The 270,622-nt window shown below is 45.5% G+C and overlaps 2 protein-coding genes across 3 annotated transcripts; both read left to right on the forward strand.

Annotated features, from left to right (window-relative positions):
* The first annotated feature begins 21,702 nt into the window (after nucleotides 1–21,702).
* On the forward strand, nucleotides 21,703–150,165 carry MOGAT1 (monoacylglycerol O-acyltransferase 1). The gene is made up of 7 exons (XM_069727666.1): nucleotides 21,703–21,799; nucleotides 47,707–47,822; nucleotides 77,012–77,190; nucleotides 79,453–79,657; nucleotides 126,536–126,710; nucleotides 135,809–136,008; nucleotides 147,585–150,165. Exons 2-7 carry the CDS (start codon nucleotides 47,729–47,731, stop codon nucleotides 147,737–147,739), a joined length of 1,008 nt encoding a protein of 335 aa, XP_069583767.1. The 5' UTR covers nucleotides 21,703–21,799; nucleotides 47,707–47,728; the 3' UTR covers nucleotides 147,740–150,165.
* Nucleotides 150,166–153,094: 2,929 nt separating this feature from the next.
* Nucleotides 153,095–191,159, forward strand: LOC138638410 (diacylglycerol O-acyltransferase 2-like). Of its 2 annotated transcripts, none has more exons than XM_069727668.1 (9): nucleotides 153,095–153,170; nucleotides 161,364–161,476; nucleotides 166,695–166,785; nucleotides 170,214–170,321; nucleotides 171,335–171,405; nucleotides 174,564–174,768; nucleotides 175,888–176,062; nucleotides 176,900–177,102; nucleotides 190,640–191,159. In XM_069727668.1, the coding sequence occupies exons 2-9, from the start codon at nucleotides 161,459–161,461 to the stop codon at nucleotides 190,792–190,794; spliced, it is 1,026 nt and encodes a 341-aa protein (XP_069583769.1). In that variant the 5' UTR covers nucleotides 153,095–153,170; nucleotides 161,364–161,458; the 3' UTR covers nucleotides 190,795–191,159. The 2 variants fall into 2 exon arrangements, with proteins under 2 accessions (XP_069583769.1, XP_069583768.1); XM_069727667.1 differs by lacking the exon at nucleotides 153,095–153,170 and adding an exon at nucleotides 159,834–160,073.
* The last annotated feature ends 79,463 nt before the right edge of the window (nucleotides 191,160–270,622 follow it).

A 270,622-nucleotide genomic window follows, 5' to 3' on the forward strand; every position in this document is an offset into this window, starting at 1 on the left:
TTTTTGCGCTTTGCGTCCCCTCCCGCCTCCAATCCCCTGTGCGTCCCCCCCCCCCTCCCCCGCTTGGCAGGAAATACTCACCGACACCCAGCTCCAGCGATGTTTCCTCTCAGCGGCTGCAGCAGGTCCTGTGTGAGCGGTCACCTCACGTACCGGAGCCACTGACGTGTGAAACCGGCCTTAAGTTGGAATTGGGCTCTGTCTCTTTATGTGAGGCCGGATTCACACGTCAGTGGCTCCGCTACGTGAGGTGATAGTTTCCTCACGTACCGGAGACACTGACTCACCTAGACACATTAAAATCAATCTGCACATGTCAGCGTGTTTTCACGGCCCGTTTCCATTTGGAAAACACGGAGACATGTCAGTGTTCGTGGAAGCGCACGGATCACACGGACCCATTAAAGTCAATGGGTCCGTGTAAAACACGTACCGCACACGGATGCTGTCCGTGTGCAGTCCGTGTGCCGTGCAGGAGACAGCGCTACTGTAAGCGCTGTCCCCCCCGCGTGTGGAGCTGAAGCCGGTATTCATCCCTTCTTCCCAGCAGCGTTCGCTGGAAAGAAGGAATGAATAGTCTTTTTTTTCTTTCCCCTTAAAAATAAAGTTTTTGCGTCCCATCCCCTGTGCGCCAACCCCCCCCCCCACCCCACCCCCCGCTTGGCAGGAAATACCGACACCCAGCTCCAGCGATGTCTCCTCTCAGCGGCTGCAGCCTGTGCTGTGTGAGCGGTCACGTGGTCCCGCTCATTACAGTGAGAAATATGCGCATAAACTTTATTTTTAAGGGAAAAAAAAAAAAAAAGATTATTCATTCCTTCTTTCCAGCAAAGGCTGCTGGGAAGAAGGGATGAATACCGTCTTCAGCACCGCAGGCAGGGGACAGCGCTTAACTGTAGCGCTGTCTCCTGCACGGTCCGTGTGGTCCTCAGTCGCCACACAGGCGGCACACGGCTGCCGCACGTGTGCCACACTGATGTGCTACATAAGCACACGGACACACGGACACGGATAATTCCGGTACCGATTTTTCTGGTACCGGAATTATCTGGACGTGTGGAACAGGCCTAAGGGAGGCCTCTGAGAACTAGGCAAGTGAGACAGTGGGACAGTATATATGTGATGCGGTTGGTCAGGGCACGAAAAAGCAGACACCTATGTGGTCCATGACCACAGTCCTGGCTGCCGCTCACAATACAGCGCTTATTCATATCCGTGGATTATCAGTTACTGCAAGGTATAACAGCTGTCCGGAGGCAAGAGCAAGACATGTTCTCTGTAATCACACTGACCACAAGGATCACGGACTATATTCCTTAGTATTCTTCAAGATACAATATCAAAATGTTTTGTTTTGGGAGTTTTGGTGCACTTTTTTCTTAGCTGGACAATCTCATAATTTAGACCACAAATTCTCTCCCATTGGCAGCAGACTTGTCTCTCATCTCCCGTCTCACAATCAGTGAAATTAAGGCTATGTTTCTACGATGAGTATTTGGTGAGATTTTGACTCTGTAGATTTCCTGCAGAATTTCATTGCTCAACTTGCCAGATTAGGTTATTTGTGTTTCTTCGTTGCTTTTTGAGTGTATTTCACATGTTTTTATTGCAGTTTTTTCAGTTTCGATCTTGCTTCTTTTTGAATATAATTTTTAAATTAAAATTACTTTGCTTTGTAAACTTCCCGTTTGCTGTGAGCTTTGATAATGCTTTATTGATAATGTTATGTGTGCATGTAGATTACATCCATTTTTTTGCTGCTGAAATGTAATAAAAACCCATAAGAATTTTTTATATGCGAATAATCTGCATCTCATTAAAGTGTATGGGGAAATCCTGCAAATAAAACACATGTAATTCGCAAGATTTCAAAAATTCAACACACCTTAATTTTTGTAGTATTAAAAAAAAGTCCAAGAACAGTAAAGGATCCAGCTTCCAGAATATAATTTTGTAATTTAATCCATTAAAAAAGTGAAAATATATAAAAACTTTGCAAAAGGTTGAAGTGAACACTTTCTATAACAACCAACGCTTTCAAACCTCACAACGTTCTTAGTCCTGGTTCAAAATGGGTCGGTTTTTATGAAGGGTATTCAATAAGTGAAATCTCTGTTCCCCTGTACTTTACACACTCTCCAGGGCGGAATCTCCGGTGCTACCCATGGTATCTGTTATTGTCTGCAGCACTGATTTCACATCGACAGCGCTGCAGACAATTAGTGAGCTCAGCAGCTTATGATGTCAACTCAAGCAGAGTCACTGAGCTAAGTTACTGACTGCAGCGTTGTCATCGATGTAATGATGAAGTCAGTAAGGATTTACAGCACTTTTACATGGCGATATTTTGCATCAGTATTTGTTAACAGACTCCAGCAGTGGAGCCAAAACACAGAAGAGGTGAAAGTCATTCAGTTATTATTTTTCTCAGTGTTTGCTCCTGTCTGTCTTTTTTAGCTGACAAATACTGATGTAAAATACTGGCAAAAATACTCACTGTGTAAATGAGGCGAGGAATCTGCTTGTAATCCTGCTGTAATATAAGTCCTTATTTCAATGATGAGCGCACACTTGTTTGTCTTCTCTGCTCCATGATATTCAGCAGAGCAGGAGCAACACCTGGGGAAAACTGTGGCCGGCAGATGTCCGGCACTATGACACAATGACATGTGATTGACCCAGACTCCCAAACAAAATTAATCACACAGATGCACACAAAATAAATGCACGAAGCATTGTAATTAGGTGTCAAACGTTCTCAATTTTATTTACATCTGCTAGAAATAATGTAAAATAATAAACGAACATATAATCACCTGTCCGCCGTAGTCCACGTAATCCCAAGTATCCCACGGTGATCTCACGTGTAGAATACTCACATTGGGAAATATGACCGCTCTATCTGGCCGCCAGTGATACATTGCGGGAGTGATTATCTCCTGTTAGTGTATCACTTAGCTGCCGTGAAAGTTCACCGGAGTTCATCAGCTGCCATGCTCTCACTTATGGCACCGCTGCATGAGAACTTTTCCACGCAGTAGTGGTGCTGTAAGGGAGATCACTGGAGCTGATCAGCTGAGGAACTCCTGTGACCTCTCTCACGACAGCTCAGTACTATACACTGCAGGAGCGATTATCCGCTGTCAGTGTATCGCCGGCGGTCTGATGTGACTGCTCTCAAAGTGATCAGGATCGTCGTGTGACATTATGGATTATCTTCTCTGCGGACAGTTGAGGAATATTGTGGTTTATTATTTTATTTTTGTTGCAGCAGACATTGGATTAGGTGGATTAGGTGCTCGGTGAGTATGATTTATTTAAGATTATTAATGGAGTATGTGTCATTATTTCAAATAAAGAACTCTATTATGGGTGTCTGTGTTTTTATACAATATCACTATGGGGCTACTAACATGTGAGCTTGATGTCACCTAACAATACAAAGGTGACGTCAACCTCACAAATATGATCCCCGCTTGCCACTGCTACAGAGCAAGTGGAAAGAGCGAGTCTAAGCACCGGATTTGGAGCATCTTTTAGATGCACCTTTTCTGGGGTGGCTGAAAGCCGATGTTTTTAGTCTGGAAAGGGCCGATATCCATGACCCCTTCCTAGGCTATTAATATCAGCCCGCAGCTGTCTGCCTAGCCGTTGCTGGTTAGATTTTATAGGGGAACCCTATGTCAATTATTTTGTGGGGTCCCCCTGTAAACTAGCCAGTAAAGGCTAAGCAAACAGCTGTGAGCATATATTAATAGCCTGGGAACCTTTATGGCTATTGGCTCCTTCCCAGAATATTAACTTCTGCCATCGGCTTTCAACCTACTGGTTATTAAAATTATGCGGGAGCCCACACAATATTTTTTTTCATTTTTTCTTTTAAATTAACTGGTCTGGTTACAGCCTATGTACATTCGTTCTGGCAACAATGTGTGTGTGTTTACTGTTGTGAATTCTGTGGCAGAGCTCCCTCCTGTGGTCACAAGTGGTACTTCGGCTGGTTCTCTCTGTGAGCTTCCGTTGGTGGAGGAAAGTGGTACTGCGGCTTCTGAGTTTCCTTCCTCAGGTGATGTGGTGAAGTCGTTAGGTGCTGCTCTATTTAACTCCACCTAGTGCTTTGATCCTGGCCTCGAGTCAATGTTCTAGTATTGGACCTGTTTCCTCCTGGATCGTTCCTGTGGCCTGCTGCTCTGCATAGCTAAGTTCCTCTTTGCTATTTGTTTGCTGTTTTTTTCTGTCCAGCTTGTCAATTTGTTTTTTACTGCTTGCTGGAAGCTCTGGGATGCAGAGGGTGTACCTCCGTGCCGTTAGTTCGGTACGGAGGGTCTTTTTGCCCCCTTTGCGTGGTTTTTGTAGGGTTTTGTGTTGACCGCAAAGTTACCTTTCCTATCCTCGCTCTGTTCAGAAAGTTGGGCCTCACTTTGCTAAATCTATTTCATCTCTACGTTTGTCTTTTCATCTTAACTCACAGTCATTATATGTGGGGGCTGCCTTTTCCTTTGGGGTATTTCTCTGAAGCAAGGTAGGCTTATTTTCTATCTTCAGGCTAGCTAGTTTCTCAGGCCGTGCCGAGTTGCATAGGGAGCGTTAGGCGCAATCCACGGCTGCCTTTAGTGTGGTTGGAGAGGATTAGGGATTGCGGTCAACAGAGTTCCCACGTCTCAGAGCTCGTTCTTGTTTTTTGGGTTATTGCCAGGTCACTGTATGTGCTCTGACCTCTATGTCCATTGTGGTACTGAATTACCTTTCATAACAGTACTGGAGGCCAAAAGTACTAATGATTCCCAATAGAGGGAAAAAAGAAGTTCTGAGACCATTTTTTTTTCTTTGCACTGTGTTTTGCCTTTTTTTTCCCCTAGACATTTGGGTGGTTTAGGACACAGGTGTAGCAATGGACATTAAAGGTCTGTCTTCATGTGTGGATCAACTCACGGCAACAGTACAAAGTATTCAAGACTTTGTGGTTCAGAATTCTATGTTAGAACCGAGAATTCCTATTCCTGATTTGTTTTTTGGAGATAGAACTAAATTTCTGAGTTTCAAAAATAATTGTAAACTATTTCTGGCTTTGAAACCTCGCTCCTCTGGTGACCCAGTTCAACAAGTTAGGATCGTTATTTCTTTTTTGCGTGGCGACCCTCAGGACTGGGCATTTTCTCTTGCGTCAGGAGATCCTGCATTAAGTAATATCGATGCATTTTTCCTGGCGCTCGGATTGCTGTACGATGAACCTAATTCAGTGGATCAGGTAGAGAAAAATTTGCTGGCTCTGTGTCAGGGTCAGGATGAAATATAGGTATATTGTCAGAAATTTAGAAAGTGGTCCGTACTCACTCAGTGGAATGAAGGTGCGCTCGCAGCTATTTTCAGAAAAGGTCTCTCTGAAGCCCTTAAGGATGTCATGGTGGGATTTCCTATGCCTGCTGGTCTGAATGAGTCTATGTCTTTGGCCATTCAGATCGGTCGACGCTTGCGCGAGCGTAAATCTGTGCACCATTTGGCGGTATTACCTGAGCTTAAACCTGAGCCTATGCAGTGCGATAGGACTTTGACCAGAGTTGAACGGCAAGAACACAGACGTCTGAATGGGCTGTGTTTCTACTGTGATGATTCCACTCATGCTATCTCTGATTGTCCTAAGCGCACTAAGCGGTTCGCTAGGTCTGCCACCATTGGTATGGTACAGTCAAAATTTCTTCTGTCTGTTACCTTGATCTGCTCTTTGTCATCGTATTCTGTCATGGCATTTGTGGACTCAGGCGCTGCTCTGAATTTGATGGACTTGGAGTATGCTAGGCGTTGTGGGTTTTTCTTGGAGCCCTTGCAGTGTCCTATTCCATTGAGAGGAATTGATGCTACTCCTTTGGCCAAGAATAAGCCTCAGTACTGGACCCAGCTGACCATGTGCATGGCTCCTGCACATCAGGAGGTTATTCGCTTTCTGGTGTTGCATAATCTGCATGATGTGGTCGTGTTGGGGTTGTCATGGCTACAAGTCCATAATCCAGTATTAGATTGGAAATCCATGTCTGTGTCCAGCTGGGGTTGTCAGGGGGTACATGGTGATGTCCCATTTCTGACTATTTCGTCATCCACCCCTTCTGAGGTTCCTGAGTTCTTGTCTGATTACCGGGATTTATTTGATGAGCCCAAGTCCGATACCCTACCTCCGCATAGGGATTGTGATTGTGCTATCGATTTGATTCCTGGTAGTAAATTCCCAAAAGGTCGACTGTTTAATTTATCTGTGCCTGAGCACGCCACTATGCGGAGTTATGTGAAGGAGTCTTTGGAGAAGGGGCATATTCGCCCGTCATCGTCGCCATTAGGAGCAGGGTTCTTTTTTGTAGCCAAAAAGGATGGTTCACTGAGACCTTGTATAGATTACCGCCTTCTAAATAAGATCACGGTTAAATTTCAGTACCCCTTGCCATTGTTATCTGATTTGTTTGCTCGGATTAAGGGGGCTAGTTGGTTCACCAAGATAGATCTTCGTGGTGCGTATAATCTTGTGAGTATTAAGCGAGGCGATGAGTGGAAAACTGCATTTAATACGCCCGAGGGCCATTTTGAGTATCTAGTAATGCCATTCGGACTTGCCAATGCTCCATCATTATTTCAGTTCTTTATGCATGACATCTTCCGAGAGTACCTGGATAAATTCCTGATTGTGTACTTAGATGACATTTTGATCTTCTCGGATGATTGGGAGTCTCATGTGAAGCAGGTCAGAACGGTGTTTCAGGTCCTGCGTGCTAATTCTTTGTTTGTGAAGGGATCAAAGTGTCTTTTTGGTGTTCAGAAGGTTTCAGTTTTGGGGTTCATCTTTTCCCCTTCTACTATCGAGATGGACCCTGTTAAGGTCCAAGCCATCCATAATTGGACTCAGCCGACATCTCTGAAAAGTCTGCAAAAGTTCCTGGGCTTTGCTAATTTTTATCGTCGCTTCATTTGCAATTTTTCTAGTATTGCTAAACCATTGACCGATTTGACCAAGAAAGGTGCTGATTTGGTCAATTGGTCTTCTGCTGCGGTGGAAGCTTTTCAAGAGTTGAAGCATCGTTTTTCTTCTGCCCCTGTGTTGTGTCAACCAGATGTTTCGCTTCCGTTCCAGGTCGAGGTTGATGCTTCTGAGATTGGAGCAGGGGCTGTTTTGTCGCAGAGAAGTTCTGATTGCTCGGTGATGAAACCATGCACCTTCTTTTCCAGGAAGTTTTCGCCTGCTGAGCGAAATTATGATGTGGGCAATCGAGAGTTGCTGGCCATGAAGTGAGCATTCGAGGAGTGGCGTCATTGGCTTGAAGGAGCTAAGCATCGCGTGGTGGTCTTGACTGATCATAAGAACTTGACTTATCTCGAGTCCGCCAAGCGGTTGAATCCTAGACAAGCTCGTTGGTCGTTGTTTTTTGCCCGTTTTGACTTTGTGAATTCATACCTTCCGGGCTCTAAAAATGTGAAGGCGGATGCTCTGTCTAGGAGTTTTGTGCCCGACTCTCCGGGTGTATCTGAGCCGGCGGGTATCCTCAAAGAAGGAGTAATTGTGTCTGCCATCTCCACCTGATTTGCGGCGGGTGCTGCAAAAATTTCAGGCTAATAAACCTGATCGTTGCTCAGCGGAGAAACTGTTTGTCCCTGATAGGTGGACGAATAAAGTTGTCTCTGAGGTTCATTGTTCGGTGTTGGCTGGTCATCCTGGAATCTTTGGTACCAGAGAGTTAGTGGCTAGATCCTTTTGGTGGCCATCTCTGTCGCGGGATGTGCGTACTTTTGTGCAGTCCTGTGGGATTTGTGCTCGGGCTAAGCCCTACTGTTCTCGTGCCAGTGGGTTGCTTTTGCCCTTGCCGGTCCCGAAGAGGCCTTGGACACATATCTCTATGGATTTTATTTCAGATCTTCCCGTCTCTCAAAAGATGTCAGTCATTTGGGTGGTCTGTGATCGCTTCTCTAAGATGGTCCATTTGGTATCCTTGTCTAAATTGCCTTCCTCCTCTGATTTGGTGCCATTGTTTTTCCAGCATGTGGTTCGTTTACATGGCATTCCAGAGAATATAGTTTCTGACAGAGGTTCCCAGTTTGTTTCGAGGTTTTGGCGAGCCTTTTGTGGTAGGATGGGCATTGACTTGTCTTTTTCCTTGGCTTTCCATCCTCAGACTAATGGCCAGACCGAACGAACCAATCAGACCTTGGAAACATATCTGAGATGCTTTGTTTCTGCGGATCAGGATGACTGGGTGTCCTTTTTGCCTTTGGCTGAGTTCGCCCTTAATAATCGGGCCAGCTCGGCTACCTTGGTTTCACCGTTTTTCTGCAATTCTGGGTTCCATCCTCGTTTCTCTTCAGGGCAGGTTGAGTCTTCGGACTGTCCTGGTGTGGATACTGTGGTGGACAGGTTGCAGCAGATTTGGACTCATGTAGTGGACAATTTGACTTTGTCCCAGGAGAAGGCTCAACGTTTCGCTAATCGCAGACGCTGTGTGGGTCCCCGACTTCGGGTTGGGGACTTGGTTTGGTTATCTTCTCGTCATATTCCTATGAAGGTTTCCTCTCCTAAGTTTAAACCTCGTTTTATTGGTCCGTATAGGATTTCTGAGGTTCTTAATCCTGTGTCTTTTCGTCTGACCCTTCCAGATTCTTTTTCCATACATAACGTATTCCATAGGTCATTGTTGCGGAGATACGTGGCACCTATGGTTCCATCTGTTGATCCTCCTGCCCCGGTTTTGGTGGAGGGGGAGTTGGAGTATATTGTGGAGAAGATTTTGGATTCTCGTGTTTCAAGGCGGAAACTCCAGTATCTGGTTAAGTGGAAGGGTTATACTCAGGAAGATAATTCCTGGGTCTTTGCCTCTGATGTCCATGCTCCCGATCTTGTTCGTGCCTTTCATATGGCTCATCCTGGTCGTCCTGGGAGCTCTGGTGAGGGTTCGGTGACCCCTCCTCAAGGGGGGGGTACTGTTGTGAATTCTGTGGCAGAGCTCCCTCCTGTGGTCACAAGTGGTACTTCGGCTGGTTCTCTCTGTGAGCTTCCGTTGGTGGAGGAAAGTGGTACTGCGGCTTCTGAGTTTCCTTCCTCAGGTGATGTGGTGAAGTCGTTAGGTGCTGCTCTATTTAACTCCACCTAGTGCTTTGATCCTGGCCTCCAGTCAATGTTCTAGTATTGGACCTGTTTCCTCCTGGATCGTTCCTGTGGCCTGCTGCTCTGCATAGCTAAGTTCCTCTTTGCTATTTGTTTGCTGTTTTTTTCTGTCCAGCTTGTCAATTTGTTTTTTACTGCTTGCTGGAAGCTCTGGGATGCAGAGGGTGTACCTCCGTGCCGTTAGTTCGGTACGGAGGGTCTTTTTGCCCCCTTTGCGTGGTTTTTGTAGGGTTTTGTGTTGACCGCAAAGTTACCTTTCCTATCCTCGATCTGTTCAGAAAGTTGGGCCTCACTTTGCTAAATCTATTTCATCTCTACGTTTGTCTTTTCATCTTAACTCACAGTCATTATATGTGGGGGCTGCCTTTTCCTTTGGGGTATTTCTCTGAGGCAAGGTAGGCTTATTTTCTATCTTCAGGCTAGCTAGTTTCTCAGGCCGTGCCGAGTTGCATAGGGAGCGTTAGGCGCAATCCACGGCTGCCTTTAGTGTGGTTGGAGAGGATTAGGGATTGCGGTCAACAGAGTTCCCACGTCTCAGAGCTCGTTCTTGTTTTTTGGGTTATTGCCAGGTCACTGTATGTGCTCTGACCTCTATGTCCATTGTGGTACTGAATTACCTTTCATAACAGTTTACTTATCGGCTTAGTAGATTTTGATGTAATCCCTTCTCATGTACAGCACCATGGAATCAATGGTGCTATATATATATATATATATATATATATATATATATATATATATATAAATAATAATAATAATACTCATGAGGGTAATAACAAAAAAAAAAAATGACTGGCACATCCAGACTAGTGTGAATAGGTGCATACCAGGAGCAGCTACCTCCATATACAATATACAAATAAGGTTGCACTCTATCATGCTAAAGCATGTCAATGTGTTATACAGTATATGAAATATGAATAGCAATACGGCTTTTGAATATTAGGAAAAAAGAATGAGATGCTTTGCACAAAATTTGGCCAAATAATATCTGCCTGTCAACCAATGTCAAGGTGGTCCCATTAAGTCTGATGGGTCCCTATCCAATGGGAACAACTCTCTAAGGCTGGTTTCACATTTGCATTGGGCAGAACTGCAGAGGGCTGCGTATTTTCTCTGTTAAGCCCCACCCACTGCCACACCTTCCATTCAGCTCCGCCTACGTCGGCATTCCTTCCGGCATGCTTCTTTTAACATTGGATACACAGGCCATTATTATTATTATTGTTATAGCACCATTTATTCCATGGCGCTTTACATGTGAGGAGGGGTATACATAATAAAAACAAGTACAATAATTTTAAACAATACAAGTCATAACTGGTACAGGAGGAGAGAGAACCCTGCCCCCGAGGGCTCACAATCTGCAAGGGATGGGTGAGAATACAGTAGGTGAGGATAGAGCTGGTCATGCAGCAGTTTGGTCGATCGGTTGTTACTGCAGGTTGTAGGCTTGTCGGAAGAGGTGGGCCTTCAGGTTCTTTTGGAAGGTTTCGATGGTAGGCGAGAGTCTGATGTGTTGTGGTAGAGGGTTCCAGAGTAGGGGTGATACGCGAGAGAAATCTTGTATACGATTGTGGGAAGAGGAGATAAGAGGGGAGTAGAGAAGGAGATCTTGTGAGGATCGGAGGTTGCGTGTAGGTAAGTACCGGGAGACGAGGTCACAGATGTGTGGAGGTAGAGGAGCTGCGGAGACACCATCACGTGTTTCTCAACGCAGGCAGTGAATAGCCAGGCCTTTCCCCAGGAAGGAGCAACCAAGGGAAGGGCAGCATCCAATAAAGGAAAACATCCAATAAAGTAAAACCACCTATGCCAAGCATGGTATCCATCCACAGACAGCTGTTTCGAGGTTTTTGCCCCTCATCAGTGTGGAGTAGGAAACTGGCTATCAGGAGCAGTGCCTAGGAGAAAGTCTGTAAAGGCACGGATGATTGACCTTGTGGAGACCAAAACATCCAACACCGTGGAGACACCATCACGTGTTTCTCAAAGCAGTGATCCAGAACACTGCCCCCAAATATGCAAATGCATGTAGAGGAGCTGCGAAGACACCATCACGTGTTTCTCAACACAGGCAGTGAATAGCCAGGTCTTTCCCCGGGAAGGAACAACCAAGGGAAGGGCAGCATCCAATAAAGGAAAGCATGCAATAAAGGAAAACATCCAATAAAGGAAAACCACCTATGCCAAGCATGGTATCCATCCACAGACAGCTGTTTCGGGGGTTTTGCCCCTCATCAGTGTGGAGTAGGAAACTGACTATCAGGAGCAGTGCCTAGTAGAAAGTCTATAAAGGCACGGATGATTGACCTTGTGGAGGCCATAACATCCAACACCGCGGAGACACCATCACGTGTTTCTCAATGCAGTGATCCAGAACACTGCCCCCAAATATGCAAATGCATGTAGAGGAGCTGCGGAGACACCATCACGTGTTTCTCAACGCAGGCAGTGAATAGCCAGGCCTTTCCCTGGGAAGGAACAACCAAGGGAAGGGCAGCATCCAATAAAGGAAAACATCCAATAAAGGAAAACCACCTATGCCAAGCATGGTATCCATCCACAGACAGCTGTTTCGGGGTTTTTGCCCCCCGTCAGTGTGGAGTAGAAAACTGGCTATCAGGAGCAGTGCCTAGTAGAAAGTCTATAAAGGCACTGCTCCTGATAGCCAGTTTCCTACTCCACACTGATGAGGGGCAAAACCCCCGAAACAGCTGTCTGTGGATGGATACCATGCTTGGCATAGGTGGTTTTCCTTTATTGGATGTTTTCCTCTATTGGATGCTGCCCTTCCCTTGGTTGTTCCTTCCCGGGGAAAGGCCTGGCTATTCACTGCCTGCGTTGAGAAACACATGATGGTGTCTCCGCAGCTCCTCTACATGCATTTGCATATTTGTGGGCAGTGTTCTGGATCACTGCGTTGAGAAACACGTGATGGTGTCTCCGCGGTGTTGGATGTTTTGGTCTCCACGAGGTCAATCATCCGTGCCTTTATAGACTTTCTACTAGGCACTGCTCCTGATAGCCAGTTTCCTACTCCACACTGATGAGCGGCAAAAACCCCGAAATAGCTGTCTGTGGATGGATACCATGCTTGGCATAGGTGGTTTTCCGTTATTGGATGTTTTCCTTTATTGGATGCTGCCCTTCCCTTGGTTGCTCCTTCCTGGGGAAAGGCCTGGCTATTCACTGCCTGCGTTGAGAAACACGTGATGGTGTCTCCGCAGCTCCTCTACATGCATTTGCATATTTGGGGGCAGTGTTCTGGATCACTGCATTGAGAAACACGTGATGGTGTCTCCGCGGTGTTGGATGTTTAGGTCTCCACGAGGTCAATCATCCGTGCCTTTACAGATGTATGGAGGAGACAGGTTGTGGGTGGCTTTGTACGTCATGGTTAGGGTTTTGTAGTGGAGTCTCTGGGCAATGGGGAGCCAGATATTAATAGCCTGGAGAGGGTCCATGGTTATTGCCCCCTCCTGGCTAAAAACATCTGCCCCCAGCCACCCCAGAAAAGGCACATCTGATAGATGCGCCTATTCTGGCACTTGGCCACTCTCTTCCCATTCCCCTGTAGCGGTGGGATATGGGGTAATGAAGGGTTAATGCCACCTTGCTATTGTAAGGTGACATTAAGCCAGATTAATAATGGAGAGGCGTCAATTATGACACCTATCCATTATTAATGCAATTGTATTAAAGAGTTAAAAAAAACACACACACACATTATTAAAAAGTCTTTGAATGAAATAAACACACCGTTTGTTTTAATATTTTATTGTACGCTCAATCCACTGGCTGAAGACCCTCGCTCTGTGACAAAGAAAAAATAATAAACCAACAATATACATACCTTCCGAGGATCTGTAACGTCCCACGTTGTAAATCAATCTGAAGGGGTTAATTTTTTTTACAGCCAGGAGCTCTGCTATAATGCGGCTGTGTTCCTGACTGTAAAACCCCAGCGAATGAATGGAAACTAGGTCAATGACCTATAGTTACCTTCATTCGCGGTGATACGCCCTCTGCTGGTTGTCCTCATATGAACTCGAGCCTGGGAACTTTTCTGATTTTTTCCCACGCTCGAAGGTCATCCAGCAGAGGGCGCCTCACCACGAATGAAGGTAACTATAGGTCATTGACCTATTTTGCATTCATTCGCTGGGGTTTTACAGTCAGGAACATTGCTGCATTATAGCAGAGCTCCTGGCTGTAAAAAAAATTAACCCCTTCAGATGGATTTACAACGTGGGACGTTACAGATCCTCGGAAGGTATGTATATTGTTGGTTTATTATTTTTTCTTTGTCACAGAGCGAGGGTCTTCAGCCAGTGGATTGAGCGTACAATAAAATATTAAAACAAACGGTGTGTTTATTTCATTAAAAGACTTTGTAATAATGTGTGTGGTTTTTTTTAAGTCTTTCACACAATTGGATTAATAATGGATAGGTGTCATAATTGACGCCTCTCCATTATTAATCTGGCTTAATGTCACCTTACAATAGCAAGGTGGCATTAACCCTTCATTACCCCATATCCCACCGCTACACGGGAATGGGAAGAGAGTGGCCAAGTGCCAGAATAGGTGCATTTTCCAGATGTGCCTTTTCTGGGGTGGCTGGGGGCAGATGTTTTTAGCCAGGGGGGGGCCAATAACCATGGACCCTCTCCAGGCTATTAATATCTGCCCTCAGTCACTGGCTTTTTTACTCTGGCGGAGAAAATTGCACGGGAGCCCACGCCAATTTTTTCCGCCATTTAACCCTTTAATAGCTAGAACGGCCAAATTTTGCACATACACACTACTAACATTAGTAGTGTGGAATATGAAAAAAAATGGGGATATGACATGGTTTACTGTATGTAAACCATGTCTCATATCATGTCGGGTTTAGGAAGGAGATAGCAAAAGCCGGCAATTGAATTACAGGCTTTTAAGCTATCTCGCGCTGGATGAAATATTAATATATATATATATATATATATATATATATATATGTGTGTCTCACTAACATATATATCTACTACAGTTAGGTCCATATATATTTGGACAAAGATAACATTTTTCTAATTTCGGTTACAGACATTACCACAATGAATTTTAAACAAAACAATTCAGATGCAGTTGAAGTTCAGACTCTCGGCTTTCATTTGAGGGTATCCACATTAAAATTGGATGAAGGGTTTAGGATTTTCAGCTCCTTAACATGTGCCACCCTGTTTTTAAAGGGACCATAAGTAATTGGACAATTGACTCCAAGGCTATTTCATGGACAGGTGTGGGCAATCCCTTCATTATATCATTCTCAATTAAGCAGATAAAAGGCCTGGAGTTGATTTGAGGTGTGGTTCTTGCATTTGGAAGGTTTTGCTGTGAAGTAAACATGCAGTCAAAGGAGCTCTCCATACAGGTGAAACAAGCCATCTTTAAGCTGCAAAAACAGAAAAAAAAACATCCGAGAAATTGCTACAATATTAGGAGTGGCAAAATCTACAGTTTGGTACATCCTGAGAAAGAAAGAAAGCACTGGTGAACTCATTAATGCAAAAAGACCTGGGCGCCCACGGAAGACAACAGTGGTGGATGATCGCAGAATGATCTCCATAGTGAAGAGAAACCCCTTCACAACAGCCAACCAAGTGACCAACACTCTCCAGGAGGTCGGCGTATCAATATCCAAATCTACCATAAAGAGAAGACTGCATGAAAGTAAATAGAGAGGGTTCACTGCACGGTGCAAGCCACTCATAAGCATCAAGAATAAAAAGACTAGACTGGACTTTGCTAAAAAAAATCTAAAAATGCCAGCACAGTTCTGGATGAACATTCTTTGGACAGATGAAACCAAGATCAACCTCTACCAGAATGATGGAAAGAGAAAAGTATGGCGAAGGCGTGGTACAGCTCTTGATCCAAAGCATACCACTTCATCTGTAAAACACAGCGTTGGCAGTGTGATGGCTTGGGCATGCATGGCTGCCAGTGGCACTGGGTCACTAGTGATTATTGATGATGTGACACAGGACAGAAGCAGCCGAATGAATGCTGAGGTATTCAGAGCCATACTGCGTGCTCAGATCCAGCCAAATGCAGCAAAACGGATTGGTCGTCATTTCATACTACAGATGGACAATGACCCAAAACATAAAGCCAAAGCAACCCAGGAGTTTATTAAAGCAAAGAAGTGGACTATTCTTGAATGGCCAAGTCAGTCACCTGATCTCAACCCAATTGAGCATGCATTTCACTTGTTAAAGACTAAACTTCAGACAGAAAGGCCCACAAACAAACAGCAACTGAAAACCACCGCAGTGAAGGCCTGGCAGAGCATCAAAAAGGAGGAAACACAGCGTCTGGTGATGTCCATGAGTTCAAGACTTCAGGCAGTCATTGCCAACAAAGGGTTTTCAACCAAGTACTAAAAATGAACATTTTAGTTAAAATTATTGAATCTGTCCAATTACTTTTGGTCCCTTTAAAAACAGGGTGGCACATGTTAAGGAGCTGAAACTCCTAAACCCTTCATCCAATTTTAATGTGGATACCCTCAAATGAAAGCTGAAAGACTGAACTTCAACTGTATCTGAATTGTTTTGTCTAAAATTCATTGTGGTAATGTCTACAACCAAAATTAGAAAAATGTTGTCTCTGTCCAAATATATATGGACCTAACTGTATATAAAGCTGAATGTGTGTATGTGTGTGTGTGTGTATGTGTGTGTGTGTGTATGTCCGGGATTGGCATCTGCACCGTCGCAGCTACAGCCACAAAATTTTGCACAGTCACACATCTGGACCCCGAGAGCGTCATAGGCTATGTTGTGAGGCGAAATTTTAACCCCGCGCGTTCCAATTCGCCAAACAATTTTGCCCCTATCTACATAATGGGGAAAAAAGTGAAAGGAAAAGTGTTGGAAGCGTCGCAGCTACAGCAGCAAAATTTTGCACAGTCACACGTCTGGACCCTTAGAGCGTCATAGGCTACGTTGTGAGGTGAAATTTTAACCCCGCGCTTTCCAATTCACAAAACAATTTTGCCCCTATCTACATAATGGGAAAAAAGTGAAAGGAAAAGTGTTGGAGGCGTCGCAGCTACAGAAACAAAATTTTGCACAGTCACACGTCTGGACCCTGAGAGCGTCATAGGCTACGTTGTGAGGTGAAATTTTAACCCCGCGCTTTCCAATTCACCAAACAATTTTGCCCCTATCTACATAATGGGGAAAAAGTGAAATGAAAAGTGTTGGAGGCGTCGCAGCTACAGCCACAAAATTTTGCACAGTCACACGTCTGGACCCTGAGAGCGTCATAGGCTATGTTGTGAGGTGAAATTTTAACTCCGCGCTTTCCAATTCACCAAACTATTTTTCCCCTATCTACATAATGGGGAAAAGTGAAAGGAAAAGTGTTGGAGGCAAATTGACAGCTGCCAGATGTGAACAAGGAGGACTTAAAGAATGAGAGCGATGACGCAAAAGAGTATATACCGTACAGTTGCTAAGGTGGGGCCCCGACATGAGATACTCACCACACACGGGGATATGAACACACACACAAAATGCGCCACACACTACCACGTGCTTGAACACATATACCACCCTCAGCACACATTTCACCACACATACACCAACCTCGCCACATAAAAGTCGAAACACAAAAGTCGCCGCTCAAAACTCGCCACGCGCAAAACTCGCCACATGCAAAAACTAGGCTCACGCAAAACTCGCCACAAGTGCAAAACTCACCTCATGGAAAACTCGCCACACGCAAAACTTGCACACGCGGAAAAATTGCCACATGCACAAAATTTGCAACACATGCACAAGTTGCCTCACACAAAATTTGCACATACTCAAAAGGCACCACACATAAAACTCGCCACGCGCAAAACTCGCCATGCGCAAAACTTTCTGCACACAACTTGCTACACTAACCTGTCACATGCAACTCAACACACAAAAAGTTGCTACACGCATGTTGCCACACAAAACTCATCTCACAAAAGTCGCTACATGCATGTCGCCACACACAACTCAACACACACAACTTGACAAACGAAACTCGCCCTAAAACACACACAAGTCTGGTATTATCCTTCAAAAATAAAAATCTGATTAATAAGCAGACAAACTACAAGAGCAACAAATGTACCGTATAGGAAATACGGCAGCTGTCAGTCACATGACCTGTCTATTATGTGTATGTGTGAGCTAATATATACTGCCAGGGGGAGGGCTTCCTGTTGGCTGGGGATTTATCAGGCTGCCAATTTATCTTACAAATACTGAGGTAAAAATACTGAGCAAATAACGTGTGAATGAGGTCTAATACAGGAGATCACACAGGTATATACTATATACAGGGGAGATGACACACAGATATATACTATATACAGGAGAGATGACACACAGGTATATACTATATAGAGGAGGAGATGACATACAGGTACATACTATATACAGGAGGAGACGACATACAGGTATATACTATATACAGGAGGAGATGACACACAGGTATATACTATATACAGGAGCAGATTACCTACAGGTATATACTATATACAGGAGGAGATGACATACAGGTATATGCTATATATCGAAGATGACATACAGGTATATACTATATACAGGAGGAGATGACACACAGATATATACTATATACAGGGGAGATAACACACAGGTATATACTATATACAGGAGGAGATGACATACAGGTATATACTATATATAGAAGATGACATACAGGTATGTACTATATATAGGAGGAGATGACATACAGGTATATACTATATACAGGGGAGATGACACACAGCAGGTATATACTATATACAGGGGAGATGACATACAGGTATATACAGGAGATGAAATACAGGTGTATACTATATATAAGGGAGATGACAAACATGTATATACTGAGGTGAAAATGAGAGGTGTGAGGTGAAAATGAAAAGGTGTGAGTGCAAAATGAGAGGAGTGAGGGAAAATAGTGGAGTGATCGGAAAATGACAGATGTGAGGTCGAAATGACAAGTGTTAGGGGGGAATGAGAGGAGTGAGGGAGAAAATGAGAGGTGTAAGGGAGAAAATGAGAGATGTGAGGGGGAAAATTAAAGATGTGATTGGGAAAATGAGAGGCGTGATGGGGAAATAAGAGAAGTGAGGTGCTATAACTAACCACAGATATTTACTATACCCAGGCAACGCTGGGCTCTTCAGCTAGTATATATATATATATAGACAGTATATATGTTTTTATTATTTTTTGAGCACATGGATCCCTTGTATATCCGTATGTCGGTTTTGCAAGCCTGCGAGAAAATCTCGCAGTACGGATGCCATACAGATTACATACGGAGGATGCCATGCGCAAAATACGCTGACATACCCTGCCTACGGAGGAGATACGGACCACTATTTTGGGGACTTTTCAGCGTATTACGGCCGTAAATTACAGACCGTATTTTTATACGCTGAGTGTGAGGCCGGCCTAATGGGACCACCTTGACGTTAGTTGATGGGCAGACATTATTTGGCCAAATGTTGTGCAAAGCCTCTCATTCATTTTTTTCTGATATTCGAAAGCCGTATTGCTATTCATATTTCATATATTTCACATTGACATGTTTAGCATGATAGAGTGCAACCTTTTTTGTATATAAATAGTAATGAGTGTGTCGGGCTGACACTTTTTCATTACAAACCCTAGACCTAGGTGTCAGCATCAGCATGAAAAAGGTGGTGTTGGACCAAGAAATTACATCAAGTTTAAAAAAAAAAAAAAAAAAAATCTATCTTTAGCTCAAAAAAGCAATCATTGCTGTACAAAAACGCATACAGAAATGTGTCAAAAATGCACCAAAAACGTGCTTTTTTTCACAGCGTTTTTCCTACCAAAAGATGCCGAAAGCTTGTAGACATATCTGCAAGCAAATACTCAACGTGCGCACATAATAATAATAATAATAATCTTTATTTATATAGCGCCAACATATTCCGCAGCGCTTTACAGTTTAACAGTTTCAAACACAACAGTCATAGGTAACAATGTTAACAATACAGTAATAAAGCAAAATAAGACAAAATAAGATAACCCTGCTCGTGAGAGCTTACAATCTACAATGAGGTGGGGGAGATACAAAGTACAGGTGTGTATTTACAATGATGTATTTACAATGATGGTCTAGCCATCTTCATGGAGTGGGGGGTAGATGGAGATACTGAATGGGCTACACACACACACAAGCATAAAATGAGTTTGATTAGGGAACGTGATAGGCCGCTCTGAACAAATGAGTTTTGAGGGAGCGCCTAAAACTATGCAAGTTGTGGATGGTCCTAATATCTTGGGGTAGAGCATTCCAGAGGATTGGTGCAGCACGGGAGAAGTCTTGTAGTCGGGAGTGGGAGGTACGGATTAGTGCAGAGGTTAGTCAAAAGTCGTTTGCAGAGCGCAGTGGTCGGCTAGGCCGATAGACAGAAATGAGGGAGGAGATGTAAGGGGGTGCCGCACTGTGGAGAGCTTTGTGGGTGAGAACAAGTACTTTGAATTGTATCCTGTAATGAATGGGCAGCCAGTGTAACGACTGGCGAAGAGTGGACACGTCCGAGTAACGATTAGCCAGATGGACAACCCTGGCTGCCGCATTAAGGATAGACTGGAGAGGGGAAAGTCGCGTGAGGGGGAGGCCAATTAATAGAGCGTTACAGTAGTCCAGACGGGAGTGGATTAGGGCTACAGTGAGAGTTTTTGTTGTCTCCATGGTGAGAAAAGGGCGGATTCTAGAGATGTTCTTTAGGTGTAAGCGGCACGAGCGGGCAAGAGATTGTATGTGGGAGGTGAAGGAGAGATCAGAGTCAAACATAACACCCAGACAGCGTGCCTGCTGCCGGGGTGTTATTATGGTGCCACCCACGGAGAGGGAAATGTCAGATTTAGGGAGGTTAGTAGAAGGCGGGAGCAGAAGAAGTTCAGTTTTGGAGAGGTTGAGTTTCAGATAGAGAGCGGACATGATGTCAGAGACTGCGGACAGACAGTCAGTGGCGTTCTGTAGTACAGCAGGAGTAAGGTCAGGGGATGACGTGTATAGTTGTGTGTCATCAGCGTAAAGATGGTACTGAAAGCCAAATCTGCTGATGGTCTGTCCAATTGGGGCTGTGTAGAGGGAGAAGAGAAGGGGGCCAAGGACTGAGCCCTGAGGTACCCCGACAGCGAGAGGAAGAGGAGATGAAGTGGAGCCAGGGAACAGAACACTGAAGGAGCGGTCAGAAAGATAGGAGGAGAACCAGGAGAGAGCAGTGTCCTTAATGCCTAGTGACTGGAGCCTAGAGAGTAAGAGAGGGTGGTCAACAGTGTCGAAAGCTGCAGACAGATCGAGAAGAATGAGCAGAGAGTGGTCACCATTACGTTTTGCTGTCAGAAGGTCATTGGTCACCTTGATGAGTGCAGTTTCTGTCGAATGTAGGGGGCGGAACCCGGACTGTGAAGGGTCTAGGAGGGAATGAGTGGAGAGGTAACGGGTAAGGCGGGAGTAGACTAGGCGCTCCAGGAGTTTTGAGATGAAGTGGAGATTGGAGATCGGTCTGTAGTTGTTTCTGCAGGATGGGTCAAGGGTGGGTTTTTTTAGTAATGGAGTAATGATAGAGTGTTTGAAGGAGGAGGGAAAAATACCAGAGGAAAGGGAGAGATTAAAAATTGTAGTTAGGTCAGTTGTGACGGCTGGAGAGAGAGACTGGAGGAGGTGTGAGGGAATGGGGTCGGTGGTGCATGTAGTCGGGCGAGAAGAGGAGAGGAGCCTGGAGACTTCTTCTTCTGTGATGGGATCGAATGTGGAGAGTGAGCCAGGGGAGATGCAGGGAGGAATGGGAGTCATTGCACTTGGTGTCTGGGAGCGGATTTCCTGACGAATATTGTCTATTTTCTCTATAAAGTGGGAGGCCAGGTCATCAGTACAAATGTCTGTGATAGGGGTTTGAGCTTTTGGCCTGAGGAGGGAGTGAAAGGTGTTAAAAAGTTTCTTGGGGTTGTTGGCTAGTGAGGAGATCAGGGTGGTGTAGTAGGTCTGTTTGGCGAGGTGAAGGGCAGAATTAAAGGTCCTTAACATAAATTTGAAGTGTATGAAGTCTTCTGGTGTGCGAGTTTTCCTCCATAAGCGTTCAGCACACCTAGAGCATCGCTGGAGAAATCGGGTTTGCGATGTGAGCCAGGGCTGTTTCACTCTGTGTTTGGAGGTTCTGAGGGTGAGGGGAGCTACTTGGTCTAGGGTGCTTCTAAGAGTGTCATTGAAGTGATAGCACATAGCTTTAGAACTTGTTCTAGAAAATAAAGGTGACTGTATGCAGATATGGAGGTGTTTATAGAGCTGTACGTCAATGTTTTACTTTTTCATGTACAAATATTCTATTCAGAAAGAAGAAAAGGATGGGAGCTCTAGTGCCGCCTGTTGGGGGTAGTAATCACGGAGTAGCAGGACAGATGGTGCAATACCCAGAGCTGGCTCTCCTGGGGTGCGGGAGGGGTTAACATCAGCTGGGTGTCAGACTCCCAGCACCTCCCCTGGTGTCTAATGTCAGCCCCACAGAACAAGACTCACTAGTTCTAGGGAGAGGATATCCTACCCATGCTAGGAAGTGCAGTATAGGAGGACACAGCCAGTGAGGAGGTGAGTGACTGCCATGTGCTGCCATGACTCCCAGCACTCTGTACATTGCTGTATGGGACTGATTCTGGGGGTTACACTGAATTCCATCCTTCTGGGCTCTGCTCCTCTCTGACTGCACACAGAACATTTGTCAGAGCTTTCACTGATCAGATCTTCATGACTAACTGTCCAGGAATTGTCATTGGTGATGAGCGAATCTTTAAAATTCCTGTTTTCTTTCCATATTTTTTCTAAGCTGCTTATTAGGCTGCCGTCACACTAGCAGTATTTGGTCAGTATTTTACCTCAGTATTTGGAAGCCAAAACCAGGAGTGGAACAATCAGAGGAAAAGTATAATAGAAACATATGCACCACTTCTGCATTTATCACCCACTCCTGGTTTTGGCTGAGAAATACTGAGGTAAAATACCGACCAAATACTGCTAGTGTGACGGCAGCCTAACTCGCTGTGACTCTGTAGCCCGACAATCCCGTTTTCCCACCTCCACCAGTGTCCTCTGTAACCCCAAGTGCATGTACAGTCAGAGCTTTGGTTAATTGTAGTCCATTTTATATCTAGGCCAATGTGATATATAATATAGTGTGTGTTATATTTGCTTGAGCTACATTTTAGAATGTGTTCATGAATTGCAGTCAAGTCGTTTAGGCTATGTTCACATGTCCAGTAATGATTCAGTAACAATACATTGGCAGAGAAGTTGTGCCGATGACTCTTGTCTGTTTTTAAATGGTCGACTTCATCTGGATACGTTTTTTAACATTATTGGCTACGGGCTGCGCATCCATTAATTAGCCATCTGTTAGCTTTCATCTGAAATCGATCCTGTAAGCAAAAAACTGACTGCTAATTAACGGATCCTCATTTTTTACTTGCTTTTCCCCATTTGAATGTGTGAAAAAAGCGGCAAAAATAATGAAAGAATTACATATTTTTACAAAAACACTACTGCAAGGAAAAAAGCAGCTTGTGCATGAGATTTCAGAAATTTCATTCACTTTGTTGACCTTGTAGAGTGCAGTGTTTTTTTTTTGTTTTTTTAGGCTATGTGCACACGATGCGGATTTAGTGCAGATCCGCAGCGTTTTTTTCTGCAGAAACGCTGCGGATCCGCAAAGTGATTTACAGTACAACGTAAATCAATAGGAAAAAAAATGCTGTGCTTATGGTGCGGAAATTTCCGCATGAAAAACGCTGCAGATCAAAAGAAGTAGCATGTCACTTCTTTTTCGCGGATCTGCAGCGTTTCTGCACCCTTCCATTATAGAAATCCGCAGGGGTAAAAAACGCATGAAATCCGCAACAAAAACGCACAAAATCTGCATTAAAGTGTCAAATCTGCACCTGCGTTTTCTGCCAGGAGATGCGGATTTTGTGCAGAAAATTCTGCACCCCAATCCGTAACATGTGCACATAGCCTTAATCCTTGAAAAACGCAGCATGTGTCCGAGATCAGTGTGTTACATTATACCAGGATGGTACAGTGTTTCCATGTGATACGTATATTGGCCACTGATCACAAGTTCCAGGCATCTTTGCTGGGGTAGACTTCAATGTAAGTTGCATGCAGCTTGCAATTCACTTGTGCCAGGTCTGCACATTACTTAGTGTCTAATGGGTGCTGCGAATCCCTAATCTCAGGCAACTGTCAAATAAACCGTATCCTGAAATAGTTGTGCAAATAGCAGACAAATCGCACATGTTTTTTGTTCGCACAACATGAAGTTGTTACCGCCTCTGTGCCACCCGTGCCTACATGTGAATCTCTTATTCACGCAGATTGCAATGATTCAATCTCTAAGGCCTCATTCACACATCTGTGGTTAAACATGTGCGTGCAAAATAGGTGCCAGTGTCCTCAGTGATGTGAGTCAGTGTTTTTCACGGATGGATAAATTTATAAAACTCTTCCTATACCTCGCAAGACCTATAGATTTGTATTGACCCTGCTCATCTGTGCTGCTGGGAAAACATTGACAAATTTGTGTGTTTTTTGCACGGATGCACAGTTCATGAAAACAGACAAGTGAGCAGCATCATAGATTACAGGAGTATATGTTGTAGTGTGAAAAAAATGGATGCAACAGGGATGTCTGAGTGAGATCTAAGGGCATGTTTACACAGGGTGGATTGTCTGACATGATTTTTCTAAAAAGCGCAGGAAGATCTGCAGCAGAGAACTTGTGTAAAATCCTGCCAATATGGGTGCAGATTTGTCAGTAAACCAGTATAATTATGCACATTACACTCACATTATCTGGCGCATCCATGGCTCCCTGCTAAGGCTACGTTCACACTAGCGTTGCGCCGCCCTGCGTCGGCGACGCAACGCGCGACGCACGAAAAAACGCGCGCAAACGCGCGCGTTTTGCGACGCGTGCGTCGTTTTTTGACCAAAATCGGATGCACAGAAAATGCAACTTGTTGCATTTTCTTGCGTCCGACGCTAGCGTCGGAAACGACGCAAGTGTCGAAAAACGCCACCCTAAAAACGCACGGGTCCCCTATGTTAAACATAGGGGCGCGTCGCCGCTGCGTCGCCGGCGCAACAGCGACGCACATTGGCGGAACGCCATTGTGAACGTAGCCTAAGAGACTGAGCCATACAGACGCACCAGGTAAGGGGAGTGCAGTGTTGGCTTTTATTTTATGTTTTTTTTTTGTTTTGCAAATTTTTCTCAAAACTATGAAGTAATCTACAGAGAAATCACTAACAAATTCATAACTGATCCTGAGCATAATGACACAAAATCAATTTCTATGCAGATTCCATCTGGATTTTTTTCTCCAGGATATTGTTGATTTGTTAAAAAAAAAAAAAGTGAATGAAAACTCTTGCTGCAAAATTACCCTCATAACTGCCCCCTACATAGAATCTGTCACCCCCAAAATGCATATTGAACTCTATATTGATATGCGGGACTTGTCCCTTATATACTTGCACCAACACTGCATTTTCATGATATTGTGCTTGCCAAAATTAAAATGCATGTGAGGGCCTTCGGCGAACTCGTAGCACGGCCAGTGGCTTAGTACACCGATGTTCCCCCTCAAATTACATTTTGGGAGCTCTCACTGCTTGTGAATGGCAGTGCACATGTAACACCCCAGGTAACCAGTTGTTACAGTGATGTTGCCTTCCTTTCGGGGAGGGTGATGTCATGCTTGGAGGCAAGGAGGATTCCCTTTACCAGATAACGCACCTACATGCAACACATTCTGAATCCAGGCCAGAAGGGGGAGCTCTGAACCCGGATTCAGGGGTGCTTCCCCCAGATAAATGTATTCTGGTCTGGAGGAGGAGTTAGCCAGTTGATAGCAGAAGTGGAGGAGAGGAGTGAGAGCAGAGAGTGGGGCCGTGCAGCCACATGTGAGCTGCAGCTCCAAGACTGATAATAATCCTGAAGGGTTGGAATGTAGTGAGCATCTGAGGAAAGGAACAAAGGAGAAGGGCTTAGAGGGGAACTGTGACCAGGCCCCCTCTGAGTCGAAGCGCAGGAACCGGGGAATGGGAGCCCGAGGTTGTGTTGAACTCTAGGTCGCACAGCAGAACCGGAGGGCAAAAGGACTTTAAGTAATTTGCCCGCACCCACACCTGAATGTGCAGCAGTACACGAAGAGCCCGGGTCGTGATAGAGACCCTATAAAAAGGCTCGCACTGCCCACCATACGGGTAACTGTCCCAGGACAGGAGAGAGAGGACTTTGTCAGGGAGCCACAGGCAGCAAGGACCTCGCATATGAGCCTGAGCAGGAAGGCTTACGGACCTCACCTGGGAGACCTTCTGTCTCTTCCCCAGTATCCTGTAGAATGTAAGTCCGCAAGGACAGGGACCTCTCCCCTCTGTACCAGTCTGTCATCGTAAATTTGTGTACTGTAAACGATATCTATAACCCTGTATGTAACGTCTTTCTCATGTACAGCACCATGGAATTAATGGTGCTATATAAATAAATAATAATATATATCTCATAAAAGCCGGTAATTCAATTGCTGGCTTTTGCTAACTCCTTACCAAACCCGACAGCATATGAGACATGGTTTACATACAGTAAACCATTTCATATCCGTTATATTTTTATATATCCCTCACTAATAATGTTAGTAATGTTTGTGTGTGTGCAAATTTTGGGAGCTCTAGGTGTTAAATTAAAGGCTTAAATCACGGAAATAACTGGCGTGGGCTCCCGCATAATTTTCCCCGCCAGAGAGTTAAAGCCAGTGACTGAGGGCAGATATTAATAGCCTAGAGAGGGACCATGGTTATTGCGCCCCCCCCCCATCTGTAATATGCGTCTATTCTGGCACTTAGCCTCTCTCTTCCCACTCCCCTGTAGCGGTGGGATATGGGTTAATAAGGGGTTAATGTCATCTTGCTAATGTAAGGTGACATTAAGCCTGGTTAGTAATGGAGAGGAGTCAATAAGACACCTATCCATTATTAAGCTACTAGTCTGAAAGGGTTAAAAAAAACACACACATTAAGAATAAAGTATTTTAATGAAAGAAAGACACAGGGTTTTATTATTCTTTATTGTACGCTCAATCCAACTGAAGACCCTCGTTCTCCTGAAAAAAATAAAAAAGCAACAATATCCCATACCTGTCCGCCGTACAGTCATGTCCCACACTGTAAATCCATCTGAAGGGGTTAAATACAGTTACAACCAGGAGCGCTGCTAATGCTGCGGCTCCCAGCTGTAAAAGTCAGGGGAATGAATGAAATGAAGGTAACGTAGCTTTGGTGACTAGCGGTGCCGTCACCGAAGCTGCGCCCCCTGGTGGCATAAACTCATATGAACTGTAGCGTGGGAATTTTTCTGAATATTTTCTCACTGGTCAGTGCTTGGTCACATCATGTGATGGTGATGATCAATACTCACCTGTCTGCACAGTTATGGCTCGAAGTGATAACAGCTATTGACTTTTTGTTGTTGTTGTTGTTGTTGTTGTTATTGTTTTTTATATAGATGTAAATATACAATTTGTAACGCATATTGGTTTCACTTTTTTTTTTTGTCTGTCATTACTTTTAGCATATTGTCAGGTAACAAGCAGGAATATACAAATACTGTACTACTGATATTGCTGAAATACTGACCCAGGCCCTGATCATTTCCCACCCTGATTGCTAATTAGTATATTACTCATCCAACTGGCTCTGCTTCAAACCTTTGTGAGTGCAGCCGTAATACTGGGCTTACACGAGTCGACCACAACAGTTAACCACCAATCAGCTAATCTGCAGCCAACTAATGGCCCTTTTTAGACCGTCCGAGCACGATTGTGTGCACAGAGCGACGGTTCATGCTATGCACATAATATGATCATTGTATCAGCAGCACATGTCCTAGCCACATTGGGAGATTTGCTGCCAAGAATAATACTATTTAATCAAGTTTAAAAATTGTCGCACTAACAAGCAAACATTTTGCTTATCTGTCTGCTGATTGCTGTCCTGTTTGGATGGCCTCCTATTCGGAAACGAATGTTCCTAGGAAGGATTGTTCCTTATTGACCTGTCTAATAACCGCATAACGCCCCATTCAGAAGTTTGTATTTCACAGTGTATCACAGTTCTTGTCTCCATTCTAGCATACAGGGATGCCACCAAGTGGACCTCCAAAAAATCACGACAACATGTCTGTTTTTGTTTCTGGTTATAGATAAGTCGCTCATACAAGTCTGAGAAAATCATGGAAGGCGTCGGTGTACAATTGCATGCGCGCTCCATAATGAACATGTCATGTTTAGGAAAAGCTTTAAACTCATACGTAAGAACTGACGAAATGCTGATGCAAAAAAAATGATCAAGAACGGTCGTGTTTTTACGTCCCAGAAAAATCGCAGTCGTCTGAATAATGCGTTTGAATAATCTTTTAGGTGCTATACATATGAATAAACAAAATAAGTCGTGTGAATTCAACCATGATGAATCTTCAACTGTTTTGGTGATTGTTCTTTACTACAAATGAAAGAATCATTGTTGATCAAACACAGTCCGGACATGTTGGATTTTTTTTTTTTAGTTAAAAAACAAAAAACAAAACTAGATTCCAATTCCAACCCTATTAATTCTAGAATCTTATTACTCAAACAGCTTTATGCCGACTATACCGCTTTAACGGTCTACACATATGTTTATCACAGTAGTGAATGCTTTTGGCATATAATTTACCCTGGTAAATACTTTTGCAATAAAATCAACCACAAGCAGGAATACATTCAGTAATATTGGCACATTATCTGGATAATTCTGCTTGTTGGCATACCCTGAGAAGTAGCAGATTGCGATCATTTAGTCTGCCTGCCAATAGCATGCTGTGTCTTCATTGGGTATGTTTCTGCTTTTTTATCCTGAAAAACTTAATTAATTGATCTGATTTGCCTGTATAAGGCCAGGGTCACACCAATGTCATGCTGTAACACTCGCACACCAGAAAATAAAAATGCTCCAGCTACTCAGTTAGTGATTTAAAAAAAAAAAAAACAATCTTACACCTTTTTAATTTTATACACTAATAAATGAACAAAGTCCAAACATTAAAAAAAAATTTGTGGTAGATTCCCTAATGAATTTGATGCATCTCTAGTGACCATGCACCAACGCAAGAAAATGTCCTACAGTGAAGGTCTGGCATTCATTTCTGTTGTAATGTTCCCTCACTTTTGTGGTGATATATAGGGGGAATAGTCAAGCAGAACCAACAAATTCACCATATTTATCTCCCTATATCCGAGCTCTGCCCGCCTCTCAAAGTTGGCAATTGTGCAAAAAATTTTGCAAAATTTTAAGTTTACTGCTTGACAGGCCCAGATTTAGGGGTGGGCCCAAGGGGCCTGTGCCCTGGGCCACCCACCAAGCGGGGGCCTCCCACTAATATAGGGATAAATATCTCAAAACATGTAAAATACACGTCTCTTTGCTGTGATCCGTTTCTAATGATAAGGAACATTTAACAAAAGAGAAACTATTGAAAGCGTAGAGACTTGGCTACGGTCCTACATCTCAGTGGCTGGCGCAGAGCGGCAGAGTCATGGCACCTGACCTGCTTCAGCATCCACTGACCTGGCTAGCCAGACTTCCTTAGTACCCTCCCTGTACCTACTGCTTAGCTTATGGCATGCGACAGCCTTCTCCGATCCCAACAGAAGCTTCTAGGCGCTACCTATTCAGCTATATGATCGCTCCCTCAGATTAGATCAGATGAGAGTTTGTTCAGCTACCTTCGAGGAAGGAGGCGGAGCCACAATGTCGGCGCAAGAAGAGGATTCTCCACCGCAGAGCGCGGCAAGACTTCACTCTGGATCTTCAGTCCCTGAAGATCCAGAGGTGAAGAGGTTCAGCATGGCTCCCAACCGTCCCTCATTGTGCGGGACTGTCCCGGTTTTAATGCTTTGCCCCGCTGTCCAGCACGGGACGCTCTGCTTCCCGCAGACAGCAGGAGAAGCAGCCGACACGTCCCCTTGTGTTAAGTCACGCCCCTTCCCCTGCAGTCTGTTTTTCTTCCAGTGTGTGCGGTACAGCTCAAAGGGAGAGGGGACATTTTTGAGGTACGTGTCATGCCCCCTTGTTAGGCCACGCCCCTTCCGGTATGTTCCTGAGTGAGTCTCCAGTGTGCGTGTGGTACAGAACTTCAGAGAGGGAGACACTGAGAGGGGACACTTCTGTTCTTTGAGGCACATAAGTTACAACACAGTCACCACCTCCAGGGCTTATCTGCCAAACACAGCCCTGGGTGCCGCAATAAGCAGCAGACCAGTGGACTGCTGAGCTAATCATGCCTGGCTAGTAAACTAATCGTGCGTGGAATGAGTGGGGTTGAGCAGGGTGGGATGGAAACACTCACAGCCTCCTCTGTTACTGGCCTCTGCTGCTGTGATTGCAGATCAACGTATCAGGTATGGAGAAGTCTGTGCAGTTAGCCATGTGTGTATGAGGCGTATGGAGTGGAGCTGAATGTGTACGAGGTGTATGGAGCGGAGCCATGTGTACGAGGTGTATGGAGCGGAGCTGAATGTGTATGGAGCGGAGTTGTGTGTGTACGAGGTCAGGTGTATGGAGCGGAGCCTTGTGTGTATGAGGTGTATGGAGCGGAGCCGTGTGTGTACGAGGTGTATGGAGCGGAGATAAATGTGTATGAGGTGTATGGAGTGGAGCCGTGTGTACGGAGCGCAGCCGCGTGTGTAGGAGTAGCTATGTGTGGCCATTATACAGTATGGAGCATCATGTGTGGCCATTATACAGTATGGAGCATCATGTGTGGCCATTATACAGTATGGAGCATCATGTGCGGTCATACAGTATGGAGCAACATGTGTGGCCATTATACAGTATGGAGCAACATCTGTGGTCATTATACAGTATGGAGCACTGTGTGGCCATATTTTTTGGTTTACAATTATTCTTTATGAAACAGTGTGATCAGCAGTGCTAAATGGGTGTGGTTGGGATGTGGATATGGGTGTGACTAGTTATGAATGGGTGTGGTCAGAGGCGTGGCCTAAAATTTGCTGCGGCACTCGTTGCGCGCCGCAGACTTTGTCCCTCTTTCCCATCTTCAAAAGTTGGGAGGTATGGGTTCAGTCTTCAGTGTCGCGGTGGCTGAGTATGATGTCTGTCTGTGTGTATCTGTCTGTGTATCTTTCTTGCAGATCCTGTCCCTGTCCTACACAGTACCATACTGTATATAGAGGTCCACACTTTATCCTGCAATAGTGTGTCTGTGTATACTGTATGTATATAGTGTGGACCTGTTTACAGCACGATGCTGTGTATACACTTTTATACAGACCCTCAGCCTCTATTCTATACACAGCCAGCACAGCAACAGCCTCTGATATATACAGGTAAACAGCCTCTGACATATACAGCCCGGCAGCAGCCCTCAATAAATATATATATATATGTTGAGTCCTCTTCCGTCCCTGGCTTCCTGGATTGAGGAATCCAAGTAAATGACACGCAGCACAAAGGTTGTGTGTTCATAAACAGGGGTAGCCCCGGAGCACGCCTGCCTCACTGGGCGCTGCCCCTTCTTTATATAGTAAGAAGTTAGGCATTTACAGACATGCGCACAAGCGCTCATATTTCATAATCACTTACAAAGCAAATCTATACTAGTGAACAGTTACAATATCTGGTAAGTGGGTGAAAGGCTACAATATCAAGGAGAAATGCGCGCGTGATTACTTCTATAAAAGGAAATGTCAAGTTTGCTGTGCAGAAGCAGATTTCATCTGGGAGACAAAATGGATCCTTTGGTTCAGTCTGGTCTCCACAATTCCCCCCTTTGACATATTCTTTTATAATTTGTCATAAATTTTTGCATGAAGCTTGTGCATTTTCTTCTTTATGCGGCAGTATACTAAAATATAAAAGAAAATTAGTACGGCAATAATAAACTTTATACTCTTGCATCTATTACACAAAATTTATTTGTGCATACTGAGATACCCTTGAGTACAATCTTGAATAACACATATATGATTACAATAATCATAACTATATGTATTATGCTCTGCATAATCCCGGCAACCCACCCACCGATCCCTCTGAACCAGTTGGCTGGGTTAAGAAAAGAAAAGGTATCTGACCACCAGCTATCCTTATTCTGGTCATTGTCTTTGTCATACTGATCCCTGAGTCGTTGTACGTCCTTTAATTTGAATGTCATACTCATAGTACTATTCGGGTCTATATAATGACAGCAGGTGGGTCCAATGATTTGACACATACCCCCTTGTGAGGCAGTTAGGTAATCCAATACCAGGGTATGTTGGTTGACGACTATTATAAGTTGATTCTGTACAGCTACACTAGTGTTTAGTATATCTAATATATCCCAGATCTGATCATCTAGATAATCCGTGGCTCTAACTAATTTATCCCACATTTGTGTTAACATAGGATAAATAAAAATGGTACTAGCAATTTTGTTGGGAATTCCCATTTGTACTATATGTGGCCTCCCCGAGGGACATGGTGAGTTATCTGCAGCTCTTTTATATAGTGTGTGCTTGGGTACGGCTTGCATATTCACTTGTTTATTTGAAATTATGAAAGTAGCTGGGGTTAGGCGTCCTAATGTACAAGTACCCTTTATACCTACGGGAAGCCATTTATATGCTCCTTCTCCGCATATCCAAAATGTACCCTCAGGCAGATCCCACAAAGCTGAGTGCTGCAATACCAATCTGTGAGCCAAATCCACAAAACTAGATACATTTTGAAGCATACACCAAGAGGGTTTTTGTCCTAAGGGGCTACAGTACCCGGCTGCGGGATTACCACATACATGCATTCCGTTGACATACTCATCAGATTCATTACAAACCAGGTTCCCCGGCTTACTTGTACAACTGTTATCATCACCTTGGGGGAACAACTCAGAATGTTCCCATTTTCTATTATGTATGTATCTTTCCAATACTACAGGTTTGAAAGCATCAGAGGGAGGGGCGGTTGTACTGAAACTGAGCTGTAGATTTTCTGTGGGGACCTGTCCTAAATTAGTTAATCCAGTCTTATTCCTAGGGACCCAGGCTCCACCCTTATAGGCCAAATATTGTAGATGTGTACTACTCCCTGAGAGATTACCCTGCCACCAAGGAAATTCTACCCATCCCACAATCGGTATGGCGATTGTAGTATTCCATAGCCTAGTATTACCAGTTTGGTTGTTGGCCAGGTTGTCTGAACAATTAGGCCAAGCGAATATTTCTTCTGCTGATACGGGAACTGCTAGAAAAGGTATACTTGTGGCTGATACCGGCGAATGGGTACAGATCCAACAATCTGTCAGGGTTTGTGTATTGTTTAACAAGTCGTGCACTAATTTTCTATGATGTTGTACGAATCTATTGTTCAAAGGGGCTAAAGAATTTAGTCTTTATTCAGTCGCCATGACAGCACAACGAGAGAGGGGATCCGCCCTTCAGGGACAGGAAACCTCAGACATAAAAAGGGCGGCACCTCACTCCCCCGTCAGTTGGTTTCCTGTCCCTGACAGCGGAACCTCTTCAGACAGACCTCAGGAAGAAGGTTGAAGAAAAGAAGAATCCCACTCCTGACAGGCCGATACAGGTAGCGGGGGTCCCCTGCCTCGGTCTGGTCAGGAGGTTGGTAGCACCACACGGCAGGGGGACTGTTGGTGTAGGTGGCAGCAGGAGGAAGCAACCCAAGGGAGGTGGGTTAGCTTCTTAGGTGTCCGCATACCTGGTAAGTAGGCCGTGCACCATGTCTGTGGGGCCTCTGGGGTCTGTCCACCGCTGCCGCTGTGGTCCGCTTTGGCCGGGGAGCGCTGCCGTCCCTGTCGGCGTGTCTGTCCTCAGCGCCGCAGCCGTGACCGGAAGGGGCGTGTCCGGATGACGCGGCGAGCGGCGCGGGGTAGTGACGCGGCCGCGCATGCGCTGTAGCGCTTTCTTCCCTGGCTAATGGCGGCGCCCAGGGACGGAGGGAGGATTATGGCCACAGGGGGTCCGGCGGTCAGCATGGGGGCGCGGCTCACAGTGGACGGAGCCTATCGGTGTAATACCGATTAGCGGCACCTGGAGGAAGCCCTGCTGACCCCCATCCGGGGGTAGTACCTAGGGGGATGTATTTTAAGAGCTGCACAGACGCCTCTACTTGTTCCTGTCCTCGTTTCCTACATGGAGTCACCGGAGGGAACTCCGCAGCTGTGCGGTGAACAGCAGCAACCATTGGAGCAGCCACAGACAGGAAAATCTCTGAGAAGCTCCCAGCGGCGTTCTAGTGGCAGTAGTCGCGCTGGTGGAGCTAAAGCTGCTCAGAAATCTACCAAATCCTCAGGCCGTAAAGATTCTCCGGCTAGAGAGGACCCCCCGATTACGGTACCATTCGTTGCAGGGATGGGTAAGTGAGCTACGTGAAAGTACGCTTTTTTGATTGCTGTCCCTCCTTGTATTCCCTCTCTCCTTATCCAGGGGAGAAAAAGTACTTCCAAAACCAAGCATAGGGAGTGTGCCGTATGTACAGAGCCACTTCCAGATGGGCATAAAAAGAAGCTGTGCAGACCCTGTATACAGCGCTTAATCGAGGAGGAGGCCCCTGACCTGACATCTACCCTTAGGGACATGGTTAAACAGGAGGTCAGGGATTCCTTAAAATCCAGTTCTCACAGGACAAGGTCCCTAAAGAGGAAAGAGATCTCATCCCCAGGTTCAGACGTGGAGTCAGAGGGTGTGAGCTCGGATTCTCATCCTTCATCTTCATCTTCAGAGGACGTAGAATCTAGTCGAGCATGCCTGTCACTAGACAGGATTAATCACCTAGTGAAAGCTGTCAACAACACTATGGGGATTGAAGAGACCCAGTCAGAATGCTCCATCCAGGACATTATGTTTAAGGGCATAGACCGTAAGTCCCGAAGGGTTTTTCCTGTAGTGGAAAAGATCAAATCACTGATTACGAGAGAATGGAAGAAACCCGAAAGAAAGGGCTCACTGCCACCAGCATTTAAAAGAAGGTATCCGTTCGAGGAGGAGGCTTCAGCTTCTTGGGACAAGGTCCCGAAGTTAGATGCAGCGGTGGCCAAGGCGTGCAAAAAGTCTTCTCTTCCATTTGAGGATCTAGGTAGCCTAAAGGACCCGCTTGATAGAAAAGCTGATGTCTTCCTTAAAGGGGCTTGGGAGACTTCTGCGGGATCCTTGAGACCGGCAATTGCGGCCACTTGCACGGCTCGGTCCTTGATGGTGTGGCTAGGCCACCTGGAAGACCAACTCAAGGATAAAGTTCCTAGAAGTGAAATCCTATCATCTATGCCCATGATCCAAGACGCTGCAGCCTTCCTTTCAGATGCGTCAGCAGATTCAGTTAGGCTGGCCGCAAGATCCTCAGCCTTGTCCAACGCAGGCCGCAGAGCGCTTTGGATAAAATGCTGGCCAGGTGATTTACAGGCCAGGTCAAAACTATGTGGCATCCCCTGTGAAGGGGTTCATCTGTTTGGTCCGGTACTAGATGAGCTGCTTGAGAAGGCAGGTGATTCTAAGAAGCGGTTCCCTCTATTGAGAAAACCCTTTTATAGGCGTGATTACAGCAGAGGATGGTCTTATCGCCGAAGAGCTGATAGAGAACCAAATAGAGATTCGTCCAGATATTACAGCAGCAGAAGAAGAGGTAGGGGGTACATGTTTAACTCCCCTCGGGACTCTAAGAAAACTCAATGACTGGCGGTCCAGGTGGGCGGTAGGCTTTTGGCCTTCTACCCAGCCTGGCTCAGGATCACCAATAGTCCATGGATACTCAGTATCATTAAAGAGGGATTAAAGTTCCAGTTCCATCAGATCCCTCAGGACAAATTTAAACTAACTCCTATCCGTTCTTCTCCTGCAGAACAGTTGGCATTGGAGTCAGAAGTTCAAGATCTCCAACAAAAGGGAGTTCTTATTAGAGTACCCACGGAAGAGCGAGGTATGGGGTTTTATTCCCCTTTATTCCTGGTTAAGAAGCCAGATGGGTCATATCGTACCATCATCAATCTAAAAAGCTTGAATGAATTCTTGCTGATCCCATCCTTTAAAATGGAATCTGTGAAAACAGCAATAAAGCTTCTTTTTCACAATTGCTTCATGGTGGTCTTAGATCTGAAAGACGCCTATTACCATGTCCCGATACATGTAAATCATCAGCGCTTTCTCAGGGTGGCGGTTTCTCTTGCCGGCACAGTAGAGCACTTTCAATATCGGGCACTCCCCTTTGGTGTTGCGGTCGCACCACGGGTTTTCACCAAGATTATGGTAGAGGTTATGGCACACCTTCATGAGCAAAACATACTAGTAATTCCCTACCTGGATGATTTATTGATTGTTGGGCATTCAGAGTCACACTGTAAAGACCAGTTGGAGAAGGTGATGGCAGCATTACATAACTTAGGATGGATTATCAATCTTAAAAAATCGCGTCTTCAGCCCTTAACATCACAGCAGTTCTTGGGTCTTATTGTAGATTCAAGTCAGCAGGAATGTCGCCTGCCGGACTCAAAGGTTGATAGTATTCATCGTCTAGCCTCAAGAGCAATTAATAATCCCGTTATCTCCTTAAGAAGTGCAATGTCACTTTTGGGTTCCCTTACTTCTTGTTTTCCGGCGGTGCTGTGGGCACAGTTTCACTCCAGGTCTCTACAGTGGGATGTTCTGCATAATTTTCGTCGGCTGGGCGCTAACCTTGATAGAAAATTTTCTCTATCTACGGAGACCACTGATTCACTAATTTGGTGGACGCACATTCCGAATCTGCGTAGAGGGGTACCTTGGACAAATCAAATAACACGAGTAATAACTACTGATGCTAGCCCCACGGGTTGGGGGGCACACTGGGAAGATGATTGCATTCAGGGTCTGTGGTCCCAGTCTGAGCGGGACACGTCTTCCAATCTAAAGGAATTGTTGGCGGTAGAACGCGCCTTGAATGCATTCCTTGTACCTCTGCAGGGTAGACATGTTAGACTACTCTCTGACAACCAGGTGACCGTTGCTTATGTGAACCACCAAGGAGGTACACGGTCTAGGTCATTAATGAACGTTACAAATCGTATTTTTCAGATGGCCGAAAATCACCTACTCTCCCTTACGGCCCTTCATATAAAGGGAAAACTAAACACCATGGCCGATTATTTAAGCCGCAACGAGCTCAAACAAGGGGACTGGTCTCTAAAACCGGCTGTCTTCGATCAGATCATACGTCTATGGGGTTGTCCAGAGATGGATCTGTTTGCCAGTCGAGGAAACAAGAAACTTCATCAATTCTGTTCCCTAGACCCAAGAGACAACCCGTACGCGATCGACGCTCTTCTGATCTCCTGGAACTTCAGTCTCGCCTATGCGTTTCCCCCTCTGAATCTAATTCCTTTAGTGCTGAGGAAGATTCGGGAAGACAAAGCCCGAGTTATATTAATAGCTCCATTCTGGCCCAGAAGGTCTTGGTTCCCATGGTTAAGAAGCATGTCCATTTCCCAACCATGGATTCTCCCAGAAATTCCAGACCTCCTCTCCCAGGGTCCAGTTTTGCATCCACGAGTAGCCAACTTACATCTGACAGCGTGGAACTTGAGAGGTCACTTCTGAAAAAGAAGGGATTCTCTCAGAACCTTGTAAATACGCTGCTTAAAAGTAGGAAAGCCTCCACGACTAGCATTTATGTTAGGATATGGAGGAAGTTCCTATCAAGCTCAGGAGCACAGATCGATCAGAAACCTGATATTGCTCAGATCCTAGAATTTCTACAGAAGGGCCTAGATTTAGGCTTAGCCACCAGCACCCTTAGAGTTCAGGTTTCGGCTCTAGGGGCACTATATAATTCCAACATAGCTAGTAATCACTGGATAACAAGGTTTTTCAAAGCGGTCACCAGATCCAGGCCGGTTATTAAACAGAGAATAGTTCCATGGGACCTAAATCTTGTGCTCTCGGCTCTAACAAAAGCTCCGTTCGAGCCTATTGACTCTCTCCCAATCAAGATCCTGTCGGTCAAAACAGCCCTCTTAGTTGCCCTCACATCGGCTAGAAGGGTTAGTGATCTACAGGCATTGTCCAGACAACGTCCATATATGCAATTTACGGAAGATAGAGTGGTGATGAGGCCTGACCCTCTTTATCTTCCAAAGGTTGCGTCAAAATTTCATAGATCTCAGGAGGTGGTCCTGCCTTCATTTTGTCCTAATCCCTCTAACGATAAGGAACAGAGATTTCATTGTTTAGACGTACGTAGGTGCCTTCTCAAATACATTTCAGTAACAGACACCTGGAAGAAAGATCACTCCTTATTTTTATCCTACCAGGGAGTTAGGAAGGGGCTTAGAGTATCAAAGAATACGCTAGCCAGATGGATTAGGGAGGCGATATCTCTTGCTTATACCGCAGGTGGCGTGGAAGTTCCAGAAGGAATAAAGGCTCACTCCACTCGTGCGGTAGCCACATCCTGGGCTGAGAGAGCAGAAGTGTCGATTGAAGACATCTGTAAGGCGGCCACATGGTCTTCTCCATCCACCTTTCTTAGACACTATAGGTTAGATCTAGGTGGCTCCTCCGACCTCACGTTTGGGAGAAGGGTGCTGGAGGCTATTATCCCTCCCTAGTCACTTTTCACTTCTCTGAAAGTCTCTCGTTGTGCTGTCATGGCGACTGAATAAATACGTACGCTACTCACCTGGTAGCAGTGTTTTTTCAGGAGCCATGACAGCACCCTTATATTCCCTACCCTCTTTGCTTTATGGGTTCAACACTTCCTTTAGTTAATTCCTAAGTTTATTCACTGGGTGAATTGTACCATATATTAATATTGTTTATGTGCTAATAACCTAGAAGGTCCTTTCATACTCTATAAACCAACTGACGGGGGAGTGAGGTGCCGCCCTTTTTATGTCTGAGGTTTCCTGTCCCTGAAGGGCGGATCCCCTCTCTCGTTGTGCTGTCATGGCTCCTGAAAAAACACTGCTACCAGGTGAGTAGCGTACGTATTTCCCATGCCTTCGTTGTGGTTAACATTATTAACATCAATATCATGAGTTTTATACTGCTTTTATGCAATGGCTTGCATGTATCCATGATGCCTTTCCTTCAAGCTTGACTGATGTAGGTGTTGTCAACAGGACTTGGAAGGGTCCGTCAAATCTTGGTTCAAGAGCCTTTCTGGTGTGTCTTTTTATATAGACTTGATCACCTGGTTCCAACTTGTGACTTCCTTCAGTGTTGTCAGGATCTGGAAGGGAAGCAAAAACTTGTGCATGCACCTTAGTTAATTGTTTCTGAAGATTTTGCACATAGGAAGTCAGTGATTCAATATTTAACACAAGTTGCTGTGGAAAATAACATCCTAAATTGGCAGTCCTGCCAAACAAAATTTCATATGGAGACAGTTTAGTCTTACCCCTTGGGGTATTGCGTATTGAGTAAAGGGCCAGTGGAAGGCATTCTGTCCAAGGCTTTCCTGTTTCAGCCATGGCTTTCTGTATTTTTAATTTTAAAGTTCCATTCATGCGTTCCACCTTACCAGAACTTTGAGGATGATACGGAGTGTGTAACTGACTTTCAACACCCAACATTTTTAGTACATTTTGAAATATTTCTCCAGTGAAATGAGTACCCCTATCTGACTCGATCACTTCAGGGAGACCATAACGGGGCACCAGTTCGGCAACTAGCTTTACAGCAGTGTTTTTAGCTGAAGCCTTCCGAACTGGATAGGCCTCTGGCCACCCCGAGAACATGTCCACACACACCAACACATACTCATACCCATTACTCTTTGGCAGCTGGATAAAGTCTATCTGCAACCGTTGAAACGGGTAGAGAGGTCGGACGTGGTGCTTCATAGGGGTCTTTGCTGTCTGTCCGGGATTATGTGTCAGGCATATAGCGCATGCAGCACAATAGTCTCTTGCGTAGTTGCCAAAACCTGGAGCCAACCAGACTTGCTTTGCCAGTAGTGTCATTGCATTTGCAGACACATGCGTAGGGTGATGTAATCCACCAACTACTATCGGGTACCAGGCTCTAGGTAGACATATTAGTCCATTTTTCTTCCAAATTCCCTCTTGTTCTTCTGCCCCTTCCTTTTTCCACCTGTCCCTCTCCTCTTCTCCTGCATCTTCCTGTGCTTGTCTCAGTCTATCTTCAGTATTTTCTGTGAGGTTTACAGTATGGACCTGTTGTAAGGGTTTGACTGCTGCTGCTTTGGCTGCTTTATCAGCCCTATCATTTCCCCTAGATTCCCTAGTGTCGAGTCTCACATGTGCAGCTACCTTGATTACTGCTACTTCTTTTGTTTCTTGTGCAGCCTCTAAGATCTGTTTGATCAGAGAAGCATGTTTTACAGGTTGTCCTGACGCTGTCATGTAACCTCTAGCTCTCCAGATTACTCCAAAATCAAACACAATACCATGTGCATACCTAGAATCAGTGTATATATTAGCTGTCTGATTCTCAGCTATTTTTAGAGCTTCAATCAATGCTGTTAGTTCTGCTTCTTGTGCAGATTGTTTCGGTGGAAGCGGTTCTGCTTTGAGAGTTTCAGATTCTGACACAACTGCATACCCTGTATGGAAGTTACCTGTGTCATCTGCAAACCTACTACCATCTATAAACAGCTCTAAATCTGGATTTTGAAGTGGTGTTTCGGATACATTGGGTAAGCCTACCGTTTCTTGTAAAATGAGCTCTGTACAATCATGTGTGTCTGTAGGGAAAAAATTTGCGTGTGGATCAGTGTCCTTATTCCCCCCTTTAGACTCGAGAGGTAGCAGTGTAGCTAAATTGAGAGTCTGAAGCCTTGCAAATGTGATAGTAGAGGGGAGCAGCAAAGAACACTGCAGCCGCAAATGTCTGGCCATGGAAATGTGTTTTGGTTGGACCTGGTTTAATATCCCATAAACATCATGTGTAGTTTGAACTGTGAGTGGATGCTCTAGGACAATTTCTGATGCTTTGTCCAACAATAGTGAGACAGCAACAACTACACGTACACAGGTTGGCGCTGCTCTAGCTACGGGATCTAACCTTGCTGAAAGATATGCAATTGGTCTTTGTTTCCCTGCATGCTTCTGGGTAAGAACTCCTGTAGCATGGGAATCAACTTCTGCAGCCATAAGCTGAAACGGTTTGGTGTCGTCTGGTAGCCCTAACGCTGGAGCTGAAACAAGGGCATCTTTTAATTGTTGGAACGAAATCTGACCTTCTTTTGTCAACATGTAAGGTTCACTTTTTACACAGTCATACAGTGGTTGCATTAGTTGACTGGCATGTATAATCCATTGTCTACAATGAGACACTATTCCTAAAAATGCTCGTAGCTGTTTATGATTTCTAGGCTCATTCATCTGTCTTATTGCTTCAGTTCTTTGAGGTGTAAGATGCTTTTTACCTTGAGAAATGCAATGACCTAGAAAGACCACTTTGGTCTGACAAACTTGTAGCTTTTGTCTATTCACTTTACACCCTTCTTTTTCTAGAAAACATAGTAAACTCACAGTGGACCTTTCTGCAGTTTCCAGATCTGGGCAGCAAAGTAGTAGGTCATCCACATACTGCAAAATTACTACCTGTGGTTCGGGTTCAAACAGAGGCGTAGCTAGAGCTTTTGCCGCCCGGGGCTGGTCCCGAGCTTGGCGCCCCCCCCCCCCCCCAGCAGGAATAAGACCTCAGATGTAGAACTTTAATTGTTTCGCCGGTGAATGTTACCATCACATGATCGGGACTGCAAAAATAACCAAGTTCTGCTTACCTGACCGCGCTCCTGCTCTCTCCACGCAGCTGAAACGTGCACTCGCCGGCGACTGACAATGATGTCAGACGCCGGCGACATGCACACTGGGACTGACGTCAGCTGCCAGCCTCAGATTGGCTGGCGGCTGTTAACTATTGACGTGCGGGCGCGGGCCCACACGTCAATAGCGTTAAACAGCTGCAGCGCCGGCCGCAGCCCGGTGACCCACCCCCAGGGCCGGCTCCAGGTTTTTGAGGGCCCCGGGCAAAAGAGTCTCAGTGGGTCCCCCCCCCCCTTTTAACACATACCACGATTCATGATGCCCAGATACGGCAGAGAAATCTAGGTATAGTCCAATGCCAGATTTCACTTCTTACATGAGTGACAGCTATTGTAAATTCTACAGTGTATATATACAGGACAGGAGGAGTGGTACTGTGCAGTGTATATATACAGGACAGGAGGAGCGGTACTGTGCAGTGTATATATACAGGACAGGAGGAGTGGTACTGTGCAGTGTATATATACAGGACAGGAGGAGCGGTACTGTGCAGTGTATATATACAGGAGGAGCGGTACTGTGTAGTGTATATATACAGGACAGGAGGAGCGGTACTGTGCAGTGTATATATACAGGACAGGAGGAGTGGTACTGTGCAGTGTATATATACTGGACAGGAGGAGTGGTACTGTGCAGTGTGTATATACAGGAGGAGTGGTACTGTGCAGTGTATATACAGGACAGGAGGAGCGGTACTGTGCGATGTATATATACAGGGCAGTGGTACGGTGCGGTGTATATATACAGGAGGAGTGGTACTGTGCAGTGTATATATACAGGGCAGTGGTACTGTGCGGTGTATATATACAGGAGGAGTGGTACTGTGCAGTGTATATATACAGGGCAGTGGTGCTGTGCGGTGTATATATATACAGGAGGAGTGGTACTGTGCAGTGTATATATACAGGAGGAGTGGTACTGTGCAGTGTATATATACAGGAGGAGTGGTACTGTGCAGTGTATATATACAGGACAGTGGTACTGTGCAGTGTATATATACAGGAGGAGTGGTACTGTGCAGTGTATATATACAGGAGGAGTGGTACTGTGCAGTGTATATATACAGGACAGTGGTACTGTGCAGTGTATATATACAGGAGGAGTGGTACTGTGCAGTGTATATATACAGGAGGAGTGGTACTGTGCAGTGTATATATACAGGAGGAGTGGTACTGTGCAGTGTATATATACAGGAGGAGTGGTACTGTGCAGTGTATATATACAGGAGGAGTGGTACTGTGCAGTGTATATATACAGGAGGAGTGGTACTGTGCAGTGTATATATACAGGACAGTGGTACTGTGCGGTGTATATATACAGGGCAGTGGTGCTGTGCGGTGTATATATACAGGAGGAGTGGTACTGTGCGGTGTATATATACAGGAGGAGTGGTACTGTGCAGTGTATATATACAGGGGAGTGGTACTGTGCGGTGTATATATACAGGAGGAGTGGTACTGTGCAGTGTATATATACAGGGGAGTGGTACTGTGCAGTGTATATATACAGGGCAGTGGTACGGTGCAGTGTATATATACAGGGCAGTGGTACTGTGCAGTGTATATATACAGGGCAGTGGTACGGTGCATTGTATATATACAGGGCAGTGGTACGGTGCATTGTATATATACAGGGCAGTGGTACGGTGCATTGTATATATATAGGGCAGTGGTACGGTGCAGTGTATATATACAGGGCAGTGGTACTGTGCAGTGTATATATACAGGGCAGTGGTACGGTGCATTGTATATATATAGGGCAGTGGTACGGTGCAGTGTATATATACAGGGCAGTGGTACTGTGCAGTGTATATATACAGGGGAGTGATGGTACTGTGCAGTGTATATATTTCAGCAGCCGCCCAGCCCAGGCCCCCAGCACTTGTCCTGTATATATATTATATATACTGTCATGCAGGCTGTATAGATACAGTATATACATATACAGGACAGGTGCTGGGGGCCTGGGCGGCTGCTGAAGTATATAATATACAGTATATCAGCTGTGGCCGCCCCAGGTCACCCAGACTGTCAGAATACAGGGATACATCGCACTCACTCAGGGCGGCAAGGCTTGCCAAGGAGTTCCTCCAGAATCTGCCTGTCCTGATGTAAGTTCAGCAGTCAGCGAGGGGCGGGCGGAGGAGCAGAGCAGGAGAACTCTCCGCCCACAAAACAATGTCACGCTGGCTGCCTTGTTAACCCCGATGTGCCTGCACTGCCTGGCCCTGCACTGACTGAAGAGATGCTTGTGCCAGCAGGGCTAGATGCCCGCCCCCCGCATTGTGCCGCCCGGGGCGGCCCGCCCCCCCCGCTCCCCCCTTCCTACGCCACTGGGTTCAAACCTCTGAAGGACTGTTTGTAGGGCATTTGAATAAAGAGTAGGGGAGTGTATCATTCCCTGTGGAAGGCGTGTCCACGCCAACTGTTTGCCCTTAAATGTAAATGCAAACAAATGCCAACTGTCTTGGTGTAAAGGAACCGAGAAAAATGCATTTGAAAGATCTATTACAGTAAACACTTGAGAACTGGCTGGTATCTGTGATAGTAACGTATGAGGATTGGGTACAACTGGGGTGATTGGATCTAGAACTTTGTTTATTTCTCTTAGATCATGTACCATACGATATTTGGGCATAGAACCCTTATCAAGAGTTCTCTTCTTGACTGGATACAGAGGAGTGTTAGCAGGTGATTGTATCTCTACCAAAACCCCTTTCTCTCTATATCCCTCTATCTGTTTTGTAATCGCTAGTTCCTGCTGGGCACTCACAGGGTATTGTCTGAGCTGTGGGAGAACAGTTCCTGGTTGCACAGATAGTTTTACAGGAGAGATATGCAATAGTCCCACATCAGTGTCACCCTGTGCCCACAGTGTTTCTGGGACCGTTGAGAGGTCTAGATCTGTGGTGTACTCTTTTTCTTCAGTATAATCCTCAAAAGCCTGAATTCTGACATATTGTTCTAATGTTTCTGCATCATCAGGGATAGTCAGCATGACTGTGCCATCTTCCCTAAAATTGATGTTAGCTTCTAATTTCTTCAAGACATCAGTTCCCAACAAACATGTTGGGGCACCTCTGGCATACAAAAATCTGGATGCAAAACATTTAGGTCCTAATGAGACCTCTAGGGGCACAGTATATGGTAGTGTTTGAATTACCCCATCATAACCCTCAGCAAAAGTTGTTTGTTGTGAAATATCTTCCGGATTCGGAAGAAAATCTTGATTCAAAATTGAGGAAGTTGCACCTGTATCTATCAAGAATGGAATCTCTCTTCCCCCCACATTCACCTGTATTATAGGTCTTCTAGCTGGTAGGGAAGTTTGTAACACATTGAGTCAATCTGAATCTGGTATGGGACCATCCACTATGGATGTCTGTTGGATGTCTGAGGGCTTATTCTTTGGTACAAATTTTCCTGATTTTATGTCTGCCTGCTTCTTTCTACATTCTCTCTGGAAATGTCCTGGTTTCTTGCAGTAATGACAGGGAAAATTATGTCTTGCCCTTCCACCTGTTGTGTTTGCTTGCGCTATTCTGACAGGCTTATGATTTTCTCTTAAATCCAACTCTATCCCTACGGCTTTTTGCCTGGCCAAGTGTGGGTCTTCCAAGGTTCTCCAATCAGGAGTTGCAGCCTTAAGTTTTTCCTTTACTTTTGGAGACAATCCATCTATAAAGGTTTTTGTAATTAACCTCATCATTCCTGGAGCGGTTAGATCTATTCCTTCATCTCTAAAATTATTCTCTACCCCTAGATAATATTCATCTACCGATTGTCCAGGTCTCTGAGCCACCACTCCCGTTGTTCCTCTCTGCCTCTGTTTCTGCCTCATGAAAACTATTAAATGGTCCACAAATTGTGTTCCTGATTCTATCGTTTGTAAGGCACCTTGTCCCGCTTGTCCCTCTTGTAGCTCCTGTCCCACCTGTGGCCTGTGTCCCTGTAGATGTGTTGGCAGTTCCTGGAAGAGACCAGGAGTCATTTTCATTCTACATAATTCCTCTCCATCTGCCCAGACTCCTGCATGAGTCTGCATAATTTGCTGTATATACTGTGCGAATCTAACTGGGTACTGGGTAGGATCTGGTGCATTATGTAGAAGAGACATTCCTTCAGCGGGGGACCAAGGGAAGTATTGTCGGGTTTGGTGATATCTAGTTGCCATTGCTCCATCTACACCAGTTTCTCTGAAGGGTTTCGGTACTATCCTAACAGGAGCTAACAATTGATGACCTCTGGGGGCCCCACAGGCAGAACATTCAGTTCTCCAGTCTGGATTCTGCTGGCCACAATTTTTGCACACCCATCCTTCCACCCCATTTAACCCAGGATATAAATTTGGTTTGGTTTGTCCTCCTTCAGAAGGTACAAATGGTTGAACATTCGGATCTAGGTAAGGAGGAGGAACTGAATGAGTCGTGGCACAACATTTTCCCGTACCCATACTCCATTTGGAAGTGTCTGGATCATACTTCCAATTCTCCTCTTTAGCTGTTTTTGAGACCTTTATCATACAGTGTATGATTTCTTCCCACCCATTGTCTTTGATAATTCCACCTCGTTCTTTACTCAGTCTTTCCCATTCAGTGCTAAACATAAGTGCTTCTGAAATTCCCAATTTTTCTCTTACCCTTCTGATCTGCCTTCTGACTGTCTTTCCACATCTTTCCTGTATGATATCTTTTGCTTCTACTTGTCCTAAGACGGATTTTGTCTGTTTATTTCCCATTTTTCTTTTCAATAATAGCTACACTTATCCTAGGTGACGTTTGGACAATCACCTCACTAGAGTGATGTCTCGTTGTCTTCTTTCCTAGGGAGCTAAGATATTGAAGGGCTGATTTGCTCCGTTCTTTCTAATGTGCAGAATAAACTTGATTCCTACAATGCACGCAAACAGGATCAGCAACACCAAACAGATCACCAAACTCTCCGTCTCTGTTATCATACTTGTCCCAGGCTCATGGACTCGTGTCCTGGGCTCATTCTATCAAACTCTTATCCAAAAATGAAGGAACAAGTTTCTCAAAGAGAGTCAAGCATGGGCGGAGGTCTCCCCGAAAGGACGCAACCACATGACCCAGTTAGGCTGACTTCACTAATAAGACTTGTCCTAACAATTTCGGCTTATTGTTCTACGTACTTTTATCCTTCTTTCATAACATGCCACAACCTTCACACTTGTTCACACACTGCCAGGGACAGGACTCATAAATCTATACAATATGGTAACCCGAGTTTTATAGGTATCTACTCACTACTAGACTAACCCAGCGTGACACGGCTCGTAGAGATCTTTCGGATAATACAGGGCAGATAAAAGAGAACTAATAATGTCTCTTACCTGGCCAGGTTTTTCAGTTCATTTGCCGTCCATTATCCCAGATCTCCGTTGTCCGTATCCGTAGGTGAATCTCGAGTAGACACTCTCGCCTCGGGTCCCTGTTTCGGGCGCCAAGAAATGTTGAGTCCTCTTCCGTCCCTGGCTTCCTGGATTGAGGAATCCAAGTAAATGACACGCAGCACAAAGGTTGTGTGTTCATAAACAGGGGTAGCCCCGGAGCACGCCTGCCTCACTGGGCGCTGCCCCTTCTTTATATAGTAAGAAGTTAGGCATTTACAGACATGCGCACAAGCGCTCATATTTCATAATCACTTACAAAGCAAATCTATACTAGTGAAAAGTTACAATATCTGGTATGTGGGTGAAAGGCTACAATATCAAGGAGAAATGCGCGCGTGATTACTTCTATAAAAGGAAATGTCAAGTTTGCTGTGCAGAAGCAGATTTCATCTGGGAGACAAAATGGATCCTTTGGTTCAGTCTGGTCTCTATATATATATATATATATATATATATGAGACCAGACTGAACCAAAGGATCCATTTTGTCTCCCAGATGAAATCTATATATAAATATATATATATATAGCCCAGCAGCAGAAGCTTCTAGTATATGCAGCCTCTCATACATACACAGCCCAGCAGAAGCCTCTGACATATAGAGCCCAGCAGCAGTCTTTGATTTAGACAGCCCAAATTTCTACAATATACATACATACATTCTGCAGTGGTGAGCGTTCCCTCTCAAAACTCAAGTTAGTTGAAAACCAATTTAGGACATCCATGAAGCAGGAACGACTTGTAAATTTGGCTATCATGAGCATCGAGTCAGATATACTGCGTGAATTGGACTTTAGTGACATCATTAGTGATTTTGCAGCACAAAAATCAAAGAAAGTGCATGGATTTAAAAAAATGAATGATTTTACCTGAATTACTCTGCATAAATGATTTTTGTAAATAAACTTGCGTTCGTTTCATTTTGTGTTTTTACATTACATATTGCAACATCTTGAAAAATGGGCCTCCCTGCGAAATGGGCACCGGGAAACCCACCTCTTAAATCTGGCCCTGCTGCTTGACGAATTGGCCCCATTGGGTTGGACAACCCTTCGGCCATATGTACTAACCAGTCTGGATGTCAGGTTGATGGTGATACGTTTCAGGTCCATTGATGGCTGCGTTCAGACTGAGTGGGCAAGGGTAAGGTGCAAACTAACACTCCTCCTTTTAATATTCTGGTAGGCTAAACTTCTATTTTTTTTTTTTCTTTGTAGAGAAACCATTAGTCCATTCAGGATGAAAGTGGAGTTTGCACCTCTGAACATCCCATTGGCGAGGCGGATCCAGACATTAGCTGTATTACAGTGGGTCTTCTCATTTTTACTGCTTGGTAAGATCATTCACAAATTGCATTTTGCACCCACTTGCTTTCATTTTCTGTGGGATATGACACAGGATGTGTGGTAATGGTAATTGCTTTAGGTAAGGGTACAATTTCTAAATATGTGACCTTGATGGAGCAACTTGGCCAACCACACATTGTGTGTGTTCGTTTCTCAGTAACTTCTGCTTACATATTGTAATATTGTAATAGTTTAGTTAGTTACCGACCCAACCATGCCAAAAAAAGTTTTTTTTTAATTTAATTTTTTTTTTAAGTCCCACTAGAGGACTTGAACCTTTAAAACGTCTACTACTAGCACTGTAGTTATAGTCCTGCCTAATATTAAGCCACTAATAGGAGTACAAAAATGGCAGACCCAGGGGCATTTATTAGGTCTCTAGCTACCATGACGACTCATGGGCATCCTGCAATCATGGTACAGTAGGTACACTTCATCTACTAGCTATTGACCGTGTCATCTAAGAGGCTACACTGCAAGGATCTGAGCAATCTGCAATCTTGGCCTGATGGATAGACTACAGCTGATGACCAAAGAGTTTATGGAGAGAAAAAGAGGGAACAGCTGCAACATGCAAAAGATACAGATCTGCAGATTCTTTTTAGTGATTTTGTTTTTTTTCACCTCAGAGCTGGATTCACAGCTACACTGCTCTGTACTGCTGTATAATGTCCTCCATACTGCTGCTTATGAGGGTGTGCTATAGAGACGGGGAAGCAGGCTCTTTTCTTCTGTGGCATCTATAATAATTAGAGATGAAAACTGCTGAAAATTCAGGATGCAGTAATATAATGGCCAGAAAGTTATTCTTTAATATACATATTATTATTTATTATTATTATTATTATTATGAAAAGTCACCTGGAAATGACACGTGGCTTTCTAATAGCACAAGGTCACTTTCCTACCTCACCTTTCTCCCACATTCAAATCTTCGGAAGCTCAAGTTATAAATAGAGGTTACAAGTTGTTCTGTGTCTTTCTGGAATCGCTGTGTGCACATGCCCTTCACAAGCCGAACTCCGTCCAAACTCTGTATTCTATTGCATCCATATGTCTCACATCGAGCTCCCGACCTCTGAGGTTTGGCGAGTTGTCTTATGATTATTTATCTCCATTTTTTTTTTTTTTTTTTTTTTTTCTTTCCCCACGATTTTTCATTCGAAAACTCCTTTGTGAGTGAAAAGTTGGGCATAGTGGAGTTGTACAGTTGAAATAAAAAAAAAAAAAAAAACTAAAGTACTCCAGACTGACATACGAAAGTAAACAAGTTATGTCCTGCTGCTCCTGTCGAGACAGTGCCTAGTCCTCCGCCCATGTCTACTTTCAGCAATGAAATCCTAATACCGGAGCATGTGACCGCTGCAGCAGATCCACTATAATTATTGATTGGTTCTGGCTCGCACATGTCGGCGTGATGTCAGTACTGCAGCCCAGTAAACGAGGATTGACAAGGCATTAACAGATCGTACTGATTCTTTTATCATTTTATGCCATTTTTGGTGATCAATTTTAAAAGGAATGTCAACCTGATACCCCCCTTCCCCCACATGTAAAGCGTTTATTTTGTCATTTTGGTTTCTGAAAAAAATGGTGATTGATTCCTTTACCGATGCAATTTGTTGCTTCTGAATTTTTTTTTTTTTAAATGAATATGCAAATGAGACTTAAGTGCTCTGGGAATGTCAAAGCTCTTCCCGAGCTGTCAGTCAATTGGAGGAATGTGGGACTGGGCAGGGAACAGAGCGGGTGGGTGGAGCAGAGTATTTTGGAATTGTTTTGGCTGCAAGGATTGCGGGACTTAACAATGTCATGCGAGCCCAGGGAGTACCAGTACTGATTCTGCTGGAATGGCAGCGAAGCAGAGTATAGCTGTTTATTATTTTACTGGGGAGAACATAGTGATTGAGAAGGGGCTATCTGAGTAGCGGACAACCCCTTTTAATGTTTACAGCTGTTTGCCTATGTTGCTAGCAAGTGTGGCAGCCTAGCAATGGCGGCCTAACATATGCTCTTTCAAATAAAGCTTGTAAGCACTGCTGGTAGGGATCTCTGGAGCACACGATGATCCGACCTCCTTCAGCACCCTGCACTCCTCTGTAGCTGTCTCTGCTGCAAGAGCGCACACCTCGGACCAGCAGAGGCTAGAGATTGGTCTCAAAAGATCGGTGGGAAAACCTCTTTAAGTTATACATCATAGTTTTGCAGAATGATTTGAACTTGATCTCTGACCCAGAATTTGAATTCATGCTTGACCACGGGCCATCTGAACAGGGGACTCTTGAGCCATGTTCTTGTGATCTTGAGGATCGCTGTTGGCTTGTTAATTGCAACAAACCACATTATATGCAACTAAAAGGTAAAGGTTAGAATATCCTTACACAAGATATTTTTTTTTTTTTTATTTATTTTTGGTGTTTACATTCTCCACTTTTCTGCTACTGATGAAACATTTCACAAACTGCTCTTCTAATAACAATGTACAAACAAAGCTGCTTCTTAATTTTAGATGCATTCTGTCATTAAAAAAAACTGGAGAGAAGGAAAGGAAAACAATCTTTAAGGTCTTGCTCACACGAGCCCATTTCTTGGACCAATGCTATCTGATGTTTTATCATTTAGCTTTTTCTTATGTCTATTCAGAATCAGAAAAAATTGACAGCATGCTGCGAGTGGCTTCCATAAGTGAATCACGCACACCTATTCAAGTCTATGGGTGCATGTAAAACATCGGCCTGCACTCGGTTGTCATCTGACTACTTTCAATTCATTCCCCAATTTTTACAGGCAGGAGCAACAGCTGCATTAGCAGGCTCCTGCTTGTAAAATTATTTAACCCCATGAGATGGATTTAGATCGTGGGACATGACTGTATACGGCGGACAGGTATGGGATATTCAAACCATAATTTTGAAGCATATGATCACACAAAAGAAAATTACAAATAATTTTATTATATTACCATAGAAAATTACATGTAACAGTCAAGGTTCATGGGTATAGAGATGAAAGGATAGGGGTCAGGACAACAATTCTTTTAAAAGTAAAGTGCCAGTGCAGAGTATCCTCAAGAAATTGTAAACCACCTGCTAATACAACAATATAGGGAAATACTCATCCCACAATTCTGAACCGGTCAAAACCGTATAGCAAGAGACCCCCTTATATCCATAAAACCAGTGATTCCATCAACAAATCTTACCCATATCCTTCTCCATAGGTGCCCACGTGCACCTATGGAGAAGGATATGGGTAAGATTTGTTGATGGAAACACGTCCCCGGAAGAAGCTGGTTGCGAAACGTGCGTTGGGGTGAGGTGGGACGCTGGGTCTGCTGCAGGTAGATATCATTATTGTTGCTTCTGGTTACACTCGTATATGTATTACTATTGCACTTTATGCATGCTGAGGCAGCTAGTAGGTTACCAGGCTACATATATGAATATGTTTACTACTCTGCAATGTACGTTTTTTATGCTGTATTTATTCTATACATTGTTATGCAGCTTCCCAGCTTTTGTTAGGGCGCTTGTGCACTTTGTTGCACTACTATTTATTTCTATTCAATAAAGCTTTTTGTATTTTACTTAATTCTGGATCCCTTCATTTCGGCTCCTTGTTAGGGTTAGACAGAATAAGGTTATTAGGCATTGCGAAGTGCCAGGTATATCCCTTGGATATTGGTGGTATGTAGGGTTGAGTGAAACGGGTCGAACATTTTCATGAAGTTTGGCGAAGTCGAGTTTCATGAAACCCGATCCGACCCCTGTGCGTGGTCGGCCATGCGGTACGCGACTTTCGCGCCAAAGTCGCGTTTCAATGATGCGAAAAGCGCCATTTCTCAGCCAATGAAGGTAAACGCAGAGTGTGGGCAGCGTGATGACATAGGTCCTGGTCCCCACCATCTTAGAGAAGGGCATTGCAGTGATTGGCTTGCTGTCTGCGGCGTCACAGGGGCTATAAAGGGGAGTTCCCGCCGACCGCCATGTTACTGCTGCTGATCTGAGCTTAGGGAGAGGTTGCTGCCGCTTCGTCAGAAGCAGGGATAGCGTTAGGCAGGGTCCATTAACCACAAAACCGCTTGTGCTGTAGCGATTTCCACTGCCCAACACCACCTTCGGTGTGCAGGGACAGTGGAAGCTACATTTTTTTTTTTTTTTTTCCTCAGCGCTGTAGCTCATTGGGCTGCCCTAGAAGGCTCCCTGATAGCTGCATTGCTGTGTGTACGCCGCTGTGCAAACCAACTGCTTTTTTCAAAGCACAAATCCTCTTGTTCCTTCCTTTCTGCACAGCTATCTTGTTTGTTTGTCCACACTTTTTATTTAATTTGTGCATCAGTCCACTCCTTATTGCTGCCTGCCATACCTGGCTGAGATTACTGCAGGGAGATAGTAATTGAAGGACAGTTCCTTTTTTTTTTTTTTTTTTTTTTTTTTTTTGTGGGAGATTAAGATTGACATTTCTGCTAGAGTGCCATCTCTGTCTGTGTCATCTCTCACTCAGTGGGCCATAGAAAGCCTATTAATTTTTTTGCTTGATTTGGGTTCCAAAATCTACCAGAAAAAATCACAACATCAATCAGTGGGAGAAAAATATTGGCCTCAGGGCTTGTGTGCCACTCCTTACTCCTGTGTGTGCCATCTCTCACTCAGTGGGCCATAGAAAGCCTATTAATTTTTTTGCTTGATTTGGGTTCTAAATTCTACCTGAAAAAATCAATCAATCAATCAGTGGGAGATTAAAATTGGCCTTTGGGCTTGTGTGCCAGTCCTAAGCGTGCCATCTCTCTCACAAATAGTGGGCCATAGAAAGCCTATTTATTTTTTTGGTTGATTTGGGTTCATAATTCTACCTGAAAAAATCAATCAATCAGTGGGAGATTAATATTGGCCTTTGGGCTTGTGTGCCAGTCCTAAGCGTGCCATCTCTCTCTCTCAGATAGTGGGCCATAGAAAGCCTATTTATTATTATTTTTTTTATTGGGTTTATAAATTTTCCCTGGAAAAAAAAAAATGGGAGATTAATATTGGCCTTTGGGCTTGTGTGCCAGTCCTGAGCGTGCCATCTCTCTCACAAATAGTGGGCCATAGAAAGCCTATTAATTTTTTTGCTTGATTTGGGTTCCAAAATCTACCAAAAAAAAATCACTAAATCAATCAGTGGGAGATTAATATTGGCCTCTGGGCTTGTGTGCCACTCCTGACTCCTGTGTGCGTCATCTGTCACTCAGTGGGCCCTAGAAAGCCTATTTATTCTTCTGTAAAAAATAATTTTTTTTTAATTTTTTTTTTTTCTGAAGTCTCCCTTTTAAAAAAAAACAAACACAAATCAGTGGGAGATAAATATTTACATTTGCGCTTCAGTGACAGTCCTGCGTGTGTGCCATCTCATTTGTTGCCAACAACAACAGAGTGTGTAACATTGTGGCTGATTTTCGTTGTGGTCTCACCCACCTGTAAAGGGGTAGCTAAATCATACTGAAGTTATAGCTCACCGTGTAAGTTGTGTGACAGCAACAAATACCGTTCGTTTGGTAACGTTTTTAAAACAATGAGGAAGTCTGGTGGAAGAGGTCGTGGCCGGGGGCGTTCATTGTCAGCTGGTAATGAGGGTAGTGGTAGTGGTGGAGCATCAGGTGGTCGTGGGAAAAAAAATATTGCACCTAAGTCTGGAGCTGTGGAGCCAGGTTCGTCGTCTGGCTACACAAGGCCTCGAACCCTCCCTTTTCTGGGAGTAGGAAAACCGCTTTTAAAGCCGGAGCATCAAGAGCAAGTTTTGGCTTATCTTGCTGACTCAGCCTCTAGCTCTTTTGCCTCCTCTCGTGAAACTGGTAAAAGTAAAAGCAGCGCGTCGTTAGTGGATGTTCACGGTCAGGGACAAGTCGCTTCCTTGTCCTCTTCAGCAAAAACAACAACAGAGAAGAATGCAGCAGGCGACACAACGGGTTACTCCATGGAGCTCTTTACACATACCGTCCCTGGCTTAGAAAGTGAAGCAGTTAACAGTCCATGCCCATTACAAGTTGAATCTGACATGGAGTGCACTGATGCACAGCCACAGCCAGACTACTATGCTGGTCCTTTGACTCAGACCACAACATTGCCCTCGCAGGGTGCTGATCAAGAATCAGACCCTGATGAGACTATGTTGCCCCATCACGAACGCTATACCACCGATCGACACGGTGACACAGACGAAGTTGCACACGAGCTACAAGAAGAGGTAATAGATGACCCAGTTCTTGACCCCGATTGGCAGCCATTGGGGGAACAGGGTGCAGGCGGCAGCAGTTCTGAAGCGGAGGAGGAGGGGCCGCAGCAGGCATCAACATCGCAACAGGTTCCATCTGCCGGGCCCGTATCTTGGCCAAAACGCGTGGCAAAGTCAAAACCTGTTGGAGGACAGCGTGGCCATCCGGTTAAAGCTCAGTCTGCAATGCCTGAAAAGGTATCCGATGCTAGAAAGAGTGCAGTCTGGCATTTTTTTAACCCCTTTCTGCCATTGGACGTAATATTCCGTCCATGTGGGGTGGACCTTAATTCCCAAGGACGGAATATTACGTCCAGCGCGATCGGCCGCGCTCACGGGGGGAGCGCCGCCGATCGCGGCCGGGTGTCAGCTGCTTATCGCAGCTGACATCCGGCACTATGTGCCAGGAGCGGTCACGGACCGCCCCCGGCACATTAACCCCCGGCACACCGCGATCAAAGATGATCGCGATGTGCCGGCGGTGCAGGGAAGCATCGCGCAGGGAGGGGGCTCCCTGCGGGCTTCCCTGAGACCCCCGCAGCAACGCGATGTGATCGCGTTGCTCCGGGGGTCTCCTACCTCCCTCCCTGCAGTAAGTCCCGGATCCAAAATGGCCGCGGATCCGGGTCCTGCAGGGAGGGAGGTGGCTTACCAAGTGCCTGCTCAGAGCAGGCACTTGGTAACGCTGCACTGCTCTCAGACAGATCGGTGATCTGTCAGAGTGCTGTGCAAACTGGCAGATCACCGATCTGTATTGTCCCCCCCTGGGGCAAAGTAAAAAAGTAAAAAAAAAAATTTCCAAGTGTGTAAAAAAAAAAAAAAAAAAAAAATCCTAAATAATGAAAAAAAAAAAAATATTATTCCCATAAATACATTTCTTTATCTAAATAAAAAAAACAAAACAATAAAAGTATACATATTTAGTATAGCCGCGTCCGTAACGACCCCACCTATAAAACTGGCCCACTAGTTAACCCCTTCAGTAAACACCGTAAGAAAAAAAAAAAAAAAACCCAGGCAAAAAACAACGCTTTATTATCATACCACCAAACAAAAAGTGGAATAACACGCGATCAAAAAGACAGATATAAATAACCATGGTACCGCTGAAAACGTCATCTTGTCCCGCAAAAAACGAGCCGCCATACAGCATCATCAGCAAAAAAATAAAAAAGTTATAGTCCTGAGAATAAAGCGATGCCAAAATAATTATTTTTTCTATAAAATAGTTTTTATCGTATAAAAGCGCCAAAACATAAAAAAATGATATAAATGAGGTGTCGCTGTAATCGTACTGACCCGAAGAATAAAACTGCTTTATCAATTTTACCAAACGCGGAACGGTATAAACGCCTCCCCCAAAAGAAATTCATGAATAGCTGGTTTTTGGTCATTCTGCCTCACAAAAATCGGAATAAAAAGCGATCAAAAAATGTCACGTGCCCGAAAATGTTACCAATAAAAACGTCCACTCGTCCCGCAAAAAACAAGACCTCACATGACTCTGTGGACCAAAATATAGAAAAATTATAGCTCTCAAAATGTGGTAACGCAAAAAATATTTTTTGCAATAAAAAGCGTCTTTCAGTGTGTGACAGCTGCCAATCATAAAAATCCGCTAAAAAACCCGCTATAAAAGTAAATGAAAAAAATGTATTTATTTCCATTTTCCCATTAGGGTTAGGGCTAGGGCTAGGGTTAGGGTTAGGGCTAGGGCTAGGGCTAGGGCTAGGGTTGGGACTAGGGTTAGGGTTAGGGTTGGGGCTTGGGTTAGGGCTAGGGTTAGGGCTAGGGTTAGGGTTGGGGCTAGGGTTAGGGCTAGGGTTAGGGTTGGGACTAGGGTTAGGGCTAGGGTTAGGGCTTGGGTTAGGGCTAGGGTTAGGGTTGGGGCTAGGGTTAGGGCTAGGGTTAGGGTTAGGGTAAGGGCTAGGGTTAGGGTTAAGGCTACAGTTAGGGTTGGGGCTAAAGTTAGGGTTAGGGTTTGGATTACATTTGCGATTGGGATTAGGATTAGGGGTGTGTCTGGGTTAGAGGTGTGGTTAGGGTTACCGATGGGATTAGGGTTAGGGGTGTGTTTGGATTAGGGTTTCAGTTATAATTGGGGGGTTTCCACTGTTTAGGCACATCAGGGGGATCTCCAAACGCGACATGGCGACCGATCTCAATTCTATCCAATTCTGCATTGAAAAAGTAAAACAGTGCTCCTTCCCTTCCGAGCTCTCCCGTGTGCCCAAACAGGAGTTTACCCCAACATATGGGGTATCAGCGTACTCAGGACAAATTGGACAACAACTTTTGGGGTCCAATTTCTCCTGTTACCCTTGGGAAAATACAAAACTGGGGGCTAAAAAATAATTTTTGTGGGAAAAAAAGAGATTTTTTATTTTCACGGCTCTGCGTTATAAACTGTAGTGAAACACTTGGGGGCTCAAAGTTCTCACAACACATCTAGATAAGTTCGTGGGGGGGTCTAGTTTCCAACATGGGGTCACTTGTGGGGGTTTCTACTGTTTAGGTATATTAGGGGCTCCGCAAACGCAATGTGACGCCTGCAGACCATTCCATCTAAGTCTGCATTCCAAATGGCGCTCCTTCCCTTCCGAGCCCTCCCATGCGCCCAAACGCTGGTTCACCCCACATATGGGGTATCAACGCACTCAGGACAAATTGGACAACAACTTTTGGGGTCCAATTTCTCCTTTTACCCTCGAGAAAATACAAAACTGGGGGCTAAAAAATAATTTTGAGGGGAAATTTTTTATTTTATTTTCACGGCTCTGCGTTATAAACTGTAGTGAAATACTTGGGGGCTCAAAGTTCTCACAACACATCTAAATAAGTTCCTTAGGGGGTCTAGTTTCCAATATGGGGTCACTTGTGGGGGGTTTCTACTGTTTAGGTACATTAGGGGCTCTGCAAACACAATGTGACGCCTGCAGACCATTCCATCTAAGTCTGTATTCCAAATGGCGCTCCTTCCCTTCCGAGCCCTCCCATGCGCCCAAACGCTGGTTCTCCCCCACATATAGGGTATCAGCGCACTCAGGACAAATTGCACAACAACTTTTGGGGTCCAATTTCTCCTGTTACCCTCAGGAAAATACAAAACTGGGGGCTAAAAAATTATTTTTGTGGGAAAAAAATTTTGTTTTATTTTTACGGCTCTGCATTATAAACTTCTGTGAAGCTCTTATTGGGTCAAAGTGCTCACCACACATCTAGATAAGTTCCTTAGGGGGTCTACTTTCCAAAATGGTGTCACTTGTGGGGGGTTTCAATGTTTAGGCACATCAGTGGCTCTCCAAACGCAACATGGCGTCTCATCTCAATTCCTGTCAATTTTGCATTGAAAGGTCAAACGGCGCTCCTTCCCTTCCGAGCTCTCCCATGCGCCCAAACAATGGTTTACCCCCACATATGGGGTATCAGAGTACTCAGGACAAATTGTGCCACAACTTTTGTGGTCCAATTTCTTCTCTTACCATTGGGAAAATAAAAAATTGGGGGCGAAAAGATAATGTTTGTGAAAAAAAATGATTTTTTATTTTTGAGGTTCTGCATTATAAACTTCTGTGAAGCACTTGGTGGGTCAAAGTGCTCACCACACCTCTAGATAAGTTCCTTAGGGGGTCTACTTTCCAAAATGGTGTCACTTGTGGGGGGTTTCAATGTTTAGGCACATCAGTGGCTCTCCAAACGCAACATGGCGTCTCATCTCAATTCCTGTCAATTTTGCATTGAAAGGTCAAACGGCGCTCCTTCCCTTCCGAGCTCTCCCATGCGCCCAAACAATGGTTTACCCCCACATATGGGGTATCAGCGTACTCAGGACAAATTGTACAACAACTTTTGGGGTCCATTTTCTCCTGTTACCCTTGGTAAAATAAAACAAATTGGAGCTGAAGTAAATTTTTTGTGAAAAAAAGTTAAATGTTCATTTTTATTTAAACATTCCAAAAATTCCTGTGAAGCACCTGAAGGGTTAATAAACTTCTTGAATGTGGTTTTGAGAACCTTGAGGGGTGCAGTTTTTAGAATGGTGTCAAACTTGGGTATTTTCTATCATATAGACCCCTCAAAATGACTTCAAATGAGATGTGGTCCCTAAAATAAAATGGTGTTGTAAAAATGAGAAATTGCTGGTCAACTTTTAACCCTTATAACTCCCTAACAAAAAAAAATTTTGTTTCCAAAATTGTGCTGATGTAAAGTAGACATGTGGGAAATGTTACTTATTAAGTATTTTGTGTGACATATCTCTGTGATTTAATTGCATAAAAATTCAAAGTTGGAAAATTGCGAAATTTTCAAAATTTTCGCCAAATTTCCATTTTTTTCACAAATAAACGCAGGTAATATCAAAGAAATTTTACCACTATCATGAAGTACAATATGTCACGAGAAAACAATGTCAGAATCACCGGGATCCGTTGAAGCGTTCCAGAGTTATAACCTCATAAAGGGACAGTGGTCAGAATTGTAAAAATTGACCCGGTCCATAACGTGCAAACCACCCTTGGGGGTAAAGGGGTTAAACAACATCCAATTGATCAGCACAAAGTAATCTGTCAAAAATGTTCAACTACCTTAAGCAGAGGGCAGAATCTGAAAAGTCTCAATACAAGTTGCATGCATAGACATTTAACCACCATGCATTTGCAAGCTTGGACTAACTACCAAACGTCCCTTAAGGTTGTAGCACCCTCGGCCAATGAAGCTACTCATCAACGCAACATCCCTTCCGGCAGTGTAGGGCCACCATTTTCTGCACCACCTGCAGTATCTGTGCAGGTTTCTTTGCCAGGCCAAAGCAGTCAGGGTCAGGGAATCTCCAGTTTCGTAGTAGGAAACACTGCATCTAGGGCACCGGCGGCAACAATACCATCTCCCACCGTCTCTCAGTCTGCCATGTCCACCGGCACCCCCGCTAGTTCCACGATCTCCAGCTCTCCAGTCCAGCTCACCCTACATGAAACTATGGTTAGAAAAAGGAAGTACTTAGCCTCGCATCCGCGTACACAGGGTTTGAACGCCTACATAGCTAGACTAATCTCGTTAGAGATGATGCCCTACCGGTTAGTTGAAAGCGAAGCTTTCAAAGACCTGATGGACTACGCTGTACCACGCTACGAGCTACCCAGTCGACACTTTTTTTCCAGAAAAGCCATCCCAGCCCTCCACCAGCATGTTAAAGAGCGCATCGTCCATGCACTCAGGCAATCTGTGAGCACAAAGGTGCACCTGACAACAGATGCATGTGTGGCACCCCTAGGGGTATTTGCCACAAAAATAGTTACTGACAGTAAGTACAAATACTAAAATAGCAAGACTGCACTACCACCTCCGGCCAGAAGGGGGAGCTCCAGAGACTCCCCTTGATCCATTCTGGTCTGAGAGAAGAAATGGCAGTTGGGCCAAGGAGCTGATAGTGAGAGGTCATACAGTTGAATCTCTAACAGCCCTGTGACTGTTACCAGGCCTAAATCACCGGCCTGAGGAGAAGAGGGATAGAGAAAAAGGACATTGTGAGAACCGGGTAGCATTAATCACTACCCAGAACAGGCGCAAAGATGGATACCGGATCCGTGGCTGTATTCATTATATATAATACAGCAACCGGAAAAACGTGAGGTGATATCAGCTTCACTAGGGTCGGATGCAGCAACAGACACAGAGTTCAGCGGTACTCCCAGAGGGGGTAAACCGATAAAAGGACTCGGGTTGCCTGTCGAACCAGGACCCGGAGGGGACAGATTGGGCCGGCAGCCAGTTCACATACAGCAGCAGGGCCACACAGAAATTGCGCACAATAAGAGGCGAAGACCCCGGCAGGGTCAAAGTAACTCAGAGTTCCCATACAGACTCCGGTGACAGGACTGGTTGTAAATCCTTTTATGTTAAAGTAAACTGGTTAAACGTTTCAGTGCCTCAGTCTTTCATTTGGACAATAGCCATCTATCCAGGATCGAGATCGTCACCGCTGGGAGAACCTGCTGCTGATCAAGTAAGTGCCTGTCCCCTCATGATACCCCTTACACTGTGCATTGCCTGAGGCCACAGCACCGGGTCAAGCCACCCGTGACATCCCCCTCAAGAGACAGACTCCATTGGTCCGGTGCTGGGTATCCCGGTCTCCTGGGCGTCACAATTGGCGTCACGAACAGGATCTAGCCAGCCCGTATACCGGGTATTGTGTGCCGTGATTGGAGCCCAAAACTGTGAAAACTGGGATGAAAAATCTTGAAAATTGACTTTATTAAAGAAAAATCCATTCCCCATTAAAAACTATTGAAAGTGACTTTTCCCCATTGGTTATAATGGAGTAAAGATGGCCGCCATCCCCTGAGGTAATCACTTCATAACCGTTAGGCACGAGACTGTTAATTGAGCGACGCCATCACCTGAGCCCCAGTCTAACTGAAAAACTTCAGAATCCGCCATTACAGAGCGCGGTGGGTGGGAGCAGCAGGGGGCGTGTCATTGTGGGCGGCACCAAGCTGAGCGCTCTGACATCAGAGCAAGGGGAAAATCGATCCTGCTGCACAGCGGAACGAATCTACACTATCCCGACGGAAGCGGAGGACCGGAAGGGTCCGGATTAACTAAGGGGGCACAGTATGTCGCAGCACGGAGACGCCGCAGCACTCGGCAACGCTAATGCAGCTGAAAGACAGAGTGTCAATAGAGAGTCCGGCAGCGCAGCGGTGCAAGGAGTGGCGCCCATCATGCCGGTGCTGATGCCATATACCCCGGGTGGCCCATGGCTTCCAATGTATGAAGGTGAGCCTAATACCCTTGACGATTTCAGAGAAAAGATGCTGGCCCATTTTGACATGTTCCCTGTGGGTGAAGTTCAGCGTGTTAGTCTCCTGATGATGCAGTTAAGTGGCCATGCTAAGCGAGAAGTCACAGCATGGGCAGCTGATCTAAAAGGCACTGTTGAACGCATATTTGCTGGATTAAAAGCTACATTTGAAACCACGGCCAGCAGCAAAGCTAAAATACGATTCTTTAGTTGCAAACAAAAAGCTAATGAGGGCGTGAGAGACTTTGCCTTAAACCTGCAGGAAGCCCTTAAATCACTTACACTGGCTGAACCCATTTTTAACACCGGAGCGGATAAACTGCTAAGAGATCAATTTATTGAGGGACTCTACACCCCTTCTCACCGGGGGCATGTGAGCATGCTTGTTTTTAAGAACCCTGAATTGACATTTGCCCAATTAAAGGAGAGCGCTATACGTCTCCAGCTGGCAGAGGCACCTCGGGATCAGGATCCTGCGCAACCCATGGCAGAGGCACCTCAACAGGGAGTGCCAGTGACATCAGCTATGTCTGGGGCCATTGCTAAGCCCCTGGGGCCCAGTACTAATGAGGCTCTTCAACAAAAGCTTGACTCTTTAGCTGATGTTGTTGCTTCAATGGCTAAAACCATGCAGGAGATGAGAGGACACAAGATGGAGTTGGCAAACTGTAGAGAGGATGTTCCATGGATGAGACCCCGGAGATACCCGACATGGAGAGGACGACCCCGCGACCGCTACCAACCGGATGGACAGCCTATTTGCCGCCGTTGCCAGCAGCCGGGCCACTTTGCACGAGATTGTGATTTAAACGGGAATCCCCTGGGAATGCGGGCCGCTTCGCAGGAATGAACTTTCAAGGCCCAACACCCTGGCACGACAGGTACATCGGAGGACGACCCATTATCCCTATCGTGCTGGACGGAATTCCCCTCAACGCTTTGCTGGACACAGGTTCCCAGATTTCATCTATACCGTATATCCTTTATAAGAGGTACTGGGCTGATGCAGATATTGATAAAGGGCCCTCTGATGTTGAACTAGATATATGGGCCAGTAATGGTAAGTTGGTACCGAAACTAGGATTCAGGGAGATGACCCTAAAGATTGGTAAAGTAGAACTGAAGAAACAGGGTATAATTGTTGTTGATGTTGACCGGTGGAACTGTGAACCAACTGTATTGATAGGAATGAATGTGTTAGAGAACTGCTTTTCCGAAGTCATTTCTGTCTTACAGCAAATTGCTGAAACTGCCCAATCCTGCCAGCAGAGAGTTCTCCGGAGGGAACTAAAAGTATTGATGTTAAGGCAACAGGTAGAAGTTGCAGGTGGAGAAATCGGCAGTGTGAGGGTAAGTGATCCAACGTCTATTGTAATCCCACCAAAAACAGAAATGCTGGTATGGTGTAGAGCAGCCATTGGTACTAAGGGACGAGATTATCAAGCCTTAATAGAACCAGTGTACACCGACAGCAGGCCCACTATACTCACAGCACGAGGGATAGTCGAGGTACACCGGGGACGAGTGCCGGTACGACTTTTGAACTGTGGAGAGGAAGAGGTCACTTTGCCAAGGTATGCTACAATGGCAAAGCTATATACTGTTGACAACAATGCCATCACAACCATTGAGCCCTTAGAACCAACCTGTCAGGTGGAAAGCAATGGCTCAGATGGAGAAATGGAGGATTGGTGCCAACAGCTACACGTGGGCATAAATTCAACACCTACCCATCAAAAACAAGGGGTGTATAGGCTAGTGACGGAATATGAACAAGTCTTCAGTAAACACCCATTGGACTTCGGACGGATAGAAGGGGTAGAACACACAATCCCCACAGGTGACCATCCCCCAATAAAAGAAAGATATAGACCCATACCGCCCGCTCACTATCAATGTGCAAAAGATATGCTGAGGGAAATGAAACAGGCCGGGGTAATAAGAGACAGCTGTAGTCCCTGGGCGGCCCCTCTAGTGATTGTCAAAAAAAAGGACGGAACCATGAGAATGTGCGTAGACTACCGGAAGATTAATAACATCACCCATAAAGACGCCTACCCCTTGCCTAGGATAGAAGAGTCCTTAACTGCTTTGAAATCTGCTAATTATTTTTCCACCTTAGACTTAACAAGCGGGTATTGGCAAGTCCCTGTGGCTGAGAGAGATAAGGAAAAGACGGCATTCACCACACCAATGGGTCTATGTGAATTTAATCGCATGCCGTTCGGACTCTGCAACGCATCCGGTACCTTCCAGCGGCTGATGGAATGCTGCCTCGGACACAAGAACTTCGAGACCGTCCTCCTGTACCTAGATGATGTGATCGTCTACTCAAAGACTTACGAACAACACTTAATAGACCTGGCAGAAGTGTTCGAAGCCTTATCCAGGTATGGCATGAAAGTCAAGCCATCCAAATGTCACCTTCTCAAGCCAAAGGTACAGTACCTGGGACACATCGTGAGTTCGGAGGGAGTAGCACCAGATCCCGAGAAAATAAGCGCCATAAGGGATTGGCCAAGACCTACCAGCGCAAAAGAAGTGAGACAATTCCTGGGATTGGTGGGTTACTATCGCAGATTTATAAAAGGATTTACCAAGTTGGCAGCACCCTTGCAAGACACCTTGGTAGGGCAGACGAAGAAACCTTCAAACCGAAACCCTCCTTTTCAGTGGAACGACGAAAGGGAAGACTCCTTTGAACAACTAAAGAAGGCACTAACCGGAGAAGAGGTTCTGGCATACCCAGATTACCATAAACCTTTCATCCTCTACACCGATGCCAGTAATGTGGGACTAGGAGCGGTGCTGTCACAAAAGCAAGAAGGTCGGGAGAAAGTCATCGCCTTTGCAAGTAGAAAGCTCCGGCCTACTGAAAGAAATTCAGAAAATTACAGCTCCTTCAAATTGGAACTACTGGCAGTAGTTTGGGCTGTGACGGAGCGTTTCAAACACTATCTGGCCGCTGCAGAATTTATTGTCTATACTGACAACAATCCGTTGACCCACCTGGACACAGCCAAATTAGGTGCGTTAGAACAGCGATGGATAGCCCGGTTATCTAATTACAACTTCATAATCAAGTATCGAGCAGGTCGCAAGAATGGAAATGCCGATGCCCTATCCCGGATGCCACACTTGAGAGATGTAGAAGAGGAAACGGGGGAGCTTGAAGAAATTGAACTACCAGCCTTCCATCGTCCCAAGGCAAAACATCATCAGTCAAGTACCTATCAGAAACAACAAGAGGTGAATTTTAATCCGTTAGCACACCATAGATGGGCTGACACCCAAGACAGCAATCCGGCTGTGAAGTTGGTGAAGGAACTGTTGACTGAGCAAAGTGCATATCCCTATGAGGATGCCCCAGAAGAGACGCATCAACTCTGGAAAGAGAGAGGCAAAATGTTCCTGTATCAAGGGAAGCTCTGTAGAAGATACACCAATCCGAAAACACATGAATTGGTTTGGCAGATTATTGTGCCTAAACAAGATGTGAAGATGGTCCTCGAAGCTTACCATAATGGTGCTGGTCACTTCGGTTGGAAAAAGTTAGAAGTACTTCTAAGAGAAAGATTTTATTGGGTCGGGATGAGAAAATCAATCGAACAGTGGTGCAGAAATTGTGGCCCGTGTAACCTCAGAAGAAACGATCAAAAGAACCAAAGAGCACCACTGCAGCCCATAATCACCAAACAACCACTTGAACTTGTAGCCATGGACCACGTGAAGTTGACACCAAGCCGGTCCGGCTATGTCTATGCCTTGACCATCGTGGACCATTATTCACGTTTCTTGGTAGTAGTACCCGTAAAAGATCTGACAGCAAAAACAGCAGCCAAAGCGTTCCAAACGTACTTTTGTAGACCCCATGGATATCCGGAACAGGTTCTCACCGACCAAGGTACAGCCTTTGAATCAGAGATCTTCAGAGAATTCTGTAATATGTATGGTTGCAAAAAGATCCGGACGACGGCCTATCATCCACAAACAAACGGCTTATGCGAGAAGATGAACCATATTGTAATAGACCTACTAAAGACTTTACCTGAGACAGAAAGGAATCAATGGCCAGAGAAATTGCCTGACTTGGTGGATCTGTATAATCATGTCCCGGTGAGCTCCACCAACTGCACCCCAGCTTACCTTATGCGTGCAAGACCCGGCCAATTACCAATCGATCTAGAAATGGGAATTCTGAAACCAGACGCAGAAGTTCAAGACTCCAATTGGGATATCATACGGCAAAAGCAGTATCGCCAAGTGCAAGAGAGTGTGGAAAGAAGCCTTCAGCAAACTAGAGAAAGACAAGAGCGAACTTTCAACCAGAATGCTCTAGCGACCCCATTAAGACCGGGTGACCAAGTGCTCAAGAGAAATCGTCGAACCAATAAACTGGACAATCAGTGGGAAGCCGTACCCTACACAGTTTTACCAACAAGAGTGGATAATCCTAAAATGTGTCTCATTAGCAAAAACGGAGGCTTAACATCTGTACTAGTGTCAAGAGACAATCTTAAATTATGTCCGGAAGCATTGAAAGAGCCAGACGTTGTCCAGCCAGAACCAGAAGTTATTCAACCCATACAGGTTCAACCAGTAAAGGAAAAAGAGGAAGTGTATCACACCTGTATAGGAGACTTTCCCAAAACCCTACTAACATACCATGGTGCAGTAGTGGTTCCCATGGTGGCCTTTTACCCAACACCGAACCCAATACCAGAAGTCCCAAGACAGGAAGAGGCTGACCCCGTACTACAGGAGGTTCCAGGCCAGGAAGAACAGATTCCTGGTCAGAGTAATCCCATTCACGGTGGACTTGCCAACTCCATAGTCGTGGAATTATCTTTAGCAGAGCGGGCAGATACTATATCCGCAGTAGACAGTAGTACACCACATGAAGAGACACCGCTATTACGTAGATCACAGCGTAGTACCCAGGGTCAATTACCGGCCAGGTATGCAGATTACCAACTATAAAGCTCATAATGTGAATTGTATATATGTTATGCCGTATATAGTTAAACAGAAAATGTAGTATAGTCATTGCTATCAGTCTGCAACGTTTAAGCGCAGTGCCTACAGAGACTTGTCTGTATGAACTTCTTGCATATTCTTGAACTTTTTATCAGCCCGGAGGCACTAAATCAAAGCTCCGGAAAGACTGCTTTTTGAACTTTGCTTTTTGCTCTTTTTGAACTTTCTTTAGACTTTATATTGATAACTCCGTTGGAAAAATGGAACTAAATTCCTGGACACTAAGTACAGTGCCGTTCCTAATACCTTCAAGGATAGAACTGTATTAATGGACGCTATTTGAAGTGACTTTTTACAGAACTCTATTTTTGTTTCCTTGAGTGGTTTTTGTAACTTTTCATTTTTAAGACTCTGTACATATTAATTGTTATTTCAAAATGTTATTGTCCCACAGTCCCGGAGTACTGTTCTTAACTAAGGGGGAATGTGGCACCCCTAGGGGTATTTGCCACAAAAATAGTTACTGACAGTAAGTACAAATACTAAAATAGCAAGACTGCACTACCACCTCCGGCCAGAAGGGGGAGCTCCAGAGACTCCCCTTGATCCATTCTGGTCTGAGAGAAGAAATGGCAGTTGGGCCAAGGAGCTGATAGTGAGAGGTCATACAGTTGAATCTCTAACAGCCCTGTGACTGTTACCAGGCCTAAATCTCCGGCCTGAGGAGAAGAGGGATAGAGAAAAAGGACATTGTGAGAAACGGGTAGCATTAATCACTACCCAGAACAGGCGCAAAGACGGATACCGGATCCGTGGCTGTATTCATTATATATAATACAGCAACCGGAAAAACGTGAGGTGATATCCGCTTCACTAGGGTCGGATGCAGCAACAGACACAGAGTTCGGCTGTACTCCCGGAGGGGGTAAGCCGATAAAAGGACTCGGGTTGCCCGTCGAACCAGGACCCGGAGGGGACAGATTGGGCCGGCAGCCAGTTCACATACAGCAGCAGGGCCACACAGAAATTGCGCACAATAAGAGGCGAAGACCCCGGCAGGGTCAAAGTAACTCAGAGTTCCCATACAGACTCCGGTGACAGGACTGGTTGTAAATCCTTTTATGTTAAAGTAAACTGGTTAAACGTTTCAGTGCCTCAGTCTTTCATTTGGACAATAGCCATCTATCCAGGATCGAGATCGTCACCGCTGGGAGAACCTGCTGCTGATCAAGTAAGTGCCTGTCCCCTCATGATACCCCTTACACTGTGCATTGCCTGAGGCCACAGCACCGGGTCAAGCCACCCGTGACATCCCCCTCAAGAGACAGACTCCATTGGTCCGGTGCTGGGTATCCCGGTCTCCTGGGCGTCACACATGGACCAGTAGGCATGGCCAGGGATGTTACGTGTCCATCACGGCACACTGGGTAAATGTGGTGGATTCAGGGTCCACAGGGGACAGCAAGTTTGGGACAGTTCTGCCTAGCCCACGGTCTAGGAAACAGTTGGCTGTAGCCGTTCGCACCCCCTCCTCCTCCTCCTCGTCCTCCTGCAGAAGCGAGAGCTCATCCACAGACCGCAGTCGCACAACCACTCCATCCGCAGCTGCCACTGTTGCACACCAGATCTCCCATTATGGGGCAGCTACTGGCAAACGTCAGCAGGCTGTATTGGCTATGAAGTGTTTGGGCGACAACAGACACACCGCGGAAGTTCTGTCCAAGTTCTTGCAGCAAGAAACGCAGTCGTGGCTGGGCACTGTAGATCTTGAGGCAGGCAAGGTAGTGAGTGATAACGGAAGGAATTTCATGGCTGCCATCTCCCTTTCCCAACTGAAACACATTCCTTGCCTGGCTCACACCTTAAACCTGGTGGTGCAGTGCTTCCTGAAAAGTTATCCGGGGTTATCCGACCTGCTCCTCAAAGTGCGTGGACTGTGCGCACATATCCGCCGTTCGCCTGTACACTCCAGCCGTATGCAGACCTATCAGCGTTCTTTGAACCTTCCCCAGCATCGCCTAATCATAGACGTTGTTACAAGGTGGAACTCAACACTGCACATGCTTCAGAGACTGTGCGAACAGAGGCGGGCTGTTATGTTTTTGTGGGAGGATACACATACACGGGCAGGCAGTAGGATGGCAGACATGGAGTTGTCAGGTGTGCAGTGGTCGAAGATTCAAGACATGTGTCAAGTCCTTCAGTGTTTTGAGGAATGCACACGGCTGGTTAGTGCAGACAACGCCATAATAAGCATGAGCATCCCCCTAATGTGTCTGCTGATGCAAAGTTTGACGCACATAAAGGATCAGGCGTCTGCACCAGAGGAAGAGGAAAACCTTGATGACAGTCAGCCATTGTCTGGTCAGGGCAGTGTACAGGACGAGGTAGCGGGCGAAGAGGAGGTGGAGGATGAGGAGGATGATGGGGATGAGTATATTTTTAATGAGGAAGCTTTCCCGGGGTCATTGGAAATTGGTGGCGTGGCAAGGGCGGGTTCTGGTTTTTTGAGGGACACAAGTGACGTAGATTTGCCTGCAACTGCCCCTCAACCAAGCACAACCGCAGATTTGACAACTGGAACTTTGGCCCACATGGCGGATTATGCCTTGCGTATCCTCAAAAGGGACACACGCATTACAAAAATGATGAACGATGACGATTACTGGTTGGCCTGCCTCCTTGATCCTCGCTATAAAGGCAAATTGCAAAATATTATGCCACATGAGAACTTGGAACTAATATTAGCAACCAAACAATCAACTCTTATTGACCGTTTGCTTCTGGCATTCCCTGCACACAGCGCCCGTGATCGTTCTAACACGAGCTGCAGGGGCCAGCAGACCAGAGGTGTTAGAGGGGCAGAAATCAGAAGTGGCGTTGGCCAGAGGGGTTTTCTGACCAGGTTGTGGAGTGATTTTGCTATGACTGCAGACAGGACAGGTACTGCAGCATCAATTCAAAGTGACAGGAGACAACATTTGTCCAGTATGGTTACTAACTATTTTTCATCCCTTATCGACGTTCTCCCTCAACCGTCATTCCCATTTGATTACTGGGCATCAAAATTAGACACCTGGCCAGAATTGGCAGAATATGCATTGCAGGAGCTTGCTTGCCCGGCAGCTAGTGTCCTATCAGAAAGAGTATTCAGTGCTGCAGGTTCAATACTAACAGAAAAAAGGACTCGTCTGGCTACCCAAAATGTAGATGATCTAACCTTCATTAAAATTAACCACAACTGGATTTCGAAATCTTTTGCCCCACCTTGCCCGGCTGACACCTAGCTTTCCTATGTAAAGGTCTTGCCTGTGGACTATTCTGAACGACTTTTCCAATCTCGTAATTTGCAGCACCTGATTGTCCAGCATCCGACATGTTAACACCTCCCTAAATGGCCAAAGTCCCCACACGGGGCCGTGGTATCGCCACTTGGCGCCAGCACCCGTGAGAGTACTGTTTGTCTGAAGAGGTGGGTGTGCCCGCTTTTGGTCGACGGCACTGCCACTAGGTCCCTCATAGTACAATAAAGTGTCTGGCGGTGGTGGTACGCACCCAACGTCAGACACACCGTTGTAATATGAGGGGCCCTGGGCCTGTACCGCCGGCCACAAGACAGTCCCCCCCCCAGGTCAAACAGTGCTCTACGACTTGCAAAATTTTCTCTCACAGCTCCACCAATGTTTAGTCTATGCGCTGACATCCTTCAATGCCTGGCACTGTCAATACCATTGTATTGACATTTTTCTTATGTTAGGCCTTCGAAGCCTGTCTGCGGTCACTCCTTCCACTAGGCCTCCACTGACCTGTCTACTGCTGCCCGTGTTCCCCTGGAACCAATTTTAAATTGCCTACAGCCAGCCCAATTTATTATGTTAGGGCTTCGAAGCCTGTCTGCGGTCCCTCCTTCCACTAGGCCTCCACTGACCTGTCTACTGCTGCCCGTGTTCCCCTGGAACCAATTTTAAATTGCCTACAGCCAGCCCAATTTATTATGTTAGGGCTTCGAAGCCTGTCTGCGGTCCCTCCTTCCACTAGGCCTCCACTGACCTGTCTACTGCTGCCCGTGTTCCCCTGGAACCAATTTTAAATTGCCTACAGCCAGCCCAATTTATTATGTTAGGCCTTCGAAGCCTGTCTGCGGTCCCTCCTTCCACTAGGCCTCCACTTACCTGTCTACTGCTGCCCGTGTTCCCCTGGAACCAATTTTAAATTGCCTACAGCCAGCCCATTTTATTATGTTAGGCCTTCGAAGCCTGTCTGCGGTCCCTCCTTCCACTAGGCCTCCACTGACCTGTCTACTGCTGCCCGTGTTCCCCTGGAACCAATTTTAAATTGCCTACAGGCAGCCCAATTTATTATGTTAGGGCTTCGAAGCCTGTCTGCGGTCCCTCCTTCCACTAGGCCTCCACTGACCTGTCTACTGCTGCCCGTGTTCCCCTGGAACCAATTTTAACCCCTTAGCGACCGCCGATACGCCTTTTAACGGCGGCCGCTAAGGGTACTTAAACCACAGCACCGTTAATTAACGGCGCTGTGGAAAAAGTCCATAGCGCCCCCCAGAGGCCGATTTTCTCCGGGGTCTCGGCTGCCGAGGGTAGCCGAGACCCCAGAGAACATGATTCGGGGGGGTTTTAACCCACCCCGCATTTGCGATCGCCGGTAATTAACCGTTTACCGGCGATCGCAAAAAAAAAAAAAAAAAAAAGCAATCTCTTTTTAATTTCTCTGTCCTCCGATGTGATCGCACATCGGAGGACAGAGAAAAGGGGTCCCAGGTGGCCCCCCAATACTCACCTAGCTCCCCCGATGCTCCTCGTGTCTCCCGGTGGGCGCCGCCATCTTCAAAATGGCGGGCGCATGCGCAGTGCGCCCGCCGGCCGGCACCGGGAGAATCTTTGGGGTCTCGGCTGCCGGGGGTAGCCGAGACCCCAAAGAGCACGATCGGGGTCGGTATTACCGACCCCTGTTTTGCGATCGCCGGTAATTAACTGTTTACCGGCGACCGCAAAAAAAAAAAAAAAAAAAAAAAGTAAAGTGTAATTCTCTGTCCTCTGATGTGATCGCACATCAGAGGACAGAGAAATAGGGGGATTCGGGGACCCTAGCATACTCACCTAGGTCCCTGGATCCTCTTGCTGCTCCTCCTGGCCGCCGGCAGCAGAACATGGCGGACGCATGCCCAGTGCGCCCGCCATCTGTCTCCATCTGCCGGCCGGCAGGAGAACAGCAGTTGGGGCTAAAATTAGGGTTAGGGTTAGGGGTAGGGGTAGGGGTAGGGGTAGGGTTAGGTTAGGGGTAGGGTTAGGGGTAGGGTTAGGTTAGGGGTAGGGTTAGGTTAGGGGTAGGGCTAGGGTTAGGGCTAGGGTTGGGGCTAAATTTAGGGTTAGGGTTGGGGCTAAATTTAGGGTTAGGGTTGGGGCTAAACTTAGGGTTAGGCTTCTTTCACACTTACGTCGGTACGGGGCCGTCGCAATGCGTCGGCCCGACATACCGACGCACGTTGTGAAAATTGTGCACAACGTGGGCAGCAGCTGTAGTTTTTCAACACATCCGCTGCCCAATCTATGTCCTGGGGAGGAGGGGGCGGAGTTACGGCCACGCATGCGCGGTCAGAAATGGCGGATGCGACGTACAAAAAAACGTTTCATTGAACTTTTTTTGTGCCGACGCTCCGCCAAAACACAACTGATCCAGTGCACGACGGACGCGACGTGTGGCCATCCGTCACTATCCGTCGGCAATACAAGTCTATGGGCAAAAAACGCATCCTGCGGGCACATTTGCAGGATCCGTTTCTTGTCCAAAACGACGGATTGCGATGGAATGCCAAACGACGCAAGTGTGAAAGTAGCCCTAGGGCTAGGGTTAGGGTTGGGGCTAAAGTTAGGGCTAGGGTTGGGGCTAAAGTTAGGGTTAGAGCTGGGATTAGGGTTAGGGTTTGGATTAGGGTTCGTATTAGGGTTAGGGTTGGCATTAGGGTTACGCTTGGGATTAGGGTTAGGTTTGGGATTAGGGTTAAGGTTAGGGTTGTGATTAGGGGTGTATTGGGATTAGGGTTAGGTTTGAGGTTAGGGTTGAGATTAGGATTAGGGGTGTGTTGGATTTAGGGTTTTGATTAGGGTTATGGTTAGGGTTGACATTAGGGTTGTTTTGGGGTAAGGGTTGTGATTATGGTTAGGGTTAGTGATTAGGATTATGGATGAGGTTGGGATTAGGGTTAGGGGTGTGTTGGGGTTAGGGTTGGAGCTAGAATTGGGGGGTTTCCACTGTTTAGGTACATCAGGGGGTCTCCAAATACGACAGCCAATTTTGCGCTCAAAAAGTCAAATGGTGCTCCCTCCCTTCTGAGCTCTGCCGTGCGCCCAAACAGTGGGTTACCCCCACATATGGGGCATCAGCGTACTCGGGATAAATTGGACAACAACTTCTGGGGTCCAATTTCTCTTGTTACCCTTGTGAAAATAAAAACTTGGGGGCTACAAAATCTTTTTTGTGAAAAAAATAATATTTTTTATTTTCACGACTCTGCATTCTAAACTTCTGTGAAGCACTTGGGCATTCAAAGTTCTCACCACACATCTAGATAAGTTCCTTGGGGGGTCTAGTTTCTAAAATGGGGTCACTTGTGGGGGGTTACTACAGTTTAGGTACATCAGGGGCTCTGCAATCGCAACATAATGCCCACAGACCATTCTATCAAAGTCTGCATTCCAAAAAGGCGCTCCTTCCCTTCCGAGCTCTGCCGTGCGCCCAAACAGTGGTTTACCCCCACATATTGGGCATCAACGTACTCAGGAGAAATTGCACAACAACTTTAGTGGTCTAATTTCTCCTGTTACCCTTGTGAAAATAAAAATTTGTGGGCAAAAAGATCATTTTTGTAGAAAAAATTCTATTTTTTTTTTCACGGCTCTACGTTATAAACTTCTGTGACGCACATGGGGGTTCAAAGTGCTCACCACACATCTAGATAAGTTCCTTAAGGGGTCTAGTTTCCAAAATGGGGTCACTTGTGGGGGATTTCTACTGTTTAGGCACATCAGGGGCTCTCCAAACGCGACATGGCGTCCGATCTCAATTCCAGCCAATTCTACATTGAAAAAGTAAAACGGCACTCCTTCTCTTCCAAGCTCTGCGGTGCGCCCTAACAGTTGTTTACCCCCACATATTGGGTATCAGCGTACTCAGGAGAAATTGCTCAACAACTTTTGTGGTCTAATTTCTCCTGTTACCCTTGTGAAAATAAGAATTTGTGGGCGAAAAGATCATTTTTGTGTAAACAAAAGCGATTTTTTATTTTCACGGCTCTACGTTATAAACTTCTGTGAAGCACTTGGGGGTTCAAAGTGCTCACCACACATCTAGATAAGTTCCTTAAGGGGTCTAGTTTCCAAAATGGTGTCACTTGTGGGGGGTTTCCACTGTTTAGGCACATCAGGGGCTCTCTAAACGTGACATGGTGTCCGATCTCAATTCCAGCCAATTCTGCATTGAAAAAGTCAAACGGCGCTCCTTCACTTCTAAGTTCTGCGGTGCGCCCTAACAGTGGTTTACCCCCACATATGGGGTATTGGTGTATTCAGGAGAAATTGCATAACAAAATTTATGGTTACATTTCTGTTTTTACACTTGTGAAAATAAAAAAAATGGTTCTGAATTAAGATGTTTGCAAAAAAAAGTTAAATGTTCATTTTTTCCTTCCACATTGTTTCAGTTCCTGTGAAGCACGTAAAGGGTTAATAAACTTCTTGAATGTGGTTTTGAGAACCTTGAGGGGTGTAGTTTTTAGAATGGTGTCACACTTCATTATTTTCTATCATATAGACCCCTCAAAATGACTTCAAATGTGATGTGGTCCCTAAAAAAAAATGGTGTTGTAAAAATGAGAAATTGCTGGTCAACTTTTAACCCTTATAACTCCCTAACAAAAAAAAATTTTGTTTCCAAAATTGTGCTGATGTAAAGTAAACATGTGGGAAATGTTATTTATTAACTATTTTTCATGACATATCTCTCTAATTTAAGGGCATAAAAATACAAAGTTTGAAAATTGCAAAATTTTAAAAATTTTCGCCATATTTCCGTTTTTTTCATAAATAATCGCAAGTAATATCGAAGAAATGTTACCACTAACATGAAGTACAATATGTCACGAAAAAACAATCTCAGAATCAGCGGGATCCGTTGAAGCGTTCCAGAGTTATAACCTCATAAAGTGACAGTGGTCAGAATTGCAAAAATTGGCCTGGTCATTAAGTACCAAATTGGCTCTGTCACTAAGGGGTTAAACTGCCTACAGGCAGCCCAATTTATTATGTTAGGGCTTCGAAGCCTGTCTGCGGTCCCTCCTTCCACTAGGCCTCCACTGACCTGTCTACTGCTGCCCGTGTACCCCTTGAACCAACATCATAAAATAAAAATAAAAGTATTTTGCTTATAAAAAAGAAAATACTGGTGAGATATCAAATGCAGACATTTTAACATTAAAAACAAACACACAACTAAAATCTGGTACAGTACTAAAAATGGCCACCAGCTACAATTACTTTATCCTGCAAGTATTTAACTGAAAGGTTTTTTAAATTGAAAACACAGATATGGCATCCACCGAGTGTTGTCCTGTCGCGTCTTCTTTATATTATTGCCGAGAAGATGCAAAACAATGAAAATAATAAAATCATTAATTACCAAAATAATAGAGAAAGTCAACACCACATTGCAAATAAACATTCATTCCAAATAAAGAAGCAGGGCGCGTCCGAGGGTGAGTATATACCTAATAAGAATATAATCACCCTCGGACGCGCAATGCTTATTTCCAACAGCCTTCCTTCCTAAGAATCAGCCCTTCCGTGGTGTAGAGAGACGTTGTGTTACACTCCAAGGTGTTCCCCAGGTTGTCTTTCCTGAGCTTCGATCTTCCGGCTCTCGTTTAGTAGTTCTTGGAAACTACACTGCATTAGGCCTTCAAATTGGGTATGGGGTGTAGAGAGAGGGTGTGTTACACTCCAAGGTGTTCCCCAGGTTGCCTTTCCTGAGCTTCGATCTTCATGCTCTCGTTTAGTAGTTGTCGGAAACTACGCTGCATTAGGCCTACAAATTGGGTATGGGGTGTAGAGAGAGGGTTTGTTACACTCCAAGGTGTTCCCCAGGTTGCCTTTCCTGAGCTTCGATCTTCCGGCTCTCGTTTAGTAGTTGTTGGAAACTACGCTGCATTAGGCCTTCAAATTGGGTATGGGGTGTAGAGAGAGGGTGTGTTACACTCCAAGGTGTTCCCCAGGTTGCCTTTCCTGAGCTTCGATCTTCCGGCTCTCGTTTAGTAGTTCTTGGAAACTACACTGCATTAGGCCTTCAAATTGGGTATGGGGTGTAGAGAGAGGGTGTGTTACACTCCAAGGTGTTCCCCAGGTTGCCTTTCCTGAGCTTCGATCTTCCGGCTCTCGTTTAGTAGTTCTTGGAAACTACACTGCATTAGGCCTACAAATTGGGTATGGGGTGGAGAGAGATGGTGTGTTACACTCCAAGGTGTTCCCCAGGTTTCCTTGCCATTGCTTCGGTCTTCCGACTCTCGTTTAGTAGTTGTAGAAAAGTACACTGCATTAGGCCTACAAAATGGGTATGGGGTGGAGAGAGATGGTGTGTTACACTCCAAGGTGTTCCCCAGGTTGCCTTTCCTGAGCTTCTATCTTCAGGCTTTCATTAAATTGTGGTTAAATGGAACAACTGCATTTGGCGTACTAGTTGGTTTGGGGCCTACTATCGGTGTCTGCCACTCCTTGCTGTTCTCCTGGTTTCCTGTCCTGAAATTCCATTTTCAGGCTCTCGTTAAGTAGTTGTTAATGTTAGACTGCATTTGGCCTACTAGTTGGGTTGGGGCCTACTATCGGTGTCTGCCACTCCTTGCTGTTCTCCTCCACTGAACAAAGCTGTGCCGCCTGTTTACTACGGTTGCCAATTTTGAACTGCATTTCGACTACTTACTGATTTGGCCCTACTCTCTGTGTCAGCCTCTCATTCCAGTTGTCCTCCACTGCAATGCCCCCTGGTTATTCCTGTGTTACCAATTTTGAACTGCATTTAGCCCACTTTATTCTTTGGGCCTATATCTGTGTTTCCACTTCATCGTGCCCATTGCCCAGCCAGTGATAGATAAGTCTGCTGGTACATTGACCCATAACGCAACATTCCCCGTGCATGCTACACAACAACATTGTGACCCTGCTGAAAGTCAGGTTGCTCTTCCCGCATACCATACCACCTTACACGGGGACAAAGAGGAAGGTGCAGATGAAAGTGCAGGTTCCTTCATCAGGTGGGGGGAGGAATACTAGTTGGCGACGTCACTGGCACAGGGCCTCTCATAGTACGCAAAAGTGTTGCTGCTGGTGGGAGGCGCCCCCGCCGTGCAAACACACCGCTGTACTTTGAGGGGCCCTGTGCCAGTGCCAATGCCAACAAGTGGGCCCCCCCCCTGCTTGCTCAGGATCACAGCACTTGCAAAGTTGAAATACTTACCTCTCCCTGCTCCACTGCCGTGACGTGGTCCAGATTTCCTGGGCCCACTAATTACTTGAACCAGCCCTACCCCACACAACTTTAGCCAAATGACCCCCAATTTCAAATGCCTTCCAATTATTATAAGGTAAATTACGCTTGACAAGCTTCATTAAGAAGAATGGATGGTTTTGACATTAAAATGGGCACTCTAGGTGTTTTCCTGGCCCCCACTCACTGCCGACTATGCTGCCCCATTGACTTGCATTGGGTTTCGTGTTTCGGTCGATCCCGACTTTTCGCCATAATCGGCCGATTTCACTCGACCCGACTTTTGAGATAGTCGGGTTTCGCGAAACCCGGCTCGACTCTAAAAAGGTCAAGGTCGCTCAACTCTAGTGGTATGTGTTCTGAAGAATATTTCGTTGTAAAACGATGTGTAAATGAGAGAATCAGAGAACTGCTGTATGTAAAAGCTCATGTTAAAATCGCATTGCACACGGATAGCATACGGATGTTGCGATAAAAAAAATCGCATGACACTCTCAACATTAACCTCAGTTTTTTCGGTCCGTAAATCGGACCTTTTTTTTTTTTTTTTTTTCTCTCAAGTGGAAATGAGCCCTAACTGTTCTCTTCTTTCTGCAGCACAATGCTGTGTGGGATTGTTCCTACTGTTACTTCTGGCAAGATTCTGGCTCCTGGTCGCTCTCTATGTGCTTTGGTTGTACCTGGATTGGGAGACCCCACAGACTGGAGGACGCAGGTGGCAGTGGGTACGAAACTGGACTGTATGGAAGCACTTCAAGGAATATTTTCCAATAAAAGTAAGTCTGACGGCGGAAATTGCTGACCCTTTATGGATACTTCATGTTTTAGTATCTACAGTTGTGGCCAAAAGTATTGACACCCTTGCAATTCTGTCAGATAATACTCAGTTTCTTTCTGAAAATAATTGCAATCACAAATTCTTTGGTATTATTATATTCATTTAATTTGTCTTAAATGAAAAAAACATAAAAGAGAATGAAGCAAAACAGTTATCATTTCACACAAAACTCCAAAAATGGGCCAAACAAAAGTATTGGCACCCTCAGCCTAATACTTGGTTGCACAACCTTTAGCCAAAATAACTGTGACCAACCGCTTCCGGTAACCATCAATGAGTTTCTTACAATGCTCTGCTGGAATTTTAGACCATTCTTCTTTGGCAAACTGCTCCAGGTCCCTGATATTTGAAGGGTGCCTTCTCCAAACTGCCATTTTTAGATCTCTCCACAGGTGTTCTATGGGATTCAGGTCTGGACTCATTGCTGGCCACCTTAGAAGTCTCCAGTGCTTTCTCTCAAACCATTTTCTAGTGCTTTTTGAAGTGTGTTTTGGGTCATTGTCCTGCTGGAATACCCATGAACTCTGAGGGAGACCCAGCTTTCTCACACTGGGCCCTACATTATGCTGCAATTTTTGTTGATAGTCTTCAGACTTCATAATGCCATGCACACGGTCAAGCAGTCCAGTGCCAGAGGCAGCAAAGCAACCCCAAAACATCAGGGAACCTCTGCCATGTTTGACTGTAGGGACCGTGTTCTTTTCTTTGAATGCCTCTTTTTTTTTTCTCCTGTAAACTCTGTTGATGCCTTTGCCCAAAAACCTCTACTTTTGTCTCATCTGACCAGAGAACATTCTTCCAAAACGTTTTAGGCTTTCTCAGGTAAGTTTTGGAAAACTCCAGCCTGGCTTTATGTCTCGGGGTAAGAAGTGGGGTCTTCCTGGGTCTCCTACCATACAGTCCATTTTCATTCAGACGCCGACGGATAGTACGGGTTAACACTGTTGTACCCTCGGACTGCAGGGCAGCTTGAACTTGTTTGGATGTTAGTCGAGGTTCTTTATCCAACATCGGCACAATCTTGTGTTGAAATCTCTTGTCCATTTTTCTTTTCCGTCCACATCTAGGGAGGTTAGCCACAGTGCCATGGGCTTTAAACTTCTTGATGACACTGCGCACGGTAGACACAGGAACATTTAGGTCTTTGGAGATGGACTTGTAGCCTTGAGATTGCTCATGCTTCCTCACAATTTGGTTTCCCAAGTCCTTAGACAGTTCTTTGGTCTTCTTTCTTTTCTCCATGCTCAATGTGGTACACACAAGGACACAGGACAGAGTTTGAGTCAACTTTAATCCATGTCAACTGGCTGCAAGTGTGATTTAGTTATTGCCAACACCTGTTAGGTGCCACAGGTAAGTTACAGGTGCTGTTAATTACACAAATTAGAGAAGCATCACATGATTTTTCGAACAGTGCCAATACTTTTGTCCACCCCCTTTTTTATGTTTGGTGTGGAATTATATCCAATTTGGCTTTAGGACAATTCTTTTTGTGTTTTTTCATTGAAGACAAATTAAATGAAGATAATAATATTAAATGATTTGTGATTGCAATTATTTTCAGGAAGAAACTGAGTATTATCTGACAGAATTGCAGGGGTGTCGATACTTTTGGCCACAACTCTATTTCCTATAAAGGACCAATATATCCATACTACCTGTGTCACATATGATATTGTGCATGGTCACAAGTAAAGAAGCTCTTTCCATTATGGAGGTCCTGATTTATCAAGCAAAAGAAACAGCACAATCCCTTTTAGTGTCAAAATGTATTTTTGTGCACTTTCTGCTAAGGCAAATGTGAAGGTACTAAAGGCCTTGGCTGTTTAATGACAGCTGCAGCTGGGTAACTTGCTCTTTTGGTGCATTCACTATGTGCCGTCTTATAGGGGTTTATTAATTGTTACTTCAAAACCTCCCAAGAAAAATGCTGCATTTGTGGTCATTGAAGTAATAAAAGGAGTATTCACACTGGTCATATCACAGATTTTAGCGACATGAGTGGGAAACATTGGACAAGTGCTCTGCTGACGTCACATGGATGCCACCGACGCTCTACAGCAGAGGTCTTGCTGAGACTTTGCCAAGAGATGGTTGTTTTTTTTTATACATATCTGCGCTTATATCCTTCTTCTGGAACTGCCAGGGGATTTGTGTCTCTGCTGTTTAGTAAATGTTCCCTTCTGTGCTGTTTTTCCAGATAATCAAGACTGTTGATTTAGATCCCCAGCATAATTATCTCATGGGCTTCCATCCTCACGGTGTCCTTGTTGCTGGGGCTTTTGGAAACTTTTGCACGAATTACACAGAATTTAAGGATCTTTTCCCAGGCTTGACTCCTTACTTGCACATACTTCCTTTTTGGTTTAGATGCCCCTTCTTTCGGGAGTATATAATGTGTGTAGGTAAGTGTATTATCCTGGGTCCTCCACTTTTCATGTCTGGGAATTTGTTAGAACAGTGTGTCAGTAAGTATCCAAGTGCTGAGAACCCAATTAATGCTTTGACGAAGGTGTCTTCTGGTTCTCTGACCAGCTACCAAAGCTGATCAAGTTCTTGGAGTACACGGTTTCTTTAGTATTTTCATAGGATCCATCTGTATTCTTGGAGTGCAGACATTTTTTTTTGTTTGTTTTTTTGCTGCTACGATAGCTTAAAGATCAGCCAAAGGTGTGCACGCACCACTTTATTTTGAACAACATTGTGAGTTTCTAGCATTGACTCCAATGACTTTCGTATGAGTTGAAATATGAAACTGTTTAATGCAGCACTCTGGCAAAAAAAGTTACTTAAAAGGGTGGTCCTAAATACCTATGCATTTAGTGCCATAATTTAAACTATTTTCTAATCTACTATATAATTGTCTAAGAGTCACTTCCGTCTGTCTGTCTGTCTCACAGATATTCATTGTTTGCGGCCTCTGTCTGTCATGGAAATCCAAGTCGCTGATTGGTTGTGGCAAAACGCCCACGACCATTGCCACGACCAATCAGCGACGGGCACAGTCCGGCCGCAAAATGACCGCTCCTTTCTCCCCGCAGTCAGTGCCCGCTCCATACTCCCCTCCAGTCAGCCCTCACACAGGGTTAATGGTAGCGTTAACCCCTTTCTGACATCAGACGTACTATCCCGTCGAGGTGGGGTGGGCCCCCATGACCAGCGACGGGATAGTACGTCATGCCCTTTAATGCGACACTGCGACTTAAGTCGCGGTGATCGCATTAAAATTCCGACGCCATCTTACCTCAGGGAAGATGGCCTCGGCATCCTGGGGTATGGCGTCCCCTCCCCCGCCTCCCGATCGCTGTGATTGGCTGAAACAATGAGAAAGGCTGTGATTGGCTGTTCAGAATTGAACAGCCAATCAGCTTGGCTGAAACAGTGAGGTTCCAGGCTAGGATCGAGTACCGATGTACTCGATCCTGGGGCCGGTGCCTGGCAACCCAGGCACCGGCCAAAACCCCCCGGATTGGCGCGATCGACGATCACATCGATAGCGCCAATCGCAGGGCATAGCGGCGGTGTTACCGCGCTGTGCCCTGCCTGAGAGTACCTGATCCGGAGCCTTCCTCAGCTGCCCTGCGGCTCCGGATCCTGCAGCTGTGATTGGCGCGATCGATGTGATCGTCGATCGCGCCAATCAGGAACAGACCCGCCGGATCGGCGCGATCGACGATCACATCGATCGCAGGGCACAGCGGCGGTGTTACCGCGCTGTGCCCTGCTTTTGAAATCCATGTGCCGGGCCCTGCCTCATCTGCCTGCCACCTCCCCCACCACCTCCTGCAGCTCTGCCAATCAGGGCACAGCAGCGGTGTGCCCGCGCTGTGCCCTGATGGTGACCTGCCGGTCACTTGCTGGTGACCTGCCGATGACCTGCCTATGATCGGAGCTGTGAGCTCCGATCATAGGCTGGTGCCTAGCAACACCGGCGTCACCAGGGCCACCTCTGATTGGTGGGATCGATGTGATCATTCGATCCCACCAATGACAGGTCACAGCAGCGGTGTGACCGCTCTGTGACCTGTCTCACCTGTCCCTGACCTGTCTGACTGCTCTTCAGGAATTTTCACACTTGGTGAGGATTCCTGAAGAGCGGTCACGCTGACAGATCCCCTCCTGTGCTGAGACTTGTGGTGCCACAGTAGCCTGTGACACCACAATTCTTGCTAAAGAAAGAAGACAGAAGACAGAAGAGAGACTACAACCGTAAGTGTTCATCCCCGATCCCGGCCCGATCTTACTTCACCCCCCCTTACCCCTCCCCCCCCTTCCCCTTCCCCCTCCACCCCCACTTTGCGCCGCGTCCGTCCGTGCCCAAATTTAGCAGCCGCCGAGCGTTGATTGGTGACGCAGTTCACCGATCAACACTCGTGCTCGCTTTTCTTTCCCACATCCCCGTCCACGCACCCCGCCGCTGCGTCTGAACCCGTGCCTTTCATTTCTTTTTTTTTTTTTTTCCACATCCCCGTTCACACACCCAGCAGCCGCCGAACTTTGATAAGTGACGCAGTTCACTTATCAGAGCTAGGGCCTGCTGTTTTAGACTTTTCCTTTTACAGGTATTTTTTTTCCCTTTAGCTTTTTCCTTTCAGAATAGTTTGCACCAAACACTATCCCCCCCCCCACACGTACACAGTTACCAATAAATATTACACCCAAGCACCATAATTACACAAAAAATGTCCCGTTCGTCCCAGCAGCGCTATTCATTGGAGGAGGCATATGCTTTCCTTGCCTCCGACACTGATAGCGAGGGAGAGGATCCCACATTCCTTTACTCTTCAGATTCTTCATCCTCTTCCTCCTCCTCATCTTCCTCCTCGGGTCCTGCGGAACCGCCACGCAGACGCCCCAGGAGAGATCAGGCAGCGCCCACTCCTCAAAATGAACCAGCGCGACTCTCTTCGGACCCCATATGGACCTCGCCCCCCGAAAATTACGAGCCACTGATTCCTGATTTTGTGGCAGAATCAGGAATCAAGTTTGACACCACCGGCCTCACAGAAATAGACTTTTTCAAAGTATTTTTCTCTGAGGCTTTCGTTAACCTCATGGTGGAGCAAACTAATTTGTATGCTCGGCAATTTTTGGAGCAAAACCCCCGTTCATCATTTTCTAACTGGTCTCCTGTGGACGCAGTTGAAATGATGCAGTTTTGGGGCCTGGTCCTCCATATGGGGATCGTGAAGAAGCCAGAAATTCGGCAATATTGGAGTGTAGATATTTTATATAACACTCCAGTGTTCCGAATGGTCATGGTTCGGACGCGTTTTGAGGCCATCCATAAGTTTTTGCATTACAACGATAATGTACGGTGTCCCGCACGAGATGACCCCAATTTTGACCGTCTGTTCAAAGTTCGGCCGGTCATCGAACACTTCAGCAAAAAGTTTTCTGAAGTGTACGTGCCCAAAAGGGACATCTGTGTGGATGAGTCCTTGGTTCATTTTAAGGGGCGGCTCAGATTCCGTCAATACCTGCCCAGCAAAAGGGCCAGGTACGGAATCAAACTCTACAAGCTGTGTGAGAGTACCTCAGGGTACACCTACAGCTTTAGAGTGTACGAAGGGAAGGACAGCAGGATTGAACCGCCTGAGTGTCCTTCTATCCTGGGAGTGAGTGGGAAAATTGTGTGGGATTTGGTGCACCCACTGCTGGATAAAGGCTATCACCTCTACACCGATAACTTTTATTCCAGCATCCCACTCTACAAATCCCTCTCTGCGCTAGGTACCGCAGCCTGCGGTACTGTCCGCAAAAATCAGAGAGGCCTCCCGAAGACGCTACTTGGGCAGATGCTCAGAAAAGGTGAGAGCAAAGCCCAATGTAGCGACCACCTGCTGGTGGTCAAGTACAAGGACAAGAGGGATGTCCTTCTCTTGACCACCATACACGGTGATGGCAGTGCCCTCAGCAGTGTACGGGGTACCTCAACACAGGTCTGCAAACCGGACTGTGTACTGGGGTACAACAAAAACATGGGGGGCGTTGATCTCTCCGATCAACTCCTCCAACCGTACAGTGCTTTGAGGAAGGCCAAGGTGTGGTAGAAAAAGCTGTCCGTGCACATCGTACAAATGGCAATGCTCAACGCTTTCCTGCTGTCACGATGTGCACGACACACTGATACGTCGTACCTTCAGTTCCAGGAGGTAGTGGTTAAGGCCCTGATATTTGGCACGAGGGAAGGAGCGGGCCCCAGTACTTCCGGAACTGAGGGTGCTCGTATCATACCAGGTCAGCATTTTCCGGGGGTGGTCCCGCCAACTGATAGAAAAAGTAAGCCGCAAAAAAGGTGCCGAGTGTGCTACAAAAGAGGAGTACGCAAGGACACCATCTATCAATGCGACACCTGCCCCGACAAACCTGGCCTGTGTATGAAGGACTGCTTCAAATTGTACCACACCTCCATGCACTACTAATTTACTTAACAGGAACCAGTAGATTAGTTCCAAAGAGGGGGCACATCTAAGTAAATTCCTTGGGGGTCTAGGTTCCAAAATGATGTCACTTGTGGTTTTTTTTTTACTGTTTAGGCACATCGGGGGCTCTGCAAACAGAACATGACGCCCTCAGAACTAGTCCATCAAAGTCTGCATTCCAAATCGTCACTGCTTCCCTTCTGAGTCCCGAAGTGCCCAAACAGTTTTTTCCCACATATGGGGTACCAGCGTACTCGGGACAAATTCGACAACAACTTTTGGGGTCCAATTTCTCCTGTTACCCTTGGGAAAATAAAAAATTGGGGGCTGAAAGATCATTTTTGTGGGGGGAAAAAATAGAATTTTTTATTTTCACGCCGGGCATCATAGACTTTAGTGAAGCACTTGGAGGTTCAAAATTCTCACGACACACCTAGATAAGTTCCTTAGGGGGTCAAGTTTCCAAAATGGGGTCACTTGTGGGGAGTTTCTACTGTTTAGCCACATCAGGGGCTCACCAAATGGCACATGATGCCTGCAGACAATTCCATCAAAGTCTGCATTCCAAAACGTCACTACTTCCCTTCCGAGCCCCGAAGTGTGCCCAAACAGTAGTTTTCTCCCACATATGGGGTACCAGCGTATTCAGGACAAATTCGACAACAACTATTGGGGTCCAATTTCTCCTTTTACCTTTGAGAAAATAAAAAATTGTGGACTAAACCATCATGTTTGTGGAAAAAATAGGATTTTTTATTTTCACGCCCGGGCGTTATAAACTTTCGTGAAGCACTTGGGGGATAAAAGTGCTCACCACACACCTAGATAAGTTCCTTAGGGGGTCTAGTTTCCAAAATGGGGTCACTTGTGGGGGGTTTCCACTGTTTAGGCACATCAGGGGCTCTCCAAACGCGACATGGCGTCCGATCTCAATTCCAGCCAATTTTAGCTTGAAAATGTCAAACGGCGCTCCTTTCCTTCTAAGCCCTGCCATGCGCCCAAAAAGTGGTTCCCCCTCACATGTGGGGTATCAGCGTATTCAGGACAAATTGGACAACAACTTGAGGTCCATTTTCTCTTTTTACCCTTGGGAAATTAAAAAAATTATTGCTGAAAGAACATTTTTGTGACTAAAAAGTAAAATGTTAATTTTTCTCGGTCTCCCATGACAGCACTACGGAGAGAGGGGATCCGCCCTTCAGGGACAGGAAACCTACAGATAAAAAGGGCGGTACCTCTCCCTCGCATCAGTTGGTTTCCTGTCCCTGAACAGGGAACCTCTTTTCGGTGGTACCTGTTGGAAGACCGATGGACCGGGGACCGGGCGGTCGAGTTCCGGCAGCGAGGAGGCTCCTGCCGCGGCTTGTCCGGCTCCCGAAGCCGCCACCGCTGGAACTGAGGGGTTCTCCAGGGTGAGTGGAGGGAGAACGCCGCCGATTCCGAAGGATGAAGGGGCGCTGGATCACCCGGAGCTGCTGTGCCGGTAAGCGCACGCTCCGGGTGTACTAAGATGGCCGCCGCTCCGGAAATGCGGCTGGACTTCCGGGTCATCGCCGCGCGCATGCGCGGTAGCTTTTTTCTCCCGGGAGGACGTGACGCAGGACCGGAAGAACGCCGGAGATGGCGCCAAATACAAATGGGGAGATAGTGCTCACTTAGCTGTCGCACTTGTAAACCATGGAAGACAGCGATCCTCAGGAGCTGCAGCCGAGGCAGCAGCACCATAAGAAAACAGACCCAAAGAGCACCAGGAGTGGGTCTAGCAGCCGATCCACACAGCGCAGCAGATCTGCTGCGAAGACTAATTCACCTCCTCTGGAACCTTCCCTTCCAGACCCAGGGCCCCCTCCAGAACCGGTACCTGCCTACACGTCCGAATGGTGAGTGATCTTCGTGAATGTGTATATATTATAATAGAGCTCCCTCTTCTCCCTTAATAGGGAAAGAAGAGGTTGGAGAAAAGGAAAAATAAATCCTGCCCCATCTGTGACAAAGCTTTACCAGTAGCCTGGGACAAAAAGCTTTGCAAATCCTGCATCCAGCGTGTGCTATGTGAGGAAACTCCCGACTTTGCATCTGAACTGAAAAACATAATCAGATCCGAGGTTCAGAATGCCGTTTCTTCCTCCAAAAAAGGGAACGATAAAATAAAGGAAACAGTACATTCCCACTCTGTCCGATCCTCATCTGAAGACGCAGATTCGGACGATTCTGATACCTCCCTATCCTCCTCCGAGGAAGATTCGGGCCGACATTGTTTCCCACTCGAGGAAGTGGATACCTTAGTGAGAGCCGTCAGGGCTACTATGGGGGTTGAGGAGCCTAAACCTGACAAAACGGCCCAAGATGTGATGTTTGGTGGGTTGGGACAAAAAAACGGAAAACTTTTCCTTTAAATCCCAATGTACAATCTCTAATCAAAAAAGAATGGGAGAAACCAGATAGGAGAAACTCTTCGGTGCCCTCGCTTAAGAGAAAGTATCCCTTCGAAGATAACGCATCCACTTCCTGGGATAAGGCGCCAAAATTAGATGTAGCGGTGGCAAAGGCCTCGAAAAAATTTGCGCTCCCGTTCGAGGACATGGGTACCCTAAGAGACCCTTTAGACAAGAAAGCAGACACGTTTCTTAAAGGGGCATGGGAATCGGCTGGGGGTAGCTTGAGGCCTACTGTTGCGGCTACCTGCACCTCCAGATCTCTGATGGTGTGGATTGACCAATTAGAAAATCAAATTAGAGACGGGCTACCCAGAAATAAATTACTGGATTCTATCCCTGCAATTAGAGCAGCAGCAGCATTCCTGGCGGACTCCTCGGCAGACTCCGTACGGTTAACATCTAAGGCCGCTGCTCTCTCCAACGCAGCCAGAAGAACCTTATGGCTCAAGAGCTGGCCTGGAGATCTCCAGACAAAGCTAAAGCTATGTTCTATTCCGTGTGAAGGGAATTTTCTGTTTGGAGAGACCCTGGATGACATCCTCCAAAAAGCGGGAGACAAAAAGAAGGGGTTTCCAAATTTAGGTCCAGCCCCATTCAGGCAGTCCTTTCGGAACCGGAGATTTTTCCGCCGCAGACCCCCCAGGGAGCAGAATAAATGGGAAGAAGGCAGGAGAAGGGATAGAGGTTTCCTCTTTGGCAATACCTCTCGAGACAAAAAACCCTCCAAATGACATTTCGCCTACAGTGGGGGGGAAGACTCACATCATTCCTTCCCGCCTGGAAGAAAATATCCAACAACATCTGGATTCTAAACATCATACAGTAGGGTCTAAAAATAGATTTTATTTCTTTTCCTCCCCGGAATTACATAGAAACGAAAATAAGATCCTCGACAGCAGAACAAGCAACTTTAGAGAGAGAAATTATTTCCCTACTGCAAAAATCTGTGATTCAAGAAATCTCCCCTCAGGAAATAGGAGACGGTTTTTTCTCCCCTCTTTTTTTTTTAGTACCAAAACCCGACGGGTCCTTTCGGACCATTATAAATCTAAAAAACCTAAACAAATACGTAAGAAATCACAAATTCAAAATGGAAACAATAAAGTCCACCATAAAAATCCTGTTTCCGAATTGCTACATGGTCGTGATAGACCTAACCGACGCATATTATCATGTGCCCATCCACAATCAATCTCAAAAATTCCTAAGTTTGGCAGTTCCCATAAAAGGGCAATTAAGATTTTTCCAGTACAGAGCTCTTCCGTTCGGGATCTCTATAGCTCCCCGAATATTCACGAAGATAATAGCGGAAATGATGGCCCACATAAGGGAACAAAATATTTTAATAGTCCCTTACTTAGACTACTTTCTCATCGTAAGCAACTCGGCTCAAAGTTGCAGAGAACAGAGAGACCGAGTAATGACTATTCTGACGGACTTGGGGTGGCTCATAAACATAAAAAAATCAAAGTTGGAACCCTGTCAGGTACAGGAGTTCCTAGGTCTGACATTAGACTCCCGAGTCCAAGAATGTCGACTTCCAAACCCCCAAAAAGACAAAATATTAGCCATTATAGCACGAACATTTCACCATCCTTCCATGACTCTAAGGAGAGCAATGTCGCTACTAGGCTCTCTGTCCTCATGCCTACCAGCGACACCCTTCGCACAATTTCACACAAGGGAGCTTCAGTGGCACATACTAGAATGGCAGTCACTACTAAAGAACAACTTGGAAAGTCGGATTACCCTAAATTCCTCAGTTATTCATTCCCTTCGTTGGTGGGGGGAAAGCCAAAACTTATCAAGAGGAGTTCCTTGGGTGACAAAAATATCCCGGGTAATAACAACCGATGCGAGTCCCAGAGGGTGGTGGGCTCACATGGGGGACAGAGTGGCTCAGGGAACCTGGTCAGTTCAGGAACTATCAGCATCCTCAAACCAAAAAGAACTTTGGGCAGTACTTCAGGCTCTTCTTTCTTTTCTGACTTATATTCAGGGGCATCATGTCCGAATTTTTTCGGACAACAAAGTGACTGTAGCATATATAAACCACCAGGGAGGAACAAGGTCTCGGGCACTCATGAGTTCTTCCACCAAAATTTTCAACCTTGCGGAAGAAAATCTACTATCCCTCTCTGCGCTACACATTCAGGGTTCAAACAACGAGAGAGCAGATTATCTGAGTCGATCTCAGTTAAAACAAGGCGAGTGGTCCCTAAACCAATCCATCTACGATCAGATCACAGAAATGTGGGGAACACTGACAATAGATTTGTTTGCCAATTCCAAAAACAAAAAGGTGAACAAATTCTGCTCACTGAACCCGGGAGGGAATCCACAGGCTCTAGATGCCTTTATGATTCCATGGACTCAAAAATTGACTTATGCTTTTCCTCCAACTATTCTGATCCCGGCAGTCATTCGGAAAGTCAGAGAGGACAAAACGAAAATGATCCTTATAGCCCCGTTCTGGCCAAAAAGGACGTGGTTCTCCTGGCTGAGGATGCTATCGGTCTCGGACCCATGGGTCCTACCGAATATACCAGACCTTCTACATCAAGGGCCGATCTTCCACCCACAGGAATCGAACCTACATTTGACAGCCTGGTTTTTGAACGGAGACTATTAAAAGAAAGGGGTTTCTCAGACAACTTAGTCACCACGTTGTTAAAAAGTAGAAAACCCATCACTACTAGAATATATGGGAAAACATGGAAAAAATTTCTGTCCGTCTCCAAAGTAAAAGTCCAGGATGGGCCCTCAATTCCTAAAATACTTGAGTTCCTACAAAAAGGTCTGGAACAGGGGTTGGCGGTTAGTACTCTTAAGGTACAAATAGCAGCTCTAGGGGCACTCTATAATCATAATATTGCGGCCAACCCATGGATAATCAGATTTATTAAGGCAGTAACAAGATCAAAGCCCTTAGTTTCTCAAAAAAGTGCCCTCATGGGACTTAAATTTAGTCCTCTCGGCGTTAACGGGTCCTCCATTCGAACCCATAGAGACGATTCCCATTAAAACATTATCACTTAAAACTATTCTTTTGGTAGCGTTAACATCTGCACGCAGAATAAGTGACATTCAAGCCTTATCCTCCAATCCACCCTTCACTAAAATATTAGATGATAGTCACTCTTAGACCTGACACGGCCTATTTGCCAAAAGTGGCATCAAAATTCCATAGGTCACAAGAAGTATCCCTGCCATCCTTTTGTCCAAACCCAAAAAATGAGAAAGAGCAGAACTTCCATAATCTAGACGTCAGAAGATGCCTAATCCAATACTTGGATTCCACCAGAGAGTATAGGAAGGAAGGCTCTCTGTTTGTCTGTTTCCAGGGTCCCAGAAAAGGATTTCGGGCATCCAAGGGTACTTTGGCGAGGTGGATAAAGGAGGCGATAGTCTTGGCATATTCATCCTCGGGGAATGAGATCCCAGATGGTATAAGAGCACATTCCACAAGAGCGGTAGCTACCTCATGGGCTGAGAGGTCAGAGGTATCGATAGAGCAAATCTGTAAAGCGGCCACCTGGTCATCACCATCAAACTTTTTTAGACACTATAGATTAAATCTAGCCTCTGTGTCTGACTTAACCTTCGGACGAAGGGTTCTCGAGGCGGTGGTCCCTCCCTAAGCTTAGTCTCTGCAATTCTCTCCGTAGTGCTGTCATGGGAGACCGAGAAAGTCGTAGTTACTCACCGATAACGGTGTTTCTCGGAGCCCATGACAGCACTCGCTTATTCCCTCCCATCACGAGTGCGGTGAGCACCTTTAATTACATATAATTTATATAGTGTATATAGTATGAGTATAGGCACGGGGTTCCTCTATTAAGAAATGTTGTAATATGATTTTTTCTCTGTTGTAAACTAACCTGGAGGTCCTCTGATGCTCTGTAAACCAACTGATGCGAGGGAGAGGTACCGCCCTTTTTATCTGTAGGTTTCCTGTCCCTGAAGGGCGGATCCCCTCTCTCCGTAGTGCTGTCATGGGCTCCGAGAAACACCGTTATCGGTGAGTAACTACGACTTTTCCTTCCATGTTGCTTCTGCTGCTGTGAAACACCTGAAGGGTTAATAAACTTCTTGAATGTGGTTTTGAGCAGCTTGAGGGTTGCAGTTTTTAGAATGGTGTCACTTTTGGGTATTTTCTGCCATATAGACCCCTCAAAATGACTTCAAATGTGAGGTGGTCTCTAAAAAAAAATGGTTTTGTAAATTATGTTGTAAAAATGAGAAATTGCTGGTCAAATTTTAACCCTTGTAACTTCCTAGAAAAAAAAAATGTTGTTTCCAAAATTGTGCTGATGTAAAGTAGACATGTGGGTAATGTTATTTATTAACTATATTGTGTCACTTAACTCTCTGGTTTAACAGAATAAAAATTAAAAGTTGGAAAATTGCGAAATTTTCTAAATTTTCGCCAAATTTCCGTTTTTTTCACAAATAAACGCAAGTTATATCGAAGAAATTTTACCACTATCATGAAGTACAATATGTTACAAGAAAACAATCTCAGAATCGCCAAGATCCGTTGAAGCGTTCCAGAGTTATAACCTCATAAAGGGACAGTGGTCAGAATTGTAAAAATTGGCCGGGTCATTAACGTGCAAACCACCCTTGGGGGTAAAGGGGTTAATGGACCGCGTTACGCCGCGGTGTAACGCACTCCATTAACGCAGCTATTAACCCTGTGTGACCAACCTTTTACTATTGATGTTGTGTATGCAGCATCAATAGTAAAAAGATCTAATGTTACAAATAATAATAATAATTAAAAAAAAAGGTTATTCTCACCCACCGACGTGCGCGCTGTCCTCGGCAGTGCAAGCGGCAGGTTCCGGTGCCAAGGATGCTATGCGAGAAGGACCTGCCATGACGTCACGGTCATGTGACCGCGACGTCATCACAGGTCCTGCGCTCATACCAACCCTGGGACCGGAAGCTGCCGCGTGCACTGCACACAGGCGCCAGGACTACAAGGGGCCTTCGGAGGGTGAGTATATGTTTATTTTTTATTTTAAGTCTTTTTTTAACCACGAATATAGTGCCCACATTGCTATATACTACGTGGCCAGTGTTATATACTGTGTGGGCTTCGTTATATACTACATGGCTGCTATATACTACGTGGGCAGTGTTATATACTGTGTGGGCTGCGTTATATACTACATGGCTGCTATATACTACGTGGCCAGTGTTATCAACTATGTGAGCAATATTATATACTGCGTGGGCTGTGTTATATACTGTTTGGGCTGTGTTATATACTGCGTGGCCACTGTTATATACGGTGTGGCCTGTATTAACGCATCGGGTATTCAAGAATATGTCGTGGCCTGTGCTATATACTATGTGGCTGCTATATACATACATATTCTAGAACACCCGATGCGTTAGAATCGGGCCACCATCTAGTATACTATAATTAAAAATTCCCCATCCTTCCCTAACTTCACTATTTAATTGCTTTTCTTTCTTTTCACTTCCTTTTTGATTATGCTTTGTTTGAAAATCACAGTGCATGCTGGGGAACTCAAACCAAGCTTCATCAGGGTGCAGAGGCTGCGGTCACTGCCGCAGCCTCTGTCCTCACCCTGAAATGTGAGACATGGTGAGAAAAAAAAAATAATGTTCCATAAGCTTCCAGTTCTGACAACGCACTCTGTTACCGGCTTGTTACTGTTAATCTGAGCCAGCAACAGTGTGCACGGTCATTGTGCACATCGCATAGCACGCAGGGACAAGATCAGCCCCTGAAATGAACATCACTTATGATGTTTCGAGCAGGGGCTGCGGCACCGCAGCCTCTGCCCCCTGATAACACTTCGTTTTGAGTATTACAGCTTGCAATGGGATTCTCAAACAAAATATCATCAAAAAGGAAGTGGGGGGGGGGGAGGGAAAAGATGTTTGTTAGTTTGAAATTGCAATTTTTTTTAATTGCAGTATATAATAAATTAGTTTAGATTATGGCACTAAATAGATAAGGGATTTAGGATGAAATTACTTTGGAGTTCGACATTACTCTTAAATGGTCCATTTCGGATAGGCGGTCAACTTGATTTTCTTCCCCACTGATATGGGTCCCTTTTGAAGACTATATTTTCCTGTCACCCATGACCGCACCAAAGGGGGAGAGGGGATCCACCCTTCATGGACAGGAAACCGTCAACATAAAAAGGCGGCTCCTCTCTCCGTATCAGTGGTTTTGTGTCCTTGACGGAGGAGCCTTTACCAGCCTGGTGGCAGCATCGCAGAAGAAAGAAGACAAGTTCCCAGGCCTGGGTCGGGCGGTTGCGGCAGGGCACAGTCTCTGCTTTGGCTGGTGCCAAAGATACTGGAAGCGCCGCAGGGGGGACGATTGGGTCTTGGTCGTGCGGGAGCTAGCGGTGCTACCACCGCATGGTTAGCCAGCAGCCCTGCGTCCCGGCACAGAGCGCGGCCTGGAACAGGAAGTCCCACTTTGATGAGGCGGCCGGAACCTTTCACAAGTGAACACTTATGGGGCGGGTACCGGAAGCTGCAGGAGACGCCGGCCAGCAGATCCCCCTACAGGCATAGTTCTTAAGTGTGGATCACCAAACCGGTACGGGCACCGATGTAGCAATGGAGGCACAGCAGCCCTCTCCACAGCGGCAGCAGAGTCTGCAGCCAAAGCAGCAGCATTGGGAGCCAGAGCAGCCGCAGCAACCCCCGACTCCAGCCTCACCAGGATGGAGACTCTGGATGCTCCAGCGGGGCACACAGGTCCAAGAATTCCAGGACAATTCAGCGCAGCTCTAACAGGATTGAAGATTCCGCTGTCCCAAAGGGAGACCTTTTAGATGACGTCCTGCCTCCTGTTCCAGTACCCTTCAATTTCTCTGAGTGACGAGTGGGCTACGAGAATTCCATTTTAATAATGCAAATCCCTCTTCCTCTTCCTCTCCCTCTCCCACGGGGTAGGAGCCCCCTAGAAAGTGTACAGGGAAATAGAGCACAGGCTCCGTGCTTCGATTTGGACAGGATCTGGCTAGCGCATGGCCCTCAAAATTATGCCAGGCGTGTATCAATGATACGGTGGCTAATGAGTCCCCTGACTTTTCTTCCACCTTAAGAACTTTCATCAGAGCTGAGGTGCAGAACTCATTAAAGTCCCGGTCCTTTTCAGGGGAAACACCAAGAAGGGATAGGACTGAAGTGTCTCCCTCATCGTCGATGACGAGTGAGTTCTGCGAGATACTTCGGAATCCTCGTCAGAAAGCAACTCTAGCTTGGGTTATTGCTTCCCTCTGGAAGAGGTGGACAATTGAGTTAAGGCGGTAAGGTCCATAATGGCTTCATAGGAAGAGAAAAATATGAAGGCACTCACCAGTCTTCCAAAAAGATTCCTTTATTAACACCAGATAAAATTCATGTCCGGGGGAGTGAGAGCCGAAGCTCGTATGAATCTTTTTGGAAGACTGGTGAGTGCCTTCATATTTTTCTCTTCCTATGAAGTTGTTGTCAATGGACTATTTTTCTTGAAGAGCACCCGGAGTCCCATATGATTACGGATTATTGGAGAGTAACATCCATTAATAGATTGCGCTGTTTTCACCTGAAGTTGGTCCAGAGAGACCCGAGTAGTGGGGACAGTGCCGCTCATATTTTTTCTCTTTGTAGGTCCATAATGGGACTGGTCAACCAGAAGCCCAAAAAGTCTATCCAGGATGTCATGTTTGGCACCTTGGACAAGGAAAAGCATAGAGTTTTACCTATGAATGAGAAATTGCTAAATTTCATCAGTAAAGAGTAGGAGAAGCCGGATAGGGAAGGGCCCCTGCCATCCTCCTTCGAAAGGAAGTACTCCTTCGAGGATCAGGTCACCTCATCTTGGAGGAAAGCTCCTAAATTGGATATTGCCTCAAAAAGTTCATACCTCCCCTTTGAGGACTCAGGATTATTGAAAGACCCTCTCGATAGGAAGGTTGACTCCTTTCTTAAAGCAACATGGGAGTCATCGGCAGGGGCGCTGAGACCAGCCATTGCGGCAACCTGCACAAAGAGGTCTCTCATGGTTTGGCTGAGCACATTGTAAGACCAGCTAGGCAATGATTCATCCAGTGATGCCATTAGGACCTCACTCCCAGTAATCAGGGGGATGGCGGCTTCATTGGCAGATGCGCCGACTCAGCCAGACTGGCCGCAAGATCTGCTGCACTTTCTAATGCAGGCCGGAGAGGAGTCTGGTTAAAGAGTTGCCCAGGGGACTTTCAGGCAAAAGGGAAACTACACTGCTCAAAAAAAATAAAGGGAACACTCAAATAACACATCAGAGATCTGAATGAAATATTGTCATTGAATACTTTGTTCTGTACAAAGTTGAATGTGCTGACAACAAAATCCCACACAAATCATCATTGGAAATCAAATTTATTAACCAATGGAGGCCTGTATTTGGAACGATACTCAAAATCAAAGTGGAAAATTAAATTACAGGCTGATCCAACTTCAGTGGAAATGCCTCTAAAACAAGGAAATTATGCTCAGTAGTGTGTGTCTGGCCTCCATGTGCCTGTATGACCTCCATACAATGCCTGGGCATGCTCCTGATGAGGCGGCATATGGTTACCTGAGGGATCTCCTCCCAGACCTGGACTAAAGCATCCGCCAACTCCTGGACAGTCTGTGGTGCAACGTGACGTTGGTAGATGGTGCGAGACATGATGTCACAGATGTGTTCAATCGGATTCAGGTCTGGGGAATGGGCGGGCCAGTCCATAGCTTCAATGCCTTCATCTTGCAGGAACTGCTGACACACTCCATCCACATGAGGTCTGGCATTGACCTGCATTAGGAGGAACCCAGGGCCAACCGCACTAGCAAATGGCCTCACAAGGGGTCTGAGGATCTCATCTCGGTACCTAATGGCAGTCAGGCTATCTCTGTCGAGCACATGGAGGGCTGTGTGGCCCTCCAAAGACATTCCACCCCACAAAATTACTGATCCACTGCTGTTGTGAATTCTGTGGCAGAGCTCCCTCCTGTGGTCACAAGTGGTACTTCAGCTGATTCTCTCTGGGAGCTTCCGTTTGTGGAGGAAAGTGGTACTGCGGCTTCTGAGTTTCCTCCCTCAGGTGATCTGGTGAGGTCGTTAGGTGCTTCTCTACTTAACTCCACCTAATGCTTTGATCCATTCTTCCTGTCAATGTTCCAGTGTTGGACTTGTTTTTCCCTGGATCATTCCTGTGGCCTGCTGCTCTGCATAGCTAAGTTCTTCTTTGCTATTTGTTTGCTATTTTTTCTCTCCAGCTTGTCTAATTGTTTTGCTGGAAGCTCTGGGACGCAAAGGGTGTACCTCCGTGCCGTTAGTTCGGTACGGAGGGTCTTTTTGCCCCCTTTGCGTGGTTTTCTTTAGGGTTTTGTGTAGACCGCAAAGTTATCTTTCCTATCCTCGCTCTGTTAAGAAAGTCGGGCCTCACTTTGCTGAATCCATTTCATCCCTACGTTTGTCTTTTCATCTTAACTCAGTCATTATATGTGGGGGGCTGCCTTTTCCTTTGGGGTATTTCTCTGAGGCAAGGTAGGCTTATTTTCTATCTTCAGGCTAGTTAGTTTCTCAGGCTGTGCCGAGTTGCATAGGCAGAGTTAGGCGCAATCCACGGCTGCCTCTAGTGTTGTTTGGAGAGGATTAGGGATTGCGGTCTGCAGAGTTCCCACGTCTCAGAGCTCGTTCTATAATTTTGGGTTATTGTCAGATCACTGTATGTGCTCTGACCGCTATGTCCATTGTGATACTGAATTGCCTATCACAACAGTACAGGAAGCCAAAAGTGCTAATGATTCTCAATAGAGGGAAAAAAGAAGTTCTGAGACCATTTTTTTTTTCTTTGCACTGTGTTTTGCCTTTTTTTTCCCCTAGACATTTGGGTGGTTCAGGACACAGGTGTAGCAATGGACATTAAAGGTCTGTCTTCATGTGTGGATCAGCTCACGGCAAGAGTTCAAAATATTCAAGATTTTGTGGTTCAGAATTCTTTGTTAGAACCGAGAATTCCTATTCCAGATTTGTTTTTTGGAGATAGAACTAAATTTCTGAGTTTCAAAAATAATTGTAAACTATTTCTGGCTTTGAAACCTCGCTCCTCTGGTGACCCAGTTCAACAGGTTAGGATCGTCATTTCTTTTTTGCGTGGCGACCCTCAAGACTGGGCATTTTCTCTTGCGTCAGGAGATCCTGCATTAAGTAATATCTATGCGTTTTTCCTGGCGCTTGGATTGCTGTACGATGAGCCTAATTCAGTGGATCAGGCAGAAAAAAATTTGCTGGCTCTTTGTCAGGCTCAGGATGAGATAGAGGTATATTGTCAGAAATTTAGAAAGTGGTCCGTTCTCACTCAATGGAATGAATCTGCGCTGGCAGCTATATTCAGAAAGGGTCTCTCTGAAGCCCTTAAGGATGTCATGGTGGGATTTCCTATGCCTGCTGGTTTGAATGAGTCTATGTCTTTGGCCATTCAGATCGGTCGACGCTTGCGTGAGCGTAAATCTGTGCACCATTTGGCGGTATTACCTGAGATTAAACCTAAGTCTATGCAGTGCGATAGGACTATGACCAGAGTTGAACGGCAAGAACACAGACGTCTGAATGGGCTGTGTTTCTACTGTGGTGAATCCACTCATGCTATCTCTGATTGTCCTAAGCGCACTGAGCGGTTCGCTAGGTCTGCCACCATTGGTACAGTAAAGTCAAAATTTCTTCTGTCCGTTACCTTGATCTGCTCTTTGTCATCGTATTCTGTCATGGCGTTTGTGGATTCAGGCTTCCCTGAATTTGATGGACTTGGAATATGCTAAGCGTTGTGGGTTATTCTTGGAGCCCTTGCAGTGTCCTATTCCATTGAGAGGAATTGATGCTACGCCTTTGGCCAAGAATAAGCCTCAATACTGGACCCAGCTGACCATGTGCATGGCTCCTGCACATCAGGAGGTTATTCGCTTTCTGGTGTTGCATAATCTGCATGATGTGGTCGTGTTGGGGTTGCCATGGCTACAAGCCCATAATCCAGTATTGGATTGGAAATCCATGTCGGTCTCCAGCTGGGGTTGTCAGGGGGTACATGGTGATGTTCCATTTCTGTCAATTTCGTCATCCACCCCTTCTGAGGTTCCAGAGTTCTTGTCTTATTTCCGGGATGTATTTGATGAGCCCAAGTCCGATGCCCTACCTCCGCATAGGGATTGTGATTGTGCTATCGATTTGATTCCTGGTAGTAAATTCCCAAAAGGTCGACTGTTTAATTTATCCGTGCCTGAGCACACCGCTATGCGCAGTTATGTGAAGGAATCCCTGGAGAAGGGGCATATTCGCCCGTCATCGTCGCCATTAGGAGCAGGGTTCTTTTTTGTAGCCAAGAAGGATGGTTCGCTGAGACCTTGTATAGATTACCGCCTTCTTAATAAGATCACTGTTAAATTTCAGTACCCCTTGCCATTGTTATCTGATTTGTTTGCTCGGATTAAGGGGGCTAGTTGGTTCACCAAGATAGATCTTCGTGGTGCGTATAATCTGGTGAGAATCAGGCGAGGCGATGAATGGAAAACAGCATTTAATACGCCCGAGGGTCATTTTGAGTATCTTGTGATGCCATTCGGACTTGCCAATGCTCCATCAGTGTTTCAGTCCTTTATGCATGACATCTTCCGAGAGTACCTGGATAAATTCCTGATTGTGTACTTGGATGACATTTTGATCTTCTCGGATGATTGGGAGTCTCATGTGAAGCAGGTCAGAACGGTTTTTCAGGTCCTGCGTGCTAATTCTTTGTTTGTGAAGGGATCAAAGTGTCTCTTTGGTGTGCAGAAGGTTTCATTTTTGGGGTTCATCTTTTCCCCTTCTACTATCGAGATGGATCCTGTTAAGGTCCAAGCCATCCATGATTGGACTCAGCCGACATCTCTGAAAAGTCTGCAAAAGTTCCTGGGCTTTGCTAATTTTTATCGTCGCTTCATCTGCAATTTTTCTAGTATTGCCAAACCATTGACCGATTTGACCAAGAAGGGTGCTGATTTGGTCAATTGGTCTTCTGCTGCTGTGGAAGCTTTTCAAGAGTTGAAGCGTCGTTTTTCTTCTGCCCCTGTGTTGTGTCAACCAGATGTTTCTCTTCCGTTCCAGGTCGAGGTTGATGCTTCTGAGGTTGGAGCAGGGGCTGTTTTGTCGCAGAGAGGTTCTGATTGCTCAGTGATGAAACCATGCGCTTTTTTTTTCCAGGAAGTTTTCGCCTGCTGAGCGAAATTATGATGTGGGCAACCGAGAGTTGCTGGCCATGAAGTGGGCATTCGAGGAATGGCGTCATTGGCTTGAAGGAGCTAAGCATCGCGTGGTGGTCTTGACTGATCATAAGAACTTGACTTATCTCGAGTCTGCCAAGCGGTTGAATCCTAGACAGGCTCGTTGGTCGCTGTTTTTTGCCCGTTTTGACTTTGTGATTTCGTACCTTCCGGGCTCTAAAAATGTGAAGGCGGATGCTCTGTCTAGGAGTTTTGTGCCCGACTCTCCGGGTTTATCTGAGCCGGCGGGTATCCTCAAGGAAGGAGTAATTGTGTCTGCCATCTCCCCTGATTTGCGGCGGGTGCTGCAAAAATTTCAGGCTAATAAACCTGATCGTTGTCCAGCGGAGAAACTGTTTGTCCCGGATAGGTGGACGAATAAAGTTGTCTCTGAGGTTCATTGTTCGGTGTTGGCTGGTCATCCTGGAATCTTTGGTACCAGAGAGTTAGTGGCTAGATCCTTTTGGTGGCCATCTCTGTCGCGGGATGTGCGTACTTTTGTGCAGTCCTGTGGGATTTGTGCTCGGGCTAAGCCCTGCTGTTCTCATGTCAGTGGGTTGCTTTTGCCCTTGCCGGTCCCGAAGAGGCCTTGGACACATATCTCTATGGATTTTATTTCAGATCTTCCCGTTTCTCAAAAGATGTCAGTCATTTGGGTGGTCTGTGATCGCTTTTCTAAAATGGTCCATCTGGTACCCTTGTCTAAATTGCCTTCCTCCTCTGATTTGGTGCCATTGTTCTTCCAGCATGTGGTTCGTTTGCATGGCATTCCAGAGAATATCGTTTTGTGACAGAGGTTCCCAGTTTGTTTCAAGGTTTTGGCGAGCCTTTTGTGGTAGGATGGGCATTGACTTGTCTTTTTCCTCGGCTTTCCATCCTCAGACTAATGGCCAGACCGAACGAACCAATCAGACCTTGGAAACCTATCTGAGATGCTTTGTTTCTGCCGATCAGGATGACTGGGTGTCCTTTTTGCCTTTGGCTGAGTTCGCCCTTAATAATCGGGCCAGCTCGGCTACCTTGGTTTCGCCATTTTTCTGCAATTCTGGGTTCCATCCTCGTTTCTCTTCAGGACAAGTTGAGTCTTCGGACTGTCCTGGTGTGGATACTGTGGTGGACAGGTTGCAGCAGATTTGGACTCATATAGTGGACAATTTGACCTTGTCCCAGGAGAGGGCTCGGCGTTTCGCTAATCGCAGACGCCGTGTGGGTCCCCGACTTCGTGTTGGGGATCTGGTTTGGTTGTCTTCTCGTCATATTCCTATGAAGGTTTCCTCTCCTAAGTTTAAACCTCGTTTCATTGGTCCGTATAGGATTTCTGAGGTTCTTAATCCTGTGTCTTTTCGTCTGACCCTCCCAGATTCTTTTTCCATACATAACGTATTCCATAGGTCATTGTTGCGGAGATACGTGGCACCTATGGTTCCATCTGTTGACCCTCCTGCCCCGGTTTTGGTGGAGGGGGAATTGGAGTATATTGTGGAGAAGATTTTGGATTCTCGTGTTTCAAGACGGAAACTCCAGTATCTGGTTAAATGGAAGGGTTATGCTCAGGAAGATAATTCCTGGGTTTTTGCCTCTGATGTCCATGCTCCCGATCTTGTTCGTGCCTTTCATGTGGCTCATCCTGGTCGGCCTGGGGGCTCTGGTGAGGGTTCGGTGACCCCTCCTCAAGGGGGGGGTACTGTTGTGAATTCTGTGGCAGAGCTCCCTCCTGTGGTCACAAGTGGTACTTCGGCTGATTCTCTCTGGGAGCTTCCGTTTGTGGAGGAAAGTGGTACTGCGGCTTCTGAGTTTCTTCCCTCAGGTGATCTGGTGAGGTCGTTGGGTGCTTCTCTACTTAACTCCACCTAATGCTTTGATCCATGCTTCCTGTCAATGTTCCAGTGTTGGACTTGTTTTTCCCTGGATCATTCCTGTGGCCTGCTGCTCTGCATAGCTAAGTTCTTCTTTGCTATTTGTTTGCTATTTTTTCTCTCCAGCTTGTCTAATTGTTTTGCTGGAAGCTCTGGGACGCAAAGGGTGTACCTCCGTGCCGTTAGTTCGGTACGGAGGGTCTTTTTGCCCCCTTTGCGTGGTTTTCTTTAGGGTTTTGTGTAGACCGCAAAGTTATCTTTCCTATCCTCGCTCTGTTAAGAAAGTCGGGCCTCACTTTGCTGAATCTATTTCATCCCTACGTTTGTCTTTTCATCTTAACTCACAGTCATTATATGTGGGGGGCTGCCTTTTCCTTTGGGGTATTTCTCTGAGGCAAGGTAGGCTTATTTTCTATCTTCAGGCTAGTTAGTTTCTCAGGCTGTGCCGAGTTGCATAGGCAGAGTTAGGCGCAATCCACGGCTGCCTCTAGTGTTGTTTGGAGAGGATTAGGGATTGCGGTCTGCAGAGTTCCCACGTCTCAGAGCTCGTTCTATTATTTTGGGTTATTGTCAGATCACTGTATGTGCTCTGTCCGCTATGTCCATTGTGATACTGAATTGCCTATCACAACAAACTGCCAAACCGGTCATGCTGAAGGATGTTGCAGGCAGCAGATCGCTCTCCATGGCATATGCAGACTCTGTCACATGTGCTCAGTGTGAACCTGCTTTCATCTGTGAGCACAAGGCGCCAGTGGTGAATTTGCCAATCCTGGTGTTCTGTGGCAAATCCCAAGCGTCCCGCACGGTGTTGGGCTGTAAGCACAACCCCCATCTGTGGATCTCGGACACTCAGACCATCCTCATGGAGTCAATTTCTAACCATTTGTGCAGATACATGCACGTTTATGGCCTGCTGGAGGTCATTTTGCAGGGCTCTGGCGGTGCTCCTCCTGTTCCTTCTTGCACAGAGGCTGAGGTAGTGGTCCTGCTGGGTTGTTGCCCTCCTACAGCCCCCTCCATGTCTCCTGTGTACTGGCCTGTCTCCTGCTAGTGCCTCCAGCCTCTGGACGCTATGCTGACAAACAAAGCAAACCACCTTGCCACAGCTCGCTATCCTGGAAAAGCTGCACTAACTGAGCCACTTCTGTGGGTTGTAGAGTCCGTCTCAAGCTACAAGTGTGAAAGCACAACCAACATTCAAAAGTGACCAAAACATCAGCCAGAAAGCATTGGTACTGAGATGTGGTCTGGTCCCCACCTGCAGACCCACTCCTTTTATAGGGGGTGTCTTGATGATTGCCAATAATTTCCATCTGTTCCATTTGCAAAACAGCATATGAAATTTGATTGTCAAACAATGATGCTTCCTAAGTGGACAGTTTGATTTACTTGGAGTTATATTCTGTTGTTTGTATTCCCTTTATTTTTTTTTTTGAGCAGTGTATGTTCTCTCTCCTATGAAGGTCAAAATTTATTCGGTTTGGCTTTGATGACATCTTAGAAAAAGCAGCCGACAAGAAGAAAGGGTTCCCAAAACCTCCATTCTTGTCCTTTCGGGTGAAAAGATACTACCAGAGAAGAACATAGAATGCAGAATAAACCAAAAAAAGACCAAGGGGTTCCTGTTTTACTTCTTCCCGAAGTGGTTGAAAGCCTTCCAAATGACTCTCCACCCCAGGTGGGATGAAGGCTCTCTCTCTTCCTTCCAGCCTGGGAGAAAATATCCAGTCCTTGGATTCTCAACCTGATTGGGGCAGGGTTGAAACTGGAGTTCGGGAGCCATTCCCCAAACAGGTTCATCATTACAGTCCCACGGGTGTCCGACTCGGAGCAAATAGCACTGGAGTCGAAGGTACTGGGCCTCTTAAAGAAAGACGTTCTGCAGGATGTACCAGCAGGGGAAAAGGGGAAGGCTTCTATTCTCCCCTGTTTCTAATAAAGAAGCCAGATGTCTCATACAGAGTGATTTTCAACTTGAAGGGCCTGAACAGGTTCTTGAAGATTCAGAAATTCAAGATGGAATCAATAAGATCAGCAATTCAACTACTCATTCCAGGTTGCTACATGGCCATCCTAGATCTGAAGGACGCATATTACCACGTGCCAATACACATAGCGTTCCAAAAATATTGCAGTGGTGGTATCAGTAGGGGGCACCATAAGGCACCTCCAGTACAAGGTCCTTCCTTTTGGCTTGGCAGTGGCCCCTCGTGTATTCACGAAGTTAATACTGGAGGTTACGGCCCACCTCAGAGAAAAAAAACAGACTGGTCGTCCCATGCCTGGACGATTTCCTAATAGTAGGCTGTTCTTTCACTCATTACTACAGTCAAGTGAGGGACATAGCCACCATCTTAGAAAGCTTAGGGTGGTGTTTGAACCTAGAAAAATCAAGGTTGGACCCACAAAAGACACAAATCTTTCTAGGACTCTTACTCGACACTTGCCAGCGAGAGTGTTGCCTACCAGAACAAAAGAGAGAAAAATTGCTCAGTCTCCTCTCCAGATCGATACAAGATCCAGTGATGTCCTTCAGAAGTGCCATGTCTCTCCTGGGCTCCCAGACTTCATGTATCCAGGCAGTAAAGTGGGCCCAGATCCACTCAAGAAAGTTGCAGGGGTTCGTCTGGGAAAGTCAACGTTTATTGCAAGGAGATCTGGAGGGTACACTGACTCAGGAGGTTTTACATTCACTCCGCTAGTGGTTGGGGATAAAGTCCCTTCGGGAGGGGGTCCCATGGTTTCTTCACGTCACCAGGGTAGTTACCACAGATGCCAGTCCCAGGGGGCAGGGAGCACATCTGAATGACCATCTGGTTCAGGGAACATGGTCAACAGTAGAAAAGAAAGCCTCCTCAAATATGTTGGAGCTTCTGGCGGTAGAGAATACGTTACAGAGCCTCCTACCTTTCCTGCGAGGCCATCATGTGAAAATATTGTCGGACAACCAGGTCACGGTGGCATATCTAAATCATCAGTGTGGTACATGGTCCCGTTCCCTAATGTATTTTGCCAAGCGAATTTTCAGCCTCGCTGAAAGGAACATCTTGTCACTATCTGCACTTCTTCACATCAGGGGAAAGGACAATGTAACAGCAGATTTTTTGAGCCGCAGACCACTTCTGCAGGGCAAATGGTCCCTCAAGACAGCAATATTCAGATGTTTGGTGGACATGTGGGGGAAGCTGGAAATCGACTTTTTTGCCACTCGACAAAACGGCAAAGTGGAGAGGTTCTGCTCCCTGGATCCGAAAAAAAATCCCCAGGTGGTAGACACCTTTCGGATCAAATGGGACTTCACCCTGGCCTATGCCTTTCCCCCAATCTGTCTAATACCAGCAGTTCTCAGGAAGATCATTCAGGACTGGGCAAGGGTAGTACTCATAGTGCCCTTTTGGCCCAAGAGGCCCTGGTTCTTCTGGCTGAGGAGCATGTCAGTCACAGAACCATGGGTCCTTCCAGTGATCCCAGACCTTCTGGCTCAAGGGCCCGTGTTCCATCCTCAGATGACTGGGCTGCTCTTAACAGCTTAGAACTTGAGAGGTCAGTGCTAGAGGGTAAAGGGTTTTCTACCAACCTGGTCTCTACCTTTCTTGCTAGTAGAAAGCCGGTCACTACCAAAATTTAAGGTAGGACCTAGAACAAATTCTTATAGTCCACAGAGTGCTCTCTGGAAGGGTAAGTGCCCCTAAAAGAAATCCTGGAGTTCCTTTAGAAGGGGCAGGAACAGGGCCTGGCAGGTAATACCTTGAAGGTTCAGGTATCAGCCTTAGGGGCTCTATATAATTACAACCTTGTGGGTGGTCAGATTTATTCCATAGGTCACAGGAGATATCTCTACCTTCCTTCTTTCCTAACCTGAAGAATTATAGGGAAAAGAAATTCCACACCCTAGATGTCAGAAGATGCCGCCTTCACTATTTACTGGCAACAAAGCCTTGGAGGAAGGATAGGGCTCTGTTTTTATCTCCTTCCAGGGTTCTAGGAAGGGGATGTCAGCCTCGAAGCTTCCCTAACTCCTCTGGATAGGGTACTCTATCAGGTTGACCTATGTAGGCGCAGAAAGACTTCTCTCTGATGACCTGAGGGCCCACTCTACAAGAGCAATGGCAACACCTTGAGCTGAAAGAGTGGACGTTTCCATTGAACAGATCTGTAAGGCAGCTACGTGGTTGTCACCTTCCATCTTTTATAGCCACTATAGATTGGATCTTTCTGCCTCTTCTGATCTCATGTTTGGGAAAAGGGTTCTACAGGCTGTGGTCCCTCTCTACTAGAGTAATTCTCTGTAATTCTCTCGTTGGTGCTGTAATGGGTGACAGGAAAACATGTATACTACTTATCGGTAATGTGTTTTTACGGAACCCATGACAGCTCCCTTATAATCCCTCCCGTTACTAAGCCATCACCTTCTGATTAGTGGGTTATTGTATATAGTTTTTCACTTGAGGTGGGGTTAAGGATAATGGTATAGTTTGTATAAATGTATATGTGTGTGTACACTAACTTGGTGGTCCTCTCATTGTAATCCATTGATACAGAGAGAGGAGCCTCCCTTTTTATGTTGAAGATTCCCTGTCCTTGAAGGGCGGATCCCCTCTCTCCCATTGGTGCTGTCATGGGTTCCGTAAAAACACATTACCAGCAAGTAATATACGTGTTTCCCATGCCACCTTTTGAATTTGAATAGGAAGAGTAATTTCCTCACAAGTCTATTAGATATGAGCAAATTGACCTATAGGTAATATAGAGCTGTGCTCACACTGCAGTCTCTGTATATCTAATATGATGCAGCTTTACTCTCTGTAACTCCTGCTTGTGATAAGTTTCTCCTTGTCAGCAGTGTGGAGCACCATCTCTAGAAATACACTGAAGATTCTGCAAACAGTATTTATAGTTTAAGACAGGCAGTATTAGTCAGGAAAGATTTGGAACTCTGCGGCTCATAATTGTATAGACTCCCCTCTCTACCACTGCTCTCTTATATAAAGCAGAAATATTATCAGGGGACATTTTTTTGAAACTTTGTAAAAGAAAAACATTTTCTTAGTGACGGCAACAAAGCTTTGTTTTCAAAAGCAAAATAAAAAAATAAATAAAAACTTTTTCGTGATTGGTTGATATGCACAACAGTCTTTTTTTCAAAATTTAATTTCCTTGACAACTTTAGATTAATGGGAGAAGCCTATAGAGCAATAAGTAACTGGGAGCTTGAACCAACTGGAACCCTTGTGCTGGAATCACGGCGGTATTTTTTATTTTTATTTTTTCTGTTGATTGAAGATCCACTTACCCACTCCCGTCCCGGCACTGGAAGCGCAGGCAGGGCGCCTGTATGTCGGCCTTCGGGATGCTGGTAGCGCCGTCTGCAGATCCTTCGGGCTCTTGCGCACGTGCGGGCATCGGTCCAGCGCAGTCCGGAACTCTGGGGGCCATTCTGCGTCTGCCACGCCGCTCTCTCCCCCTCTGCTGGGCAACTTCCGGGCGCGCGGCTGGCGTTCAGCGCAAGGCACGCTGGGAATGGGCGTGCCTGCGTGACGTCAGAGAGGCGCGCCGGATCCAAGATGGCGGCGCCCATGGGATGAAACGCCGGTAATAGTATACGCTTCCAGGCGGTGTACTGAAGGGGGAGAGGAGCGAAATGGTTACCGGAAGAGGCGGGGAGCGCTGTGGAAGACCCCTTATTAAGGGGGTTGCTGCACGGATCGCTGCTCATCTTCATACAGATTCCAGACATGGAGGATCGTATGGAGCAGCAGCAGCAGCAGCTATTACAGCAGCAGCAGCAGCAAGAGCCCTTATCAAGTGATGCACCACCTCACCAACGTGCTAAGAAGAATAGCCGCTCAAGTGGAAGGAGCAGCAATCGTCCTAGTCGGACGTCTCGGGACTCTTCAGCATCCAGGAGGAATGTTCCCCGTGCTCCTAGTCCGCCTCGAAATCCGGTACCCTTTATGGTCAGCGGGTGGTGAGTGATCTACGTGAATGTCACCCTGGTGGTAATGGGCTACATTTTCTGTTTACTTGGCAGGCGCCGAGGAAGGCTAGCTCCAAGATAAAGAATAAGGAATGTGCCCTCTGTAGAGTTCCATTGGCAGTCCAGTGGCAGAAAAGTCTTTGTGTAGATTACATCCAAAAGACTATCTAGGAAGAGACCCCTGACTTTGCCTCTAGCCTTAGAGCAATAATCAGAGCCGAAGTACAAGACTCTGTAAAAGCAGCCCTTAAGAAAAAGGGTACTAAACACCCAGAACCAGTTTCGGCTTCTGAGGTGTCTCTGACGAGGAAGGTCAGGAGGAACCGTTATCTCCCAGCTCCTCTTCCCCTAAGTCCTCTGGCTCCTCTTCTGATAGTGATGTTGGGGGCCGTCCGTGCTTTCTTACCGAGAACACGGACAAGCTAGAAAAAGCCGTTAGAGCTTCGATGGGCCTAAAAGATGAGAAAGCGGCCAAGTCCCTGGAGGACATAATGTTTGGGGGTTTAGAGGAAAAGAGAAACCGCACCTTTCCAGTTAATACCAGAATAAAAGCCCTTATAGAAAAGGAATGGAGGAAGCCAGAAAAATCGGGTAATCTTCCCTCGGCTTCTAAAAGACGTTATCCCTTTGAGGACAAAGATTCAGAGACATGGGATAAAGTTCCGAAAATCGATGGTGCGGTTGCTAGATCGTCCAAAAAGTTATCCCTTCCCTTAGAAGACTCTGATGTGTTAAGGGATCCCTTAGGGCAGAGGTCCCCAACTCCAGTCCTCAAGGCCCACCAACAGGTCATGTTTTCAGGATTTCCTTTGCATTGCACAGGTGATGCAATTATTACCTGGGCAAGACTAAGGAAATCCTGAAAACATGACATGTTGGTGGGCCTTGAGGACTGGAGTTGGGGAACCCTGCCTTAGGGTACCGTCACACAGTGGCATTTTGATCGCTACGACGGCACGATCCGTGGCGCTCCAGCATCGTAACAATATCGCTCCAGCGTCGTAGGCTGCTGTCACACTTTGCAATGTACGACGCTGGAGCGATAATTTCATGACGTATGTGCGATGTAAAAGCTGTTGGTTACTATGCGCACATCGTATACAATATCGTGCACACCTTTGTTACACCATGCGATCATGCCGCCACAGCGGGACAATAGACGACGAAAGTAAGTTTCAAACGATCTGCTACGACGTACGATTCTCAGCGGGGTCCCTGATCGCAGGAGCGTGTCAGACACAGCGAGATCGCTGGAACGTCACGGATATATCGCTGGAACGTCACAAATCGTGCCGTCGTAGCGATCAAAATGCCACTGTGTGACGGTACCCTTAGATAAAAAAGTGGATGGGTTCCTAAGGCACACCTGGGAAGCGACCGCAGGGGGCTTAAAACCAGCAATCGCAGGGACCTGTGTCTCTCGCCCCCTTATTGTCTGGCTACAGCAGATAGAGGTGCAACTGAAGACTAAAGCCCCGAGGGATGAAATTTTAATGAATGTAACTTTGGCTAAAGGTGCAGCTGCCTTTGTAGCGGATTCTTCAGCAGACTCCGTAAGGCTGGCAGCCAGGGCCGCAAGTTTATCCAACGCGGCTAGACGTGCTCTCTGGTTGAAGGGGTGCCCGGGTGATTTACCTTAATAAAATAGACTGTTCTATACCGTGTGACGGCCATTTCCTCTTCGGTCAAAAGTTAGACATTTTAGAGAAAGCAGGAGATAGAAAAAAGGGATTTCCTCGTTTTCCTGTGGACTTTAGAAGGCCTTATTTTCGGAGGGGCAAATTTAGTAGGGGCCGCCCCCGGGAGATAGAAGGAATTCGGACTCCAGAGACAGGAAGGGATCTGGATATATGTTTAAAGGTCCCTCAACATCAGCAAAAAAGCCCTCCCAATGACGCCAGGCCGGAGGTGGGGGGAAGGCTTTCATCTTTTCTCCCAGCCTTGGTAAACATCTCCCCCAGTCATTGGACTCTAAAGGTCATCAAACACAGCCTAAAAATAGATTTTGTTTTTCCACCGCGACAAACTTTTGTTTTAACACCCCAAAGAAAAACCCCAGAGGAGCAGCTAGCCTTGGAGGCAGAGGTACTGGAGCTGGTATCAAAACGGGTTCTGGTGGAAGTCCCGGGGAAGAGCAGGGAAAAGGTTTTTACTCCACTCTTTTTTTTTTTTTTTTTTTATATGAAAACCGGACGGGTCTCTGAGAACCATTGTCAATTTAAAAAATCTAAATCGGTCAGTAGTAAACTGCTCCTTCAAAATGGAGTCGGTGAATACGGCGATAACTCTTGTTCCCAGGTTGCTTCATGGCAGCCATAGACCTAAAGGACGCGTACTACCACGTCCCAATTCATCAAGACTACCAAAAGAGTGGCGGTTTATGTCCAAGGTTGTCTCAGGCACTATCAATATGCTGCCCTACCATTCGGCCTATCAATAGCACCGAGAATTTTTACCAAGCTAATGTCAGAGGTCATGTCCTTCCTCCGCTCTCAGAACGTGGTTATAGTTCCGTATCTGGACGATTTCCTTATAATAGGGAACTCATCAGCACATTGCCTGGCGCAAATAAAACAAGTCATAACAACGCTAGAGCGGTTGGGGTGGAAAATAAATCTTGCCAAGTCGAGGTTGATGCCGGAGCTAGTTCAGTCCTTTCTGGGCTTACTTCTGGACTCCAGGCGTCAGCTTTGTCTCCTACCAGAAAACAAGCTGGTCAAAATTCAAAATCTTGTGGAGTCAGCAATTCATCACCCCGTAATGACGTTGAGAAAGGCAATGTCCCTGTTGGGTTCTCTGACGTCCTGTATACCCGCGGTAAAATGGGCACAGTTCCATCTAAGACTATTACAGTGGGAGGTCCTATCAGCACAGAAGTGGTTAAAAGGGCATTTAGAAGGGAAGCTATGCCTTTCATTAGAGGTAACGGATTCCCTAAAATGGTGGGCCGTGAGAGATCATTTGGCGTCGGGGGTCCAGTGGATAACTCCGATAGATCAGATCATCACCACAGATGCAAGCGGTTCAGGTTGGGGGGCTCATTTAGGGACTCTCTCAGTTCAGGGATCTTGGTCCCAATTAGAATCACAACAGGCGTCAAACCTAAGAGAGTTATGGGCTGTAGAGAGAGCTGTAAAACATTTCCTTCCCATCCTTCAAGGTCACCATACCAGGGTCATATCAGACAATCACGCAGTGGTTGCGTATATCAACCACCAAGGGGGGACGAGATCCCCTTCCCTGATGAAGTCAGCGTCTGTCCTCTTACAACTAGCGGAGCGCCACCTATTATCCCTCTCGGCTCTCCACATAAAGGGAGTCGAGAATACGAAAGCAGACTACCTAAGTCACAAGACACTGAAACAAGGAGAGTGGTCTTTGAATCCCCAGGTATTTCAACAGATAGTGCAGGCTTGGGGCTTACCTGTAATAGATTTATTTGCCACCCTAAACAACAGGAAAGTAGAGAGTTTCTGTTCATTAGACCCGAGAGAGAAACCCTTCGCGGTAGATGCTCTCTGTCATGATCCCAATGGCAGGGGATCACAAAAGGACAAGCACAAAAACAAAACAAGCTCTAGGGTGATGGAACCTGAGCTGACTGCGATCCTGAACCTAAATATACAACTAGCAGTAGCCGGGGAACGTGCCTACGATGATTCCTAGACGTCTCGCGCCAGCCGAAGGATTAACTTCCCCTATAAGAAGAAACAGACCTCACTTGCCTCCAGAAAAACACCCCACAGAAATAGCAGCTCCCCACATGTAATAACGGTGAAATGAGAGGAAAGAACATACGTAGTTATGAAAATAGAATCAGCAAAAATGAGGCCCGCTAAAGCTAGATAGCAGAGGATACAAAAGTGAACTGCGCGGTCAGCGAAAAACCCTTCAAAAAACCATCCTGAAATTACTTGAACTCATGTGCCAACTCATGGAACATGAGGAGTAATTTCAGCCCACTAGAGCAACCAGCAGCAAGGAATCACATATCTGCAAGCTGGACTAAGACAAAAATTAAGCAAAACGTGGAACAGAAAAATAAAAACTTAGCTTGTCCTGAAGATAACAGACGCAGGGAGCAGAGGTAAAAAGACACACTGATTACATTGATAGCCGGCGAGGAAATGACAAAAAAGCCAGGTTAAATAGGAAACTCCCATAACCTGATGGAACAGGTGGACACCAGAGACCGCAGAGAACACAAGTCACCCAGTACCATCAGTAACCACCAGAGGGAGCCCAAAAACAGAACTCACAACAGTACCCCCCCCTTGAGGAGGGGTCACCGAACCCTCACGAGAACCACCAGGGCGACCAGGATGAGCCCTATGAAAAGCACGGACCAAATCGGCAGCATGAACATCAGAGGCAATCACCCAAGAATTATCCTCCTGACCATAACCTTTCCACTTGACCAAATACTGGAGTTTCCGTCTGGAAACACGAGAATCCAAGATCTTCTCCACAACATACTCCAATTCACCCTCCACCAGCACCGGAGCAGGAGGCTCAAGCGAAGGAACGACAGGTACCTCATACTTCCGCAACAACGACCGATGGAACACATTATGAATAGCAAACGATGCCGGGAGATCCAAACGAAACGACACAGGGTTAAGAATTTCCAAGATCCTATAGGGACCGATGAACCGAGGCTTGAACTTAGGAGAAGAGACCTTCATAGGAACAAAACGAGAAGACAACCACACCAAGTCCCCAACAAGAAGTCGAGGACCCACGCGGCGACGGCGATTAGCAAACTGCTGAGCCCTCTCCTGGGACAACTTCAAATTGTCCACCACATGACTCCAAATCCGATGCAACCTATCCACCACCATGTCCACTCCAGGACAATCAGAAGGCTCCACCTGACCAGTGGAAAAACGAGGATGAAACCCCGAATTACAAAAGAAAGGAGAAACCAAGGTAGCAGAACTAGCCCGATTATTAAGGGCAAACTCGGCAAGCGGCAAAAAGGAAACCCAGTCATCTTGATCAGCAGAAGCAAAACACCTTAAATAATTTTCTAAAGTCTGATTAGTTCGTTCCGTCTGGCCATTCGTCTGGGGATGGAATGCAGACGAAAAGGACAAATCAATGCCCATCTTAGCACAGAACGTCCGCCAAAATCTAGACACAAACTGGGATCCCCTGTCAGAAACGATGTTCTCCGGAATGCCATGCAAACGGACCACGTTTTGAAAAAACAGAGGGACCAACTCAGAGGAGGAAGGTAACTTAGGCAAGGGTACTAGATGAACCATCTTAGAAAAGCGGTCACACACAACCCATATGACGGACATTTTTTGAGAGACAGGGAGATCCGAAATAAAGTCCATGGAAATGTGCGTCCAAGGCCTCTTCGGGATAGGCAAAGGTAACAACAATCCACTGGCCCGAGAACAGCAAGGCTTAGCCCGAGCGCAAACTCCACAAGACTGCACGAAAGAACGCACATCCCTCGACAAGGAAGGCCACCAAAAAGACCTGGCCACCAAGTCTCTAGTACCAAATATTCCAGGATGACCTGCCAACACAGAAGAATGGACCTCGGAGATGACTCTACTGGTCCAATTATCCGGAACAAACAGTCTTTCCGGCGGACAACGATCAGGTTTATCCGCCTGAAACTCCTGCAAAGCACGTCGCAAGTCTGGGGAGACAGCCGACAAAATCACTCCATCCCTAAGGATACCAGTGGGCTCAGAATTTCCAGGTTGAGTCAGGCACAAAACTCCTAGAAAGAGCATCCGCCTTCACATTCTTTGAACCTGGCAGGTATGAAACCACAAAATTGAAACGGGAGAAAAACAGTGACCAACGAGCCTGTCTAGGATTCAGACGCTTGGCAGACTCAAGGTACATCAGATTTTTGTGATCAGTCAAGACCACCACACGATGTCTAGCACCCTCAAGCCAATGACGCCACTCCTCAAATGCCCACTTCATGGCCAAAAGCTCCCGATTACCAACATCATAATTCCGTTCAGCGGGCGAAAATTTTCTAGAAAAGAACGCACATCGCCTCATCACTGAGCCATCGGAGCTTCTCTGTGACAAAACCGCCCCCGCTCCGATCTCGGAAGCATCGACCTCAACCTGAAAAGGAAGTGACGTATCTGGCTGACGCAACACAGGAGCAGAAGAAAACCGGCGCTTAAGTTCCTGAAAGGCCTCCACAGCCGCAGGAGACCAATCAGTAACATCAGCACCCTTTTTAGTCAAATCCGTCAAAGGCTTAACAACACTAGAAAAATTAGTTATGAAGCGACGATAAAAATTAGCAAAGCCCAAGAACTTCTGTAGACTCTTAAGAGATGTAGGCTGCGTCCAGTCACAAATAGCCTGAACCTTGACGGGATCCATCTCAATAGTAGAAGGGGAAAAAATATACCCCAAAAAAGAAATCTTCTGGACTCCAAAGAGACATTTAGAACCCTTTACAAACAAAGAATTGGCCCGCAGGACCTGAAACACCTTCCTGACCTGCTGAACATGAGACTCCCAGTCATCAGAAAAAACCAAAACCTCATCCAAATACACGATAATAAATTTATCCAGATATTCACGGAAAATATCGTGCATAAAAGACTGGAAGACAGAAGGAGCATTAGAAAGTCCAAAAGGCATCACCAAATACTCGAAATGGCCCTCAGGCGTATTAAATGCGGTTTTCCACTCATCACCCTGCCTTATCCGCACAAGATTATTCAGGCTGGAAGCCAAACTCTGGACGTCCATGATAAACAGCTGAGGTCAGAGCCATTCAAGGATTAAGAGGAGGAAAGAAGCAGTCAAGCTGCAATTAAGGCTAGGCAGCAAACACTGAGGAGGGGAAAAAAAAAAAACACTTCCTCAGACTACTTTTCCTCCTACTTCAGCCAAAACGATGACCAATTTTTTCGGGCCGGCTATACTGTCATGATCCCAATGGCAGGGGATCACAAAAGGACAAGCACAAAAACAAAACAAGCTCTAGGGTGATGGAACCTGAGCTGACCGCGATCCTGAACCTAAACACACAACTAGCAGTAGCCGGGGAACGTACCTACGATGATTCCTAGACGTCTCGCGCCAGCCGAAGGATTAACTTCCCCTATAAGAAGAAACACAGACCTCACTTGCCTCCAGAGAAACACCCCACAGAAATAGCAGCCCCCCACATGTAATAACGGTGAAATGAGAGGAAAGCACATACGTAGTTATGAAAATAGAATCAGCAAAAATGAGGCCCGCTAAAGCTAGATAGCAGAGGATACAAAAGTGAACTGCGCGGTCAGCGAAAAACCCTTCAAAAAACCATCCTGAAATTACTTGAACTCATGTGCCAACTCATGGAACATGAGGAGTAATTTCAGCCCACTAGAGCAACCAGCAGCATGGAATCACATATCTGCAAGCTGGACTAAGACAAAAATTAAGCAAAACGTGGAACAGGAAAATAAAAACTTAGCTTGTCCTGAAGATAACAGACGCAGGGAGCAGAGGTAAAAAGACACGCTGATTACATTGATAGCCGGCGAGGAAGTGACAAAAAAGCCAGGTTAAATAGGAAACTCCCATAACCTGATGGAACAGGTGGACACCAGAGACCGCAGAGAACACAAGTCACCCAGTACCATCAGTAACCACCAGAGGGAGCCCAAAAACAGAACTCACAACAGCTCTCCAAATACAATGGAATTTCAGTCTCGCGTATGTGTTTCCACCAATAGCGATGATTCCGACAGTGGTAAGGAAGATCAGAATGGAGCAGGCGAGAGTAATTTTGATTGCTCCATTTTGGCCAAAAAGACCTTGGTACTCCCTCCTGAGACAAATGTCAGTGACCGATCCATGGATTCTGCCAGAGATTCCGGACCTGCTTACTCAGGGTCCAATATGCCACTCTCAAGTGAAAGGCTTCCATCTTGCAGCCTGGAATTTGAGAGGGCATTACTGATTAGGCGGGGTTTTTCACGAGGGTTAGTCTCCACCCTGTTGAAAAGTAGAAAGCCAGTTACATCGAGGATATATGGCAGAACATGGAAAAAGTTTCTGGATTTTTCAGGACAACCTTTGGGGGACAAGGCTCCTGTAGGTACTATTTTAGAGTTTTTACAGGCAGGTTTACAACTAGGGTTGGCAACTAATACTCAAACTCAAGGTACAAGTGTCGGCATTAGGAGCCTTGTATAATTGTAATCTGGCCTCCAATAGATGGGTGTCCCGCTTTATAAAATCCTGTAGTGGATCTAGACCAGTGGTAATTCAGAGGGTTCCTCCATGGGATTTGAATGTGGTGTTAGAGGCTCTGACTAGTGATCCATTTGAACCTTTGCAGGAGTCATCAATAAAAATACTTACTCTTAAGACAGTACTTCTGGTAGCTGTTATGATACGGTGGTCTAGGAGCAACATGGAACGAGCTCTGAAGGAAGTGGTAACTGTACTGACCGCAGTCCCTAAGCTCAACACAACACTAGAAGTAGCCGTGGAATGCTCCTAACTCTCCCTAGGCATCTCGTCACAGCCTAAGAGCTAACTACCCCTAAAGAAAGAAGCAGGAAAGCTATCTTGCCTCAGAGAAAATCCCCAAAGGATAGATTAGCCCCCCACAAATAATGACTGTGAGTGGAGAGGGAAAAGACATACACAGAATGAAACCAGGATGAGCACAGGAGGCCAGTCTAGCTAAATAGATAGGACAGGATGGAATACTGTGCGGTCAGTATAAAACACTACAAAAATCCACGCAGAGTTTACAAAAAATCTCCACACCTGACTAAAGGTGTGGAGGGCAAATCTGCCTCCCAGAGCTTCCAGCAAGACAGAATTAATTCACACTGATAAGCTGGACAAACATAGAAAGCACAGAATGGATAAGTCCACAATCTATGGACAGAAAAGAGCAAGCAAAAACTTAGCTTTGCTGAACTGGTCAGGATAACAGGGAACTCCAAAGAGATGTGAATCCAACCAGGAACCATTTACAAGTGGCACTGGCTGAAGGACAGAGGCAGGCATAAATAGCCGAGCAGAAAAGACGATCAGTGGAAGCAGCTGAAGACAGCTAACTCCAAGGAGCAGCCATACCACTAGAAACCACAAGAGGGAGCCCAAGAGCAGAACTCACAAAAGTGCCACTTACAACCACCGGAGGGAGCCCAAGAGCGGAATTCACAACAGGTAGCGTTGACATCAGCCCGTAGGGTGAGTGACTTGCAAGCCTTGTCTATCTCCCCTCCTTACACGCAGATATTTGATGACAGAGTAGTGCTCAGACCAGATCCGGCATATCTGCCGAAAGTAGTACTTAAGTTCCATAGGAGTCAAGAAATTGTTACCCTCTTTTTGTGATAATCCCAAGAACCCAGGGGAAGAGAAATTTCATACACTGGATGTAAGAAGAGCTATTTTGCAGTATATATCTTTGACTAGTCAGTGGAGGAAGGATCAGTCCTTATTTGTAGCTTTCCAGGATAGTAGGAAGGGATATGGGGTATCCAAGGGTACTATTGCTAGGTGGATTAGGGAGGCCATTTCCTTGTCCTATGCTTCTCGTGGTGCCCCAATCCCTGAAGGCATCAAGGCTCACTCCACCAGAGCTGTGGCTACTTCCTGGGCAGAAAAAGCAGAGGTATCGATTGATCAGATTTGTAAGGCTGCTACCTGGTCCTCACCGTCTACTTTCTTTAACCCCTTCATGACCCAGCCTATTTTGACCTTAAAGACCTTGCCGTTTTTTGAAATTCTGACCAGTGTCCCTTTATGAGGTAATAACTCAGGAACGCTTCAACGGATCCTAGCGGTTCTGAGATTGTTTTTTCGTGACATATTGGGCTTCATGTTAGTGGTAAATTTAGGTCAATAAATTCTGCGTTTACTTGTGATAAAAACAGAAATTTGGCGAAAATTTTGAAAATTTCGCAATTTTCACATTTTGAATTTTTATTCTGTTAAACCAGAGAGTTATGTGACACAAAATAGTTAACAAATAACATTTCCCACATGTTTACTTTACATCAGCACAATTTTGGAAACAAAATTTTTTTTTGCTAGGAAGTTATAAGGGTTAAAATTTGACCAGCGATTTCTCATTTTTACAACGAAATTTACAAAACCATGTTTTTTAGGGACCACCTCACATTTGAAGTCAGTTTGAAGGGTCTATATGGCTGAAAATACCCAAAAGTGACACCATTCTAAAAACTGCACCCCTCAAGGTACTCAAAACCACATTCAAAAAGTTTATTAACCCTTCAGGTGCTTGACAGCAGCAGAAGCAACATGGAAGGAAAAAATGAACATTTAACTTTTTAGTCACAAAAATTATCTTTTAGCAACAATTTTTTTATTTTCCCAATGGTAAAAGGAGAAACTGAACCACGAAAGTTGTTGTCCAATTTGTCCTGAGTACGCTGATACCTCATATGTGGGGGTAAACCACTGTTTGGGCGCACGGCAGGGCTTGGAAGGGAAGGAGCGCCATTTGACTTTTTGAATGAAAAATTGGCTCCACTCTTTAGCGGACACCATGTCACGTTTGGAGAGCCCCCGTGTGCCTAAAAATTGGAGCTACCCCACAAGTGACCCCATTTTGGAAACTAGACGCCCCAAGGAACTAATCTAGATGCATAGTGAGCACTTTGAACCCCCAGGTGCTTCACAAATTGATCCGTAAAAATGAAAAAGTACTTTTTTTTTTCACAAAAAAATTCTTTTCGCCTCAATTTTTTCATTTTCACATGGGCAACAGGATAAAATGGATCCTAAAATTTGTTGGGCAATTTCTCCCGAGTACACCGATGCCTCATATGTGGGGGTAAACCACTGTTTGGGCACTCGGCAGGGCTCGGAAGGGAAGGCGCGCCATTTGACTTTTTGAATGGAAAATTAGCTCCAATTGTTAGCGGACACCATGTCGCGTTTGGAGAGCCCCTGTGTGCCTAAACATTGGAGCTCCCCCACAAGTGACCCCATTTTGGAAACTAGACCCCCCAAGGAACTTATCTAGATGCATATTGAGCACTTTAAACCCCCAGGTGCTTCACAGAAGTTTATAACGCAGAGCCATGAAAATAAAAAATAATTTTTCTTTCCTCAAAAATGATTTTTTAGCCTGGAATTTCCTATTTTGCCAAGGGTAATAGGAGAAATTGGACCCCAAATGTTGTTGTCCAGTTTGTCCTGAGTACGCTGATACCACATATGTGGGGGTAAACCACTGTTTGGGCGTACGACAGGGCTCGGAAGGGAAGGCATGCAATTTGGCTTTTTAAATGGAAAATTAGCTCCAATCATTAGCGGACACCATGTCACGTTTGGAGAGCCCCTGTGTGCCTAAATATTGGAGATCCCCCAGAAATGACCCCATTTTGGAAACTAGTCCACCAAAGGAACTAATCTAGATGTGTGGTGAGGACTTTGAACCCCCAAGTGCTTCACAGAAGTTTATAACGCAGAGCCATGAAAATAAAAAAATAAAAATTATTTTCTCAAAAATGATCTTTTAGCCTGCATTTTTTTATTTTCTCAAGGGTATCAGGAGAAATTTGACCCCAATATTTGTTGTCCAGTTTCTCCTGAGTACGGTGATACCCCATATGTGGGGGTAAACTACTGTTTGGGCACATGCCGGGGCTCGGAATTGAAGTAGTGACGTTTTGAAATGCAGACTTTGATGGAATGCTCTGCGGGCGTCACGTTGCGTTTGCAGAGCCCCTGATGTGGCTTAACAGTAGAAATCCCCCCACAAGTGACCCCATTTTGGAAACTAGACCCCGAAAGGAACTTATCTAGATGTGTGGTGAGCACTTTGAACCCCCAAGTGCTTCATAGAAGTTTATAATGCAGAGCCGTGAAAATAATAAATACGTTTTCTTTCCTCAAAAATAATTATTTAGCCCAGAATTTTTTATTTTCCCAAGGGTTACAGGAGAAATTGGACCCCAAAAGTTGTTGTCCAGTTTGTCCTGAGTACGCTGATACCCCATGTGTGGGGGTAAACCACTGTTTAGGCACACGTCGGGGCTCAGAAGGGAAGTAGTGACTTTTGAAATGCAGACTTTGATGGAATGGTCTGCGGGCATCACGTTGCGTTTGCAGAGCCCCTGGTGTGCCTAAACAGTAGAAATCCCCCACAAGTGACCCCATTTTAGAAACTAGACCCCCCAAGGAACTTATCTAAATATGTGGTGAGCACTTTCAACCCCCAAGTGCTTCACAGACGTTTACAACGCAGAGCTGTGAAAATAAAAAATCATTTTTCTTTCCTCAAAAATGATGTTTTAGCAAGCATTTTTTTATTTTCACAAGGGTAACAGGAGAAATTGGACCCCAGTAATTGTTGCGCAGTTTGTCCTGAGTATGCAGGTACCCCATATGTGGGGGTAAACCACTGTTTGGGCACACGTCGGGGCTCAGAAGTGAGGGAGCACCATTTGACTTTTTGAATACAAGATTGACTGGAATCAATGGTGGCGCCATGTTGCGTTTGGAGACCCCTGATGTGCCTAAACAGTGGTAACCCCTCAATTCTACCTCCAACACTAACCCCAACACACCCCTAACTCTAATTCCAACTGTAGCGATAACCCTAATCACAACCCTAACCCCAACACACCCCTAACCCTAACCACAACCCTAATTCCAACCCTAACCCTAAGGCTATGTGCCCACATTGCGGATTCGTGTGAGATTTTTCAGCATCATTTTTGAAAAATCCGCGGGTAAAAGGCGCTGCGTTTTACCTGTGGATTTTCCGCGGATTTCCAGTGTTTTTTTGTGCGGATTTCACCTGCGGATTCCTATTGAGGAATGACATGCTGCGGAAAATACAACGCAGCGTTTCCGCGCGGTATTTTCCGCACCATGGGCACAGCGGATTTGGTTTCCATATGTTTACATGGTACTGTAAACCTGATGGAACACTGCTGCGAATCCGCAGCCAAATCCGCACCGTGTGCACATAGCCTAATTCTAAAGGTATGTGCACACGCTGCGGAAAACGCTGCGGATCCGCAGCAGTTTCCCATGAGTTTACAGTTCAATGTGAACATATGGGAAACAAAAATCGCTGTACACATGTCACTTCTTTGTGCGGATTCCGCAGTGGTTTTACAACTGCTCAAATAGAAAATCGCAGTTGTAAAACCGCAGTGAAATGCGCAGAAAAAACACAGTAAATCCGCCATAAATCCGCAGCGGTTTAGCACTGCGGATTTATCAAATCCGCAGCGGAAAAATCCGCAGAGGACCAGAATACGTGTGCACATACCGAAACCCTAACCCTAGCCCTAGCCCTAACCCTAGCCCTAACCCTAGTCCTAGCCCTAGCCCTAGCCCTAACCCTAGCCCTAACCCTAGCCCTAGCCCTACCCCTAGCCCTACCCCTAGCCCTAACCCTAGCCCTAACCCTACCCCTACCCCTAACCCTATTCTAACATTAGTGGAAAAAAAAAATTCTTTATTTTTTTTATTGTCCCTACCTATGGGGGTGACAAAGGGGGGGTCATTTATTATTTTTTTTATTTTGATCACTGAGATTATATCTCAGTGATCAAAATGCACTTTGGAACGAATCTGCCGGCCGGCAGATTCGGCGGGCGCACTGTGCATGCGCCCGCCATTTTGGAAGATGGCGGCGCCCGGGGAGAAGACGGACGGACCCCGGCAGGATCGGTAAGTATGATGGGAGGGGGGATCGGAGCATGGGGGGGTGGAACGGAGCGCGGGAGGGGTGGAACGGAGCACGGGGGGGTGGAACGGAGCACGGGGGGGTGGAACGGAGCACGGGGGGGGTGGAACGGAGCACGGGGGGTGTAGCGGAGCACGGAGGGGGGTGGATCGGAGTGCAGGGGGGGTGATTGGAGCACGGGGGAGCGGACAAGAGCACGGGGGGGGGAGCGGAGCACAGGACGGAGGGGAGCCGGAGCAGTGTACCGGACAGATCGGAGGTCCGGGGGGGCGATCGGTGGGGTGGGGGCACATTAGTGTTTCCAGCCATGGCCGATGATATTGCAGCATCGGCCATGGCTGGATTGTAATATTTCACCAGTTATAATAGGTGAAATATTACAAATCGCTCTGATTGGCAGTTTCACTTTCAACAGCCAATCAGAGCGATCGTAGCCACGGGGGGGCGAAGCCACCCCCCCCTGGGCTAAACTACCACTCCCCCTGTCCCTGCAGATCGGGTGAACTGGGAGTTAACCCTTTCACCCGATCTGCAGGGACGCGATCTTTCCATAACGCCACATAGGCGTCATGGGTCGGATTGGCACCGACTTTCATGACGCCTACGTGGCGTCAAAGGTCGGGAAGGGGTTAAACACTACCGACTAGATCTATCCTCTTCAACTGACCTTACCTTTAGTAGAAGGGTGCTGCAAGCGGTGGTCCCTCCCTAAGGTGTTTCTTCTCCAAAAATCTCTCAGGTGTGCTGTCATGGGAGACGGGAAAACACCAAGGTTTCTTACTGGTAGCCGGTTTTTCCGGAGCCCATGACAGCACCTGTATATTCCCTCCCTTATTTTTTCACCCTATTGGTGCGCACTTTTTTAGTTGGGTGTTATTTGTTATTGTGATGTGGTGGTAGATTGCCATGTGTACTAACCAAGGGGGCCTCTCATGCTCTGAAAACCAACTGAAGCGAGGGAGAGGTACCGCCCTTTTTTTTCAGTAGGTTTCCTGTCCCGACTGGGCGGATCCTTCTCTCAGGTGTGCTGTCATGGGCTCCGGAAAAACCGGCTACCAGTAAATAACCTTGGTGTTTTTCTACGATGCATCAGCATTTCATGTAATATAGTTAGAAAATCCCAGTACCGCTTCAGGTGATTGATGGGTCTCTTGGAGTTAAAATAATCCTAAAACTATTAATCTTTATTAAATATATGCATACAACAATAAAAAATACATTAAAAAAGTGAACTGCACAGACAAATACTGGTGATTTTTCAAAGTAGTATATCAATGTGCGTACTAAAAATACATTCTATGACTGTAGATATCTCCAAACCATATATAAGAGAGAAAAAAAATTGAAGAATAATATAACCCACACAGAGAAATGTATAATATCTACCCTTGGTGCGGCAATTGGCGTTTGGCCCAATATACCTAAATGTTAGTACCATACATACACACAGATTATACAGATCCAAGTGCTACACATCATAAGTACATACGATACTTCTCAAATGTGTTGGCAGCATATAAGCATCATATATTAATTAAACCAAATAGAAAAGCAGCTTTTAAATAATGACAATGAGCACATATACATGTGTATGCCTATTTTTGTTTTGACATCTACAGGTATAGAATGTATTTTGTAGAAAGCACATTGATGTACTTTGAAAATCACCGGTATATTTCTCTGCAGTTCATTTTTTGTTATTTTTATTGTTGTATGCATATATTTATTATGCTTTGCTTATATAGCACTATCTTATTCCCCAGCGCTTTTCAGGCATTATCATCACTGTCCCCTTTGGGGCTCACAATCTACATTCCCTATCAGTATGTCTTTGGAGTGTGGGAGGAAACCGGATAACCCGGAGGAAACCCACGCAAACACTGGGAGAACAGACAAACTCTTTGCAGATATTGTCCTTGGTGGGATTTGAACCCAGGACCCCAGTGCTGCAAGGCTGCCATGCTAACCACTGAGCCACCATGTTGGTCTTTATATTTAACCCCTTTCTGACATGGGACGTACTATCCCGTCGAGGTGGGGTGGGCCCCCATGACCACGGACGGGATAGTACGTCCAGCGCGATCGGCGGCGCTCACGGGGGGAGCGCCGCCAATCGCGGCCGGGTGTCAGCTGTTTATCGCAGCTGACATCCGGCACTATGTGCCAGGAGCGGTCACGGACCGCCCCCGGCACATTAACCCCTGGCACACCGCGATCAAAGATGATCGCGATGTGCCGGCGGTATAGGGAAGCTTCCCGCAGGGAGGGGGCTCCCTGCGGGCTTCCCTGAGCCCCCCGCAGCAACGCGATGTGATCGCGTTGCTGCGAGGGTCTCACCTCCCTCCCTGCTTCCTCCAGCCCCGGATCCAAGATGGCCGCGGATCCGGGTCCTGCAGGGAGGGAGGTGGCTTCACAGAGCCTGCTCAGAGCAGGCACTGTGAAGCCTGCAGCGCTGCTAGTCAGATCAGTGATCTGACAGAGTGCTGTGCACACTGTCAGATCACTGATCTGTGATGTCCCCCCCTGGGACAATGTAAAAAAGTAAAAAAAAAAATTTCAAAATGTGTAAAAAAAAAAAAAAATAAAAAAAAATATTCCTAAATAATGAAAAAAAATATATATATATATATTATTCCCCTAAATACATTTCTTTATCTATATAAAAAAAAAAACAATAAAAGTACATATATTTAGTATCGCCGCGTCCGTAACGGCCCGACCTATAAAACTGGCCCACTAGTTAACCCCTTCAGTAAACACCGTAAGAAAAAAAAAAAACGAGGCAAAAAACAACGCTTTATTATCATACCGCCGAACAAAAAGTGGAATAACACGCGATCAAAAAGACAGATATAAATAACCGTGATACCGCTGAAAGCGTCATCTTGTCCCGCAAAAAACGAGCCGCCATACAGCATCATCAGCAAAAAAAAAAAAAGTTATAGTCCTGAGAATAAAGCGATGCAAAAATAATTATTTTTTCTATAAAATAGTTTTTATCGTATAAAAGCGCCAAAACATAAAAAAAATGATATAAATGAGGTATCGCTGTAATCGTACTGACCCGAAGAATAAAACTGCTTTATCAATTTTACCAAACGCGGAACGGTATAAACGCCTCCCCCAAAAGAAATTCATGAATAGCTGGTTTTTGGTCATTCTGCCTCGCAAAAATCGGAATAAAAAGCGATCAAAAAATGTAACGTGCCCGAAAATGTTATCAATAAAAACGTCAACTCTTCCCGCAAAAAACAAGACCTCACATGACTCTGTGGACCAAAATATGGAAAAATTATAGCTCTCAAAATGTGGTAACGCAAAAAATATTTTTTGCAATAAAAAGCGTCTTTCAGTGTGTGACTGCTGCCAATCATAAAAATCCGCTAAAAAACCCGCTATAAAAGTAAATCAAACCCCCCTTCATCACCCCCTTAGTTAGGGAAAAATTAAAAAAATTTATTTCCATTTTTCCATTAGGGCTAGGGCTAGGGTTAGGGCTAGGGTTAGGGCTAGGGTTAGGGCTAGGGTTAGGGCTAGGGTTAGGGCTAGGGTTAGGGTTAGGGCTATGGTTAGGGCTAGGGTTAGGGTTAGGGCTAGGGTTAGGGTTAGGGCTATGGTTAGGGCTAGGGCTAGGGTTAGGGCTAGGGTTAGGGTTAGGGCTAGGGTTAGGCCTAGGGTTAGGGCTAGTGTTAGGGCTATGGTTAGGGCTAGGGTTAAGGCTACAGTTAGGGTTGGGGCTATGGTTAGGGCTAGGGTTAGGGCTACAGTTTGGGTTGGGGCTAAAGTTACGGTTAGGGTTTAGATTACATTTACAGTTGGGAATAGGGTTGGGATTAGGGTTAGGTGTGTGTCAGGGTTAGAGGTGTGGTTAGGGTTACTGTTGGGATTAGGGTTAGGGGTGTGTTTGGATTAGGGTTTCAGTTATAATTGGGGGGTTTCCACTGTTTAGGCACATCAGGGGCTCTCCAAACGCGACATGGCGTCCGATCTCAATTCCAGCCAATTCTGCGTTGAAAAAGTTAAACAGTGCTTCTTCCCTTCCGAGCTCTCCCGTGTGCCCAAACAGGGGTTTACCCCAACATATGGGGTATCAGCGTACTCAGGACAAATAGGACAACAACTTTTGGGGTCCAATTTCTCCTGTTACCCTTGGGAAAATACAAAACTGGGGGCTAAAAAATAATTTTTGTGGGAAAAAAAGATTTTTTATTTTCACGGCTCTGCGTTATAAACTGTAGTGAAACACTTGGGGGTTCAAAGTTCTCACAACACATCTACATAAGTTCCATGGGGGTCTAGTTTCCAATATGGGGTCACTTGTGGGGGATTTCTACTGTTTAGGTACATTAGGGGTTCTGCAAACGCAATGTGACGCCTGCAGACCATTCCATCTAAGTCTGCATTCCAAATGGCACTCCTTCCCTTCCGAGCCCTCCCATGCGCCCAAACGGTGGTTCCCCCCCCCAACATATGGGGTATCAGCGTACTCAGGACAAATTGGACAACAACTTTTGGGGTCAAATTTCTCCTCTTACCCTCGGGAAAATACAAAACTGGGGGCTAAAAAATAATTTTTGGGGGAAAGATTTTTTTTTTTCAATTTTCACGGCTCTGCGTTACAAACTGTAGTGAAACACTTGGGAGTTCAAAGCTCTCGCAACACATCTAGATGAGTTCCTTAGGGGGTCTACTTTCCAAAATGGTGTCACTTGTGGGGGGTTTCAATGTTTAGGCACATCAGTGGCTCTCCAAACGCAACATGGCGTCCCATCTCAATTCCTGTCAATTTTGCATTGAAAAGTCAAACGGCGCTCCTTCCCTTCCGAGCTCTCCCATCCGCCCAAACAGTGGTTTACCCCCACATATGGGGTATCGGCATACTCAGGACAAATTGTACAACAACTTTTGGGGTCCAATTTCTTCTCTTACCCTTGGGAAAATAAAAAATTGGGGGCGGAAAGTTAATTTTTGTGAAAAAATATGATTTTTTTATTTTTACGGTTCTACATTATAAACTTCTGTGAAGCACTTGGTGGGTCAAAGTGCTCACCACACATCTAGATAAGTTCCTTAAGGGGTCTACTTTCCAAAATGGTGTCACTTGTGGGGGGTTTCAATGTTTAGGCACATCAGGGGCTCTCCAAACGAAACATGGCGTCCCATCTCAATTCCAGTCAATTTTGCATTGAAAAGTCAAATGGCGCTCCTTCGCTTCCGAGCTCTGCCATGCGCCCAAACAGTGGTTTACCCCCACATGTGGGGTATTGTCGTGCTCAGGACAAATTGTACAACAATGTTTGGAGTCTATTTTCTCCTGTTACCCTTGGTAAAATTAAACAAATTGGAGCTGAATTAAATTTTTTTGTGAAAAAAAAGTTAAATGTTCATTTTTATTTAAACATTCAAAAAATTCCTGTGAAGCACCAGAAGGGTTAATAAACTTCTTGAATAAGGTTTTGAGCACCTTGAGGGGTGTAGTTTTTAGAATGGTGTCACACTTGGGTATTTTCTATCATATAGACCCCTCAAAATGACTTCAAATGAGATGTGGTCCCTAAAATAAAATGGTGTTGTAGAAATGAGAAATTGCTGGTCAACTTTTAACCCTTATAACTCCCTAACAAAAAAAAATTTTGGTTCCAAAATTGTGCTAATGTAAAGTAGACATGTGGGAAATCTTACTTATTAAGTATTTTGTGTGACATATCTCTGTGATTTTAATTGCATAAAAATTCAAAGTTGGAAAATTGCGAAATTTTCATAATTTTCGACAAATTTCCGTTTTTTTCACAAATAAACGCAGGTACTATCAAAGAATTTTTACCATTGTCATGAAGTACAATATGTCACGAGAAAACAATGTCAGAATCACTGGGATCCGTTGAAGCGTTCCAGAGTTATAACCTCACAAAGGGACAGTGGTCAGAATTGTAAAAATTGGGCCGGTCATTAACGTGCAAACCACCCTTGGGGGTAAAGGGGTTAATAAAGATTTTATTGTTTTAGACTATTTGTACTCTGAAGTAGTTTTTTTTTTTTTTTTCAATTGTTTTTTTTCTGCTTTATTAAACTCCTAACTATGACAATTTTGAGGGGAAATTTGAGAGAGACCGGTCAATCACCTGGAGTGGTGCAATGAGAAGCTCGCCAGGGGTGGTGCTAGACTCATCCCATCTCTGCCTATGATCTCTGGCCAGATTGTCTAAGTATGTTTTCCCTGAAAATGCCACAGCAGGTCAGAGAAACTTTTATACCTGGGTGCAGTTGTGGTAGCACTGCCACTCATAACAGGCAGAATGGGATAATACCAGTCATTAACATTACTGACTTGCCATACATTGGGCATGCATTTATGTGATCATTCTAGTTTTTCCAGTTTCCTCCATCTTCTACAGATATAAATTAATTTAGTTGACTTTCCACGATCCTCATCCTGTTGGTTGTGACATAGAAACAATAGGTGGCTATTACTTACATTTATAATGTTTAAAAGGCTAAATATGATGTCTGAACAGTATTGGCAGCAACAGGTGAATAATCTATAGGCACAATACCTATATGCATACACTAAAGTGTATCATCTCTGCCTTTCCCATATACCAGGTCTGGTGTCTGCATCCAAGAAGAGTGTGACACATGTTCTGACCCGAGAGGAGGGAGGAAATGCTGCCATCATAGTAATTGGGGGTGCTGAAGAATCATTGGATGCACATCCGGGAAATTTGACCCTCCACATTTTGAAGAGGAAAGGATTCATCAAAGTTGCATTGAAGAGAGGGTGCGTTATGAGTGATAAGCTGGATTATATATCCTCCATATGCATTGGTACAAAGAAAAAGCTAGAGTAATTTGTTCTGTTGCTTCCACCTGGGAACCACAGAGGCTTGTAGCATGATTCTTTTCTGTTCATCTCCCAGCTGTGCATGTTAAAGTGGTTCTTCGACAATGTAATAAGATGGCCCCATCACGTAATTCAAAGTTCAAATGGCAGCTCATCTTAGTCTGAAGCAGTCTGAAGAAACATTGCTCCTGAGGCCTGTGTCTTAAATGACAGAGAAGCTGTATTGCATGAACCGATACTAATGAGCTGCTTGAGAAGGGCTAGTACATGAGAAGAAAATCTTCTACTCGGTTGACTAAGAACAAAGGTTTTTTTCTCAAGTTGCCCTCCATAACTGTACTACAGGAGGCTGCTCCCCACCCTAATAGGGACAGGAAATGCAGAGGATAAATGGCTCACCCCATGTCCTCTCTTCAGTGTTTTCCTGTCCCTATGAGGCATGAGGAGGTTATCCTGCGGTTCTGTGGCCAGCAGCAGACACTATCTTGCATATCTTTTAGGCCTTGCAGCTGAGGACGATCGTTCCGGCCTTCCCCTCTGATAGCTGCTCCTGTCTTCTCCAGTACACAGGACCTCACCATTCTTCCCTCGCCTCTGGGTAATGCAGAATTATGAGCTTGTGGCCTCCTTGAGCTCTTCGGCTTGCCTCCTCGCCTCTCTGTAATCTAGCATGTGCAGCGCCCCGCCAGGGCTGTGGGGTACTCGGATCCGGGCCCTTCTTCTGTACTCAGTGGGGATAGTAACATAGTAACATAGTTAGTAAGGCCGAAAAAAGACATTTGTCCATCCAGTTCAGCCTATATTCCATCATAATAAATACCCAGATCTACGTCCTTCTACAGAACCTAATAATTGTATGATACAATATTGTTCTGCTCCAGGAAGACATCCAGGCCTCTCTTGAACCCCTCGACTGAGTTCGCCATCACCACCTCCTCAGGCAAGCAATTCCAGATTCTCACTGCCCTAACAGTAAAGAATCCTCTTCTATGTTGGTGGAAAAACCTTCTCTCCTCCAGACGCAAAGAATGTCCCCTTGTGCCCGTCACCTTCCTTGGTATAAACAGATCCTCAGCGAGATATTTGTATTGTCCCCTTATATACTTATACATGGTTATTAGATCGCCCCTCAGTCGTCTTTTTTCTAGACTAAATAATCCTAATTTCGCTAATCTATCTGGGTATTGTAGTTCTCCCATCCCCTTTATTAATTTTGTTGCCCTCCTTTGTACTCTCTCTAGTTCCATTATATCCTTCCTGAGCACCGGTGCCCAAAACTGGACACAGTACTCCATGTGCGGTCTAACTAGGGATTTGTACAGAGGCAGTATAATGCTCTCATCATGTGTATCCAGACCTCTTTTAATGCACCCCATGATCCTGTTTGCCTTGGCAGCTGCTGCCTGGCACTGGCTGCTCCAGGTAAGTTTATTATTAACTAGGATCCCCAAGTCCTTCTCCCTGTCAGATTTACCCAGTGGTTTCCCGTTCAGTGTGTAATGGTGATATTGATTCCCTCTTCCCATGTGTATAACCTTACATTTATCATTGTTAAACCTCATCTGCCACCTTTCAGCCCAAGTTTCCAACTTATCCAGATCCATCTGTAGCAGAATACTGTCTTCTCTTGTATTAACTGCTTTACATAGTTTTGTATCATCTGCAAATATCGATATTTTACTGTGTAAACCTTCTACCAGATCATTAATGAATATGTTGAAGAGAACAGGTCCCAATACTGACCCCTGCGGTACCCCACTGGTCACAGCGACCCAGTTAGAGACTATACCATTTATAACCACCCTCTGCTTTCTATCACTAAGCCAGTTACTAACCCATTTACACACATTTTCCCCCAGACCAAGCATTCTCATTTTGTGTACCAACCTCTTGTGCGGCACGGTATCAAACGCTTTGGAAAAATCGAGATATACCACGTCCAATGACTCACCGTGGTCCAGTCTATAGCTTACCTCTTCATAAAAACTGATTAGATTGGTTTGACAGGAGCGATTTCTCATAAACCCATGCTGATATGGAGTTAAACAGTTATTCTCATTGAGATAATCCAGAATAACATCCCTCAGAAACCCTTCAAATATTTTACCAACAATAGAGGTTAGACTTACTGGCCTATAATTTCCAGGTTCACTTTTAGAGCCCTTTTTGAATATTGGCACCACATTTGCTATGCGCCAGTCCTGCGGAACAGACCCTGTCGCTATAGAGTCACTAAAAATAAGAAATAATGGTTTATCTATTACATTACTTAGTTCTCTTAGTACTCGTGGGTGTATGCCATCCGGACCCGGAGATTTATCTATTTTAATCTTATTTAGCCGGTTTCGCACCTCTTCTTGGGTTAGATTGGTGACCCTTAATATAGGGTTTTCATTGTTTCTTGGGATTTCACCTAGCATTTCATTTTCCACCGTGAATACCGTGGAGAAGAAGGTGTTTAATATGTTAGCTTTTTCCTCGTCATCTACAACCATTCTTTCCTCACTATTTTTTAAGGGGCCTACATTTTCAGTTTTTATTCTTTTACTATTGATATAGTTGAAGAACAGTTTGGGATTAGTTTTACTCTCCTTAGCAATGTGCTTCTCTGTTTCCTTTTTGGCAGCTTTAATTAGTTTTTTAGATAAAGTATTTTTCTCCCTATAGTTTTTTAGAGCTTCAATGGTGCCATCCTGCTTTAGTAGTGCAAATGCTTTCTTTTTACTGTTAATTGCCTGTCTTACTTCTTTGTTTAGCCACATTGGGTTTTTCCTATTTCTAGTCCTTTTATTCCCACAAGGTATAAACCGCTTACACTGCCTATTTAGGATGTTCTTAAACATTTCCCATTTATTATCTGTATTCTCATTTCTGAGGATATTGTCCCAGTCTACCAGATTAAGGGCATCTCTAAGCTGTTCAAACTTTGCCTTCCTAAAGTTCAATGTTTTTGTGACTCCCTGACAAGTCCCCCTAGTGAAAGACAGGTGAAACTGCACAATATTGTGGTCGCTATTTCCTAAATGCCCAACCACCTGCAGATTTGTTATTCTGTCAGGTCTATTAGATAGTATTAGGTCTAAAAGTGCTGCTCCTCTGGTTGGATTCTGCACCAATTGTGAAAGATAATTTTTTTGTCACGGTGGCTGACCCGGTCCGTGGCCCTAGGGGAACGTCCGCTGTAAATTGTGGGGGAAAGGTCTTTAAAGGGATAATGTTCGTGACGCCACCTGTGGTATTCGGTCAGGGTGACCAACGCTGCTTAGGGGTCCGCTGGGGTGATGTTATGGCAGCTAGATGGTATACCTTCCCACAGGCGAAGTATGTCCCCAGGGCTTCCCAGAGTGTAGCTGGTGGATGATGTAAGGCGCAGTGAATAACGAGGACACAAGGTTGCAGTCTCTTTACCGTTACTGAAGGCTTCAGCATCCACAGTCCAGGGTAGGGACCACAGGGTAGGCAGAGTCCGGCCGGTCTGAAGGCATATCCAGAGTCCCCTTATCCAGGTGGAATTCAATAGCCTTCCTCTAGCGCCTGGGCGTTGTAGTCCCTCCCTGCTGAGCAACTCGGTAAGGTCCTCACAACTATTGTAGATGTTAAGTCTCTTCTCTCTGTCCCCCTGACGGATAGGACAAACCCGTATGACTGGTGGCCTGAGGCTTTTTATAGGGACCCTAGAGACCCCCACAAGTTGCCACCCTGCCTCCTGGGTATATGGTCGGGCAGCCGACGTGGAATCCACTGTCTCTGAAGTAATGGCATAGAGATCCTTACTCCCTCGGTGTTCTGGCTACCGGTAGTGCGCTTCAGAAGGAGGCAGCCTGCTTCTAGCTGGTCTCCCTCTGATATTCCTCTCCTTTTGCTATGACTTCGTTGATCACTCACTCACCTAGAGACGCCCCGGCCCCCACAAGTTGCCACCCTGCCTCCTGGGTATATGGTCTGGCAGCTGATGTGGAATCAACTGTCCTGCCAGTCTCTGAAGTAATGGCATAGAAATCCTTACTCCCTCGGTGTTCTGGCTACCGGTAGTGCGCTTCAGAAGGAGGCAGCCTGCTTCTAGCTGGTCTCCCTCTGATATTCCCTTCCTTTTTGCTATGACTTCATTGCTCACTCACTGCAACACCATTCCTTTCGTGTCCTTTCTTAGGATGCTGCCGCATGGGATGCAGGCGCAGCTCCATGTACCTTCGTCTTCCTCAGGCCAGTCTGGAGCTGGCTGGAACCCACTCCAACCAGCCTCTGCCAAACTCGGTTGGGACTCACTGACTATCTCCTTCTCCCTCCAGTCAGCTTCTGTCTACCTGGACAGAAGATCTCCTTCATTGCCTTCAGACGTAACATCACTCCTCCCTGGTGGAAGAATAACATTACTGCAACGACCAGGACTCTGGGGCGCTGCACACCCCTCTCGTTAAATCCAGTACTCCCGGACTGGGAAAAAGAAAACAACAATACATCAGCAAAAGACATGCAAAATTTTTGAAATGCTAATAAAACAAGTTAATATATACTAAGCTTCCCTTTATGGGAGGTGAGAACACTTGAACTTTGCAAACAGTAACATATTTACATTGTGTGCACAACTTTTAATGGCAAATAGAAAACAATTACTATCTAACTATGGAACATAGTTACCCATACAGGTATTCTATCTACTAAGTGCAAGTACCCTCTAAGGGTATACTATCATTAACCCTTAAAGTGCTAATTAACATTTTCCTTAGTCCTGCATGTGTAGAAGAGAGATATGTCTACCCCCACGGGCCTACTGCATTTCCTTTCCTAAAACCTAAATTTTATTTAAAGTACATCATTCAACATTTTATTCTGAACATTATAAAACATTCCATCTAACTTTCTAGCTACATACTATCGGCTATGCAAACATTATTACTATCCTGACTTAAATTTCTAACTTTATTGCATTAACTTACTATCTATTATATTAACTATTTTTAGCACAGTGCAATACTTCAACATTACCTTTAAGAGGAAACTCAAGTCTTTCTCTGAGGTAGTGCAAAGTATCAATACATAAGCCACTTATTAACATTAAAACAATAGAAACTTTCACGACGTCATCAGGAACAGTCTCTTCGCAAAAGCTTCTTCTTGTAAAACCAGTAGAGAGCACCTTTTAAGAAGGTGCAAACTATATACAGTGGACAGTTTGATCATGCACAGTTCATGATTCTGCAGTTCTTTTAAAACAATGATAAAAGTAGAAACTTGTGCAAAAACAGGTGCAACTGAAACATAGGATCCCTTTAAACAGAGAACCCCTTTAAGGAAGAACCCTAGACTGGTTTTAAAGCAGCAAAAACAAGGAGAAGTTTTTAGGAACTATATACAATTTTCAGGACTTCGAGGTTTATTGGTTCCACGCTGGGGGTAGTACCGGCGGGGGTAGTCCTGTGGGGTATCGGCTACCACCGGGTACTACGTAGAGTGCGTCCTCACTCTGAATAGGGGTCTGTGTGCTCACAGTTCTCTGTGCCACTGAGGTCTGGGTGCACTTGGAACAAATGGTGATCGGTGCAGGGGTCACCTGTTTGGGTGGAGAGCGATAGGACGGTGATACCTTGATGTCTGGTTTATATTTGCGGACATGGAGGGCATACCACCCCTTGTCTCCCCAATGCCGCGTGTACCTAACACGGTCACCCGGGTATAGATCCCGGCCTGGGTGTCCCTCGATGTGTGCCTCCACATCGCGCCGATTGACGAACACTTCAAGATCGAGGCCGGGCTCCTTTATAAAGCCCCAGCCTCCCTGCAGGCGGAAGGTTACGATGGTCCCATAATGCTGTGGGCCCCAGTCCTCCTTGGTCATCTGCCTAGCCTTAGCTTTGGCATGCAGGTCCCTCTCGCGGTCGGCCTGACATCGGAGCTCCTTCTTCTTGGCCCACTCCTCCTCCTGCCGACGTAGCTGCTGACTGTAGTCTTGTTGGGAGACGACCTCAATACTCTTCCCCTCTGGCTGGGCCTCCCAGGGAACCCAATTAGGTTGGTGGTAGCATGGGTCCACTTAAAGGTCACCCACTCTCCTTGGATGTCCACTTTCTGCCTGATGGGCTGCAGCGGGACGTCTGAGGTCTTCAAAGTCTCCCAGGGCCTCTCCCACGTTAGATGGTTACACATCAGGCCGGGTGGTCGTGGTGGGGGTGAGTCTACATCTACCAGCAGGGATTCCTCGGCTACCGGGGCAGGGTCGGTGTCATTACCTGCCTCCGTGGCGTCTCCGGTGCTGGTCTCCTCTGTCGCAGGCTGGGGCTCTGGTGGTTGGCTGCATCATTGCTCTTCAGGGCCGGCAGTCGCATGATAGCACAAGCTCCGGAGCTGAGCTGTGTTGACTTCCGCTCCCAGAACCTCCTTGTTCATGCGTCCTGGTAGGGTTCCGCTTGGCTCCCATTGGCTCGGACAGTGACTGGTGTTCTCCCCCTCTTCAGGACAACCTCCGCTCGCCATGATGCCAACCTGGTTCTGCCGAATGGCGTCCGGCGGTTCTTGCTCCTCCTCCTTTGGAGGGCGGTTCCTTCTTCGTCCTCCACCATCCCAAACTGGGAGGCGGACCTTTTTCATTGATGGGCATATCTCCCGGACATAGTAGTATCTGTGAGGGGCTGGCTTTACCTTCGCGCCGTTCTTCCATGCTACGCCCACGATGACACGCCCCACTCCTCCAGCACGCCACATGTTGCTGCAATGGCGGTGGTTTTGGCTGGAATCTTGGTGGGAAACAGCAATACACAGTCTTTAAGCACAGACAGTTCAAATACGATTCTGACACCATTCTTAGGCGCACATGACCCGATTTTCAGGCTTAAGTAGATCCTGTTCGTGACGCCAGAATGTTTCAGCGCCCTGGCAGGACTGTGGGGTACTCGGATCTGGGCCCTTCTTCTGTACTCAGTGGGGATGTCACGGTGGCTGACCCAGTCCGTGGCCCTAGGGGAATGTCCGCTGTAAATTGTGGGGGAAAGGTCTTTAAAGGGATAATGTTCGTGACGCCACCTGTGGTATTCGGTCAGGGTGACCGACGGTGCTTAGGGGTCCGCTGGGGTGATGTTATGGAAGCTAAATGGTATACCTTCCCACAGGCGAAGTATGTCCCCAGGGCTTCCCAGAGTGCAGATGGTGGATAGTGGATGATGTAATGTGCAGTGAATAACGAGGACACAAGGTTGCAGTCTCTTTATCTTTACTGAAGACTTCAGTATCCACAGTCCAGGGTAGGGACCAAAGGGTAGACAGTCCGGCCGGTCTGAAGGCATATCCAGAGTCCCCTTATCCAGGTGGAATTCAATAGCCTTCCTCTAGCGCCTGGGCGTTGTAGTCCCTCCCTGCTGAGCAACTCGGTAAGGTCCTCACAACTATTGTAGATGTTAAGTCTCTTCTCTCTGTCCCCCTGACGGATAGGACAAACCCGTATGACTGGTGGCCTAAGGCTTTTTATAGGGACCCTAGAGGCCCCCACAAGTTGCCACCCTGCCTCCTGGGTATATGGTCGGGCAGCCGACGTGGAATCCACTGTCTCTGAAGTAATGGCATAGAGATCCTTACTCCCTCGGTGTTCTGGCTACCGGTAGTGCGCTTCAGAAGGAGGCAGCCTGCTTCTAGCTGGTCTCCCTCTGATATTCCTCTCCTTTTGCTATGACTTCGTTGATCACTCACTGCAACACCATTCCTTTCGTGTCCTTTCTTAGGATGCTGCCGCATGGGAGGCAGGCGCAGCTCCGTGTAACTTCGTCTTCCACAGGCCGCAGTCTGGAGCTGGCTGGAACCCACTCCAACCAGCGTCTGCCAAACTCGGTCGGGACTCACTGACTATCTCCTTCTCCCTCCAGTCAGCTTCTGTCTAACTTCCTAACCAACCCACCAGTTTTACCTAAGTGTTTTGTCCTATTCGACTACGGGGGACAGAGAGAGAACATCTGTGAGGACCTTATTTGAAGCTTATGCAGTAAGGGCCTACACCACTACAGCGCAAGGGAAGGCTATTGATTTCCACCCGGACAAGGGGACTCTGGACTTGCCTCCAAACCGGCCTTACTCTGCCTGCCCTGTGATCTGGTGCCCTGGAATGAGGATGCTGAAGTCTTCAGTAAACAAGGTAAAGAGACTGCAAACCTGTGTCCTCGTTCTTCACTGCACCTCTCACCATTCTACCATCTACATACTGGGAAGCCCTGGGGATAAACTTCACCTGTGGGAAGTTATACCATCTAGCTGCCATAAAATCACCCCAGCGGACCCCTTAAAGCAGCGTTGGTCACCCTGACCGAATATCACAGGTGGCGTCACGAACATAAACCTTATCCCTTTAAAGACCTTTCCCTTTTATACGGACGTCCCAGGGCCACAGACCGGGTCAGCCACCGTGACATCCCCCTGTGAACCGCAGGATCCGGTACCGAGTAACCCCCTTGCCCTGACGGGGGAAAATTATCTTGGTAACTGTCAGGAGCAAGAATAGTAAAATGGCTGTTTACAGATGAATGTCTTAGAAATTTTTATGCATGTTGCACGGCTTATCATAGGGTCAGACATTGATTTTTAGGGTTAAACAGTCACTTTCAGCGTAAATTGGCAGATTACAAAGCCTTGTGCAAATAAGTAGGGCTTGTCAGACCTATTCATTGGCCACATGACTTTACCGGTAATAGTGCCGTTTTATCCACAGGAGCCGCACGCCCATTACCATGATTCATAATGTTTACAGTGTTTTGCAGGTTAACAGTCTTTTTGAAAACCTAGCCCATTTTGTAAAGGGGCGGCTTCATCCATTTACAGCTGCCCCAATGTACTCGTATAATGTAAGGGTTAATTAAGATCTGCACAACGATATAAAGATATTACAAAAATTTAGACATGTAGAATCGTTTTGCATTACACCATGCCCTGGTTCATCTCGCCTTCACGGTCAACCCAAAAGGGGAAGATGTGTGCGGTACTACTCTATGGGTTAGACATGGAGGACATAATAACTAAAGGTCTTCTATACTCTCAAAATAACTTTGCTTTTCTTTCAGTGCACATTTGGTGCCGGTGTTCTCTTTTGGAGAGAATGAGCTGTTCCTCCAGGTATCCAACCCAAAAGGGTCTCTGCTGCGTAGTGTCCAAGAGAGGCTTCAGAAGATCATGGGCTTCGCTCTGCCCCTCTTCCATGCCCGTGGGATCTTCCAGTATAGCTTTGGACTATTGCCTTACAGGAAGCCCATTCACACAGTGGGTAGGTGGACAAGATATTCTTCCAAGCTTTCTTTTAATAACATATTTACAGCACTTTTCTTTTAAAACTTGTCTAATAACTTGCTGAATAGGTCCTAGAATTGCCAGAATTAAGAAAAATCTGCATGTATGCGATCTAATATATTAATGATTATATTTATAGATATGTGAACATATTTTAAGGTTTTTTTTCACACTGATTTTATTTTTTAAAGCTTTCTGCAGGGTTATTAAAAAATAAAATACATGATACTCCCCAGTCAGATGCTCATAGCACTTATTTTAGCACCGCTGAGGTCTCTTTCCAGTCTGTCATGTAGCTGCTGCAGTCAATTACTGGTGGCAGCGGTAACCAAAAGGGGGATGTACAGAGCCGTTATTTTCTATATCACTAGAAAAATCTGTGAGATCCAAAGGGAAATTCTGAATTCAAAGAAAAGGGTTTTCTAGTTCAACAAAGGTTGATTACGTATGACATTTATGTCTCTAGAATAACCAGAATATTGGTGTATTACATGAACAACCTGTTGATCGTGAGGCACAATGTAATGCTGTATTTGCACCCCGCAACAGATGAATGCACATTTAGGTCTCAATTCATAAACTTCAGCCTAGATAAAGATTGTGCTGGACTAAGAGTGCACCTTTTAATGAATTTGGCACATATTCTACCTGCTGTGCGCCACTCCAGGAATCAGGGACTGGAGTACATTTGTCATAATTTGTGCCAGTCTTTTGGCGTAAATTATGAATTTGTCTTATCTGCTTAACCAAGGAAAAGTGTTGTAAGGGTCGCAGCTACAGCAACAAAATTTTGCACAGTCACACGTCTGGACCCTGAGAGCGTCATAGGCTACGTTGTGAGGTGAAATATTAACCCCGCGCTTTCCAATTCACCAAACAATTTTGCTCCTATCTACATAATGGGGAAAAAAGTGAAAGGAAAAGTGTTGGAGGCGTCGCAGCTACAGAAACAAAATTTTGCACAGTCACACGTCTGGACCCCGAGAGCGTCATAGGCTATATTGTGAGGTGAAATTTTAACCCCGCGCTTTCCAATTCACCAAACAATTTTGCCCCTATCTACATAATGGGGAAAAAGTGAAAGGAAAAGTGTTGGAAGCGTCGCAGCTACAGCCACAAAATTTTGCACAGTCACACGTCTGGACCCTGAGAGCGTCATAGGCTACGTTGTGAGGTGAAATATTAACCCCGCGCTTTCCAATTCACCAAACAATTTTGCTCCTATCTACATAATGGGGAAAAAAGTGAAAGGAAAAGTGTTGGAGGCGTCGCAGCTACAGAAACAAAATTTTGCACAGTCACACGTCTGGACCCCGAGAGCGTCATAGGCTATATTGTGAGGTGAAATTTTAACCCCGCGCTTTCCAATTCACCAAACAATTTTGCCCCTATCTACATAATGGGGAAAAAGTGAAAGGAAAAGTGTTGGAAGCGTCGCAGCTACAGCCACAAAATTTTGCACAGTCACACGTCTGGACCCTGAGAGCGTCATAGGCTATATTGTGAGGTGAAATTTTAACCCCGCGCTTTCCAATTCACCAAACAATTTTGCCCCTATCTACATAATGGGAAAAAATGAAAGGAAAAGTGTAGGAGGCAAATTGACAGCTGCCAGATGTGAACAAGGGGGACTTAAAGAATGAGAGCGATGGCGCCAAAGAGTATATACCGTACAGTTGCCAATGTGGGGCCTCGACATGGGATACTCACCAAACACGGGGATATGAACACACACAAAATGCGCCACACACTACCACGTGCTTGAACACATATTACCCCCAGCACACATTTCACCACAAATACACCAACCTCGCCACATAAAAGTCAAAACACAAAAGTCGCCACTCAAAACTCGCCACGCGCAGAACTCGCCACATGCAAAAACTAGGCCCTTGCAAAACTCGCCACAAGTGCAAAATTCTCCTCATGAAAAACTCGCCACACGCAAAACTTGCACACGCGGAAAAATTGCCACATGCACAAAAGTTGCAACACATGCAAAAGTTGCCTCACACAAAACTTGCACATACTCAAAAGGCACCACACATAAAACTTACCACGCGCAAAACTTGCTGCACACAACTTGCTACACTAACCTGTCACATGCAACTTGACACACAAAAAGTTGCTACACGCATGTTGCTACACAAAACTCATCTCACAAAAGTCGCTACATGCATGTCGCCACACACAACTCAACACACACAACTTGACAAACGAAACTCGCCCTAAAACACACACAAGTCTGGTATTATCCTTCAAAAATAAAAATCTGATTAATAAGCAGACAAACTACAACAATTGCACCATATAGGAAATACGGCAGCTGTCAGTCACATGACCTGTCTATTATGTGTATGTGTGAGCTAATATATACTGCCAGGGGGAGGGCTTCCTGTTGGCTGGGGATTTATCAGGCTGCCAATTTAGCTTACAAATACTGAGGTAAAAATACTGAGCAAATAATGTGTGAACGAGGTCTAATACAGGAGGAGATGACACGCAGGTATATACTATATACAGGGGAGATGACACACAGATATATACTATATACAGGAGAGATGACACACAGGTATATACTATATAGAGGAGGAGATGACATATAGGTACATATATATACAGGAGGAGATGACATACAGGTATATACTATATACAGGAGGAGATGACATACAGGTATATGCTATATATAGAAGATGACATGCAGGTATATACTATATGCAGGAGGAGATGACACTCAGATATATACTACATACAGGGGAGATTGTAATGACCAGAGGTCCGAATAAGATCCAGTGAGTCACAAACCAAGACCAAGGCAGAAATCTCCAACGGTATTTACTCAAAGGCAAAATAATCAAGGTAATATGGAGAATATTAAGGCAGATGCACCCCAAAGATACACTAATTCAGCAGCAGCTGAAATCACTGTGCCACTCAGAGGTCTCCTGAGAACTGTGTACTACAACAGACTAGTAAGAAATTTACCTAACAGGCAACTAAAAACAGGAACAAGTGTAAATTGAATGTAGTGTTATTAAGGGAGCCCCTGGAATGGCACATTGAGTATAACTTACACAACTCTAATATAAGATACACCTCTAAAGTAACAATTTAACACTCTGAGCAGAGATACCCGGGTATCTATAACTATGGTACCGTATCCTGAGATGGATTTCCTCTCAGGCAGGAATCCGCACAGGCTGCAGCCAGTTCATATTTTCAGCGCCAATAAGTTACAGCAAGCTCCTCTTGTCTTGTCGGCCGATGCCGAGCCCAAACGCCGGGGACTTAGTTAGTGGTCTCACGATGTAGTCTCTGCTTCTGTAGCTCCTAGGAATGCTTCCACGATAACCCGTCCGTCTCTGTATCAGCCGTCTGTCCAGACTTGGTTCTCCACTCAATGCACAGGGAATCCACAAACTTCCAAATACGTACTGGGTTCTTAGTAAAGTCTCAGTCTTTTGTTAAATAAAGGGTTAACTCCTCTCCAGGAAACGTTAGCCACACAAGTCTCTCACAGAGTTAAACAAAAGGTTAATTCTTCTCCAGGGGAACGTTAGCAACAAAAAGTCTCTCAAAAGCTTCTTTTCCTCCAAAAACACTTGCAGTAAATCCACACACAGTCTCTTTTTAAGATATCACAGCAGCTTCTGCCTTTGCTTCCCGCCTTTTTCTCTCTCAGCTCTCACTTCCTAGTTTCACTTTACACCCGAGACACTAGACCCCACCCAGCAGCACACATTGTCTCTGGGAGTTTTGCACGGTCTGTTCTCTTCTGCAATAGGCAAAAACCACAGGGTCCTAGTGCCCTCTCAGTGGGACTACAGTTCACCCTCTTACATGCCACCCCACTAGAGGTTGGCGTCCTCGACATACCTTCCCACTCAAATTCATCTTGAGCATATCGCTGAGGCGGTATTCCTGCCGTAGATCGTGTAGTTCTCCTGAGTCCTACATCAACAGGTGCGACCTTAGAGGGAGCTAGAGTCTCTTCCATGGTCGTGTCAGTGGGCGTAAGTGGAGTTGTCTCCTCCTGCGGCTCGATGTCCTGTGGTACAGCGTCAGGACTAAGCAGTTGACCTGATGCACTCTCCTCAACAACATCCTCCATATCCCCAACATTCTCATCACCCGAGGCCAGATCGGTCACAGGGGGCAAATAAGCAGGCGCAGGAGTAAGCACACCATCAAACTCAAGATCATTCAGAGCTTCCGCCCCTTGAAACATGGCCTCTGGCTCTAGGGGGGTAGGCGCCGAATCTTCAAACCAGCACCGCTGTAACATGTTACGATGCAAATTACGGGTTGGCCCCCCTGTCCCCACCGGTTCGACCTCGTACACTGGAATCTCAGGGTTCACCTGTTTTTTTATCAGATACGGTATCGCCTCCCATCGGTCACTCAGCTTTCCTGACCGTCGTTTTGTCCTCACCAACACTCTGTCTCCCGGAGAGAACAGCTCTGTTTGTACAGGTCGCGTGTCCTTATGGACCACCTGGCGAAGGCGGTCACCCACCACCTGATGCACCACCCTCAACCGCCGCCGATGCTCTCGTACCCACTCGGATGCAGTCCGAAGGGGGGGCGGAGGAGGGATCTGGCATGCTCAAATCCTCAATGTCTCGGCCAGGTCTACCAAACATCAACATGTGTGGTGAGTAACCAGTAGTACTGTGCACCCTGTTATTGTAAGCCCACATCAATTCGGGGAGATACTCAGGCCAGCATGTCTGTTGCTGACTCTCTAAGGACCTCAACATTTGCAACAGGGTCCGATTAAAACGCTCACACGCCCCGTTACCCTGAGGGTGGTAAGGCGTTGTTCTCGACTGCTCGATACCATAGAGCTGGTGCAACTCTTTCATCAGCGTTCCCTGAAAGCAGGCCCCTTGATCTGAATGTATTCCCTGCGGACACCCGAACACTTGGAAGAAATGTCGGCACACTGCCTCAGCCGCCGACTTGGCCGTCTGATCTCTTGTCGGCACCGCTACAGCATACTTGGTAAAGTGATCTGTCATCACCAGGCAGTAGGAGTACCCTGATGTAGAGTACCCTATCAACACGTAGTCAATCATGAGTAGTTCCAGTGGAGCTGAAGTCTTAATAGACTGTGTGGGAGCCCGCTGCTCAGGGCTTTTGTTGAGCCCACAAATTCGGCACTGCCGACACGCGTCGGCCACCATCCCTCCCAACTCAGGGCAGTAGAGGACTCGCTGCAACCACTGAAGTGTCTTTTCACTTCCAAAATGGGCCCCCTTCTCATGCGCCTCACGAGCGACCACCGGCCCCATCCCCACAGGAATTATCAGTTGGTACCGATGCTGCAGCTCCGATGGCAGGTACACCTTACGATACAAAAGACCTTGTTCCACACACAATTTATCCCATTGTCGAAGGAGTTTCATTCCTTCCATGGACAACTGAGCCTTGTCCTCTGCACTGGGCCAGGCCTTGTTTTGTACCCAACGGCGCACAAGTGCAACGTCCGGACACTCATCCTGGACTCTTGTCCAATCTGAGGGTGTTTTACCCAGGACACAGGGCATCCCGGTGGCCACCCCACTTGAGTGTACCACACTTTGGAAGATAGGTATTTGCCCCAAAGCTGGAGTTTCAGTATCCTCAAGTTGTTCATCAACATCTTCCCCGGATGACCCAAGGGGCACTCTTGACAATGCATCTGCATTGCCGTTCTCTCGACCAGAGCGAAACTTAATGCGGTAATTGAACTTGGCCAGTCTGGCGACCCACCGCTGCTCCAACGCCCCCAGTTTTGCATTCTCTAAGTGAGCTAGCGGGTTGTTATCTGTCATGACTAGCACCTCAGCTCCTGTTAGATACTCGGCGAAGCGTTCTGTCATTGCCCACACCAGGGCCAGCAATTCCAGACGGAATGAGCTGTAGTTAGCCGGATTTCGCTCAGAGTCTCTTAAAGATCTGCTGCCATAAGAAATCACTCGTTCTCGGCCGTCCTGCACCTGTGCTAGTACTGCCCCCAACCCATGAAGACTACCATCGGTATACAACAAAAAAGGGGTGTCAAACCGGGCGTAGGCCAGCAATGGGGCACTCGTTAGGGCGGTTTTCACTCCATCAAATGCCTTTTTCTGTAGGGGCCCCCATGGAATGGGGCGATTTCGAGGACCCAGCGCTGTCCCTCTCAAAAGTTCATTCAAGGGACTCACCACTTGTGAGAATTTAGGCACAAACCGCCGATAGTATCCTGCTAGGCCCAGGAAGGCCCGCACTTCTCGCAGGTCACAAGGAGGTGGCCACTCTTGTACCGCCTTAATCTTACTGGCTAAAGGTAGTACCCCGTCTGGGGTCACCAGATGCCCCAAATATTCAATCTGGTTTCGTAACAGCTGACATTTTTTTGGCTTTATTTTCAGGCCGTAGCTCTTGAGCCGCCGGAGAACTTGACGCAGCTTCTCCAGATGATCTTCAAATGAGGTTCCGAACACCACAATGTCGTCCAAATATATCAGGACTGATTCAAAATTTAGATCACCCAAGCAATGTTCCATCAGGCGTTGGAAGGTTCCCGGGGCGGTAGCGAGGCCAAAGGGCATCCGGTTGAACTCAAAGAGCCCCATTGGCAATACAAACGCCGTCTTGGCCCGATCTTTTTCAGCCATTGGGACCTGCCAGTACCCGCTTGCCAAATCCAACGTTGAGAAATACTTGGCCCGACCCAGGGCCGACAGGGATTCTTCAATACGGGGTAAAGGATATGCGTCCCGTACGGTGTGGGCATTCAATTTCCGATAGTCCACACAAAATCGGAGTGTCCCATCCTTCTTGCGGACCAAGACTACAGGGGCCGCCCAGGGACTCCGGCTCTCTCGGATCACTTGGTTGTCCAGCATACTGGCCACCATGCTCTTCACCTCTTGATAGAGCGCCGGAGGAATTTGGCGATATCTTTCTCTAATGGGTGGAGTATCCCCCGTTGGAATCTCATGCTCAATCGTCTGGGTACACCCGAAGTCCTCTCCATGTCGGGAAAAGGTCTCTTGATGTTCCCACAAAACTCTCTCCAACTGCTCCAACTGCACGGGGGTCAGCTTCTCCCGATCCACTCCCATCTGCTCCATGATCACATGAACATTCCATTCCTCCGTAGGAGGTTCAGTCCGGCCTACCTCGACCGCGAATGTCCAGGATGACTGTTGGTCTGGTCGCAATTCGAACCCTGCATTTTCCGGCACCTTCTCTGCCGGCACGAACAGTTCAGCCAGTATGGTCCCAGCGGGAATTGCAACAGCTTCATCTAAAACATTGATGCATCGGACCGGTACTCGTCCATTCTTCACAATCGCCAAAGAACGGGCCACATGTATCTTGGCAAATGAGGAACCCTCTCGGACGGGCTCAAGTAGCACTTCAAGCCCATTCAATCTCTGTGCAGCTCCCACAGGCAGCATTAAGAGTTCCTCTTGTCTGGGTCCCAGCAGGATCGGGGCCTTCGAAGTCACTCGGACCCGGCCCACCCGGCCACCTGGGACCGCACTTTTCAGCAAGTCGCAACTCAGCACTAGACGGTGTAGAATTCTCTGTGTGGGTCGGTGTCTTGTCGCACGGGCCCAGTATCGGGGTCCTTCACTGGCATACATCTGGTGATTCAAATCTCGCAGCACGTTCATTCCGAGCGTCACTTCCATCCCTCTTCTAGGGGGGTGATCCACCAGTACTTCCCCTTTCTGCCCCAGCTCTTGACCAAACATTTTTAGTTGCATCCACACGATCCCTTTTACTGACAATTGACCATTATTTGCGGCGGTCAGTCGTATCACTCAGCCATCCTCTGGAATCACTAGTCGACTGAAGTATCTCTCATATACTTCTAGAGGCATTATAGTACATTCGGATCCCGTGTCAACCAAGCACCTCATCTTCCGCCCTTCAAACTCTGCTTCTATCACTGGACTACATGCAAACAAATCTTGTTCATTCCGTCGAGGGCTTTGTGTGGGTGGGGCCGCTGCTGCTTGCCCTCTCATGGCAGCGGCCGGAAGTTTAAAGCCGGCGACGGGGTTTCTGGGGCTGTAAGCGCCCGGCAGTAACGCGAGATGTGTCCCTGGCGGCCACACTTCCAGCAGGTGATTGTTCCTCGTGGGCGAGGGCTTGACTCATTCTGATAGGACGACCTGGCCATTTGCGGGGTCACCGTTCCAGGGGGTGAGGCAGGAGGTTCCCGCGAGGGGGTAGAGGCGGGATCAACTGTCAGTTGAGACAATTTCAGCTTCAACTCCTTCACCTCAGCACGCAGAGCTTGTACCACGCTTACCAGCCCCTCTCCCCCCGACCCTGATGACACACCTTCCTCCAGCTGGGCACTGTTCACTGACCCCTCGGGAACATAGGCCGATTTCTCTTCCCTTTCCACTGCAGCTCGGTAAATCTGCCAGAAAGATAACTCTGGTGCAACCCGGGCCATTTCCAACAGTTTGTCCCGGAGAAGTCTATTGGCTACACCGGTGATGAATTGGTCCCGGAGCAAGCGGTCTACCTCCCGGAATGCCCCCATGGCCCCCGGGTCTAGTCGCTGCATCTCATTCAACATCTCTTGCAAAATATTAGAGTACTGCATCAGGGACTCACACTCTCTCTGGGGACGATTAAAGAATAGGGACCGAAGCTGGGCCACGCGCGCTCGGCCCCCCAAACTCCCCTCTAACAGTTCCAAAATCTTTTCTAATGTATCCCTCTCTGATTCTGGGCGCACCATCACCATACGCCTAATATCACCCTCCAGTGCATTTAATGCCAGCTCAGCGCGTAACGCGGGGGTCAAATTACACATGCGCAGAATACTCCGGATTCTCTCAGCCCAATCTTGCAACGCCATATTGCGCCCATCGTATTTCGGCATGTGCTGAAGTAAAGCTCCTACAGGCACATACCCTCCCGAAGTCGCCGCGGCTGCCAGGGGAACCCCAACCCCCGAGGAGGATGCGGATACAGCGGGGTCATTTCCACCGTCGCCCTCGTCCATGACAAACACTGGATCCTGCCGACTACGCCAAAAATGTAATGACCAGAGGTCCGAATAAGATCCAGTGAGTCACAAACCAAGACCAAGGCAGAAATCTCCAACGGTATTTACTCAAAGGCAAAATAATCAAGGTAATATGGAGAATATTAAGGCAGATGCACCCCAAAGATACACTAATTCAGCAGCAGCTGAAATCACTGTGCCACTCAGAGGTCTCCTGAGAACTGTGTACTACAACAGACTAGTAAGAAATTTACCTAACAGGCAACTAAAAACAGGAACAAGTGTAAATTGAATGTAGTGTTATTAAGGGAGCCCCTGGAATGGCACATTGAGTATAACTTACACAACTCTAATATAAGATACACCTCTAAAGTAACAATTTAACACTCTGAGCAGAGATACCCGGGTATCTATAACTATGGTACCGTATCCTGAGATGGATTTCCTCTCAGGCAGGAATCCGCACAGGCTGCAGCCAGTTCATATATTCAGCGCCAATAAGTTACAGCAAGCTCCTCTTGTCTTGTCGGCCGATGCCGAGCCCAAACGCCGGGGACTTAGTTAGTGGTCTCACGATGTAGTCTCTGCTTCTGTAGCTCCTAGGAATGCTTCCACGATAACCCGTCCGTCTCTGTATCAGCCGTCTGTCCAGACTTGGTTCTCCACTCAATGCACAGGGAATCCACAGACTTCCAAATACGTACTGGGTTCTTAGTAAAGTCTCAGTCTTTTGTTAAATAAAGGGTTAACTCCTCTCCAGGAAACGTTAGCCACACAAGTCTCTCACAGAGTTAAACAAAAGGTTAATTCTTCTCCAGGGGAACGTTAGCAACAAAAAGTCTCTCAAAAGCTTCTTTTCCTCCAAAAACACTTGCAGTAAATCCACACACAGTCTCTTTTTAAGATATCACAGCAGCTTCTGCCTTTGCTTCCCGCCTTTTTCCCTCTCAGCTCTCACTTCCTAGTTTCACTTTACACCCGAGACACTAGACCCCACCCAGCAGCACACATTGTCTCTGGGAGTTTTGCACGGTCTGTTCTCTTCTGCAATAGGCAAAAACCACAGGGTCCTAGTGCCCTCTCAGTGGGACTACAGTTCACCCTCTTACAAGATGACACACAGGTATAAACTATATACAGGAGGAGATGACATACAGGTATATACTATATATAGAAGATGACATGCAGGTATATACTATATGCAGGAGGAGATGACACTCAGATATATACTATATACAGGGGAGATGACACACAGGTATATACTATATACAGGAGGAGATGACATACAGGTATATACTATATATAGAAGGAGATGACATTCAGGTATATACTATATATAGGGGAGATGACACACAGCAGGTATATACTATATACAGGGGAGATGACATACAGGTATATACTATATACAGGAGATGACATACAGATGTATACTATATATAAGGGAGATGACAAACATGTATATACTGAGGTGATGAGGTGAAAATGAGAGGTGTGAGTGCAAAATGAAAGGAGTGAGGAAAAATAGTGGAGTGATCAGAAAATGACAGATGTGAGGCTGAAATGACAAGTGTTAGGGGGGAATGAGAGGAGTGAGGGAGAAAATGAGAGATGTGAGGGGGAAAATGAAAGATGTGATTGGGAAAATGAGAGGCGTGATGGGAAAATAAGAGAAGTGAGGTGCTATAACTAACCACAGATATTTACTATGCCCAGGCAACGCCGGGCTCTTCAGCTAGTGTGTGTGTATATATATATATATATATATATATATATATATATATATATATATATATATATATAAAATTATTTTTTTATTTATTTATTTTTTTAACTCCACCATATGGCTCCAGATATTTTTTATTTAGTGCTAATTCTTAGTCTACAAAAGTTTTTCTGCTTACAGTGTGCTAATGCAAAGTAGCCTAAATACAAGCCTGCAGGGAATCCTATAAACCACGCCCCTTTGAAGAGATCATATAAATTTTGTGCAAAATAAAAAGGTTTGTATTTTTTTGAAACTGTATGGCGGATTTCAGAAAAGTGGAAAAAAAAGAAATGTTCAGGACAGCTGTAGGAATAAACAGTACAAATGTGTCCACTTTTGTCCTGGTGAGAGATCTGCTTTAAATATAATTTTACTTTTTTTATTGTCCTATTTCCGCACCTCTCTTTTGGGCCTGGAGTTTATGGACCCCTGCCATTCTGACACAGGCAGATAGCTGCCTCCCCCTCTCAGTTTTGGTAACCTGCTTGAAGGGGTGGCTGATGCTGATGTAGAGCCAGAGAAGGGGGCTGGCTTAGCTAATGAATTAATCCGTGCAGCCAACTCCATTCAAACATATCACCAGCTTCAGCTCCGCAGAAGCTCAGAACTTCCAAGTATCATGAGAAGACGATCCTTGAAGACTTAAAATATAATTGTGGCAGTAAATGTTCTGCCATTAGACTACCCTTTTAAGCTGGCACATGCCCCATCTAGCTCTCTTTGCTATTGTGTCCTTATCACCTCTCAGTATTAATATGCATTGTTCTGTATTTGTCCTGAACAGTAGGTAAACCCATCCCAGTGGTGCAGACCTCAAATCCAACGCAAGAAGAAATTGAAGAGTTGCATCAAAAGTACCTGCAGGCTCTTGGGGATCTCTTTGAGGAGAATAAGGGGAAGTACGGCATCCCCGAGCATGAGAGTCTCATCTTCACATGACCTCCATAATGCGGCTCTACTTGTGGCACTGGAACCACTGGGGTATATCGATGCTGAACCACATGGGCCTCCAGTATGGACTCATCCCTGGAGATCAGTAGGTCTGTAACACTAGTGCTCCATGCCAGCAATGCTATAGCTGTTCTCCTCCATAATGTGCACACCACTGTTTCTGAAGATACCGGATATATACAGAACTGGAAAGTGTTAGCTCTATCTACCCACAAAGTAAGAGGAGCTTGGTTTACCTGTGGCCCCCATATCATTCATTCCAAGGTACTTAAAGGTGTTGTCTGTATATTATACTGATGGCCTTTCTTCAGGACACGTCATCAGTATCAGATTAAAGGGAGTGTGAAATCAGGCACCTCCAACAGTCAGTTGTTTTCGGTGCTGGTTGCATCCAGAAATGGAGCCCAACTACACCGCTCTGACGAGTGGCCAGGACTGCGGCCTGCACACCCATTCATCATCTGGACCGCGCTGCAGCCATTGTACAGTTGACAAAGCTGTGTAGATCCGCTCCACACCTAAGCACAGCTGATCAGTGGGGGAGCCGGGGGTCCCGCCCCCAGCAATCTAATATTGATGACCTATCCTAAGGAAAGGCTATCCATATAATGGACCGGACAACACCTTTTAAAAAATAAAGTATTCAATAAATGATTTGCTGTAAGTTGTCAGGAAACCTACAGAGTGAGAGAGTTTTATATCAGGAGTGAATATTTGACACAAGTGACACCGGTGATATATACATGCACCAATGCTTCACGTTCAGTGCACTAGTACTCATCTGTTATTGATTCTGGCAAAGCTGTTATTTTGCATGAGATATTCAAGGGCTATTTTTTTTTTTTTTTTAGTAGATCCATCCAGGTCTTTCCTGCCATAGTCCTAGCAATATAAAAAACATTGTACTGTATATCTAAGGCCGGAGTCACACTACAGTGAGATACGGCCAAGTCTCGCAGGTTAAGAACAAGCTCTGGCACCGGCACTCCGGAGTGGCCGCACGCTCCGTTCTGGAGTGCTGGTGCCAGAGCTAGGTTTTAACCTGCGAGACTCGGCCGGATCTCGCTGTGTGTGATCCCGGCCTAATAGGAGCAATCAAAGAATACAATGGACTCCTAGGTATAAGATGTGTTATTGAGGGGATAATCGATGGACTAGGTATTCAGATTCTTAGAAACCAGGCCTCAATCACAGCTAAGGGGAGCGTCACATCATAAAGGCACAATTGTGTTCCCTGTATTGTTTGTGCAATCTGACTACTGATGTTTTTGTGCATGTTTGGCTAATGGCAGGACACGGCTGCCCCTGTATTAGGCTGCCCTTACATGGGGGGAGCAGTCAGATGACAGATAATAACACACTTATTAGAATGAGGAGTGAACTCTTCCATAAAGAGGCATTTCAGTATCCACGCCTCTAATGTATGCGGGTAGGATCTAGGCCACAAAATGCAGGATACGGGATGGAACGATTTGTCCGTAAGTGCCCGGGACTACGGGGACCACTGCAGTGCTGTATCTGGTGGCTAGGGACTAGTGCAGCCTTGCTCAGCGGCTCTGTATATATCCATTGAATATCAGAAATCCATTGAAATGATCTCATGTAGCTGTTACTTTTGGTTACGGATTTGTCTTCCGGCTGCCCCCTGCAGACGGCAGAATATTTCTCTACACTTTGCTGCACACATTTGTCCCTTTTTATGTTTCCAAGCATTTTGCCAGGAAATGTGTTCACAACTATTAGTTATTAATTATGTCTCAGTAGCTATTGGACTTAGCATATGTAAACTGTACAACTATATCCTGCATTCACTTTAGGTTGTTTGCACAGTTATACTTTACATGCACTTTATGAATATCAATTTATATATTATTTTGGCTATATAGGTAAGTGCTAAAAAATATTATACTATAAAAATGACCTAGTCTAGTGTGTTCCCTCCACCCTCCACTAGGTGGTGCACTTCCCCATACTATGAGTTTCTGTCTGTTACATCGCCCCATTACATTGGGTTGGGCCAATTTTACAATAATGAACAGTACATTGTATTTATGAAATAATGCGATTTTTGTATGACCTCTTGGAATAATAAAGGAATGCTCTCTTTGGAAAATCTGGAGAATTTAATTTGCCATATGCTGGAAGCATTATATCCATTTTGTTCTAGGACACCTGTGTTACCTCCGCCACGTACGCTGGGCTGTGCTCTTCCACATTACAATGTGAGTTACTGGATTTGTACAAATGATTCTATTTTTCTATTTGAGTTACTTTTCTGCCGAATATTATGACTACCTAATAGGACACTATATTGTATGACTCAATGGTTGTCACTCACATCTGCTCTATTATGTTATGTATTGAGAATTATATTGGAATAATGCAATTGTATAATAAAATCCTTTTCTGGAATACTTGGTTCTTTGCTGTGTCTCTTCTGACTGATGTAAGTGTCAGGTATATACATTACATATGTCTGAATGGTTTGCATTGTAAAACGTGTGGATCCTTGGAATACTTAGTGTTACAGTATACAGGCCTACAAGCGCTCCAGTTATATAAAGAGGTTAATGCAAATTTGCTGAACTATACTTACACTAAAATTGGTAGGTACAGGGCACCTTTTACGTATTCATCATGCGGGTGCCCAGACCTAAGAATTCCTATAAAAATGTTATTGTCGTTTTTTTTTTCCTTTTGTTTGTCTTCTCTGTGATTATTCTGGAACCAGAACGGGCAATAAAGACTGGGCCGCGCCTCGTCCAATTGTGTTCATGTTTAATGAGACAAGTCATGATGACCTCTGTGCTGCGTCCCCGTGCCTGACCTGTGATAGTACTGGGTAGCACAGTCACTCAGATTGGGGGCATGACAGGTTCCCTACTAATAACCAGTAGATAATAAGAGGTATTCTGCAGGTTAATAGCATTACAATGCTGACCACCTTTCCAAAAGCGTGGCTACCAGAATGAAAATAAATTTTAAGGGAATCTGTCAACGTTTTTTGCTGTTTAATCTGATAGCAGCATATTGGAAAGGCAGAGAGTCTGATTCCAAGGATGTGTTACATGCTCAGCAGCTTGCTGTAGTTTCAATACAATCAGTGTTTTATCAGCAGGAGATTATCATGGCAGGACTAGGTGTGACATTCCAGACAGGCCAGCTAATCTCTGTAACCCCACCCTGTCTCTGATTGGCAGCCTGCTCAGTGTACACAGAAAGCTGCCAATCAGTGGTGTGGGCGGGGTTATACAGAGCTCAGCATTCAGAGAACTGGCAGATCTGCAGCAGAAAAAAGAGATTTTATCAAAACTGCAATAAGCAGCCCAGTGATACTTCACTGGAATCCGGATCGGTGATTGTAGATGTGCCCTTACACCTGTATCTCTATGACTAAAAGCCAATGGCTACCAGGAGGAATGATGATTATTTTCTCCTGCTTTAGTGGCCGGGCAGCATGGTGACTTTATTAACCTGCAGATTAACTGATATCTGCATTTGGGAACATGAAACGTTCCCCTTTTAAAATGCATCATTTGTATCCTTGATTCTTTTTTTTCCTGTTTTTTCTCTCCAGTGTTTGCTGTACGTTATACAACTTCATCTTGTCCAGCATTTATCTTTCTATCATTTCTGTACATTAGCTATGATGCGTTAATGTGAGATTAGACTTTATGCTGCTGTATAATATTATGCCTGTTCATGTTCCTTCTACTAAAGCAACCGAAAGCATTAAACATAGCCCAAAAGTATAGGATTATTTTAGAGGGGAAAAAAAACCTCCCGGATATCGCAACCATTTCACGCCAATCTCCTTTGCCTATTAGTAGTTAATAATAAAAAATAATAATCTTTATTTTTATATAGCGCTAACATATTCTGCAGCGCTTTACAGTTTGCACACATTATCATCGCTGTCCCCGATGGGGCTCACAATCTACATTCCCAATCAGTATGTCTTTGGAATGTGGGAGGAAACCGGAGGACCCGGAGGAAACCCACGCAAACACGGAGAGAACATACAAACTCCTTGCAGATGTTGTCCTGGGTGGGATTAGAACCCAGGACTCCAGCTCTGCAAGGCTAACCACTGAGCCACCGTGCTGCCCTATACAGTGATGAGCGAGTGTACGCGTTGCTCGGGTTTTCCATGGCACGCACGGGAGGTCTCCGAGTATTTGTTAGTGTTCGGAGATTTAGTTTTCGTTGCCTCAGCTGAATGATTTACAGCTGATAGCCTGAGTACATGTAGGGATTCCCTAGCAACCAGGCAACCCACACATGTACTCCGGCTATCAGCTGTAAATCCTACATACCATGAGATACGGCCTTCCCAAAATCCTGTCTGCTGACAAATGCACACTTAAGGTACCGTCACACTAAGCGACGCTGCAGCGATATCGACAACGATCCGGATCGCTGCAGCGTCGCTGGAGAGCTGTCACACAGACAGCTCTCCAGCGACCAACGATCCCGAGGTCCCCGGTAACCAGGGTAAACATCGGGTTACTAAGCGCAGGGCCGCGCTTAGTAACCCGATGTTTACCCTGGTTACCATCGTTAAAGTAAAAAAAACAACCGCTACGTACTTACCTACCGCTGTCTGTCCCCGGCGCTCTGCTTCTCTGTACTGGCTGTGAGCGCCGGGCAGCCGGAAAGCAGAGCGGTGACCTCACCGCTCTGCTTTCCGGCCGCTGTGCTCACAGCCAGAGCAGAGAAGCAGAGCGCCGAGGACAGACAGCGGTAGGTAAGTATGTAGTGTTTGTTTTTTTACTTTTAGGATGGTAACCAGGGTAAACATCGGGTTACTAAGTGCGGCCCTGCGCTTAGTAACCCGATGTTTACCCTGGTTACCAGCGAAGACATCGCTGAATCGGTGTCACACACGCCGATTCAGCGATGTCTGCGGGGAGTCCAGCGACGAAACAAAGTTCTGGACTTTCTTCCCCGACCAGCGACAGCACAGCAGGGGCCTGATCGCTGCTGCCTGTCACACTGGACGATATCGCTAGCCAGGACGCTGCAACGTCACGGATCGCTAGCGATATCATCTAGTGTGACGGTACCTTTAGCAGGATGCAGCAGGCCTCCACTGATAAAGGCTAGGGGCGGCACAGGTGCTGCATATTATAGTGCTGGGCAGCCCGCCTGTTAATACAAGGGTTGTCATTAATAGGCTGCATACAGACACTGTGCACCACACTTATCAGTGTGACTGGCGTCTTATGTGAGTTATATCAATGTGCATTTTTTCTACTAGGCAGCCAACCCCTGCAATGTTTGGTTGGTGTGGGGGTGGCTGCTTTTATCAAGTAGTTTGCACCTGTGCCGCCCCTAGCCTTTATCAGTGGAGGCCTGCTGCATCCTGCTAAGTGTGCATTTGTCATCAGACAGGGTTTTGGGAAGGCTGGATCTCATGGTATGTATTTTTTCTGAGTTTTTTAGCTGTTCAGCTGTAAATCATGCAGCTGCGTCAACAAAAACTAAATCTCCGAGCAGTCACAAATACTCGGAGATCACCCGAGCGTGCTCTGGAAAACCCAAGCAACGAGTGCACTCGCTCATCACTAGTAATTAAGCAGGATTGCTCCATAATTGAAACAGTCAAAAGGATTTTATACTGGTATAAGGTAACGGTCCTCAATATTGTTAAGACCTGCACCTGCATAGCATACACTGCTGCTTGTGAGCCAATTTTTCTTCTTTCTGTCCAGGTGATATTCTAGTAAATGGGCAGCAGTGTTGGTTTCGGAGAGCAGTGGATTTCTACTTGCAATATAATCATGCTCTCTATTATTGTTCAGTGTCCTGATGGTGGACTCCTAAACATTAGCATTGTCTGTCTAATGTCATGGCCTTTAGTTGCTTAGAGGTTACCTTTTAGGCTTCTTTGTGACCTTACAGAATATTATACGCCTTGCTCATGGAGTAATCCAGGTACGGACTGGGGATGAAATTCAGCCCTGGCGTTTGACATCACACAGGCCCATGTTATCCCCGTCCCCAAGCACCAGATGGGATATATTACTAATATTACCCTGGATGGAGGAAAGTAAGATTTACTACAAGACCAATATACTAATGATACCCGTGACCTGCTGGGGTAAGAGATGGGGTCAGCAACTTGGTGCTCCTTCACAATTCTTAGCAGTATGGGGTCTTGAGAACACTGATTCTGTTAACAATGTAGCAGACAAGGCGACCCACAACCAGACCGGCCCTTCTGCCATTTGCCAGAATTGCCAAATGGCCAGTCCGGCCCTGGAGTAATCCTTGTGGTTTGTCCACTCCTGGGTAGGATAATAATGGTCTTGAACCTCCTTCATTTGTACATAATCTGTCTCACTGTGGATTACTTGAGTACAAACTATTTTGAGATGGTTTTGCAGCTTTTTCCAGCCTAATCATCATCATAATCAACTTCGTCCACTCATACCTGACTGCCCCACTAATTGAAAACACCAGACTAAATTTCACCATAAAATTATCTGTTCATCCTGAGGCCCCGTGCACATATTCAGTTTTTGGTCAGTATTTTGACTATTTGCAAGCCAAAACCAGGAGTGGGTGATAAATACAGAAGTGGTGAGGTGGTTTTGGCTTACAAATGCTGAGGTAAAATACTGACCGAATACTAAATGTGTGCATGAGGCCAAAAGGTTCACATACTTCTGACATTCACATATGATATTGGATTATTTTCCTCATGTAAAACAGAGCCGTGTAGAAGTATTTTGAATCCTTTGTTTTCTTTATCTACTTTTAGGACTTGTATGAAAATCTGATGTAGTTTTGTCAAATTTACACAGAAAAATGCTTGACTATTACTGGGTTGACTTTAAAGGGGTTGTCCGGTCCCGATAAGTCTGCAGTCACACTGTGATTGTTATGCTGTGATGTCTTTTATTGTTTGTACAAGTGCCCTCTAAAATGTAAAGTGCTGCGGAATATGTCGGCGCTATAGTAACAATAATTTTAATTCTATTTCCATATCCAAAGAAAATAAGGGTGGCTCTCACCGTCCCATTAAATGTCCCTCTTTATTAGAGTTGCATAAAATAACAGAGGCAGAGGGTCCTGTGTGGGGCTTGCTGGACGACGGGTATTTTGTGCTGCATGCACTTCTACGGCCTCCCTGCCTGGGAGTATGTATCTCTCATACATACCCTCAGCTTCCCTCTCAGAAACCAGTTAATCCCTGCAGCACACAGTGCGGGATTCATATGTCTGCAGTCACATAGAGTGACTGCAGTGTTATTGATTTGGACCGGACAACCCCTTTTAATCAGTTTTCTGGCACTAGTTTTATTGCTCTTACAAAGAAAAGTTTAATTACTTTCTGACTGGCTAAAACAGTACGAAAACGATCTGCCTGCAACATCCGTCAGCATGACCGGTTTGGTAGTGGGTCAGTAATGCTCGCCAGAGGTAGCCTGACTGCCATTAAGTACCGAGATGAGATCCTCAGACCCCTTGTGAGACCATATGCTGGTGCCGTTGGCCCTGGGTTCCTCCTAATGCAGGACAATGCCAGACCTCATGTAGCTGGAGTGTGTCAGCAGTTCCTGCAAGATGAAGGCATTGAAGCTATGGGCTGGCCCGCCCGTTCCCCAGACCTGAATCTGATTGAACACATCTGGGACATCATGTCTCGCACCATCCACCAACGTCACGTTGTACCAGAGACTGTCCAGGAGTTGGCAGATGCTTTATTCCAGGTCTGGGAGGAGATCCCTCAGGAGACCATCCGCCACCTCATCAGGAGCATGCCCAGGCATTGTAGGGAGGTCATAAAGGCACGTGGAGGCAACACACACACTACTGAGCATCAATTCCTTGTCTTGAGGCATTTCCACTGAAGTTGGATCAGCCTGCAATTTGATTTCCCCCTTTGATTTTAAGCATCATTCCAACTCCAGACCTCCGTGGGATATTAACAAAATAGGAGGACACGGAGTACATAAGTGCATATAAAAATTTTTGTTATTTTATTTGTATATCAAAAAATATATGTATAAAAAACATTTACAATACAAAAAAACACATTCAGGGAAACGGAGATATTGAGGTCACTGTCTATAGTTGTATAACCATGAACTCGCACATGATATCAAACAATCACATGGATTCAGTGTTATTATGTCAATGCACCAATAAGGGGTCAAAAAGGCACTAGGTCAGGCAATCGTATCTATATATGTATTTGTGTCAAAATGTGCATCAAAATTCAAAAGACCGTGCCAAAACCTGATAAGATGTATCCCACCTGGGGCATGAAGGTGCTGCAAACAGTGTCTATTACAACATTGCACATGCCCCACAATCAATCTACCAAGAAAGGCAAAGAGGGAAGAGAAAAAAAAAAGTGCTATAGTGCAGTGTGTCAGGGGAAGGTACCATACCATGGAGCAAATGTATTTAAAGTAACTATATAATATTCCTATCGCTCATCGGTCCTTACCCAGAAACAAGACAGTGATCCCGTGGTCAGGTGAAGCAGTCCCAACATACATTTAGCGGGCGTAGCGTCCCGCTTTCTCAAGGGAATGTACTGTGTTGGATGCACAGGACCTTCTTAAGCCCCAGGTGACCGATCACATGTTAGAAATTCACCAATCACAGTAGCATCAATGGCGCATGCACATTGGGCCCGAAAGGTCCCGGCATATGCTAAAAAGGCATCCAGCGTCACTGCACGTGCGCAGGGAGGTGCCCGGGCGAGTGCAGAAGGCCGGACACCTCGTGCAACACCATAGATGCGCACAGCCACGGATCACAAATATTTAAAATAATATACCCATGGTAATAACATAGTTCCTCCTATCGGAAAAAGCGTCTTCACAATCACAGATGTTCTTGGGTGATGTGAGCTGACGCATGTCTATATATCTATATGTATACCTTGTACCTCCCTTTTTTCTATTTACTTGTTATACCCTTTGATGATACCATTGTATTATGAACTTTACCTTCTGAGCTACCTAGTCAGCTATATCTGTGCATGTGTCTGCACTCCACATAGATCAGTTTACTACTTGTACTTCTAAAATTTCATGTTAAGTAGACTGTTGATCTCTATGCCAGTTTTTCATTCTGTAATGCATCTCCTTTAAATACTTTTAATCTTTTGTTCAAATACAGATGTTTATTATTCTGTTTTGTATGGGAGTAATCTTCTGTAGGTTACCTGCTACTATAAGAAGCGGCTTTTATTTTACATAAAAAACGTGGCAAAAACGCAATGTGTGAACACAGCCTAAGTCTCACTTGTTCATTGCTTTCTATTTTTTTTATCATTTATTTATTAACACATAATGCATGATCATGCTCTTTCAGCCTTTTTATTTTCTTTTTCTTGAATCATGACTAGAGATTTAGCTAAAGTAGAGTCTGGAGTGTCTCTTACTCTGGTTTGGCTGAATCCCTAATCTAAGCCCAAGATTAGATTCTTTAATGGGTCGGACATTGACTTGTAGGCGAGCGACCATAATATACAGTACAGACCAAAAGTTTGGACACACCTTCTCATTTAAAGATTTTTCTGTATTTTCATGACTATGAAAATTGTACATTCACAATTAAGGCATGAAACTATGAATTAACACATGTGGAATTATATACTTAACAAAAAAGTGTGAAACAACTGAAAATATGTCTTATATTCTAGGTTCTTCAAAGTAGCCACCTTTTGCTTTGATAACTGCTTTGCACACTCTTGGCATTCTTTTGATGAGCTTCAAGAGGTAGTCACCGGGAATGGTTTTCACTTCACAGGTGTGCCCTGTCAGGTTTAATAAGTGGGATTTCTTGCCTTATAAATGGGGTTGAGACCATCAGTTGTGTTGTGCAGAAGTCTGGTGGATACACAGCTGATGGTCCAACTGAATAGACTGTTAGAATTTTCTATTATGGCAAGAAAAAAGCAGCTAAGTAAAGAAAAATGAGTGGCCATCATTACTTTAAGAAATGAAGGTCAGTCAGTCCGAAAAATTGGGCAAACTTTGAAAGTGTCCTCAAGTGCAGTGGCAAAAACCATCAAGCGCTACAAAGAAACTGATTCACATGAGGACCGTCCCAGGAAAGGAAGACCAAGAGTCACCTCTGCTTCTGAGGATAAGTTTATACGAGTCACCAGCCACAGAAATCGCAGGTTAATAGCAGCTCAGATTAGAGACCAGGTCAATGCCACACAGAGTTCTAGCAGCAGACACATCTCTACAACAACTGTTAGGCCGGGGACACACACAACGTATAAAAAAACGGTCCGTTTTTGACGGACGAGAATTGCACAAATGTTACCAAAACAGTGATCCGTGTGCAGTGCGAGTATGCGATTTTCTCGCATCAAATGATCCGTATGACATCCCTGTGACATCCGTATGGCATCCGTATGGCTAGATTTTCTCACACACTTGCAAAATTAGCAAATAATGGCTGAGCCTTTCCTGTCACCTGCCCAATGCCTGAGAATTTCTCGCAAGTCACACTGATGGTCCGTGTGCTGTGCTATTTTTTTCTCACCCCCATAGACTTTCATTGGCTATTCTCGGCCGAGATACGCGGACAATCGCAGCATGCTGCGATTTCACTCGGATCCTGAATACGACCGAGAAAATATCGGATGATAGGAGCTGCCCCATAGATTAACATTGGGACGAGCGCTATGCGTTTTTTTATCGCATTGCACTCGTCCGTATTACGGTCCAGTGTGACCCCGGCCTTAAGAGGAGACTCTGTACAGCAGGCCTTCATGGTAAAATAGCTGCTAGGAAACCACTGCTAAGGACACAACAAGCAGAAGAGACTTGTTTGGGCTAAAGAACACAAGGAATGGACATTGGACCAGTGGAAATCTGTGCTTTGGTCTGATGAGTCCAAATTTGAGATCTTTGGTTCCAACCACCGTGTCTCTGTGCGACGCAGAAAAGGTGAACGGATGGACTCTACATGCCTGGTTCCCGCAATGAAGCATGGAGGAGGAGGTGTGATGGTGTGGGGGTGCTTTGCTGGTGACACTGCTGGGGATTTATTCAAAATTGAAGGCATACTGAACCAGCATGGCTACCACAGCATCTTGCAGTGGCATGCTATTCCATCCGATTTGCGTTTAGTTGGACCATCATTTATTTTTCAACAGGACAATGACCCCAAACACACCTCCATGCTGTGTAAGGGCTATTTGATCAAGAAGGAGAGTGATGTGGTGCTACGCCAGATGACCTGGTCTCCACAGTCACCAGACCTGAACCCAATTGAGATAGTTTGGGGGGAGCAGGACCGTAGAGTGAAGGCAAAAGGGCCAACAAGTGCTAAGCATCTCTGAAAACTCCTTCAAGATTGCTGGAAGACCACTTTCGGTGACTACCTCTTGAAGCTCATCAAGAGAATGCCAAGAGTGTGCAAAGCAGTCATCAAAGCAAAAGGTGGCTACTTTGAAGAACCTAGAATGTAAGATATATTTTCAGTTGTTTCACACATTTTTGTTAAGTATATAATTCCACACGTGTTAATTCATAGTTCTGGTGCCTTCAGTGTGAATTTACAATTGTCATAGTCATGAAAATACAGAAAAATCTTTAAATGAGAAGGTGTGTCCAAACTTTTGGTCTGTACTGTATGTCTCGGAGAGGCTGTAGCACGAGATATTGCAGACCTACCATGATAAATTATGCCCATATTCCTCTTACTAGAACACACTGTCCTCACAGGCATTGCTGTCTATGTAGCTGCAATTTCTAAGAGATTGGAGTTGGAATGATTTTTTTTGTCAGTGCATTTTAAGCAGAATCACTGTTAGTGTGCATCAATTCTGCAATGATCCTTCTGTCTTATCATAAAGGCGAATTAACGACGGGCTGGAAATTCATGTCAAGATGGCAATTGCTTTTCAATTTAAGTGCAGGTCAGCGACATAAAATATGCAAATCATGTATTTCTAAACAAGAGTAAATCCAGCGTTCAGCTAAGTTTATTCGTCAAATCAAGAAGCCCCCACTGATCTTTCATCATCGTCAGAAGATTTTCTGCCTAGTCTTTACTTCCTATCACATGCTTTGGCTGTGTAGGAGTTAATTCTTTTCCTGATCCGGCTACGGCATCTAATGATTAGAAAAAAAAAAAACACTCTGCCCAATCAAAAGCCGAAGAGAGCAGCAAATCGGGATCCTTCTTGCATCCTGTATGTGTGAGTGTGTGGGTACCAGACCTCCATCTGGCCTGGTCTATTCAGGTCAGGACCATGTGTGGGCACAGCTGTGGATGACCCCTACCAATGACAGGCTCACAGGACTACAGCCCAGTGTCTGCCCCTACTGGGGGGGAGGTAGGTCTCTATGAATGACTTCGGTAGGGTGGGGGAGCTAATCCCACTGCTGTGGCCAGTGGGGAAGTCTGTTATAAGGCTCAGCTGGACTACTTCACAATCATCCTCGATTCCAGAATAACGGCTTGCAGGCCTGGGATAGATAAATACTTGTAAGTGGGAGGAATGATCTCGTTAGCATTTTACACTTTCTCCAAAATGAACAGATCGTCTTGCTGCAGCATAGAGCGTCATACACAGGAGTATTAAAGATTACAGCTAATGAGGCGATGGTATCTAAGGGAATCTATGAGTTTGATTGTATCAGTGTAGTGATCATGTAGCTCTGCCAAAAAACATGTATAATAAGACCGGATACATACCTCAGAAAAGTTATCAGAACTGGGATATAATGAAACCTCTCCAGAGGACCACCTTGTCAAGGTAATCTAGACCAGGTTTTTCTCTGATGGGTTCCTATAATAATAATAATAATATTTCTATAGCGCCAACATATTCCACAGCACTTTACATTTTAGAGGGGACTTGTACAGACAATAAAAGACATGACCGAATAACAATAATCACATAAATCAACATATACCAAGAGGAGTGAGGGTCCTGCTCGCAGACTTACAATCTGTACCCTTCTATCCAATGTATGTTTGGCCCTCTTCTTTAGGCCAGGGTCACACGGCCGGAGATTCTTTCATTCGAGAGAATGGGGCCGATTGTGGAAATGACACTTTGTCATAGTGTGATCTGATTCTCTCGGATGAGGGGTAGACTGAGAACAAAATTTCTCCATTGTGCGGAAATGAGACTGCACTCAGATATCATGCAAGCACAGTCCAATGATTTCCATCAACTCATAGATTTGCATGGCCTAGTGCGATCCCAATATCAGATCCAAATTGGACATTCTGCGATTTTATCCTCAGACAGAATCGGAAAAAAAATCAGACATGTGCTCAGCACCATAGACTGACATTGGTTGAAGTGCAATTCAATGTTTTGTCAGACCGATAATACGGTGGTTTTTGCGAGCCCTTAGCAGGACAGCACAATTTTGGTTGTTGATCATGAAGGTAGATATTTACAGGATATTTATATTTATCTGTAAAATAAATATTTTTGAATTTTAATTTATCGTATTTATTTATCTCCTAAATATTCTGCACTGCTGTACAGACATTGTCATCACTGTCCCCGTTGGGGCTCACAATAAAAATTCCCTATCAAGTATGTCATGGATAATATTAGGGTTAGTGTTATTTTATTGCTCCTAAATGGCATCATTCTTTCTTGCAGCAATAATTATGTGATTACTGGCCTCCATACTGCTGATATCCTATGTGGATCTTTGCATCTTCACATGTGTGACCAAAGACACAGCTGCCTACCAGATGGATTCCCACCAGGAGGTGAGCGCTGCCTGATGAGAACAAGTCTCACATACTGTTTCTGCCATGTTATTGATGGGAACTTCTAACAGATCTGAACTGGTACCTTCAAAACAATAAACCTGGGTTGAAAGACCCCCTTTCTGCAATTGTTATCTGTGAGAACTATTCTATTAATTTCTATTATTTCCCCATAGTCCAATAATTGCCCTAACATTTGTATAAGGGACTTTGCCCCTATAAAAATCATAGCAGGTATATACATTTTAACTTTACATTTTCAGAAAAAATCTTTTATTTAATATGCAAAAGAAGGCATTTGGTGCCCCTTCGTGTGGCCTACGGCTTGGTGCACCATTATGCCCTCTGATTTGCATATTATTGCCAGCCTTTTGTTGTGTCAGATACAGTCAGTTAATAAGAGTGAGTGGTGTATATAATGAATCTACTGACATTGAAGGAGACCAGTGGCGCACTCAGTGTTAGGGTACCGTCACACTATACGATTTACCAACGATCACGACCAGCGATACGACCTGGCCGTGATCGTTGGTAAGTCGTAGTGTGGTCGCTGGAGAGCTGTCACACAGACAGCTCTCCAGCGACCAACGATGCCAAGGTCCCCGGGTAACCAGGGTAAACATCGGGTTACTAAGCGCAGGACCGCGCTTAGTAACCCGATGTTTACCCTGGTTACCAGCGTAAAAAAAAACAAACACTACATACTTACATTCCGGTATCTGTCCCTTGCCGTCTGCTTCCCGCACTCACTGACTGCCGGCCGTAAAGTGAAAGCACAGCGGTGACGTCACCGCTGTGCTCTGCTTTCACTTTATGGCCGGCAGTCACAGTGCGGGAAGCAGACGGCAAGGGACCTGACGGACACCGGAATGTAAGTATGTACTGTTTTTCTTTTTTTACATTTATGCTGGTAACCAGGGTAAACATCGGGTTACTAAGCGCGGTCCTGCGCTTAGTAACCCGATGTTTACCCTGGTTACAAGCGAACGCATGCCAGCGGTAGATCCAGCGACGAAAGAATGTTCCAAACGATCTGCTACAACGTACGATTCTCAGCAGGATCCCTGATCGCTGCTGCGTGTCAGACACAGCGATATCGTATGGATATCGCTGGAACGTCACGAATCGTGCCGTCGTAGCGATCAAAATGGCACTGTGTGACGGTACCCTTAGTGCAATCGTGACACAATACGCTTGCGGGCGCACTCTGATGCTTGGCTCCTTCCTGTCTGTGGCCTTAGGTCGATATACCAGAAAGTTTAGTGAGCAAGCATCTTCAAAAAGGAGGAAGGGCTTGAAGGTTTGTGGCGTGCGATTACGGACAGGTTGGAGCCCGGTATAAGAGCTTGTCCACATTGTCAGTGCACAACTGGGCTCCTCCCGTGCGCAAGTGCAGAAATCAGAATGTTTTACACAGCGCTTGCTCTTACCAAACGAGTGCTGCCTATAAAGACAAGGGATGGGCCCTAATATGAAAATCATAGGGCGTAACGGTGCACCAAGCCATAAGCCACAACAAGGGGGCATTGGAGAGCCCTCAATTGCATTAAATTAAAGTAGATTTTTCTGCAAAAATAACCTTAAAATGTATATGTGTGGTATGATTTTGATAGCGGCTATGTCCCCTTTATAAATGCTTAAGAAGTTAAATTTGAACTTTAGGGGTGACAGACACCCTTTAAACAACAGAATCCAGCAAGGAGCCAACTAATTGCTGACAAGTTCCCTTTAACTGCAGCTACACGCATAGATAATGCTGTAGTTCTTGTTACTGCCTCCAAGGCTAGCTGCCAAGTGGCCACAATTTTAGTAGGCTAGTAGGCTACATATTACAAAATGATGACTGTAGCAGCTCCAGGCAAGCTGGCGACTCCTGAGAAGAATAAAGTTAATTTCCTCCTCGGCAGTGTGGCTTTCAGAGAAGCAGCCAACTGCATTGGAATGCTATTAACCTGCAGATTAATCCTATATGTCACAATCCATTTTTTGGATTCGTGGCAGCTCTGGTTCCACTATGATTTAAATGCAGCTTTTTTTCCTTTCAGGACTAGCGGGGGTTAATGTCAGTTTCCCTTGCTGGCAATCTGTTGCAACTGCAGAGTTACTACAGAGTTGCAACTGCAGAGTTACCACTCTCACCATCCTTTAAATGGTCACTTAACCCATTTTCTACCAATGTCCTTTTTTTGGGACGCCTAATCTTTAGCTTCTAGCAACTAAGATTTTATAATTGTTATAATTAGGTCCAATTTTTTGTGTTGTGTTTGTAATATGAATGTTTTCAAAATAGGAAATCATGTCATTGTCATTTTTAATAGAATATTGGGACGCCTTTTTATGAAAAATCCATACTTGTAAAAATTTTAATTTGGCAAGTAATGGGTTAATGCATCAGCAGACTGATGGTGATAGTTATTCTATGGAGACCAGCTGTGCAGTTGCAGCTCTCTGGTGTCAGCTCAGCTACTTCTGGAGTTTGGAGACCTGTTTCTGTGTCATCTGCAGTGTGGAGCTTAGCAGTGGAGTCTGGAAGCTAGGTGTGGTGTTTTTTCCTCACCTGCCTCGTGTTTGTCACTGTCCCCTGTGTTGTTAGATCTGCAGTGGTGAGGCTAGTGCCCTTGCCAGCCAGTGCACTAGCCAGGGCAGTGCTAGGTGACAGTGAGGGACGAGGTTCCTGATGGCAGTTGGAGGAAGGACCCACTTAGGGCATTAGGGGAGTGTAGGGATAGACTCAGGTTTGTGCAGGAGGTGTCCATTTCCCTATCAGTAGGGCCTTCCTCTCCCCTTTTCCATCCCGTTGTGTGTTTGTTGTGCCGTCCGCTGACCCTTGTAGGGTCGTTGTATTTCATGACACTATTATCTGAAAGTTAATAGCATTTGGGGACAAGACAAATTCCCAGGTATCCTTTAATGAATAATTTTTAGACTGGCCGAGGCCGCTCTAAAATAATTAGATAATTTTCTCAAGGTTTTTCAGCATTTGAAAATATTAGGCTAACAGGAGAAAATACCCTAAAATGAAAAAACATTACCCACCAGTTACATCCCTGGCATGCCCCCTCTATTCTCCCATATATGTTTTATAAGAGTCAATTTCCTTCAAATAGTGGAAGAGAAGGTGAATCTTTTCATATAGATTATTTTGTAATATGCCCCCTTAAAAATTTGGACAAGAGTCCTTGTTTATAGAGTGGTTCACCAGTCAAGGATATTGGAGGGAATGTAGTCTCACATAGGTAATAAAGCAATAATATTTCATTGAGAGACATAAGCTTTATGGTTGCCTAGTATTTCATGAGGCAACAGGCTTGAAAAGAGGTAGACATTCGGCATAGAGCAATAGCCTGACACTTTCAACACTTTACTTGTACTTGTGTTAGTTTACTTGCATTTGTTATAGGCTGCTGGCAATCATTTCATCAGCACCTCCTTTAGTACGCAGTCAGACGGCTGTATAACACGAACAACAGTCGCATCACAATGTCCTGACTCAAGCATGAAAGCATGTATTGCTATGCAGCTGTCACACTCAGGTCAGGACAGCCGACGGCCAGTCCGAGCATGGCATTGCAATTATGGACCATGTTAGGCTACGTTCACATTTGCGTTGTGCGCCGCTGCGTTGGCGACGCAACGCACAATGCAAATAAAAACGCACCAAAACGCACGCTAAAACGCTGCGTTTTGCAACGCATGCGTCCTTTTTTTGCTGAAATTTGGACGCAAAAAAATGCAACTTGTTGCGTTTTCTGCGCCCAACGCTTGCGGCAAAAAAACCGCATGCGTCGCACAACGCAGCACAACGCATGTCCATGCGCCCCCCATGTTAAATATAGGGGAGCATGATGCATGCGTCGCCGCTGCGGCGCCCGACGCAAACACGCAAAACGCTAATGTGAACGTACACTTATGCGACCGTCTGACTGCACCCTTATGCTGAGTCTTTGTGTCTCTTAGCATGCAGTGCAGAACGCGCTCACAGTGCTTATTAAAGTCTCTCTTTGCAGTCAGCTCTTTTTACGGCAATGCCCTGCGATACCTACTTTCTGTCAATTTATGCACTCATGAGGCCTAACCTCTCGGACAGTGCATATACACACGGACAAAATTGTTGGTATCCTTCTGTTTAAGTAAGAAAACCCAACATTCGTCACTGAAATAACCTGGAACTGACAATTTTCAATTTAAATTTACTGAATAATAACTGATGAAAATCAGACATCGCTTTTGAATTGTGGTTTAAAAAAAATCAATGAAATGGCCTGGACATCACTCATACTCTTCTGGTTTGGTAATCATCACACTCGGAAAGCTTATACATTTCCCTCTGCTGTGCGAAATCTTTTCCCTCACAGCAGCTAATCCTCGTCCTGTTAGTGGATGCACTATTTACTCACAGGTATACACTGCTGTTCTCCTCTCTGTAGGGGCAATATTCACCCTGTCCCAATATACTCTCATGCACGTGAGTTGGTTCCATTTACAGGGGACAGACTAAGCAGTGTAAACTGGGGCTTCCTGCTTTGCTGCTCTTGGGCTCTCTATATAACTCTGAATGCATGATCTATGTATAACCAGTGCCACTCACCCCCACTTCTAGCTAGCTGTTTTGCAGACAGTCTTTACTTGGCTGTGTGTAGTATCTGATGTCTACTGGCAGGACACGGAAGACTTTTATGTGCTTTATACACTCCCACGGTGTGAATATGCATACTAATGACAAAAAACTCAATGCACTCATCGTAGGGCATATCTTATAATGAACTGAAGCCACCAATCACTACCATTCCTACGCATACTGAAATAAGCATAATTTAATTCTTATATCACATTTGCTTAGCTATAAGGCAACTTACGAAACCAAGTGGTACCTCCGCCACAACCGTGTCAATGGTAATATACAGTAACCATAAAAAGATATCTTAATTCTGGATATTTCAGCATGTAAGAGTGGGGTTCATATGGCAATAGTCATATATTTTTTAAGAGGGGCGTGGGCCCATTTTAAACCCTTTTACATGTATGGCACACTAGGAAAATCAACAAGGGTACCGGGACGACCAGAGTGGTGGCTCTGGAGCAGCTTAGTATTTATCCCAGGTGAGATATGTATTTGTTTTGTGTTTCCTTCTGTTTGTCTAATTTCATCAAATCCTGGACAACCCCCTTTGTTGTTTTGATCATTGACATCTAAGGACTTGTTTTCTGATTCTTGCAGAGAGAAGAGAGGCAGAACCACAACTGTTCATACACTGAGTTCCTGCAGACTCTGAGCGTCTTGCAATGGATATTGACCTTTTTGCTACTAGGTAACTATAACACTAGATGGTGGCCCGATTCTAACGCATCGGGTATTCTAGAATATGTATATCCACGTAGTATATAGCACAGCCATGTTGTATATTGCGCAGCCCATGTAGTATATTGCGCAGCCCACGTAGTATATTGCGCAGCCCACGTAGTATATTGCGCAGCCCACGTAGTACATTGCGCAGCCCACGTAGTACATTGCGCAACCCACGTAGTATATTGCGCAGCCCACGTTGTATATTGCGCAGCCCACGTTGTATATTGCGCACGTTGTATATTGCGCAGCCCACGCAGTATATTGCGCAGCCCACGCAGTATATTGCGCAGCCCACACAGTATATTGCGCAGCCCACGCAGTATATTGCGCAGCCCATGTAGTATATAGCATAGCCCACGCAGTATATAGCACAGTCCACGTAGTATATTGCCCAGCCCACGTAATACATTGCACAGCCCACGCAGTCTATAGCAATGTGGGCACCATATCCCTGTTAAAAAAAAGAATTAAAATAAAAAATAGTTATATACTCACCCTCTGGTGGCCCCCCGGATCGAAGCGGTTACCGACGCTAATCGTACGCTCCGGTCTGAAGAGTGCATTGCGGTCTCGCGAGATGATGACGTAGCGGTCTCGCGAGACCGCACATCATGATATCGCGAGACCACAATGCATGGAGCGGTCACCGGGGCGTCGCGAGGAGCGTCGGTAACCGCTTCGATCCGGGGGGCCACCGGAGGGTGAGTATATAACTATTTTTTATTTTTTTTAATTATTTTTAACATTAGATCTTTTTACTATTCATGCTGCATAGACAGCATGAATAGTAAAAAGTTGGTCACAAAGCTTAATAGCAGCGTTAACCGAGTGCGTTACACCGTGGTCAATGCTGCCATTAACCCTGTGTGAGCGCTGACTGGAGGGGAGTATGCGGGCGCCGGGCACTGATTGCAGGGAGGAAGGAGCGGCCATTTTCTTCCGGACTGTGCCCGTCGCTGATTGGTCGTGGCTGTTTTGCCGCGACCAATCAGCAACTTGGATTTCCATGACAGACAGAGGCTGCGACCAATGAATATCCGTGACAGAAGGACAGACAGACAGACAGACGAAAGTGACCCTTAGACAATTATATAGTAGATATGTATTAAATCCACTTACTGAATCTCTTTAGTTATTAGTGATAGGTTAGGTTTAGTGATAGGTTAATCTGAAATCTTGTCTCCAAGTGATTCTGTCACCTAAACATGGTGTCCTATTTTGGCTAATATAACCTGAGGATATATTTACATAACCACATTTTGGGTGCTAGTTCTGTCTGTAAAAAAAACTGACCTCACACAAGCAACCCTTGGACCAATGTCATTCAATGGGGATGTTCACATGAAAGTTGTCACGGAGTTATCGCAACAAAAAGGAGCCAGAAGACCACAGCGTCTGATTGCTCCTACTCCTGTGCTGAGAAGAAGCACTTCTCTTTTGTTTTAATGGTTTTTAATTTTGGGGGGCAGAACAGGGGTTAATCGTCCATGTTGGAAACTCTGAGCTCTCAGCTGAGCTCAATTAGTCACTCCCATCCCCTTTATAATCTGGGTCCTGATTCACATCCATGTCAGAGCTAGCATTTGCTGCATGACTTAGAAAGAGAGGTGTTTATATGACAAGGAGAAGTTGTCTGTGATTCTTGCGTGGTTTGTAACTGTGGTAATTCCCTTCCCTTCTCTACTTTGGTTTCTTCCCGATCCTCCACTCCCCGGTGCATTCCTCTATTATATGTGAGTGAATATTTGTATGCTTGCTATTTTCAGTTACCCTTGTTTGTGTTGCCTTGTTTGTCAGGTTGGTGTACTACGGTGCACAGTAGCACCTCTTTTCCCTGTGTGGGGAAAGAGAGCAAATTGATGGCTAACTCAGGAGTTAAGGCAAGGGTGGTGACCCCGGCATCTTCACCTTCACCTTCAGAACTATCACAGGGAATAGGGCGAGCTAGGGCGCCCCCTAGTGGTAGGGACAGGAAAGGAGCCCCTTGTCCCGGGTCACTCGACAGCTGAGTCGTGACAAAAGTTTTTTCACATGGACCAAATGTCTGTGTGGAAAAAAAAAATTGTGCAGCATGCTCTAGTCTGTTCTGTATTTCGGACAGATGAGACTCTCCTATTGAAATAATATCCTACTACAAAAATAAGGAAATTGCAGACCAATTAGTCGATTGGAGGAAACTAAGCCGCCTATTGACAAAAGCACAAACCCCACATATAAGACCCTATAAATGAACAATGTATCACACAGTAGCACAGCCACTGATATGAAGCATTATATGGGGCATCTATGGGGCCATAATGAACTGCATGGAGCATTATATGGGGCATCTATGGGGCCATAAAGAACTGCATGGAGCATTATATGGAGCATCTATGGGGCCATAAAGAACTGCATGGAGCATTAAATGGGGCATCTATGGGGCCATAACTGCATGGAGCATTATATGGGACATCTATGGGGCCATAACTGCATGGAGCATTATATGGGACATCTATGGGGCCATAACTGCATGGAGCATTATATGGGGCATCTATGGGACCATAATGAACTGCATGGAGCATTATATGGGACATCTATGGGGCCATAATGAACTGCATGGAGCATTATATGGGACATCTATGGGGCCATAACTGCATGGAGCATTATATGGGACATCTATGGGGCCATAACTGCATGGAGCATTATATGGGGCATCTATGGGGCCATAACTGCATGGAGCATTATATGGGGCATCTATGGGGCCATAACTGCATGGAGCATTATATGGGGCATCTATGGGGCCATAATGAACTGCATGGAGCATTATATGGGACATCTATGGGGCCATAACTGCATGGAGCATTATATGGAGCATCTGTGGGGCATAACTGCATGGAGCATTATATGGAGCATCTATGGGGCATAACTGCATGGAGCATTATATGGGGCATCTATGGGGCCATAACTGCATGGAGCATTATACTACGTGACTGGGCAGAATACTACGTGACTGGGCAATATACTACATGACTGGGCAATATACTACGTGGACATGCATATTCTAGAATACCCGATGCGTTAGAATCGGGCCACCCTCTAGTATATATTTAATTATCTCATGTCCACTTCCGTCTGTCTGTCTGTTTCTCTGTCACGGAAATCCCACGTCGCTGATTGGTCGCGGCCGGCTGGGCGTGACCAATCAGTGACAGGCACAATCTGGGTGCGAATTGGCCCCTCCCTACTCCCCTCCAGTCAGTGCCCGCTCCATACTCCCCTCCAGTCAGCGCCCACATAGCGTTTTAGCAGTCTGTTAAACGGCATAACACGGTGTAACGTAGTCCGTTAACGCTGCTATTAACCCTGTAAGTGTGACCAACTTTCTAGTAAAGACATTTCTTGTACTTTCAGGTCCAGTGTGTGCTCTCCTGATCAGCTGGGTTATATACAGCAAGCTATGGCCAGTGTTTGTCATGTACATCATCTGGATGATCTCTGATCGGAAAACTCCAGAAAGAGGTACGCTGGTCACTAGTGGTCTTCATACTAACACAATGGTTGGAGAAATAAGGTGTTAGAGCCATGGTGTAATGCTAAAACCAAATATCATTTTTTAAGTGGCTCCAACATGAATTTTTGTGTTACGAATATTTGCCCACATTTGGCCGGTCTCCTGCATGTCAGGCAGGAAAATGCTTCTGTTATAATTTTTGGTAGGTTACAATCAGCTCCATTGTGGCTTCACCCGGTAGGGATCAATTTGGGGAATAAATAGCAGCTTTAGTTTGGGCCTAAAGATGTATAACCTTATGCTTCTCATCACTGAACCGCATCTGCCATTTTGTGGCCAATTTGGCCAGTTGGGTTACTACCGGGATATAACATCTTGCACTGTATCTACAACACTATAGAGCTTTGTGTATCTGCAAATACAGAATGTCAGGGCCCATGACTATTACGGCACGGGGACACAGGTCACTTGTAGTCACTGCCCTGGTATTTATGGACAGTCAAAAAAAGATTAGTTACTTATAATCTTCTAGCTAATATGTTTTTTTTTCTTGTCTACCACTAGTCTCTCAGGTGCATGGCCTTGTTATGGCCAAACAGTTCATCGTACCTTCCACCTATTTGTTTTTCCAACTACACCATTGGTTTTTGCCAGAAAAAGGTAGAGACAGATGGATAACAAGCAGGTGGGAAGGTGAACAGAACTATTTGGTCACACCAAGGGTACACCAAGCGCATGACGGAGTCCCTGCTAAGTTTTTTAGTGGTATACATGGAAAAAAGACAAACTTATGTGCTTGGTTTGAACAGTCATTTTGTGCAGACAGATTTCCTTTAAGTCTTGTCTAGAGACGTCATGAAAGGGGTTGTACAGGACCAGAAAAAAGTATCAAGAATTTTACAGCAACAGCGCCATGTCTGTCTATGGCTGTGTCTGGTATTGCAGCTCATCTCCATTCCACAATGCTTATTTTAACAATCAAACATATTGTCAAATCTTATAGTTCTTTCCCCAATTGCAGGTGGACGAAGGTCGATTTGGATGAGTAAATGGATTATGTGGAAACATTTTAGAGATTATTTCCCTATAAAGGTGGGTGAGGATTGTATGAGGTGCATATGTCGTGCAGTAAGAGACCAAAAAATATACAAGTTAAATTAAACCCTTTTCTATTGTGGTATTGATTATGGACTATGCAAATGTGGACGCTGGAGTATGGGCACACGACGTCTTTTAGATGACAGCATAACTGCCGAGTTTTGTTAGGGGAAGAAGCTTAAGGAAAACACCAGAAATGTTTTTCCTGACGTGTCCTTTTCGCCTTCTTTTGTGTCATTTTTTTTGTGATGTCTTTTTTACAATATGTATATAATAGTGAGCAGAAGAATGGTGCGGTCGCTTCTGTCAGCCGCTTTGAGGCTTTCAAAGACCTTAGTGATTAAAAGAAGCTCAAAAAGACGAACATACAGTTAGGTCCATATATATTTGGACAGAGACAACATTTTTCTAATTTTGGTTATAGACATTACCACAGTGAATTTTAAACAAAACAATTCAGATGCAGTTGAAGTTCAGACTTTCAGCTTTCATTTGAGGGTATCCACATTAAAATTGGATGAAGGGTTTAGGAGTTTCAGCTCCTTAACATGTGCCACCCCTGTTTTTAAAGGGACCAAAAGTAATTGGACAGATTCAATAATTTTAAATAAAATGTTCATTTTTAGTACTTGGTTGAAAACCCTTTGTTGGCAATGACTGCCTGAAGTCTTGAACTCATGGACATCACCAGACGCTGTGTTTCCTCCTTTTTGATGCTCTGCCAGGCCTTCACTGCGGTGGTTTTCAGTTGCTGTTTGTTTGTGGGCCTTTCTGTCTGAAGTTTAGTCTTTAACAAGTGAAATGCTGCTCAATTGGGTTGAGATCAGGTGACTGACTTGGCCATTCAAGAATATTCCACTTCTTTGCTTTAATAAACTCCTGGGTTGCTTTGGCTTTATGTTTTGGGTCATTGTCCATCTGTAGTATGAAGCGACGACCGATCAGTTTGGCTGCATTTGGCTGGATCTGAGCCCACAGTATGTCTCTGAATACCTCAGAATTCATTCGGCTGCTTCTGTCCTGTGTCACATCATCAATAAACACTAGTGACACAGTGCCACTGGCAGCCATGCATGCCCGCGCCATCACACTGCCTCCGCCGTGTCTTACAGATGATGTGGTATGCTTTGGATCATGAGCTGTACCATGCCTTCACCATACTTTTCTCTTTCCATCATTCTGGTACAGGTTGATCTTGGTTTCATCTTGCCAAAAAATGTTATTCCAGAACTGTGCTGGCTTTTTTAGATGTTTTTTAGCAAAGTCCAGTCTAGCCTTTTTATTCTTGATGCTTATGAGTGGCTTGCACCGTGCAGTGAACCCTCTGTATTTACTTTCATGCAGTCTTCTCTTTATGGTAGATTTGGATATTGATACGCCGACCTCCTGGAGAGTGTTGGTCACTTGGTTGGCTGTTGTGAAGGAGTTTCTCTTCATCCTGGAAATTATTCTGCGATCATCCACCACTGTTGTCTTCCGTGGGCGCCCAGGTCTTTTTGCATTGATGAGTTCACCAGTGCTTTCTTTCTTTCTCAGGATGTACCAAATTGTAGATTTTGCCACTCCTAATATTGTAGCAATTTCTCGGATGGGTTTTTTTCTGTTTTCGCAGCTTAATGATGGCTTGTTTCACCTGCATGGAGAGCTCCTTTGACCTCATGTTTATTTCACAGCAAAACCTTCCAAATGCAAGCACCACACCTCAAATCAACTCCAGGCCTTTTATCTGCTTAATTGAGAATGACATAACGAAGGGATTGCCCATACCTGTCCATGAAATAGCCTTGGAGTCAATTGTCCAATTACTTGTGGTCCCTTTAAAAACAGGGTGGCACATGTTAAGGAGCTGAAACTCCTAAACCCTTCATCCAATTTTAATGTGGATACCCTTAAATGAAAGCTAAAAGTCTCAACTTCAACTGCACCTGAATTGTTTTGTTTAAAATTCATTGTGGTAATATCTATAACCAAAATTAGAAAAATGTTGTCTCTGTCCAAATATATGTGGACCTAACTGTATGTGCAGCAAGTCGTTTTTGCACTCTTATGTATAGCTTCATTTTGATACAGGAAAAATATATACCGTATCTTTGTACCGTGTTAGCCAGTATATAGAAAAATATAAAACTGTGAGAGTCCTCAGTGGTTGATACCTTCATACTCAAGTCACTTCATCAGGCATAGAATAACACAAAATCTGAAAAGTCACATATTTTTTTTTTATTGCAATTTTTATTTAAATCAGTTTTTCAATTTTTACTGGAAAGGAAAAAAATAGCCATTTAAAAATGTTCACTATCACTTATAGGTTGTCAACCTATATTATTCTACAGGGCGGGCCATTTATATGGACACACCTAAATAAAATGGGAATGGTTGGTGATATCAACTTCCTGTTTGTGGCACATTAGTGGGAGGGGGAAAACTTTTCAAGATGGGTGGTGGCCATGGTGGCCATTTTGAAGTCGGCCATTTTGGATCCAACTTTATTTTTTTCAATGGGAAGAGGGTCATGTGGCCACAATGAGTGGCTTAGACTTTCAGGGAAATTTTAATGGAAAAGGAAGTAAGAGCGGATCTTGGTGACACCAGATTGAATTTTTTTTAGAGCAGATTCTTCATATATTTCTAGTTTGCATCATTGGACCTAATAGGTCTATTGAAGGGCGATTGTAAGCCCCATTCCAGATCAGGCAGTTGGGGTGAGCTGGTGCTAACCATAACTTGTCAATAATAATGAACAAAGTGAGGAGCCACTAGGACTCCCATCTTTTTATCAACCAACAGAAAATCAAATTTTAATATTTTTTTCTGTGTATATGTTCATTATTTTATATTTCCACCTATACTGAATGAAAGGGCCACATTTATTAGGAAATTGTATGCAAAAATAAAGCCTTTAATTTATATGCCCTAGTAATGTCTTCTTTCTAAAAGGACCTACTAATATTATGGTATGGTCCCAAACAATGTTTAAAGATCAATGTATTCCCTTTCAAATACAAAGTAGGATTGTACTGCATATAAAAAAATAACTTCAGGTATAAAAATTATCTGATAACCTTTTTGCTTTATTGCTATCAATGGTTTTCATACACAGATTATGAGTCACAATGGAAATTAACCTTAACAATGTCAATTTTCACTTCCAGCTCCATAAAACTACAGATCTGGACCCAACACTCAACTATATATTTGCCTACCATCCTCACGGCATCATGAGCTTTGGAGCTTTCTGTAACTTTGGCACAGATAGTACAGGATTTTCACACATCTTTCCCAGTTTGAAGCCACACTTGACCACATTAGCAGGAAATTTTAAGGTGCCTTTATACCGAGATTACCTACTGGCTGCAGGTAAATGTACCACGCTGACCGCTATGATGAAACACATTTCAAAGCCTAATTCCATTTCAAACTTACCATAGGTCTATCTGATACATGTAGTCTGAGCAGGAAAAAATGACCAGAACCCTCCATTTCTCTCAGTTAGACATGAACATCCTGCATCACACCATGTCCCATTCTCCTCTTCTCCAAAGTGGCTGCAGCAGCCAGATAAATGGTGTGCTGTGTAGAAAGTCTGGACCAAGGAAGGAATGGCTCAGACTTTCCAAGCCTTGCCTCTGTAGTGGCCTTTTTGAAGAAGAGAACAGGCATCCAACTGATAGAGGGCTGGAGTGGCTCCAAAACACAGAGGATCATGACTATATGGGAAATGGGTGGTCACATTTATGTTCGGGGAGGAGCATCACTTTAAAGCACCCCTTAGTGTTTGTTTTTTTCACTGCTGGAGTGGTGCTTTGAACGGAAGTCCCCTGCCCCTGGTCATATACTCACCTTCTGGAATCTTCACCATTTTCGGAGCCGCTCCAGTCCCACGGCGCCATTTTGTTGAGTGTGGCTTCTGACTGACCGAAACTCAGAAGTTTCATTACAAGAACGCAATGAAAGTCTATGACAGCCAGAACAAGGCCAGAACAAGGCTCTTATAGACTTACATTGATTAGTGACCTACTGCTTGCTCCCTGATGTGCTGGAGCAGCTGGCGGGTCACAAACTGCAGGAGACAGACCGGAGTGGCGGCAAAACAGATGAAAATGTCAGAAAGTGAGTATCAGACAGGGGCATGGGAGTTGAATTTTAAGCACCACTCCAGCGGTGAAGTAAAAGAAATTGCTTTAGTGGTGCTTTAAATACATGAATAATGCTGTCCCTTTAATTGTAACTCATATTATAGGTATTTGTTTGCTATGTTTTAAGGCAATAAAAAATATTTTGTACAATATTACTTTATATGGGACGGTTGCACTTTAGTACCTAGTTTTGCTTATTTCTGATGGTAATTCACAGTTTATATTGACAGCAACTATTGGAAGCATGCATTTGGGGCAAATATGAATTATGGGCTTTGGAGGTTGATCTATATAGTCATGAATAATAATAAGGCTTCTGACATGTACATTTTGGTGACAGGGATGTGCTCAGTGGCCCACTCCTCCATAGACTACCTACTATCCAGCCAGTGCTCTGGTAATGCAGTTGTAATTGTCATCGGCGGAGCTGCGGAGGCGTTACACTGCACCAGGAATAAACATATACTGACCCTGAAAAAGAGAAAGGGCTTTATCAGGAAGGCCCTCACTAATGGGTAAGTAACCACTGCTGTAAAAACAGCTCATGCCAACCAGAAATCTATTACACTCCATTGCAAACATTAGTGATGGAGGAACTCAGTGACCGGAGCTGCATTAGCTACTCACAACGCCGAGGCACAGCCCGTGTCCTTGAAAAAGAAGAACTAAGTGAGAACACAAACTAATCTTTATCTATATAAATGTAGAGTTGTGTTATATCAAGATTAGACGGTGAAATTCTGAGACGGATTTGGCAGGGCTGAGTGTAGCTGTACAACTTGTGCAACAGAAGGGACTGACGGCTACATGTCTACACAACAGTGAATGAATAAAAGGGTTGGGTAAGGCCAAGGGCACCCAAAATATGCCGATCATTGAATGTCCCACTACAGGAAGTCACCGTGATCTGCAGAAAAAAAACTTGTTCAAGACCGGTCCATCATCTCCATCCAACACTGCACACACTGCACATGGGAAATCTTTTTTTTTATTTTGGAAGCTGATGAACTGTCTGGTCACATGTTCCTACATAGGCGGCCATTGTGCAGTCTAAGATTAAGGCTGGACTAACAAGTGCGGAGAAGGAGAACCTGTTGTACTGATATATTAGTAGGTCCCACAAAAAGAAGAGTGACTTAAGTCCACCAGATTGGGTAAGATTGGCTTTATCTGGTTTATGGAGGAGGGTCTCAAATATGGTCAACTGCTGTCTGCATGAGAAGATGTGTTTTATCTTTTTCCTAGGCGAACAAGGACATACGCACTCGACATCTCTGACTGCCATGATCGATCTTCTGTGTTACATACATGTGCCTACCTGGGCGTACAGTGATACCATGTATTTCTTGCAGAGCATCCTTGGTTCCCGTGTATTCATTTGGAGAGAATGAAGTACTTGAGCAATATCATTTTAAGCCCGGTAGCTGGAAAAGGACCCTACAAATAACATTCCAGCAATGGATTGGTTTTGCGCCTTGTATCTTTTTTGGTCAAGGGATCTTTTCCAGTGCTTCCAAAGGAATAATGCCCCTTCGTAAAGCCATCAACACCGTGGGTTAGTGCCACCTTCTAAATATATTCAATTTGGTTTATAACTGTCCGCTTTCCTATTATATAGCCTTAGGAAATCACTACTTTTCCCAATATGGAGACGTATTTATCTCAATAAACATTATTAACCCCTTTACCCCCAAGGGTGGTTTGCACGTTAATGACCAGGCCAATTTTTACAATTCTGACCACTGTCCCTTTATGAGGTTATAACTCCGAAACGCTTCAACGGATCCTGGTGATTCTGACATTGTTTTCTCGTGACATATTGTACTTCATGATAGTGGTAAAATTTCTTTGATAGTACCTGCGTTTATTTGTGAAAAAAACGGAAATTTGGCGAAAATTTTGAAAATTTCGCAATTTTCAAACTTTGAATTTTTATGCAATTAAATCACAGAGATATGTCACACAAAATACTTAATAAGTAATATTTCCCACATGTCTCCTTTACATCAGCATAATTTTGGAACCAATTTTTTTTTTTGTTAGGGAGTTATAAGGGTTAAAAGTTGACCAGCAATTTCTCATTTTTACAACACCATTTTTTTTTAGGGACCACGTCTCATTTGAAGTCATTTTGAGGGGTCTATATGATAGAAAATGCCCAAGTGTGACACCATTCTAAAAACTGCACCCCTCAAGGTGCTCAAAACCACATTCAAGAAGTTTATTAACCCTTCAGGTGTTTAATAGGAATTTTTTGAATGTTTAAATAAAAATGAACATTTAACTTTTTTACACAAAAAATTTACTTCAGATCCAATTTGTTTTATTTTACCAAGGGTAACAGGAGAAATTGGACCCAAAAAGTTGTTGTCCAATTTGTCCTGAGTACGCTGATACCCCATATGTGGCAGTAAACCACTGTTTGGGCGCATGGGAGAGCTCGGAAGGGAAGGAGCGCTATTTGACTTTTCAATGCAAAATTGACAGGAATTGAGATGGGACGCCATGTTGCGTTTGGAGAGCCACTGATGTGCCTAAACATTGAAACCCCCCACAAGTGACACCATTTTGGAAAGTAGACCCCCTAAGGAACTTATCTAGAGATGTGGTGAGCACTTTGACCCACCAAGTGCTTCACAGAAGTTTATAATGCAGAACCGTAAAAATAAAAAATCATATTTTTTCACAAAAATTATATTTTTGCCCCCAATTTTTTATTTTTCCAAGGGTAAGAGAAGAAATTAGACCTCAAAAGTTGTTGTCCAATTTGTCCCGAGTATGCTGATAACCCATATGTGGCAGTAAACCACTGTTTGGGCGCATGGGAGAGCTCGGAAGGGAAGGAGCGCCGTTTGACTTTTCAATGCAAAATTGACAGGAATTGAGATGGGACGCCATGTTGCGTTTGGAGAGCCACTGATGTGCCTAAACATTGAAACCCCCCACAAGTGACACCATTTTGGAAAGTAGACCCCCTAAGGAACTTATCTGGATGTGTGGTGAGCACTTTGACCCACCAAGGGCTTCACAGAAGTTTATAATGCAGAGCCATAAAAATAAAACAAAATTTTTTTCCCACAAAAATTATTTTTTAGCCCCCAGTTTTGTATTTTCCCTAGGGTAACAGGAGAAATTGGACCCCAAAAGTTGTTGTCCAATTTGTCCTGAGTACGCTGATACCCCATATGTGGGGGGGAACCACCGTTTGGGCGCATGGGAGGGTTCGGAAGGGAAGGAGCGCCATTTGGAATGCAGACTTAGATGGAATGGTCTGCAGGCGTCACATTGCGTTTGCAGAGCCCCTAATGTACCTAAACAGTAGAAACCCCCCACAAGTGACACCATTTTGGAAAGTAGACCCCCTAAGGAACTCATCTTGATGTGTTGTGAGAGCTTTGAACCCACAAGTATTTCACTACAGTTTATAACGCAGAGCCATGCAAATAAAAAATATTTTTTTTTCCACAAAAATTATATTTTAGCCCCCAGTTTTGTATTTTTCCAAGGTTAGCAGGAGGAATTGGACCCTAAATGTTGTTGTCCAATTTGTCCTGAGTACGCTGATACCCCATATGTGGGGGGGAACCACCGTTTGGGCGCATGGGAGGGTTCGGAAGGGAAGGAGCGCCATTTGGAATGCAGACTTAGATGGAATGGTCTGCAGGCGTCACATTGCGTTTGCAGAGCCCCTAATGTACCTAAACAGTAGAAACCCCCCACAAGTGACACCATTTTGGAAAGTAGACCCCCTAAGGAACTCATCTTGATGTGTTGTGAGAGCTTTGAACCCCCAAGTATTTCACTACAGTTTATAACGCAGAGCCATGCAAATAAAAAATATTTTTTTTTCCACAAAAATTATATTTTAGCCCCCAGTTTTGTATTTTTCCAAGGTTAGCAGGAGAAATTGGACCCTAAATGTTGTTGTCCAATTTGTCCTGAGTACGCTGATACCCGATATGTGGGGGGGAACCACCGTTTGGGCGCATGGGAGGGCTCGGAAGGGAAGGAGCATCATTTGGAATGCAGACTTAGATGGATTGGTCTGCAGGCGTCACATTGCGTTTGCAGAGCCCCTAATGTACCTAAACAGTAGAAACCCCCCACAAGTGACCCCATATTGGAAACTAGACCCCTCAATGAACTTATCTAGATGTGTTGTGAGAACTTTGAACCCCCAAGTGTTTCACTACAGTTTATAACGCAGAGCCGTGAAAATAAAAAATCTTTTTGTTTTCCCACAAAAATTATTTTTTAGCCCCCAGTTTTGTATTTTCCCAAGGGTAACAGGAGAAATTGGTCCACAAAAGTTGTTGTCCAATTTGTCCTGAGTACGCTGATACCCCATATGTTGGGGTAAACCCCTGTTTGGGCACACAGGAGAGCTCGGAAGGGAAGGAGCACTGTTTTACTTTTTCAACGCAGAATTGGCTGGAATTGAGATCGGACGCCATGTCGTGTTTGGAGAGCCCCTGATGTGCCGAAACAGTGGAAACCCCCCAATTATAACTGAAACCCTAATCTAAACACACCCCTAACCCTAATTCCAACGGTAACCCTAACCACACCTCTAACCCTGACACACCCCTAACCCTAATCCCAACCCTATTCCCAACTGTAAATGTAATCTAAACCCTAACCCTAACTTTAGCCCCAACCCTAACTGTAGCCCCAACCCTAACCCTAACCCTAGCCCTAACCCTAGCCCTAACCCTAGCCCTAACCCTAGCCCTAGCCCTAACCCTAGCCCTAACCCTAGCCCTAGCCCTAACCCTAGCCCTAACCCTAGCCCTAATGGGAAAATGGAAATAAATACATTTTTTTTTATTTTTCCCTAACTAAGGGGGTGATGAAGGGGGGTTTGATTTACTTTTATAGCGAGTTTTTTAGCGGATTTTTATGATTGGCAGCCATCACACACTGAAAGACCCTTTTTATTGCAAAAAATATTTTTTGCAATACCACATTTTGAGAGCTATAATTTTTCCATATTTTGGTCCACAGAGTCATGTGAGGTCTTGTTTTTTGCGGGACGAGTTGACGTTTTTATTGAAAACATTTTTGGGCACGTGACATTTTTTTATCGCTTTTTATTCCGATTTTTGTGAGGAAGAATGACCAAAAGCCAGCTATTCATGAATTTCTATTGGGGGAGGCGTTCATACCGTTCCGCGTTTGGTAAAATTGATAAATCAGTTTTATTCTTCGGGTCAGTACGATTACAGCGGTACCTCATTTATATCATTTTTTTATGGTTTGGTGCTTTTATACGATAAAAACTATTTTACAGAAAAAATAATTATTTTTGCATCGCTTTATTCTCAGGACTATAACTTTTTTATTTTTTTGCTGATGATGCTGTATGGCGGCTCTTTTTTTGCGGGACAATATGACGCTTTCAGCGGTACCATGGTTATTTATATCTGTCCTTTTGATCGCGTGTTATTCCACTTTTTGTTCGGCGGTATGATAATAAAGCGTTGTTTTTTGCCTCGTTTTTTTTTTTTTTTTCTTACGGTGTTTACTGAAGGGGTTAACTAGTGGGACAGTTTTATAGGTTGGGTCGTTACGGACGCGGCGATACTAAATATGTGTACTTTTATTGGTTTTTTTTTATTATTTAGATGAAGAAATGTATTTATGGGAATAATATTTTTTTTTTTTTCATTATTTTGGAATATTTTTTTTTATTTTTTTTACATATTTGGAAAATTTTTTTTAAACTTTTTTACTTTGTCCCAGGGGGGGACATCACAGATCAGTGATCTGACAGTTTGCACAGCACTCTGTCAGATCACTGATCTGACATGCAGCGCTGCAGGCTTCACAGTGCCTGCTCTGAGCAGGCTCTGTGAAGCCACCTCCCTCCCTGCAGGACCCGGATCCGCGGCCATCTTGGATCCGGGGCTGGAGGGAGCAGGGAGGGAGGTGAGACCCTCGCAGCAACGCGATCACATCGCGTTGCTCCGGGGGTCTCAGGGAAGCCCGCAGGGAGCCCCCTCCCTGCGGGAAGCTTCCCTATACCGCCGGCACATCGCGATCATCTTTGATCGCGGTGTGCCAGGGGTTAATGTGCCGGGGGCGGTCCATGACCGCTCCTGGCACATAGTGCCGGATGTCAGCTGCGATAAGCAGCTGACACCCGGCCGCGATCGGCCGCGCTCCCCCCGTGAGCGCGGCCGATCGGCTATGACGTACTATCCCGTCCAGGGTCAGATAAGCCCAGGGCACCTCGACGGGATAGTATGTCTAAGGTCACAGAGGGGTTAATAATATAGTCATCGAGGTGATATGAACTTAGCATACTTTTCTATCATGTTATAACTAACCTACGTCATCATTACATTCCTGCTTCTCTCATTATTTTATATAACACATATCCTAAATCAAAATGATAATGCCTCAAAAGCCATAAAGATAAATACACAATTCCCATAAATTCCCAGGGGAAAATGAAGGCATACGAAGTAAATAAAATGTAATATTTTATTAAAGAAAAATAAAATTAAAAAAGACCAAGACACCTATACAAGACTAGATAAATCTCAATAAAAACAAAGGCAGATACAGAGCAGTGATAAATATACATATACAAAAATGACCTCATACACAAATACTGCCAAAATAAATGCAAAAGCTTGCCAAAACAGGCTAATATAAATACACAATGTATACGGATGGATGTGCATAGAAATCATATATTAATAGTAAAGTCCAAAACAGTGCTAAAGACACATAGCCATGTGAAGGCCAAACAGTCACAATACTTATAAGCTATATATGGAAACTACTAAAGCACAGTACCGTAGTATATTATTATATATGTATGCAAGAACTATAAGCACCTATGTATAGTATAAATGAAATAAAGGGCCCAGTCCTATATATATATATTGCTGACTACACATCAGTGCAAAATCCGCATATCAGTACTATACTAATAAGGCATAGAGCAAGAGGTCAAATGAATAACTTACATAAATGCTTGCAGACTATGTATCACGCTTCTGCCGCCACCCCGACAGCGCCGTTTCGCCTACCAGGCTTCTTTTGATATTTGGTATCACTACGTTGAGTAATGTCTGATTTATCAAAATATAAAGTAAATTAATCCGATTGATAAATGGCATAACGAGAAACAAAATCGAAATGCCAGAATTACATTTTTTTCTTGCCACCGCAGCATTGCAATAAAATGCACTAACAGTGAATCAAAACATCATATCTACCCCAAAATTATATCAATAAAAACATTAGCTCAGGGCGCAAAAAATAAGCCCTCACCCATCCCAAGGTCCCGAAAAATAGAGACACTGCTGGTCTCTGAAAATTACAACATAAGAACTTTTTTTTCTTACAAATTTCAGATTTTTTTTTTTCACCACTTAAATAAAAAAGAACCTATGCATGTTTGGTATCTGGGTACTCCTACTGACCTGGGGAATCATATTGCCATGTCAGTTTTAGCATTTAGTGAACATGGTAAATAAAAAAAACAAAAAACAATTGTGGGATTTCACTTTTTTTGCAATTTCACTACACTTGGAATTTTTTTCCCCGTTTTCCAATACACTAAATGGGTAAAATTAATGATGTAATTCAAAAGTACAACTTGTCCAGCAAAAAACAAGCCCTCACATGGCCATATTGACAGAAAATTAAAAAAGTTATGTCTCTTAGCTCAAGGGAAGCAAAAATTGAAAGTGCAAAAAACTGAAAATCGCAAGGTTGTGAAGGGGTTAAAATGTTAGATCTTTATTCCACAGTATTAAAATAATCACAGCAATAGGAAGACAAGTTAACATTTCGGCCATATCTGGCCTCGGGATTCTTGGATAGTCTAGATTTCCTTATTATGACAACTATTTTTTCACATTAACGACATCAAGTGGTCGCCACCATTCCTGCTGTGTAAGGAGCTGATAAGGCAGGAAAAGTGGCCGCCTCCATAAAGTTATTTTGCTGCAGCTGTGAAAATGGAAATGCATTAATACAGTCATGGACAAAAATTTTGAGAATGAGACAAATATTAATTTTTCCAAAGTCTACTGCTTCATTTTTTCTAATGGCAATTTGCATATACTCCTGAATGTCAGAGTGATCAGCTTAACAGCAATTACTGTACTTGCAAAGTCAATATTTGCCCAGAAAAAGAACTTTAACCCCCAAAACACATTTCAACGTCATTGCAGTCCTGCCTTAAAAGGAGCAGCTAACATCGTTTTAGTGATTGATCCATTAACACAGGTGTGGGTGTTGATGAGGACAGGGCTGGCGATCAATCAGTCATGATTAAGTAAGAATGACATCACTGGACACTTTAAAAGGAGGCTGGTGCTTGGTATCATTGTTTCTCTTCAGTTAACCATGGTTATCTCTAAAGAAACACGTGCAGCCATCATTGCACTGCACAAAAATGGCCTAACAGGGAAGAGTATCGCAGCTACAAAGATTGCACCTCAGTCAACAATCTATCGTATCATCAAGAACTTCAAGGAGAGAGCTTCCATTGTTGTCAAAAAGGCTCCAGGGCGCCCAAGAAAGACCAGCAAGCGCCAGGACCGTATCTTAAAACTGTTTCAGCTGCGGGATCGGACTACCAGCAGTGCCGAGCTTGCTCAGGAATGGCAGCAGGCTGGTGTGAGTGCTTCTGCACGCACTGTGAGGCGGAGACTCTTTGAGCAAGGCCTGGTTTCAAGGAGGGCAGCAAAGAAGCCACTTCTCTCCAGAAAAAACATCAGGGACCGACTGATATTCTGCAAAAGCTACAGGGAGTGGACTGCTGAGGACTGGGGCAAAGTCATTTTCTCTGATGAATCCCCTTTTCGATTGTTTGGGACATCTGGAAAACAGCTTATTCGGAGAAGAAGAGGTGAGCGATACCACCAGTCTTGTCTCATGCCAACTGTAAAGCATCCTGAAACCATTCATGTGTAGGGTTGCTTCTCAGCCAAGGGAATCGGCTCACTCACAGTCTTGCCTAAAAACACAGCCATGAATAAAGAATGGTACCAGAATGTCCTCCAAGAGCAACTTCTCCCAACTGTCCAAGAGCAGTTTGGCGCCCAACAATGCCTTTTCCAGCATTATGGAGCACCGTGCCATAAAGCAAAGCTGATAACTAAATGGCTCATGGAACAAAACATAGAGATTTTGGGTCCATGGCCTGGAAACTCCCCAGATCTTAATCCTATTGAGAACTTGTGGTCAATCATCAAGAGACGGGTGGACAAACAAAAACCAACAAATTCTGGCAAAATGCAAGCATTGATTATGCAAGAATGGACTGCTATCAGTCAGGATTTGGTCCAGAAGTTGATTGAGAGCATGCCAGGGAGAATTGCAGAGGTCTTGAAGAAGAAGGGTCAACACTGCAAATATTGACTTGCTGCATTATCTCATTCTAACTGTCAATATAACCTATTGGTACTCATAATATGATTGCAATTATATTTCTGTGTGTGATATAAACATCAGACAAACACTAATAAAAACCAAAGGGCAGCAGATCATGTGAAAATATAATTTTGGTGTCATTCTCAAAACTTTTGGCCATGACTGTACAGGAAATGGGTAACCATGTAATTGATGGTTCAGTTGAGTCCAGTGGGGGGCGCTATTTGTTGCCAGGTTACTATAGAAAGCTTTAAGGTTCTGTCCTTAAACTATACCGCTATGTGTCAGAGCAGCGTTATATGGGTACAGGTCTGCTCTTGTAGTTATCAAAATGCATAAAAAAATGTTTTTTTTTCTGTTTGTCTACTAGAAGGGATCAGAGAAAACTCCAAACACACAGCTTATGAGTCCGGTGTATTCAAGGGGAGAGCTCCCTGCCAACCTCACCTCACCCCTCTGCAGTGAATGACAGCTGACTGCTGGTTATCTGCACACTCAACGTCCCAGCAGCCATGGTTTCATTAATTTAGTAGATCATGTCATGAGTACACCATTTTAAGGCGTGTGCTCATTATGAGCTTCTATTGCAAAATATGCAAATCTCAGTTTTGCAAATTGATTTAATGGATTTTTAACATCAGTCCGATTACTCCACCCGAACTGCTTCTTAAGTTCTTTAAATATAAGGTGCCAGTTGTAGAGTAGGATTGCCAAGTTATGATCAAAGACATGTAATTTCCTCTTAAATATTTCACATTCCTTCTTATGAAGGATGTTCATGTGAGTTACGAATTGTGACCCGTTTCCTTTGATCTCACTAAGTTTGATAAAGTTCCCCTTTTTACTTAAAGGGGTTGTCTGGTCTCAAAGCACCACTCCAGAATATTTTTGCTATTGCCCTGCTGGAGTGGTGCTTCTAATCTAAGGTCCCTGCCCCCAGTCTGATACTTACCCGCTGCCGTGTAAGGGTATGTGCACATGATGCGGAAAACGCTGCGGGTCCGCAGCAGTTTCCCATGAGTTTACAGTACAATGTAAACCTATGGGAAACAAAAAACGCTGTGCACATGCTGCGGAAAAAAACGCAGCAGTTTACATTCCGCAGCATGCCACTTCTTTCTGCAGATTCCGCAGCGGTTTTACAGCTGCTTCAATAGAAAACCGCAGTTGTAAAACCACAGTGAAATCCACAGAAAAAACGCGGTAAATCCGCGATAAATCTGCAGCAAAAACGCAGCGTTTTTGCCCTGCAGATTTATCAAATCCACTGCGGAAAAATCCACAGTGGACCATTCTACGTGAGCACATAGCCTTAACCTTCTATCACCACCGCTCCATCTAGTCTCCAGCAGTTTGTGACCTGTCGGCTCACTGCATTGTTTGCTGGGCTAGCCAGAAGTCACAGCTCAATGCAAGTCTATGAGAGCCTTGTTCTGGCTACTGTAGATTTACATTGAGAGCTTGTGATGTAGCTGAATCTCCCGCCAGGGCGTGGCGTTACGGTGGCTGGGACGCGGTCTGTGGCCTTGGGCGCTCAAATAAAGGGTAAGGTCTTTTAAGGGGATTTGAAATAAAGTTTGTTTTTGTGACGCCACTTGTGGTATTCGGTCAGTGGGGACCGACGCTGCTTAAAGGGGTCCTCTGGGGTGATGTTATGGCAGCTAGATGGTATAACTTCCCACAGGTGAAGTAGGTCCCCAGGGCTCCCAGTGTGTAGATGAGGATGGTGAGTGATGCAGTAAAGAACGAGGACACAGGTTTGCAGTCTCTTTACCTGGTTTACTGAAGGCTTCAGGCAGCCACAGTCCAGGGCACCAAATCACAGGTACAGGCAGGGTCCTGCTGGCTTGGAAGCGAATTCAGAGTCCCCTTTACCAGGTGGAGTTAGAAGCCTTCCTATTAGCGTGGTGGTGTTGTAGTCCCTTACTGCCTTTGGCTTCTGGCAAGGTCCTCACAATTCTCTCTGTCCTCCATGAAGGTTAGGACACAAACCTGTATGACAGGAGGCTCAAGCCTTTTTATAGGGTCTCTATCACGACCCAGACTCTGTGCTACTGTGCCTCCTGGGTATTAGGGCAGACAGGTGATATGTAATCCAGCTGTCCTGCCGGTTTCTGCTGTGCCTTCTAGTGTCCGACACAACCTCGGTCTTCCGGCTACCGGAATCTGCGCTCGACCAGGGAGGTAGCCCAACGCTGCTGTGCTCTCCTGGTGTCACTCTCTTGTGCTTTGCTCTCCTGCACACTTTGAAGAGAAGGAATATAAACCAGCTCACCCGTGATGCATAAGCTGAGTTTCGGGAGAATGGACCCGCTGTGTCCAGGCGTGTAGATTCCAAAAGAAAAAAATGTCCACTCACTAAAAGCTGTTCTTCATTCTCAATTCTCTTTCCCCAGGACCTGCAGCAACTCTGGCTGCACGACCCCTTACACGTCTCTCTGCCTCAGACTGCTCCAGTCTGCTGTCTGGCACCAACTGTCTGAAAACTCCCTTTCCCTCCAGACCAAAATGTATTTATAGGGGAGTTCCCCCTAAACCAGGTTTAGAGCTCCCCCTTCTGGCCTGGAGTGTGAACATGTTGTGTGCATTGTGTTTACCTGGTGAAAGAGATCTTCCTTCGCTTCCAAGAGTGACATCACTCTTCCCTTGAGGAAAGCAATGCCACTTTAACAACCAGGACCCTGGGGTGTTACATAGCTACTGACTTCCGACCAGTCAGAAGTTGTGATCATAAGATGGCAATGAGGGACCGTTGTGGTGCCGATAAAAAGTGCAGATGGCAGAAGGTAATTATAAGACTATAGGCAGACCTTAGATTTGAAGCACCACTCCAGCGCTGACCCTCCTCCTGATGTCTTCTGAATCCTCACATCGCACACACTGCACACTGTGAGGAGGCTACGATATCAGCAACAGAAGCCGGTGGTGATGTGACTGCAAGTAGGCAATTTGCATACTTACAGCCACATTCTGACTAGATTATATCTGGCCTCACTCAGGACGCTTGCATTTAGCGAGGCCGCGTCCATCTAGTTGGCATATAACTGCATGTATGTAAATCACATCCTTGTGGTCACATACCCGCTGCTCCCAGCACAGACACCGGAGACTTCACACAGCAACAGTGCAGATTCACAAGTCTGCAGTCACATAAAGTGATGGCAGACTTGTACACTAAGCCTGGACAACCTTTTTAATATTTAGGGAATAAAGTTTAAAGGGGTTTTCCCATTTCCAAATTGAATTGTAATCAACATTTTAATCAATAAATCTTTGAATAATAATAAGTTACACAATTAGATGTGTTTAAAAAATTGCAGAGATAATAATAATCATCTTCTTAAAAATAAGCAATGAAATGTTTTGCCTCACAGAAAAATCAGCTGTGATCCCGGGCTGTCCTGTCTGTGTCCTCACTTTTCCTCTCCCCGGTAATGTAGCTATCGGTAGGCAGAGGGGGCCATCGCCCCGGGCCCGGAGCTCAGAGGAGGCCCACCCAGAGCTACGCTACAGTAACTGTATTTGTAGCTGTGCATGCCGATACAGTTACATTCTGTGAAAGAGCAGGGAGAATCGATCTCCCTGCTCTGCCGCCCGCCCGCTATGGGGTCCCTGAGCAGGCAGGTGGGCCCAGTTCCAGCAGTGGGCCCCCCCGCCGATCACAGCAAGGTCAGTTGTTTCAGCATTTAGCTGATACAGCTGACCGCATTGATGAGGGAAGGAGCGCTATGCTCCTCCCATCATCCCCCTGTCAGTGTCTGACGTCACCGACGCCGACACTGACAATGGGTGCAATGACGTCATCACCCGGCGCTCGCTGTCAGGAAATGTGCGGGAGCAGGGAGCACCGCTGGAACAAGGAGGAAGAGGTGAGTATTTATTTATTGTTTTTTTTTTATGAGGGCTGCCTTATACTACAGGGTCTGCCTATGGGGGTGCTGCCTTATACCACAGGGTCTGCCTATGGGGTGCTGCCTTATACTACAGGGTCTGCCTATGGGGTGCTGTCTTTTACTACAGGGTCTGCCTATGGGGTCTGCCTTATGCTATAGAGTCTGCCTATGGGGTGCATTATACAATATAGTCTCCCTATGGGGAGTGCATTACACTATATTTAGGACGATCTGGTGCATTATACTATATGGAGACTATCTAGGGGGCCATCATACAGTGGGGAGATTACAGTGAGGGCGCCATTTTACATTGTGGGGATTACAGTGAGGGGGTCAGCTTACAGTGTTGGAGCCGTCAGTTTGGGGGCTACTAAGAGGTCAGTATACTGTGTGGGTGGTAGTATACAGTGAGGGGGTATTATACTGTGTAGAGAGGAGCTTACAGTGGGAGACTCGGGACTTTATTAAATGTAAAGTGGACACTTATTGTTATAGGGGAACTCAGGTTACTGTGACTGTCAAAGGGGCACACAGGGCGTTATTACTTTCTAGGGGGCAAAATCTGGGCACTGTTTTCTGGGACACTTGCACCTGACATTACTATATTATAGAGGGTTGCTTTAGAATTTAGAGGGCACAGAGAACCACACAGCAGGTGTAGTAATAGGGACACATACGGCAGCAGCCGCTCAGTATTGGGGTACCAGTAGGATGAGGAGTTTGTGCAGGTTGGGAATAGATGGTGATGGGGCTGGAATATGAGAATTGAAATGTGTCTTTGTTGTATTCTCTGCAACCGAGTCCTGGCTGGAAGAAGTTGTCATGTCGGTCTGGGTCAGATGGAAAAGACGGGAAAAATGAACGATTCCATCAGAGAGAACGTCAGCGGTAAGACATTATCTGTAACTGTGCTGTGAACTCTTACATGTTCTGTAGGGCTGGTATCTACCACTGACCATATGGCGGTAATATCTATGTTGGACTTGAAATAGAGATTATTTTCAGTAACAGCGCGGTCATCTGCTGAGTTTCTCCTCCACTATTAGGGGCGCGTCACTGAGTTGTAATCAAGGTTACCTGGTTAGGGGCCCACTCAGAAGTTTGTATCCCCCCTGAACCAAAAGCCTAGCTACGCCTCTGCCTCTCCCCTACCCACTGCCCAGGAGCTGTGGTATGATCAGACCATGTTCCTGCACGAGTAGACACAGCCATTACACATTACACAGCAGGGGCACATTTATAAGATTATCTCGGCACAGGAACATTTGTTTTTAACACATCCAATTGTGGAAATTATTATTACTCCAAGATATATTGATTAAATGGTACTTAGTTTGTGGGACAACCCTTTTAATATATAAAGATGGACTGAAATTTTGCTATTTCTGGTTTCTGTGTAGCTTTTATTACTGTTTTCAGTTTTATCTTATGAAGCTGAAGAGCTGAGTAAAAGTTCCCTATATGAAACATTCCCCCCCATCCTCTCGTCTTATCCATCCGCTTTTCCTCTCCCATCCTGACATTATGCAGGCAGTGACATATCTCCGCCGTGTCTTGGAGAATATATAACCTGCTGTAACCACAGATGCCTCCACAGTGCCCAGGAGCAGTTTTTAGATTAGTTTGCGCAATAAGTATAGTTGCAATTCTGTTTTCACAGACTGTCATTAACACATTGAGAACAGATACAGCGTGAATCATAAGGTGTGTTTTTTACTCAAGGGGATCAAACCTTTCCATTAGGGAACACCTATGACTATTTGGCTATATTATCATAAACTCAACATATGTCTCTCTTTTCAGTTGGTAAACCTATTCCCGTGCCTAAAATTGAGAATCCCTCTGAGCAGCAGGTGGAAACATATCATTCTCTCTACATAAAAAGTCTCCAAGACCTTTTCAATGCTCACAAGGAACGGTTTGGTCTTCAACAGAGCGACTCCTTGGTGCTGATATGAGATCAAAGCTTAAAAGACTAACTGGACCAAAAGCCACCAGAGCCGTGAGGACAGATGACTGCCAATATCAGAAAATGATGGGGGTTTCCACAGCACAACCCCTGGTAATCGAGGCATCCTGCGGTGTTGACTGCTGAAATAATAAGAAATCTCTTTCTGATGTCCAGCGTGAAATATGGTATGTCCATGTGACCCATGACGAGTCTTCCAGGAACAGCAGCCACTGTGTTGCCCATGGACAAACCCTTGGTTTAGAAGACACATGTGATAGAAAGAATGTAATGTGTGTGATGAAACCTCTATATAATGAACCGTGTCATAAAGAATGAATGTATCTGTCGTTTTAATATATTGTCGATCCTTTGTGTCATCTTTCTTCATTGCATGTAAATTTTTCTTCCTCAAATTAAGTCATGGATTTGAAACGATGAACAAGGAAAAACCAAAATAACTTATTCTGAGGAAATGGAATGAATAGATTCATTTACCAAAAATAGAATGGAGGTCTGGATTTTCCCAATGCTTTCAGGCTGGAAATAGCCCATTAGGCCAGAGCTGTGATCAGTGATCACAGTCCGAAATCTTACTTATAAGATGATTTCTGGTGAACTGATCATGTGAAAGGTTCAGGTTGCTATTTTCCATTTCTTATACTTTATGGTGTGTTTTTATAACTGGATGCAATATACAGTGGGGCAAAAAAGTATTTAGTCAGTCAGCAATAGTGCAAGTTCCATCACTTAAAAAGATGAGAGGCGTCTGTAATTTACATCATAGGTAAACCTCAACTATGGGAGACAAACTGAGAAAAAAAAATCCAGAAAATCACATTGTCTGTTTTTTTATCATTTTTTTTGCATATTATGGTGGAAAATAAGTATTTGGTCAGAAACAAACAATCAAGATTTCTGCCTCTCACAGACCTGTAACTTCTTCTTTAAGAGTCTCCTCTTTCCTCCACTCATTACCTGTAGTAATGGCACCTGTTTAAACTTGTTATCAGTATAAAAAGACACCTGTGCACACCCTCAAACAGTCTGACTCCAAACTCCACTATGGTGAAGACCAAAGAGCTGTCAAAGGACACCAGAAACAAAATTGTAGCCCTGCACCAGGCTGGGAAGACTGAATCTGCAATAGCCAACCAGCTTGGAGTGAAGAAATCAACAGTGGGAGCAATAATTAGAAAATGGAAGACATACAAGACCACTGATAATCTCCCTCGATCTGGGGCTCCACGCAAAATCCCACCCCGTGGGGTCAGAATGATCACAAGAACGGTGAGCAAAAATCCCAGAACCACGCGGGGGGACCTAGTGAATGAACTGCAGAGAGCTGGGACCAATGTAATAAGGCCTACCATAAGTAACACACTATGCCACCATGGACTCAGATCCTGCAGTGCCAGACGTGTCCCACTGCTTAAGCCAGTACATGTCCGGGCCCGTCTGAAGTTTGCTAGAGAGCATTTGGATGATCCAGAGGAGTTTTGGGAGAATGTCCTATGGTCTGATGAAACCAAACTGGAACTGTTTGGTAGAAACACAACTTGTCGTGTTTGGAGGAAAAAGAATACTGAGTTGCATCCATCAAACACCATACCTACTGTAAAGCATGGTGGTGGAAACATCATGCTTTGGGGCTGTTTCTCTGCAAAGGGGCCAGGACGACTGATCCGGGTACATGAAAGAATGAATGGGGCCATGTATCGTGAGATTTTGAGTGCAAACCTCCTTCCATCAGCAAGGGCATTGAAGATGAAACGTGGCTGGGTCTTTCAACATGACAATGATCCAAAGCACACCGCCAGGGCAACGAAGGAGTGGCTTCGTAAGAAGCATTTCAAGGTCCTGGAGTGGCCTAGCCAGTCTCCAGATCTCAACCCTATAGAAAACCTTTGGAGGGAGTTGAAAGTCCGTGTTGCCAAGCGAAAAGCCAAAAACATCACTGCTCTAGAGGAGATCTGCATGGAGGAATGGGCCAACATACCAACAACAGTGTGTGGCAACCTTGTGAAGACTTACAGAAAACGTTTGACCTCTGTCATTGCCAACAAAGGATATATTACAAAGTATTGAGATGAAATTTTGTTTCTGACCAAATACTTATTTTCCACCATAATATGCAAATAAAATGTTAAAAAAACAGACAATGTGATTTTCTGGATTTTTTTTTCTCAGTTTGTCTCCCATAGTTGAGGTCTACCTATGATGTAAATTACAGACGCCTCTCATCTTTTTAAGTGGTGGAACTTGCACTATTGCTGACTGACTAAATACTTTTTTGCCCCACTGTATAAGCCAAACCCCAGTGTTATATCCCACTAAGACCGTACAATCGTTGACTGAAAGCAAATAAAGGTGACTATACACTTTAGTTAGCTGTCAGCTTGTTAGGCCAGCATCTATTCTTCTTGATCCCAATATAATCATGCACGCTCAGTTAGGCTGAGCATGCATATTTTCTGAAGAGAGGGGACTAAGCCGCTGAAAAACACCTCTGATGTCTAAATATGATTTTTTAAGATGATCACTAAAAGTTAGCTATGAAGTAATAAGCAGTGAATGATGCCACAAAGCAAGGAATGACCAAGCAGACCCATACACCACTTATTGTACAATGGTAAAATACTAAAGTAACAAATAGTGGCAAATATAAAGTGTTGGCACCCTTGAAATTGCCCCAGAAAATGAAGTATTTCTTACAGAAAGTTATTGCAATTACAAATGTTTTATTATACAAGTTTATTTACTGTGTGTGTATTGGAACAACACAAACAAAAGACAAGAAAAGGCAAAGTGGACATAATTTCATATAAAAACCCCCAAAATGGGTAGTGCAAAACTTAATATTTGGTTGCACACTAGTGATGAGCGAATGAGCTCAGATAAGGTCTTATCCGAGCATGCTTGGGCGCTAACAGAGTGCCTTCTGCATGCAGGGATTGCGTAACAAACAGGCAATACCAGCATGTGTTGTGGCTGTCGAACAGCCATGAGACATGCAGCCACATGGAGTCAAACACATTTTTCGAACATGCCGAAGACACTCGGTTAGCACCTGAGCATGCTCAGATAAGACTTTATCCCAGCACGTTCACTCATTACACACCCTCTGGAATAAGTAACTTCAATCAATTGCTTCCTTTAACCATTCACAAGCTTCTTTCATCTCTCTACTGGAATTTTGGACCACTCTTCTTTTTGAAAACTGCTCCAGGTCTCTCATATTTGATGGGTGCCTTCTCCCAACAGCAATTTTACGATCTCTCCACAGGTGTTCAATGGGATTTAGATCCAGGCTAATTGTTGGCCACTTCAGAACTCTCCAGTGCTTTGTTTCCATCCATTTATCAGTGCTTCTTGAAATATGTTTGGTTTAATTGTCCTGGTAGAAGACCCATGACCTAGAACGCAAACCCAGCTTTTTGACACTGTGCACTATAAAATCCTTTGGTAATCTTTAGATTTTATGATGCCCTGCACACAGTCAAGACACCCAGTGCCAGAGGCAGTAAAAAATCTTTGAACCTCCACCATATTTGACTGTAGGTACTGTGTCCTTTTCAGTGTAGGCCTCATTCCATTTTATGTAAACAGTAGAATGATATGCTTTACCAAAAAGCTCAATCTTGGTCTCATCTGTCAGCAAGACACATTCTCAGAAAGATTTTGGCGTACTTATGTACATTTTGGCAAACTGAAGTCTACCTTTTTTATGTCTCTATGTCAGCATTGGGGTCCTCCTGTGTCTCCTGCCATAGTGTTTCATTTGATTTAAATGGCAACGGATAGTTCGTGCTGACATTGATGCACTCTGAGCCTGCAGGGCAGCTTAAAGTTATTTGGAACTTGATTGGGGCTGCTTATCCACCATCCGTACTATCCTGCGTTGCAGCCTCTCATGAATTTTTCTCTGATATCCAAGTCCAGGGAGATTAGGTACAGTGCCATGGGGTGTAAACTTCTTGATTATCTTGCTCACAGTGGACAAAGGAACATCAACATCTCTGGAGAAGGACTTGAAACCTTGAGATTATTCAACAATTTTGGACCTCAAGTCCTCAGACTGTTCTCTTCTTTCTGTTCCCCATGCTTAATGTAGCACACCCAGACACACAATGCAAAGAGTAAGGCTGGTGTCCCACTTGCAACTGCAATGCGAGAAACTCACGCAGTCTCTTGCCTCAATACCTGGCACTGCCACCAGCAGTTCGGACCGGAGCGTTCAGCTGTACAGAAATACATGCAGTGGCAGTGCCAGGTATTGAGGCGGGAGACTGCGCGAGTTTCTCGCATTGCAGTTGCAAGTGGGACACCAGCCTAAGTCAATTTCTCTCCTTTTTATCTGATTTTAGGAGTAATTTTTCTGTTGCCCACACATGATACTTTCCACAGATGAGTTTCAACGAGCATCACATGCTCGAAACAAAGTTGTTTACCCAAAATTTTGGAAAGGTGCCAATTTTGTCCAGCTCATTTTTTTGTTTGTGTGTGAAATTATGTCCAATTTGCCTTTTTTTTCTCGTTTTTTTTTTTTTTGTGCTGTTCCAATACATACAATGGAAATAAATACAGCTCTGGGAAAAATTAAGAGATCACTGCAAAATGTTCAGTTTGTCTGATTTTTCTCTTTATAAGGTATATTTTTGTGTAAAATTTAAATTGTTCTTTTTTTTTTTTTTTTTTTTTTTTATTAAATAGATTTTTATTGAAAGCGAATATGAACAATACAATTTATGCATTTTCCAGTATATTACAAAATTTTTACATTTTCCAAACCCCCAACAATCCCAACAAAACCCAAACCTCCCCCTCCCCTGACAGCTCATACCCAGTTATACTTTGTTACCAGTATTGATGGCTCTTTGAGCCATTTGAATCACTTATGTCCGCTTGTTCTTTAGCACTCTCTTCCTTTCAGAGGCCCTCATCCTCCCATTTCCCATACCTACTATCCCAGCTCGAGCCACGGAGACCACATTTTATCAAACGTTTCTATTTTCCCACGTCTTTTGTATACCCCCCTTTCCAAATTGAGACCATGTTTAACATATTTCAGGAATTCACCCCTTGTAGGCGGCTCATCCTTGATCCAGTTCCTTGCTATTACCTTCCTTGCCATATATAATAGCCTAGCTATTGCTATCTTCCAGGTGTTATCCACTCTAATTTCCTCTACATGTCCCAGTATACACACTATCGGATCTCTCGGCACTCTGCATTTATACGCCCCTTCCACACGGCTCATTACCACCAACCAGAAAGCAACCAGTCTTGGACATGTCCACATCATGTGGTATATTCCTGCATTCTCAGTCTTACATCTCGGGCATTCAGAGTCCGCACGCAACCCCGCTCTGTGCAACACTTCCGGTGATTTATAGACTCTGTGCAAGATGTACAGCTGCGATAGTCTATACGGCTCGCTCAGTGACACTCGTGGAACCCACTCCAACACCGACTCCCAGGTTTCATCCTCCATTGGGCCTAAATCTCTTTCCCATTTCGCTCTCGCTTTTAGAGGGAAGTCTAGTAAATATGCATGTAGAAGGTCCTTATAAAGGGTGGTAATGACTCCCCTTGTGGACCCTTCCCCACATACGTATTCCAGAACTATGTCCTCCTGGATCTCAATACCACCGCCCTTGTTTTGCGCTTTAAAGGCATGTTTCATCTGAGCATATTGATACTCCCCAGTCGGTCTCAATCCAAACTCTCCCTGCAGCTGCGAAAAGGACTTTAATCCTTGTTGTTGAATTATCTGAGCCACCAAGTGGATTCCTTTGGCCTGCCACTCCACCAGCACTCCAAGAGCCGCAAACTCAACCAAATTATTATTAAGCCATATCGGTGTAAATTTAGTCAGCCCCGTAACCCCCCGAATATGTCGCAGTCTGGTCCATAATTTATGTATCAAAAACATAGTTGGGTATAATTTCCCCAATACTCCCAAGGAGCCATCCTCCAGACACTGCGCCACCGGTCTTCGGTTTGTCACCCTCTCCATCAAGTGTTGTACCGCACTGGTAGACGCTCCCCGCGCCCAGCCCTTCAAATGCTGGCTCTGGGCTGCAAGAAAATATAACTCAGGATTGGGTAAAGCCAATCCTCCATCTTCCTTGGGTCGCTGAAGCGTCTCCAGGCGGATACGTGGGTACCGCCTCCCCCATATCAGGCTTCTAAAAAGAGCATTAATCTGCCGGAATTTCCCACGTGGAATCCAAACTGGCGCATTATGTAGGACGTAAAGTAATTTGGGCATCAGAACCATTTTAATGAGATTAACCCTACCCACCACCGATAGGTGTAATTTATTCCACGCATCCACTTTTGCTTTAAGGGCGCCCATGAGAGGAGTCAAATTCCTATACAAAAACTCTGTAACTGGCATCGAGATCCATATTCCCAGGTATTTGAAAAGGGATGCCACCTTAAGCCGCCCCTCTCCCAATGGCTCACTTCTGCTCTCCTCCACCCCATCCACCTCGAAGAGGACCGATTTATCCCAATTTATCCTCAATCCCGACAAGGCTCCAAATTTCCCAATGATCTCGATAGCCCCATTCAAGGCTTCATCCGGGTCCGCCAGGAACAGTAAAATGTCATCTGCATATAACGCGATCTTCTCCTCAACACTCCCATATCTGAACCCAGGAACCTCATCCGATTGTCGGATCTTAGCGGCCAGTGGCTCCACAGCTAAGGCAAACAGAAGGGGCGACAGTGGGCAACCCTGCCTCGTACCTCTGGCCAACTTTATAGGCTGAGAAAGTTCCCCATTCACTCTAATTCTAGCTGTTGGTAGTGAATATAACAGTTGAGTCCATGCCACAAATTGCGGACCAATACCCATACACTTCAACACCCGCCAGAGATATCCCCACTCCACACTGTCAAACGCCTTATGGGCATCCAAGGATGCAATAACCCTTCGGCCACAGTTGTCAGACTTCAGCTGTAGGTTCATATGCAGCCTCCGCAGATTAACCGCTGTAGACCTGTCAGGCATAAAACCAGACTGATCCGGATGTACAAGGCTAGCAATGACGCTGGACAAACGGGTAGCTAACACCTTGGCCAAGAGTTTGACATCGATGGTTAACAGAGAGATTGGTCGATACGACTCAGGCTTCCCCAGATCCTTATCCTCCTTCGGAATAACCACTATAATAGCCTCCCTCATAGATGCTGGGAGATACCCTTGGCATCCAGCCTCCTCCAGTACTAACTTTAATCTGGGAATCAGCACTTCCTCCAAACTTTTATAGATTTCGGCTGGTAACCCATCAACCCCAGGTGCCTTCCCATTAGCCATAGACTTCAGCGCCCGACTCAGTTCCTCCTCGGTGATAGGGGCATCGAGGCTCACCCCATCCTCCTCACTCAATTTCGGAAGACCCAGACTCTCAAGGAAAGTCTCCGTATCTCCGGCTGACTCATTGACCCTGGAGGAATACAAGTCCGCGTAAAAGTCCGCAAAGACCTTTATAATTTCAGGTGTTTCAGATACCCTGCTCCCCCCATCTGAAACCAACGAATGTACATACGAGGTACCACGCTGAGCCGCGGCTACCACCGATAGCATGTGTCCCACTGTTTCTCCCTCCTGAAAATAAGCCACCCTCTGAAACTCCCGCTTCCTTTCAGCTTTTCCCAGCAGAATCTTTTCCATACAATTTTGCGCTGTTCTCAACCTTTTCTCTGCCTCAGAAGTCCCCAGCACTACCATCTCGTCCTCTGCGGCTTTCAGCTCCTCCAACGCCACTCTCTCCGCTTCCCTCGTCTTCCTCTTACACCTACTAATGTCTCTAAATAGTAACCCTCTCAGGTACGCTTTCATTGCATCCCAAACAGTTAGAGCATCTGTACTCCCATCATTTAAAGCAAAGAATTCCGTCACCTCCTTCCCTATACCGTCCAAATCAATACTCTGTAACCAGTTAGGATGGATCTTCCATTCTCTCCCACTTGCGGTCCGTGTCCCCAACAACCTAACCTCCACCTCAATTGGACTGTGATCCGAAAGGGCCCTCGGCAGATAACGCACCTCTCCCACCATTGTGTCCAACAGGCGGTTACCCAGCGCCATATCAATTCTGGATAGCGTAGCATGAGCCGGCGAGTAGCACGAGTACCCTCTCTCCCCAACATGTCTAACTCTCCATAGATCAATCATGCCTATTTCACGCACATAGGTACCAAATGTTGTAGTGTGCCCCTCCGACCTGTTCTGGGTGTTCTTATTTTTATCCCAAAAGTCATCACAGATATTGTTCAAATCCCCAATAATTAAGAGTGGTAGTGGTTCCCATCGTTGCACCCTCTCCAACACCTCCCTGATCTTCTTACTTGAATATGGAGGTGGAATATACATTGCCGCCACACACAATCTCACTCCATACAATATACATTGTATCACCACATACTGACCCTCAGCATCCACACATACTTTCACCTCTTCATACTGCACTCCCACCGGCACCAACACTGACACACCTCTTGAGTACGTCGAAAAGGTAGAATGATACCCTTTCTGTATCCAACGTCTATTCAGTACATCCACTTTCTCCTGTATCAAGTGCGTCTCTAGCAAGCATATCATAGAAGCCCGCTGATCCTTCGCATACTGCAAGCTCGCAGCTCTCCTAGATTTATCCGCCAGACCTCTCACATTCCAACTCAAAATCTTAAAGCGGTCTCCTATTATGTGACTCATCATCTTTAGTTATGTCTTTACTTCCCGTTCTGAGCTGTCTAACTTCCCTCCCCACCCTTACCCCTACCCCCCCTCCCCCACACCCCCCAATACTATACATTCTGCCTCTTATCAAGAGTGGGGCACCATCACCCATTGCGAACACTCTTGTTAACGTAACCTTCTCCTTCCGCCTCCCGCTACCGTTTATAACAGAATTCGGCGCAATTCTTAGAAGAACAATATAATTCAACCTGTATTAAATTACAACTGCAAGAAACTAAATAAACTTTTAGTACGCTGCACACCCTTCCTCCCTCGTACTTCTCCGCCGCATCAGCACACCCAGTACATTCCCTGAATAATACCCAGCTCCACCCTCCAACCTTCACATTTCAATTACCAGTGTACTGTCAGTCCATCTCTTTTTCCCCTTTTTGAAAGAATTAAAATACCTCCCGACTAACCCACCCCACATTTTCAATCTCCTTTCCCTTTAAGCTTTTTAGCATTAAGATCTATCCACTGGGTAGCGTCCTCCGGCGTCTGGAAAAAATGAATCTTATCCAGCGCTACCACTCTCAGTCGTGCCGGAAACATCATGGAGTATTGCACTCCCAGTTCTCTCAGCCGTCTCTTGATACCCGTGAACATCATCCGTTGTTTCTGTACCAGGGCGGAATAGTCAGGGTAAATAGCAACTCTTTGACCTCCAATTGTCAGATCCGTCATGTCTCTAGCTTTCCTCAGGATAATGTCTCTGTCTCTGTAGTTTAGGATTTTGGCAAGCATGGTACGGGGATTTGCTCCAGGGACAGGTGGTTTCGGTGGGACCCTGTGGGCTCTTTCTACCGCAAATACTTTTGTCAGTGCTGCATCACCAAAGGTCTCAAGGAGCCAGCTTTCAATATACTCCGTGGGATTCCTCCCCTCAATTTTTTCAGGGACACCCACTATACGAATGTTATTTCTTCTGGACCTGTTCTCCAGATCCTCATTTTTTGCAGCCAGCTCCGATATTGCCTGAGTAAACTTCCTCTCCGCTTTCTGCAGCTGCACTATATGGTCTTCTGCCGTGCTCACTCTTTCCTCCACAGCCCCCACACGTTTGTCAATCTTCTGCAGGGCTGCATTTATCTGGGCTGTATCCCCCTTGACCTCCTGTAGCTGCTGGGTGAGGGATTGTTTGCATGATGATACCAGTGCAAAGACATCTCTAAGGGTGGGCTCTGCTCCTGACTCCTTATCTTCAGATCCCCCTACTACCACCGCCATGTCACCATCCCTGCTCCCCTGTTGTACCTCCTGCTCCTCTGCTGGGCTTTCCTCCTCTCCTTCTGTGTCTGTGTCTGCTCCGGCATCCTCCTCTGCTTTTCCTGTGTTCCCTGCGGCCTCCACTCTAGCAAACTGCTGGAGCTTTGCCGCCGCCGACATTCTCTTCTGGCATGCCGCGTTGTCCTTCTCCGCCTTCTCTCTGGCGTCGGCGCCATCTTGGCTGATCCCAGCCTCGCCGGCTCCTGCATCTCTTTGCCTCCTCCTGGTCATATTTGTTGACCTCGAGGCCGCCTCTATTCACCGCCGCACTCCCGGGACTTTCCTGCAGCCGGTAAGCGCCTTGAATCGCCGCTCAGCTGCGGCTTATAAGGATAAATTGTGCGTTAGCAGCGGGAGCGCTCTGTCACACGTCCGCTCACATGGACGTTCAGGCCACGCCCCTTAAATTGTTCTTTTGTTCTATAAACTTCTGACAACATGTCTCCGAATTTCCAAGCAATAAATTTTGTATTTTTTTTTTACAAGAAAAATGGTCAAAATAATAGAAAAAAACCTTGGTGCTTTCAGACCTCAAACAATGCAAATAAAGCAAGATCATAATCATTTAGAAACAACAATACTAATGTTTTAACTCAGGAAGAGTTCAGAAATCAATATTTTGTGGAATAACCATGATTGTTAATCCCAGCCTTCATGCGTCTTGGCATGCTTTCCACCAGTCTTTCACACTGCTTCTGGCGCACAAATGTAAGCAGTTCTTCATTGTTTGATGGATTGTGACTATCCATCATCCTCTTGATTACATTTCAGAGGTTTTCAATGGGGTTCAGGTCTGGACATTGGGCTGCCCATGACAGGGTTTTGATGTGGTGGTCTCTTAATTTTTGCCAGAGCTGTATGTGTATAATAAAACATATGTAAGTTCAATAATTTTCTGAAAGAAATACTTCATTCTCTGGAACAATATCAAAGGTGCCGAGACTTTTGGCCACGACTGTAGATCAGTTATCGGCTGCTCTCCTGTCTGTGAAACTGCATACAGACCAGAGGTAGACTTTGTTAGGGGCAGACACAATCCACGCTGGGAAGTGACAGAAGGGCTGTTCTTGCACCAATAGTGCTTACAGAATGCTTATGAAGAAGTGCCCATTCAAAAAAAGAGTGGAAGACAAGATACAAACATGAGAACTATGACAGTTCCTGGATATATTAGACTGGTATGTCCACCTTCAGCGGTTTTAAGTTGTTGGTAATAGCAAGTCAGGAAGACGCTTTCTATATGTTTTGTGCAAAAGATCAGGTTTAAAAAAAATATATATTTTATAAATATTACGTAAATTCCTATATTGATGTTTCACTTATCTTTTGTTAATATAGATATTAAGTAATGGTAAATAAGCACCACACAACACCTCTAAGAACAGATGGATTACTCTCTCTTGTGCGGACACCATTTTAGGCTCCATGCTATTGGAGTGCTAGTATTGTTATGACCTGGTGGTCAGGACAATAATGGACCTGGTGGTTAAGAGCACACGGAATGACCAGATAGTTACTGATAATAAAGGACGAGCTCTGGGACGTGGGAACTCTGCTGACCGCAATCCCTAATCCTATCAAACACACTAGAAATAGCCGTGGATTGCGCCTAACGCTCCCTATGCAACTCGGCACAGCCTAAGGAACTAGCTATCCCTGAAGATAGAAAAATAAAGCCTACCTTGCCTCAGAGAAATTCCCCAAAGGAAAAGGCAGCCCCCCACATATAATGACTGTGAGTAAAGATGAAAATACAAACACAGAGATGAAATAGAATTAGCAAAGTGAGGCCCGACTTACTGAACAGACCGAGGATAGGAAAGGTTACTTTGCGGTCAGCACAAAAACCTACAAAAAGACCACGCAGAGGGCGCAAAAAGACCCTCCGCACTGACTCACGGTGCGGAGGCGCTCCCTCTGCGTCCCAGAGCTTCCAGCAAGCAAGACGACAATAAAAATAGCAAGCTGGACAGAAAAATAGCAAACCAAAGAAATACAAGCTGGAAACTTAGTTTCTGCTGGGAAGACAGGTCACAAGAACGATCCAGGAGTGAACTAGACCAATACTGGAACATTGACAGGTGGCATGGAGCAAAGATCTAAGTGGAGTTAAATAGAGCAGCCAGCTAACGAATTAACCTCGTCACCTGTGGAAGGAAACTCAGAAACACCCACCAGAGAAAGTCCATGGACAGAACCAGCCGAAGTACCATTCATGACCACAGGAGGGAGCCCGACAACAGAATTCACAACATAGTATTTGCCGCTATAACTAGGGTGCATCATCTGTGTTCTCAGGCTCGGCAGGTGAAAAAGTCTCCTACAGGAAATGTTCACTGAGCTGGCAGTTCATATATAGTCCCTCCAAAGCTGCGTGTCCGGTTGGGACACAGTGACTCTCTGCCACTATTCACATTAGGTAGGTTTTAACATTAGAGGGTGTAGTTACTGTCCCAATTGGGTACACCTTGTCGCGGTGGGGCAGCTTTATGCTTTTTTTTAAATCAAAAACAGTGTTTACTAAGTACCCTGTGTTAATTATTTAATGCACACATTGCTTTTTCTTTGGTTTTATTTGCAATCAATAATAGTTATCCCCCATTGCAGATTAGGTTTATTAGCAAAATGTACAAATTTTCTGTTTGCAATAAACCAGACAAGAACAATTTATACGGTATATCTCAACACATCTAATATAACAAGTGGTTTGTCCAAATTCAGCTCAACATTCACCCCTTCATGACAAGTATCTTTTAATATGACCTGTGCAAGCATGATGCATAACCAGACACCAGCTTCTGGCAGCATTCTTGAGGAATCTTAAGCTCAGTTCTCATAGGTAATGGGCTCCAGTTTACTAATATTCTGGAGCTGCAACCACTTTCTTCCAGGACTTCTTCTGCAACCAATCCTTGGTATACATTGAGGTATGCTGGAGATCATTGTGCTGTTGGAAACTCCAATAGTGTCCACATTTCAGCTGCCTCATAGAAGGCATGACTATTTCTCCTTGGATTTCTTGATATTTGATTGAATCTTTTTTTCCTGCACACGCTGCATGTTTTCAGTGCCAGAAAAAGGAAAGCAACCCCAGAGCATAACTGAGCCACCAACATGCCTCACTGTGAGCAGGACGTTCTTTTCTGTAAATGACTCATTATTCCATCTCCAGACATACTGCTGATCCATAGTCAGAAAAAGTTCTAGTTTCGTTTCAACCACAGAACAGACTCTCAAAACTTTGCTGCTTTATTTATATGGTTTTGAATATACTGGAATTTACTTTTCTTGTGCTTTTGGGTCAGTAGAGGTGCTAATATTGGGGTTCCGGTACGGAGACTACCAGCATTTAGTACGCTCCTTACTGAACAAACTGAAACCTCAGTGCCTGCTGCCATCAATTCTTTTTTGACCACCTGCCTCCTCATGGTGGCAGATTTTTCTGCCACTTTCAGGTAGTGTAGCCAGTGTTCCTTTACCTTTAAGCTTACAAACTTTGCTTCCAGCTGTATATGTATGTTGTAGATCTTCTGCATCTTTGATGTGGGCAAGGTGACAATATACATAATGATGTCACATAACTATGTTTTTGTTATTATAAACACTTAATAAAAAAAATATGTAAAGTGCTCACAATTCTAGTGGCATTCAGACCTGGCAGTAGTGGTGCAGTGGAATGCACAAAGCAAACTCCAAATGTTAATACTAGATTCCTGGAGCCCATGGCCACTAATGGGGAGCATTCTGATTCTGAATAAGAATAGTAATGAATGTAAAAAAAATCTGTATTGCCGATTTCTCGCACCACTGGAGCATCTCCTAGAATAGAGAAATATGGAATCTGGAGCCTCACATCACTGAGAGGTCTGACACCTCGAAGATTGATTACCACACATCTAATAACTGATTGCTGGAGATTCAGACAGTATTATGCATGTGGCTCGCCCCCCCCCTTTGGGGCAATGGGGTACTGGGAGCCGGGCCCTTCGGTTCTCAAGGGGGATGTCACGGTCGCTGACCCGGTTCGTGGCCCTAGGGGACGTCCGTTAATAAATGGGGGAAAGGTCTTTAAAGGGGAAATGTTCGTGACGCCACCTGTGGTATTCGGTCAGGGTGACCGACGCTGCTTAGGGGTCCGCTGGGGTGCTGTGATGGCAGCTAGATGGTATACTTTCCCACAGGTGAAGTATATCCCCAGGGCTTCCCAGTGTGTAGTGTTATGGCTGGCAATCAGGCAACACAGCGTGCAGTAATCAGCGCACATACAGAGATCTGGCAAAAACCCAAAACAATAGGACGAGCTCTGAGACGTGGAATCTCTGTAGACTGCAGTACCTGAACTGTCCTCACACAACTGGAAGCAGCAGTGGATTGCGCCTAACAACTACCTATGCAACTCGGCACTGCCTGAGGAGCTGACTAGCCTGAAGATAGAAATACAAGCCTGACTTACCTCAGAGAAATACCCCAAAGGAATAGGCAGCCCCCACATATAATGACTGTTAGCAAGATGAAAAGACAAACGTAGGAATGAAATAGATTCAGCAAAGTGAGGCCCGATATTCTAGACAGAGCGAGGATAGCAAAGAGAACTATGCAGTCTACAAAAAACCCTAAAACGAAAACCACGCAAAGGGGCAAAAAAGACCCACCGTGCCGAACTAACAGCACGGCGGTGCACCCCTTTGCTTCTCAGAGCTTCCAGCAAAAGATAATAACAAGCTGGACAGAAAAAACAGAAAACAAACTAGAAGCACTTATCTAGCAGAGCAGCAGGCCCAAGGAAAGATGCAGTAGCTCAGATCCAACACTGGAACATTGACAAGGAGCAAGGAAGACAGACTCAGGTGGAGCTAAATAGCAAGGCAGCCAACGAGCTCACCAAAACACCTGAGGGAGGAAGCCCAGAGACTGCAATACCACTTGTGACCACAGAAGTGAACTCAGCCACAGAATTCACAACAGTACCCCCCCCTTGAGGAGGGGTCACCGAACCCTCACCAGAACCCCCAGGCCGACCAGGATGAGCCACATGAAAGGCACGAACAAGATCTGGGGCATGGACATCAGAGGCAAAAACCCAGGAATTATCTTCCTGAGCATAACCCTTCCATTTGACCAGATACTGGAGTTTCCGTCTAGAGACACGAGAATCCAAAATCTTCTCCACAATATACTCCAATTCCCCCTCCACCAAAACAGGGGCAGGAGGCTCCACAGATGGAACCATAGGTGCCACGTATCTCCTCAACAACGACCTATGGAATACATTATGTATGGAAAAGGAGTCTGGGAGGGTCAGACGAAAAGACACCGGATTGAGAATCTCAGAAATCCTATACGGACCAATAAAACGAGGTTTAAATTTAGGAGAGGAAACCTTCATAGGTATATGACGAGAAGATAACCAAACCAGATCCCCAACACGAAGTCGGGGTCCCACACGGCGTCTGCGATTAGCGAAAAGCTGAGCCTTCTCCTGGGACAAGGTCAAATTGTCCACTACCTGAGTCCAGATCTGCTGCAACCTGTCCACCACATAATCCACACCAGGACAGTCCGAAGACTCAACCTGTCCTGAAGAGAAACGAGGATGGAACCCAGAATTGCAGAAAAATGGAGAGACCAAGGTAGCCGAGCTGGCCCGATTATTAAGGGCGAACTCAGCCAACGGCAAAAATGACACCCAATCATCCTGGTCAGCGGAAACAAAACATCTCAGATATGTTTCCAAGGTCTGATTGGTTCGTTCGGTCTGGCCATTAGTCTGAGGATGGAAGGCCGAGGAAAAAGATAGGTCAATGCCCATCCTACCACAAAAGGCTCGCCAGAACCTCGAGACAAACTGGGAACCTCTGTCAGAAACAATATTCTCAGGAATGCCATGTAAACGAACCACATGCTGGAAGAACAAAGGCACCAAATCAGAGGAGGAAGGCAATTTAACCAAGGGCACCAGATGGACCATTTTAGAAAAGCGATCACAGACCACCCAAATGACAGACATCTTTTGAGAAACGGGAAGGTCAGAAATGAAATCCATCGAAATATGTGTCCAAGGCCTCTTCGGGACCGGCAAGGGCAAAAGCAACCCACTGGCACGTGAACAGCAGGGCTTAGCCCTAGCACAAATTCCACAGGACTGCACAAAAGCACGCACATCCCGCGACAGAGATGGCCACCAGAAGGATCTAGCAACCAACTCCCTGGTACCAAAGATTCCTGGATGACCGGCCAGCACCGAACAATGAAGTTCAGAGATAACTTTACTAGTCCACCTATCAGGGACGAACAGTTTCTCGGCCGGACAACGATCAGGTTTATTAGCCTGAAATTTCTGCAACACTCTCCGCAAATCAGGGGAGATGGCAGACACAATGACTCCTTCCTTGAGGATACTCGCCGGCTCAGATAACCCCGGAGAGTCGGGCACAAAACTCCTAGACAGAGCATCCGCCTTCACATTTTTAGAGCCCGGAAGGTATGAAATCACAAAATCAAAACGAGCAAAAAATAACGACCAACGGGCCTGTCTAGGATTCAAGCGCTTGGCAGACTCAAGATAAGTAAGGTTCTTATGATCAGTCAAAACCACCACGCGATGCTTAGCACCCTCAAGCCAATGACGCCACTCCTCGAATGCCCACTTCATGGCCAGCAACTCTCGGTTGCCCACATCATAATTACGCTCAGCAGCAGAAAATTTCCTGGAAAAGAAAGCACATGGTTTGAACACTGAGCAACCAGAACCTCTCTGCGACAAAACCGCCCCTGCACCAATCTCAGAAGCATCAACCTCGACCTGGAACGGAAGAGAAACATCAGGTTGACACAACACAGGGGCACAGCAAAAACGACGCTTCAACTCCTGAAAAGCTTCCACGGCAGCAGAAGACCAATTAACCAAATCAGCACCCTTCTTGGTCAAATCGGTCAATGGTCTGGCAATGCTAGAAAAATTACAGATGAAGCGACGATAAAAATTAGCAAAGCCCAGGAATTTCTGCAAACTTTTTAGAGATGTCGGCTGAGTCCAATCCTGGATGGCCTGAACCTTAACCGGATCCATCTCGATAGTAGAAGGGGAAAAGATGAACCCCAAAAATGAAACTTTCTGCACACCGAAGAGACACTTTGATCCCTTCACGAACAAGGAATTAGCACGCAGTACCTGGAAAACCATTCTGACTTGCTTTACATGAGACTCCCAATCATCTGAGAAGATCAAAATGTCATCCAAGTAAACAATCAAGAATTTATCCAGATACTCACGGAAAATGTCATGCATAAAAGACTGAAAAACAGATGGAGCATTGGCAAGTCCGAACGGCATCACCAGATACTCAAAATGACCCTCGGGCGTATTAAATGCCGTTTTCCATTCATCTCCCTGCCTGATTCTCACCAGATTATACGCACCACGAAGATCAATCTTAGTAAACCAACTAGCCCCCTTAATCCGAGCAAACAAGTCAGAAATCAATGGCAAGGGATACTGAAACTTAACAGTGATCTTATTAAGAAGGCGGTAATCAATACACGGTCTTAGCGAACCATCCTTCTTGGCTACAAAAAAGAACCCTGCTCCCAATGGTGACGACGATGGGCGAATATGTCCCTTCTCCAGGGACTCCTTCACATAACTGCGCATAGCGGTGTGTTCAGGTACGGACAAATTAAATAAACGACCCTTAGGGAATTTACTACCAGGAATCAAATCGATAGCACAATCACAATTCCTATGCGGAGGAAGGGCATCAGACTTGGACTCTTCAAATACATCCTGAAAGTCCGACAAGAACTCTGGGATGTCAGAAGGAATGGATGACGAAATAGACAAAAATGGAACATCACCATGTACTCCCTGACAACCCCAGCTGGTTACCGACATAGAGTTCCAATCCAATACTGGATTATGGGTTTGTAGCCATGGCAACCCCAACACGACCACATCATGCAAATTATGCAGTACCAAAAAGCGAATAACTTCCTGATGTGCAGGAGCCATGCACATGGTCAGCTGGGCCCAGTACTGAGGCTTATTCTTGGCCAGAGGTGTAGCATCAATTCCTCTCAACGGAATAGGACACTGCAAAGGCTCCAAGAAAAATCCACAACGTTTAGCATAATCCAAATCCATCAGATTCAGGGCAGCGCCTGAATCCACAAACGCCATGACAGAATATGATGACAAAGAGCACATTAAGGTAATGGACAAAAGGAATTTGGACTGTACAGTACCAATAACGGCAGAGCTATCGAACCGCCTAGTGCGTTTAGGACAATTAGAAATAGCATGAGTAGAATCACCACAATAGAAACACAGTCTGTTCAGACGTCTGTGTTCGTGCCGTTCTACTTTAGTCATAGTCCTGTTGCACTGCATAGGCTCAGGCTTACTCTCAGACAATACCGCCAGATGGTGCACAGATTTACGCTCGCGCAAGCGACGACCGATCTGAATGGCCAAGGACATAGACTCATTCAAACCAGCAGGCATAGGAAATCCCACCATTACATCCTTAAGAGCTTCAGAGAGACCCTTTCTGAACAAAGCCGCTAGTGCAGATTCATTCCACAGAGTGAGTACTGACCATTTTCTAAATTTCTGACAATATACTTCTACATCATCCTGACCCTGGCATAAAGCCAGCAGATTTTTCTCAGCTTGATCCACTGAATTAGGCTCATCGTAAAGCAATCCCAGCGCCTGGAAAAATGCATCAACATTACTCAATGCAGAATCTCCTGGTGCAAGAGAAAACGCCCAGTCCTGTGGGTCGCCGCGCAAAAAAGAAATAATAATCAAAACCTGTTGAATAGGATTACCAGAAGAATGAGGTTTCAAGGCCAAAAATAGCTTACAATTATTTCTGAAGCTCAGGAACTTAGTTCTGTCACCAAAAAACAAATCAGGAATCGGAATTCTTGGTTCTAGCATCGATTTCTGATCAATAGTATCTTGAATCTTTTGTACATTTACAACGAGATTATCCATTGAGGAGCACAGAGCCTGAATATCCATGTCCACAGCTGTGTCCTGAAGCACTCTAATGTCTAGGGGAAAAAAAAGACTGAAGACAGAGCTAAGAAAAAAAAATGATGTCAGGATTTCTTTTTTCCCTCTATTGGAAATCATTGAATTGGCTCCTTGTACTGTTATGGCTGGCAATCAGGCAACACAGCGTGCAGTAATCAGCGCACATACAGAGATCTGGCAAAAACCCAAAACAATAGGACGAGCTCTGAGACGTGGAATCTCTGTAGACTGCAGTACCTGAACTGTCCTCACACAACTGGAAGCAGCAGTGGATTGCGCCTAACAACTACCTATGCAACTCGGCACTGCCTGAGGAGCTGACTAGCCTGAAGATAGAAATACAAGCCTGACTTACCTCAGAGAAATACCCCAAAGGAATAGGCAGCCCCCACATATAATGACTGTTAGCAAGATGAAAAGACAAACGTAGGAATGAAATAGATTCAGCAAAGTGAGGCCCGATATTCTAGACAGAGCGAGGATAGCAAAGAGAACTATGCAGTCTACAAAAAACCCTAAAACGAAAACCACGCAAAGGGGCAAAAAAGACCCACCGTGCCGAACTAACAGCACGGCGGTGCACCCCTTTGCTTCTCAGAGCTTCCAGCAAAAGATAATAACAAGCTGGACAGAAAAAACAGAAAACAAACTAGAAGCACTTATCTAGCAGAGCAGCAGGCCCAAGGAAAGATGCAGTAGCTCAGATCCAACACTGGAACATTGACAAGGAGCAAGGAAGACAGACTCAGGTGGAGCTAAATAGCAAGGCAGCCAACGAGCTCACCAAAACACCTGAGGGAGGAAGCCCAGAGACTGCAATACCACTTGTGACCACAGAAGTGAACTCAGCCACAGAATTCACAACAGTGTAGATGGTGGATGGTGTGAGGCGCAGTGAAGAACGAGGACACAAGGTTGCAGTCTCTTTACCTTTACTGAAGGCTTCAGCATCCACAGTCCAGAGCACCGGATCGCAGGGCTGGCAGAGTCCGGCCGGTCTTAAGGCAAATCCAGAGTCCCCTTATCCAGGTGGAAATCAGTAGCCTTGCTCTAGCGCCTGAGTGTTGTAGCACCTCCCTGCTGAGCTTCTCGGTGAGGTCCTCACAACTATTGTAGATGTTAAGTCTCTTTCTCTCTGTCCACCTGATGGATAGGATAGGACAAACCCATATGACTGATGGCCTGAGGCTTTTTACAGGGACACTATCACGCCCCAGCCCCCACAAGTTGCCACTGTGCCTTCTGGGGATAAGGTCGGATAGGTAACGTGGAATTATCTGTCCTGCCAGTCTCTGAAGTAAAGCGTAGAGAGCCTTACTCCCTCGGTATTCTGGCTACCGGATTCTGCGCCTCAGATTCCTCTCCTTGTGCTAGCTATGACTTTGTTTCTCACTCTCAGCAACGCAATTCCCTTTGTGTCCTTTCCTAGGATGCTGCCGCACGTGGGGCAGGCGCAGCTCCGTAAACCCTCCTTCTCCGCAGACCTCAGTCTGCATCTGGCTCCCTCTCACTCCAGCCAGTTTCAGCTTCAGTCTACATCTCCTTTTTCTGCCTTGTTCTGCCTAACTTTCTGTCCAGACTACCAGTTTTAGCTAATTGTGAGGAGTGCCCTAATAGATAGAAACATGGCTCCCCCTGGCGGCCTGGAGTATGAAGTGTGTTGTGTGGTTTGTGATACCTGGGGAGTGATGTTACGTCTGAAGGCAATGAAAGAGATCACCTTACCAGGTATCACAAACCACACAACACACTTCAGGAAGAACGACATTACTGCAACGACCAGGACTCTGGGGCGCTTCACATGATTGCCATGTCCATTTATAACAATGTAAAAATATTTAGATACAATTAATTATTCATGCAGAATGGGATAATCCTTTCCTGCCTTCATTGGTTTATCATTTCTAAATTATCTATGATTAATGATTAAAAATTGGCTTACCTTTGCAATCTCTTGTAATAAATGTATCTGTTATCTTGAGACATTGCTATGTATATAGATTAGATCTACAGCTTCCGTGAACTATTTAGACATATCTCTGTTTAAAATATGCAAGACGCATCGGTCATCTGTAAGCAGTCAGCTTTTTTGGCTTCGATCTTTCACAGGTTCAAACATTATATTATATTTAAAAATGTTTAATGTTGCTAAACAGGTTATGTTTTAAACATAGTAATATTTCCAGAATTCACAAGAAAACTAAACTTAGAACCAGGGACGGACACTGACAGCTTGGGGCCTCAGTGCAAGAAACCAGATTGCGCCCCCCTCCTTTTATGGCTACCAAGAGATATATATATGGAGTGCCCGCCAGGACTGTGGGGCACTGGGCCGGGTCCGGCGGTACTTAAAGGGGTGGTCACAGAAGCCGGGACTCGGTCCGTGGCCCTGGGCGTCCAACAAAACTGATGAGGGGAAGTGAAAAATAAAGTCTCTGAGGGAATATTCATGACGCCACCTGAAGTACTTGGCCAGGGATGGCCGACGCTGCTTAAAGGGGACCACTGGGGCTGATGATGTCACAGCAGAGTTGGTATAGCTCCCCACAGGTAGATCTTAGTCCACAGGGCTACCGGTACAGTTAGTAAATGATGATAGATGGTAGGGTGCAAGACTTACGGCGCAGGGAATAATTGAAGGACACAGGGATTGCAGTTTCAATTAACCTTTTACTGGTGAATTGTAGATACAGTCCGGGGCACAGGTTACAGGTGTTGATGGAGTCCGGGGAGCCTGGAGGTAACTTGGTATCCACCTAGCCAGGTTGGTTCGGAGCCCTTCCTTTTGCTCTGAATTTTCTGTCCCTTGCTGCCTGAAGCTTTACACAAGTTCCTCTTAGTATAACACAACCAGGGAAAACTCAAACATAAGAGACCCAAAGGAGTATATAACAAATATTTATTGATACAATATAACAAAGCAAGATAAACACTACCAAGCAGGTAAAAGACAGATACAGGTGGTCCGCATAAATAACAATAGCCCAAACCCTGACCATGTACTGAAAAAAATAGCACTAATACTAAAGAAATAACAAAGTCAAAAAAATAGTATAATTGTGCAAATACCAAATGTAAATTCTAAAGTGCAAATGCTAGCTAAAGTGCTGTAGTAATACAGGTGCTACACTAATTAAGCCACCCAGGCCCCATTCAAAACCTATGCTGGAAGCACACCAATCCTAAATAGTATGCAAAGTGCATGGAGTGCCAGGATAGGGAGAGATGGGATAAAGTGCACACATATGTATAAGATCAGGGGATGCCAAGAATAATAAAGTACGTAAAAGGAGAAAATACCTACATGCAGAAAACCATCTGAAGTCCTAGCCTGCCGCCTCAACGCGCGTTTCGCCGGTCTTCGTCAGACCGTGCTAGTGTAGCACCTGTATTACTACAGCACTTTAGCTAGCATTTGCACTTTAGAATTTACATTTGGTATTTACACAATTATACTATTTTTTTGATTTTGTTATTTCTTTAGTATTAGTGCTATTTTTTTCAGTACATGGTCAGGGTTTGGGCTATTGTTATTTATGCGGACCACCTGTATCTGTCTTTTACCTGCTTGGTAGTGTTTATCTTGCTTTGTTATATTGTATCAATAAATATTTGTTATATACTCCTTTGGGTCTCTTATGTTTGAGTTTTCCCTGGTTGTGTTATGTTTTGGAGTTTCTATTATTTTGATCCTGTGGTTTATCTTGTGTTTCTAAGTTCCTCTTAGTGTCTGTTACTCCTAACCTGTATGGTTGACAGCATGAATCTTTCATGGGCACTGTCTTCTCACTGGCAGCTCCAGGCTCCTGACTTGCTGTGGTGCCTCCAGGTGTACGTAAGATGGGACAGGAGACTTGCAATCTCCTGCCCTCCAGTTCTAGTTGCTGGGCCTTTTAGTACCCGTGCAACCACAGACTCCGGTGTCCGGTTTCTCTTGCGCTTAATACTGGGAAGAGCTCAATCGCAGCACCACTCCCAGCCTCTCTCCTCACATGTTTCCTCACCCTTTGCCATCTCAGACTCCACTCACTAACCCCGCCTCCAGACCAAAACTTGTAGGGAAGTTCCCCTGAACCCGAGTTTAGAGCATCCCCTTCTGGTCTGGAGTCGGGAAGGTGTTGTATGTTTGCATTACCTGACAAGGGAATTTCTCCTTACCTCCAGGCATGATGTCACCCTCCCCATCATGAGGAAGGCAACGCCATTGTGGCATCCAGACTCCTGGGGTGCTATTTATATATATATATATATATATATATATATATATATATATATATATACAACCGTTCAAAAGTTTAGGGTCACTTAGAAATTTCCTTATTTTTTAAAGAAAAGCACAGTTTTTTTCCAATGAAGCTAACATTAAATGATTCAGAAGTATACTCTATACCTTGTTAATGTGGTAATGAATATTCTAGCTGCAAACGTCTGGTTTGTAATGCAATGTCTTCATAGGTGTATAGAGGCCCATTTCCAACAACCATCACTCCAGTGTTCTTATGCTACTTTGTGTTTGCTAACTGCATAAGAAGGCTAATGAATGGTTAGAATACCCTTGAAAACCCTTGTACAAGTATGGTAGCACAGCTGAAAACAGTTTGGCTGATTAGAGAACCTATAAACCTAACCTTTGTCGGTTCCATTAAACTCTCAAAATGGCCAGAAAAAAAGAACTTTCATGTGAAACTCGACAGTCTATTCTTGTTCTTAGAAATGAAGGCTATTCCATGTGAGAAATTGCCAAGAAACTGAAGATTTCCTACAACGATGTGTACTACTCCCTTCAGGGAGGCTCTAACCAGAGTAGAAAGAGAAGTGGGAGGCCCCGCTGCACAACTGAGCAACAAGACAAGTACATTGGAGTCTGTAGTTTGAGAAATCGACGCCTCACAGGTCCTCAACTGGCAGCTTCATTAAATAGTACACACAAAACGCCATTGTCAACGTCTACAGTGAAAAAGCGACTTCGGGATGCTGGCCTTCAGGGCAGAGTGGCAAAGAAAAAACCATATCTGAGACTGGCTAATAAAAGGAAAAGATTAATATGGGCAAAAGAACACAGACATTGGACAGAGGAAGATTGGAAAAAAGTGTTATGGACAGACAAATCCAAGTTTGAGGTGTTTGGATCACACAGAAGAACATTTTTGAGATACAGAACAACTTAAAAGATGCTGGAAGAGTGCCTGATGCCATCTGTCAAGCATGGTGGAGGTAATGTGATGGTCTGAAGTTGCTTTGGTGCTGGTAAAGTGGGAGATTTGTACAAGGTAAAAGGGATTTTGAATAAGAAAGGCTCCATTTTGCAATGCCATGCCATACCCCCATACCCTGTGGACAGCGCTTGATTGGAGCCAATTTCATCCTACAACAGGACAATGACCCAAAGCACACCTCGGGGAAGGGCTTCTGGAAGCATGGGGTGAAATTTCTCCAGATTACCTCAGCAAATTAACTGCTAGAATGCCTAGGGTCTGAAATACTGTAATTGCTGCAAAGGGAGCATTCTTTGACGAAAGCAGAGTTTGAAGGAGAAAATTATTATTTCAAATAAAAATCTTTTTTTCAAACCTTGTCAATGTCTGGACTAGATTTTCAATTCATTTGGCAACTCATTTGATTAATAAAAGTGTGAGTTTTCATGGAAAACACAAAATTGTCTGGGTGACCCTAAACTTTTGAACGGTAGTGTATATATATGATGCTAGTCACAACCCACGGCCAAGCCGTGAGTCAGCAAAGTCAGACCTGGGTAAATACCAAAACCAAGGGAAAATACGAAGTCGTAAGTCAGGTCACATTCTAGGGTCAGAATGCCAGAGAGGTAGCGGATAGGCAAAGGGGCAATAACAAACGGGTAGTCAGAACACGGTCCAAAGGTCAGCAGCGAAAGATCAGAACTTACAGCACAGGTATCAGGCGAACACACATCAGAGAGCACAGGCTTAGAACAAGCTTTTGACTGACAGTGATCTGGGCAAGACAGCTCACCTAAACAGCAGGGCATTTGCCAAGAACAGGGAGTACCTCTGGAAATCTCTGCACCTCCCAGTCAGATAGGTCAACCGAGCTTTCAATCAAAGCACCGACAGCATAGCAGGCCCCAGCACAGGATAGGATAACAGAGCGGTCCATCACTGAGTCCCAGACACTATGAGCAGAGGAATCGTGACAATATACAGTTCCTTGCGAAAGTATTCGGTCCCCTGGAACCTTTCAACCTCTTCCCACATATCATGCTTCAAACATAAAGATACCAAATGTAAATTTTTGGTGAAGAATCAACAACAAGTGGAACATCTTTTTGGAATTGCATTTGAACAGCAAGGTGGATTGCTATTAAGGGGAACTAGAGAAAAAAAAATCTATAAATCTACAGCATAGCGAGTGTGAGCGAGCTGAGTGTGACCAGAGCGTAAGTGTGAACGGCGGTAAGTGTGACTTGTGATTCAGTGAAGAGGTATTTGGAAAGCCTTTAACAAATACCTGTGTGAATTGGTGTGAGTTGCTGAATTGGGAGTAGCTATATTCATAAGGGGTTAATGGAGCGCCCCCAGATGCAGGGCCGCAGGGTACTCGGTACCGTTCCTCTCTGTCTCGGTGCTGGGGTTGTCACGGTGGCTGGACCTGGTCCGTGACCCTGCTAAGGGGCGTCCAATGAAAAAGTGATGAAAGTTTGTCAAGGGTTCGTGACGCCACCTGTGGTATTCGGTCAGGGTGACCGACGCTGCTTAGGGGTCCGCTGGGGTGATGGAATGGCAGCTAGATGGTAAACCTTCCCACAGGTGAAGTATGTCCCCAGGGCTTCCCAGTAGTGTAGGTGGCGATGATGTGAGGCGCAGTTAATAACGAGGACACAGGGTTGCAGTCTCTTTACCTTTTACTGAAGACTTCGGGATCCTCAATCCAGAGCACTGTTAACAGGGCTGTCTGAGACCGGCCGGTCCGAAGGCACATCCAGAGTTCCCTTTGCAGGTGGAAATCAGTGCCTACCACTAGCGACTGTGTGTTGTAGTTCTTCCCTGCTGAGCATTCGGGATAGTCCTCACAAAGCTCGTGTTCGTTCTTTCTCTCTCTCTCCATCCCCCAAGTTTATCTGGATAAGACGCACCCGTATGATGGGTAGGCTCGGAGCTATTCTGGGACCCTAGAGACGCCCCTCTCCACGCTTGCCCCCTATGTCTTCTTAGGTGATGTTTGGTGGACAGCCAACCTGTAATCAATTGTCCTGCGGTATTTGAAGTAATGCTTGAAGTCAGTTACTCCCTCAGTGTTCCGGTCACCGGCTACGCGCCTCAGTAGGATGTTGCCGTTCTCGGGGCACGACTCCTACTGGCTCTCCTTTGTGCTTTGATCTCGTTTCTCACTTTTCCACAATATCCTTCTCTTCGTGTCCTTCCTTGGGATACCGCCGCAAGGTAGTGCAGGCGCTTCCGTCACTCTCTATCCTTTCTGCTAGGCCCCTGTCAGGAACCCACCCCTGACAGGTCCTCCCTGGATCCCTCCCAGGCTGCGTTCTGTCCTAACTTCCTATCCGACCCCCAGTTTTACCAGTGTGAGGAGTGGCCTAATACATAGTGCATTTTGCTCCCCCTGGTGGCCGGAGCGTGAAGTGTAATGCTTGTGATACCTGGTCAGATGAACTCTTTTAGTGCAATCAGACATAACATCACTCCCCTTAGTGGCAGAGCGACATTACTGCAACGACCAGGACTCTGGGGCACTGCAATTACCTTTTACAACTAGTTCAGGACCCAACAAGAAGGGGGGGCACTGCTAGACCTAATATTAACCAACAGGCCAGACCGCATAGCAAATATAAGGGTTGGGGGTCACTTGGGGAATAGTGATCACAAAATAATAAGTTTTCATGTATCCTTTAAAAAGATGTGTAATAGAGGGGTTACAAGGACACTAGGCTTCAGGAGGGCAAATTTCCAACGGATGAGAGAGGATCTTGGTGCAATTAATTGGGATGATATCCTGAGACATAAAAATACACTAAGAAAAGGGGAGACATTTATTAGCATCTTGTATAGGACCTGTGCACAGTATATACCGTATGGGAATAAACATACTAGGAATAGGAGGAAACCAATATGGCTAAATAGAGCTGTAAGGGGCGCAATAAGTGACAAAAAGAAAGCATTTAGAGAATTAAAGGAAGTAGGTAGTGAGGAGTCATTAAATAAATACAAAAAGTTAAATAAATTCTGTAAAAAGCAAATCAAGGCAGCAAAGATTGAGACAGAGAGACTCATTGCCAGAGAGAGTAAAAATAATCCTAAAATATTCTTTAACTACATAAATAGTAAGAAACTAAAAAATGATAGTGTTGGCCCCCTTAAAAGTAGTCTGGGTGAAATAGTGGATGAGGATGAGGAAAAAGCCAATATGCTAAATGACTTTTTTTCATCAGCATTTACACAAGAAAATCACATGTCAGACAATATGATCAAAAATTCCCCATTAAATGTCACCTGCTTAACCCAGCAGGAAGTGCGGCGGAATCTAAAAATCACTAAAATTGACAAATCTCCGGGCCCGGATGGGATACACCCTCGAGTACTGCAGGAATTAAGTACAGTCATTGATAGACCATTATTTTTAATCTTTAAAGACTCCATAATAACAAGGTCTGTACCACAGGACTGGCGTATAGCAAATGTGGTGCCAATATTCAAAAAGGGGACAAAAACTGAACTCGGAAATTATAGGCTAGTAAGCTTAACCTCTACTGTGGGTAAAATCCTGGCGGGAATTCTAAGGGATGCTATACTGGAGTATCTGAAGAGGAATAACCTCATGACCCAGTATCAGCACGGGTTTACTAGGGACCGTTCATGTCAGACTAATTTGATCAGTTTCTATGAAGAGGTAAGTTCCGGACTGGACCAAGGGAACCCAGTGGAAGTAGTGTATATGGACTTTTCAAAAGCTTTTGATACGGTGCCACACAAAAGGTTGATACATAAAATGAGAATAATGGGGATAGGGGAAAATATGTGTAAGTGGGTTGAGAGCTGGCTCAGGGATAGGAAACAAAGGGTGGTTATTAATGGAGCACACTCGGACTGGGTCGCGGTTAGCAGTGGGGTACCACAGGGGTCAGTATTGGGCCCTCTTCTTTTTAACATATTTATTAATGACCTTGTAGGGGGCATTCAGAGTAGAATTTCAATATTTGCTGATGACACTAAACTCTGCAGGGTAATCAATACAGAGAAGGACAATTTTATATTACAGGATGATTTATGTAAACTAGAAGCTTGGGTGGATAAATGGCAAATGAGCTTTAATGGGGATAAATGTAAGGTCATGCACTTGGGTAGAAGTAATAAGATGTATAATTATGTGCTTAATTCTAAAATTCTGGGCAAAACCGTCAATGAAAAAGACCTGGGTGTATGGGTGGACAACAAACTCATATTCAGTGGCCAGTGTCAGGCAGCTGCTACAAAGGCAAATAAAATAATGGGATGCATTAAAAGAGACATAGATGCACATGAAGAGAACATAATTTTACCTCTATACAAGTCACTAGTTCGACCACACTTAAGGTACCTTCACACATAACGATATTGTTAACGATATCGTTGCTATTTGTGACGTAGCAACGATATCGTTAATGAAATCGTTCTGTGTGACAGCAACCAACGATCAGGCCCCTGCTGGGAGATCGTTGGTCACTGAATAAAGTCCAGAACTTTATTTCGTCGCTGGACTCCCTGGAGACATCGCTGGATCGGCGTGTGTGACACCGATCCAGCGATGTCTTCACTGGTAACCAGGGTAAACATCGGGTAACTAAGCGCAGGGCCGCGCTTAGTAACCCGATGTTTACCCTGGTTACCATGCTAAAAGTAAAAAAAAACAAACAGTACATACTTACCTACAGCCGTCTGTCCTCCAGCGCTGTGCTCTGCTCTCCTCCTGTACTGTCTGTGAGCCGGAAAGCAGAGCGGTGACGTCACCGCTCTGCTTTCCGGCTCACAGACAGTACAGGAGGAGAGCAGAGAAGCAGAGCGCAGCGCTGGAGGACAGACAGCGGTAGGTAAGTATCTAGTGTTTGTTTTTTTTTACTTTTAGCATGGTAACCAGGGTAAACATCGGGTTACTAAGCGCGGCCCTGCGCTTAGTTACCCGATGTTTACCCTGGTTACCGGCATCGTTGGTCGCTGGAGAGCGGTCTGTGTGACAGCTCTCCAGCGACCAAACAGCGACGCTGCAGCGATCCGAATCGTTGTCGGTATCGCTGCAGCGTCGCTTAATGTGAAGGGGCCTTTAGAATACTGTGCACAGTTCTGGTCTCCGGTGTATAAGAAAGACATAGCTGAACTGGAGCGGGTGCAGAGAAGAGCGACCAAGGTTATTAGAGGACTGGGGGGTCTGCAATACCAAGATAGGTTATTACACTTGTGGCTATTTAGTTTGGAAAAACAAAGACTAAGGGGTGATCTTATGTTAATGTATAAATATATGAGGGGACAGGACAAAGACCTTTCTGATGATCTTTTTAATCATAGACCTGAGACAGGGACAAGGGGGCATCCTCTACGTCTGGAGGAAAGAAGGTTTAGGCATAATAACAGACACGGGTTCTTTACTGTAAGAGCAGTGCAGTGAGACTATGGAACTCTCTGCCATATGATGTTGTAATGAGTGATTCATTACTTAAATTTAAGAGGGGACTGGATGCCTTTCTTGAAAAGTATAATGTTACAGGGTATATATACTAGATTCCTTGTTAGGGTGTTGATCCAGGGAACTAGTCTGATTGCCGTATAGGGAGTCGGGAAGGAATTTCTTTCCCCAATGTGGAGCTTGCTCTTTGCCACATGGTTTTCTTTTTGCCTTCCTCTGGATCAACATGTTAGGGCATATTAGGTTAGGCTATGGGTTGAACTAGATGGACTTAAAGTCTTCCTTCAACCTTAATAACTATGTTACTATGTTACATGCATACTACATACATACTACATACATACTACATACTACATACATACTACATACATACTACATACAATACATTCATACATTACATACAATACATACAGTACATATAACATAGATTACATACTCACCATCACTTGTCACTTTGTTCCCCGAAGCCAATGTCATCTGTAAAAAATATTAAAATAACAAACAACCAATATGCTCTCTGTCCGCAGAAATCCACGAGTGTCCCACAACGATCTCCCATGGAGAACGGCAGCATCAGCTTATGCGACCGCTCTCCAGGGGCTCCAATGACGGGAGGAAGGTATCCTTCCGCACTGTATTCCTCCGTCGCTGTAAAAAAATAGTCCCTAGTCTCACTTTTGGCATTGCTGTGTGAGAAAATTTCCCACACAGCAATTGCCATAAAGTGAGACTTTGTCCTAAGGTAACCTGTGATTCACTGCAGGAGCCATTGTCTCCTGTCAGTGTGTCACTGAGGGTCCTATAGAGCAGTGACATCACCCGATGTCACTGTTCTATAGGGGAGATCATCGTGGGTCACTCGTTATTAGTTGGACTACGGCGGACAGGGAGTATACGGTTTATTATTTTACGTTTTTTGCAGGCGCTGAAGTATGGAAAGTATGAAGAATATTAAAATACTTTTTTCCTAATGTGTGCGTGTTTTATTAACCCTTTATTACTATTGGATTAATAATGGATAGGCGTCTTATTGACGCCTCTCCGTTATTAACCTGACTTAATGTCACCTGTCATGACCTAGTGGTCAGGACAACAATGGACCTGGTGGATAAGAGCACACGGAATGACCTGATAGTTACTGATAATATAGGACGAGCTCTGGGACGTGGGAACTCTGCTGACCGCAATCCCTAATCCTATCAACCACACTAGAAATAGCCGTGGATTGCGCCTAACGCTCCCTATGCAACTCGGCACAGCCTAAGAAACTAGCTAGCCCTGAAGATAGAAAAATAAAGCCTACCTTGCCTCAGAGAAATTCCCCAAAGGAAAAGGCAGCCCCCCACATATAATGACTGTGAGTAAAGATGAAAATACAAACACAGAGATGAAATAGATTTAGCAAAGTGAGGACCGACTTACTGAACAGACCGAGGATAGGAAAGGTTACTTTGCGGTCAGCACAAAAACCTACAAAAAGACCACGCAGAGGGCGCAAAAAGACCCTCCGCACAGACTCACGGTGCGTAGGCGCTCCCTCTGCGTCCCAGAGCTTCCAGCAAGCAAGAACAATCGAAATAGCAAGCTGGACAGAAAAATAGCAAACCAGAGAAAAACAAGCAGTCACTTAGCTTCTGCTGGGAAGACTGGTCACAAGAACGATCCAGGAGTGAACTAGACCAATACTGGAACATTGACAGGTGGCCTGGAGCAAAGATCTAAGTGGAGTTAAATAGAGCAGCCAGCTAACGAATTAACCTCGTCACCTGAGGAAGGAAACTCAGAAACACCCACAGCCACCAGAGAAAGTCCATGGACAGAACCAGCCGAAGTACCATTCATAACCACAGGAGGGAGCCTGACAACAGAACTCACAACAGTCACCTTACAATAGCAAGATGACATTAACCCCTTATTACCCCATATCCCACCGCTACACAGGAGTGGGAAGAGAGGGGCTAAGTGCCGGAATTAGCACATCTTACAGATGCGCCATTTCTGGGGCGGCTGGGGACTGGTATTTGTAGCCGGGGGGCCAATATCCATGGGGGACCCCACGTCATTTTTTGGGGGGTCCCCCTATTTTAATAGCCAGTAAAGACTATGCAGACAGCTGCGGGCTGATATTCATAGCAGGCTACAAATATTGGCCCCCGGCCATCGGCTTTCCCCCTCTGGCGCAGAAAATTGCACGGGAGACCACGCCGTATTTTTTTTTTTTAATTAAACGCTCATTAAGGCCTCTTTCACACTTGCGTTGGTACGGGTCCGTAGCTATGCGTCGGGCTGACGTACCGATGCACGTTGTGAAATTTGTGCACGACGTGGGCAGCGGATGCAGTTTTTCAATGCATCCGCTGCCCATTCTGAAGTCCGGGGAGGATGGGGCGGAGTTTCGGCATGCGCGGTAGAAAATGGCGGACGCGACGGACAAAAAAAGTTCACTTTCATGTTTTTTCGTGTCGACGGTCCGCCAAAACACGACGGATCCGTTGCACGACGGACGCGACGTGTGGCCATCCGTCGCGATCCGTCACTAATACAAGTCTATGGGTAAAAAACGCATCCTGCAAGCACATTTGCAGGATCCGTTTTTTTCCCAAACCAACGGATTGCGACGGCTGCTAAAAACGCAAGCGTGAAAGTTGCCTTAGAAACATTGGCCTTTCTATTATATATCTATGGATATATCTATCTATAGATATATTTATAGATAGATATATCTATATATGGCACAAAAGAGGCAGCACTCCATCATTGCAGAAAGGCTTGAGAAAGGCTCAGTCAGAGCCGAAACGTCGCCCTGAACAGTGGGTTGATTAAATCCTGCACGTTTATACTGCAATGATGGAGTGCTGCCTCTTTTTTGCCATATATTGAACTACCTGGATACACGGACTGTTATCCTGGGGCCCTGCACCCGAAGATAAGTAGACATTGTGCTGTTCCCTTTTTTTTCCCATAGATATATCTATAGATACATAGATGTATCTATCCATATATCTGGCTGCTTTCACACATCAGATTTTTGCCGTCAGGCACAATCCGGCGAGATTTGAAAAAACGGATCCGTTTTTTTCCACCGGATCCATTGTTTCCGCCGGATCCGTTTTTTTCCACCGGATCCGTTTTTTTCCGCAGGATCCATTTTTTCCCGCCGGATCCGTTTTTCAGTCCACGTAATATATAGCACAGCCCACGCAGTATATAACACAGCCAGGCAGTATATAACACAGGGCACGAAGTATATAACACAGCCCACGCAGTATATAACAGTGGCCACGCAGTATATAACACAGCCCAAACAGTATATAACACAGCCCACGCAGTATATAACACTGCCCACATAGTATATAACACTGCCATGCAGTATATAGCAGCCACGCAGTATATAACACAGCCTATGAAATATATAGCACAGCCCACGCAGTATATAGCAGCCATGCAGTATATAGCACAGACCACGTAGTATGTAGCAGTGTGGGCACCATATCCCTGTTAAAAAAATAATTAAAATAAAAAATAGTTATATACTCAGTCTTCTGGGTAATTTCGCAATGCATCTCTGGGAACGGAAGCTGGCGGCAGCCGCGCGCGCATCGGCGGACGACAGAAGGTGAGAATAGCAGGTTTTTTGTTTTTTATTATTTTTAACATTAGATTTTTTTACTATTGATGCTGCATAGGCAGCATCAATAGAAAAAAGTTGGTCACACAGGGTTAACAGCAGCGTTAACGGAGTGCGTTACACCGCGGCATAACGCGGTCCGTTAACGCTGCCATTAACCCTGTGTGAGCGCTGACTGGAGGGGAGTATGGAGCAGGCGCCGGGCACTGACTGGACGGAAGTATGGAGGGACTAATTCTCGCCGGACTGTGCCCCATCGCTGATTGGTCGCGGCCGCCATGCGGGATTTCCGTGACAAACAGATGGAAGTGCCCCTTAGACAATTATATATATAGACTAGATGGTGGCCCGATTCTAACGCATCGGGTATTCTAGAATATGCGTGTCCACGTAGTATATTGCCCAGCCACATAGTATATTGCCCAGCCACGTAGTATATTGCCCAGTGACGTAGTATATTGCCCAGTCACATAGTATACAGCACAGAGCCACGTAGTATCTTGGCCTGTGACGTAGTATATTATCCAGCGCCCAGCCACGTAGTATATTGCCCAGTCACGTAGTATATTGTCCAGCCACGTAGTATATTGCCCAGTCACGTATTGCCCAGCCACGTAGTATATAGCACAGCCCACGTAGTACGGTATATTGCCCAGTCACGTAGTATATTGCCCAGCCACATAGTATATAGCAGAGCCACGTAGTATATTGCCCAGCCACATAGTATATTGCCCAGCCCACCTAGTATATTGCCCAGTCACATAGTATATTGCCCAGTGACGTAGTATATTGCCCAGCCACGTAGTATATTGCCCAGTGACGTAGTATATTGCCCAGTCACGTAGTATACTGCCCAGCCACGTAGTATATTGCCCAGCGACGTAGTATATTGGCCAGTTATGTAGTATATTGCCCAGTCACATAGTATACAGCACAGAGCCACGTAGTATCTTGGCCAGTCATGTAGTATATTGCCCAGTCACGTATTGCCCAGCCACGTAGTATATAGCACAGCCCTCGTAGTATGGTATATTGCCCAGTCACATAGTATATTGCCCACCCACATAGTATATAGCAGAGACACGTAGTATATTGCCCAGTCACGTAGTATATTGCCCAGTCACGTAGTATATTGCCCAGCACAGAGCCACGTAGTATAGAGACTTAAAAAAGGCAGCATCAATAGTAAATAGGGGGGGACACACATGGTTAATAGCAGCGGTAACTGAGTCCGTTACACCGCGGGCCGTTACCGCTGCCATTAACCCTGTGTGAGCGGGATTACGGAGCGGGCGCCAGGCAGTGAGTGCAGGGGAGTAGGGGAGGGACTAATCGGACTGTGGCCATCGCTGATTGGTCGCGGCAGCCATGACAGGCAGCTGCCGAGACCAATCAGCGAACGAATAACCGTGACAGATGGACAGACAGACGGAAGTGACCCTTAGACAATTATGTATATACTAGATGGCAGCCCGATTCTAAAGAATCGGGAGTCTAGAATCCATATATACTTTATTTATTCAAATGTAAGAATAATACAATTAATAAATAATAGTAAGAAAGAACAAAAATAATAGGCAGTATATGGAGAAAACACCAAACAAAAGTTCAAAATTGGTGTGAAAATGTCACTGAACCACTTCACAACTAAATATATATAGTTTTGGTAAATGGTATTATCATTTTTTTGACGAAATTCGGCAGGAGCTTGAAGAGCAACGTCACTGGGCCCGCCTCCACGCAGTAGAAACTTGCTGTGAGGTAAAAATTCAAAAATCACACCAAAATGGCGGGCGGAGTGTGTCACAGTACGGCACGTTTCTGATTGGTCACTCGCAGCAGGCGGCAACCAATCAGACACTGGACACTGTTGACGTCACTTATCTCCGGACGTTAGCTCCGGACATTAGCTCCGGACATTAGCTCCGGACAGGAAGTTGGCACAAATTGCAGGAAGTAGTATTCTAGGCAATTATATATTAGATATTAGATATATGCAGGGGAGTCACCTAGAAATAGGATCAAAAGCTCCCCCTTGTGGCCTCGAGTGTGAACATGTCGCATGTTTGAGTTACCTGGTGAGAGTTATCCTTCATCGCTTCCAAGCGTAACATTATTCTCCCTGTGAGGAAAGCAATGCCACTGTGACGACCAGGACCCTGGAGCGTCACAAATCTGCATCTGGAGAATATGAACCTCAGATGCTACAGGGAAAGTGTAGGAAAAAATCCAGAAGAACAAATAGCATGCTACTTATTCCCATGGATTCTGCATGAAAAAAATCTGTGGATTATTGGACTAATCCGGATGATGGGGCTGGTCTTCATTCAAATCTGATGGGATTTTCAGTGCAAGTCTGCACTGAAAATCCAAATATAGGTCTGTAATTTCTTCCGAGCATCTTGTAGTAAAATACAAGGTGAATTTGCAGTATGCAAATCTGTCACGTGTGAACTAATCCTAAAGCTGATCAACTGTTTACATAGCAAGCGCATACCATTCTTGGCTAAAAGCAGCCATACTATTTCTCCTACCAGTTTATATAGAACTTAAATCCTAAACTATATGCTATGATTCTGGTGATGTCGCCACTGTCACCGGAATCATACACTGGATAAGGCTGTAATGTAAAATACAACATTTACATGGCTATCCCATAATATGATAATTGTACTGTACATAACTTCCTGGGCATGTAGGTCATGAGAACCTGAATAACATGACACCTTGATATCTGCCATCCGACGATGTCTTATTCCAGAGAAATCCACATTTTTCTTACAGAGAATGTGTCAGTGGTTTTTTGCTGTGTAATCTGCGGACAGCATGAGATAGCAGCCGAGACACAGATTTCAGTGATGTGTCACTTATTAGGCTGTGTGCTGTTGTTTCTATACAATGAAGATTTTATCACCAGGACATTACCACTGCCTCAACCAGAGTGCAAATGAGCCCTGGTCCAACCACACCCACTTCTCTGATAAGCAGCTTATTGTCAATAGACAATGCATATAGAGGGCTGTGGTGTGGGCGGGGTTAGCTTTCTAAGCTCTGCTACATCTAAAAACTCTGAGTGTCAGAACTGCTGCACTCAGTAAACTAAGTTATGTATCATTAGAATCAGGGTCTCTTCTCTATATAAGGTAGAAAAAACCTAGTGACAGCTGACCTTTTAATATGTAAATGAGCTGTTAAGATCTATGGGCTGGACACAGATTTCCCAGGTGGTACATCCTATGTAACGTGGCATGGTTCTTTAAAGAGTCTAAATGGACTTTTTAGGATTACTTCTTCTAACAGGTGGTACTAGAGTCCCTCTTCTTTTCCTCTATGAAGAGCGAACGTGCTCAGATAAGGTGTTATCCGAGCATGCTCTGTGCTAACCGAGTGTCTTCGGCGTGCTCTAATAATATGTTTGAGTCCCTGCACCCACTGTACCTCTCTAGGGTGTTGAACAGCCACAACACATGCAGGGATTGTCTAACAAGCAAGGGACTCAAACAGATTATTCCTGCACGGCAAAGTCGCTCAGTTAGCACACAAGCATGCTCAGATAACACCTTATCAGAGCATGTTCGCTCATCACTTTTTTTTTAAATTGTAGTTTTTATTGAAATACATTTTTCAGTTTTTACAGGGATAGAAAAAAAGGGCACTGGGGTACTCGCTACTGGGTCCTTCGGTTCTCAGGGGGATGTCACGGTGGCTGACTTGGTCCGTAGCCCTGGGACGTCCATGTAAAAGGGAAAGGTCTTTAAAGGGGAATTGTTCATGACGCCACCTGTGGTATTCGGTCAGGGTGACCGACGCTGCTTTAAGGGGTCCGCTGGGGTGATGTTATGGCAGCTAGATGGTATACCTTCCCACAGGTGAAGTGTGTCCCCAGGGCTTCCCAGTGTGTAGATGGTGGATGGTGAGAGGTGAGAGGCGCAGTGAAGAACGAGGACACAAGGTTGCAGTCTCTTTACCTTTACTGAAGACTTCAGTGTCCACAGTCCAGAGCACCAGATCACAGGGCAGGCAGAGTCCGGCCGGTTTTTAGGCAAATCCAGAGTCCTCTTGTCCAGGTAGAAATCAGTAGCCTTCTTCTAGCGCCTGGGTGTTGTAGTCCCTTACAGCAGAGCTTCTCGGTGAGGTCCTCACAGATTTAATGTCTCTCTCTCTCTGTCCCTCAGATGGATAGGGCAAACCCGTGTGACCAGAGGCGTATCTAGGGTTTCTGGCACCCGGGGCAAGAATTCAGTTTGGCGCCCCCTCCCCCCCAAGCAGGGCCGGTTTTAGGCAAAGTGAGGCCCTAGGCAAATATTTAAAATGGGGCCCCAAATGCTAACATATTGCACCATCAAACAGAAACATTTTGGTTGTAGCTACATGCGCTGATTTCAGGCCACTAAGGCTACGTTCACATTAGTGTTTTGCGCGGTTGCGTCGGGCGCACCCGCGGCAACGCATGCGTCATGCGCCCCTATATTTAACATGGGGGGCGCATGGACATGCGTTGTGCTGCGTTTTGCGACGCATGCGTTTTTTTGGCCGCAAGCGTAGGGCGCAGAGGACGCAGCAAGTTGCATTTTTTTGCGTCCATTTTTCGGCAAAAAAGGACGCATGCGTCGCAAAACGCAGCGTTTTAGCGTGCGTTTTGTTGCGTTTTTGTTTGTGTTGTGCGGTGCGTCGCCGACGCAGCCCCGCACAACGCAAATGTGAACGTAGCCTAAACGAGTGTGATTAACAATATTGAAGTCATTCGCCGCTTGTTTCCAGCCTCTTTACACTGGCTGAGGAATAGTGATGGGGACAGAATAATCACTAGTAAATCAATCTGTCCCCATACAGCATCATCTTAGCAGCATATCTGCAGGCTTAACTGAGCGATGTGCTGATGAGAACAATGATTTTTGTTCCGGCATATACTGTACATACATACACCGTACATACACACAGATACACATACCGTACATACATACACAGACATATACCTTACATGCATACACACATACAGTTATATACACATATAGTATACACATACCGTACATACATACACCGTACATACACACAGATATACATACAAATACAGTATATGCAAACACATACATATACCTTACATGCACACAGATACATACATATACCGTCATACATACACATACCTTACATGCATACACACACATATACCGTACATACACACATGCATATACCGTACATTCACACAAATACCATACATACATATACCATACATACACACAGATACACACACATATACCGTACATACACACATAGTTATATACACATATAGTACACGCATATACCATACATACACCAAATACACACACCGTACATATATACATATACCGAACATACAGATACACATACATGTACCATACATACACACATACAGTATATACACATAGTATACACATACCGTACACACATATACATACACATATACTGTATGTACATGCACATAAACATACATATATACCATATATCCAAAGAAATTTATTGCACATACACAGATACACACAGATACTGTACATACATACACACATAGACATACACATACTGTACATGCATACACACAGCCATACAAATATACCATACATACACACATATGCCGTACATACATACACAGATATACAGACAGATAGAAACATACACACAGATGCACACACACATACATACATACAAGCACACATACAGTGGGGCAAAAAAGTATTTAGTCAGTCAGCAATAGTGCAAGTTCCACCACTTAAAAAGATGAGAGGCGTCTGTAATTTACATCATAGGTAGACCTCAACTATGGGAGACAAACTGAGAAAAAAAAATCCACAAAAATCACATTGTCTGTTTTTTTAACAATTTATTTGCATATTATGGTGGAAAATAAGTATTTGGTCAGAAACAAACAATCAAGATTTCTGGCTCTCACAGACCTGTAACTTCTTCTTTAAGAGTCTCCTCTTTCCTCCACTCATTACCTGTAGTAATGGCACCTGTTTAAACTTGTTATCAGTATAAAAAGACACCTGTGCACACCCTCAAACAGTCTGACTCCAAACTCCACTGTGGTGAAGACCAAAGAGCTGTCAAAGGACACCAGAAACAAAATTGTAGCCCTGCACCAGGCTGGGAAGACTGAATCTGCAATAGCCAACCAGCTTGGAGTGAAGAAATCAACAGTGGGAGCAATAATTAGAAAATGGAAGACATACAAGACCACTGATAATCTCCCTCGATCTGGGGCTCCATGCAAAATCCCACCCCGTGGGGTCAGAATGATCACAAGAACGGTGAGCAAAAATCCCAGAACCACGCGGGGGGACCTAGTGAATGAACTGCAGAGAGCTGGGACCAATGTAACAAGGCCTACCATAAGTAACACACTACGCCACCATGGACTCAGATCCTGCAGTGCCAGACATGTCCCAATGCTTAAGCCAGTACATGTCTGGGCCCGTCTGAAGTTTGCTAGAGAGCATTTGGATGATCCAGAGGAGTTTTGGGAGAATGTCCTATGGTCTGATGAAACCAAACTGGAACTGTTTGGTAGGAACACAACTTGTCGTGTTTGGAGGAAAAAGAATACTGAGTTGCATCCATCAAACACCATACCTGCTGTAAAGCATGGTGGTGGAAACATCATGCTTTGGGGCTGTTTCTCTGCAAAGGGGCCAGGACGACTGATCCGGGTACATGAAAGAATGAATGGGGCCATGTATCGTGAGATTTTGAGTCCAAACCTCCTTCCATCAGCAAGGGCATTGAAGATGAAACGTGGCTGGGTCTTTCAACATGACAATGATCCAAAGCACACCGCCAGGGCAACGAAGGAGTGGCTTCGTAAGAAGCATTTCAAGGTCCTGGAGTGGCCTAGCCAGTCTCCAGATCTCAACCCTATAGAAAACCTTTGGAGGGAGTTGAAAGTCCATGTTGCCAAGCGAAAAGCCAAAAACATCACTGCTCTAGAGGAGATCTGCATGGAGGAATGGGCCAACATACCAACAACAGTGTGTGGCAACCTTGTGAAGACTTACAGAAAATGTTTGACCTCTGTCATTGCCAACAAAGGATATATTACAAAGTATTGATGAAATTTTGTTTCTGACCAAATACTTATTTTCCACCATAATATGCAAATAAAATGTTAAAAAAACAGACAATGTGATTTTCTGGATTTTTTTTTCTCAGTTTGTCTCCCATAGTTGAGGTCTACCTATGATGTAAATTACAGACGCCGCTCATCTTTTTAAGTGGTGGAACTTGCACTATTGCTGACTGACTAAATACTTTTTTGCCCCACTGTATATACACACATACTAATCTTGTATAGGTGATCAGATGAGCCCTGGATGAGGTCACATAGTTCAGTTGCAGAGGGCTGCAGACCCCACTGTGGGGGATGGGGCACAGAGCAGACAGCACTGATATCAGCCCCCTGGTTCTACCTGCTGTCCCGTGCAGTGAGCCTCCTCCCCCATCTCTTCACAGTGAGGAGACGCTGCAGCCTGCTGGGGACAGAACAGTGGAGGAAGCAGAAGACCCCCTAAGGCTCTCTTCCTCCACTGCTGTCTCTATGTGCTGTGCGGGGGGGGGGGGGGGGCACCTCACCTGACTGTAGGGGTGACTACTCACGATTGGGACGCACCATGCAGGAGGACAGCAACCAGTGAGCGCTCTCCTCAGTCTGGTCATGGTGAGGTAAGGCTACGTTCACATTAGCGTTCCCCTAATGTGCGTCGCTGTTGCGTCGGCGACGCAGCGGCGATGCGCCCCTATGTTTAACATGGGGGACGCGTGCGTTTTTTTTGTTGCGTTTTCCGACACGTGCGTCGTTTCCGACGCTAGCGTCGGACGCAAGAAAATGCAACGCAGCGTTTTTGCGTGCGTTTGCGCGCGTTTTTTTGTGCGTCGTGCGTTGCGTCGCCGACTCAGCGGCGCGCAACGCTAATGTGAACGTAGCCTTAGGGAAGCGTTCATTGGCCAGCGTCTCTCCCTGCATGACACGCCCCCTTTTTGATCTCCTGCACTTTGCGCCCCGCTCTCTCCCTCGCACTGGGTGTTCCATGTTTATAGGAGGGAGTGAGAGGGGCGCGATCCTGCATAATACCGGGCCTGCCTGCAGGGGCCCCCCTCCACCGCTGGGCCCTGGAGCAGTGCCATCAGCAGTGTGTCCGCCCCTGGCTGGGGGCCCCTAGGGCAGCGGGGGCCCTAGGCAGCTGCCTAGTCTGCCTGCCCCTAACGCCGGCCCTGCCCCCAAGGACATATGCGATTTGCACACTTAGTCATGTACCGATGAGCCACTCTCCCTAATGCTCTCAATGATCAGTGAAAAACTGAGAGAAGCAGAAGAGAAGCTCGTTGTCACAGGACCACAAGTATGAAAGTCGCATATGAGTGAAGTGTCCATGTGACGACTACTGGAACCTGCAGAGCTGAATCCTGACATCGCAGGCTACTGAATTCACCCAACTAATGCACTGCACACTTTTGCCGGTGGACAGTCATGTCAGCACAAGCATGCAATTTGTATACTTCTGACCACATTCCGACTAGACGTGCCCGGCCTCACTCAGTTCATTTTCATTGAGTGAAGCCACACATGTCTAGTCAGCACGTGACCGCATTAATGTAAATCACCATCACGAGAGAATCCTGACAGCGTGCAGGGCGCACTGTGAGAAGTCAGAAGTCTGCAGTCACAAAGAATAACTGCAGACTCATCACAAACCTGGACATCCCCTTTAATGCTCCTAACATAAATAAAAACATGAGAATTAGTCAGTATCACAAATAACATTTACATCCAGGTACCTTATAGATGACGTCGTCTCTAGAGCCGTTCTCCTTTTTTTCATCTTGTCCAGACCCCATGATGAGTTTTCTAATCCACAGTCGTCTTTGCAGACTTCCATCTTCTCCGTTCTTTTGCAGAAAATCTCCACATGACGCCCTTAAAGATAGAAGTGCCATTATAATGCTCCTGAATAAAAAATTGCCACTCACTATATTGTCTGCACAAAATATGACCCCCACATTGTCCCTCTTATGGTTCATGCTCTTCACACTGACCTCCCCTTTCCATACCGGCCCCCATTTTCACACTGTCCTCTCACACTGTGTCCCCCCTATAGGGCCCAGTATTTATACTGTACTCTCATCACACTCCCCCTCCTTGGTATACTGTCCCCTCCTGGCTGTGCCCTTACACTGTCCCCTCATGCTATGCATGCACATATCCCAACACCCTCACTCCCCATACTCTGTCCACATACATTTTTCACATCAGTACTCATACTGTGTCTGCATACATTCCCCCGTTTGCTCCCCAAACTGTCTGCACCCATCCTCCATACTGTTTCCTCATTTATGCCCCCCATTCCCCGGTATTGTTTCCTCATACATGCCCATCTCCCCCTTTGCTCTTCATTTTGTGTCCTCAAATCTCCCCCACACATTAAATCCCTCATCCCCACTCCAAATATCACCCCACACATTAAGCACCCCCATCCCCATGACAAATCTCCCCCACACATTAAATCCCTCTATCTCCATGACAAATCTCCCCCACACACATTCAATCCCCCATCTCCACTCCAATTCTCCCCCCATCATCACTCACATTAAATCCCTTCCCCACAATAAATCCCCCCATCTCCACTCATATTAAATATCCCCCATCCAATAATAAATCCCACCATCCCCACTCACATTAAACCCCCCCCACAATAAATCCCCCCATCATCACTCACATTAAATCTCTTCCCCACAATAAATCCCCCCATCTCCGCTCATATTAACCCCTTAGCGACCGCCGATACGCCTTTTAACGGCGGCCGCTAAGGGTACTTAAACCACAGGGGCCCTATTTACTTTTTCCACAGCGCCGTTAATTAACGGCGCTGTGGAAAAAGTAAATAGGGCCCCTAGAGTCGGATTTTCTCCGGGGTCTCGGCTGCCGGGGGTAGCCGAGACCCCAGAGAACATGATTCGGGGGGTTTTTAACCCACCCCGCATTTGCGATCGCCGGTAATTAACCGTTTACCGGTGATCGCAAAAAAAAAACAAAAACGCAATCTCTTTTTAATTTCCCTATCCTCCGATGTGATCGCACATCGGAGGATAGAGAAAAGGGGTCCCAGGTAGCCCCCCAATACTTACCTATCTCCCCCGATGCTCCTCGTGGCTCCCGGTGGGCGCCGCCTGTTGTGAATTCTGTGGCAGAGCTCCCTCCTGTGGTCACAAGTGGTACTTTGGCTGATTCTCTCTGTGAGCTTCCGTTGGTGGAGGAGAGTGGTACTGCGGCTTCTGAGTTTCCTTCCTCAGGTGATGTGGTGATGTCGTTAGGTGCTGCTCTATTTAACTCCACCTAGTGCTTTGATCCTGGCCTCCAGTCAATGTTCTAGTATTGGACCTGTTTCCTCCTGGATCGTTCCTGTGGCCTGCTGCTCTGCATAGCTAAGTTCCGCTTTTGCTATTTTGATTGCTGTTTTTTTTTCTGTCCAGCTTGCTATTTGTTTTTTCTTGCTTGCTGGAAGCTCTGGGACGCAGAGGGTGTACCTCCGTGCCGTTAGTTCGGTACGGAGGGTCTTTTTGCCCCCTTTGCGTGGTTTTTTGTAGGGTTTTGTGTTGACCGCAAAGTTACCTTTCCTATCCTCGCTCTGTTCAGAAAGTCGGGCCTCACTTTGCTAAATCTATTTCATCTCTACGTTTGTCTTTTCATCTTAACTCACAGTCATTATATGTGGGGGCTGCCTTTTCCTTTGGGGTATTTCTCTGAGGCAAGGTAGGCTTATTTTCTATCTTCAGGCTAGCTAGTTTCTCAGACTGTGCCGAGTTGCATAGGGAGCGTTAGGCGCTATCCACGGCTGCCTCTAGTGTGGTTGGAGAGGATTAGGGATTGCGGTCAGCAGAGTTCCCACGTCTCAGAGCTCGTTCTATGTTTTTGGGTTATTGTCAGGTCACTGTATGTGCTCTGACTTCTATGTCCATTGTGGTACTGAATTACCTTATCATAACAGTACTGGAGGCCAAAAGTACTAATGATTCTCAATAGAGGGAAAAAAGAAGTTCTGAGACCATTTTTTTTTCTCTGCACTGTTTTGCCTTTTTTTTCCCCTAGACATTTGGGTGGTTCAGGACACAGGTGTAGCGATGGACATTAAAGGTCTGTCTTCATGTGTGGATCAGCTCACGGCAAGAGTACAAAATATTCAAGACTTTGTGGTTCAGAATTCTATGTTAGAACCAAGAATTCCTATTCCTGATTTGTTTTTTGGAGATAGAAATAAATTTCTGAGTTTCAAAAATAATTGTAAACTATTTCTGGCTTTGAAACCTCGCTCCTCTGGTGACCCAGTTCAACAAGTTAGGATCATTATTTCTTTTTTACGTGGCGACCCTCAGGACTGGGCATTCTCTCTTGCGTCAGGAGATCCTGCATTAAGTAATATCGATGCATTTTTCCTGGCGCTCGGATTGCTGTACGATGAACCTAATTCAGTGGATCAGGCAGAGAAAAATTTGCTGGCTCTGTGTCAGGGTCAGGATGAGATAGAGGTATATTGTCAGAAATTTAGAAAGTGGTCCGTACTCACTCAATGGAATGAAGGTGCGCTCGCAGCTATTTTCAGAAAGGGTCTCTCTGAAGCCCTTAAGGATGTCATGGTGGGATTTCCTGTGCCTGCTGGTCTGAATGAGTCTATGTCTTTAGCCATTCAGATCGGTCGACACTTGCGTGAGCGTAAATCTGTGCACCATTTGGCGGTATTATCTGAGCATAAACCTGAGCCTATGCAGTGCGATAGGACTTTGACCAGAGTTGAACGGCAAGAACACAGACGTCTGAATGGGCTGTGTTTCTACTGTGGTGATTCCACTCATGCTATCTCTGATTGTTCTAAACGCACTAAGCGGTTCGCTAGGTCTGCCACCATTGGTACGGTACAGTCAAAATTTCTTTTGTCCGATACCTTGATCTGCTCTTTGTCATCTTATTCTGTCATGGCATTTGTGGATTCAGGCGCTGCCCTGAATTTGATGGACTTGGAGTATGCTAGGCGTTGTGGGTTTTTCTTGGAGCCCTTGCAGTGTCCTATTCCATTGAGAGGAATTGATGCTACGCCTTTGGCCAAGAATAAGCCTCAGTACTGGACCCAGCTGACCATGTGCATGGCTCCTGCACATCAGGAGGTTATTCGCTTTCTGGTGTTGCATAATCTGCATGATGTGGTCGTGTTGGGGTTGCCATGGCTACAAGTCCATAATCCAGTATTAGATTGGAAATCCATGTCTGTGTCCAGCTGGGGTAGTCAGGGGTTACATGGTGATGTCCCATTTCTGACTATTTCGTCATCCACCCCTTCTGAGGTTCCAGAGTTCTTGTCTGATTACCGGGATGTATTTGATGAGCCCAAGTCTGATACCCTACCTCCGCATAGGGATTGTGAATGTGCTATCGATTTGATTCCTGGTAGTAAATTCCCAAAAGGTTGACTGTTTACTTTATCTGTGCCTGAGCACGCCGCTATGCGGAGTTATGTGAAGGAGTCCTTGGAGAAGGGGCATATTCGCCCGTCATCGTCGCCATTAGGAGCAGGTGTTCTTTATTGTGGCCAAGAAGGATGGTTCGCTGAGACCTTGTATAGATTACCGCCTTCTAAATAAGATCACGGTTAAATTTCAGTACCCCTTGCCGTTGTTATCTGATTTGTTTGCTCGGATTAAGGGGGCTAGTTGGTTCACCAAGATAGATCTTCGTGGTGCGTATAATCTTGTGCGTATTAAGCGAGGCGATGAATGGAAAACTGCATTTAATACGCCCGAGGGCCATTTTGAGTATCTAGTAATGCCATTCGGACTTGCCAATGCTCCATCAGTGTTTCAGTCCTTTATGCATGACATCTTCCGAGAGTACCTGGATAAATTCCTGATTGTGTACTTGGATGACATTTTGATCTTCTCGGATGATTGGGAGTCTCATGTGAAGCAGGTCAGAACGGTGTTTCAGGTCCTGCGTGCCAATTCTTTGTTTGTGAAGGGATCAAAGTGTCTCTTTGGTGTTCAGAAGGTTTCATTTTTGGGGTTCATCTTTTCCCCTTCTACTATCGAGATGGACCCTGTTAAAGTCCAAGCCATCCATGATTGGACTCAGCCGACATCTCTGAAAAGTCTGCAAAAGTTCCTGGGCTTTGCTAATTTTTATCGTCGCTTCATCTGCAATTTTTCTAGTATTGCTAAACCATTGACCGATTTGACCAAGAAGGGTGCTGATGTGGTCAATTGGTCTTCTGCTGCTGTGGAAGCTTTTCAAGAGTTGAAGCGTCGTTTTTCTTCTGCCCCTGTGTTGTGTCAACAAGATGTTTCGCTTCCATTCCAGGTCGAGGTTGATGCTTCTGAGATTGGAGCAGGGGCTGTTTTGTCGCAGAGAAGTTCTGATTGCTCGGTGATGAAACCATGCGCCTTCTTTTCCAGGAAGTTTTCGCCTGCTGAGCGAAATTATGATGTTGGCAATCGAGAGTTGCTGGCCATGAAGTGGGCATTCGAGGAGTGGCGTCATTGGCTTGAAGGAGCTAAGCATCGCGTGGTGGTCTTGACTGATCATAAGAACTTGACTTATCTCGAGTCTGCCAAGCGGTTGAATCCTAGACAGGCTCGTTGGTCGCTGTTTTTTGCCCGTTTTGACTTTGTGATTTCGTACCTTCCGGGCTCTAAAAATGTGAAGGCAGATGCTCTGTCTAGGAGTTTTGTGCCCGACTCTCCAGGTGTATCTGAGCCGGCGGGTATTCTCAAAGAGGGAGTAATTGTGTCTGCCATCTCCCCTGATTTGCGGCGGGTGCTGCAAAAATTTCAGGCTAATAAACCTGATCGTTGCCCAGCGGAGAAACTGTTTGTCCCTGATAGGTGGACGAATAAAGTTATCTCTGAGGTTCATTGTTCGGTGTTGGCTGGTCATCCTGGAATCTTTAGTACCAGAGAGTTAGTGGCTAGATACTTTTGGTGGCCATCTCTGTCGCGGGATGTGCGTTCTTTTGTGCAGTCCTGTGGGATTTGTGCTCGGGCTAAGCCCTGCTGTTCTCGTGCCAGTGGGTTGCTTTTGCCCTTGCCGGTCCCGAAGAGGCCTTGGACACATATCTCTATGGATTTTATTTCAGATCTTCCCGTCTCTCAAAAGATGTCAGTCATTTGGGTGGTCTGTGATCGCTTCTCTAAGATGGTCCATTTGGTACCCTTGTCTAAATTACCTTCCTCCTTTGATTTGGTGCCATTGTTCTTCCAGCATGTGGTTCGTTTACATGGCATTCCAGAGAATATCGTTTCTGACAGAGGTTCCCAGTTTGTTTCGAGGTTTTGGCGAGCCTTTTGTGGTAGGATGGGCATTGACTTGTCTTTTTCCTCGGCTTTCCATCCTCAGACTAATGGCCAGACCGAACGAACCAATCAGACCTTGGAAACATATCTGAGATGCTTTGTTTCTGCTGATCAGGATGACTGGGTGTCCTTTTTGCCTTTGGCTGAGTTCGCCCTTAATAATCGGGCCAGCTCGGCTACCTTGGTTTCGCCGTTTTTCTGCAACTCTGGGTTCCATCCTCGTTTCTCTTCAGGGCAGGTTGAGTCTTCGGACTGTCCTGGTGTGGATACTGTGGTGGACAGGTTGCAGCAGATTTGGACTCATGTAGTGGACAATTTGACCTTGTCCCAGGAGAAGGCTCAACGTTTCGCTAATCGCAGACGCTGTGTGGGTCCCCGACTTCGTGTTGGGGATTTGGTTTGGTTATCTTCTCGTCATATTCCTATGAAGGTTTCCTCTCCTAAGTTTAAACCTCATTTCATTGGTCCGTATAGGATTTCTGAGGTTCTTAATCCTGTGTCTTTTCGTCTGACCCTTCCAGATTCTTTTTCCATACATAACGTATTCCATAGGTCATTGTTGCGGAGATACGTGGCACCTATGGTTCCATCTGTTGATCCTCCTGCCCCGGTTTTGGTGGAGGGGGAGTTGGAGTATATTGTGGAGAAGATTTTGGATTCTCGTGTTTCAAGACGGAAACTCCAGTATCTGGTTAAGTGGAAGGGTTATGCTCAGGAAGATAATTCCTGGGTCTTTGCCTCTGATGTCCATGCTCCCGATCTTGTTCGTGCCTTTTATATGGCTCATCCTGGTCGTCCTGGGGGCTCTGGTGAGGGTTCGGTGACCCCTCCTCAAGGGGGGGTACTGTTGTGAATTCTGTGGCAGAGCTCCCTCCTGTGGTCACAAGTGGTACTTCGGCTGATTCTCTCTGTGAGCTTCCGTTGGTGGAGGAGAGTGGTACTGCGGCTTCTGAGTTTCCTTCCTCAGGTGATGTGGTGATGTCATTAGGTGCTGCTCTATTTAACTCCACCTAGTGCTTTGATCCTAGCCTCCAGTCAATGTTCTAGTATTGGACCTGTTTCCTCCTGGATCGTTCCTGTGGCCTGCTGCTCTGCATTGCTAAGTTCCGCTTTTGCTATTTTGATTGCTGTTTTTTTTTTTTTCCAGCTTGCTATTTGTTTTTTCTTGCTTGCTGGAAGCTCTGGGACGCAGAGGGTGTACCTCCGTGCCGTTAGTTCGGTACGGAGGGTCTTTTTGCCCCCTTTGCGTGGTTTTTTGTAGGGTTTTGTGTTGACCGCAAAGTTACCTTTCCTATCCTCGCTCTGTTCAGAAAGTCGGGCCTTACTTTGCTAAATCTATTTCATCTCTACGTTTGTCTTTTCATCTTAACTCACAGTCATTATATGTGGGGGCTGCCTTTTCCTTTGGGGTATTTCTCTGAGGCAAGGTAGGCTTATTTTCTATCTTCAGGCTAGCTAGTTTCTCAGGCTGTGCCAAGTTGCATAGGGAGCGTTAGGCGCTATCCACGGCTGCCTCTAGTGTGGTTGGAGAGGATTAGGGATTGCGGTCAGCAGAGTTCCCACGTCTCAGAGCTCGTTCTATGTTTTTGGGTTATTGTCAGGTCACTGTATGTGCTCTGACTTCTATGTCCATTGTGGTACTGAATTACCTTATCATAACAGCCGCCATCTTGAAAATGGCGGGCGCATGCGCAGTGCGCCGGCCGGCCGGCCCCGCGAGAGTCTTTGGGGTCTCGGCTGCCGGGGGTAGCCGAGACCCCAAAGAGCATGATCGGGGGTCGGTTTTAGCGACCCCAGTTTTGCGATCGCCGGTAATTAACTGTTTACCGGCGACCGCAAAAAAAAAAAAAGCTAAATGTAATTCTCTGTCCTCTGATGTGATCGCACATCAGAGGACAGAGAGATAGGGGGATTCGGGGACCCTATCATACTCACCTGTGTCCCTGGATCCTCCTGCTGCTCCTCCTGGCTGCCGGCATCTTCTGGGCAAAAGAAAATGGCGGGGGCATGTGCAGTGCGCCCGCCATCTGTCTCCATCTGCCGTCCGGCAGGAGAAGAGCAGTTGGGGCTAAAATTAGGGTTAGGGGTAGGGTTAGGGGTAGGGTTAGGGGTAGGGTTAGGGTTAGGGCTAGGGTTAGGGCTAGGGTTAGGGGTAGGGTTAGGGGTAGGGTTAGGGCTAGGGGTAGGGTTAGGGCTAGGGTTAGGGGTAGAGTTAGGGTTAGGGCTAGAGTTAGGGGTAGGGTTAGGGGTAGGGTTAGGGCTAGGGTTAGGGGTAGGGTTAGGGCTAAATTTAGGGTTAGGGTTGGGGCTAAATTTAGAGTTAGGGTTGGCGCTAAATTTAGGGTTAGGCTTCTTTCACACTTACGTCAGTACGGGGCCGTCGCAATGCATCGGCCCGACATACCGACGCACGTTGTGAAAATTGTGCACAACGTGGGCAGCTGATGTAGTTTTTCAACGCATCCGCTGCCCAATCTATGTCCTGGGGAGGAGGGGGCGGAGTTACGGCCACGCATGCGTGGTCAGAAAAGGCGGATGCGACGTACAAAAAACCGTTACATTGAACGTTTTTTTGTGCTGACGGTCCGCCAAAACACTGATCCAGTGCACTACGGACGCGACGTGTGGCCATCCGTCACGATCCGTCGGCAATACAAGTCTATGGGCAAAAAACGCATCCTGCGGGCACATTTGCAGGATCCGTTTCTTGTCCAAAATGACGGATTGCGACGGATGCCAAACGACGCAAGTGTGAAAGTAGCCTTAGGGCTACCTTAGGGTTAGGGTTGGGGCTAAAGTTAGGGTTAGAGTTGGGATTAGGGTTAGGGTTTGGATTAGGGTTGGTATTAGGGTTAGGGTTGGCATTAGGGTTACGCTTGGGATTAGAGTTAGGTTTGGGATTAGGGTTAAGGTTAGGGTTGTGATTAGGGGTGTATTGGGATTAGGGTTAGGTTTGAGGTTAGTGTTGAGATTAGGATTAGGGGTGTGTTGGATTTAGGGTTTTGATTAGGGTTATGGTTAGGGTTGACATTAGGGTTGTTTTGGGGTAAGGGTTGGGATTATCGTTAGGGTTAGTGATTAGGATTATGGATCGGGTTGGGATTAGGGTTAGGGGTGTGTTGGAGTTGGGTTGGAGCTAGAATTGGGGGTTTTCCACTGTTTAGGTACATCAGGGGGTCTCCAAACACGACAGCCAATTTTGCGCTCAAAAAGTCAAATGGTGCTCCCTCCCTTCTGAGCTCTGCCGTGCGCCCAAACAGTGGGTTACCCCCACATATTTGGCATCAGCATACTCGGGATAAATTGGACAACAACTTCTGGGGTCCAATTTCTCTTGTTACCCTTGTGAAAATAAAAACTTGGGGGCTACAAAATCCTTTTTGTGGAAAAATATATATATATTTTTTTTTATGACTCTGCATTATAAACTTCTGTGAAGCACTTGGGCATTCAAAGTTCTCACCACACATCTATATAAGTTCCTTGGGGGGTCTAGTTTCCAAAACGGGGTCACTTGTGGGGGGTTACTACTGTTTAGGTACATCAGGGGCTCTGCAAGCGCAACATAACGCCCACAGACCATTCTATCTAAGTCTGCATTCCAAAACGGCGCTCCTTCCCTTCCGAGCTCTGCCGTGCGCCCAGTGGTTTACCCCCACATATGGGGCATCAGCATACTCAGGATAAATTGGACAACAACTTTAGTGGTCCAATTTCTCCTGTTACCCTTGTAAAAATAAAAACTTGGGGGCTACAATATCTTTTTTGTGGAAAAAAAAATATTTTTTATTTTCACGACTCTGCATTCTAAACTTCTGTGAAGCACTTGGGCATTCAAAGTTCTCACCACACATCTAGATAAGTTCCTTGGGGGGTCTAGTTTCCAAAATGGGGTCACTTGTGGGGGGTTACTACAGTTTAGGTACATCAGGGGCTCTGCAATCGCAACATAATGCCCACAGACCATTCTATCAAAGTCTGCATTCCAAAAAGGCGCTCCTTCCCTTCCGAGCTCTGCCGTGCGCCCAAACAGTGGTTTACCCCCACATATGGGGTACCAGCATACTCAGGACAAATTGGACAACAACTTTTGGGGTCCAATTTCTCTTGTTACCCTTGTGAAAATAAAAACTTGGGGGCTAAAAATCTTTTTTTGTGGAAAAAAAAAATATTTTTTATTTTCACGACTCTGCATTATAAACTTCTGTGAAGCACTTGGGCATTCAAAGTTCTCACCACACATCTAGATAAGTTCCATGGGGGGTCTAGTTTCCAAAATGGGGTCACGTGTGGGGGATTTCTACTGTTTAGGCACATCAGGGGCTCTCCAAACGCGACATGGCGTCCAATCTCAATTCCAGCCAATTCTACATTGAAAAAGTAAAATGGCACTCCTTCTCTTCCAAGCTCTGCGGTGCGCCCAAACAGTGGTTTACCCCCACATATGGGGCATCAGCATACTCAGGATAAATTGAACAACAAGTGTAGTGGTCCAATTTCTCTTGTTACCCTTGTGAAAATAAAAACTTGGGGGCTAAAAAATCTTTTTTGTGGAAAAAAAAAATATTTTTTATTTTCACGACTCTGCATTATAAACTTCTGTGAAGCACTTGGGCATTCAAAGTTCTCACCACACATCTAGATAAGTTCCATGGGGGGTCTAGTTTCCAAAATGGGGTCACGTGTGGGGGATTTCTACTGTTTAGGCACATCAGGGGCTCTCCAAACGCGACATGGCGTCCAATCTCAATTCCAGCCAATTCTACATTGAAAAAGTAAAACGGCACTCCTTCTCTTCCAAGCTCTGCGGTGCGCCCAAACAGTGGTTTACCCCCACATATTGGGTATCAGCGTACTCAGGAGAAATTGCACAACAACTTTTGTGGTCTAATTTCTCCTGTTACCCTTGTGAAAATAAAAATTTGTGGGCAAAAAGATCATTTTTGTAGAAAAAATGCGATTTTTTTTTTTCACGGCTCTACATTATAAACCTCTGTGAAGCACATGGGGGTTCAAAGTGCTCACCACACATCTAGATAAGTTCCTTAAGGGGTCTAGTTTCCAAAATGGGGTCACTTGTGGGGGATTTCTACTGTTTAGGCACATCAGGGGCTCTCCAAACGCGACATGGCGTCCAATCTCAATTCCAGCCAATTCTACATTGAAAAAGTAAAACGGCACTCCTTCTCTTCCAAGCTCTGCGGTGCGCCCAAACAGTGGTTTACCCCCACATATTGGGTATCAGCGTACTCAGGAGAAATTGCACAACAACTTTAGTGGTCTAATTTCTCCTGTTACCCTTGTGAAAATAAAAATTTGTGGGCAAAAAGATCATTTTTGTAGAAAAAATGCGATTTTTTTTTTTTCACGGCTCTACATTATAAACTTCTGTGAAGCGCATGGGGGTTCAAAGTGCTCACCACACATCTAGATAAGTTCCTTAATGGGTCTAGTTTCCAAAATGGGGTCACTTGTGGGGGATTTCTACTGTTTAGGTACATCAGGGGCTCTCCAAACGCGACATGGCGTCCAATCTCAATTCCAGCCAATTCTACATTGAAAAAGTAAAACGGCACTCCTTCTCTTCCAAGCTCTGCGGTGCGCCCAAACAGTGGTTTACCCCCACATATTGGGTATCAGCGTACTTAGGAGAAATTGCTCAACAACTTTAGTGGTCTAATTTCTCCTGTTACCCTTGTGAAAATAAAAATTTGTGGGCAAAAAGATCATTTTTGTAGAAAAAAATGCGATTTTTTTTTTTCACGGCTCTACATTATAAACTTCTGTGAAGCACATAGGGGTTCAAAGTGCTCACCACACATCTAGATAAGTTCCTTAAGGGGTCTAGTTTCCAAAATGGGGTCACTTGTGGGGGGTTTCTACTGTTTAGGCACATCAGGGGCTCTCCAAACGCGACATGGCGTCCAATCTCAATTCCAGCCAATTCTACATTGAAAAAGTAAAACGGCGCTCCTTCACTTCCAAGCTCTTCGGTGCGCCCAAACAGTGGTTTATCCTCACATATGGGGTATCGACGTATTCGGGAGAAATCGCACAACAACTTTTGTGGTCTAATTTCTCCTGTTACCCTTGTGAAAATAAGAATTTGTGGGCGAAAAGATCATTTTTGTGTAAACAAAAGCGATTTTTTATTTTCACGGCTCTACGTTATAAACTTCTGTGAAGCACTTGGGGGTTCAACGTGCTCACCACACATCTAGATAAGTTCCTTAAGGGGTCTAGTTTCCAAAATGGTGTCACTTGTGGGGGGTTTCCACTGTTTAGGCACATCAGGGGCTCTCTAAACGTGACATGGTGTCCGATCTCAATTCCAGCCAATTCTGCATTGAAAAAGTCAAACGGCGCTCCTTCACTTCTAAGTTCTGCGGTGCGCCCAAAAAGTGGTTTACCCCCACATATGGGGTATTGGCGTATTCAGGAGAAATTGCATAACAAAATTTATGGTTACATTTCTGTTTTTACACTTGTGAAAATAAAAAAAATGGTTCTGAATTAAGATGTTTGCAAAAAAAAGTTAAATGTTCATTTTTTCCTTCCACATTGTTTCAGTTCCTGTGAAGCACGTAAAGGGTTAATAAACTTCTTGAATGTGGTTTTGAGAACCTTGAGGGGTGTAGTTTTTAGAATTTAGAATGGTGTCACACCTCATTATTTTTTATCATATAGACCCCTCAAAATGTGTGATGTGGTCCCTAAAAAAATGGTGTTGTAAAAATGAGAAATTGCTCGTCAACTTTTAACCCTTATAACTCCCTAACAAAAAAAAATTTTGTTTCCAAAATTGTGCTGATGTAAAGTAGACATGTGGGAAATGTTATTTATTAACTATTTTTCGTGACATATCTCTCTGATTTAAGGGCATAAAAATACAAAGTTTGAAAATTGCAAAATTTTAAAAATTTTCGCCATATTTCCGTTTTTTTCATAAATAATCGCAAGTAATATCGAAGAAATGTTACCACTAACATGAAGTACAATATGTCACAAAAAAACAATCTCAGAATCAGCGGGATCCATTGAAGCGTTCCAGAGTTATAACCTCATAAAGTGACAGTGGTCAGAATTGCAAAAAACCGTCCGATGCCGGCTCCCCTGCTTTGATGCAGGGCTCCGCGGTGAGCCCGCACCAAAGCCGGGACATGTCAGCTGTTTTGAACAGCATTGCATTTAACTACCGCTTCCGGCCGGGCGGCCGGAAATGACGTCATCGCCGACCCCCGTCACATGTCCGGGGGTCGGCGATGCGTCTCCATTGTAGCCATAGAGGTCCTTGAGACCTCTATGGTTACTGATTGCCCGTCGCTGTGAGCGCCACCCTGTGGTCGGCGCTCACAGCACACGTGCAATTCTGCTACATAGCAGCGATCAGCAGATCGCTGCTATGTAGCAGAGCCGATCGTGCTGTGCCTGCTTCTAGCCTCCCATGGAGGCTATTGAAGCATGGCAAAAGTTAAAAAAAAAAGTTTAAAAAAATGTGAAAAAAATAAAAAAAACATAAAAGTTTAAATCACCCCCCTTTCGCCCCAATCAAAATAAATCAATAAAAAAAAAAATCAAATCTATGCATATTTGGTATCGCCGCGCTCAGAATTGCCCGATCTATCAAATAAAAAAAAGTATTAACCTGATCGCTAAACAGCGTAGCGGGAAAAAAACTCGAAACGCCAGAATTACGTTTTTTTGGTCGCCGCGACATTGCATTAAAATGCAATAACGGGCGATCAAAAGAACGTATCTGCACCGAAATGCTATCATTAAAAACGTCATCTCGGCACGCAAAAAATAAGCCCTCAACCGACCCCAGATCACGAAAAATGGAGACGCTACGAGTATCGGAAAATGGCGCAATTTTTTTTTTTTTTTTTAGCAAAGTTTGGAATTTTTTTTCACCACTTAGATAAAAAATAACCTAGTCATGTTTGGTGTCTATGAACTCGTAATGACCTGGAGAATCATAATGGCAGGTCATTTTTAGCATTTAGTGAACCTAGCAAAAAAGCCAAACAAAAAACCAATGTGGGATTGCACTTTTTTTTGCAATTTCACCGCACTTGGAATTTTTTTCCCGTTTTCTAGTACACGACATGCTAAAACCAATGATGTCGTTCAAAAGTACAACTCGTCCCGCAAAAAATAAGCCCTCACATGGCCAAATTGACGGAAAAATAAAAAAGTTATGGCTCTGGGAAGGAGGGGAGCGAAAAACGAACACGGAAAAACGAAAAATCCCCTGGTCATGAAGGGGTTAAGTACCAAATTGGCTCTGTCACTAAGGGGTTAAATATCCCCCATCCAATAATAAATCCCACCATCCCCATTCACATTATATCCCCCCCCACAATATATCCCCCCCATTCCCACTCACATTAAATCCCCCCTGCAACTTCGGTGTCTTCAGCTCCACTGGAGCACTTTCCACCGATCTGCGTCTCAGTGCCTCTGCTCTGCAGCGCGGACGAGTGACGTCAGCAGCATGATCACATGACCTGATCACGCTGCTGGCGTCGCTCTGACCCGGCAGTCAGAGCTTCAATTGTACTCGCATCTCAGATGCAGTACAATTGAACACTGGGAGCCGGCGCGCTGCAGCTTCTCTGTGTCGGCTGTCAACTTGACAGTCGGCACAGAGAACAGCTGACTCGCAGTGCAGGGGGCGGCAGAATGCAGCCGCCAGGGGAGACACTGTGGACCGCCGCTTTAGGCGGCCCAACTGCGCCCCCCTGCTGGCTGCGCCCAGGGCACATGCCCCGGCTGCCCCCCTAGGTACGCCACTGCGTATGACCGGTGGCTTAAGGCATTTTATAGGGACTCTATCATGCCCCAGCCTCTAAGGGGTGCCACCTTGCCTCCTGGGTGTAGGAGCAGACAGGTAACGTGAAATTAGCTGTCCTGCCGGTCTCTGGAGCAAGGCATAAAGGATCGTTGCTCCCTCGGTGTTCCGGCTACCGGGATCCTGCGCCTCAGAAGAAGGCAGCCTGTGTAGGGCTGTTCCCCTCCTGGAATCCACTCCTTTGCTACTACTTCTTTCACCCTCTCTACAATACAGTTCTCCTTCGATGTCTCTTTCTAGAAGCTGTAGCTCTCAGGGCATGTACAGCTCCGTGTCCTTCTGTCTTGATCTCTGACAGGATCCCAACCCTGTCAGGGACCAACTACCTGAGCGAAGCTCAGCCAGCAACTAACTAACAATCCTTCCAGGTCACCAGTTTTACCTAAGTGTGAGGAGTATGACCTAATAAATAGGAGCAGAGCTCCCCCTCGTGGCCTGGAGTGTGAAATGTGATGCATGTTTGTGATACCTGGATGCAGTTGTCCTTCTTTGCCTCCAAACGTAACACCACTCCCCCCTAGAGGAGAATGATATTACTGCAATGACCAGGACCCTGGGGCGCTGCAATACGGAATGTTGTAACCTATTACTATTCGTCTCATAGAGGTCATATATGTATCATGTCCCAAAAGGAATCCCAAGGAGACTAAACTATTGCACAGTTTGGTCGCAGAAGAAACTTTTGAGATTAGATTATATGGGGTAATTCAACTTTTATCTACAGAGAACATGAGGTACATGCATCAGCTTCTTAATACAGCATAACAGGAAGTCTAGAGGACCTTTTACCAGTAAGAAAGTGAAACTAAAGTACAACAAGTATATGCATTACATTCAACTAAGCATATAACACTAACAACATCGTCAGCTACTGTCAGAAAAGTGTAAACTCCTCCTGCACACAAATAAGTCTGTAGCTGTTGCATATCTGCCAACACAAACAAGGTTAAATCTCTCTACAGCATTGTCATTGAGGGCTGCCCAGTATTCAAAGTTCCTGATATCCTTCATATGAGAATATAGGTCTAGTTGGGAAGGTGGAGAGGTTTGCTTTCAGTGGTGGCAATCACACTGCGTGCTGCTGTCATCATATGTAAGGGGAATCTACTGGATCTCTTAGATATGGACTCAGGGAAAATATTTAATAGAAAGAGCTGAGGATCTAGAACAGGGGTGGGGAACCTCAGGCCCCAGGGCCATTTACGGCCCTTGATGACCTTTTATCAGGGACCGCGTTCTTGGGCAGGGAGGTGTATTTTGATTGCCACCTGCTCATTAATTTCTTCTTGCTCAGTTAGCACACACACACAGTGTTCACTACTGACCACTGAAGGGCATGCAATGGAAGATTACATCCTGACACCAGTCCCAGAGTCAAGATGTACTTTGTGGGCGGCGTTTGTGCGGCCCCCGAAGGATGGTATAACTATCCAAATGGCCCTTGGCAGAAAAAAGATTCCTCACCCCTGATCTAGAGGGACATCTACTCCGAAAATTGCTTAGTGAAGAGTTGGACTTTCATCCAAAACGGTTTAATCAAAGGGCAATCCCAAAATATGTGAAAACAGAACCTCTAGACAGGAAGCAATGCCAGGAAAAGGGAGGATTAGATGGGTCCATTTCATGTAAAAATTCAGGCGTATGGTACCAGAGATGAAAGATTTTGTACTGATTTTCATTGTATGAAATACAAGATGCAGTCTTGGCTGCCCTGGTCCAAATGGTTCTCCATTCCACCACGGTCAGTGTTTTGCCCACATATTCCTCCCAATGAGAATATAAGAGCATCTGCTGTAGTTAGGGAATCCGTGTCTGGCGCTCATCACTTATAATTATGTCTAGTGGTGGCTACAGGCAGCCAAAATGTTCTCATTAATCATTAAAGGGAACACGTTACCTTGTACATGCAGTGTTATCTGTGAGCAGCATGATACAGACCAGGAGAAGCTTGATGTTTAGATTTGTGGGGAAAAATTCAGAGCATTTTATAAATTTAAATCCCTGGTTATTTCTATCCTTAGGAGAATGATCAGCGGTTATACTTGACTGACAGCTGCCTGTGTATGCACAGTCATACAGGGATAACTGTCAATCACTGAACAGGACCGCCCACTGGACTCCTAGGATAGAAATAACAGAGATGAGAGCCAAAACTTTTATCTTAAGTGTTGAAGAAATAAGACATCATAGTTTGTGTTGTTACGGTTCTATCAGTCCAAATTTTTGTATACTTTTTTTTATAATAAAACATTTTTTAATGGTAATACATTTTTCTTTTGCTTTGGAATTGCTATTTTTTTAAACTTTATTGAACAAGTTTTTACTATTTTTGTTATTTTTAGTCCTTATATCTAACCTGATCCTGAGATACTTTGATAGCTTATAATATGCACAGTATTACTCATGCGTTGCTTTATAATATGCCTTCCTTTTGGCTGGGTCCAGTAGACTCACATAATAGGCAAATCTCTGGGCCTTTGTTAAGCCGCCAGCAGTCACGTCTACCCATCAGCATGTCACATCAATGTTGGGGGTGCTAATGATGTGACACAAGGGGTCTCCTTTCTCTGCCTAACTATGAAGATTATCATGAAAGAGTGTTCCTAGGAACTCTTGTTTTCTGGTAATCGGCAAGTGTTAAAAGGCTGCCAATCATCTAATGAATGAACCTAATGTTCATTCGTCAGGTGGTATGACTTTTAAGCTTGCTTAAAGATTGTTCTCGGCAGCACATCAGCATGTGCTGCAGAGAACAATGGCAGCCTATGTGCACAGAACAATCTGTTATTGATCATCCTCTGTGCATCGGAAACATGATTGGCATGTCTAAACAGGCTACCAAATGATGAACGATCAGCAAAGTGCATCAGCAGATAATGGCCATCATCGACCTGTGTAAACAAGCCTTTATATACAGAATCTAAGAAGTTATTCAATTTAGATAAAATTATGAGCAAAATAGTGTTGAAATGTGGATATACAGTTAGGGCCAGAAATATTTGGACAGTGACACAAGTTTTGTTATTTTAGCTGTTTACAAAAACATGTTCAGAAATACAATTATATATATAATATGGGCTGAAAGTGCACACTCCCAGCTGCAATATGATAGTTTCCACATCCAAATCGGAGAAAGGGTTTAGGAATCATAGCTCTGTAATGCATAGCGTCCTCTTTTTCAAGGGACCAAAAGTAATTGGACAATGGACTTTAAGGGCTACAATTAACTCTGAAGGCGTCTCCCTCGTTAACCTGTAATCAATGAAGTAGTTAAAAGGTCAGGGGTGGATTCCAGGTGTGTGGTTTTGCATTTGGAAGCTGTTGCTGTGAGCAGACAACATGCGGTCAAAGGAACTCTCAATTGAGGTGAAGCAGAACATCCTGAGGCTGAAAAAAAAGAAAAAATCCATCAGAGAGATAGCAGACATGCTTGGAGTAGCAAAATCAACAGTTGGGTACATTCTGAGAAAAAAGGAATTGACTGGTGAGCTTGGGAACTCAAAAAGGCCTGGGCGTCCACGGATGACAACAGTGGTGGATGATCGCCGCATACTTAATTTGGTGAAGAAGAACCCGTTCACAACATCAACTGAAGTCCAGAACACTCTCAGTGAAGTAGGTGTATCTGTCTCTAAGTCAACAGTAAAGAGAAGACTCCATGACAGTAAATACGAAGGGTTCACATCTAGATGCAAACCATTCATCAATACCAAAAATAGACAGGCCAGAGTTAAATTTGCAGAAAAACACCTCAAGAAGCCAGCTCAGTTCTGGAAAAGTATTCTATGGACAGATGAGACAAAGATCAACCTGTACCAGAATGATGGGAAGAGAAAAGTTTGCAGAAGAAAGGGAACGGCACATGATCCAAGGCGCACCACATCCTCTGTAAAACATGGTGGAGGCAACGTGATGGCATAGGCATGCATGGCTTTCAATGGCACTGGGTCACTTGTGTTTATTGATGACATAAGAGCAGACAAGAGTAGCCGGATGAATTCTGAAGTGTACCGGGATATACTTTCAGCCCAGATTCAGCCAAATGCTGCAAAGTTGATTGGACGGCGCTTCATAGTACAGATGGACAATGACCCCAAGCATACATCCAAAGCTACCCAGGAGTTCATGAGTGCCAAAAAGTGGAACATTCTGCAATGGCCAAGTCAATCTCCAGATCTAAACCCAATTGAGCATGCATTTCACTTGCTCAAATCCAGACTTAAGACGGAAAGACCCACAAACAAGCAAGACCTGAAGGCTGCGGCTGTAAAGGCCTGGCAAAGCATTAAGAATGAGGAAACCCAGCGTTTGGTGATGTCCATGGGTTCCAGACTTAAGGCAGTGATTGCCTCCAAAGGATTTGCAACAAAATATTGAAAATAAAAATATTTTGTTTGGGTTATGTTTATTTGTCCAATTACTTTTGACCTCCTAAAATGTGGAGTGTTTGTAAAGAAATGTGTACAATTCCTACATTTTCTATCAGATATTTTTGTTCAACCCTTCAAATTAAACGTTACAATCTGCACTTGAATTCTGTTGTAGAGGTTTCATTTCAAATCCAATGTGGTGGCATGCAGAGCCCAAATCGCGAAAATTGTGTCACTGTCCAAATATTTCTGGCCCTAACTGTACACTTTAAGATCTATTTTTTTAATAATACATGTTAGGAGATCTGTAGCTTAATTACGTTTCTTTGTTTCCGCACCCACGGACTGATCTTGTTCATCCACTTTTCGTTGGCAGAGTGTCACTGGCAGGGGTGGGACCAGTTTCTCTATTTAATCTGTAGGAACTATACTTCTTTCTAAATTATAATGCTCCAACCGCATAATGCCAACTACACACCTACCCACCCTACGCAAATTTGTAAAGGAAGAGTAGTAACTAGAGATAGATCCCTACCGATAGAGAACAGAAACATTTGGAGACACCGCAAATAAACTGCTTATCACAATTTTAGTTCAAAGAACAAAGTCTTGATTCTGTGAATCTTGTTAAAAAATGTTTCTGGGAATACAAATAGTTTTCAAGATGTAAAGAAACCTCCAAGAAAAATAAGTCACTGTTTATGTAAGTGTTAGAGACAAGTGAAGGAATGTACATGGAGTGACAAGTCACTGAGATTAAAGTCTGGAACCATGCGGAGAGTGGAGAAGGAAGCAATGTCAGCCTACACCGGACAGGAAAGCACAAGAGTCATCACAAATCCATCAGAAGACTGCAGCACTTAGGCTACTTTCACACTAGCGTTTTCTGCAATCCGTCACAATGCGTCGTTTTGCAGAAAAAACGCATCCTGCAAAAGTGCTTGCAGGATGCGTTTTTTCCCCATAGACTTGTATTGATGACGCATTTGCGACGGATTGCCACACGTCGCATCCGTCGAGCGACGGATGCGTCGTGTTTCTGCGGACCGTCGGGAGCAAAAAACGCTACATGTAACGTTTTTTGCTCCTGACGGACCGCTTTTTCCGACCGCACATGCGCGGCCGGAACTCCGCCCCCACCTCCCTGCACCTTACAATGGGGCAGCGGATGCGCCGGAGAAATGCATCCGCTGCCTCCATTGTGCAATGCGCTAAACGCTAGCGTCAGAATCTCTCCCCGACGCATTGCGACGGGGAGATTCCGACGCTAGTGTGAAAGTAGCCTTAATGATTTGTGCATTCACCTTCATTTTAACCATTTTTAGGGTGGAGATGGCAACCTATTTTGGGGCTCTTAGAAACATGTGGGACCATAATTGTCCATCACCCTCATATTGAAAAACAGCTTTTCAATGTCCTGGGGTTTTCAACTGCTAGAAGCTGGTGGACAGGTCTGATCAAATCCTCCTTTACCAATGCTCAATATGAGATCTGGAAAATTAAAAAAAAAATCATATCGCCAATACAAGTGTGAAAATCTAGACCACTTTAAATGATTAAAGGTTTAAGGGCTCGTTCATCAAACAGTTTTTGGTGGAATTCTGGTGTAAAATAGTCACATAATTTCTGCACATCTCGTAGTCACACAAAACTGTAACGGGCCCTTGGCATTTTTACGCCAGTCCCCGTCAGCACCGACATTTTGCTGAAAAGTGGATGGAGTTTATCTGGAGGAGGCATGGTCAAGTGCAAATGGTAAATTCATCATAAAAGTTTTATGGCAGAAATGTACTGCTCTTCTCAATGGGGAAGAGTGTAATAGGATGCTCTGGCGATGGGTTATGTCCTGTGAAAATCTTAATCCCTTCAATATCTGTAATAGAAGGAAAGTTAGTATGTGACACCCAAGGAATCCAGTTGTTACAGTGGTATTGCCTGCCTCTCGGGGAGAGTTATGCCATGTCTGGAAGCGATAAGGAATCCCCTTGGCTGGTAACACTAGCATACAACACTTTCCTGACTCCAAGCCAGAAGGGGGAACACTAGACCCGGTTTCAGGGTAGCTTCCCTATAAGTTCTGGTCTGGAGGAGGAGTTGGAGGGCAGTCTGTGTGAGACAGTGAAGGGAGAGGAAGTAAAGGAGAGAGAACCTGGGAGTGGAGATGCGATTGAGCTCACTCCCAGGATAGAGCGCAAGAAACCGGACACCGGGGTCCGAAGTTGTGTGGGAACTGTATGCCCCACAGCAGAAACCGGAGGCCAGGAGATTGTAGGTCTTCTAGCCACAACTGACACCCAAAGGCACAGCAGCAGATTAGAACCTGGAGTCACCATGAGAAAGGGACACCTGTATAAAGGCTCGAGCTGCCTGCCATGTGGTTAGTGTCCACCTGAGAGTACAGATTGAGAGAGGGACTTGAGGAAAGCTAATGCATCAAAAACCCAGAATTCAGTGCAGAAAGGAGGGCCTCCAACCCCACCTGGCTAGGGGGATTCTGAACCGCTTCCAGGCTGCCCGGATTTCAAAGATCACCTGTAACCTGTGCTCTGGACTGCAATTTCATCAGTAAAATGTAAAGAGACTGCAAATCCTGTGTCCTCCAATTATTTACTGCACTCTACTACCTATCATTCCTATCCAACTGCACCGGGAGCCCTGGGGACTAAGCTCTACCTGTGGGGAGCTATACCAACCCTGCTGCAATACCATCAGCCCCAGTGGACGGACCCCTTTAAGCAGCGCCGGCCATCTCACAGGTGGCATCGCGAACATTTATCCCAAAAACTTTATTCCCCAACTTCATATTTTATTGGACGCCCAGGGCCACGGACCAGGTCATTGCTGCCTTGACACATCCCTTTAAGAAACCGGCCCGGTACCAAGTATCCCATGGCCCTAGCGGGCACCCCATTTTGGTGTCATGAACATTACTACATTAGTCTTTATTTCCACTTCCATTCATCCCCTTTAAATGGATGCCCAGAGCCACGGACCGGGTCACTGCCGCTGTGACTTCCCCTTTAAGAACTGCCGACCCGGTACCTAGTATCCCACAGTCCTAGCGGGCGCTCCAAGTACACCTCTCTACTCATTAGATCAGGGGTGCACAACCTGTGGTTTCTGTGCGGCCCCCGAACATATTGACAGAAAAATTCTTGTCTGACAGGTTGTCTACAGTATATGTGAGCACCCACACACAGAGAAGAGTAGTGGCAGCCGCTGAGGAGACGGGACTGGCAGGTACTAATGATGACCAGTGTAGACCTCTCTGGATGCCTCACACATCAGAAGACTGGGGTCTCTTAACTCCAGGTGGCCTCCTTGTCTGTGGATCACTCCTGGGTAATTTATGGGAGTTTTGAATCATTACGCAGTGACCTTAGCCTAATGGACCCCACTGACTTTCATGGTGTCTGTTAAGTTCACATCATTTCACCAAACATTGCTATTCTTTGGGTTTATTTCATGGAATCGTCAACAAAGGCCCCTAAGAAAATGTGAAACCACCCTACCTGCCAGATCATAGTTGTAGCGCGGCAACACATAATAAAACAGTAGTAAAAAAATGCCGTTTGATTCCCGCTGTAAATAAAACCGTCTGAGGTTTCAATTGAATTGTGAAATATTTACAGTAACACCCACAAAGCAAATAAGATACAACAGAAATAATATAACCGGCAAACGTTGTGCCATGAATAGGAGAAGGTGCACGTGGCCCTGGGAGGTGTCTAGCTATGTAGCTCAGCCTCATTCAGAGTAATAAAAGAAAAATAATCAGTTCAAACGTCCATGGACTCAGGAAGTATTCGATGCACGGATCCTCGGGCCAGCACCCCGAGCAGACAATATGAGGAAAGGCCGGTGAGATCCAGCACCAGAAACATGAGAAACAAGTCTCTACAGCCGGCTTCACACTTGCGAGTTTTACGGACGTAAGAGCGCAGAAACTACGTCCGTAAAACTCGCAAAAAATACGGCACAATTATTCTCTATGCCCCTGCTCCTATCTGCCGTATTTTACTGATCAGTATTATACGGCTTTCTACGGCCGTACAAAATCGCAGCATGCTGCGTTTGTCACCGTACTGCGCAAGAAATACGCCAATGAAAGTCTATGGAAGCGTGAAAAATACGGATTACACACGGACAAGCAGTGTGACTTGCGAGAAATACGCAGCGCTGTTAGAGAGAAAAGCCGGCAATTCAGTGCGGTGTACAGCAAAATCACACTGACAGCTTACAGTAGAATAGGTAGAATAAATGTGTACACATAGAATAGGTATATATATATATATATGTCAGTGAGACACATATATGTATATATATTACTATTTTTTCCAGCGCTACACAGCTTGAAAGCCGGTAATTCAATTACCGGCTTTTTCTTTCTCCTTCCTAAAACCCGACATGATTTGAGACATGGTTTACATACAGTAAACCATGTCTTCTCTCCATTTTTTTTGCAGATTCCACACTACTAATGTCAGTAGAGTGTATCTGCAAAATTTGGCCGTTCTAGCTCTTAAAATAAAGGGTTAAATGGCGGAAAAAACTGGCGTGGGCTCCCGCGCAATTTTCTCCGCCAGAGTAGTAAAGCCAGTGACTGAGGGCAGATATTAATAGCCTGGAGAGGGTCCACGGTTATTGGCCCCCCCTGGCTAAAAATATCTGCCCCCAGCCACCCCAGAAAAGGCACATCTGGAAGATGCGCCTATTCTGGCACTTGGCCACTCTCTTCCCATTCCCGTGTAGCGGTGGGATATGGGGTAATGAAGGGTTAAAGCTCCCAGGCTTTCTAGGAAAGTTCCCACGATCTATGAACATCCAGCAGAGGGCGCCTCACCGCAAATGAAGCTAAATATAGCTCATTGATCTATATTTAGTAACATAGTAACATAGTAACATAGTTAGTAAGGCCGAAAAAAGACATTTGTCCATCCAGTTCAGCCTATATTCCATTATAATAAATACCCAGATCTACGTCCTTCTACAGAACCTAATAATTGTATGATACAATATTGTTCTGCTCCAGGAAGACATCCAGGTCTCTCTTGAACCCCTCGACTGAGTTCGCCATCACCACCTCCTCAGGCAAGCAATTCCAGATTCTCACTGCCTTAACAGTAAAGAATCCTCTTCTATGTTGGTGGAAAAACCTTCTCTCCTCCAGACGCAAAGAATGCCCCCTTGTGCCCGTCACCTTCCTTGGTATAAACAGATCCTCAGCGAGATATTTGTATTGTCCCCTTATATACTTATACATGGTTATTAGATCGCCCCTCAGTCGTCTTTTTTCTAGACTAAATAATCCTAATTTCGCTAATCTATCTGGGTATTGTAGTTCTCCCATCCCCTTTATTAATTTTGTTGCCCTCCTTTGTACTCTCTCTAGTTCCATTATATCCTTCCTGAGCACCGGTGCCCAAAACTGGACACAGTACTCCATGTGCGGTCTAACTAGGGATTTGTACAGAGGCAGTATAATGCTCTCATCATGTGTATCCAGACCTCTTTTAATGCACCCCATGATCCTGTTTGCCTTGGCAGCTGCTGCCTGGCACTGGCTGCTCCAGGTAAGTTTATCATTAACTAGGATCCCCAAGTCCTTCTCCCTGTCAGATTTACCCAGTGGTTTCCCATTCAGTGTGTAATGGTGATATTGATTCCCTCTTCCCATGTGTATAACCTTACATTTATCATCGTTAAACCTCATCTGCCACCTTTCAGCCCAAGTTTCCAACTTATCCAGATCCATCTGTAGCAGAATACTATCTTCTCTTGTATTAACTGCTTTACATAGTTTTGTATCATCTGCAAATATCGATATTTTACTGTGTAAACCTTCTACCAGATCATTAATGAATATGTTGAAGAGAACAGGTCCCAATACTGACCCCTGCGGTACCCCACTGGTCACAGCGACCCAGTTAGAGACTATACCATTTATAACCACCCTCTGCTTTCTATCACTAAGCCAGTTACTAACCCATTTACACACATTTTCCCCCAGACCAAGCATTCTCATTTTGTGTACCAACCTCTTGTGCGGCACGGTATCAAACGCTTTGGAAAAATCGAGATATACCACGTCCAATGACTCACCGTGGTCCAGCCTATAGCTTACCTCTTCATAAAAACTGATTAGATTGGTTTGACAGGAGCGATTTCTCATAAACCCATGCTGATATGGAGTTAAACAGTTATTCTCATTGAGATAATCCAGAATAACATCCCTCACAAACCCTTCAAATATTTTACCAACAATAGAGGTTAGACTTACTGGCCTATAATTTCCAGGTTCACTTTTAGAGCCCTTTTTGAATATTGGCACCACATTTGCTATGCGCCAATCCTGCGGAACAGACCCTGTCACTATAGAGTCACTAAAAATAAGAAATAATGGTTTATCTATTACATTACTTAGTTCTCTTAGTACTCGTGGGTGTATGCCATCCGGACCCGGAGATTTATCTATTTTAATCTTATTTAGCCGGTTTCGCACCTCTTCTTGGGTTAGATTGGTGACCCTTAATATAGGGTTTTCATTGTTTCTTGGGATTTCACCTAGCATTTCATTTTCCACCGTGAATACCGTGGAGAAGAAGGTGTTTAATATTTAGACTCATTCCCCGGGGTTTTGCAGCGAGGAGTAGCATTGCATTAGCAAAGCTCCTTGCTGCAAAATGTTTTAACCCCTTCAGAAGGATTTACATCGTTGGACGTTACAGATCTGCGGAGGGTAAGTATATTGTTGGTTTATTATGTTTTTTCTTACACAGAACGAGGGTCTTCAGTGACTGGATTGGGCGTAGAATAAAATACTCCAACAACCATTGTTTTTATTTCATTAAAATAATTTTAAATAATGTGTTTGTGTTTTATTTAACCCTTTACTACAATTGGATTAATAATGGATAGGTGTCATAATTGACGCCTCTCCATTATTAATTAGGCTTAATGTCACCTTACAATAGCAAGGTGGCATTAACCCTTCATTACCCCATATCCCACCGCTACAGGGGAGTGGGAAGAGAGTGGCCAAGTGCCAGAATAGGCGCATCTTACAGATGTGCCTTTTCTGGGGTGGCTGGGGGCAGATATTTTTAGCCAGAGGGGGGCCAATAACCGTGGACCCTCTCCAGGCTATTAATATCTGCCCTCAGTCACTGGCTTTACTACTCTGGCGGAGAAAATTGCGCGGGAGCCCACGCCAATTTTTTCCGCCATTTAACCCTTTATTTTAAGAGCTAGAACGTCCAAATTTTGCAGATACACTCTACTGACATTAGTAGTGTGGAATCTGCAAAAAAAATGGAGAGAAGACATGGTTTACTGTATGTAAACCATGTCTCAAATCATGTCGGGTTTTAGGAAGGAGAAAGAAAAAGCCGGTAATTGAATTACCGGCTTTCAAGCTGTATAGCGCTGGAAAAAATAGTAATATATATACATATATGTGTCTACTGACATATATATATATATATATATATATATATATATATATAGAGACAGTATATATATATTTTTTTTTCTTTTTGGGACACATGGATCATTTCTATAGCGGTATGTTGGTTTTGCAAGCCTGCGAGAAAACCACGCAGTACGGATGCCATACGGATTACATACGGAGGATGCCATGCGCAAAAAACGCTGACACACCCTGCCTACGGAGGAGCTACGGGCCACTATTTTCGGGACATTTCAGCGTATTACGGCCGTAATATACGGACCGTATTTTCATACGCTGAGTGTGAAGCCGGCCTACTGGATCAACATTAAAAACCAGGAATAAAGCAAGCAAAATGGGACACGTAGCACCTTATGTGTTTGGGATGTGATGACCTTACTCATAGGTCATGTTTCGGGAGTGTATATATATATATATATATATATATATATATATATATATATATATATGCTGTCATCTCCCCCATCATGTTTGTTTTAATAAATACCTGTATTGTGCATAAAATAACAATTCTGGAGCATTTTTTCTTAAAACTCTACATTGTGCTGTTCCTCTGTTATTCCTCCTAGGAAGGTATCAAAACACTGACAGTTTGGTGTCACCATCCCCCTTCACCCCTGTAAACAGGGAACCTCAGGCCCGCTGGCCTCTTATAGCCCTCTGTGACCCTGTATCCAGCGCCTGGGCAGATTCCCGGTGACGGCAGTGCTTGCGCCGTCAGCTGTATTTTGCCGGCCCATTAATTTCCTCTTGCTCTGTGAGCACACGCACGCAGCGCTCACTACTAAGCACTGAGCTCTATGCAATGAAAGACCAGTGCAGCGTCAGGACGTACGTTGTGGGCAGAGTTCGCGTGCAATTTATACGGCCCCCGAACGATGGTATAAATACCACATAGCGCTTGGCAGAAAGAAGATTCCCCAAGATTCTGTGGTCAAAGGCCACGTCCACACCCCTGGTCTAGGGCTATGTCCACACCCCTGGTCTAGAGCCACGTCCCACAACCCTGGTCTAGAGCCCTGTCCCACATCCCTGGTCTAGGGCCACATTCCCACCCCGGTCTAGAGCCACGTCCACACTCCTGGCCTAGGGCCACGTCCACACTCCTGGTCTAGGGCCACATCCTCACTTCTGGTCTACTGCCATGTTCCCACCCCTGGTCTAGGGCCACATCCTCACTCCTGGCCTAGGGCCACGTCCTCACTTCTGGTCTAGGGCCACATCCTCACTCCTGGTCTAGAACCACGTCCCCACCCCTGGTCTAGGGCAACATTCTCACTCCTGGTCTAGAGCCACATCCCCACTCCTGGTCTAGAGCCATGTCCTCACTCCTGGTCCAGGGCCACATCCCCACTCCTGGTCTAGGGCAACATCCCACACCCCGGTCTAGGACCACGTCCCACACCCCTGGTCTAGGGCCACATCCCACACGCCTGGTCTAGGGCCACATCCTCACCCGGTCTAGGGCCACGTCCCACACCCCTGGTCTAGGGGCACATCCCCACTCCTGGTCTAGGGCCACATCCCACAACCCTGGTCTAGGGCCACGTCCCACACCCCTGGTCTAGGGCCACATCCCCACTCCTGGTCTAGGGCCACATCCCACACCCCCTCTAGGACCACGTCTCACAACCCTGTTCTAGGGCCACGTCCCACACCCTTGGTCTAGGGCCACGTCCCACACCCCTGGTCTAGGGCCACGTCCACACCCCTGGTCTAGGGATACATCCCCACTCCTGGTCTAAAGCCACGTCCTCACTCCTGGTCTAGGGTACGTCCCCACCCCTGGTCTAGGGCCATGTCTCCACTCCTGGTCTAGGGCCACGTCCTCACTCCTGGTCTAGGGCCACGTCTTCACTTCTGGTCTAGGGCCACATCCTCACTCCTGGTCTAGAGCCACGTCCCCACCCCTGGTCTAGGGCCACATCCTCACTCCTGGTCCAGAGCCACATCCCCACTCCTGGTTTAGAGCCACGTCCTCACTCCTGGTCCAGGGCCACATCCCCACTCCTAGTCTAGGGCCACATCCCACACCCCGGTCTAGGACCACATCCCACACCCCTGGTCTAGGGCCACATCCAACACCCCTGGTCTAGGGCCACATTTCCACTCCTGGTCTAGGGCCACATCCCACACCCCAGTCTAGGACCACGTCCCACAACCCTGGTCTAGGGCCACGTCCCAGACCCCGTCTAGGACCATGTCCCACAACCCTGGTCTAGGGCCACGTCCCACATCCCTGGTCTAGGGCCACATCCCCACTTCTGGTCTAGGGCCACATCCCACACCCCGTCTAGGACCACGTCCCACAACTCTGTTCTAGGGCCACGTCCCACACCCCTGGTCTAGGGCCACATCCCACACCCCTGGTCTAGGACCATGTCCACACCCCTGGTCTAGGGCCACGTCCACACCCCTGGTCTAGAGCCACGTCTTCACTCCTGGTCTAGAGTACGTTCCCATCCCTGGTCTAGAGCCACATCCCCACCCCTGGTCTAGGGCCACATCCCCACCCCTGGTCTAGGGCCACATCCTCACTCCTGGTCTAGTGTTGTGAATTCTGTGGTGGAGCTCCCTCCTGTGGTCATGAGTGGTACTTCGTCTGGTTCTGTCTATGAGCTTCCTCTGGTGGATGTGAGTGGGGCTGCGGCTTCTGAGTTTCCTTCCTCAGGTGACGAGGTTAAGTCGTTAGGTGCTGCTCTATTTAACTCCACCTAGTTCTTTGTTCCTTGCCTCCAGTCAATGTTCCAGTATTGGTCTTGCTCTCTCCTGGATCGTCTTTTGGCCTGTCTGCCCTGCATAAGCTAAGTTCTGCTTGTGTTACTTTTGTTTGCTATTTTTTCTGTCCAGCTTGCTATATTGGTTTTTCTTGCTTGCTGGAAGCTCTGGGACGCAGAGGGAGCACCTCCGTGCCGTTAGTCGGTACGGAGGGTCTTTTTGCGCCCTCTGCGTGGTTGTTTGTAGGTTTTTGTGCTGACCGCAAAGTTATCTTTACTATCCTCGGTCTATTCAGTAAGTCGGGCCTCACTTTGCTAAAACCTATTTCATCTCTGTGTTTGTATTTTCATCTTTACTCACAGTCATTATATGTGGGGGGCTGCCTTTTCCTTTGGGGAATTTCTCTGAGGCAAGGTAGGCTTATTTTTCTATCTTCAGGGCTAGCTAGTTTCTCAGGCTGTGCTGAGTTGCATAGGGAGCGTTAGGCGCAATCCACGGCTGCCTTTAGTGTGTTGGAGAGGATTAGGGATTGTGGTCAGCAGAGTTTCCACGTCTCAGAGCTCGTTCTATGTTTTTGGGTTATTGTCAGGTCACTGTATGTGCTCTGACCTCAATGTCCATTGTGGTACTGAATTACCTTATCATGACAGTTAGTAGTAACTATCAGGTCACTTTGTGTGCTCTTAACCACCAGGTCCATTGTGTTTCTGAATCACCAGTTCATAACAGTACTGGAGGCCCAAAGTACTAATGCTTCTCAATAGAGGGAAAAGAGAAGTTCTGAGACCATTTTTTTTCTCTGCACTGTGTTTTGTCTTCCTTTTCCCCTAGACATTTGGGTGGTTCAGGACACAGGTGTAGTGATGGACATTAAAGGTCTGTTTTCTTGTGTGGATCATCTCACTGCAAGAGTACAAAATATTTAAGACGTTGTGGTTCAGAAATCTATGTTAGAACCTAGAATTCCTATTCCTGACTTATTTTCTGGAGATAGAGCTAAGTTTCTGAATTTCAAAAATAATTGTAAACTGTTTCTGGCTTTGAAACCCCGCTCCTCTGGTGACCCAGTTCAACAAGATAAGATCATTATTTCTTTATTACGTGGCGACCCTCAAGACTGGGCATTTTCCCTTGCGCCAGATCCTGCATTATGCGATATTGATGCGTTTTTTCTGGCGCTCGGATTGCTGTATGATGAACCTAATTCAGTGGATCAGGCAGAGAAAAATTTGCTGGCTCTGTGTCAGGGTCAGGATGAGGTAGAGATATATTGTCAGAAGTTTAGGAAGTGGTCTGTGCTCACTCAATGGAATGAATGTGCGCTGGCAGCAATTTTCAGAAAGGGTCTCTCTGAAGCCCTTAAGGATGTCATGGTGGGATTTCCTATGCCTGCTGGTCTGAATGAGTCTATGTCCTTGGCCATTCAGATCGATCGACGCTTACGTGAGCGTAAAAATGTGCACCATTTGGCGGTATTATCTGAGCATAAACCTGAGCCTATGCAATGTGATAGGACTTTGACCAGAGCTGAACGGCAAGAACACAGACGTCAGAATGGGCTGTGTTTTTATTGTGGTGATTCCACTCATGCTATCTCCGATTGTCCTAAGCGCACTAAGCGGTTCGCTAGGTCTGCCACCATTGGTACGGTACAGTCGAAATTTCTTTTGTCCGTTACTTTGATCTGCACTTTGTCATCCTATTCTGTCATGGCATTTGTGGATTCAGGCGCTGCCCTGAATTTGATGGACTTGGACTTTGCTAGGCGCTGTGGGTTTTTCTTGGAGCCCTTGCAGTATCCTATTCCATTCAGAGGAATTGATGCTACGCCTTTGGCCAAGAATAAGCCTCAGTACTGGACCCAACTGACCATGTGCATGGCTCCTGCGCATCAGGAGGATATTCGCTTTTTGGTGTTGCATAATCTGCATGATGTGGTCGTGTTGGGGTTGCCATGGCTACAAGTCCATAACCCAGTATTGGATTGGAAATCTATGTCTGTGTCCAGCTGGGGTTGTCAGGGGGTACATGGTGATGTTCCATTTCTGTCTATCTCATCATCCACCCCTTCTGAGGTCCCAGAGTTCTTGTCGGATTACCGGGATGTATTTGATGAGCCCAAGTCCAGTGGCCTACCTCCGCATAGGGATTGCGATTGTGCTATCGATTTGATTCCTGGTAGTAAGTTTCCTAAGGGTCGACTGTTTAATTTGTCTGTGCCTGAGCACGCCGCTATGCGGAGTTACGTAAAGGAATCCTTGGAGAAGGGTCATATTCGCCCGTCGTCGTCGCCATTGGGAGCAGGGTTCTTTTTTGTGGCCAAGAAGGATGGTTCGTTGAGACCTTGTATTGATTACCGCCTTCTAAATAAAATCACAGTCAAATTTCAGTACCCCTTGCCGCTGCTGTCTGATTTGTTTGCTCGGATTAAGGGGGCTAGTTGGTTCACCAAGATAGATCTTCGTGGTGCGTATAATCTTGTGCGTATTAAACAGGGCGATGAATGGAAAACAGCATTTAATACGCCCGAGGGCCATTTTGAGTACCTGGTTATGCCATTCGGGCTTTCCAATGCTCCATCAGTATTTCAGTCCTTTATGCATGACATCTTCCAAGAGTACCTGGATAAATTCCTGATTGTATACTTGGATGATATTTTGGTCTTCTCGGATGATTGGGAGTCTCACGTGAAGCAGGTTAGAATGGTGTTCCAGGTCCTGCGTGCGAATTCTTTGTTTGTGAAGGGGTCAAAGTGTCTCTTTGGTGTTCAGAAGGTTTCATTTTTGGGTTTCGTTTTTTCCCCTTCTACTATCGAGATGGACCCTGTTAAAGTTCAGGCCATTTATGATTGGACTCAGCCGACATCTCTGAAGAGTCTGCAAAAGTTTTTGTGCTTTGCTAATTTTTATCGTCGCTTCATCAATAATTTTTCTAGTATTGCTAAACCGTTGACTGATTTAACCAAGAAGGGTGCTGATGTGGTCAATTGGTCTTCTGCTGCTGTAGAAGCTTTTCAGGAGTTGAAGCGTCGTTTTTCTTCTGCCACTGTGTTGTGCCAGCCAGATGTTTCGCTCCCGTTCCAGGTCGAGGTTGATGCTTCTGAGATTGGAGAAGGGGCTGTTTTGTTGCAAAGAAGTTCTGATGGCTCGGTGATGAAACCATGTGCCTTCTTTTCCAGGAAGTTTTCGCCTGCTGAGCGCAATTATGATGTTGGCAATCGAGAGTTGTTGGCCATGAAGTGGGCATTCGAGGAGTGGCGTCATTGGCTTGAAGGAGCTAAGCATCGCGTGGTGTTGACTGATCACAAGAACTTGACTTATCTCGAGTCTGCCAAATGGTTGAATCCTAGACAGGCTCGTTGGTCGCTGTTTTTCTCCCGTTTTGACTTTGTGGTTTCGTACCTTCTGGGCTCTAAGAATGTGAAGGCGGATGCCCTGTCTAGGAGTTTTGTGCCCGACTCTCCGGGTTTGCCTGAGCCGGCGGGTATTCTCAAAGAGGGGGTAATTTTGTCTGCCATCTCCCCTGATTTGCGGCGGGTGCTGCAAAAATTTCAGGCTAATAGACCTGACCGTTGCCCAGCGGAGAAACTGTTTGTCCCTGATAAATGGACTAGTAGAGTTATCTCTGAGGTTCATTGTTCGGTGTTGGCTGGTCATCCTGGAATCTTTGGTACCAGAGATTTGGTGGCTAGATCCTTTTGGTGGCCGTCTCTGTCGCGGGATGTGCGTTTGTTTGTGCAGTCCTGTGGGATTTGTACTCGGGCTAAGCCCTGCTGTTCTCGTGCCAGTGGGTTGCTTTTGCCCTTGCCAGTCCCGAAGAGGCCCTGGACACATATCTCTATGGATTTTATTTCGGATCTCCCCGTCTCTCAAAAGATGTCGGTCATTTGGGTGGTTTGTGATCGCTTCTCTAAGATGGTCCATTTGGTACCCTTGTCTAAATTGCCTTCCTCCTCTGATTTGGTGCCATTGTTTTTCCAGCATGTGGTTCGCTTACATGGCATTCCGGAGAACATCGTTTCTGACAGAGGTTCCCAGTTTGTTTCGAGGTTTTGGCGAGCCTTTTGTGCTAGGATGGGCATTGATTTGTCTTTTTACTCGGCTTTCCATCCTCAGACAAATGGCCAAACTGAACGAACCAATCAGACCTTGGAAACATATCTGAGATGTTTTGTTTCTGCTGATCAGGATGATTGGGTGTCCTTTTTGCCTTTGGCTGAGTTCTCCCTTAATAATCGGGCCTGCTCGGCTACTTTGGTTTCGCCGTTTTTCTGCAATTCTGGTTTCCATCCTCGTTTCTCTTCAGGGCAGGTTGAGTCTTCGGACTGTCCTGGTGTGGATACTGTGGTGGATAGGTTGCAGCAGATTTGGACTCATGTAGTGGACAATTTGACATTGTCCCAGGAGAAGGCTCAACGTTTCGCTAACCGCAGGCGCTGTGTGGGTCCCCGACTTCGTGTTGGGGATTTGGTTTGGTTGTCGTCTCGTTATATTCCTATGAAAGTTTCCTCTCCTAAGTTTAAGCCTCCTTTCATTGGTCCGTATAGGATTTCTGAGGTTCTTAATCCTGTGTCTTTTCGTTTGACCCTTCCAGCTTCTTTTTCCATCCATAATGTATTCCATAGGTCATTGTTGCGGAGATACGTGGCACCTGTGGTTCCATCCGTTGATCCTCCTGCCCCGGTTTTGGTTGAGGGGGAGTTGGAGTATATAGTGGAGAAGATTTTGGATTCTCGTATTTTGAGACGGAAACTCCAGTACCTGGTTAAGTGGAAGGGTTATGGTCAGGAAGATAATTCCTGGGTCTTTGCCTCTGATGTTCATGCTGCCGATCTTGGTCGTGCCTTTCATTTGGCTCATTCTGGTCGGCCTGGGGGCTCTGGTGAGGGTTTGGTGACCCCTCCTCAAGGGGGGGGGGGGGTACTGTTGTGAATTCTGTGGTCGAGCTCCCTCCTGTGGTCATGAGTGGTACTTCGGCTGGTTCTGTCTATGAGCTTCCTCTGGTGGATGTGAGTGGGGCTGCGGCTTCTGAGTTTCCTTCCTCAGGTGACGAGGTTAAGTCGTTAGGTGCTGCTCTATTTAACTCCACCTAGTTCTTTGTTCCTTGCCTCCAGTCAATGTTCCAGTATTGGTCTTGCTCTCTCCTGGATCGTCTTGTGGCCTGTTTGCCCTGCATAAGCTAAGTTCTGCTTGTGTTACTTTTGTTTGCTATTTTTTCTGTCCAGCTTGCTATATTGGTTTTTCTTGCTTGCTGGAAGCTCTGGGACGCAGAGGGAGCACCTCCGTGCCGTTAGTCGGTACGGAGGGTCTTTTTGCGCCCTCTGCGTGGTTGTTTGTAGGTTTTTGTGCTGACCGCAAAGTTATCTTTACTATCCTCGGTCTATTCAGTAAGTCGGGCCTCACTTTGCTAAAACCTATTTCATCTCTGTGTTTGTATTTTCATCTTTAGTCACAGTCATTATATATGGGGGGCTGCCTTTTCCTTTGGGGAATTTCTCTGAGGCAAAGTAGGCTTATTTTTCTATCTTCAGGGCTAGCTAGTTTCTCAGGCTGTGCCCGAGGCACCTAGGTCTGGTCAGGAGCGCTCCACGGCTACCTCTAGTGTGGTGTGATAGGATTAGGGATTGCGGTCAGCAGAGTTCCCACGTCTCAGAGCTCGTCCTATGTTATTAGTAACTATCAGGTCACTTTGTGTGCTCTTAACCACCAGGTCCATTGTGTTTCTGAATCACCAGTTCATAACAGTCTAGGTCCTCATCCTCACTCCTGGTCTAGAGCCACGTCCCCACCACTGGTCTAGGGCCACATCCTCACTCCTGGTGTAGGGCCTCATCCTCACTCCTGGTCTAGAGCCACATCCTCACTCCTGGTCTAGGGCCTCATCCTCACTCCTGGTGTAGGGCCACATCCTCACTCCTGGTGTAGGGCCTCATCCTCACTCCTGGTCTAGGACCTCATCCTCACTCCTGGTCTAGGGCCACATCCTCACTCCTGGTCTAGGGCCTCATCCTCACTCCTGGTCAAGAGCCACGTCCCCACTCCTGGTCTAGGGCCACATCCCCACTCCTGGTCTAGAGCCACGTCCCCACCCCTGGTCTAGGGCCACGTCCCACACCCCTGGTCTAGGGCCACATCCCCACTCCTGGTCTAGGGCCACATCACACACCCCGTCTAGGGCCACGTTTCACAACCCTGTTCTAGGGTCACGTCCCACACCCCTGGTCTAGGGCCACGTCCCACAACCCTGGTCTAGGGCCACGTCCCACACCCCTGGTCTAGGGCCACGTCCCCACTCCTGGTCTAGGGCCACGTCCTCACTCCTGGTCTAGGGTCACGTCTTCACTTCTGGTCTAGGGCCACGTCCTCACTCCTGGTCTAGGGCCACGTCTTCACTTCTGGTCTAGGGCCACATCCTCACTCCTGGTCTAGAGCCACGTCCCCACCCCTGGTCTAGGGCCACATCCTCACTCCTGGTCCAGAGCCACATCCCCACTCCTGGTTTAGAGCTACGTCCTCACTCCTGGTCCAGGGCCACATCCCCACTCCTGGTCTAGGACCACATCCCACACCCCGGTCTAGGACCACGTCCCACACCTCTGGTCTAGGGCCACATCCAACACCCCTGGTCTAGGGCCACATTTCCACTCCTGGTCTAGGGCCACATCCCACACCCCAGTCTAGGACCACGTCCCACAACCCTGGTCTAGGGCCACGTCCCAGACCACGTCCCACAACCCTGGTCTAGGGCCACGTCGCACACCCCTGGTCTAGGGCCACATCCCCACTTCTGGTCTAGGGCCACATCCCACACCCCGTCTAGGACCACGTCCCACAACTCTTTTCTAGGGCCACGTCCCACACCCCTGGTCTAGGGCCACATCCCACACCCCTGGTCTAGGACCATGTCCACACCCCTGGTCTAGGGCCACGTCCACACCCCTGGTCTAGAGCCACGTCCTCACTCCTGGTCTAGAGTACGTTCCCATCCCTGGTCTAGGGCCACATCCCCACCCCTGGTCTAGGGCCACATCCCCACCCCTGGTCTAGGGCCACATCCTCACCCCTGGTCTAGGTCCTCATTCTCACTCCTGGTCTAGAGCCATGTACCCACCACTGGTCTAGGGCCACATCCCCACCCCTGGTCTAGGGCCACATCCCCACCCCTGGTCTAGGGCCACATCCTCACTCCTGGTCTAGGTCCTCATCCTCACTCCTGGTCTAGAGCCACGTCCCCACCACTGGTCTAGGGCCACATCCTCACTCCTGGTCTAGGGCCTCATCCTCACTCCTGGTGTAGGGCCACATCCTCACTCCTGGTGTAGGGCCTCATCCTCACTCCTGGTCTATGGCCTCATCCTCACTCCTGGTCTAGGGCCACATCCTCACTCCTGGTCTAGGGCCTCATCCTCACTCCTGGTCAAGAGCCACGTCCCCACTCCTGGTCTAGAGCCATGTCCTCACTCCTGGTCTAGGGCCACATCCCCACTCCTGGTCTAGAGCCACGTCCCCACCCCTGGTCTAGGGCCAAGTCCCCACCCCTGGTCTAGGGCCACGTCCCCACCCCTGGTCTAGGGCCACATCCTCACTCCTGGCCTAGGGCCACGTCCTCACTCCTGGTCTAGAGCCACATCCCCACCCCTGGTCTAGGGCCACATTCTCACTCCTGGTCTAGAGCCACATCCCCACTCCTGGTCTAGAGCCACGTCCTCACTCCTGGTCCAGGGCCACATCCCCACTCCTGGTCTAGGGGCACATCCCACACCCCGGTCTAGGACCACGTCCCACACCCCTGGTCTAGGGCCACATCCCACACCCCTGGTCTAGGGTCACATCCTCACCCGGTCTAGGGCCACGTCCCACACCCCTGGTCTAGGGGCACATCCCCACTCCTGGTCTAGGGCCACATCCCACAACCCTGGTCTAGGGCCACGTCCCACACCCCTGGTCTAGGGCCACATCCCCACTCCTGGTCTAGGGCCACCTCCCACACCCCGTCTATGACCACGTCTCACAACCCTGTTCTAGGGTCACGTCCCACACCCCTAGTCTAGGGCCACGTCCCACAACCCTGGTCTAGGGCCACGTCCCACACCCCTGGTCTAGGGCCACGTCCACACCCCTGGTCTAGGGACACATCCCCACTCCTGGTCTAAAGCCACATCCTCACTCCTGGTCTAGGGTACGTCCCCACCCCTGGTCTAGGGCCACGTCCCCACTCCTGGTCTAGGGCCACGTCCTCACTCCTGGTCTAGGGCCAAGTCTTCACTTCTGGTCTAGGGCCACATCCTCACTCCTGGTCCAGAGCCACATCCCCACTCCTGGTCTAGAGCCACGTCCTCACTTCTGGTCCAGGGCCACATCCCCACTCCTGGTCTAGGGCCACATCCCACACCCCGGTTTAGGACCACGTCCCACACCCCTGGTCTAGGGCCACATCCAACACCCCTGGTCTAGGGCCACATTTCCACTCCTGGTCTAGGGCCACATCCCACACCCCAGTCTAAGACCACGTCCCACAACCCTGGTCTAGGGCCACGTCCCAGACCCCGTCTAGGACCACGTCCCACAACCCTGGTCTAGGGCCACGTCCCACACCCCTGGTCTAGGGCCACATCCCCACTCCTGGTCTAGGGCCACATCCCACACCCCGTCTAGGACCACGTCCCACAACTCTGTTCTAGGGCCACGTCCCACACCCCTGGTCTAGGGCCACGTCCCACGCCCCTGGTCTAGGGCCA

Source organism: Ranitomeya imitator, chromosome 5, assembly GCF_032444005.1.
Source record: "Ranitomeya imitator isolate aRanImi1 chromosome 5, aRanImi1.pri, whole genome shotgun sequence".
Lineage (NCBI taxonomy): Eukaryota > Metazoa > Chordata > Amphibia > Anura > Dendrobatidae > Ranitomeya > Ranitomeya imitator.

Excerpts from the sequence above, each read along its gene's own strand:
- LOC138638410 (XM_069727668.1), top strand. Across the intron at positions 170,322-171,334 it reads TCGGAAAACTCCAGAAAGAG|GTGGACGAAGGTCGATTTGG; the intron begins GTACGCTGGTCA and ends CCCCAATTGCAG. Across the intron at positions 171,406-174,563 it reads GAGATTATTTCCCTATAAAG|CTCCATAAAACTACAGATCT; the intron begins GTGGGTGAGGAT and ends TTTCACTTCCAG.
- MOGAT1 (XM_069727666.1), top strand. The coding sequence starts at position 47,729 with ATGAAAGTGGAGTTTGCACCTCTGAACATCCCATTGGCGAGGCGGATC. Across the intron at positions 77,191-79,452 it reads AGGAATATTTTCCAATAAAA|ATAATCAAGACTGTTGATTT; the intron begins GTAAGTCTGACG and ends CTGTTTTTCCAG. Across the intron at positions 136,009-147,584 it reads GAAGCCCATTCACACAGTGG|TAGGTAAACCCATCCCAGTG; the intron begins GTAGGTGGACAA and ends TGTCCTGAACAG.